This window comes from Saccopteryx leptura, chromosome 1 (genome assembly GCF_036850995.1).
Source record: "Saccopteryx leptura isolate mSacLep1 chromosome 1, mSacLep1_pri_phased_curated, whole genome shotgun sequence".
In the NCBI taxonomy this organism is placed as follows: Eukaryota; Metazoa; Chordata; class Mammalia; order Chiroptera; family Emballonuridae; genus Saccopteryx; species Saccopteryx leptura.
This window is the reverse complement of record NC_089503.1, coordinates 95,733,809-96,022,166: the sequence shown is the minus strand read 5'-3', so window position 1 is coordinate 96,022,166 and position 288,358 is coordinate 95,733,809. Positions and strand designations below refer to the sequence as shown.

At 37.9% G+C, this 288,358-nt stretch overlaps 1 protein-coding gene and 4 pseudogenes across 5 annotated transcripts; 3 read left to right on the top strand and 2 right to left on the bottom strand.

Annotated features, from left to right (window-relative positions):
* Positions 1 to 28,194: 28,194 nt before the first annotated feature.
* On the bottom strand, positions 28,195 to 28,611 carry LOC136388097 (small ribosomal subunit protein eS24 pseudogene; annotated as a pseudogene).
* A 37,460-nt stretch (positions 28,612 to 66,071) lies between these two features.
* On the bottom strand, positions 66,072 to 67,170 carry LOC136388963 (obg-like ATPase 1 pseudogene; annotated as a pseudogene).
* A 102,085-nt stretch (positions 67,171 to 169,255) lies between these two features.
* ARHGAP20 (Rho GTPase activating protein 20) lies at positions 169,256 to 277,689 on the top strand. Of its 5 annotated transcripts, none has more exons than XM_066371639.1 (15): positions 169,256 to 169,404; positions 190,259 to 190,341; positions 225,639 to 225,803; positions 233,263 to 233,412; positions 242,038 to 242,079; positions 243,365 to 243,449; positions 246,452 to 246,529; positions 248,808 to 248,874; positions 250,894 to 251,082; positions 256,135 to 256,313; positions 257,670 to 257,831; positions 261,433 to 261,542; positions 269,237 to 269,426; positions 270,570 to 270,684; positions 272,658 to 277,689. In XM_066371639.1, the coding sequence occupies exons 3-15, from the start codon at positions 225,658 to 225,660 to the stop codon at positions 274,520 to 274,522; spliced, it is 3,378 nt and encodes a 1,125-aa protein (XP_066227736.1). In that variant the 5' UTR covers positions 169,256 to 169,404; positions 190,259 to 190,341; positions 225,639 to 225,657; the 3' UTR covers positions 274,523 to 277,689. The 5 variants fall into 5 exon arrangements, with proteins under 5 accessions (XP_066227736.1, XP_066227737.1, XP_066227735.1 ...); XM_066371640.1 differs by having other exon boundaries at positions 169,256 to 169,438; XM_066371638.1 differs by lacking the exon at positions 169,256 to 169,404 and adding an exon at positions 169,610 to 169,931.
* LOC136389714 (large ribosomal subunit protein eL21-like) lies at positions 219,486 to 219,966 on the top strand (annotated as a pseudogene).
* Positions 234,699 to 237,592, top strand: LOC136389713 (eukaryotic peptide chain release factor GTP-binding subunit ERF3A pseudogene; annotated as a pseudogene).
* Positions 277,690 to 288,358: the final 10,669 nt, after the last annotated feature.

The window sequence follows — 288,358 nt, the reverse complement described above, 5'->3', positions numbered from 1 at the left end:
AGAGAATTCACTCTTTTTGCCTGTCATCACACTGGGTATTGGTCTTCTCTTGCCTCTGACTTGGACTGGAACTTACACCATTGGCTCTCCTGGGTCTCAGTCCTTTAGACATGGACAAGAAGTAAGCCATTGGCTTTCCTGGGTTTCCATTTTACCAACTGCAAGTTTTAGTACTTCTCAGCCTCCATAACAGCTTAACCCAATTTCTTATAATAATTTCTTTTTAAAGAATCCAGACTAATACAGCATCCAACTCTTCACATAGGTCTCCATTTTTCTGAGAGCTCACCTCTTTCTGGTGCATGCCCTCACTTTTACATAAGAAACCTAGTAAATCAGTGATATCAATGACTTTGTAACTCAGGAATCTGTAGAATCAAACTTGATGTTTGTTTTTAGTCTTTCAACCTTAGATAAATTAGACTTAGGTAATTTCTGGTTTTCAGTCTGAACTTGAATTAGAAATTTGAGCTTGACAATCTTCTGCTTAAAGATGTCCAGTTTGAACAGAAGCAATCAACCTGCCGTATAGAACATAACTCTTTAAAGTTTTATGTGAGGGTGTATGATAGCTGCAACCACAAACCTTGTATTCAATTAGCACTCCATTTCGGATGATCCCAGCTGATAATTTAATGAACTCTTTCACCATATTCAAGTCCCATCACCTAATACACCTAGTATACTGCCTTTGGCCCTAAATAGAACAAGTAACTAATTCCATATTCTCTCATGTCATTGTGTACAAAGTCTCTTGAAGCCAATTTGTGTATATGTCCAGTTCCTTTGACCATAAATGAAAGAGAACTCTCACTTGCCTCGCTTTAAAAATCAAGAAATCCAGGAGTTGTTTGGCTTCAGAGTTGATTATGTAAGAGACTTGATTGCATTTCTAAAGACTCAAGTTCTTTTTAGCTTTCTATTCTCTGCCATCCTTAGCGTATCAGCTTTGTCCTTGAACAAGTTCTCTTGATGGTCACAAGATGGCTGCTGTGATTCCACAGAGTACCTGCAGACATTACAAAGTCCAATAGGAGGAAAGGAGCATTGCTTCCTGTGCCTCCCTGTTCTTAGAACAAGAAAAATGTTTCCCAAAATTACTCATGCCCCATATCTTATTGAACCAAGACTAAGTCACATACTATGCATAAATTAATCACTAACAGGAAAAATGAAATACAGTGGTACCTTGAGATACGAACAGACCAACATATAAATTTTTTAAGACACGAGCTGCGATTTGGTCCATATTTTTGTTCAAGATCCAACTGAAATTCTGAGATATAAGTCATGATTTGGGAAGCTGCTGCTAGTTGGCACATTGGCACACAGGTCCAGTATTGGCAGTTTGATATATGAGTTGACTGACTGACAAGCTGGGTTACAGAACGAATTAAATTTGAATCTCAAAGTACCACTGTATTGAGATCAGCTTTCACTAATTGGAAGATAAGACCACCTTCCATGGGCATGTGGCTATACAGAAGATGGTGGATATCAGAACATAATCTGGGCTCTACCATCAAAGAAGAAAAGGGAATGTAATCAATAATGTCAGCTACAATGATGGTGATTCTGGACAGAGAATAGAGAATGTAGGACACCTGATATTTTATTCTTGTCACTCAGTCTTCACCATGATGACAGATGGGACTATGATTCAGGAAAATGGTCAATAGGGAGGTAAAGAGGTGACTCAGAAAGGACCACAGACTCATAGCCTCCCAGAGTAAACATTACCCTGATCTCTAAAGTTAGCAGAGGAGGGAGACTTACCTGTGAAGAAGGACAGTTGGGTCTCAGTGCTGCCCTGTGGAATGCTCTCAAGCTAGCCTAGACGCCTAGTGGTCCAGACCTGAGAGAATAAAGCTGATCACCCTCCCAGAGACACCCTACTCCACTTACAAGAATATGTCTATTCCTATGGCTCATCCAAAGGAAAAACAGTACCCCCATATTAAATCACAAAGGACTAATACATAGTAAAGAACTCCTCTTGAGGAGAAGAAAAGATGGGGAATGGCTCAAGGAGTGAGAATCTATTCCTCCTTTCAAACATCCTTCACCTTTCTTCTTGATCTTTAGAGATTTTTACCCTACTGTGCCTTTGTTATTCAATAACCTGCTCTCACTTAGAGACACATGGGGACAAAGGGGAAAGTGATGAGATAGAAACAGAAACCTAACAAAGAGTATGACCACGCCATGAGGACAGATTTCCGGGGCCCTGTGTCTTTTAGAAATCAAGGACTACTCACATCCTCATGTGGAAGCTCCTTTGAATATTCCATTCTGTGTGGCTGTCAGGGCAGCAAGGACAATTTAGCCATGCAGCCTGCAGCAGAGAGGGACACATTTGCCATTTGCCTTACATTCTTGTCAACTTGCCATCTCTCCAACTCCACCCAGCTCTAACTTCACACTTCCATCCAGAGACTCTCAGCATCCCAAACTCTTTGAGGCTTTCTTTAGCTTAGCTGTTTTGCACTTATTACCTTATGTTGTATTTAAATCCTCACAATAGTTCTGAAAGGTGATCAGGGTTATGTACAATGATTTCTGCTGGACAGGTGGGAAGGCACTATTCCCCAAAGTCATAATCAATAAGGTGTGGCCACATCAAATCACCTTCCCCACCTGCACACCAGAATTTTTCAAGAGTGACAATCTCTGAATATTGTCACCATAATTGTATAATAAAACATTTTAGTGCTAGGCAAGGGTTTTAGAGAATTGCTATTCTATTTATAATAATGAAGAGATGGAGGAATTGAGGAAAAGTTGAGCAGATTGGTGATCTCAGGACCAGGCGTAGGTCCAGGGCTCTAGATGCCCAGCCCAGAGCTTTTTACGCTCCCTCCTTACATTGCCTCCACTTTGGAGCCCTTTGTTTCTGAACTCATCTCCATTAGAATGGGAAAGTAATTAAGTTTATAAGAAGCAACTCCTTCCTTTGAATCCCTTCATTTTAAAGCCATGGGGAGAAAATAATGGAATTGAATCAAAGTCAAAGCATTTAAAGTACTGATATACACCAGGGCCTTTGTTTCCTTTTCTCCAGTGTGTTTTTGAAACGAATTAATCATGAACACTTTCACCTTAGCAACCCACTTATCTAGAGTTAGATTAAAACATTTTGTGCAGCAAGAATCCACTCCAGCATTCAAAAAGAGGCTAATAGACTAAAAGCAGTCCATGTAAATGCATAAAATATTTCCTCCTAGACGATCACAAATTCCATCATTCTGTAAGTTCTTGGACACTCAGCCTGGCTACCCAGACAGGAGAAACTGTATCTGAAGCAGAATGTTATGAGCCAATGAGCCAATTCTACACTTGGGCTTGAAAAATATTTGTGAGAGGTCATATTCACTAGCCAAATTGAGCTTTTTAACCTTCTGTTCTATTTTAAAATGTCGAAGCCTCTCCCATCTTTTGACATAAGCATCTGCTGTTACCTTGGAGAATGGACATGTTGTTTCTGGGTGTCTGGCCTAGCAGGAAGGATACTGACCCAGGACCTTATTTTGCTACCTAGGTTTAATCCAGAAGAGTGGAACAGAGGGAATGGAAATACAACTTTTTATACGTTACATCATTGGATTCTCCCAAAAGTCCTGGAGTGCAGGTAACGTTGTCTCCATTTTACAAATGGGGAAACTGTGACATAGAGGAATTAGTTTGCAAAAGGTTAAAAAGCTAAATGAAGGGGACAGGACTATGTTCAAATTCCAAGGCTTTTCAGCATATGGCACTAGCTAAAATCCTCATTTTACTGTTTGAAAGTTTAACATCTTGTCCTTTTCTAAATGGTGACTGGCATATTCTGGGGATCAAATGAGGGCATGAAAAAGTGAGGCAATCTGGTGGGCACATAAATGGACTCTGTCCCAGAGCCTAATTTCTCACTGAACCTGGTTGCCACAACACCCATATGTACTGGAAGGTAAGATGAGGGCCTGGCAGTCAGACTCAGCCCTGCGAATCTGCTCCCTGGATCTGAGAACCAACTCCAACACCTACCCTCAGTGAGAATGACCAGGTTATTCCCCTCTGTTCTGCAAATATTTCCTGTGCATTCTCTCCTCTGCGTCCAAGTGCCCTTCACCTCTTGCTGAGCATGCCCTGTCTCCAGCTTTCTGCACCTGCCATTTCCCCCTTTTCAAGACTTGGCTCTGGTGTCTTCTTCTGGGGAAGCATTTCTCCTATTGGCTCAGCCCTCAGGGATGGCTCTTTTCTCAGAACAATACTGGATGACTTCCCTGTATCATTGAACCCTCACACAGACCTTGACAATGTCTAAGCAAGATTAAGAAACAGATTCAGATCATGATGTTCCTTTACTCAGTGCCTTCCAACTGCAACTGCAGCCCATCTATCCAACCTCATCCTCTTCTGGGCTCCCAACACTCAGACGTTCTCCATGTCTGTTGAGTACACTAAGTTCACTCCTATGTTAGAGATTTGTGCATATGTTCCCTCAGCTTAAGTCCTTCCAACACCCCCCTGTCCCCAATATTCCCATGCTAGCTTTCTTATTATTCATGTCTCACCTTAAATGCTCTCTCCAGGCAGACCTTCCTAACCACACTAAGTAGTTCTTTTGCCCAAATAACCCACATTTGTGCCACCTATTTGTGTCCCATGGAATTTTTTTTATTTAGACAATTAAATTTAATGGAGTGACATTGAGCAACTAGAGTACATAAGTTTTAGGTGAGTATCTGTATAATATTTGAACTGTTCATTGCGTCATGTACCCATCACCCAAAGTCAAATCATTTTCCATTACTGTATTTGTCCCTCTTTACTCCCCTACCCTACCTTCTGCCCTAGGTAACCATGTCAATTTTATCTATGTTGGAGAATCGTTTTCCAACCTTACACTTTGAGTCTACTTATGTCCTAGCAGCCTCGATGTGTCTTCCGATGGAAGAATTTGGGTTTTGTTTTTTGATCCAGTCTGCTACTCTGTGCCTCATTAGCAGTGAGTTCAGTCCATTTACATTTAGAGTAATTATTGACGCTTGAGATTTCCTATAGCCATTTTATGTTTTGTTTTCTGGTAGGTCTGTGTCTTTTTTGGTTCTTTTCCTTTGAATTTCTGACAGTTGTTTTGCTTGGTGGTTTCTGTACTTCTTTGCCTGGTTTTTTCTTTTTTTAAGCTATGTGTTTCAGTATTTGTTTTTTTCATGAGTGGTTACTGTTGGGCTATTAAGAAAATTTTTCAAATAGACAAGAGTCCTTTGTCTTATAGTGCTTCTACACTCCATCCTCCTTTGCTACTGCAGATCTTTATCCACTCCCCTTTTGTGTTATTGTTGTCACAGATTATCTTTGTTTATATTGTGACCTTGTTGAAGCTTCTACTTGTAGTTTTGTTTTGTTCTTTGTATCCAGTAGAATAACTTTCTTGAGTATTGCCTGCCGTTGGGATATTCCGGTAATAAATTTCCTTAGTTTTCATACATCTGGGTAAGTTTTTATTTCTCCCTCATACTTGAAGGATAACTTTAATGGATATAGTATTCTTGGCTGGCAATTCCTCTCTTTCAGTACTTTGAATGTTTGATTCCACTCTCTTCTGGCTCATACTGTTTCTGCTGAGAAGTCTGATGATAACCTGATGGGCCTTCCTTTATATGTTATGTTTTCTTTTCCCTCACTGCCTTGACAATTTTATTACATATTGCTTTGGAAAAGGCCTCTTTGGGTTCAGGTAACTCAGCATTCTGTTTGCTCCTTGGATTCGAGATCTAACTCTTTCCATAGGCTTGGGAAGTTCTCATCAATGATTTGTTTGAATAGGCTCTGCATCCCCTTTTTTCTCTTCTTCTTCTGATATACCCATATGCTCATATTGCTCTTTCTGATGGAGTCAGACAATTCTTGAAGAGCTTTATCATTTCTCTTTTAATTTGTGATTCTTTTTCTCTTTGTGGTTATCTTCGATGTCACTGATTCTCTCCTCTATCTGGCCTGTTCTATTAGCTAAACTTGCTAGCTCATTTTTCAATTTATGTATTGAATTCTTATCTTTGTTTTGTTCTTCTAAGTTTCAATCTATCTTCTACTGCTTCTCAACTCTCCCCACTTTAGTTGATTCCATGTGAGGATCTTTTCAAGCAAACTTGTTAGCCCAGTTGTGTTTTTTCACTGTGTTATAGATGCTTAATTTGTTAAAATTTCAAGGGGAGAGATCACGGGTATATCTCATGCCAACGTTACTCTGACATCATCTTCCAAGAATTTATATTCACACATTGTACTTACAGTTTTCTCAGTGGCACTAGTGCAAAACTAGCTGACAAGTCTTTGTTTTATAGTCCTAGCATCACTGAAAAGCCTCTTTTCAAGAAACAAGCGTGTTCTCTGAAGAGGAAGGCTCTCCCATTCCTATTTCTTTGTTTATAAGAGAAAATATAGCCTTGAAGGTTTCCTTTCTGAGCCAGGTGGTTTCTCCATTAGGAGGCTGGCCATTCATAAACCCTGTTTTGGAGATCAAGGAATTGGCCCTTTGTCTTCCACAAACTTATTTTAAGCAGATGTTTTTGCTATTCCAGCAACTGTTACATGACTAAAGATAGACATAGATATAGATATAGATATAGAATATAACTAATCTTTATAGAAACTACATTTTACTAGTTTTTGTTATAGTCAAAATAATTTTGATCCAATGTCTTAATTTTATTTTAATTTAAATGTAGGAAGCCAGAAAAATAAACACCCCTAAAGCAAAACTATGTTCATTTCTGTGTGTCATTTTCCAGACCTTATACACACAGACATTCTTATTTTTACATGGCATATGCATAATTTTGTATTTTGTATCATTCCCTATTGTTATGTAATAAACACACATCTTAATAATTACCATTTAAAATAATGACATAATATTCCATGTGATAGCCACCATAATTTGCAGGACCATTTCTATCTTCTGAATGACACAGTAGAAAGCATCCTGGTTTGACATCAGGCAGCCAGACACAAATTCTAGCTCCCTCAGTCACTAGCATTAAGACTTTCTTGGAATCAGTCAAGCTTTCTGCATCGCAGATTCTCAGTTATCAAATGGGAATTATAATAACACATACCCTTTTCATGTCACAGAAAGGCTTTGAGGACTGACTGAAATAATAAGTAGAAAAATGTTTCTGAACTCCACATTGCATACCCCTTGCTAAATACATCATCCTTTTTAACTTGTTTCATAATGCTATCTCAATTTGAAATTACATAGTTTTAATTATTGCTTCTGCTTCCTTCCAACTGGACGATAAGTTCCATAATACCTGAACTTTGCCTGTCTTATTCACTCCTGAATCTCCAGAGCTTTGAATCTCCAGAACCTGGTACAAAGTAACTTTGAGATATATTTGTTCATGAATTGAGAGATTTAAATGTGTTTTGATTGAAGAATGGGGGAAAGTACCTTGGTACCAAGAGTCCATTTCTTTAAACTACTGCAACATTCATATCATTTCTACCAGCTTGGGAAAATACAGTGAATAAACATCTAGTGAACCCATGGAAAAGGTTTATGGATATTTCCAACAGTTTTCATTCTTACTAAGCAAGCTAGTGCCATTCTGAGTATCAGATGTGCTTCTAAATGAAGTAACTCAATCTAGGAATGGCAGAAATAATCAGAAGGAAGGTTTTCAGCCTGGATATTTGTCTGTCACTCCACCATGTCCAGACTCCTGAGTGAACGCTGCTCAAGTCCATTAAAGAATGAGGATTAAACATGTTCTATATTTAGATTGTGGTGATTTTTGCATAGCTCTGTGAATATACCCAAAACTACTGAATAATACACTTTGCATGAGTGAATTTTATGGTATGTGGATTGTATTTCAACAAAGATATTTTTTTTAAAAAAGGAAACCAACCTGGATATTAAACTACTTTTCAGGGTGGTACATCTATTATTGATAAGGGAAACCAATTCACTCTAGGACTGTATATTAAAATCAGAAAATATAAATATTTTATTATCAAAAGATAGTTTATTATTAAAGGAACTGAGCTAAAACTACTTATAGTGGTTATAATCCAATCCTTTGATTTTTACAAATGAGTCAAGAAGCATGCTCATGTTTACACAACAAGCTAGGAGCAGATCTGGTCCTAAGACTATGGTTCCTTAATCACTAGAGCATTGCTTTTCTTCCTACACCCACGTTAATGGACAGTGGTAAAACTTGAGAAAAAATTTCTGAATTCAGAAAGAGAGGACAAATAAATTCTAGAAATGATGGACCATTCAATATGACATCAATTTGAATTAAATTCTAATTAAAACACAATATATGGTATGGTATGTGGTACTTAAAAAAGTAATAATTGTTATGTGAAGTCAGCATAGATTATCAAGAAGGAATCTCACAAAACTGTTTTATTTGCTTTATCTAAAGGAATCCAATAGAGGATGACATAAATGGACTGCTTTTACATTTAACTGAAGCATTTAATATTTTTTTCTATTCTTTTGTAAACAAAATACAAATACCTGGATAATAGTGAAGTTTAGAATATGTATTTGCTTATTGAACAACTATGTCCAAAGAATGTTTAGATGTGTCTAGTAGTGGGTAAAAGGGCCAGTCCTTGGCTGTAACATCTTCATTATTAATAAGGTGTCAGAAACCAGGCATGGCAGTTGTCCATGTGAAAATTATATGCTGATGTTAACTGAAACATTTATATAATCTTGGGCTGCAATGAATAGCAACAGGATCACTGTATTTTGTGCTGTCAGACCATGGAAGAAGGTAGCTAATATTGTGAGGCTAGGAGTAGGTCTGAGGAATGTTCCATGACTCATATGAAGAAAAGTTGAAAGAATTAGTGTCTTTTTATACAAGAGAAGAAGAAGTAGAAAAGCTGAATAGATCCTTAGTAGTAAGGATAAAAATAAAAAACAAAAGACTTCCCAACAAAGAAAAGTCCAAGACTGATTGTCTTCCCTGCTGATTCTGCCAAACATTTAAAGAAGAATTAATACCAATCCTTCTCAAACTCTTCTAAGAAACAGAAGAGGAAGGAGCACTTCCAAACTTATATTACAAGACTAATATTACCCTCATACCAAAACCGAAGCATTAATACTATAAGAAAAGAAAAGGCCTGTTGAACATGAATTTAAAATCTTCCACAAAATATTAGCAAACTGAATTCAGCAGTACCTCATGAGCAAGTATGATGTATTCCAAGGATGGAAGGATGATTTAACATCCATGAATCAATAAGTGTGATACACCACACATTTATTGCAGGAAATTAAAATCAATATGCAAAAATCAGTTGTGCTTCCATACATGAACAACAAACTATCAGAAAAGAAATTTTAAAAATAATCTCACTTATAATTTCATAAAAAAGAATAAAATATCTAGGAATAAATTTAACCTAGAAAATGAAAGGTCTGTACACTATATAAGATATTTATGAAAAAATTTAAGAAGACACAAATAAATGAAAATATATTTTGTATCCATAAATTGAAAGAATTAATGTTGCTAAAATGTCTACATAGCCAAAAGAGGTCTACAGTTTCAATGCAATTCCTATAAAAATTCAAATGGTATTTATCACAGAAATTTTTTTTAAACTACCCCAAATTTGTATAAAACCATAAAAGACTGCAAATAACCACTGCAGTCTTGAGAAAAAATAAATAAAACTAGAACATCACACTTATTGATTTCAAACTATATATAAAGCTATAGTTATCAAAACAGTATAGTATTAAGCATAAAAACAGACACATAGATCACTGAAACAGAATAGGAGACCAAAAAAGACCCATGCATATATGGTTAATTACTTTATGACAAAGGAGCCAAGAATATACCATGGAAAAAGTATAATTTTTTCAATAAATGGTGTTGAAAAAACTGGATAGCCATGTGAAAAAGTATAAAACTGGACCCATACCTTACACCATACGCAAAAGTCAACTCAAATTACAGATGTGAGAGTAAGGCCTAAAATCATAAAACTCGTAGGAGAAACCATAAGAAAAAAGCTCCTTGATGTTGTTTTGGCAATGAATGTTTTGGATAAGAGACCAAAAGCACAGGTAACAAAAGTAAAAAATAAACAAGTAGGGTTATACTAAACGAAAAAGCTTTCCCTGCACAGCAAGGAAAACCATCAACAAAATTAAAAGGCTACATTTATAATGTGAGAAAATATTTGTAAACTATATATCTGAAAAGTGGTTCATATCTAAAAATATACAAGGAACTCAGACAATTCAATATCAACAAAACAAACACAGAAAAACTACTTTAAAATGAGCAAAATACTTGAATATTTTTTTTCCAAAGAAAACATACAAATGGCCAAGAGTGTTCAACATCTCTAATCATCAGGATAATGCAAATCAAAATCACAATGAGCTACCACCTCATACCTGTTAGAATGGCTATTACCATAAACATGAAAGAGATAAAAAGTGCTGGTAAGGATGTGAAGAAAAGGGAAGCTTTGTGCATTGTTCACTATTGGTGGTAATGTAAACTTGCAATTACTATTATAATTCTAATGGTATTTATCACAAAGATGTAAAAAAAGAAAAAAACAATGATCCAAAATGTGTATGAGTCACTATTAAAACATTATGAAGTCTCCTCAAAAAATTAAAATAGAACTATAATATAACCTAGCAAACCCACTTCTGGGCACATATGCAGAAGAAACAAAACCATTATCTTGAAAAGATATGTGTACTCCTATGATCATTGCAGCATTTTTCACAATAGAGCTATAGAAACTAACTATGTGTCCATCAATAGATGAAAGCTTTAAAAAAAACACCATGATACACACACACACACACACACACACACACACACACACACACATACACACACACACACATACACACACTCTATGGAATATTATTCAACCTTAAAAAATATTCTGCCATTTGTGACAATGGGGATGAAAATGCAAGGCATTATAGAGATGTATATCAAATCATTACATTGTATACTTTAAATACCTTATAATTTTATCTGTCAATTATATCTAAATAAAGTTATGGAAAAGGGATTATACAAAAAGTGAAAAACAAAGAAGTCAAGGAACAGAGACTGCGTAAGCCTCAAAGGTAAATATATATATTAATGATCTGGCTCCGTACCAAAAAAAAAAATTGTCTACCTCTGTATTAATTACCTGGGAATTAATGAGATTACTTGTCCTCTGAATTTCATTTGAATCTAGCCAATGGAGGCACCAAAGAAGCTCTGAGGGTGAAAGGAGAGAGAGTCAAGTATTTATGCCCCCTTCTCCCTTCCTTCTATCAGGCTATTCTCTCCAAGTTCCAATATGCTTCCTCTCCTGGCTTCTTCAGGCCTACAGGTAATAATATCCTGCACACAAAAATTAGGGGATATTTTATTGCTTCATATTCATTTTGAAATATCCCTAATTTTTCTGAGCAGTAGCTTTCATTATTGCTAGTTTTCACGTACTCCACCATCCCTTGTCAATTTTCTTTAGCCCTGGATATACCTTTGTAAATACTCCCTTTATTAAAATCTTCTTAATTGTCTCTGTTGAATATGCTGTTTCCAGAACTCTGACTCATACAGACTACAATAACTTTGGTATGTTAATGGCATGGTGGCTATGTTGGAAATGTCTCCGGATAGAGATACATACCACATATTTATGGATGACATGATCATGAAGGCTTAAATTTGTCCTTAAATACTCCTAAAAAGAGAAGTAGAGAGATAAATTAAGTGGAAGTAGTATGCATGCATATATCACATATTTGGATTATACACCATTGGGTACATATGAGAATCCCTTATAATATCTTCTTTAGTTTTGTGTATTTTTAAAATAACAATACAAAGAAAGAATAATAGTACTTTAACCCTACAGAAGTTGGTTAACTAAAGAAGGAACAATTATACTGAGTCAATTTTCTTTAAAGGACCAAGAAAGATTAAGATAGACCCTGTAGTTAAAAGCATGAACTTTGGTAATGAGGAAGTGGGTTTAAATCTCACTTCAGACACTGGTTAAGTAAATAAAAAAGGTTTCTAATTACTTCTCAATATTATTTTCTCATCTGTAAACTGTGGATAATAGCTATTGAATATATCATTGGACTATCTAAATAAAAATGCATATTGTTTGCCTAGTACCTAGTTGATACTTAATAAATTATAGTTGACACCACTATTAATATTCATTATAATAGTTCATATTCAGAGAATTAAATGAATAAGAGTTTGAGATTATAAGAGAATAAGAGAATGAGATTATAAGAAGAAAAAAAGAAGAGATGGTAGCTACCGAGAATATTTTAATAGATATGTGTCCTCTGATATAGATTGGATTTGTTGTGACATTTCTTTGTCACTAGAGACCTGAAATTTTTTACAGGCTAATTGAGCTGTATAATTTCAGATTAAAAAAAAATAAGTGCAGTTAAAGCTATTTAAATAGCATGTAGTAATTAGGAAACTATGTAGTTTAATGGAAGAAATCCCAAAGGGAACCAATATTTTTTTCCTATTTGACAGAATGAATGTTTTAACACCTTAATAGGAGCACCATATTAATTCAAACATTTTAATTGGAATAATTTTTGTTTTAATTGCAAAAAGAATGTTAAAATCACATTATAAGAAGACCAGAAAGAAGCACAGATGTTTTGTAATTTGACTTCTGCCTATCCCTTTGACTGGTCCAGAAGGATATAATGATGTGCTATGGTGCACATTTATTTTAATATTTGGCTTGAGGTTCTTGATAAATTATTAACTGATCAACATGATGTCATGTGAAAGGGCTATAAAACAAAATTAGGTTTCCACTGAGGTAAGTGTGTGGCAAAGATGTGCACATTAGCAGTGTCTACACGTGAACCAAGAATGACAAATTGAAACAATTCTCCTCGTAACCTCAAATCTAAATCACCAGAACTGATATATTCACTTGATTGAGGAAGAATTGCTTGAGGCTTTAAACTTTCTAAGTAATTGCTCCTATCTTCTCCCTCACATTAGTTTAGCTGTGTCTTCAAGCACAGATGGTCTGCCCTTTGTTTTATCTCAAGTGATTTGCTTGCTACTTAATTGGGGTCAAATGAGCTCTGTTAGGAATCCCTTGGGTCTCTACCAGAAGACACCCTCTTAGGTGGTTTCAGTGAGCCTGTGCTCAGTACCCATATGTTCGTCACCTTTTTGCGCACTCCTCCAACTTCCTCAATCCTGTTTTTAGTGTTATACTAAGATTGTTAAAACTAATGAAATGAAATTTGTATCTTTTGGAGGGAGGTCAGAATGTCAACAGGAATTTGAATCTGAAGTGTAAAGACTATGAAGATCTAACAGACATAATTTAGGCCTCAGCTTATGTTGGGATATGAAAGAAGGTGGTTAACTAGGGGGGAGTTCAGGTTTGGGGACACTTGAAGTCATCAGCAGGCAGTCTAGCTAGCCCACATCTACCCTGGACACACATACTATCATGAAGCAAGAACTCTCCACTGTCACTGAGGAGTACCTTGAGTGCTATACAAAGCAAACAAGCAAAACCTGTATCCAGGCCCTGGCCGGTTTGCTCAGTGGTTGAGCATTGGCCTGGCGTGCAGGAGTCCTGGGTTCCATTCCCGGCCAGGGCACACAGGAGAAGTGCCCATCTGCTTCTCCACCCCTCCCCCTCTCCTTCCTCTCTGTCTCTCTCTTCCACTCCCGTAGCCAAGGCTCCATTGGAGCAAAGTAGTTGGCCCCAGGTGCTGAGGATGGCTCTGTGGCTCTGCCTCAGCCACTAGAATGGCTCTGGTTGCAACAGAGAGACGCCCCAGATGGGCAGAGCATTGCCTCCGGGTGGGCGTGCCAGGTGGATCCCGGTCAGGCGCATGCAGGAGTCTGTCTGACTGCCTCCCCGTTTCCAACTTCAGAAAAATACAAAAAAACCTGTATCCAGCCTAAAGACAGATATTGTATGTACTATTTTCTTATGTAACATCTAGAAAACATTTATCCCTACAGAACTAGCATGTTTCCTTCATTGTGCTACCTTATTTTCTGCTGGACTCTGAGTATTTGCTCAACTAAACTGAGATTTTTATAAGGGGGTGGGCTAGGGAATTTAATGAAATAATAAGTTTAGCCATAAATTCACTTGAGACAAGAAGTTATGCTGGTCACATATTTCTGGCTCTTTAAAGGAGATCTATCCAAAAAGCTATTCCTTCAAGATCTTTCTCTTGTCAACTCAACAACTTCTATTAGGAGTTAATCTTGGTAATATCCTACTTGAGGTAAGAGATTTACTAGATTCACTCTCCCAGATTATGTGTTTATAATCAACAGATATTTCTGGAAACAATATTTTAACCCAAAGTGGTGTTCTTCAGAACACTGTTCCCAGAGATGTTAATGGTGCTTGTAAAAAGAACCCATGGTTTAGGAAGTTCAGTGAATTCTGAAATCTGTGCCTTTGTAGTGATTCAAAATGCCTTCCAACAGTTAAGGTTCTGAGAAGTTCTGCAAGGGGAACTATTTGGCATTGTATAACCAAGCTTTCTCTCAGTTTCTTTTTTCTTTGCACACTTATTTTGAACCTTTTGCAACATGTTCTAGAGAACACAAGTTTATAAAATGCTAGTTAATTCAGTGGTCCCATTCAATGGGCCATAACTCTTGGTGATAGAGCATGGGATATGTGGAATGGGAGAATAAGAAGTAACAATGTAGACTTTAGAGATCCTTGAACCCATATGTTTCCAAAGCATTATCTCTGAAGTTAAAAAATAATATAACTCATAAGTATATTGGTGATTATTTTTCAAATATATTAAGGTATTACTGAAATTTATTTAATATGAATGCACTGGGATTTTAGTCGTTTTTTTTTCTTCTTTTTCTTTTTTTTGCACCCTTTTCCAGTCATTAGAATCTAAAAATAGAACTATTATATGGAAGATCTATAAATTTTTCTGTGTTTAAAAGGATTCTTAGTACTAAAGAGGAGAAAGGGATGGGGAACCACTGCTTTAACCCAAAGGAGTGACCCCAATGGTTGGAAATTCAGGCAAAGTGCCAGCAGATGGGGAGAGTCTGAGGACACAACTGCTGGTTCCTTCCAAATCATAACACACAGTGTCACCTGGTTCACCCATAAGCAGCCTGGGTGGGTAGAACCCAGCGCCGTAGATGGAGCCCTTCACATCTCCTCGAGGCCAGGGCTCTGCGTGGTGCCTGGCACAGCATGCACAGGGAAACTGATGTTTCTGAATCCCAGCTGCATAAATGAGCTGCAGTGGCCAGATGTGACCATCCTGACCCTGTTTGTGTGCAGCACATACAGGCAGCCTCCAGGAGCCCTCGGGACCTTGCTGGCTCCAAGATTCAGATGACAGCAGACTTCTTCAAGTGTTACCTCAAAAAGTAAGATAAATTCCCATGTAAAAGAAACATTGTATTCACAGATGCCCCTCTTTACAAAGAGAGGGAAATGCAGGTGCAGCCAATAAAAGCTAGCCAATAAAAACTCAACAATGCCCTTAATCACAAGGATGGCCATTCTGATCATCCCAGAGTTTCGCCAGCATAGTGCAACCTCATCATTACTCTGGAATCGTGATGGAGAGATAAGCATGGTGATTACATAGCATGTAGTTATGCTAATAGCATAGTATGTGGCTTGATCACTTTTCCCCTGGCCCAGCTGAGAGATAGCATTTAATTTTGTTCTTAGTATAAGAGAAGCATCATTGCTCTACAGCATTTGCCCTTTTACAAACACTCTGGATTAACTGAACTTTAAGAAATGTCCACATTTAAATCATAACTCTGACTCTGAAGTTGAAAAATGCAAACTGACCAGGAACACAACCAGCTGCAGCCAGATTCTGCTTCTGGGCTTCAGAGCTCATGTCCACACCCTGAAGAGGTGGCTGAGTCAGTGCTATTGGCAAGGGCAGTGCACTCACTCCATCTGGGGAATGGAAGCCTGTCACAGGCAATCAGGAATTCTTGGACTCTCATTTTTCTTAATGGCTCAGTAGTTGTTGACCTGGAAGAAATCCAATCCAGAGGACAACTTTTTATTTAATTCTTTATTTCATCCCTTAGCGGCAAGATTTTGACATTTTCATCTGTGACTCTTTGCCAGGTCATTTCTCCCCGGGATGTTTTTAAATTGCTCTTGTCACGTGGGGTTTATAGTTTCTATTGATTTTCTATGCTGCATACTACAAACTGCAGTTCTCTAGTTTTCAGTTTTGAATCTTGTTATAGGAGCTCTTGAAAAAGAAACACTATAGCTTTAGATGGATAGTAGTGAAAAGACCAAGGATACCAAAACAAATTTGCAACCTTCAATAAATTTTAGCTTTAAAGTTCTTTCAAGAGGAACATGGCCATTCCATTTTGGTTTTGCCTAGTTCCCATTTTATTAATTTGCCAACAAAAAGATAATTAATGTTTATAGCTAAAAGTCTTTGGCATGAAGCCAACTAACAATAATATAATTGTACATAACATAAAGTGTCTGATTAGTAAAATGTGAACTGGAAGAGATAAATTAGCCATTTAGTCAAAAGTCCCAGCTTAACCAATGCTAGGCATCTAGAAGAAAACTGAGCATTCCAGTTAGAACTTAAATGATTTTCAAATATCATTTGTAAGCAAGGTTTTTGTTTTGTTTTGTTTCAGTTTTAAGTGCTGGGTATTTAGTAGACAATTGTCTTTCATGAAAAAGTTTTTATTCAGAATCTGGGAAATTACTAATTTTTTAGTCACTGGACCATTTACAATCCAGGAGTGACATCATTTTAGATTTAGACCATGTGTACATGATATCAAATGCTTTCTGAAGGAATTGACCAATTCATTTAGTTTTATCATGGTGGGATTTCATGAAAATGTTCAAGCAGAGAGTTATGGACTATAGAGGTTTTCAGATGAAAATGTGATCTTTGACACTCTGGGGATCTAAATAAACCAGTTGAGCTTTGAGTAATTCATACCTTATTTGGATATTTGTTTCAAAATATACAGAAAGGTGGAGGAACAGTCTCTTTTAGGAAGTCAAATAAAGTATCACCAGGAAGGAGAAGCCCTGAGTGAATGTATATGAAATGGCCAAAATGGCCGAGGGGAGGTAGATTAGCTTTATATGTGTTCTCTTTAAAAGGCACTTCAGAGTCAGTGGAAACCAAGTGTAGAGGAAAGGAGAGCTGGCCCTTGAGGCAGTCAACTCTGCCTGGGAGATAGCCTGGCAGGTGCTGTTGTCTCTCATGCTGTGTTTCAAAGACTATGTCGCTCTGAGTGTTAATAGATGTGCTAAGGGAAAAAGTGCACCATTCTCTAGTAAATTTGGAAACTTCTGGCTTACACAGAGCTAAGTAGGTTTTTTCATTGCAGGACCTTGCAGAGCCTTTCTATGCTTGTGTATTGTGAATTTCCAGGAGAACCGTGTAGTATCAAGTTTCCAAAGGTAACAGCCACAGAGCAGTCTTAAGGAAACATGCTTGTTAATGCCTCCCATTTGATGTTCCTAGAAAACCATTTTAGAAAGTTTTAGTGTGGTAGAGAGAATCCTGGCTCTGGAGGCAAATATATCAGAGTATAAATCCAAGCTTCACAATCTACTAGCTGTGGGATCTAAACTACATCACTTGCAAGTATATTGCTCAAGTTTGTCAGCAATAAAATGCAGATTTTTATCTGTATAGTATGGAATTATCATAATAATAGTACTAAATATTAACTAAAATTATAAACAGTTAAATACCAAATAAATGTTAGTTCATATTACTATCAACTCAGATGATGCATTATAAAACTTATCTTCAGATATTAACAAATTCTTTAACTTAGAAGTTTAAGTTCTTGTTTTAAAGGCATTGCCAATGAGGCTGATATTTAACTGAACATATGCACTCATATTTGACAATGTTCTGAAAAATAGTTCATTTTTGAGGACCCCAAAACAGTTAGCAAAGTAGCCCCAAAAGAGTACCCTTCTTTTTATTAAAAATATTTGGCAAAAAAGTCTGCCCAACGCTACCCACAAAAATGTTGCAAGCAACTCCCTGAGTGTTTGGAAGGGACACAGCTAGTTTAGGATTTATGTCTGGTCTTTAAAGTCTGAAAAAAAACCTGAATTGTGTAAACATTTTGGCACAGTATGCAGGGAGTTAAATACATTACTCTTGGCATTATTAACAGGTGGTGTGGGAATAAGTTGCTATGGAAAGCTCATGCTGCAGTGTCAGCAGAAGAAAATGTATTTTATAGGCTTACAGGGAGAGAGGAAGGGGGTTACAAAGGTTCCAGAGGGTCCAATGCATGAGGACGACTGAAAAATACTTTCCAGCTGTCACAACTGCACATGGGGCTGGATGATTTCTTGTAGTGTTATGAATGTAAACGCTATTCAATTAACTATTGCAAAAGCAAAAGGATTGTTCTCAAAGAGAGCAATTCCTAGGCACCTGAAATGCTTGAAAGCTCCTAATATTTTCCAAATTGCTCAGTCTCTTGAGAGATCTCACCTCCCTTCCAACAAGGGTTCCCTGGTACTCTGAGGATATAAAAATAGACACACAAGGAATATATTCTCTTTAATCATCAGAACAGCTGTCAAATTCTACAAAGCTAAGCTCAAGCCAGGACTCAGTTTATCTACACAGCACTTCTATCTCTTCCAGCCACCCCTTCTAACATGCAGCCAGTTTACAAATAATAATTCAAGAAGGACACAAGAAAAATAGCTTAAACCCTAGGAAAGCAGCTCAGGTTGAAACACAGGAAGAACTTCTAGGGACCACAGCATAGAAAACCAAAGAAAACGATAGCATCTCCTTTCCTTGAAGAATAGAAGCCCAGAGGATCTCATCTAGGATGATTAAAGGGTCCTGCAAGAGTTACTCTTATTTTTTAGAATGAGCAAAAGGAAACTATTAATTGCCAAAAGGGGAAAATCAAATATTCTCTGTTATGGTTTAGGCAGGAAGAGAATCTAAAGCTTTGCCTGACAATAGGAAAATAAAGTGTTGGGAATGGAAATGCATTGAGAGGCCAATGAAAGCCTCAACAGGACGATTTTTACCACAGGCAGAGTCAAGGCCTTCCACAGGTCCCAACTATGTGACATGGTGAGACCACCGCCTGCCACGTGTTATATTAACTAGGCTTCTGCAGAAGTAAGGGTGACTAATTTTGGTTCTCTGTGATGCCAAAGCCACCCATCCAATTGAATGAGGACAGGCATTACTTTTCTTGCAAGATATTAAGCAATTAAAAGCATTTGATTTTTTTTAAGTTGATAGATCTAGAGGTTATTGGATAGAACTCGAATCCCAAGTTTCTTAGTTTCTTGTTGTACCAAATTAAAAAAAATACAAAAAAAAAACCCATGAGCTTTAATAATCTATGGCTCTTTCCTCAGGTTTCCTAATGCTATTAAAATTAACATTAAAACCAGTCAAAGATCGTGCTGTGGTAGCATAGAGAAACACAGGTGGTTGCTTCAAATTTTCCCTTTTAAATTCGCCTGCTGATTAACCCATCTGATATCCTACCAGGCTAAGAGTAGAGCTGGGCCCAGTTTTGTAAATACTTAGTTTAACAACCAATGCCTTCCCCACATAAAAGCATGACCTTCATCCTTCTGAGCTCCCTAACTTTTGGTTCATTTCAGTTTAATTGTTTTGATCACATGTTTTAGGAAGGCATTCTGAGGGCTGTAACAACAGGCTAGTAAGTTAATTTTAGAAGATAACTATTGATATTTTACCCTGGCCAGTTGGCTCAGCAGTAGAGTGTTGGCCTGGTGTATGGACGTCCTGGGTTCAATTCCTGGTCAGGGCACACAGGAGAAATGATCATCTGCTTCTCTACATCTCCCCCCTCACTTCTCTCTTTCTCTCTTCCTCCTGCAGCCATGACTGAATGGAGCAAGTTGGCCCCAGACACTGAGGCCCCATGGCCTCTGCCTCAGGCACTAAGAAGAGCTCGGTTGCTAAAGAATGGAGCAATGCCCCAGATGAGCAGATCATCACTTCCTAGAGGGCTTGCTGGGTGGATCCTGATCTGGGCGCAAGTGTGAGTATAAAATAAACTATTCTTCTGAAACCATGTGATAGATATAAAATTAAGGAAGTAGGAACCCAAATTTTAGAGTACCAACTGGTGAAAAGTACTTCATAAATCTTCACAATATGCCTACGAAGATATGTATATTACTATAAGCCTGGAAAAGAGCAAACATGATAAGAGCAGTTAAGCATCTTCTCCAAAGTCATAGTAAACTGTGGAACTGGAATTTGTGCCTAGATCTGTCAGATTCCAAAGTCCAAGCATTGTCCACCACACAATGAGAGAACCACCATTCTCCTCAATCTCCCAGGCTGAAACCTTGGAGTCACCTTAAACTTCTCATCTCTCTTACTACATCAAGGTGGCTTCAGCTGCCAGTCACAGGAAATCCTGACTCTAATTAGCTTAAACAATAAGAAAATGTATTATCTTACATGCCAAGAAGCTCAGAAGTCAGATGGCCTCCTTTCACTTGTCTAAATTCCTTTGACTTTGCGAGTCTCTATGCTGTCTGTGACTGGTAACAAGAAGGCACAGATTCAGATATCACAGCCAGATACAACATCCAGAGAAAGAGGAGGACATGTCTAATAGGATTTCCTTCTTCAGAGTAAATAGAACATTTTCCAAAGCTCCAGGACAATTTGCCCCACATCAATCACTCTAGTTAGAACTGGCACATGTCCACCTCTAAATCAGTCCCTTGCAAAGTGTGTGAGATGAATATAATTGGTTTACAAGCTAACCAGGGTCCACCCACTGGTGCTGAGGATGGAGTCAGCTCCTTTCCCCTGAAGTCCAAAATGATGTGGAGGAAAGGTGCATTTCTGAACAAAACTGGGAATTCAAAGGAAAGAAATAAAGAGGAAAGTAAAGGCTAGGTTTGCCACACTCATCCCACATCTCCAAGTGTGCCTATTCTATTTCTTCATTTTCCCACATTTATTCTTTTCTTCCCATTACTCCAGCTTAGACCCTGTATGTATTTTTCTAGATTATTATAATCGCCTCCTAACTGGACTCTCTATTTCCAATTTTCTCTTGAGTTTATACCAGATTAAGCTTCTAAAAGTGCTGTATGATGATTTGACTCTTTTCTCCAGAACCTGCAATGACTTCAGCAGGCCATTGAAGGCCTTCAAGATTTAGACCAAATATAGCATTTTAGCTTTATCTACGACAAAGTCTCATTCATCAATCAAAGGAATGCACAACTGAACTACTTTGAACAAAGAGAGTAATTTTAGGGCCAAGGGAGCTCAGAGGAACATTACCTCTCATGCTAAGGGTAAGCCATGTGGTAAGACAGGCACTAGCATGGAAAGATAAGAAGAATGACCCCATTGTTAGTACTGTTTTGTCTAAAGACCAGGCCTGTTTGACCTGCCTTTAAAGCAAGACATCATCAGGGAAAACTTCTACTTTGACATTATAAAATAATTCTGAAATCCTTTCAGATGTCTGTGAGCCCAGAACTATCAGTATCCACAATGCCACCCACAGTTCACCAGATACCCAATGAAATTCTGAGGAGAACTTGGAAAGATACATTTCAAAGGTATCACTAATCTTTGTTCTTAAATCATCTCCCACTAACATTTGTATAAAAGGCTATGTACTGCAAAGGTAAATTCATATACCTTGATTGGTTGAAATTATCTTTCTAATCCATTCATTTAATATCATAAGACCTGTTTTCTCTCTCTCTCTTTCCTGTACACACACACAGAGAGACACACACACGCTCACAAGCTGTGATGGTTATGGCTTCAGATTATGAAATATTATAGAGAATACAGAGTCCAATATGGCAAAACAAAATCTCTAGGAATTTTACTGATTTCATTATTGCCATCAACATTCACAAAACACAAAATGTATATTTCTAGCCCAGGTATGCAAGAATTATATTTCTATTTACTTTCTAAAGCCCCTCTAAGTTTAGCCCGACCACTGCCTTGCCTCACAATCTCTACAACAGTATAACAACACTTCTCATGGAAAGCAGCTGAGGAATATCAGGGGAGATAAAATGATTGAGTATCCTTATATAACCTGCACCACACACTAGAAGAGTTAATCCTGGGGTGGGGTTGCCTTCAAAGGCCACTTTTGAGGGTACAGCTAATAAATCATCTCTTACTCGGATCAAAGCACTCCAACTTCTTGGCATAAGGGAACAACATTCAGAGTCATTAGTTCCCTCCTTGATGTCCAGACTCAGTAGATAAAGCTTACATAGCAAATACGAGAGACAAAAAGAATACCAGTTCCACTACAATAAATGTTCTGTGGACTAAGAGCATATGGTTATGTCAATAACAACTCTCTTTTTATTTTTAATTGAACTTTTTGGAGTAACATTGGTTAATAAAATTACATAGGTTTCAGGTGCACCATTCCATAATATCATCTGTACATTGCACTGCGCCTTTATCACCCAAAGTCAAGTCTCACACCCACACAGAGATGTCAGTTAATGAGTGAACTAATTTTCAGACTGAAACCTTGCACATTTACCATTCCCCACAAACTTCCCTCTTACCCACACTCCCTGTCACACCCAAACATCCAAAATAAAGTAAGAAAGGAAAAATATATTGAGAGTAAAATTAAGTGAAGAATGAAAGAATATGCCCTTTAGCAACAAGCTTTTCATTTCAAACACAAAGCTGAAAGGTTCAGACTATTTGTTAACTGCTATAACTAATTCTTTGGAGTCTGCCAGATAGTTTGGTATCGTTCATGAGCTGTTTGGCTCTCTAACCAGTCCTGCCTGCTTCTAGCTGCTCCATTTTTAACTACTGGTCAAAACTGACTCCCAAGTTAAGGCTTAACAAAATGAAGAGCAGCTACCTGTAAAGTAGAAAATTCTGTTCAAATCTTCATCTGATTTGGGGTTGAAATGGAACCATCCATGGAATGGGACCGTCCATTGTTTGTACTATGTGAGCTAATGTGTGATAGAAGCAGTATAATGCAAAGGTTAAGTTTGAGATTTTGGAAGCTAAACATATCTGGGCTGATTCCTGGCTTTGGCACTTAGTAGTTACGTAGCCTTGGACAAGCCATTTATCCTTTAAATTGGGCGTAAGCTAGTATATACTACATAGACAAATGAGCTAATGCCTGCAATGCACTTAGAACTATTCCAGACACATAGTGAGTTCTCCAAAAATAAAGCTGTTCTTAATAAATATATTGTAATTATCAGATGGCTTTTAAAAATTCACTTGACTTAAAATCAGTACTAATACACTTTAAAACCATAACTTCATTCTTTCTCATGTTCTCCTTTGAATAAAATAGGTTTTTCACATGTCATTTTTCTTATACAATATGTTGCCAAATTTTAAATTATAATAATTATAACATTAAATAATGCCAAAAAGGCCTAAAAAGTGGGGTTGGGGGAGAAATAAGAGGGAAGAGTATCAAGAATTTATTTTAAATACATTCAAAACAAGGATATTTTGATGAATTAACAAAAATCCTCCTCAAAAAAAAATTGCAAAGCCCAAATATTTTGACCACTTATACTATAATGTAGGACCTTAATATCCAAACTTGAAAAAGATATATATATATATATATATATATATATATATATATATATATATAATAAAGGAAAATTACAGACTAGTCTATCTCATAAACACAGGAATAAAAATCTTAAACAAAATATTAATAAACAGAATACACAAAACCCAATAAAGAATAATTCATCAAGACCAAAGTAGGTTTATCTCAGGAAAGCAAGATTCATTTAATATTAGAAAATTGGATAATGTAATTCACTACATTAATACATGAAAGAAGAACAAAATCATGATCATCCCAACAGATGCAGAAAAAGCATTGACTAAAACTAACACTCATTCATGATCTTTCTCTTAACAAACTAAACATAGAAGAGAGTATACTAAAGCAATTTCTATCAAAAAACAAAAACAAAACCCAAAAAACAACTTCAGGAAACATCATGGTTAATGGTGAAAAGTTAAAAGTTTTTGTCTTAGAAAAAGAAAAAGATGCCTGCTATTAGTACTTATATTTAACATAATATTAGAGATTCTAGTTAGAATAGTTAGGCAAGTAAAAAAATAACAGATAGGGAAACAGAAAGAAAGAAACAAAAGTGTTATTACTTATAAATAATTTGATCCAGTATGTGGGAAATCCAAAATACACCACAGATAATTTATTAGAATTAATAAGAATATTTAACAAAGTTGCTAAATATAAGTCTACATACTAAACTGAACTGCATTCCTATATACCAGAAGCAAATAGATAATTATATTTTGTAACCATTTTCTGTTATCAAATATGTCAAGTACAAAGAATAAATCTAACGAAACAGTTAATTGAAAGTTAATTAAAAGACCTTCTGATCATGTTTACAATTATGTTCAGTTTTTCTTCGTTTGGGACACTTTCTTGCTCTTGGCATGCCCAATGTGATTGGCTTTGAGCCTATAGAGAGAGTTAGATCCTTGAAATCAAGAAGCAAATAGAAAGCTGAGTTGCCTCAACCCAAAGAGGCCTTCTCCAAGGTATCATGGATATACAAAGGATCATGGAGCTCCAGTGGCGCAATCGGTTAGCGCGCGGTACTTATACAAAGGATCATACTAGAATACTATGAAAGCTTATATGACACCAAATCCAACAATCTAGAAGAAATGAATAAGTTCCTAGAACTATGCATTCTTATACTGAGTTATGAAGAAGTAGAAAAACTAAATAGACCTATAAACAGTGAGAACATAGAAACGACTATCAGAAAACTCCTCCAAAATAAAAATTCAGAACCAGATTGCTACACAAGTTAATTCAACCAAACATTCAAAGAAGATTTGGTATCTATCCTCATCAAAGTCCTCCAAAAAATACAAGATGGAACACTCACAGGATACAAAATCAATATATAATACAAACGTTTACTACTTTTCTATATGCCAACAGCAACTCTTCAGAACATGAATTGAAAACAAATCCTTTTACAATTGTAAAAACAAACAAACTAGGAATAAACTTAAAAAGAACCTATATTCTGAAAACTACAAAGCATTATTAAAAGAAATTGCAAAAGATACAATGAAATCGGAAAATATTCCATGTTCATGTATTAAAAGAATTAACATAGTTAAAATAGCCATATTACGCAAAACAATATGTAAATTTAATACAATCTCCATTAAATCCCAATGTCCTTTTATAAAGAAATAGAACAAAAAAATCACCAAACTTGTATGGAACCATAAAAGACCCTGAATAGCCAAAGCAATTCAGAGAAAAAAGAATGAAGCAGGAGGTTTGCCACTACCTGTTTTCAAATTATACTATAGAACCACAATAATCAAAACAGTATGGCATTGACAGAAAAACAGACATACAGACCAATGGAGCAGAATCAAGAGTCTAGAAATAAAACCACATATATATGGGTTAATAATCTTTGACAAAGAAGCCAAGAATACACAATGGAGAAAAGAAAGCTTCTTTAATAAATGGTGCTGTGAAAATTGGAAAGCAAAAGAATGAAACTTGACTATAGTTAGTCCCCATGCACAAAAATTAATTCAAAATGATTCAAAGGCCAAAATATAAGATCTGAAACAATCACTTACAAAAGAGAAATCATAGGTACTAAATTTATAGACCTTGGTCGTGTAGAACATTTTGTGAATTTGACCATAAAGGCAAGGAAAATAAAGCAAAAATAAATAAGTGAGACTATATCTAAATGCATATCAAAAGAAATCTACAACAAAACAAAAAGGCAGCTTACCAAGTGGGAGTTAACATTCATAAAGAATAGCTCTGACAAGGGTTTAATATCCAAAATATATGAAGAACACACAAAGCTCAACAACACATAAGCAAACAATCCAATTAAAAAATGGGGAGAGGACCTGAACAGACACTTTTCTCATGAAGACATACAAACACCAAAAAATGCCTAACCTGTGGTAGTGCAGTGGATAAAGCGTCAACCTATAAATGCTGAGATCGTCGGTTCAAAACCCTGGGCTTGCCTGGTCAAGGCACATATGGGAGTTGATGCTTCCAGCACCTCCCCCCTTCTCTCTCTCTGTCTCTCTTCTCTCTCCCTCTCTGTCTGTCTCTCTCCCTCTCTCTCTCCTGTCTAAAAATGAATAAATAAAATTTAAAAAAAGATATATAAAAAGATGCTCATCTTCTCTAGCTATTAGAGAAATGCAAATTAAAACTACAATGAGATTTCACTTCACACCTGTTAGATTAGTTGTAATCAACAAGACAGGTAATAACAAGTGTTGGAGAGACTATGGAAAGGAAAGAACCCTCATTCACTGCTGGTGGGAAGGTAAATCGGTACAGCCAATACAGATGACAGTATGGTGGTTCCTCAAAAAATTATAAATAGAGCTACAATATGACGCAGCAATCCTCCTACTGAATATCTATCCCAAAAAACTTGACAACATTAGAATTCAAAGACACACACCCCCATGTTCATTGCAACATTATTCACAGTGGCCAAGACATAGAAACAACCAAAGTGTCTCTCAATAGAGAATTGAATAAAAAATATGTGGTACGTATATACAATGGAATACTACTCAGCCATAAGAAATGATGATATATTGCCATTGACAACAACATAGATGGACTTGAGAACACTATGTTAAGTGAAATAAGTAAATCAGGAAAAGCTAAGAACTATGTGATTTCTAAGTTAGGTGGGATATAAAACTGAGACTTGTGGACATAGACAAAAGTGAAGTAGTTACCAGAGAGAGGGAGGTAAGAAGAGGAAGTAAAGAGAAACAAATATACGGTGACAGAAAATTATTAGACTTGGGTGATGGGCACAAAATGCAATCAATAGTTCAAAAGCTATAGAAATGTTTACCTGAAACGGATGTGTTCTCATTGACCAATGTCATCCCATTAAATTTAATTTCTAAGTAAAATATATATATAGAACTTCAAAATCTTACTGTCAAAAAAAGTAAGATTTCTCAACAAATTTTGTATTAATTACATGTTAAAATATTTCAGATCTATGGGGCAAATAGAAAGTATTATATATATATATATATATATATATATATATTTTTTTTTTTTTTTTTTTTTTTACAGAGACAGAGAGAGAGTCAGAGAGAGGGATAGATAGGGACAGACAGACAGGAACAAAGAGAGATGAGAAGCATCAATCATTAGTTTTTCATTGCGACATCTTAGTTGTTCATTGATTGCTTTCTCATATGTGCCTTGACTGTGGGCCTTCAGTAGACTGAGTAACCCCTTGCTCGAGCCAGTGCCTTGGGTCCAAGCTGGTGAGCTTTTGCTCAAACCAAATGAGCCCACGCTCAAACCAAATGAGCCCGCACTCAATCTGGCAACCTTGGGGTCTCGAACCTGGGTCCTCCGCATCCCAGTCCGACACTCTATCCACTGTACCACCGCCCAGTCAGGCTATATATTTTTTTAAAGGAAAGGAACAATGGCCTTTGCCAACTGCTATACTTCTGCCCTCTGTACCTCACTCTGATGCCAGACTAGACAGTTCTTCCCCATATGTCCCTAGTGTATTTTAAGCTGCTGCCCAGTGCTAGAGCTGAGAGCAAGACAGTCTGAGTAAGTTTTTAAATGGGTTTTTTAAAAGGAACATCTGTGACTCTAGCAGCCTTCCATCTTACTGACTTCTCTTCCGGGCACTGGAATCTTGATATGAGTGCATGGTTTGGGGCTGGGACACTTTGCTCCTCTGGGAGGACTTACACAGGTAAGATATCCCTCTCATGTTTTTTATTCCATAGGTGGATGTGGGACCAAACTTTTCTACGTCTCCTCCCCTTCTACCATTCTGGGTGTAACTTCTTCTTTATATCCTTAGTTATCGGACTTCTGTTCAGCTTAGTTTTAGGAAGTTCTGAATGATAATTGTTCTGTAGTTTATTTCTAATTTTGATGTGGTTGTGGGAGGATTCAATTTGCCTACACTGACGTCTTGACCAAGATCCCAGGAAGTCTTTATTTTAAAGATCTTTGTTTATTAATCTTTTAATGAAAAATCTTCATGATTACTACAGATAAAGTCACTGAAGAATCTTTATTCCTTCTCTTGTTCAATCTCCAGCTCACTTTTTGTGGCACCAACATTAGCCTTTGCATTCCCCCTGATATTCTTCATTCTGTTCTTGCAATCTTTTCTCTATTTTCTTGAGAGAGGGCTTCTTCTTCTCATTTAGGGTATGTCTTGTAAGTCTACATCTGGTTTTATTTTTTCTTTGTGTAATGCAAGGAAACATAAATTATGCCAAAGTCACTTGTCTTACTACCACCAAAATAGGTTCTGAATCCAAATACAAAGATGACATCTAATGTCGTCTTATACATTTTGTCTACTTTTTCCTGAATTTCTATCTTAGGGACTGTTCTCAGGTTGAAGATGGTCAATGACCATTTGTTTCCGCTGAAGTCATCTGTTGGTCATGACCTTCGTCTGGATAATTACTACAATGTTCATGATGGTGGTCAATCTTTAGGCAGCCAGAGAGAGAAAGAAAAGTCCCAAAGGAAATATTTTATGGCATAAAGAAAGTTGAAGCAAGAAAACAGTATTCAAATAAGCTTTGCCCAAGATGTCAAAGCAAACCTTAAGATGGATGTGCCAACAGTTTGCCAACATGATCTGGAAGAGTAAGGTAGAAGGTCTCTGGGAAGCAAGATACAGTGTTAAAAAGATATTCTCTTATGCCATGGTGGTGTAAATGAGTCTAACCTAACCTGAAAAAATTAAAGGAAAGGCTTTGACATGACTTTCTGAATCTAGTTGTAGAAGTATTACAGCCTTGCCATGGGAGGATTCACCCCCCAGAAGGATGGAAAGAAGGGATCAGGGAGACCTACCAAAGAATTCAAGGTGGTATCAGAGAGTTCTTTTACCTTCTCAATATCAGAGGCTGTTCTAGTCCCTGCACCCCTATAGTCTACCACCACCACTACTACCCCATCACCACCCCAATTCTCAGATTCCTGATTCCAAGTTCTCTGCTTAATCCTAGTCAGAGGGATGCCATAAGCCCAGGCAGACCATCTACATGCTGTGACCTTGGAGGCTGCACTGCTATAGTATTGATCACATCTGTAATTGAAAGTAGAATATGGTAACTCATGCTCCACCACCAAATGTCCCTTCTCTCTTACTCCCTGACCAAAATACACTGGATTGAATAAGATGTAGATAAAGTAAGGTGGTATATCAAGGCAGAGAAAAACGTTTCCTTCTGAGCTGCTGATCAGAAATAATAAATACAGGACTCAGAATAAGCTCTGAGGTTAAACCCACAGACATTTTACTAAAATTTATCAAAAAATCATAGAAAAGAGATTTAGTTGTTAAGATTACTGAGATGAATTTGTCATTAAAAAGATAAGTTTTGGTGAGGATGTGGAGGAAAGGGTACCCTGTGCACTGTTGGTGGAAATTTAAATTGGTAAAGGTACAGTGGAAATCAGTATGGAGGTTCCTCAAAAAATTTAAAAATAGAACTACTATATCATCCAGCAATTCCACTTTTGGGCATACATTCAAAGGAAACAAAATCACTGTCCCAAAGAGAGATATCTGCACCCCCATGTTTATTGCAGCATTATCTATAGTAATTAGGATATGAAAACAACCTAAGTGTCCATTAAAAGATTAATGGATAAATAAAATGTCACACACACACACACACACACACACCAAAAAAAAAAAAAAAGAGAGAGAGAGAGAGAGAGAGAGAAGAAAAAGAAGAAAAAAATCCTGCCATTTGCAAAATCATGGATGGATCATGAGGACAAATAAGTCAGAGAAAGACAAATACTGTAGAGTTGCACTTATATATGAAATAAAAAAAATAACTAACAAACTCAAGAATACAGAGAACAGATTGGTAGTTTCCAAAGACAAGGTGGGGGGTGGTACAAACTTTGAGTACAAACTTCCAAGTATACAATTCTGGGACATAATGTTCAACATAATGACTATAGCAGTTAATACTGCATTGCATATTTGAAAGTTGCTTAGAGAATAGATCTTAAAAGTCCTCATCACATGAAAACACTTGTAACTGTAAGGTGATAGATGTTGCCTAAACTTGTGGTAACCATTTTGCAATATTTTTATATATCAAATCATTATATAGTACACCTTACACTTATACATTGTTATTTATCAATTATATCTCAATAAACGTGGGAGGGTTGAGGTGGTGGGGGAGGAAGAAGAGTCCAGCCCTTGAGTATCAGTGTAAAACCTGAATGTGTAGAATATGTTGCCCTCTTGCTAACAAGGCAACTCCCCACTGCCTATCTCCTGACCTTTGAATTGCTGGCATTTTCTCTGAACTGATTTTACTACTTTTTCAGACCTGCTCTGAGCAGGGAGAGTTCAGGCCTGGGCAAGGACTGAAATTAAGTCACCAATGGGCTAGAGGTTAGAGATCACAGAGGGCAGAGCAGAGTTCAAAAGCTCTTGGATCTGGTGAACATATTTTGGGATGTCTCCTTTGAATTCTTACCTTCTTAAAACTCAACGCAAATAGTTTGGTAATGGAGTGTCAGGTGTAAAGTGGCCTAAGTAGATGCTAGAGCCTCCTTCTAGCCAAAGTACCTAGTATAGTAACTGAAAACCCCAGGTAGTAATGAAAAGCATTTCCTGCTAGACACATTTTCTTTTTAAAGCAAAATAATTACAGAAGATGATAAATACTGTGAAAAAAAATGTTTAAGGGCTATGTGATATACTATATAAGACTAATATGTGGGCCTTATCATATAGAGTGACCATGGATGGGGTTGGGACCTGCAGATGAGATGGAGCTGTCCAGGAAAGAACCCGGCAGACAGCACCCCAGACACCAGAACAGCTGATGCGAAAATCCTCAAGCCAGAACACGCTTTGCGTGTTCCTGGAGGAAAAATGATGTCCATATGGCTGGAAGGGAGCCAAGACGAGATGTGAAGCCAGGAAAAACAGGGTCAGCCATGTGAGGCTTTGTAGGGTTTTATTCTGAAAGCAATGAATGTCTTTGAAGGACTTTCAGAGTAACATGATCTGATTTATGTTTTATGAAAGTCTACTTTGGGTGTTCAATGGAGAACAACATATAAGGAGCAAAAGTCAGGAGGCTATTCAGAAACCAAGCAAGGGATTATGGTGGTTTAGATTAGAAACAGTGATGGCAGTGGCAGTGGATTAAAGTGTAATAATCCTTGACGTTTTGGAAATTGATAAGATTGCACAGCCAGCTAGTTGCTTGCAGAGCCAGGACTCAAACTTTTATCCATCTGATGCTAAAGTATGTGTTTTTTTTTTGCCTCTGCATTTTTAAAAAATCTGTTTTCTCATCTTTAAAATAATAGTTTAAATTAGATTATCTATAAGATGTCTTCCAGTTCTAAAATATCAAACTTTCCAGCTAATTCATTAAAATTTGAACAAATTCCCTTTGCTTGGATATGTTTGATGCTTCTTCAATAAAGTCTTATCATATATGTCACTCAATTTGGTTTTTGACTTACATGGTGAGAAAACACATATTCAGTGTACAGACCACCCATGAGATCTTGAGTTTTAGAAACCTTCAAGATAAGAGAAAGAGACCCTGTCTAGCCACTGCATCAGCAGGAAGTTGGGTTGTCACAGAAAACAGTTTAACCGGTAAAAAATAGTAGTGGAGAGCAGGTGGAAAGAAGTGCCTTAAGGGGCTTAGGTTATCAGATAATCACTGGGAATGAATAACAAGACATAAAATAAAACAAATGGTCATATCTACCACCTATAAAATGAGAGTCCTTCAAAAATCAGACCATGGTGTTTTGCTTCTTAACACATCTTTATTATTGGAATTTTTGGATAAAGTGTGTATTACTTTTGTAGTATAAACTGTTGTTGTTTTGTTTTTTTAGTGAAAGAGAGAGGGACAGACAGACACAAAGGGAGAGAGATGAGAAACATCAACTCGTAGTTACAGCACTTGTTCATTGATTGCTTCTCATATGTGCCATCACTGGGGGGGGCTCCAGCTGGGCCAGTGACCCCTTGCTCAAGCCCACAACGTTGGGCTCAAGTGAGTGACCTTGGGCTTCAAACCAGTGACCATGGGGTCACATCTATGATCCCACACTCATGCCAGTAACCCCACACTCAAGCTGGGAACCTTTCAAACCTGGGTCCTCAGTGTCCTAGTTTGATGCTCTATCCACTGCACCACCGCCTGATCAGGCTGTAGTATAAATGATTTATAAACAAAAGCAGCCAATTTATAATAACAGATTATTAAAGTAAGGATTTCAGTAGTGTGGCAATATGTTCTGGTTTTTCTGAGAGAGGCACAGTTTCAAATATTTTTATTGAAGAGCAGAGAAGTCTGACATTAAGCAGTCACTTACATCAGGGACTGACAGCTCATATTCAGGAGCCAGACTGCTCCAGCACTCACTGACTGTGAGAACTTGGGCCTCTGAGTCCTCATCCATAAAATTGATTCAACAGTCATCCCATGCCACAGAGTAATGTAAAGAATAAATGAGTTAATTTATGTAATTATAAATTAAAATTGAAATGAAAAGGGCAAGTCAGAACTCTGTCTGTTCTTATGACTCTTTTAATAGCTTCTACATGGTCTTACCATTTTGTGCTACCTAAACTCTCCTTTTTACCTTGTTACTGAGGTCTCTGGGGACCCTTACCTTCCTTCCAATGGCAAAGAAAAAACACTCTGGAAATATCAGAGCTTGCTCACTCTTCTTCCAGAAGGGGCCATAGGGAAAATGAAAACCAACAGAATTTACACTTGTCCATCCAGGCTTTGGATGTTAAAAAGTGGAACTGTTAGACTCATACTGAGTCTCTTTCAAAAGGAGAGTACAACATAATGCTTATGAGTGTCCACCACTTGGTAACTGTGTGGGCCATTTACTTAACTCTTGTTCAGCTTCAGTTTCTTCATCTAAAGACATGTGTAGCATTTACTTTATAGAAATGTTGTGACAAATTAGATAATGCATTGAAAGGAATCAGCCTTAGTAATGTAAGATATTTGTATTGTGTTAGGTCTTAATAATACTGGTCAAACAAAACTGTTCTCCTTTTTGTATTCTCTGACCCAGCCACAAAAGCCTTTGTTTTGCTCCCCAACAAGGTAGCCATTCCTGTTTCAGCCCGTTTTTTCTGACATCTTTATTTTAAAAAGAGGCATCGCAGTGCAACATGCATGCTACCATTTTAACTGTGTCATACAGAGCCCCTGGAACCTGAGAATGGTCCATTTCTTTTCTTTTTTTCTTTAGTTCTTTGTTTTTGTTTTATTATTTTTATGTGTGTGACTGGTGAATCTTGCTGGAATAAGGAAATCATAGAACTGATCCCTATTCTGTCACTAACTTCTGCCTGGTGTGTTTTTGCTCAGGTCTTCATATGGCTAGATCCTTCCCAATATTCCATCTCAACTGAAAAGTCACCTCCCTCTACAGAGTGGCTTTCCCTGACCACCCCAGCTATGTGCTTCCCCAATCTAATAACTCTTTATATTATTTCCCCGAATTAGGGTCTCAGAGCTGCTGTAATTATCTGAAATTCTCTTGTTTATCTCCATATGTGTTTACTGTCTATCTCTCCCCATGATAATGTAAACTCATGAGGACAGAGACCCTGTCTGTCTTGCACATGCCATATCCTCAGTGCTAGCAGAGTGCACACTCAATAAATGAATCAATAACACTGGGGAACAATTTTTTTTCATTCTCTGTTGCATGAGGTTTTAGAACTGTTTATATATATTTCTGCATCATTGATTCCAAATCCAAAATCTGTTTTTTGGTGAATGCTCTAGATTTTATGCAATTTTAATTTCTTTTTGTTACAGTTAATGGCATGCATTGGTTTTTAAATTGGAGTTAAAGGGCAGCGACTCTTGGATTGAACAAAACCACAAGGCAATTAATGTTTCACAAACATCACTTTTATATAACTGTAGTTGTTTTTAAATGTAAAAAAATTATCTGATAAAAACACCCTCTTATTTTGTTTTAAGATTGAATCATGGCTTCTTCGAGTAGGAGTAAATGTAAGAATAGTCCTGACTCCTTCTGTTATATATGTAACTGTTACACACTTCAACATCAAAGGCACAATATTTCATCATTTCTGACACATGCATATATTGCCTATTTTCAAGTTTCCCTTGGCTATCAAGACAAGAATTGGGCTCCTTATATTGTGTGTCATAATTGTGAGGAAATGCTTCGTGACTGGACAAAAGAAAAACGCAAAGGAATGCCTTTTGGTATTCCCATGGTTTGGCGTGAACCTAAGGACCACAGCATTGACTGTTATTTCTGTCTGATCCATACAAAGGACATCAGCAAGGAAAAACAGCATATGATCACATATCCAAATATTCCTTCAGCAATACAACCTATCCCACACTCTGAGACACTCCTGGTTCCAGTTTTCAATGGTTTTATTTCTTCTAAGGACAAAGAAAGTGAACAGGGTGATCAAGTGTATTTTGATAAGATGCATGAGGAAATGGTTGTAGAATCTGAAGGGTCTTCTTCTGATGCCAAGCAGTCATTAACTCCTCAGCAGTTTAGCCAACCCGAATTGAATGACTTAGTAAGAGATTTGGGCCTATTAAAGAAAGCAGCTGAGTTATTAGCCTCCAGGCTTCAAGAAAAGAATGTACTTCACCAGTCAGCTAAAGTATCCCATTTCAGGAAGCGTGAAAAAATTTCTGTGGACTTTTTTCCGAAGACACACACTTTGTTTACTGTCATGATATCAGTAGTTTTCTCAGCTAGCTGGGTGTTACCACTTACAGTCCAACAGAATGGCAGCTATTTCTTGACAGCTCTAAACGTGTCTGAAATGTGTTCTGCTACACAATGGTAATGTTTATGCAGCGGTTCCAATTGGTTATTCAACTCATCTGTGAGAAAATTATAATGACATAAAAATTTTCCTCGACTTACTGAAGTATGAGGAACATAAATGGATCATTTGTGTGGATCTTAAAATGGTAAATTTCCTGCTAGGACAACAGAGAGGTTTCACAAAGTATCCTTGCTTTCTGTGTTTGTGGGACAGCTGAGCTCAGGAGAAACACTGGACACAGAAGGAATGGCCCGAAACGTGAAGGCCTGGAAGTAGTGATGCAAAATATTGTGAATGAACCTGTAGTTAATCGAGACAGGATCATTTTCCCCCCACTCCACATCAAACTTGGCTTAATAAAACTTGGTTTGTTCAAGCTTTGAAGAGAAAGTGAATGCTTTCAACATATTATTTCTGCTTTTCCTGCCTTGTCTTTTGAGAAGATAAAAGCAGGTGTATTTGACTTCAAATTTGAACCCTCATACATGACAAAGAATTTTCCAGGAATATGAATAAGAAGGAGAAAGCAGCATGACAGTCTTTTGTGGCAGTTACAAAGAACTTCCCTGGCAACAAAAAAGGCAGAAAACTATGAACTTCTGGTTCAAAGGATGCTGTTGGCTTCCCGTGACATTGGATGTAACATGAGCATTAAGATTCACTTCCTGAACAGTCACCTTGATAAGTTTCCCAAAAATCTTGGAGATGTTAGTGATGAGCAGACTACTGTTGGAGCATCAAACAAGATTACCCTCAACAAGTATGCAAATGCAAGAGCTACAAACGCAATTTTTTGCCTGAATAGAATTTAAATAAGTTTTGTGCAAATTTTATGATTAAAATAAGTGTTTTAATATGTTCTATTTCAAAATTGTAGACAAATTCTAATGCAATCATATCTTTTAGTGTATTGGTGTATTTACTACATTATATAAATTATTATATTTTCACAAAGATGATACCCAAGAAGACATTCTACTTCATTATGTTAAACTAAATGTTGAAAATTTTACAATAGGATGAAAACCTAAAATCATGAATTGCAAAAAAACTGTAGCTTACAGAGAAAAACTGTCAGATTTGAGATCAGCACACTTGAATTAGGTAAGAACAAGTGTTTTTTTGGATGCAACAAAGATTTTGTTCCCCAGTGTAATTCTTGTATATTTCATCAAGTGAGATGTCAGTTTCTGGGAGGAAGCCTCTGACTTGCACACAACAAATGCTCTGCTCCCCCTATGTACTCCCATAACACCTGTTTGTCTCTCAGTCAGACTAGCACATGCTCACTATGTGCCAGGACATGTTTTGTGTCCTTTGGGGCCATGGCCTTGGCAGGTCTGAGGGTTCTTGAACATGTGCAACAACAGCCAGACTTCCCTGACTCCAACCCTCCCTTTCAAAGACATTAGAGGGTTCTCCCCCGGCCTGTTTGCAGTGCAATACGTTCCATTTCACAAGATCTGGTACTTAATGATGTGGAAACAGACTTCGCAATTATGCATTGGGGATGTCCCTGGTCTCTCAGAGAACTGTTCAAAGGTCCTAAGTGGTTCTGAGTAAGGAGAAAAATGTCCCTTGGCTAGAGGTCTATGCATGTTGAAACTCACAATCTCCAGAAGAGGGAGGAAAGGAAAGGGCCAAGAAGAATGCCCCTGAGTGAGTTGTCCATGAGCTTCCTTCCCAGGCCCTTGGAAAATGCATGAATGGGAATTAACTGAGACAACCTAAGAAATACTGAGGGAAGGATTTCAAATTTGATGGCAAAGTTAAAAAGAGGCTTCAAGGTGAAATTTATTATTGCATTGTTGCTACACAGTGAGCAAGAGTTTCCTCATAAATGCTGAGCTTCCCAACACTTCAAGACTTGTTGATATTAAATATGTTTTGTTCATTATTTTTATTTCATAATGCTTACAGGTGATAATTTTGGAGGGAAAAATTGTGCCCACACTTTTGCACCTGGAATAATATGGAGATTAAAGGTCCTATCTGAAAAAGATAGGAGATTTGGAAATGGATAATTAAGATTGGTTTCTGGAGAGAAACTATAAGATTAGAAAAAGGGGAGTCTCAAAATGAGTCCTTCTTCTGTCACAAAACTGTATTATTTGTTGAATGTGTTTTCCCTGAGCACCTATTATAAACCAGATCTTATTCTAGATGTTGGGAATACCAGCAAACACACAAACAAACAAACAGTTTCAATCAGCCTGAATCTGATAGCTTTGTCGGGGAGACAGACAAGGAAACAAATTATAGTATAGTGCGACTAGTCATTAAGGCATACAGAAACACAGCAAAGAGAGCAGCTAACCAATCTATCAGGAACGATTTCACAGAAAAAGTGTTGGAGAAACAATGATATGTCATCTGGTGAAGGCAGCAAACTTGTGAACCTGTTTTTCTTGCCAAATGAATCAGACAACATGAGGACATTAAATTATTGGAGGGGATGTGTGCCAACATCACTCCTGCTTCGATCTATGAACATATTGTCTCCTTCTTTCCCCAGGGTTCAAATGACCCACCCACCAACTCCTACACCCTTTGGCTCTCAAGCGAGATGTTGTTTTCTTGGAGGAAGCCTTCTCTGACTTGCACATGACAAATGCTCTGCAACCCCTATGTATTCCCATAACACCCATTTGTCTCTCAGTCAGACTAGCACATGCTCACTATGTGCCAGGACATGTTCTGTGTGCTTTACATATATTAGCTCGTTCATTATCCCCACCAGCTTATGATATATTATTATTACTATACTCACTGCACACGATGAGAAAACTGAGATCCAAAGAGGTTAAGTAATTCACCTTAATTAAGAAGTGACAGAGCCAGGATGCAAACCCCGGAGTGTTGCTTTCTTCTCTGCATACTTATTATCTATACTGTAACTTCTCTTAAAGTAGGTACATTTCCCTACCTTATCCTATTCTGTGAGTATCCTGCTTCAGACTGCTCCTAAAGATGGAGACCATGTCTTACTCATAGTCACTCCCACCAGAGCCTGGTGCATAGAAGGCATTTGATGATGCTGACTGATTTTTTTTTTAAGAAATGTTGGAACACTACATGGTCTATACTATTTACAAAGGAGCCACTACACATGCCCATATTTTAATGGGTATTAGGAAGGCTTTTTTGGAGGACCCATCTGCTATTAAACATATTTCTTGACACTTAGAACCTAACTCAAATGAAGGATGCTGGAACCCCTGGAATATAAAACCCGAAGAAACATCTGGCAACTTTCTGCTGTAGGCGGCTCTTTATGAAATCCTCCCAGGTATAACTACTCCAGAATGTTTCTCTTTCATTCAGTTTATTTTGCTAAGGTAGTTCTGTAACTCAAAATGTTACCCACCCACCCTACCCTGGAATGGAGTTTTGTTTTTGTCTTTTGTCCATGTTTATGGTATAATTCAGGGTGAAGAAGTAAATCTGATCCGGCACTGGCTCTGCATTATCAGCTGCCATCCACACAACAGCTTCCTGCAGTAACCGTGAGCGCTTCATTGTGTGCCAGCTGTGGCCTGCTCTCTACTATAAATCGTGCAGCATTTTGCTGAGCTGCCTCCTCTTTGCTGCTTGATCTATTAATTCCTGGCCTCAATGGCCATTCAGATTCTAGATCCCCATCTGGCTGTAGGCCTGCTCAGCATCTCCAGGGAAACTTGTGGGAATTAGGCTGAATAGATGAGATGTTTTTTGTTTTTTTTCACCTCTGATATGTCAGAGGTGATTACATTTCAAAGGTACTCACAAAATTATGGTCAGAACACCTGGCAAAGTTAACAGCACCAATAGTGAAGGAACTTTTTAGTGTTACACAAATCATTTTTGTGTAAGAACCTGAGATTTTGTTCTTTTTTTATAAAATCAGCTAAGATTCACTGATCATTACTTAGACATGTAAGAATTCAAAGAGTATCAATATAAAAAGTGAGATTAAAAAGAACTTTTAAAGGGTACTTTGTGAAAATATCAATCAATAGATACCAAAGCTGGCATGGAAAGTAAAGGTGTGATTTAGGTAGTGCTGACGAACTTGGAACCACAAATTCTGTTCTTAAGTCATTTTTTACCATACAGATCATCAATTATCAAAGAATTAAAATAAATTTAATTGTATTAGTTCCCAGAACTGGCATTATTTATTATTTAATGTTTAAAAGCCTTGTTGATAATAGTCAATCTAACAGGTATGAGGTGATATCTCACAGTAGTTTTGATTTGCATTTCTCTAATAGCTAGTGAAGATGAGCATCTTTTCGGCCTGACCTGTGGTGGCGCAGTGGATAAAGCGTCGACCTGGAAATGCTGAGGTTGCTGGTTCGAAACCCTGGGTTTGCCTGGTCAAGGCACATATGGGAGTTGATGCTTCCTGCTCCTCCCCTCGTCTCTCTCTCTCTCCCTCTCTCTCCTCTCTAAAATGAATAAATAAAATTAAAAAAAAAAAAGATGAGCATCTTTTCATATATTTGTTGGTCATTTGTAAGTCCTCTTAGGAGAAGTGTCTGTTCAGGTGCTTTCCCCATTATTTAATTGAACTGTTTGCTTGTTTGTTGCTGAGTTTTGTGAGTTCTTTATATATGTTAGGTATTACCCCCTTATCAGAGCTGTTGTTTGCAAATATCATCTCCCGTTTAGTTGGCTGCTTATATCAGTGTCACTCTGTTAAATTTAATTTTCTAAATAAAAATTTAAAAAATGTTTAAAAATAAATTGTTATTTAATCACTCTTTAATATAAAGATGTTCTGGTGCATTTTTAAAAAAAGTAACATTTCTTGTTGGGTGAGGCTCAAACACAGAATGGATAAAACACTACCTAAATCTGTTTCTATTTGCCCTGAGTTTGCTCATTTAAGTTGAGCTGAACTATCATTATCAACCACATGGCTAGCATCAGATAAAAATGAGTCCTATATGCTCCATTCCCAACTTTCTTCAAGTTTCTAGCCTTCCCAGGCTCTCACCTGGCCCATGAACCCTTGCTCAACTCTCAGCTTTCAGATCAAATGCCTGAAATGGCTTTCCCAGCTGTAAATCCTCCACTCATTTCTTAGGCAGATTTTCACATTAACTTTCACTTTCACTTGGATCCACTTCTGGGTGGCCAATATACTTGATTAAAAGCAGTCTTGGTCTCTGGGACCTCATCTGACCCAGTCTCCTACAAGTGTAAGTCAGATTTGCTGACCTCACTCCCAATTCACCTTAGAATTTGTCATTTTAATTCAGTGTGCTTAATTGTAAGAATACAACAAAAATAGTGTTGTGATTATGATTTCAGAAGACCAGGAATCTTGAAGTGAAGAAAAGGAAGAAAGAGGGAAAATGTTCCTCTTAATGAGTTAGTCAACACTAAAAAGTCTTAATCGAAGAGGCTTGAACTGATGCAGGTTTATTACAAATCATTGCCATACAATCAGAGAAATATTTGAGGTTGCCTGACCAGGCGGTGGCACAGTGGATAGACCATTGGACTGGGACACAGAGGACCCAGGTTCAAAACCCCAAGGTTACTGGCTTGAGTGAGAGTTCATCTGGTTTGAGAACAGCTCACCAGCTTGAGCCCAAGGTTGCTGGCTTGAGCAAGGGGTCACTTGCTCTGCTGTAGCCCGTTGGTCAAGGCACATTGAGAAAGCAATCAATGAACAACTAAGGTGCCACAATGAAGAATTAATGCTTCTCATCTCTCTCCCTTCCTGTCTGTCTATCCCTATCTGTGTCTCTGTCTCTCTCTGTCTCTGTCACCAAAAAAAGAAAGAAAAGAAAATAAAGAAATATTGGAAGTTATCTCAAGATAATTATTATAGGGAGAAATGGAATAAATTACCTTAGGCATTACCTTTGGCTTGTGAGAGGGAGATTGTGGAGGTGTAAAATGATGAAGAGTTTCCTAGCTTTTCACAAGGAGTAAGAAAGAGTGCTCAGAAACTACAAGTGGTTCCAAACCACTAAGCATCTGATAAAGACATTCACATGAAATGTGTTTGGGGTGTTTTTTCACATAAATGATAAATGGCCAAGTCCACCTGGCTCCAGCCCTTACAAATACTATTTTAACACTTCCTGTCCTTGAACAGCTTCCTTGAGTTTTCTGAGGTTTTCTTCTGCAGACGCTTTAAGGACTACTTTATATTGGCCCCTTACCTCAGGCATTCCTTAGCATTTCAGCTCTTTTTAGCAGGGCCATTTAAGTCAGCAGCCTATTTATTTTACAACTGAACATCTTCAAATAGGTGGCTTTTAAAGCCCCCTTTACCAGATGACAGAATTGTCATTTCTCTAAGCACCTCTCAGCAGTGTGGTTAAGGATCTTCTCTGTTCCTGTGTCCTTTGTATTATGTACTTCGATATTCTTCCGCTCTGTGAGAACTGGATTGACATCTCTTTTCTATTTGAAGCAGGCAGGTCCCCTCTTGAGTTTTTGGAGCCCTTGAGGAAGTCACGCTGTCACTTTTTATAGTCTAAATTGTTCCAATAACCTAGTCTCACTGAGGACACTGGCTCACAGAAGATGTTCCTCTGGAATATTTGCAAATATAGTATACCCTTTTTATTAGTTTTCTACAGTTGTAAAAAATTACCACAAACTTGGTAGCTCAAAACAACAGATATGTTGTCTCACCATTGTGGAGATCCACAATCAAGGTGCCCACAGAGCTTCACTTCCTCTGTAGGCTTCTGAGAGCATCCTTTCTTGTCTTTCCCAGGAAAGGATGGCTTTTGGGTGGCTGTTTATGTTCTTTGGCTTCCAATTTTTTACTCTATGCCTCCTGCTCTTCATGTGTTTGTTCTTGCCTTCTGTCTTTTATAAGACACTGTCATTGGATTTAGGACCCACACAGGTAATCCAGGAGGATCTCATCTCAAGATATTGTACATAATTATACCTGCAAATATCCTTTTTCCAAATAAGGTAACCTGCTCAGTGTCTGGGTAGTAAGCCACGAACATATCTCTTTGGGGGCTCCCATTTAATTCACTATACCCCATATTCTGATGAAAATTCCCTATAGACAGCTGACAACCTCACAAGTTCACAGTGATTCTCAAATGCCTATTTTAAACACAATGCAGATCTAGTACCAACTTTCCAAATCTTGATCTGCATACTTATGGAGAAAGGCACATGTAATCTCTTCAGATAAGAGCAGCTAGAAATGCTGATGACTCTAAAACTAGGATGAGGTAGCTAAGAGATGTCTGCGGAAAGCAACCGTTTCCTCAGTGAATCCACCTGTTTTCAAGGTGTGGATGAAGGCTAAGTCTGCTCCATAGACCTGTTAGTTCATCCCAGGTCCCAAGTCAACATTCAGATGTCTCTACCTTTCTATCATTTCCTCTACCATTTATTTTGAGTTCAAAATGTAGTTTTGTTACACTCCTTTCTTGGTAATCATTAAGACAAGTAGGTTAAAAATCAGTATGACTGTAGAATATTTGAACAAAATAGATCTTAGCCAGAAACCCCCCATTAGGGCCTCTGCTGACTATATGTTGTTATACACTGGTCTTCCTACATGGTCCCTCTGCTTCTTAAACATCTGGATAGCTGACTCTGGTAAAATGGAAGACAATCTGTTCCGTTCATTCATCCAAAAACTCTATGAGAAAAAGTTCATTTATTAAGCATTTACTACATTGGAGAGGATTAAAAGATACAGTAGGATAACACTAAATCCTGAACAAAGACATATAAAATGATCTCATTTAATCCTTAAAACAAACATTTTACATACTATAAAACTGGAGCAAAGGGTGAGTGTCTAATATTCCACAGATAATAAGAGACGGAGCTGGACCACAACTGGAAAATGCCTCACTCACTTCCTTGTGCCGCACAAACAATACCTTCAAGACCGATAGCTGGTAAGCAAGTTTATCAGTAGGGTTCCAGCAGAAAGCACGATTCATTTTAGATGGTACATATGAAAAGACTACAAATGCAGTTGTGAGTATGCTATAAGACTAAATAAGAGCCACTGATGCACCCAGACACTAGCTAGCAACAATGGTAAGCCACCACTAGCTGTATGGCTAAAAGAACAAAGGGAGAAAAGAGTGGAAATGGAGACTGATGAAGGCTGAAGAGAAGAAGGGCCATTTGGCTGAAGCTAAATTTAAGAGGAAGGCAGCTACTGGCAGAGATAACAGTGTTAAAACAGAGAAAGAGAGAGAAAGACCACCATCCCCTACCTTGATCTGCCTGCTGGTGCCTCCCAAGGGCTGAAATCAAATGGAAGAAGGCAGATAAGGGAGACAACTGACAAAGTGTTTAAGTATCAGCATCCAAAAGCATGGAACGGTATAGAAAGGCAGAGTATATTTCTGGGTGTAGGCTGGGTAGTGCCAATCAAGAACCAGCCCAGAAAGATAAAACATGTGCATAAATAATAGATTCCAGAGGTATAGAACTTCCATTTTACAGATGGGTCAGTGGGTTAGTGTGAGCCTGAGAATCAGGAAAGGCTTCATTCATTGAAAAGTCTTTTAGCTGGATCTTGAAGACAAGTAGACATGTTTGACTACTAAGTTCTTGTGAAGTAATTTTCTTCATGGGGATTTGGTACAGAGTTCTAAAAACTTTAGTAAATGCAGATAGAAGGTGACTCCATATCTATGGAGAGGATCTTTCCCACTTTGTGTTGTGATTAGAGAGGACAGCATCACTGAGTTGTGATAGTAAAAAAGAAAATCATTTAAAAGACAAAAGTTTCTTATGAGATTTTCTTTATGATTTAGGGGTGGGAGATGCTTTAAAAAAACAACAATAACAAAAAGGTTAATTCTTACTTTTTTAGGTAGTAGTTTCATTTAGCAGTACATATTTCAAGGCACTTTTTGAAAACCCAGACCTGGCATTATAGACCCTAGAAAATGACCCATTACTTTAACATTATATACATTTATATATAAATGCATGTGATGTGTATATTTATTAATACATTATATATAATATATAAATACATAACATATATTCATGCAAATATATTGATAAAACATATATGCACTAAAAGAAACAAACTCCAATAGAATTAAGACTGGTTGAAACACCAAGGATAAAAGAATCTGTATTTGTTCAAACATCATAAACTATTTTTTACAGACACAAAAAAAAAATCAGTCAGACAAGATTTAGATTCTTGCCCTTCAGTAATACCTAGCCCTTAACTCCACCTGGAGAAGAGAAGGCTTATGAAGATACTGAGTTATCCCTAATGAGACCTTGTGAACCAAAAATGATTTTAGCTCTTCAGCTGAAGTTTCAGTGATGCAGCTTTCATTTGTGCTAACAAACATGGCAAACAGTGGGAAAAAATTCAAAACATTGATGTTTGACTTGGGGATCTTGGGGATGTTTTTCCTAAATGCAATAGTGTCTACTCTGGGAACTTTGGATACTCTAAAATAAAAATCAAACATTTAAAGAAGAATATGGGAGAAAAAAAAACCATACAGAGAAATGATAATAAATTTAATCATTTGTTTTTTACAGGTACTTTTAAAACTGCAATGGTGATCTCCACAGAGGGAAAGAAGTTAGCAATAAAGCAAGTGAGTGAAAGAAGGTGAATGAGTGCACCAAGAAAAATATAGCCCTCTATCCTTCCATGAACAAATAAGGGATTACCCTCTTGGTGAGGAGCACTGGAAAAAGTCTAGAACATATTATCACTGTGAAGAATCTCATAGAGCACCAAAGGCACAGAAATGGTTTCAGCTATGAAAATTTATTTTTTATTATTCAATTTTTATTTGAAATATTAAATAGTTTAACATAGAATTTATTTTTTTTCTATTGAAATTTGCATTCAATATTATTTTGTACTAATTTTGAAAGTACAGCATAGGGTTAGATAATCATATAGTGTAAAGTGTTCCCCTCAATACTTTCAGTACCTAGCTGGCAACACATATAGTTATTACAATATTATTGACTACTATTTCCTATGCTGTATTCTATATCCTTGTGAATATTTTGGAAATACCAATCTGTACTTCTCAATCCCTTCACATTTTTCAAAACCCACTTTCCTAATCCCCAACCCTCTGACAACAATCAGTCTGTTTTCTATATCTGTAAGTCTGGTTCTATTTTGTTTATTCATTTATTTTCTTCTTTAGATTCTACAGATAAGTGAAATCATACAGTATTTGTTTTTCTCTGTATGGCTTATTTTCTGTGCTGGGGCAAATGGTATTACTTCATTGTTTTTATGGCTGAGTAATATTGCATTGTATATATGTGCCACTGCCTTTGATCCTCTTGAGTATTGATAGGCATTTGGGTTGTTTCCATATCTTGACTATTGTAAATAATACTGCAACGCACATAGGTTGTGTATATATTCTTTTAAATTAGTGGAAAATGCACCAATCTGCATTCCCACCAATAAAGCATGAGTGTTCCCTTTACGTCCTCACAACACTTGTAGTTTGTTGATTTATTGATGATAGTCATTCAGACATGTGTAAAGTGATATCTCATTGTAGCTTTAATTTACATGTCTCTGAGGATTAGCGATGCTGACCTTCTTTTCATATGTCTATGGGCTATCTATAAACCCTCTTTGGAAAAGTTCTCTTCAAGCCTTTTGCCCATTTTTCAACTGAATTGTTTTTTGGGAGGAGTGTTAAGTTGTATGAGTTCTTTATAAATTTTAGATATTAACTCCTTATCAGATGTATCATTAGCAACTATATTTCCCACTCAGTAGAATCTCTTCAGTTTGTTGATGGTTTCTTTAGCTGTGCAAAACCATTTTAACTTGATATAGTCCCATTTATTTATCTTTTGTTTCCATTGACTAAGGAAATATTTCAGAAAAAATATTGCTAAGAGAAATGTTCTAGATTTTACTGCCTATGTTTTCATCAGAAATGTTTGATGGAAACGCTTTTGAAGATGGCAGCGGAGTAGGCGGACGCACAGACGCCCAGCTCTCAACACCAAACTGGAATACAAATCAATTCAGGAAAAATCAGCATGAAAAACCAACACTGAACTGCAAGAACAGTTCTCAAAAACCAAGGAGCAAAGAGGAAGCCACAATAATCCTGGTAAGGAGTGCCTGAATCTCCTCTGCTTACAGGAACGGAAGGGGGGGGGTGAGGCTGAGAGCCCAGAGAGGATTTTACAGAGGAAAAAGAGCAGAAACTACTGCTCACAGCCACTTACCTGGCGACCAGGGAGCAAGGTGGGTTGAAAAGACCAGCTTATCTCCCAAGTGGAAAGGACAAGGAGAGGGACAGACTGTGAGGGGCTAAGGTATGCAAGAAACGAAATAAAAGCTGACTCATTCGTGCTGGAGGCGGCCATAGCTGGGGGAGGGACTGAACCTTTCACAAAACAGAGCTGAAGTGCTTCCGGATCAGAGATCTCTGGACATCTATCCAGCGCCAATCAGCGTAACAAGACACAGCTGAAAACAAGAAGTGGGGAGGAAGGGCAGTAACTCAGGTCTCCATGGAGATCTGAGATACACCTCCCCCTACTGAAGCTGAGAAAAAACCCTGCCCCCAGTGAGATTAGTTGGTGGAAGAGACCTTCAGTGTCTCAGGTGACACCCACAGCATTCCTGGTTACAATTTCAAGGAAGCCCCCTGCTGAGATCAGTTAACAAGACTATCACCTGTTAAGAAAACAAACAAATCAAGACTTCAAAGCTGCCCAAATCCGAAAGTGGATTACAAATAATAGCTGATACCAACCCAAGAAGACCTAGAAATAACACAACTGAAAACTGGAGGCAGACAACACCAAGCCTAGACTCAACCAACTCTACAAATAAAACACCATTATGAGAAAACAAAGGAGTGCAACCCAAATGAAACCACAAGAGACACCTTTGAGAGATGAGCTGAGTGATATGGAAATAATCAAACTTCCAGATGCGGAGTTCAAAATAATGATTGTAAGGATGCTTAGGGATCTTAGAACAACAATGGAGGGGCAGTTTGAAAACCTAAATAAAGAAATAGCAAGTATAAAAAAGGATATTGAAATATTAAAAAAGAATCAGTCAGAGATGACAAATACAATATCAGAAATGAAGACCACAATGGAAGGAATTAAAAACAGGATGGATACAGCTGAGGATCGAATCAGCGAGTTGGAGGACAACTGGAATGAAGGAATGAAAGCAGAGAAGAAAAGAGAAAAGAGACTCAAAAAGTCAGAGGAAACACTTAGAGAGCTCTGTGACAACATGAAGAGAAATAACATCCGCATCATAGGGGTTCCTGAAGAAGAAGAAAAAGAACAAGGGATAGAGACTTTGTTCAATCATATCATAACTGAAAACTTCCCTAAATTAATGTAAGAGAAACTCACAAGTCCAAGAAGCACAGAGAACTCCATTAAAGAGAAACCCAAAGAAACCTACACCAAGACACATCATAATTAAAATACCAAAGCTAAGCAATAAAGAGAAAATATTAAAAGCTGCAAGAGAAAAAAAAGTTATCACCTACAAAGGAGCCCCCATAAGGATGACATCCGACTTCTCAACAGAAACACTTGAGGCCAGAAGGGAATGGCAAGAAATATTCAAAGTAATGCAGAACAAGAACCTACAACCAAGACTACTTTATCCAGCAAGGCTATCGTTTAAAGTCGAAGGAGAAATAAAAAGCTTCCCAGACAAAAAACAACTCAAGGAATTCATTACAACCAAACCAACGCTGCAAGAAATGTTAAGGGGCCTGTTGTAAACAGATCAAAGTTGGAAAAGAATATAGCAAAAAAAGGAATACACCTTTAAAGAAGAAAATGGCAATAAACAACTACATATCAATAATAACCTTAAATGTAAATGGATTAAATGATCCAATCAAAAGACATAGGGTAGCTGCGTGGATAAGAAAACAGGACCCATACATATGTTGTCTACAAGAGACACACCTTAGAACAAAAGACACACATAGATTGAAGGTAAAAGGATGGAAAAAAAACATTTCATGCAAACGGAAATGAAAAAAAAAGCTGGGGTAGCAATACTTATATCAGACAAATTGGACTTTAAAACAAAGGATATAGTAAGAGATAAAGAAGGCCACTACATAATGATAAAGGGAGTAATCCAACAGGAAGATATAACTATTATAAATATCTATGCACCTAATATAGGAGCACCCAAATATATAAAACAGACTTTGATGGATTTAAAGGGTGAGATCAACAGCAATACTATAATAGTAGGGGATTTCAATACCCCACTAACATCACTAGATAGATCCTCAAGAAAGAAAATTAACAAAGAAACAGCAGACTTATTGGAAACACTAGATCAACTGTATTTAATAGATATCTTCAGAACCTTTCACCCTAAAGCAGCAGAATATACATTCTTTTCAAGTGCTCATGGTACATTCTCTAGGATAGACCACATGTTAGGGCACAAAAGTGCTCTCAACAAATTTAAGAAGACTGAAATCATATCAAGCACTTTCTCCGATCACAACGGCATGAAACTAGAAATGAATCACAGCAGAAAAGCTCAAAAATTCTCAAACACATGGAAACTAAATAGCAGGGTGTTAAATAATGAATGGATTAAGAATGAGATCAAAGAAGAAATAAAAAAATTCCTAGAAACGAATGACAATAAGCATACAACAACTCAAAATTTATGGGACACAGCAAAAGCAGTGCTGAGAGGGAAGTTCATAGCACTACAGGCACACTTTCAGAAGCTAGAAAAAGCTCAAATAAACAACTTAACCCTGCATCTAAAAGAATTAGAAAAAGAAGAGCAAGTAAAGCCCAAATGTAGTAGAAGGAAGGAAATAATAAAGATCAGAGCAGAAATAAATGACATAGAGGCTAAAGAAACAATACAGAGGATCAATGAAACTAGGAGCTGGTTCTTTGAAAAGGTAAACAAGATTGATGAACCTTTAAGTAGACTCACCAAGAAAAAGAGAGAGAGGACTCAAATAAATAAAATTAGAAATGAGAGAGGAGAAATAACAACTGACACAACAGAAATACAAAATATTGTAAGAAAATACTATGAAGAACTGTATGCCAAAAAACTAGACAACCTAGATGAAATGGACAATTCCTTGAAACATACAATCTTCCAAAAATCAATCTGGAAGAATCAGAAAACCTAAACAGACCGATTACACCAAATGAGATGGAAACAGTTATAAAAAAACTCCCAACAAAGAAAAGTCCAGGGCCCGATGGCTTCACAACGGAATTCTACCAAATATTCAAAGAAGAACTAACTCCTATCCTTCTCAAACTATTTCAAAAAATTCAAGAGGAAGGAAGACTTCCAAGCTCCTTTTATGAGGCGAGCATAATTCTGATTCCAAAACCAGGCAAAGACAACACAAAGAAAGAAAATTATAGGCCAATATCTCTGATGAATATAGATGCTAAAATCCTCAACAAAATATTAGCAAACCAGATCCAACAATATATGGAAAAAATCATACACCATGATCAAGTGGGATTTATTCTGGGGAGGCAAGGCTGGTACAATATTCGTAAATCAATCAATGTGATTCATCACATAAACAAAAAGAAGGAGAAAAACCATATGACAATTTCAATAGATGTAGAAAAAGCATTTGATAAAATCCAGCACCCATTCATGATCAAAACTCTCAGCAAAGTGGGAATACAGGGAACATACCTCAACATGAGAAAAGCCATCTATGAGAAACCCACAGCCAACATCATACTCAATGGGAAAAAATTAAAAGCAATACCCTTAAGATCAGGAACAAGGCAGGGGTGCCCCCTTTCACCACTCTTATTTAACATAGTCCTGGAAGTCCTAGCCACAGCAATCAGACAAGAAGAAGAAATAAAAGGCATTCAAGTTGGAAAAGAAGAAGTAAAACTATCATTATTTGCAGATGATATGATATTGTATATAGAAAACCCTAAAGTCTCAGTCAAAAAACTACTGGACCTGATAAATAAATTCAGCAAAGTGGCAGGATATAAAATCAATACTCAGAAATCAGAAGCATTTTTATACACCAACAATGAACAGTCAGAAAGAGAAATTAAGGAAACAATCCCCTTCACAATTACAACCAAAATAATAAAGTACCTAGGAGTAAACTTAACCAAGGAGACTAAAGACTTGTACTCGGAAAATTACAAAGCATTGATAAAAGAAATCAAGGAAGATACAAACAAGTGGAAGCATATACCGTGCTCATGGTTAAGAAGAATAAACATCATTAAAATGTCTATATTACCCAAAGCAATCTATAAATTCAACGCAATACCAATTAAAATACCAATGACATACTTCAAAGATATAGAACACATATTCCAAAAATTTATATGGAATCAAAAGAGGACACGAATAGCCTCAGCAATCTTAAAAAAGAAGAATAAAGTGGGAGGTATCACACTTCCTGATATCAAGTTGTACTACAAGGCCGTTGTACTCAAAACAGCCTGGTACTGGCATAAGAACAGGCATATAGATCAATGGAACAGAACAGAGAACCCAGAAATAAACCCACAGTTCTATGGACAACTGATATTTGACAAAGGAGGTAAGGAAATACAATGGAGTAAAGACAGCCTCTTTAACAAATGGTGTTGGGAAAATTGGACAGCTACCTGCAAAAAAATGAAACTAGATCACCAGCTTACACCACTCACAAAAATAAACTCAAAATGGATAAAAGACTTAAATGTAGGCCGTGAAACCATAAGCATCTTAGAAGAAAACATAGGCAGTAAGCTCTCGGACATCTCTTGGAGCAATATATTTGCTGATTTATCTCCACGGGGAAGTGAAATAAAAGACAGGATAAACAAATGGGACTATATCAAACTAAAAAGCTTTTGCACAGCTAAAGACAACAAGAACAGAATAAAAAGACAAACTACACAATGGGAGAACATATTTGACAATACGTCTGATAAGGGGTTAATAACCAAAATTTATAAAGAACTTGTAAAACTCAACACCAGGAAGACAAAAAACCCAATCCAAAAATGGGCAAAAGAGATGAATAGACACTTCTCCAAAGAGGACATACAGATGGCCAATAGGCATATGAAAAAATGCTCAACATCACTAATCATTAGAGAAATGCAAATTAAAACCACAATGAGATATCACCTCACACCAGTCAGAATGGCGCTTATCAACAAAACAACACAGAATAAGTGCTGGCGAGGATGTGGAGAAAAGGGAACCCTCCTGCACTGCTGGTGGGAATGCAGACTGGTGCAGCCACTGTGGAAAACAGTATGGAGATTCCTCAAAAATCTGAAAATCGAACTGCCTTTTGACCCAGCTATCCCACTTTTAAGAATATACCCCAAGGACACCATAGAACGGCTCGAAAAAGAGAAATGCACCCGCATGTTTGTGGCAGCATTGTTCACAATAGCAAAGATCTGGAAACAGCCCAAGTGTCCGTCAGAGACGAGTGGATTAAAAAGCCTTGGTACATATATACTATGGAACACTACTCAGCCATAAGAAATGATGACATCGGATCATTTACAATAACATGGATGGACCTTGACAACATTATACGGAGTGAAATAAGTAAATCAGGAAAAAAAAAAAAAACTAAGATGAATCCATACATAGAAGGGACATAAAAATGAGACTCAGAGACATGAACAAGAATGTGATGGCAACAGGGGCGGGAGGTTGGGGGAGGAGGGAGGGGGTGAAGAAGGAGAGAGGGGTTAGGGGAGGGGAGGGGCACAAAGAAAACCAGATAGAAGGTGACAGAAGACAATTTAACTTTGGGGGAGGGGTATACAGCACAATCAAATGTCAAAATAATCTAGAGATATTTTCTCTCAACATATGTACCCTGATTTATCAATGTCACTGCATTAAATTTAATAAAAAAAAATATTAACATTTAAAAAAAAAAAAGAAATGTTTTATGGTTTGGAGCCTTACATTTAAGTCTGTAATCAAATTTGAGTTTATTCTTGTATATGATTTAAGAAGGTGATCTAGTTTCATATTTTTGCATGTAGTTGCCCAATTTTTCCAACATCATTTATTAAATAGACTCTTTACCCCACTGTATGTTCTTGCCTCTTTTGTCATATATTAATTGACTATAAAGCTCTGGATTTATTTCTGGGTTCTTTATTCTGCTATATTGATCTATACATCTGTTTTTATGCCAGTACCATGCTGTTTTGATTATTATAGCCTTGTCATAGAAGTGTGATAACTCCAACTTTGTTCATCTTTCTCAAGATTGCTGTGGTTATGTAGGGTCTCTTTGGTTCCATATAATTTTTTAGATTATTTGATCAAGTTCTGTGAAATACAGCAGTGGTATTTTGACAAGAATTGCATTAAATCTATAGATTTCTTTGGGTAGTTTGGACATTTTAACAGTCTAATGGTATGTTTCCATTATTTGTAATATCTTCAATTTCTTTCTTCGGGGTAATAATTTTCTTAGTATAGGTATTTTACCTCCTTGTTTAAATTTATTCTTAGTTATTTTATTTTTTGATGCAATTGTACACGGGATTGTTTTCTTACTTTTCCTTTCTAATAGTTCATTTTTGGTATATAAAGATGCAACCAATTTCTGGATACTTATTTTATACCTTGCTACTTTACTAAATTCATTTATCAGTTCTAGTCATTTTTTGGTGGAATATTTAGGGTTTTCTATATACAGTATCATGTCATCTGCAAATAGTGACAGTTATACTTCTTCTTTTTTTGGATTGGATGCCTTTTACATCTTCTTCTTGTCTGATTGCTATGACTAGGACTTCCAGTACTATGTTGAATAAAAGTGGTAAAAGTATACATCACTGACTGTCTTCTTCTTGAACTTAAGGGAAACACTTCTAGATTTGCTACATTGAGTATAATGTTAGCTGTGGGTTTCTCATATATGGCTTTTATTATGTTAAGATATGTTTTCTCTCTTCCAGTTCTCTGAGATTTTATCATAAATGGGTGCTAGACTTTGTCAAATGCTTTTCTGCCTCTATTTATATAATCATATGGCTTTAACCATTCTTTTTGTTTTATGGTATATCCCATTAATTTATGTGTGAATATTGTATAAACATTGCATCCCAAGAATAAACCACATTTGATCATGGTATATAATCTTTTTAAAATTTATTGCTGAATTCAGGTTGCTAATATTTCCTTGAAGATTTTTGCATTTATGTTCATCAAAAATATTGGCCTAGAATTTTCTTTTTTTGTAGGTTTTAAAGAGGAGTCTATAACCAAGGAGTCACAGAAAAAGCCACTGCAAGACTGGTAGAAAGGGTAGAGGTGTGAAAAGGGCTTCCCCTGTTCCCAGGAGCAAGTGGTAGCTGAAGGTCTGAAGGTAATCTCACCGATGAGAAGTGTAGGTCCTTAGCCCCAAGCCAGGTGCCACAGCCTAGAGCACAAAAGACTAGAAGAGTCTTCTGGATGATGCTCTAACCAATCAAGCCATCCAGCCAGGGCCCAAAACACTAATTCTAAAGAAGACATGCACCCCCATGTTCTTTACAGCATTGTTTACAAGAGCCAAAATTAGAAACAGTCCAAGTGTCCGTCAGTGAACAAGTGGTTAATAAACCAGTTGTACATTTACACAATGAAATATTATGTATCCAAGAAAAAGAAGAAAACCTTACCTTTTGCAACAGCATAGATGGATATGGAAATTATTATGCTTAGTTAAATAAGCCAGGAAGAGAAATACAAATACAATATGATTTCACTTATATGTGGAATCTATTGAACACAATAAACTAAGGAACCGCTGCCATCATGGCCATTCACTTGCAGGTTCCCATTAGATTCAGGCAGATGGTAAAGAAACAGTAGAGCCAAAGAATGGTGGGCCATTCCTTTATTAAAGTCTTGTACCAGCTGATGAGAAACACACAGGGAAAACACTTTCCTCTTCATTCAGAGTTCACAAAGCTACTGAGACATTATCCAGTTCCACAACCAGGAGAATCTTTTCTGGTTTCTCCTAAAATCAGAGGCTTCACCAGTCTCAGAGCCCCTCACTTATGGTTCCCCATCTGCCAACATGGCTTCTTACTCTGAAAAACTGGCTTCTTTCTCTGCCAAACTGGCTTCTCTCTCAATACTCTGCATCCTCTCTGCTCTCAGTCCGCAAAAATGGCTTCTTTCCTTCCTCCTCCTCCTTCTTCCTTTTAAAATTTTTCTGGCAGGAAAACCTCTCCTCCAGCAAACACTAGAATAACAATGGCCCTACCCAAGCAGGAAGGTAATTAGCAATTTCACAGATCACATACCTGGTGCTGCCAAGCGCCATTTTTAACAATAAAAGTGAGCAAACTAAAAAAATACAAATTTTACAAACTCATTTGCCCAACAAGGGGAAAGTGGGGACAAAATCAAAGAAGATGAAAGGATTATCCATATTATATACATATAATATATATATATATAATATATTATATATATCCGTACATACAGATAACAGGGTAGCAAGTCCCAGAAAGAAAGGTGGGATGGAAGTAGGGAGAGGGAAGAAAAAGGAGGTGAAAGAGACTTTGAATGGGGCACAGTGCTGTGGGTAGAGGGTGTTATATTGAGTGGGACACATGAAACCATGTCAACACAATAAATTTAAGAAAAATAACCCTACTATAATTGTAATACTGTTTAACTCTCCCTTTATGTTCAACAAGATTTGCTTTACATATTTAGATGCTCCTATGTTGGGTGTATAAATGTTTACAAGGGTTATATCCTCTTGTTGGATGGATCCCTTTATCATTATTACGTAGTATTCTTCTTTGTCTCTTATTATAATCTTTGTTTTAAAGTCTATTTTGTCTGATACAAGTATTGCTACCCCCCAGATTTTTTTCATTTTTATTTATATAAAATATACTTTTTTTATCCCTTTACTTTCAGTCTGTGTATGTCTTTAATTCTGAGTTGGATCTTTTGTAGACAGCATATATGTAGATGGGTCCTATTTGATTATTCATTCAACTACTGTATGTCTTTGATTGGAGCATTCAATCTATTTGCATTTAAAGTGATTATTGATCAGTGCATATTTATTACCATTTTCTTTTTTATAACTGTGTTCCTTTTCTTTTTTCTTTCTTTCTTTTTCTTAAAGAATTCTGATTAACATTTCTTGTAGTACTGGTTTCATTGTGATGAACTCCTTTTAGCTTTTTGTTGTCTGGGAAGCTCTTTACTTCTCCTACAATTTTAAATGATAGACTTGCTGGGGGAAATAGTCTTTATTGTAGGTCCTTGCTTTTCATCACTTTGAATATTTCATGCCAATCCCTTCTGGACTGAAATGTTACTGTTCAGAAATCAACTGACACTCTTATAGGAGCTCCCTAATAGGTAACTAAATGTTCTTTCCCTTGCTGCCTTGAGATTTTCTTTGGCTTTAACCTTTGGCATTTTAATTATGATGTGTCTGGGTGTGAGTCACTCTGGGTTCATCTTATTGGGACTCTCTGCACCTTCTCAGCTTGTACATCTTTTTCTTTTATCAAGTTAGGAAAGTTTTCAGTCACTGTTTCTTCACATGGTTTCTCAATCCCTTGCTTTTCCTCTTTTCCTTCTGGTACCCTTATTATGTGGATATTGTTCAGATAGTGTATTCTTCATTTCTGATTGGTTCTTTTATATGGTTTTTTTTTCATTTTCATGCTTAGTATATCTTTAAGTCCTCAGTGACTTCATCCATTCTTCCTCTAAGTTCTTTGAGCATCCTTCAAACTACTGTTTTGAACTCTGTATCCGAGAGACTGCTTGCCTCCATTTCATTTAAGATTTTTTTCCTAAGGATTTTTTCTGTTCTCTTATTTGAGGCATGTTTTTTGTCTCCCTATTTTGGCTGCTTCCCTGTATTTTTTTCTGTGTATCAGGTAGATCAGCTATGTCTTCCAAAGTAGGCATGGTGGTCTTATGTGGCAGATGTCCCGTGGGGCTCAGTAGTACCATCTCTTTTATCACCTGAGCAAGATGCTCCAGAAATGTCCCTTGTGTTGATTATGTGAGCACTTATGTTATAATTGAGTCTTGATTGCTATTAGGTTGTCTGTGCATGGGGTTGACTGTGAGGATCAACCCCATTTATATTGTATAAGCTGCTATACAAGTGCACAAAGCAGAATTTTTCCAGCAGGGTCTAGTGCCTGCTGAAATCTCTTTTTGGGTGTTCTGCTTAAAAAACTAATTGTGTCTTGCTCTGATGTTGTCTGAAACCCATCACTGGGTATGTTGTTTCTGGAGCCTCTTGGGATGGACTCTGGTGTAGGTCAATCTCAGAGGTTGTCTGTGACTGGCTCTGGCCTACCTATTTTGAACTACTATGTTATCCACAATTTGTGGCTGCCTCTTCTGGACCTGTGTACATAAGAATGTCCAAGCTGTGTGTTAAGGCTGACTTCCACCAGCACTGAGCTAGGGGGCAGTTCACAAGGTCCAAGGCACTCTAAGATCTACCTCTGCCTACCACTTTCTGCTGGCTGCATGCTATGCTCAGTCACTTAAAGATCCTCTGATGGTACTCAAGTTGCATGAGATAAGTTCTCAGTGAGTCATCAGGTAGAGGTGAGTGGTGTTCACCAGATTGATATAAATTCTAATTTGGTGCCAGTACTAGCTCTGAGGCCACTCAGCAAAAGTCCCAGGGTATATCAGCAAAATGCCCACATTTCTTTGTGATGGGTTGGGGCCTCAGGGTATTGTCAGGGTGAGGCCATCAGAGTTCATTAGGACCAAACTGATCAAGATTTTGTTGTGTGAAGGGAGGGCTAGCATAGGAACAGTGACAGCAATCTCGTGTGCATATGAGGGGAAAATGGTCCTGCCCCGGAGCTACACAACTCTGTCGCTCTCAGCTTTTGCTGGGAACTGCTCAAGAGCTGCATGCCACAGGGTGGGGCTACTGAGAGTTGTGAGGATGGGGTTAGTGGATTTCTCAAGAAGTGGTGGTACCAGTCAGGCTGGAGGGAAGGGGTTGGTGAAGGCCCCATCTCAAGAGCCACACAACTCAGTCTCTGACACCCCCTGAGTCCATCTAGAACTCTACACCACAAGCCCAGGCAGCAGACTCATCTGTGGGTGTGAGCTTGGCAGGGAAGGAAACAGGGAATTGGTAGTTGGCTATTGCATTCCCCAGGCTGATGCCTTAGGGAGTGGAGTGCTTGCCTCAGGAAATATGGCCTCTATGGGTGGTGTGGGAGAAGGATTCAAAACAGGAACCTTGGCATCTGTCCCTTCAGCTCTCTTCTCAGGACCACACAACCCAATCTCTCCACACATATCTCCAGTTCACTCTAAGTCCAGGATCAGTGGCTACAAACAAGATTTTGTGCCCTGGCCCTTTAAGAGGGCCCCTGGATTTCTAGCAGACTCCTCTTTCTCTATGGTGGACAGAATTCCTGCTGATTTTCAGCCAAATATTATATGAGCTTCTCTTTCCAGGTCTAGTGTTCTGGGCTGTGGCACGTGGTATGAGATTGAGGTCCCCATGCTCTTCAGGGAGGACATTTGCAGCTGAGATATCCCTTTGGATTTCCAGCTGTCTCCCATCAGTGTGGGACCAGCCCTTTTCATATCTCCTCCTTTCTATTAGTCTCCATGTGGCTTCTTCAGTAAATCCTTTGGGCCCTGGCTGGGTAGCTCAGTTGCTTTGACCCAATATGCTAAGGTTGTGTGTTTAATCCCTAGTTAGGGCACATACAAGAAACAACCACTGAATACATAAATAAGTAGAACAACAAATCAGTGTTTCTCTTTCTCTCTGTCTCTCTCAAATCAATAATTTAAACAACATACTTTTAAAAAATAAATGGGTCAAAGAAGAAATAAGTGCAGAGATCAAAAGATATATACAGACTAATGAAAATGACAATACGACATATCAGAATCTATGGGATGCAGCAAAAGCAGTGAAAAGAGGGAAGTTCATATCACTTCAGGCATATATGAACAAACAAGAGAGAGCCCAAGTGAACCACTTAACTTCCCACCTTAAGGAACTAGAAAAAGAAGAACAAAGACAACCCAAAACCAGCCGAAGAAAGGAGATAATAAAAATCAGAGCAGAAATAAATGAATTAGAGAACAGAAAAACTATAGAAAAAATTAATAGAACAAGGAGCTGGTTCTTTGAAAAGATCAACAAAATTGGCAAACCCTTGGCAAGACTTACCAAGGAAAAAAGAGAGAGAACTCATATAAACAAAATCCAAAATGAAAGAGGAGAAATCACCACGGACACCGGAGATATACAAAGAATTATTGTAGAATACTATGAAAAACTTTATGCCACTAAATTCAACAACCTAGAAGAAATGGATAAATTCCTAGAAAAATACAACCTTCCTAGACTGAGTCAAGAAGAAGCAGAAAGCCTAAACAGACCTATCAGTAGAGAAGAAATAGAAAAAACCATTAAAAACCTCCCCAAAAATAAAAGTCCAGGCCCTGACGGCTATACCAGCAAATTTTATCAAACATTCAAAGAAGACTTGGTTCCTATTCTACTCAAAGTCTTCCAAAAAATTGAAGAAGAAGCAATACTTCCAAACACATTTTACGAAGCCAACATAACCCTCATACCAAAACCAGGCAAGGATGGCACAAAAAAAGAAAACTACAGACCAATATCTCTAATGAATACAGATGCTAAAATACTAAACAAAATACTAGCAAATCGAATACAACAACATATTAAAAAAATAATACATCATGATCAAGTGGGATTCATCCCAGAATCTCAAGGATGGTTCAACAAACGTAAAACGGTTAATGTAATACACCATATCAACAAAACAAAGAACAAAAACCACATGATCTTATCAATAGACGCAGAAAAGGCTTTCGATAAAATACAACACAATTTTATGTTTAAGACTCTCAACAAAATGGGTATAGAAGGAAAATATCTCAACATGATAAAGGCCATATATGATAAACCATCAGCTAACATCATATTAAATGGCACTAAACTGAAGGCTTTCCCCCTTAAATCAGGAACAAGACAGGGTTGTCCACTCTCTCCACTCTTATTTAATGTGGTACTAGAGGTTCTAGCCAGAGCAATCAGACAAGACAAAGAAATAAAAGGCATCCATATCGGAAAAGAAGAAGTAAAGGTATCACTTTTTGCAGATGATATGATACTATACATCGAAAACCCCAAAGAATCCACAAAAAGACTACTAGAAACAATAAGCCAATACAGTAAGGTCACAGGATACAAAATTAACATACAGAAGTCAATAGCCTTTCTATATGCCAACAATGAAACAACTGAGAAGGAACTCAAAAGAACAATCCCCTTCACAATTGCAACAAAAAAAATAAAATACTTAGGAATAAACATAACAAAGAATGTAAAGGACTTATATAATGAAAACTATAAACCATTGTTAAGGGAAATCGAAAAAGATATAATGAGATGGAAGAATATACCTTGTTCTTGGCTAGGAAGAAAAAATATAATCAAGATGGCTATATTACCCAAAGCAATATACAAATTTAATGCAATTCCCATCAAACTACCAATGACATTTTTTAAAGAAATAGAGCAAAAAATCATCAGATTTATATGGAACTATAAAAAACCCCGAATAGCCAAAGCAATCCTAAAGAAAAAGAATGAAGCTGGGGGCATTTCAATACCTGACTTCAAACTCTATTATAGGGCCACGACAATCAAAACAGCATGGTATTGGCAGAAAAATAGACACTCAGACCAATGGAACAGAATAGAAAGTCCAGAAATAAAACCACATATATATAGTCAAATAATTTTTGATAAAGGGGCCAACAACACACAATGGAGAAAAGAAAGCCTCTTCAATAAATGGTGCTGGGAAAACTGGAAAGCCACATGCAAAAGAATGAAACTGGACTACAGTCTCTCCCCCTGTACAAAAATTAACTCAAAATGGATCAAAGATCTAAACATAAGACCTGAAACAATTAAGTACATAGAAGAAGGCATAGGTACTCAACTCAGGGACCTGGGTTTTAAAGAGCATTTTATGAATTTGACTCCAATGGCAAGAGAAGTGAAGGCAAAAATTAATGAATGGGACTACATCAGACTAAGAAGTTTTTGCTCAGCAAGAGAAACTGATAACAAAATAAACAGAAAGCCAACTAAATGGGAAATGATATTTTCAAACGACAGCTCAGATAAGGGCCTAATATCCAAAATATACAAAGAACTCATAAAACTCAACAACAAACAAACAAACAATCCAATAAAAAAATGGGAAGAGGATATGAATAGACACTTCTCCCAGGAAGAAATACAAATGGCCAACAGATATATGAAAAGATGCTCATCTTCTTTAGCTATTAGAGAAATGCAAATCAAAATGGCAATGAGATACCACCTCACACCTGTTCGATTAGCTGTTATTAGCAAGTCAGGTAACAGCAAATGTTGGAGAGGCTGTGGAGAAAAAGGAACCCTCATACACTGTTGGTGGGAATGTAAAGTAGTACAACCATTATGGAAGAAAGTATGGTGGTTCCTCAAAAAACTGAAAATAGAACTACCTTATGACCCAGCAATCCCTCTACTGGGTATATATCCCAAAAACTCAGAAACATTGATACGTAAAGACACATGCAGCCCCATGTTTATTGCAGCATTGTTCACAGTGGCCAGGACATGGAAACAACCAAAAAGCCCATCAATAGATGACTGGATAAAGAAGATGTGGCACATATACACTATGGAATACTACTCAGCCATAAGAAATGATGACATCGGAACATTTACAGCAAAATGGTGGGATCTTGATAACATGATACGAAGCGAAATAAGTAAATCAGAAAAAAACAGGAACTGTATTATTCCATACGTAGGTGGGACATAATAGTGAAACTAAGAGACATTTATAAGAGTGTGGTGGTTACGGGGGGGGAGGGGGGAATGGGAGAGGGATAGGGGGTGGGGAGGGGCACAAAGAAAATAAGATAGAAGGTGACAGAGGACAATCTGACTTTGGGTGGTGGGTATGCAACATAATTGAACGACAAGATAACCTGGACTTGTTATCTTTGAATATATGTATCCTGATTTATTGATGTCACCCCATTAAAAAATAAAATTATAAAAAAAAAAAAAAAGAACAAAAATGAAAAACAAAACAAAACAAAAAAAAAAACTAAGACTTCTTTTCAGCTAGTCTTCTGTTAGTTATTCAGGTTGATTGTTCTATATTTTAATTGTAATTCTAGTTTGGTTCTAGGAGGAGGTAAGTGTAACTTCTACCTACTCCACTACCACCTTTGAACTGTCTGGAAACTTTTTTTAAAATGAAATATCACATGGAAGCTCCATATGTTTGTGAAATATATCAAAATGGAGTTTCTCTAGTTGAGACAGGGACAGGAGCCCCCTACTCAGATTATCTTCATCTCTGCAGACAGTGGGGCACCATGACATAGTTTGAAAAACAGGTATCTTCCTATTTTATTCACGTGACATCAGGGCAATTGGGGCCCAGAGCAGTGGAGTGATGTGCCCAAGATCATATAGTAAACACACAGAAGAATTAAGACTGCTGCCAAATCCTCCTAATTCCTCATTTTGATTTACTTCTGCTATGCCATCCTGTATCAGTCTAATCATCATTATTAAGTTCATTTAAATTTTCTTGTGGAAATATTTCATATGTCTTAAATAAATTTTAAGCAAATATTTGTGTGTCTGAGTCATATGTTTAAAATGTATGCCTCCCAAGCTCTTCTTGGATATGCATAATTACCAGTTGCCAATTTAACAAACTTGCTGACATGCATGCCTCATAAATTGTGAGAGCACAGAAATGGGAACTAATCTCTTGAGGTATATCATGTTCCATTCTTGTCCCCCACCCCAGTAAAAGTCACCAAAAACCCAGGTAAAATTTCTAAACCTCAGGCTTACTTACACTAAACCAGAAAGAAGGAAAGCAGTAGCATTAACTACTTCTACATTCACTCCTTTCTATGTTCCATGACCCTCTTCAAGTTTAGTTGCTAAACAGTACTAAATTAGCCTGCAAGTAGGTGATCAATTAGAAATGTGAGTATTCAAGAGACTAAATAATTGGCAAACTAGAAAATCAAACCCAAATGGTCAATTAAATGATGTTTTGAAAACAATCTGTTGCTCATCTTCTTTATATTTTTATTTTCTCTAAACAAGGTAGTCCTTATAAATGAGCATTCATATCAAACCCCCAAGGAAGATTAGAGTGGAGAGAGAAAATAATCATTCTACTACATAATGGCTGCCACCATTTTAACCATCTGAGTGACAGAGTGAAGCCCTCACTCAGTGAGTGTGTGAAGCGTTGGGCTACAATGCCCAGTTCCAAATACCATGACTTTGCCAGGATCCCTCTCTTTTGTTGCAGCCTGAACACTGGAACTAGGAAAAGCATGACAAGAGGCCTATATCAGTCAGGGCTCTCTAAAAAAACAAAACCAAGAGGAAATATATATTTACTTACTTATTTTATTCATTCATTCAAAGGAATTGGCTCACATAATTACACTGACTGAGAATTCCCAAGATCTGCAATCTAAAGGCCCGTGAACCAGAAGAACTGATGGTTTAAGTTCCAGTCTGAGTAAATCCAAAGGCAGAAGAACAGCAATGTCCCAGCTTGACCACCAGGCAGAGAGAGTGAATCCTGCTTTGTTCAGTCTTTTGTTCTATTTGGACCTTCAATGAATTGTATGAAGCCCATCCATATTGAGAAAGGCAAAGCACTTTTCTCAGTCTACTGATTCAAATGTTAATCTCATCCACAAACATTTTTACAGACACATCCAGAAACAGCATTTAACAAAGCATCTAAGCACCCTATAGTTCAATCACGTTGACACACACATTTAACGATCACACAGCTTGAGGACAGAACAAGGTCTTCACTGGAGGTGCCTTGAAAGTTTATTGGGACAGACATAGACTGGAGTCTACCTCACTGGGAGTCCATTATACAGAGACCATTTTGGACCCAAAACATCTGTGGATGAAACCACTCTGATGACTCCTAGAATTGACTTTAACATTCCTCTTAAAAAAAGCCATTGTCTATATGAGAAGAAATATAGTTTTTGAACAGTAACCCCTGTTAAGGGTAAAAAAGTGCTCTGAAATAGTTTTATGGTTTTTTTTTTTTTTTGGTTAATAACAAACTCAGGAAGATGAGGAGAGAAAAATTTGGAAACTTGTTTGTCTCATGATGATTTGGCAACAGAGATGGCATGCTCTCAGCAGTTTCTTTCCTTCGCTTTAATGGCATAATAAGAGGACACCAGTTTCAGGCTTCCATCTGAAAATAAGGTCCCAGGGCATAGAGAAGACTCAGAAGCTGGTTTCTCTTTAAAACAATTTGATCCTATGATATTAAGAAAGATTCTGTTTCTCAGATGAAGCCACTTTAGAATATAAAGCTTGGAGGAGTCTATCCCTCTGCAATATTTGGCAAAAAGTACTTAATGATCATTTTGAGAGAATTTTTCCTGTCCTGGTTAGTCTACGTTGGACTCTTTTAGGTATGTGATTTGACAAAAATCCATAATCATTCATTTTCCTAACTTGTTTCAAGCAATCATAATTTTCCATTGATCTAGAATTTCTCTAACCCAGGACAGACTTTGGCCCAAAAGAAAATCAATGAGCCTGAATGGCAGCTGAATTAAAATATTATTCTTTTAATAATTCATTATAATCAATATTTAGACAAGGATTCTCTCCACTTATTAAGCATCAAGTTTTTGCATAATTTGTCTCTAAGTCACCTGTCAAGAATCGGAAGCAGGCAAATTTACCTCAAAACCAGTTTAAATTGATAGTGTAAAACAGAAACTAAGAATAAAAAGGCCAACTTATTATTTAAGAAAAATACAGCAATGTATTTTGTGCTAAACTTGGTTTTAAGTTAAAAATTAGAATATAACATTGTCTGAAAATATTGCCCCGCCTCCCTTCTCCCGATCCTCTAGTATATTCACAGAGGAAGTGGCATGTTTGTACTGAACTGGGTGATTTGGGAAAAAAAATATGAATTATAAAGTATCACCAGCTTTTGGAAGAAGGACGGTGCTGTCAGAATAGAAGATGTTGTTCTTAACTTTTTCCATGACACTTGTATAGTAGTCCACAGTTTGTGACCATGTTGCATAGTTGGCTGGCTACTCTCTCTCCTTCCCCCAATCCCTGACCTCTTATTAAACAAAACACTTGAATGTTCTGGGAAGTGTTGGCAACTCACCCATGTCACTGTCATCCAGGCAGTGCTCTGACGTGGTGAAAAATGTCCCAAGGCTGGAACTTGAGCAGCTCTGGCCACTGTCGGGTGTGTGCAGGGAACTTTGTACACGTCTCGTTCCAGATGCTGGTGTGGGCCAAGGACAGCAAGGAGCAGCTGCCGGGAAAGAAGTATGCTGCAGCTCACCCACAAATGCTAAAATCTCTTCTCTCCCCCACCCTTAACAACCCTCTTTCTCAACTGTGCTGTTTCTTGGTCTTTTTTGTTCCTGTCTTTCTGCCTCCTCAATGTTTACATGCCCCAGGGTTACAGTATTAACCCTCTTTTAGTTCTGCACACTCCTGTGGTTACCCCATATCTTCTTAAGTCTTTAGCTAAATTTATGCTGAGGGCTAAATTTACAGCCTATATTTCTCTCTTGAACTCCAGACATAGACAACTGCTTCCACAATACAAACATCTGTTCTAATTATTATAGCTGCATAGCAAGTCCTCCCAAATGTTAGTGGCATAAAACAACCATTGGTTGGGTCAGAAACCTAGGACACAACAAAGGGTTGTTTCTGCTGTATGGTGTCTGAGGCTTCAGCTGAGACGACTTAAAAAGCTGGAGTGGTTTAACAAATTGACACCAGAGTCATCTGGAAGTATTTCCATTCATGTGTCCAGTGGTTGATGTCTGTGATTATAACACATGTCTATTGGCTGAGCTCTCTCCTGAGACTGTCAGCTGGAGAAGTGGTTTCTCCATGTGGCCTAGACTCCCTCACAGTATGGTTAACAATGCAGAAACCACATCATCCTTTGTGACCTACCCATAGAAAGCACTCAGTGTCACTTCCATCACTTTGTATTTGTGACAAGCAAGTAACAAACCCACACATATTCAAAGAAAGCGGATTCGACTCTACCTGGGGATGGTGGGTAGGTGGAAGGCTGTAGAAGACCGTCCAGGACAGGAGCTGTTGTTGCAGCCATCTTTGGGAAGTGCAATTGGTCCCGTTGCTCCCCTCCACACCACCCTGTGGTACTCCATCTATACAGACCTATCACCAGGCCACAGACACTTCTTTTGTCTGTACTTTTGCACATACCATTCTCTCTGACTAGAGCAGTGGTTCTCAACCTGTGGGTCGCGACCCCGGTGGGGGTCGAACGACCAAAACACAGGAGTCGGAAAATACATATTTATTATTCAATACATTTTTAAATAAAATATGTATTTCCGATGGCTTTAGGCGACCCCTGTGTTTTGGTCGTTCGATCCCCGCCGGGGTCGCGACCCACAGGTTGAGAACCACTGGACTAGAGCATCTTCTTCTGCCTCTAGTCCCACCACCACCTGATTTTTTTAAATTTATTTCTAAAATATTTTTTTGAGTGTAGGCATTTGGAGTGCTATAAAACATGCATTTTTATATATACATATAGATTCAAAAACGAGCAATCCACATTGTCCTCCCTGTCCAAGGTGTCAGGCTTGACATACATGATAGAGATTAATGAAGTATCATGAGGATAATATGGTTCCTAATAAAGCTTCTATGTTTGGAGTGGGGTCTTAATCACGAGAAAAGCAAAGCTCTTCACATTAGTGAACTTGCATTTCATTGGAAGTACACAGTATTTTAATTTTAAAACAAATAAAAGTAATTCTGTTTGTAGGTTTCCGTTACCCCAACTTTGTCACTTCAGGTTTCAGAATTTTTTTTTTTTTTTTTTTTTTTTTTAGGTTTCAGAAATTTTAATTAAAAAAAAAAACAAAAACATATGTCTGTTTGAAATTGTACATTTATCTGCGTGATAACTAAAATTCATTTCTTCTTTGGTTGTTGCAGTGTATTAAATTTGAAGATACCATCTCCGTCTTTAGCAATATAATTTCTGCCTTGCTCTCTATACTTTCCAGCAGGCTTGACTGCACTTTCCGAACCTTCCTATTTAAAAGCTTCATATTTCATCGCTTTGGCCATAATGAATCCTTTTTCAAAATCTGTGTGAATCTCTCCTGAAGCTTGAGAAGCCTGCATCCCTTTCCTGAGTCCAGGCACGTACTTCATCTGAGCGTGAGTGCTGCAAACCCAGTCTGAATGGTCTTTGGCAAAGTACTTTCTCAAGTTCACTTTCAGATACCTCTGTCAATCCTCAGTACTCAATTCTTGTAACTTGAGCTCCAAGGCCCACTAAAAGGAATGATCTGGACCATACCTGTCCACTCACTCTTTAATTTTTGTCAACCATTTGTTTTTCTTTCTATATAATATAGTCCTTTTGTTTGTTTGTTTATTTTCAGAAAGATTAACCAAGTAAACCATTTGTTTTGAAGTCAGAAAAAAGTGTATATTCAGCACTCAATCTCTTGTCATTCCAATCATGATAGAAACAAACATATTTCTTTTGATCTATAACCCAGGATAGGAGTTTTAGTTTTTTATTTCCTCCTCTCACAGCCACTTTTTCTAGTTTATCTATAATTATTTCCTCATCATTAAGCTGAAGCTCTTTGTGTATTATTTTTGTAACTTCAATAGAATCTACACTTCAATATGTGTGATATCATGATCTTCAAAGGCACGTGTTGGGTGAAAGACTCCATCACAGGCACCAACATGAGACAGAAAGGCATTTCCCAGGTCTTGTCCACTGGGAGCTCCTTTTACAAGACCAGTAATGTCCATTACATTTAGAAGGGCAGGAATTTCACCTGCTGGTTTGTGGTACTGGCAAAGAAAATCTAGCATCTGGTAAAGGTGCTCTGCTATCATTAGGATCAATAGCGCAGAATGGAAAGTTTTTGCTGAAGCCTGACTATTGATTAATTCCCAATCCAATAATACCAATTCTCAAGGAGGTTTCAAATCTTCCAATGACCAGGGGTGGTTTAATTTTACCACTTTCCTTTTTGGGGGTCATCATCCTCAGGGCCATTGATGACACCCAGATGATGGCCAGTGGCAGAAGCAGTTGACTCCCACGAGCAGGGGTGGGGCCGGGGGGGAGTGAGAATGCAGGTCCGGCCCCTCCTCCAAGCTTCATGCATGATGGCATCTTAGGCTCAGGGGGCAGGTGAGGCTCCTGGCCGCACCTGACCCTGCAGGTCATGATTCATGCCCTGCCACCACCTGATGTTTTAATCTAACTTCTCTTTGTCCTTCAATCTCAGATACCACCTCATTCAGATACAAGTTTGTTCTATGAGAGATACAGTGTCCACCATCTCATCTTGCTTTCCTCCCTGCTGAGGTTTAGTAAAAGGTAGTTATTACATAATCCTGAGAACAGCTATATGGGTTAAAGTTTAATTTTAAGAACTGGTGTCATAGTGTCATATTGTAAACATCTTCCTAATAGTTCTAAGGAACTTCACTGCCCCCCCCAAAAAAAATGAAAAGAAAAAAGAATAACCTTTTTGAAATATATTTACTATAAAGACATCCATTGTCTATGTTTCTATACCTTCTTGTTTTAATGGCTATAATTTGTGTACCTTCAGTGTTTAGTCAGCCAGTCTTAAGTACAAGCATTTGCATAGGATGTTCTATGTTTTGTATAGCTCATTATTTCTCTCCAAGAATATGCTTTTACTCCTACTGATGTGAGAGAGAATCTCTCTGCTTTCAAAAAGACACTTGCCCCGCTGTCTCTCCTGTGAAGTGCACCTCTCTTTTTTCTGGTCCCATTGGTTCTAGAAAAGCAAATAGTTTAGCACAATTACTACCCACCTGTGACTTCCTTTCTCTCCTTGGCTCCACTGCGTTTAGCGCTTACCACGCATGGTTTTGGTCTGTTCTGAGGGTTGAATATAGGGTTCCCAACATTGTCTTGGGTAGGAAATAAGCCCTGCTGAAATACTGGCAGTGAAAGAAGCACATTTTCGTGGTGATTTTGAGGTGGTATTGATGCAGGCTTTCCAGGATTCTGGGACCTAAGCATCAGCAACCCAATGTGAGTTCTTGGCTTTGCAAAGGAAAGAATTCAAATACCAGCCAGCATAGAGTTTAAGGTAAAAGGGAGTTTATGAGTGAAGCAATGAAAAGAATAAGCTACGTCACAGAGAGAGAAGTCCCTTTTTAATGGAATTTGCTTCATTTACTGGAGTTCATTTAATCAGGGGATAGAGTATTCATTAACAGGAGAAATATTCAGGATTTTTCCTGGAGAAGAGGGTGGAGATTTCTCAGAGGAGCACTGATGGACACATTGTTTCCTTATATAGGTTTTCAATTTTTGACCATGGTGGTAGGTGTGTGGTTTAGCATGCTGATGTATTAAGATGAGTGTATAATGAGGCTAGGGGTTACCATTAGGTGAAATGGTGGATTCTAGTCATAAATCTGATGTGGGGATAGTCTTCCTTCTTCTTGACAATTTCTGTAGCTTTTATCAATTGTAGATGTTCTGCCACATATCCTATTTCTACTTTGGTTTGGGGGGGGGGTTGCTTTGTTTATTTTCATTGAATTTTTCTTTTTTAATTATATTTTAAATATTATATTTAAAGGGGTGACAATGATTGATAAGAGTACATAGATTTCAGGTAAACATATCTATAGCATTTGAACTATTGATTATGTTGTGTACCCATCACACAAAGTCAACTCATTTTCCATCACAATATATTTGTGCCTCTTTATTCCCTTCCCCCACCCCCTGCCTCCACATCGCCCTCCCCCTGGTAACTACTTCACTTTGTCTATGTCCATGAGTCTCAATTTTATATCCCACCTATGTGTGAAATCATACAGTTCTTAGCTTTTTCTGATTTACTTATTTCAGTTAGTATAATCTTCTCAATGTCCATTCATGTTGTCGTAAATGTCACTATGTCATCATTTTTATTGCTGAGAAGTATTCCCTTGTATATATGTACTACATCTTCTTTATCCAGTCATCTATTACAGGACACTTTGGTTGTTTCCAATTCTTGGCCACAGTGAATAATACTGCGATGAACATGGGGGTGCATGCGTCTTTATGTAATAATGTTTTTGAGTTTGGGGAGTAGATACCCAGTAGAGAGATTGGCTGGGTTATATGGTAGTTCTATTCTTAATTTTTTGAGAAACCACAATACTATCTTCTATAATGGTTGTACTACTTTACATTCCCATTAGCAGTGAATGAAAGTTCCTTTTTCTCCACAGCCTCTCAACACTTGTTATTACCTGTCTTGTTGTTTATAACCAACCTAATAGGTTTGAGGTTATATCTCATTGTAGTTTTGATTTGCATTTCTTTAATAGCTAGCAAAGATGAGCATTTTTTCATATATCTGTTGGCCATTTATATGTTTTCTTGGGAGAAGTGTCTGTTCAGGCCCTATCCCCATTTTTTATTTGGATTCTTTGCTTGTTTGTTGCTGTGTTTTGTGAGTTTTTCATATGTTTTGGATATTAACCCCCCTATCGAGGCTGTTGTTTGCAATATCATCTCCCATTTGGTTGGCCTATTTGTTTTGTTGTCAGTTTCTTTTGCTGTGCAGAAGCTTTTTATTTTGATATAGTCCCATTTATTTATTGTTGCCTTTACCTCCCTTGCCTTTGGGGTCAAATTCATAAATTGTTTTCTACAGCCAAGGTCCATGAGTTTAGTACCTATGTTTTCTTCTATGTATTGTTTCAGATCTTTATTTAGGTCTTTGATACATTTTGAATTAACTTTTGTGCAGGGGGACAAACTGTAGTCAAGTTTCATTCTTTTGTATGTGGTCTTTCCAATTTTTCCAGCATCATTTATTGAAGAGGCTTTCTTTTCTCCATTATGTTTTTGGCTCCTTTGTCAAATATTATTTTTCTAGATATATGTGAGGTTTTTTCTGGGCTCTTGATTCTGTTCCATTGGTCTCTATGTCTATTTCTGCCAATATCATGCTGTTTTGATTATCATGGCTCTGTAGTATAATTTGAAGTCAGGTAGTGTGATACTGCTTCATTCTTTTATCTCAGAATTGCTTTGGCTATTCAGTGTTTTTTATGATTCATTACAAACCTGGTGATTTTTTCTTCTATTTCTTTAGAAGACTGACATTGGAATTTTGATGAGAATTGCATTAAATTTGTATATTGCTTTAAGTATTATGGCCATTTTAACTATGTTGATCCTTCCAATCCATGAACATAGAATATTTTTCCATTTTATTGTGTCATTTTTAGTTTCTTCTAATAATATTTTGTAGTTTTTAGCATATAGGTTTATTCCTAGGTATTTTATTTATTGTTGTTGTTGTTGTTGCAATTGTAAAAGGAATTGTTTTTTGGGGGTTTGTTTTTTGATGTTTCATCATTTGGCGTAGAGGAAAGCAATAGACTTTTCTTTATTGATTCTATATCCTGTGATTTCACTGTATTGGTTTACTGTTCCTAATAGTTTTTTGGTGGAGTCTTTGGGGTTTTTTATATACAGGATCATGTCATCTGCAAAAACTGATACCCGTACTTCTTCTTTTCCAATATAGATGCATTTTATTTCTTTCTCTTGATGATTGCTCTGGCTATAACTTCCAGAACTATGTTGAATAAGACCGGAGAGAATGGGCAGCTTTGTCTTGTTCCTTCAGATAAGAAACCTTCATTTTTTTCACCATTTAGTATGATATTAGCTGATGATTTATCATATATGGCCTTTATTATATTGAGGTACTTTTCTTCTATACCCATTTTATTGAGTGTTTTAAATATAAAGGGATGTTGTATCTTATCAAATGTCTTTTCTTCATCCATTGAAAGGATCATATAATTTTTGTTTTTGTTTTGTTGATGTGGTGTTTTATGTTGATCAATTTACGTATGTTGAACCATCCTTGTGCTCCTGGAGTGAATCTCACTTGCTAATGATGTATTATTGTTTTAATGTGTTGTTGTATTAGATTTGCTAGTAATTTGTTTAGGATTTTTGCATATGTATTCATTAGAGATATTGGTCTGTAGTTTTATTTTTTTGTGTTGTCCTTACCAAGTTTTGGTATGAGGATTACGTTGGCCTCATAAAATGTGTTAAGGAGCATTGCTTTCTCTTCTATTTCTTTGAATATTTTGAGAAAGATAGGTAGCAAATCTTTGAATATTTGGTAGAATTCACTAGTATAACCATCTGGTCCTGGACTTTTATTTTGCGGGAGGTTTTTGATAGTTGTTTCTATGTCCTCCCTGCTTACGGGTCTCTTTAGGTTTTCCACTTCTTTGTGACTCAGTCTAGGAAGATTGTCTAGTTCTAGGAATTTATCCATTTCTTCTAGGTTGTTGAATTTGGTGGCATACAATCTTTCATAGCATTCTACTGTGATCCTTTGTATATCTATGATGCCTTTGGTATTTCTCTTCTTTCATTTTAGATTTTGTTTATATGAGTCCTTTCTCTTTTTTCCTTTGCTGCTGGGAAAATCAACAGTGTTTAGTGAATGGCTATTAGACTTTATAGCAAATTGTTTTGACATATGTTTTATATCGGAAAGAACTGAGTTTGAAGTGTAGCTTCAATAGTTGTTAATCTTATAGCTTGGTCAAGTTACTCTTTTATTCATTCAGCAATACTTACTAAGCATCCTCTAGTATTGTTCTAGGTTCTAGAAACACAGCAGTGAACAAAACAGATGTGGACATCATTCTCATGCAGTTGACAACCTAAATGGGGAGACAGCAAATGAGATGCATTACCAAAATAATTCCAAAGAGTGACAACTGCTATGAAAAAAATGATACATGGAAAATTGATAGAGAATGATTCTTGGGAGGAGAGAGCTAATTTAAATAAGATGGTCAGAGAAAGCCACATTTAACAGTTGAGCTTTGATCAGCAACATGATTGACACAAAATAACCTAGACATTCAAGGATTCAGAGCCAAGGGAACAGAAAGTTCAGGGTGTCTCAGGCAAGATTAACTTGGGGTTCAAAACAGAAAGAAGGCCACTGAGACTGGAACATAGTGAATTAGGGGAAGAAATAAGATAAATAAGCCTAGCCATATTATAGAGGGCCTGCAGGCCAAGTTTAGGAGGTTGAATTATTCTAAGCACAATGGGAGCCTACTAACTTTTATATTTATAAAATTTGATTTCTATTAACTGCTCATCATCTGACCTTTCTAAGCCTCAGTTTCTTCATCTGCAAAATTCTTGTATTAGTAGTAGCTACTTAACAGTTTTGTTAAGAAGACTCAATTTGGTTGACAACTCAATATGTATTAGGCATTATTGTTATTATTATGATTATTAAGAGTTAGGTAAGGTAAATAAAAAGAAATGTAAGACATCTTCATGCATTTAAAATTTTCATTATTGAACAGCATTAACTTGGCCTTTTTGCATTTGGGCTCCTTTTACAAATGCAGGGTAAATCTTCCATGCAGAAGAACTTCAAATAATTTAGGTAGATACTCTGCCTTCAAGGATGTGGAGCACCGCTCCTTACTCCTAAAGAGTGGGCTGGACATAATGTTTCTTCCAAAGAACAGAGTATGAAAAGAGGGGGGGAAGAGAAACTTTAGAATGGAGAAAACATATAAATACCACTTTAGCCAGGTGATCAATAGCGATAAATCATGCTGATAGCATGGACCCTTGATGTGATATGATACATTACCACTACCATTTTAACTATGTTGATCCTTCCAATCCATGAACATAGAATATTTTTCCATTTTATTGTGTCATTTTTAGTTTCTTCTAATAATATTTTGTAGTTTTTAGCATATAGGTTTATTCCTAGGTATTTTATTTATTGTTGTTGTTGTTGCAATTGTAAAAGGAATTGTTTTTTTGGGGTTCATTTTTTGATGTTTCATCATTTGGCATACAGGAAATTTGGTGGTCTTCCTCCCAAAAACATAATACCTCAGTCTAATCATGAAAAATATATATATAAGAGAAATCCAAATTGAGGGGCATTTTATAAAATACTTGACCAGTACTACTCAAAATTGTTATGATCATCAAAAAACCAGGAAAATCTGAGAAGCTATCATATCCCAGAGGAACCTAAGGAAACATGATTACTAAATGTGTTGTAGCATCCTAGCTGGGAGCCAAAAAAAAAAGACATTAGTTAAAACTAAGGAAATCCAAATAAAATACAGATTTCAATGTATCAATACTGATTCATTAATAATAACCAATTCACCATATTAATATAAGATTTGAATAATAAGGGTAATTGAGTTTGGGTATATGAGAATGCTACTATTTTCTCAATTTTTCTGTGAATCTAAGTTTTTTAAACACAATGTGGCATCTCCATCTATGTAAATTTTGGTGAAATAACTCAGGTGCTCAACACATCTGGAAATATCTATAATTATGACATGTGAATATGATGTTACAATGAGAAGTATAATAATCAGAACATACTATATAATATTCATAGTGTACATTAAAGGCATAAATTGCATAGAGACACATAGATTTCCTACAGACTTCAGTTTGCAAAGTCTACTTGCAAAATCTGGAGGTATTTCATTTTGTGACTCAGCCTTATTCTGCAGGAGAGGTAGAGGAGGACTAAAACTGTTTCATTAGATGTTATCACCTTGTTTTCTTCCCTCTAACTTTTTGCTCTTCTCAACTGGGTGTCCAAAAGGCCTCTCTGGCTTAGTCCTTCAATCCCTATCCTTGGTTGTGGCAGAAACTGTTAGCTCTTTACCAAACCATTTCCTCTTCTTCCTGGGATCACAGGTAACTTGCCTTTCCCAGTTTCTCTAAGCCACTTAGTGGCAGCGACTAAATGTGACTAAATGTGACCAGAGTTGATTTGTACCACCTCTGATCAGACTAGTTCAGAAGTGGTACATAAGATCCTCCGTGCTGAGTCCCCTTAACTTGGCCAGGTGTCCATGCGCAGGCAATGTTGAAAACGACATACAAAAGATGGGAGAACCTCCATTAATCTGTGTCCTTAACTAATTTGCAGTGCAGAGTTCTCAGGTCTACCTGTAATTACCTTAGCCTACTCTAATAAAATGGTACATTTCTACGGTCTCCTTATGTCAGAAATCTCCTCACAAATGTTTGTGAGCTAATTTCTGAAAATACATGGTCCTTACTAGGAACCCTTCAACAGATGCTCATAAGACTCCAGAGGATCCCCTCTGAAGGAAAGTCTGGTTTGATGGACTTTGCTGTCTGTCTACCAGCCTCTCTTTTAGGCAAAAGCATAAAGATCACGTGCTGGATTACTGTCTAGTTCAGTGATGGGTTACCAGAAGTTCCTCTATTTAGGGACCTGCATCCATAAAATTAACTTCTGTTTGAAATTATTTTTGATTCAGCCTGTTCTGTACTTCTGATTTGTCTCTCTGCCTCCCAACCACAACTCCTAAGGGCACAGTTGTTCAGCTGCAAGTCACCAATACCCAGCACTGTGATGAGTCCTTAGAAGGTGCTCAGGGACTTGAATTAAGTTTGGGGGCTGGGTACAGTGGTTTTTTAAACTTACTATTTTGGCCTGGAGGTTATACACTTCTGTAGTAGTAGTTATCATTAACCAACATCCAACTACAACTAATACTTAAACTCCCTTTATGGATGTTGCCAAGGCAACAGCTCTCAGTCACTAACGCACCCACCAAAGCCAGAGCAGTGCTGTGACATTTGTGTCATGTCCACAGCACTTTATGCTACATGAATTATGAGCTCTAACTGGAGGTGGAGACTCTCACAGCTCACCACCTTACAAAGTTTGATAAACATCCCTGCAATTCCGGGCTTTCCTTCAGTGCTAACATTGTGGGTGTGGGCAGTGCCCATCATCCAGGTGCAGGACTACATTCTGTACATGTACTAAAATCAAGTATTGGCTCTGTTCAAGGTTTTAAAGATTTGCTGGCTTTCCATCAGTCTAGCTTGATTTTGGCAAAGGAGGAAGAGATCACCATGTTTCTGTTTAATGTAATTTTTTGTTGTTGTTTTAAATATAAAAAGTCTAGAAAGAAGTTGTAGAGACCTTGAGGAGTAGTGGTTTAGTGAATAAGGGCAAAGACTTGGGAATTTCTTAGAATCAGATTTAATTTCAGATGCAACACTTACTAGCTTTCGTGGCACATCCATTAAACTCAATAAACTTTATTTTTCTCACCTGTAAAGAGAGAGTGAAAACAGTAACCAACTCAAAGGATTGCTAAAAAATAATGTACATGTTTATCACAGTGCAAACCATGTAGTATACAATTGATGCATATTACTCATGGTAATTATTAGCATCATCTTGCTTTACATGATTATCTTTCCCCTTAATTTTATAATGGAGTGAATTGAGGCCTGAAGAATTGAGGCCTCATTCACTTAATTGAGGAATCATTAAGTGATTTCCACAGCTAATTAAGGCCAGGGCAACAGCCATAAAACAGATTATTCCAAGTCTTACTTGGGGTTCCGCTTATTATAAGACAAAGTTCATTTCCCAGAATTTCAAGTTCTGAAGGTGTTGTAGTATTGTAGCACTCCCCTGATTTGGAAACGGGTACATTTGCTTTCAAGACTTTCATAGCAATCGTAAAAAGAGACACTTTTCCTGCCTTCAAGGTGTTTATAATCTAACCATAAGGTAAAACTTTTGAATATAGAAGGAAACAGAGGACACCCAGATCACATTCTAAGTTGGACAAACAGATAGTCTAATTTGATTTCCAAACAATTGTCATAGGATGAAGCTGGAGGTAATTTGGGACCTTTCTAATAGGTCTTGGAAGATAGAGAAAGTAGACACTCAAGACACATAAATAAAATCAAGGGAAGCTAGGGTCGGAAATGTCTCCCACCCTCAGGAAGCAGTAGGGAGGAAAGTATCCATTACTGAAGGATAATATCCATTAATAGTGAGGAAACTCTAAGTACTCAAATACCACAAAGTCCCAGAATGGACTCACTCTCAATGTGCACTCACCTGAGTCCATTCTATCTACTTCCCTGTCACAATTCAATCTGTTCCTTCTGCAATTGACTCTATTGATGGCCTTTCCAATCTCCTGTTCCTCAAGCTAGAAATGTTTGTTTCACCCAATTTCTCCTTCCTCCCCATAACAAGCCATCACCAAATTTTGCTAGTACAAAAAGAAACCTCATATTTGGAAAGTGGACTCGCCTCTCATCTCTCTGCACTGTCTTTATTGAAGCAGGGGCTTTTCCTGTACGAGGTATAGCCCAGTAGACTTCTGACTAATGATCAAAAATAAAACAATTAACACCACAGACTGTAAAGTCTGTTAGCTACTTAATAAGAGAGAAAGTTTTATTTTGTTTTTAGGTAATAAACATCTATATATGAGTGTAGAATTGGAGCTTATTTTTTTAAGTGCAGGAATAACTAAACATTTCTATATTAAAAATTATCCATCTCCTTCTAGAATTACGTATATATAAATATCTAGACCTTTAAAGGTTTTAACGTGGAATGAGAATAAATGAATGGGATATTACCTCTGAAAGACAGGTGCAACATAAACATTTCTGGTGTTTATTTAGTGCCTTCTGTATATTGAATTCTCTTTCAGGTACTATAATTTTTTAAAAGAATCTTAAGATCTTTTCCCTGCTCTGAAGGAACACACAATCTCATCCTGTTGATAAAGGATGATACTGTTCTAAATGATACAAGTTACCATTTTGTAGAATTGAGCATAAAATAAACAAATCTCCAGAACAGGACATGAGATTAATCCATGAACAACTTGTTCTACCTTCATAGCACTGTGTATTTTCAGAACATGAAAATTTGGTTCAGTCCATTTTTAAACACTTTGTCAAGTTTCAAGGTTATTTCAGGTGAACAAGCTTATCTGTAATTTCAAAATGTTTCAAATCTGTCATCCCAAAAATATAAAAATATGTAGTAGAATTTATTAGAATTTTACTTGTACTGTTTTTATATCCTTTTTTTATTGTATTCAGATATAGGAAGAAATAAATATCTTCACAATCATGAGTCTGTTTGCTGTAAGGCAACCAGGAATACTTCAGTAAATTGAATGTTTTTAAAATCAAGTTATTTTTCTTGTTACTAAAGCAATCCATGGCCTATTATGCAGAAAAAATAAAGTAGGCAAGCTAAAAAACATAAATGCTTAAAATAACCTGTTATTCATATGCATACACATTTTAAAGCAAGAACAGGATAACGTAGCATGCCATTTTGAAAACTGCTACTGTCACTTGATATATCATGAATATTTGTCCTATCAACAAACATATTTTTGTGATATTTTAACTTCATACTGCACGAGCCATAATGTTGATTCAATGATTTTCACACTTTTTGGACTTAGGAATCCTTATATTCTTAAAAATTACTAAGATGTCAAAGACCTTTGATTATTTGAGTGATGTCTATCAACACTTATCATATCAGAAATTAAAACTAGCTAGACCTGTGGTGGCACAGTGGATAAAGCATTGGCCTGGAATGCTGAGGTCACCAGTTCAAATCCCTAGGCTTGCCTTGTTAAGGCACATACGGGAGTTGATGCTTCCTGCTCCTCCCCTCTTCTCTCTCTCTCTCTCTCTCCCTCCACTTCTAAAATAAATGAATAAAAAAAGAAATTAAAACTGAAAAATTTTTAAGTATTTTATTTATTTTAAAATGTCAATAATAAACTAATTACATGTTAATATAAAATTTTCATTAAAAAATAACTATATTTCCAAAATAAAAATATGTAGTGAGAATAGTAACATTTTTCATGTTTTTGCAAATGTCTCTAAAGTCTGGGTTAAAGGAAGATAGCTGATTTCCCATATCTGCTTCTCCTTTCAATCTTATGTTTTGTAACACATTGAGTAGCCTCGAGAAAACTCACAGGGGATTGAGAGTAAGAGGGACAAATGATGTCATAGTATTCTTAGAAGAGAATTTGATCTTCCAGATTTCATGAAAGTGTCTTGGGGATCATCTTAAAAGAGTCTAGGGACCCCAGGTACCACTGATCTATGTTTTGAGAAATGCTGATCTAACCAATGCCCAAATAGGAAATACCGTAATTGTTTATAAACTGCATATTGATAGTAGCTGTACTTTCAAGATGTTTGAGAACATTATTTAATAGGCCAACCAAAAGGGTAAAATGTTGCCATTCGTTAGAATTGCAACAGAAATTTTCAGTAATTAAAAAACCATTTATTAATTACTTTGTACATAGTAGGACTTGAGGTATTTTCTTAACCAAATTCCAAAAACACTGAATTAGAATATCCTGTTTTCAATGAGAAAATAAAAAAATCCAGGACATTTAGCAATTGCTTGTGTTTCAACTTCATTCTTCCTGACTGGAAAGTCCATATTGTCAATCACAATGTTCATATTGCCTCCCCATGAGCCAGCGAGGATAGATTGCAGGGAGAGCGCAGATAAGAAGTGGAGAACGGTGGTATATAAAATCATAATTTCTTATTATATTTAATATAGACATATGATTTATTAGAGCTTAAGTGTAAGAATTTGATTTTTCAAATAATTTTCATTTTACCTGCTGAACAGTTGAATCACTATACAGTAGATCAAAATCAACATATTCACAATAGAATTGTCTATATGGTGTATGTAGTTTTTGTGTATATGTTTCTGCTATATCTTGACACCTCATTAGTTCTATACACTCGCCTTTTCACACCAATAAATACAAATACATTTATTAATACACTGGTAGGAATGGTAATAACACCAAAAAGATTCTCTTATTAAGAGACTGCTAAGCACTGAGCCAGTGCAAAATGCTTTATATGCATTATCTGTATATCATCCTTACATCAACTCTACAGGGTAGGTATTAATTGGCACCATTTTACAGAAGAAGAAACTATGACTCAAGGGGAAAGAGGTTTGCCTGACCAGGCAATGGCACAGTGGATAGAGCATCAGGCTGGGACACAGAGGTCCCAGGTTTGAGACCCCAAGGCTCATCTGGTTTGAGCAAGGCTCACCAGCTTAAGCCCAAGGGCACTGGCTCGAGCAAGGGGTCACTCTGTCTGCTGTAGCCCCCTGGTCAAGGCACAAATGAGAAAGCAATCAATGAACAACTAAGGAGTCACAACAAAGAATTGATGCTCTCATATCTCTCCTTTCCTGTCTATCTGTTCCTATCTGTCCCTCTCTCTGTCTCTGTCACACACACAAAAAAGCAAAGAGGCTTAAAGTGGAGGAAACTAGGACTGAACCAAAGCCTGTGTCCTTAACTGCTTTCCATCACCTCCACAGAGATCATATTTCATTCATCTTTTTATGCTCTATAGCACAAAGTAAATGCCAAAGGACTGAATAATAAGATGTGAGATGGATACAGTTAGCATCCCCAAGAAGTGTTGTCCTCCAGCCCAAGGTCCTTGAGCCCCTCCTCATGGAGGATGGTAACTCTGTATTCAGGTCTTGTTTGACTTGGTCCTACATCCAGTGTCTCTCTTCTGGCCCACAATCGTGACAAGCCCGGGACCGCAGCATGCACTGCGATTACTTGTCACTTTCAAAACAGCATCAGTAGTTTCAGAAAGGTTGGATTATATAATATGTTGGAAATTCATGGCATTTCTTTGTGGAGTTGACACTGACCATTGACTCAGATATCTATATCAGGTTCTGGCAATGGGTCATGTTTTAGAGGGAAAACAATTTCCTGTGAAAACATTTGAGGTAGGTGTATGATCATAACAACCCCATGATAATTATAGTACATAGGAATAAAACTTCTAAAATAGGTTGAAGTTTATAAAATACACTGAAACTTCTAAACCAAAAGTTGTCTGACCAGGTGGTGGCACAGTGGATAAAGCATTGGGATGCAAAGAACCCAGTTTTGAAACCCCAAGATCATCAGCTTGAGTGCGGGCTCACCAGCTTTAGCCTGGGATCATAGACACGACCCCTTGGTCACTGGTTTGAGCCCAAAGGTCGCTGGCTTAAGCAAGGGGTCACTTGCTTTACTGGAGCCCCTGGTTAAGGCACATAGGAGAAAGTAGTCAATGAGCAACTAAGGAGCCACAATGAAAAATTGATGTTTCTCATCTTTCTCCCTTCCTGTCTATTCTTATCTGTCCCTATCTCTGACTATCTCTCTGTCTCTGTCAAATAAATAAATAAATAACCAAAAGACTTTAGAAGAAAAATTCTGTCTATAGTTAAAAAATATTATATATAAAGCCTAAAAGTTCTAATGAGTATATACATTATTATTTATTCATACAAACTCATGAATGAAATGTAGTATACAGAGAATATATTTATTTTAATAGAAGAGAATACATATATATAGACAAGATAGCATCTTGGGCCCCTTGTCTCTGGGGGAGCTGAACCAGCATGAGACTGAGGCAAGTCCAGCACACTACACACACACACACACACACACACACACACACTTTTCTGTGCCTTCACACACACACACACACACTTTTCTGTGCCTTCACACACATACTTACACACACACACACACACACACACACACTTTTCTGTGCCTTGAGGGACATTTTTCATTAGGCCTTTCTCTGATTTTCCATTCATACTGCTTTAATTCCATACCATGTCAATCCGGGCACAAAGCCCAGTTCCTGCATCACATCCTGCTCTGCTCCACACCCTAACTGACCCCAACACACACACATAATCACACACACACAAATCCACCTAAACTCAAGTATTTTGTAAGTTTAATAACTTTACTAATGATTTGAGGATTATGAGGTTGAATTAATTTGGCACCTCATGTCTCCAAAATCACCTCTTCCCTCCTTTTATTCTTTCTCCCACTGGATTAATATGGAGATTTTCCTCTTTCACATGAGGAGAAATTCCACTCTTTCTAGCTGTCTCAGTTATCTCCCTCTCAAATAAATTATCTTGCCTTCCTAGGAGGAGCCCTGGGGAAAACATTGTATCCACATCTTCTTACATATGTACCTGTGATCCATTAACAATGCATGAAGGGTCTGTGGCTCCCGACAACCCTGTTACATATTTATGGGTTAGGTTAGTAAGGGACAAAAGTCCAGCTCAAACTGGCCTATGCACACAAGGAAACCTATGAGTTCGAAATTTTAAAGTCTAAGAGCATGCTAATCTCAGGTGAAGTTTGACCCAGGAGCTAAACTGAATCACTGGGGCCTCTCTAGGTCATCACTCAGCTCTGCTTTCCTTCTAAGGTAGGTCCACAGTAGGTGGTAGCCGCTAAGACTCCAGTCTTGGGAAAGGCTATATAGCCTAATGCAAGTTCATTATGAAGTTGATCACATAATGTTTGTTTATGCTTGGTGCCTGTGCATTGCCTGAAACATAATGAGGACCCAATAAATATCTGCTGAATTCAAAAATTTGTTTAACTGCTCTTTATTGAATGCCTTGATATTTATCTGTCAGCCTTGAGATTACAGTAGTAATCCATACAAAGTCTGTTCTCATTCAGTTTAGATTCTGCTGAATGAGCATATTAATTTCACACAGTGAAAGGACTATGACTAAATTAAACATGGCAACATAATAGATGGTGACTAAATTGTGGCAAAAGGTACCCTAAGACAAGGATAGAGAAAGATCTCTTTGAATTGAAAACATTTGAACTTAGATCTGGATGATAAGAAGGAGCCAGCTACTTGAAAATAGAGAAGAATGTTCAAGCAAAGGGGAAAGCAGAGCAAAAGGAATGAGATGAGCAAGTTTAATATATGAGAAGATTGATGACATTAGAACGTAATGAGCAAGTAGAGTGTTCTCACGTGAGGTCAGGGAGGTCTGCAGTTGCCAACTCAATGGGGAAGCCAGTGAATTATTTTCCCTATTATGTGACAACAATGTCTTATATTTGTTTTCCCATAGCACACAACATGAGCTTTACACCCAGGTGACATTGGGAAAAGTTTGTTAACCATTTATTAAGTGAATTTTGGATGCAAAAGAACTATTTTTAAACAGTTTTATGTTCTTAATACATGAATATTTTGTGTTAAGAGTGTAGGTTCTGCAGTCAGACTGCTTGGATTCAAACCTCTGATCGGTCACTTTCTACTTGTGTCATCCTGTACAGATGAATCTCAGTCGCCCTTAGAAAACAGAAATGATGAGAACACCTACCCTATAGAATTGTCGCGACAATTGAGTTTGCATGAGTAACGTAAAAAGTGCTCACAACAGTGCCTGGCATATAATAAGAATTTGATACATGTTAGCTCTTATTTTTATTTTCCTTACTCTTGTCAACAGTCTTACTTGGTACATTCTAGGGTTCTCATTTTATGGATAAGAAGACTAGTATTTGGAGAACTCAAGGAGCATGCCCAGTATCACAGAGCTACCATGGCACCATTGAAATCTGAACCATGATCAACCCACTCCAGCCTTAGGGCAACTCACCCCTTCCTATACTACTGCAGGCCCAGGGAAGTCATTACTGCCCTGTGAGTCAGGGTGATGATAATAACGGTGCAGATACCAGACAGGAGCAACACCATCAGACCAAACTGCTCTGTGGTTTTACTCCCTGGGAATAGGGAAGCATGACTGGGGTGATTCCTGAAATCACATAGCCCTTTGGGTCAGGCCTGGGAATAAGTGTGGCCTAAATATTTGCTTTATGAGAGCCCTCACATTGGCCTACCACTTCTCTGCCACCAGAAACACGCTGTGTCTGTAGGGTCTGGATTGGGATGTATAGCACCTCCACTCGCACTTTATAAAAAGCCGCAGGGTAGCCACAGGAAAGGGAATTGGAGCTTTTGCAACTGGTACCAATACAGCTTAATATTTAATAGTTTTAGAAACATGGGGCTGGCTAAATAATCTAGTAGGCACTCAACAAATACCTGGGAGCTTGCTTACATGATACAAAAATCTTGAACTTGACTACTAGCCACATCATCACTTTTAAAAATGACCTCTGTCTCCTCTCGCCCCACCATCCTCATCCCTACACACGACAAATAAAGCCATTAATCAAAAGCCTTAAGAAGGTGAAAGAAATAATTTTTATCTTAAAAGGAAGTTTTAAGTTCTCCAAATCTTAAGATTCTGACATAGTAAGTTTCTTTTGTATTAAGAAATTGTTTTATAGAACTTGTATACTGCATACTCCATAGCAAGGAAATCTACTAGGATACTACAGAAATAATTCCTGATACCAGTAAAAGCAAAATTGAGTAAGCTACAGAGGAAAGAACTGTAGAAGTTATTTATTGGCTTGATGAGGTGTTTTCTTTTAGATTATTTTTAAGTCTTAATTTTTATGTCAGGTACTTTAAAGTTATAATTTTACTGTAATCTTAGATAATTTTTTATTTTTCAAACGATTTCCTAAATCATGTAATTTTCTCATCTATGGCTATTTTGGTAAGACAAATTTAGCAATTTCTATTAGCTAGAATCTTCAAAAGGCTGTGGTTTGCGTAACAGTAACTGAAAGCTAATTTAAGTCAATTCAAATTTAAAAAGTAACGTTAACCAAAAAAATTGCTTTCACTTTTCTAAAGTTAAAGAAAATAACTAGGTTTTCTGGTCAAGAGGGTGACATAGGTAAACATGATACTTGAATCCTCCCACAACCACATCAAAACTACAGTCAAACTACAGAACAACCATTATTCAGAACCACCTGAAATCTAGCTGAACAGATAGATGTCCTATAACCAAGGATATAAAAAAGCCACATCGAGACTAGTAGGAGGGCAGAGACCAGGACCAGGCTAGTCTCATACCCACACATGGTGGATAAAAATCAGGAGGGAAATCTTAGCTGCCGAGGTCCCTGCTGAGGATCTAGGAGTAACACCACACCAGACCCCCCAACCCAGGGTCCCAGTGCCAGGAGGAAAAGTCCCCACAACCTTCTGGATGTGAAACAAGTGGGAATTTGGGCTGAGACAGAGGGCCGCTGTAGCGCCAGGCATTTCTGTTAAAGGGTTCACGCATGAACCTACTCAGACTTACTCCTTCTGAGGTCCAGCAATAGAGCAGCAGCTTGAGAGGTGCCGGGCAGATAGAGAGGAACTGAATTATCTGGCATCAGAGTGAGGGTTGGAGAGGCAGCTTTTTTCCAGAGAGAAGTGCTGCCAGAGTCCATTGTTTCTTTTCTGAGTCCTTCCCCCACAGAGTTCGCAGGTGGGTGTCATATCTGAGACTACATCAACCGGGTTCAAGCTGCTTGCCCTACCTGGGTGATTCTCTAAGACCCAATGCACCCAACCTGTTTCCAGAGGCTGCCCTATCTTGGCTCATGCTGCAGACTTTTCTAAAATCTCTCAAACAAGCAGAATCTGGCCTCAGCATGACACATGCCTCTTGTTAAGTGGCCCGAGGCCTGGCACTTATGACAGCTGGCCTTGGTTTGCAGCTTGGCCACTCCTGGGCAGCTCCAAGCCCAGTACACATTGCAGCCATCTGCAGATCTCTTTGTACCTCATGCCAATTGACCCAGGTAGAAAACAGGTGGTGACTGACTTTGGCCAGTACAGCTGTTGGACAGCTTCAGGCCATGCTGGTTGGTTGGGAAGGTTGTGTGACTGGACCCTACAGAACACCTACTCTATAAGGCCATCTAATACGTCTGGGTGACATAGCAACTCTACCTAATACATAGAAACAAACACAGGAAGGCTCCCACGACTAGCAGCTGAAGTTCAGAGGGACATCTCAGCTGCAGGGAGGTTTGCCCAGAGGTATGGATCCTAACCCCCAGGCCAGGCACCCCAGCCTAGAACACCAGTGCCTAGAAGAGATGCCCACATAGCAGCTGACAATGAAAAGAGGTGCAGTTTCTGTCTGCGAGAAAGAGACAGGAGGGATGCAGGCATCCTCTTAAATAAGGTGACCAACTTTTTTACTATGAAAAGGAGGACAAAAATAAATTGAAGAAAACAATATCATAAATAAAAGAAACATTTTATTCATTGCAACAAGAATACACTATAATATGACAAATGCATAATAAAAACATTTGTAATATTTTATATTGTAATTATGCTTACATGCTTATTAATTTTTAATAATGATAAGAAAAAAGTACTCATTTAGTAAAACTAAATATCAAGCAAAACCACTAATTTGGAGTGGTATTCGGGTGTATTTATCGTTTTCTAATTTAAAAATGTCTGTTTTATGCAACTATTTAATCAAAATGCATTATTAATAGATATGGTTTGAGGTTAGATTTCCACTTTAAAACTCGAATTTTGGGAAAATACTTGTAAATAAAATTATACATATTTGGAAATTATTAATTAGATAATGAATTAATAAAATGTGAATTGTGCTTACCTGTCTATGCTCGAATATTTACTGAGAAAGAAAAAATTGTGAGTTTACAATATCGTATGTGCCGTGTCAAGTTTCAGTAACAAGTACACAAAGCCATTTGCGCACACGGTATATCGCAGGCTCTCTCAAGGTCTCCCATGTGGAGCACATGCGTCTCATAATCATGTCTCACTGCACTGTACTCCTCCTTGATGAATCATCATGTCAAACACAAATATGTCACATCACACGCAATGGATCGACTCTGCATTGATCGAATACGGACATTTACAGATTAGTCTCCAATATCAAAAAGGAGGACATGTAGGAGGACACTTTTTGAGGGAGGACGGAACTTACAAAAGAAGGACTGCCCTCCCTAAAGGAGAACAATTGGTCACCTTATCTTTTTTTTTAAATCACATCACACTTTAAATTTTTTTTTTTTTTTTTACAGCGACAGAGAGAGTCAGAGAGAGGGATAGATAGGAACAGAGAGACAGAAATGGAGAGAGATGAGAAGCATCAATCATTTGTTTTTTTGTTGCAACACCTTAGTTGTTCATTGATTGCTTTCTCATATGTGCCTTGACTTGGGGCTACAGCAGACTGAGTAACCCCTTGCTCGAGCCAGTGACCTTGGGTCCAAACTGGTGAGCTTTGCTCAAACCAGATGAGCCCGCACTCAAGCTGGCGACCTCGGAGTCTCAAACCTGGGTCCTCTGCATCCCAGTGACTATCTATCCACTGCGCCACTGCCTGGTCAGACTGGTCACCTTATCTTAAAGGGCCAGTACAGAAAATCTTGTTCACAACCACCTACCCAGGGTTCCACTGGAGGGAGAGCTGAGACGACTAGAGTCAGGAAAAATGAGTGGAAGACCCAGAAAGACAAACAGTGGGGGAACAGCCACCAAGCCCAATCATTCTTTCTTGCAGTCACTATCTTTCTTGGGTGAAGCAAATGCTGCTATGAGGCACCAGCCCAGGGGAAAATAACTGCCCTACATTCATGAATTTTTCTTGCCCCACATTATGGAAATAGGGCCCTTATGATGAGTAAGTAACCTTGACCAGACTCATGGGGTGTCAGTGACTCAGTTGTCTGTTATTGAGGCCAAAGCTATTCCCCCCACTTTCCTGAGAATATGACTAGTGTTTCTGCCTCACAGGAGATTCAATAGAAACTGTCTTGACTGTGTGGGCAGACCAAATCTCTGGGTTTCAGAGGCCATACCCAATGGACTCTTAATGGCCACATCCTACTGAGGTCTGTGAAAAAATTCAGAACAGACTGACACCTGAGATCCTGGGGTGGGAGCCACACCCACCACCTTTCTTGATGCCTGATTAACCCCAGGCTCTAGACTCTACCAGAGGTTGTTTCAGAGTCTGAGCCCAACAAGCAGCCAGTAGACGGAAGCAGAAGAAGTGAAGCTCAGGGAACCTTGGGTCTTTTGCTGACTTGCCTCCAGGCCTGAGGCTGGTAAAAGCCAGCCTAGGTGTGCACCTGGGCCCAGCAGAGGCAGTCACAAACTCTGGATCATTTATAGCTCCAAAAAGTTTGCTGAGGGCCAGTCACAGGCAGTGTTCTGCACTGATCTGCACCTAGTTTTCTCCTAAGAGACCCAGAACCATCCAGTGGCCAGCTACAGAGAACATCAGAGCAAGATCCAACTATCATTACTAGCAGCATTCCAAAGGGAAAGCTCATCAGGTACAGACCCAAGCAGAGGCAAATCCCACTTTCTATGATCAGCACCTGCACAGCAGCTTACATGCATTGGATGACTTAGAGACTCACAGTCAGCCAGCCCAAGTCCCAAAACCCTGCCCCTCTGGGCTATGTGTCACAGGGTAAAGAATGAGAGCCTTAGAGGTCAAGTATTCAAAGTGTGATTTCCTTTGGGTCTATTGTTTGGACTGGTCAAGGGGCTTAGCCACATCCTGGAAGAAAGGCCACCATCAGCCTCATTGGAAGACTCTCTCAATCTTTCTCACTGAGACCAGGGGCTCCTCCACTGAAAGAACTTCAGATTAGGCTCTGGAATAGGGGCCACTTTCCTCATATGGAGCTCCTGACCAACAAACCCCCCGAAGTAGGGGATCCCATTAATGTTGTCCTCCTAACCTCAGTTGCCTTAACCCATCAAGCCTGCAACCTGTGGAGGGGTTGGTGGATTGAGGCCAGTTTGAACCCACCCTATAGTCTTTCTATAGCAGACTCTGCAGGAAGGCCAGGAAGCTGCAAGAGGAGGTGGAACAGGTTAAAAGTGGAGGAAAATCTTAAGAAATGTGGGCCCTTTTTATGGAATTGCTATCAGCTCTAAGCAGGAAAAAGTTGATCCTTATAAACAGCTTCCCACACACACCTAGCCACAGAAAAGACAGATAGAAATAGCAAACAGAGTGGTAGCTCACAACGGGTAGCCCACTGTAAGTTACAAACAATGTCTGACATCAACCTGTACCCAAACCCTGCCCAAGAAGACCCAGAACCAATAAAACCAGTAGTGGGTGGCAGACTGCACAAATACTAGACTCAAGTAGCCACACAAACAGCACGTCCAAAGTAGGAGTCCAACAGGCACCAGACACTGCTGAGAATAACTATGCCCCATAGGACAAACATTGTACAGCATCTAATGCAGATGATCAAGGTTGACCCTCAGATAGCCAGCCTGAAAGAATAACTCCACCCACTAAAGGGCCAACAGCATTCAAGACTAATATACAACAAGAAGAGAAATGTAACCCTCAAGAGACATTCATAGAGTGAGGAGCTCAGGTGGCCTGGAGGTTATTACTACTGAGTGCACCTTTCTTATAAAGATGTTACAACAAATTTGGGAATCAGAGCAGAGCTACCTAATACACAGACATGATGGAAAGACAAAGAAATATGCCTCATATGAATCAACAAGAGAAATCCTCAGAAAATGAATTAAATAAAATGGAAGCAACCAAACTACCAGACACAGAGTTTAAAACAATGATTATAAAGATATTCAATGATCTTACTGTAGGAATGGATGATCTCAGTGAAAACTTAAACAAAGGGAGAGTAAGCATTAAAAGGGACAGTGAAACCATAAAGAAGAACCAATCAGAAATGGTGATACAGTATCCAATAAAATGAAGACTGAACTAGAAGAAATCAGAAGCAGGTTGGATAAAGCAGGGGATCAAATCAGAGATTTAGAGGACAAGATAAACATAAGCACAGAAGCAAACCAGCAAAAAGAAAAGAGGCTCAAGAAGGCTGAGGAAACACTAAGAGGTCTCTGTGACAAGATGAAGCAAAATAACATCAGCTTCACAGGGGTTCCTGAAGGAGAAGAGAATAAACAAGGGATAGAGAATCTGTTTGAAGACATCATAGCTGAAAACTTCCCTAAAATGATGAAGGAAAAAGTCACACAAGTTCAGGAAGCACAGAGAGTCCCATTAAAGATGAACCCAAGAATGCCTACATCAGGACACATCATAATTAAAGTGCCAAAGATAAGAGACAAAGAAAGAATACTAAAAGCAGCAAGAGAAAAGCAATTAATTATTTGCAAAAAATTCTCCATACAGCTGACATCTGTCTTCTCAACTGAAACACTTCAGACCAGAAAGGATTCACAAGAAATATTCAAATGATACAAAACAAGAACTTACAACCAAGCCTACTCTATCCAGCAAAGCTATCATTTAAAATTAAAGGAGAAATAAAGAGCTCCCCAGACAAAAAAAAAAGCCTTAAAGAGTTCATTAACAACAAACCAACCAGTATTTTAAGAAATTTTAAAGGGCTTGCTATAAGAAGAAAAAAAAATTAATCAAGAGAAAGAGGATTAAAGGTTTAAAAAATAAAATGGCAATAAATAAGTACATATTAATAATAATCTTAAAGTAAATGGATTAAATGCTCCAACCAAAGAGATAGGGTAGATAAATTGAAAAAACAAAACAACAACAACAAAAAAACACAAGAACTATATATATGCTGTCTACAAGAAACCTATCTCAGAACAAAAAATACACATAGACTGAAAGTGAAGAGAAACAGTATCTCATGCAAATGGAAAGGAGAAAAAAAAATCTGGAGTAGCAATACTTTTATCTGACAAAAGAGTCTTTTAAACAAAGGTTATAGTAAAGACAAAGAAGTTCACTACATCATGATAAAGGGAGCAACCCAACAAGAGAATATAATTATTATAAATATTTATGCACCCAATATAGGAGCACCTAAATATATAAAGCACATTTTTATGGACATAAAGGGAGAGATCAATAGAAATACAATAATAGTAAGGGATTTTAACTCCCCACTGACATCAACGGATAAATCCCCCAGAGAGAAAATCAACAAAGAAACAGTATCCTTAAATGATACACTAGATTAAATTAATTTAATTGATATCACTTCAGAACATTTTACTCCAAAGCAGCAGAATGTACATTCTTTTTTTGTGCACATGGTCCTTTTTCTTTGATAGACCACGTGTTAGGACATAAAACAAGTCTCAATAAATTTAAGATTGAAATCAAATCAAGCATCTTCTCTGACCACAACGACATGAAACTAAAAATCAACTATAGCCTGATCTGAGGTGTTGCAGTGGATCAAGTGTTGACATGGAATGCTGAGGTCACCAGTTTGAAACCCTGGGATTACCTGGTCAAGGCACATACAGGAAGCAACTACTATAAGCTGATACATCCTGATCTCCCCCCCCCTCTTTCTCTGTCTTTCTCTCTTTCATTCTCTCTCTAAAAATCAATAAATAAAATCTAAAAAAAAAAATAAGAAATTTAAAAAATAAACTTAAAAAATCCCAAAATATCTAAAAAAATAAAAATAAACTACAATAGAAAAACTGAAAAAACACTTAAACATTTGGAGGTTAAATATCAGATAATGAATAGGTTAACAATGAGATCAAGAAATAAATTAAAAACTGTGCTTGTGCCTGACCTGTGGTGGCGCAGTGGATAAAGCGTTGACCTGGAAATGCTGAGGTCGCCAGTTCAAAACCCTGGGTTTGCCTGGTCAAGGCACATATGGGAGTTGATGCTTCCAGCTCCTCCCCCCTGTCTCTCTCTCCTCTCTCTCTCTCTGTCTCTCTCTCTCCTCTCTAAAATGAATTAAAAAAAACTGTGTTTGTAACAAATGAAAATGAACATACAACAAACAAAATCTATGGAATGCTGAGAAAGCAGTCCTAAGAGTAAAGTTCATAGCATTACAAGTATAGCTCAAGAAGCAAGAAAAATCTCAAATAGACAAACAAAAATTCCCAGAGGAAGTACAAAGAAGTAAATAATAAAGATCAGAGTGAAAATAAATGACATAGAGGCTAAAAAAATACAAAAGATTAATGAAACCAAGAGCTGTTTCTTTGAAATGGTAAATAAGATGAAAGAGCCATTAACCAGCCTCATCAAGAGAAAAAGTGAGAGGACCCAAAGAAATAAAAATTAAAAATGAAATAGGAGAAGTAACAATTGACATCACAGAAATACAAAGGATTGTAAGAAATCTGGGTGAAATGGATAAATTCCTAAAATCATACAATCTTCCAAAACTCAGTCTGGAAGAATCAGAAAAGCTGAGCAAACCGACTACAACAAATGATTTTAAAAACAGTTATCAAGGCCTGACCTGTGGTGGTGCAGTGGATAAAGCGTTGACCTGGAAATGCTGAGGTCGCCGGTTCGAAACCCTGGGCTTGCCTGGTCAAGGCACATATGGGAGTTGATGCTTCCAGCTCCTCCCCCCTCTCTCTCTCTGTCTCTCTCTCTCCCTCTCTCTCTCCTCTCTAAAAAAATGAATAAATAAAATAAAAAAAAGAAAAAATTCTAAAAAAAAACCCAAAAAAACAAAACAGTTATCAAAAAACTCCCGGAAAATAAAATCCTGGACTGGATTGCTTCACAGGCAAATTTTACCAAACACTCAAAGAAGAACTAAAGTTATTCTCAAACTATTCCAAAAAGTTCACGAGGAGGAAAAACTTCCAAGCCATAAAGTCTCGTCTAAAAAACTTCTAGACCTGCTAAACAAATTTGGTAAAGTGCCAGGATACAAAATTAATATTCAAAAATCAGTGGCATTCTATAACTAATAATTAACTGTGAGAAAGAGAAATTAAGAAAACAATATGGGGCCTGAATTGTCCTAATTCCAAAACCAGGTAAAGACACCATAAAGGAGGAAGATTATAAGCCCTGGCTGGTTGGCTCAGTGGTAGAGCATCGGCCCGGCATGTGGAAGTCCCAGGTTCAATGCCCTGCCAGGGCACATAGGAGAGGTGCCCATCTGTTTCTCCACCATTCACCTCTCCTTTCTTTCTATCTTTCTCTCTCTCTCTTCCCCTCCCACAACAAAGGCTCCATTGAAGCAAAGTTGGCCTAACACTGAGAATGGCTCCTTGGCCTCCGCCTCAGGCCCTAGAATGGCTCCGGTTGCAATGGAGCAATGCCCCAGATGGGCAGAGCATCACCCCCTAGTGTGCATGCTGGGTGGATCCTGGTCAGGTGCATGAGGGAGTCTGTCGGTCTGCCTCTCTGCTTCTCACTTCAGAAAAATAAAAATAAAGATTTTAAAATAAGGAAAACTATAAGTCAATATTCCTGATGAACACAGATGCTAAAATTCTCAACAAAATATTAGCCAACTGAATGCAGCAATACATTAAAATGATCATACTTAAAAAAAAAAAAAAAAGAGCCTGACCTGTGGTGGCGAGGTGAGTAAAGTGTCAATTTGGAAAGCTGAAGTTGCTGGTTCAAAACCCTGGTCTTGCCTGGTCAAGTCACATGTGGGAGTTGATGCTTCCTGCTCTTCCCTCCTTCTCTCTCTCTTCCTCTCTCTCTCTCTCTCTCTTTCCCTCTGTCTAAAAATCAATAAATAAAATCTAAAACAAATGTTTTTTTTTAAAAAATCATACACCATAATCAAGTAGGATTTATTCCAGGGAGTCAAGGCTGGTACAATATGCACAAATCAATAAATGTAATTTATCACACAAACAAAATGAAGGATAAAAATCACATGATCATATCAATAGATGCAGAAAAAGCATTTGATGAAATCTAGCACCCATTTATGAGCCAAACTCTCAGCAAAGTGGGAAAAGAGGGAACATACCTCAACATAATAAAGGTCATCTATGACAAACCTACAGCCAACATCATACTCAGTGCACAAAAATTAAAAGCAATCCCCTTAAGATCAGGAACAAGACAGTGGTGTCCCCTTTCACCACTCTTTTTCAATATAGTACTGAAAGTACTAGCCACAGCAATCAGACAAGAAGAAATAAAAGGCATCCAAATTGGAAAGGAAGAAATAAAACAGTCATTATTTGCTGATGACACAATATTATGCATAGAAAACCCTAAAGTCTCGGCTAAACAACTAACAGACCTGACAAATAAATTTGGTAAAGTGCCAGGATATAAAATTAATATTCAAAACTCAGTGGCATTCTGTACACTAATAATTAACTGTGAGAAAGAGAAATTAAGGAAATAATCCCCTTTACGATTGCAACAAAATTATAAAGTACGTAGGAATAAATTAAACCAAAGAATTAAAAGATTTGTACTTGGAAAATTATAAGACATTGAAAAAAGAAATCTAGGAAGATACAAACAAGTGGAAGCATATACTGTGTTCATTGGTAGGAAGAATTAACATCATTAAAATGTCCATACTACCCAAAGCAATCTACAGATTCAATGCAATTCCTATCAAAATACCAATGGTATACTTCACAGATCTAGAACAAATATTTCAACATGTTTATGAAACCAAAAAATAATGCAAATAACCTCAGAAATCTTGAAAATAAATAATAAAGTAAGACGCATCACACTTCCTGATATTAAGCTATACTACAAGGACATTATAATTAAAACAGCCTGGTACTATCATTAAAACAGGCATACAGATCAATAGAAGAGAAGTGAGAACCCAGAAATAAACCCAAGCCTTTATGACCAATTAATATTTGACAAAGGAGGCAAGAGTATACAATGGAGTAAGATAATCTCTTTAATAAATGGTGGTGGAAAAATTGGACAGGTACATGCAAAAAAATGAAACTAGACCACCAACTTAAACCATTCACAAAAATAAACTCAAAATGGATAAAGGACTTAAATGTAAGTCATGAAACCATAAAAATCTCAGAAGAAAACATTGGCAGTAAACTTTCAGAGATCTTTTGAGTAATATTTTTGCTGATTTAGCTCCTCGGGCAAGTGAAATAAATGACAAAATAAACAATGGAACCAAGTCAAACTAAAAAGCTTTTGCACAGCAAAGGACACCATTAATGAAATAAAAAGACAACCTACTCTATGGAAGAACATATTCACTGATACATCTGATAAGCAGTTAATAACCAAAATCTATAAAGACCTCTTAAAATTCATCACCAGGAAGACAAACAATCCAATTAAAAAATGGGCAAAGGACCTGAAATAGACACTTTTTTTAAGAGGACACACCGATGACCAATAAGCATAGGAAGAAATGCTCAATGTCACTAATTATCAAAGAATGCGAATTAAATGAACACAATAAACTGAGGAACAAAATAAAAATAGAGTCAGAGTTGCAGGGAATAGAATGGTTTTCATTAACAAATCAATAAACATAAAGTGCTGGTGAGGTTGTGGAGAAAAGAAAACCCTCCTGCACTGCTGGTGGGAATGCAGACTTGTGCAGCCACTGTGGAAAACAGTATGGCGTTATTAAAAATGGACTGCCTTACAACCCATCTATCCCTCCTTCTAGGAAGGAATATATTTTAAGAATCCCAAAACACTAATTCAAAAGATAATATTCACACCTATGTTCATTGCAGCATTGTTTACAATAGCCAAGATATGGAAAGAGCCCAAGTGTCTATTAGTGGATGAGTTGATAAAAAAAAGAAAAAAAAAAAAAAAGCGTTGGTGCATTTGCACAATGCAATAGTATGTGGACATAAAAAAGAAGAAAATCTTACCTTTTGTGACAGCATGGATGGACATGGAGATTATTATGCTAAGTGAAATAAGCCAGGCAGAGAAAGATAAATACCATACAATCTCACTTACTTATATGTGGAATCTAATGAACACAATAAACTGAGAAACAAAATAGAAACAGAGGCAGAGTCACAAGGAACAATGGACAGCTGTCAGAGGAAAGGAGGAAGAGGGGACTGGATCAAAGAATGTGAAGGGATTAGCCAAAAACATAGATACATAACACATAGATACAGACAACAGGGTAGCAATGGCCAGAGTGAAGGGAGGGTGTAGATGTAGGGGGAGGGGAGGAAAAGGGGAGAGTCTTGGGGTGGAAAGAGACTTTGCATGGGGCATGGGAGGCACTATGTGGTGGGTAGAGGGTGTTATATTGAGTAGGACACTTGAAACCATGTCAACACAGTAAATTAAAAATAAAAATTTAAATTAATATAAAGCAAAAACCTATTAAGAAAAGAAAATAAGTAGATTTTCTCCTGAGTTCTATACTTCCTGTTAATTATGAAAATGACAACAAAACATGTTGATATAATAAATTTGTTTTTCAAAATAGGATTTTTCAAAAACTACATCATAATCCATTAAAAGGTCATACAAGTAAATTAGTAGATCAAAAATAGCATTCTTTTCTATAAAGAGAATAGATAGGATAAAAACAATCAGAATGTATTGCAGTTGGTAAGTATAGTGTTGCAAAATATTTCTTTCAATTATTTACATGAATATGTGTGTCTATTTATTGGTAATAAATAAGTTGTAATGTAAAATGTATATTTTTCTGTGAATTAGTGTAAAAGTATTTGAAAGCCCCTAAAGAATATACTGGATTTAATATTATCTTCTCCCCTTTCCTCTATACCCCTTAAACCTATAGCTTAGTAAGGTCAACAAATAGTTCTTGAATGCCTATATGCAAATTGACATTTTTGCTTATGACCCAGTACTCCAAATAATTTAAGAAAGATTCATTCATATTCGTCATCCCACAGGGAATTTAACACGTATCAAAATGAAAAGAGTATCTGCCTGACCAGATGGTGGTACAGTGGATAAAGATTCCGACTGGGACACGGAGGACCCAGGTTCGAAACCCCGAGGTCACCAGCTCAACTGGTTTGAGCAAAGCTCACCTTGAGCCTAAGGTTGCTGGCTTGAGCAAGGGGTCATTCACTCTGCTGTAGTCCCTCCCCCCCTCGGTCAAGGCACATATGAGAAAGCAATCAATGAACAACTAAGGTGCTGCAACAAAGAATTGATGCTTCTCATCTCTCCTTTCCTGTCTCTCTGTCCCCATCTGTCCCTCTCTCTATCTCTGTCACAAAGGAAAAAAAAATGAAAAGAGTATCCAAGTGAAATCCCAGTATACACACAAAAATAAATTAACTAGAAAACGCCATTGTTTAAACATACTGGTTGTTATTTATAATAACTCTTTGGAAACTTGAAACTAAAAGAACTTCCTTAGCCTTTTTTTTCCCTTTTCCATCCTGTGCACACACTGATAACTTATTACAAGGCAAGGAGGATATGAGTTAGCACAGAATTTTTATTCAAGAAAAAAATGTTTGAGAAGAAATGTCAAATAAAAATTACACAGATTCAATATTTTAAGCAGTGTACACTTTCTGAAGCTTGACAATGTCTCTTTTGACATCATTTCCCAATCTATTTAAATACTATGAACTTTTACCATTATGTACCATTATTTTCAGGTTAAATTCCATTTCAATTACATAGAATCACTACCATAAACTTTTAAATTTTTTTCCTTTAAGTCTGTAGATTAAACTAGAGCAATACCAAAACTCACTGATTTCATAAGACTCTGCATTTGTGGTAAAAGACTTTGCTCAAAAAAAAAGTAGCATGTAAGTCAAATATTTAAAACTTTTAAATCAGTTTAATTTTGAAAATTTTAAATGATTTTAGGTGCCTTAAATACATTAGGAATATATCTAGCATAGAGTAAGCTCTCCATAAATGTTGATTAAATGGCATGCTTGAAGAATTAATGAATTAAATAATCAAGCAAAAGCAATTAATATAGTTAAAACATATTGAGCACTTGCTATGTGCCAGGAAGTGAGTTAAGCATTTTGCTGTTGTTATCTCATGTAATCCTCACAAAGGTGCCAATTATACAGATGAAATAACTTTCTCAAGGTCTCACAACTGGTATGTGGCAAATGGGATCTGGGATTTGAGATGAGAAATAAAATTGAATATGGCCTTATATACTAACAATCATAAGTGAAATCCCCAAGACCAAAACTCTTTGCCCACAAGTTTTGGAGTCTTTGCAAAATTGAATATAGTATATTTGAGAGAGAAAGAGAGAAACTTGTATCTCATCCACAGGAACAATCTTGTTCACAATACAGATGAGAGAATGAGGAGTGTGTGCAACTATGAGACTTGAGGGGGCCTCTCAAGCCAAGACGCTGACCCACTCAAAGCAATTTCCCTCCCTCACGTTTGCAGGGTCCTGACACTTCAGTATCCTGGATCTGTCAGTCTTGTTCCTCTTCTCTGGAAACCGGCAGATCCTTAGCTTTACCCAAGGAGGCGGAGCCAGACTGCTCTCAGCATAGTATGGGCTGCTGGTTCAGACACCCACTAGGCGGATTAATGCAAAATGTCACACACAACATAGTGAAGTTAGTGATGGTGAGCTAAGTCAACCAACATAAGTTTCTCCTGGATTTGACCTGGAAATAATGGAGAAGGGAAGAAAGTATGTGCAGAGAGGCTGAGGCAAATAAGAGATAGAGGGCCCACAAGAGAGAGAAGAAAGTAGAGAACTCCAGAGTTTTCTGTTCCAACTCCAATTCATGCATGGTTATCCATATTTTATTTCAAAACAAGTCTTTTTCTTTTCCTTAAGGGACTCACTAAGTTTCTCCTCCTAACTAATTTATTTAAATTTTCACTGGGGATATAAAACACAAATTATAACCATAGACACTACCGCATGAGCATCTATTAACTATGATCACACATTAACCACGTCACCAGAACCTGTTAAAGGTTGAAGCCTGTTCTTTTTTCCACAGGTTTCCTGGTCTATCTAAAAATGTCAAGACACCTTTGGGCAAGTCATAGAAAAGTTAAAGCTTCCCACGTACCTTTTCTTCTTCAGTGTTGTCCCTGGATCTTAGTGAACATTAACCCTTGTCTAGAGATCATACCAAAACTCAGGACTTGAGGATTCAAGTGAACCGAAAGTCAAATAATCCTTTTGTGTCTCACTCTCTTAGAACTTGGAATTATTTTAGGAAAGAGAGGGTAAAGCCAAAACTGCAGGGAAGGGGACACAAGATGGATGTATAGGGCAAGTATGGCCCCAGGTCTAAGTGCAGGGGAGCCTCAGCAACCAGCAAGAGCTGAGCATGCGTGCTGGGAACCTGAAGGAAAGGCAAGGTCAGGAAGAAAGAAGGAATGCCTAATGAAAGGTGAGGGGGACAGGAAGAGTACAAAATTAACTGGACTTCACATTTTTGCCTAGGGCCCAGTTCTCATAACACACATACACATTTTTGCTTTGGGTTTCAGCTCATGACACTAAATCTCACAGCTCATAACATCAACATCACATTTTACAGTTTACAAAGGGTTGTCACTTACATTGTTATACTTAACTCCTACAACATTAGAGTGAAACAATATTGTTATTAACTCATTTTTGAACAACACAGGGCCAAACCAACTCTAAATCCGGGGGTCTTTTCCCCTGTGTTGTTCTGGACACAGGCAGATAAAAAGCTTCCCCAGACATCATTACCTGGGCCTTCATCTCTCCATATAAAACCAAGAAAGAAAACATAAAATTTCATTTCTCTAGAATTTAGAGCCTCAATTCAATTAAGATGGATATTTCAGTGATAGCACTTCATATCCATGACTTTTTAAATTTTATCCTTAAAACATTCCATCCCTTCTTGATGTCCAACTATATGTATCACTTCTTATTTTGACATAAAAATGAATATTTAATTTAGGCAGGCTGATTAAAAAGGGTAACGTATTATCTTGGTTGCTCTACTTAAAAAGAGATTCTTTAAGCTTTCTTGAGGTTAAAAATAGTTTCATTTTGCAGTGGAAGCTTGATACCAGCATCAAGCACATAAAGTGTATCAAAGGAGGCATGAGAACGGGACTCTCTCAGTCTCTCCTGTCTGCTATTTTCTTTTAAGCTACCTACCCTACCTCAGAAAGTTTTGATACAAAACAAATAATTTTATCTTGTGCTAATTTTTTTGAATCTTTGTAAATGTATGCAGTATTTATCATAAAGAATAGAAATTAGCATACATTTTTTAATTATAGACATCACATACTAATCCTCACAATACCCAGAAATTATTATCATCCCTTTGTATAAATGTTGATACTCAGAGTAACTTGCCCAAAGTTTCATAGCTAGTTAGTGGCAGATCTGGGACCAGAATCCAGAAGAGTATGATCAATCTTGCCAATATTCCATATGATTTCTGCATCAGTAGGAAATCCAAATAGGATAACTTTTATAACAAACCAGAAACAAAACCATATTCTCTCATTCATTCATTCATTCATTCATGCATTCAACAAATATTTTCCGAGCTTTTGCTATATGCTCTTTTCTAGGTACCTGGGAAATGACACTGAAAAAATAAAATCTTATAAAACCCAACTGGGGATCCAGATAATTGCCAAGGTGTGTGTGTGTGTGTATGTGTATGTGTGCACGCATTATGCTAGATAGTGATAATTATTAAGAGGGTAATTAAGAATGGATGGAAGGGGGACAAATTCTTATTCATGTGTACCAGGAAAAGACAAGAGTGCTCATGACTATTTTTGTTTTATGGTTTTAATAGTAAAACCACTGCCCAACTCAAATATACATTTTCATGAAAATGGATAATGTGTGGCATATTCATAGAACAGAATATGGTATAATAGCAAGAATTAGTGATATATATCTATAACCTAACATATGAGTATTACAGAGTGAGGCAAAATTAGGTTCGCATTTGTTCATAAGAAAAGTAACACAATAATTAATAAATAATAATACAAGAATAAACTGTTTTATGTACTCAGAACTGCAAATTTACTTTTGCCACACCATGTATACTTAACATATGATTAGAATATTATAAAATATGTAATTTATACATTAGTATAATTATATGTAAATATAACAAGTTATATAACTTACACAAATTATATGTGATTTATATATTAATATGTAAACTATATTAATATATAATTTAATTTTATTGTAAGATAATTACTATATTAAAATTACAATTTTATTAATAAAAATAAAATATTAAGTGGGGAAAAATAGGAGATCTCAAAAGATGCATATAGTATGTCATTTTTATAAAACCAAAAATCAAAACTAAACAATATACTGTTCATACATACATATATGGTGAAACTATTCTTAAAAGTATGTTTTCCCACAAACCTAGCCGTTTTTCCATAAACTTTATTTTTTGTTTTCTTGCAAAGCAATACAGTTATTATTTTAATTTGTAAAGAAAACACACACACATTGCAAGAAGGTGAGAACAAGACTTGCTCTCAAAAGCTGATGTGTGACTTGTTCTGGATGGCAGTAATGACAAAACAAAAAAATCTGGAAAGTTTTGCACAGAGTTTTAAAGATTCTTTCTCATAAAGAAGATTTAACTTGAATGTGTACTGAGAGCTGCAAGCCCAATGCCAGTTTCATAGATACTGATGTCTATGGCAACATCTTTCTCTTACTTGGTTCTTTTTTTTTTCCATAAATATTGCATTATTATTACAGAGATCTCTGATCTATTTCCTGTCCTATAAGCCCAGGATACTTGAGAGTGAGTCCTAATATTAAATCTAGAACACATGGCTTAAATTAGAAGCTGTAGGAAGATTCATCCCAATATAAAGTCATTTGTAGGAAAAATATTCCAAGATACTCTATGTGTAAATTCCTAACAGATGCATTCCCAGGGAATCTGTTTTCTCTGTGAAACAGCAGGAAAATATATATTGCCAATAAAAATATTTTTATAACTTTATCTTTATTCACTTTCACATAAATCTTAGAGAACAAGATTTTTAGAAACCTTCAGCAAAAAACATTATTATATTATATATGCTATTTTACAGTTTGATTTTGCACAAAAGAAGATAAAACCCAAACATTAGAGAGTTGGTGTTGATATTTTTGTAAAGAAAAAGAAGAAAGAGAGAAAGAGAAAGAAAGAAAGAAAGAAAGAAAGAAAGAAAGAAAGAAAGAAAGAAAGAAAGAAAGAAAGAAAGAAAGAAGAAAGAAGAAAGAGAAAAGAAAGAAAGGAAGGAAGGAAGGAAGGAAGGAAGGAAGGAAGGAAGGGAGGGAGGGAGGGAGGGAGGGAGGGAGGGAGGGAGGGAGGGAGGGAGGAAGGGAGGAAGGAAGGAAGGAATGCCAAGCAATCATCTAATATAGCTTTAGGGAAAAAAGTTTTTTGACCTGAGGGTTTAAAAAATATTTTTATTTATACCAAAGTACAAAGTAAGATAAATTTTGTGTCCTTTTCATTAAATAGCAGGAGGTGGTTTGTCTGCATTGTATTTGAGAGATATTTGTCTCCTTGCTTTTGGCAACATGTAAAATCATCTTGAAAAAGACAGCAATGCACAGCAAAGAGGATATCTTTTCATATTTGTATCACATATTGGATTCCAGAATGAACTGCTGTTGAAAAAGGCCTCCAAATTTGATTTTGACACTTACAAAGGCAATCTGCAGTGCCAAAGCAGAGGGGAGGACTGGATAGGCATCCGCCCATTATACTTTACTTGGATAATTCAAGGAGAAAACACTTCACTTCCTTACTTACTCCCTCTTCCATTCATCCAACAAATACTCCCTGGAACTCTCCAGGGTCAGGCACGGCCCTGCTCTCTGGAGGTTAGATCGTCCTCTTAGGACTCCTGCTCTTCCCAATCATAAGAAAATCATGTTCTGTTCAAGGATGGAGAGAATGCAAGCAAGAAAGTCAGCCAAAATAATGATAATGATAACAATAACAAATTGGTAAGGGGCGCTTGTGCTTTACATTAATCAAATTATTTTCACAATTACATTTTGTCAAAAGATTTGCCTGAAAGCTTACTGCTTCTAAATAAGGAGCCTTCAAGGTCAATAAAGATGATTGGGAAGTGATTGTACTACGTACAACCATTAGTGTAAATTGAAGTATTCAAGGATAGCCTCAGATTATTTTTCTCATAAAGAGAATTCTTACTGTTGGAGCAGCTGCCTGCAGGGCAAGTCTAGGGAAACTGAACAGAGCATCTAAGTTGCTTTTCCCTTTTGATAAAACACGTATAATGTAGGTAAGACTGCCATATAAAGCAAGGTCAAGGAAATCTTTGTAACGTGTCTCTTTGATCACTAAACTTTATGATAAAGTGGAGTTTATGTCTATTCAGTTCAAACCTGTTCTCCCTTACTTCACTTCGAAGATAGAAAATGGAAGATCCTGTTTTGAACCCATTCCTGGATAAGGAAACCAGAGAGTGACCTCCTGTTCTTTGAGCCTGTCTCTGATTGCTCAAACAAACAAACTGAATAGTGACTACTGATCCTGGAAGGTTCCCAATCATTGTTTTCCTCTACCCTGATCACTAGACTGTGTTCTCTGCTTTCCCTGGCAGAAGTATAAAGATGAAAATTTTCTATAGTTTGAGTGCCTCATTTAGAAAATGGGATCAATGCTGATTCCTATTGCATAATGCATGACTCTCCTGACATTATGAAAACTGACACATTAGAGAGAACTCTTAAGTGCTTAGAATGGCTGGCTAACATGAGGCTTCCACCTTGCCAATAACTTATCTTTCAAGGACATTTGATGTGTAGGTTAAAACATATTAAACTCATACGACTATATTTTAAATGGTACTATCAATATTGGGTTTTCCAATTATAGCATTAACACTAATAAAATAACACATGTAATTTTCACAAAGTGTTACATAGAGCGGGAGGAAAAAAACATTTAGTTAACACGTTTCTTTTATTGCCACCACCGGTATATTTCTTGTGTACACCTGACCCAAAGTCAGATTTTGTTGTAAAGCATTGTTGATTCAGAATAAAAACAGGATAAGTTATTTAAGATGAACAAGTATTTATCTAAAAGAAAATGTATAGACCCTAATTGTTGATTCCTTTGTTTTAAATAATAATAGCAACAGCAGTTAACACTTGTAAGCAGAAATGTGGAACTCATTTTTCATGCATGAGATCATTTAATCATCACAGCAGCCCTATGAGGCAGGTACTATAATAATTTTAATTTTACAGAATTTTAAATATAAGGAAACTGAGGAGCAGATAAAGTAATTTGTCTAAAGTTGTGCAGCTAATAAGTAATGGATTCAGGACTCAAACCCAGGCAGTCTACTTTTACTATGTGATAAAACAACACTCAGAAGAAAAAATGTGGTACTATTTTGACATATATTACAATTGAAAGAGGTGGACTATACTCTAACAGTCCCTAGAAGTGGAGAAGAAACTAAATTCAGCATCTCTCAAACAACATTTCTTTAAAAAGATTTCACTTGATTAAATCATAAAATCATATCATTAATAATAAAACTAACCTCCCTATCTTCCAACTACTGGCAAGTAGACAATTTCCCCTGTATTTCAAAAGTTGGGATTAGAATATATAAGATTTGAAGAAATAAGAATTTCATTTTAAGTTGGCAAATCATGTATTTCTTACTAGATCCATCATTCTCTCAACCTTCACTGCATCACCAAACAATGTTTCTTCATAGAAGAGACTCAAAATAGAGTTCCATGACTAAACAGGTTTATGAAATGCCGGATTAAGCCAAGTCAAACAGTGTTTCTGGCTGGGTTGTGTCTTGGGATATTAACATGACGCACGTGTCTCTGAAGTGGGGAGATAGGAGCCATTACCGAGAACATTTTATTTACACATGGCGTGTCTGAAAAGATGAACTGAAGTTTTCAACCCAAGTTTAAGGAACACTGATCTACTGAAAAATTAGGGAAGAATAAGCTGGGTGAGGAGAGGGCTGCAGATGCCAAGCAGGGAAGCCTATCTGGCAGGTCAGGGAACTAGCTGCCTCACTGGCAGTTAGTGGGTGGACTAAATCCCCTTATAATACAAATAGTCCCAAACTTATAATGGATCAACTTAGACGTTTTCCCCTTGTGATGATGCAAAAGCAATATGCATTCCAAAGAAAAACTGTCCTTCAAATTTGAATTTTTGCCTGACCTGTGGTGGCACAGTGGATAGAGCGTCGACATGGAACACTGAGGTTGCCGGTTCAAAACCCTGGGCTTTCTCGGTCAAGGCACATATGGGAAACAACCACAAGTTGATGTTTCCTGCTCTCCTTACATTCTCTCTCCCTCTCTCTCTCCTCTCTCTAAAATGAATAAAAAATATTTAAACAATTTTTTGTATCCTCATTTTTATTCTGTCCTAGCAATATGCTGTAGGATAGTCTCTCACCATGCTGGGCAGCAGAATGAAATGTGTTTGCTTACCAGCAGGGTAATGTAAGTGTTCTGGGCATATTTAATAGGCTAGGCTATGCGGTGCTGTTTGGCAGGTCAGGTATATTAAATGCATGTTTTGGACATAACATTTCCAATTTATGATGTGTTTATTAGGACAACCCCATTGTAAGTCGAGAAGCATATAATATGATATGATATGATGTGAGGTGATATAACAAACACAATACAATATAATAAATATATTTTCATCACTTATAGCTCTACAGGAATCTGGGAGGTCAAGGAATCACTATTTTGGCAGTTTCTTCTCTAAGAGAGAAGGAGTGAGGCTTTTTGCCCTACCCGAGCATGATGATGGCTGGAGGCCACCAACTGACAGCCTGAGAGGCAGCAGGCTGGCACACCCCATCCTGGAGGAGCCAACGCAACCCCAGCAGAGGACTGCGGAGGCCTGGGCCACTGCCCAGGCAGGCTAACATGGCTGGCTCTCTTGGAGGATCCATGGGACCAACACTGGAGAAGGAGAGGAGGCCATGAAAGATACAAAATGGCCAATTCTGATGACTATGAAATGTATCAACTGGAATGGCAAAGGCCTCTACATATGAATATGTACACAATTCCCCTAAGGCTTTGCTGAACTAGTTGAAAGGAATTTTAGGTAACTGGAGTCTTTTTAATTGTTCAGGTGGAAGCTGAAACAGAAAAATAAAAACAATTGCAGCTACCATTTATTAAGACCTTAACCAGGTGCTAGGCACCATATGTTAATGATTTTATATATTTAATCCTCAGACAACCCTGCGCTGTAGATAGTATTATTATTCTCATTTTGTAGTTAAAACCAAGGCACAGTTCAGTTTACTTGTACAAGGTCAAAGAACTAGGAAGCCAGGAACAAACAGCAGTTAAAGTAAGTTTTAAAATGTAATGTAGCCTGGCCTCTGGTGGCTCAGTGGATTGTTGACCTGGAATGCTGTAGTTGCCAGTTCAAAACCCTGGGCTTGCCTGGTCAAGGCACATATGAAAACCAATGAAAAAACAACTATAGTTAAGCAACTACGAGTTGATACTTCTTGCTCCACCTACCCGTCCTCTCTCAATAAAATCTTTGTAAAAAATAAAAAGTTGTTCCTGTAAGCCTTAGATCTCTTGCTTAAACCCCATCTGAAGCCAAACTTTTTATCCAGGCTCAAGGTCAAAGTAACCTAGTCTGTCCCATATCACTGTTCTGGATTTCATTTGCCGAGAAACAAACTACCCCCAAATTTAGGTTTAAAACAACCATTGAACTGTATCTTATGATATCCTATGTCAGGACTTTGAGCAAGACTCAGTTAAGTGGTTCTTCTGTTTCATGAGGCAGTTATTGGGACAACGCAGTGGTACTCAGCTGGCAGCTAAACTGGTCTAAGGTGGATTCTCACTTGTCGGGCACCTTGGCCAGGACAACAGCTGGAAGGTTGGGCTCAGCTCAACCTCATCCTCTTCATGTATCCTCAAGGTCTCCCCAAACGGTCTCTTCAGCACGGGGTCAGTCTCCTTCTCTGTCAGTCTGTCGCCACAGATACCAGGATAGACGTGCCAGTCTTCTTACAGCTTCGGCTCAGAACTGACACGGCATCATCTTTGCCATGCTCCAGTGGTCAAAACAGTCAGAGGCCAGCCCAGAATCAAAGGGAAGGAAAAGAGACCCATCACTCCATGGCAGGCACCTCAAAAAATGGGTGAGCATCTGTGAGCCACAATCTCCAACCTCATCCTGTCCCACCCCCTCCTCATTCACAGTGCTCCAGCCACATGGGCTGTCTTCTAGTTTCTTGTGTGTGTGTGTGTGTGTGTGTGTGTGTCAGGAGTGCTTGTAACATCCTGGCTTTTACTTGTCATTAATTTCTCATCTTAAATATCACTTCTTCATAGAAGCCTTCTCCAGACCATCTTGAGGAGGCCACTCCTGGTCACCCAATCTAGCTCCTTGACTTACTTTTATGACATTATTGCCATCACTGTGAGATAATCTCTGTTTTGGCTTGTTTTTCCTACTTCTTCCAGTTAAAATGGAGTATCTTGTCTATCCTGTTGGCTCCTTCATTCTGAGCACTTAGAACCATGCCTGGCACAAAATAAGTCCTTAGTAAACATTTGTCGAGTGAAAATATAAAGTGCTGCATTGGGATTCAAAACTAGATCAGACTGACTTCAGAGCTAAAGCCAAATTGTCTTTGTAACTCTTGGTATCCCAGGCAGGTATGGTCAGTCTGGGTGCTAAGACAAAGATATTTCACAAAGAAGGCAGCTTGTGGACACAATTAAGAAGGGCTTCACCAGCAAGGAAGCTACCGTCAGACCACAAACTACATGAAAAATTCATAGAGAATACTTCATTCCAGCAAAGCCTAAGCATTTCCTTGTATGACTTCATTTCAACCATTTTTTGCTTTGACTCTTAATGGTGAAAGATCTCAAGTTGCTATACTGCCACCAGGTCATTTGTGGCCCAGGTCTTGTTTCTAGCTAGGCCCCTCCAACCTAGCTTTGCCGGGCCACACCACCGAGATTCTGCCCTGTCCAATCTGGAACTGGGCCACAGTCATATTTGTGCTGAGGCTTTAGGGAAACAGGGTTTATAAACACTTGTTTCCTCTGAGTCACTGTACAGACTTGTCCCTTCAGTACAAACATTCCATTTGATTTTATAACTGGGGAAAGAGAGGGTAAGAGCTAAGGCTAACTGGGATCAGGTTTGAAAGGAAAGGGGAAGTGAGAAAATTTAAATAGATTTTTCTGTATTAGTGAGAATCACAAAGAAACCCTTATTTGGGTTTCAGAGGTATGCCCAAAGTTTCATCTTTATTTATTTATTTGCCTTAGTAAAATAGAGTTCACAGAGTAATTTCTTCCCCTCAGGCTGCTATAAAAAATGCTGGCACTGTGGCAAAAATTTTACAAAAACATTTTAAGAACAATTAAAACACATATAACAGTTTTGCTTAAGTTTATATGAAATGCCTTTACAAAGTAAAAAAGAAATTTTGCTTCTAATTTCCAGGCATTGTTGACTATATTAGCCTTTAAATAACCACTTATTAGCTTTTATCATCACTAAAAGTTTTCTATGAATCACACACTGCAGATCAAAAGAAGTATTTATTTTTGCCTTTTAAATACATCATTCAACCTTATAACTTAGTGCCAGGCTTCTCATCTGTAGAATTGGGCTTATAATAACAATACTTACTCACAAATAACTCATAAAGTTATTATGAAACAGATATAATTGAATCATGGATAGAAAATATAATTCCTAATGCAGTAATTAACCACTTAACTTTGTGTAAATTATAATAATTAAATTCAGACACTTAAGGAACATTGGTTAGGTACAGAGTTCAATGCCTGGCACCGGGACTATAAGATATACAAACCACAATCCCTAACCTCACGAGGGTTACAAGTCAGTACAGAACAAGATGTGAGTCCAAGCCATGAATTCTTCATCATTAATTTAGAGTGCTATATATGAAAATACTAAATTCTGTGCCTGAAATAGACTTCAAGTGCCACCAATAAATTTTATAACATATTTTGTCAATATCCTTCCCAGACTACTCCCCACAACCTCCAATTTCCAATAAGAACTCTGCTCATAGTTACAATGTGTGAGTGGGGAGGGGGTGTTTCCCACACAGCGAAGAAAAACTCATACAACAACTGGGTATCCTACAATTCAACTCAATTCTGACTCTATTTATCTGAAGATCAAATCAATCCCACAGGTTGAGGGCTCAGTTCTATCAGACTGCTCTCCAACACTCCCCCCACCCCACCCACCCACCCACACACACCTCCACTCAACTTCAGACATCAGTCACAAGTTTAGGTTGTCACCTGTGCTTCTGACTGGTCAGCTATAGATGGGAGATTCAACAACCCCTTCCTTGGGTTCAACTATTAATAATTTACTAGAGCAACTCACAGGACTCAGAGAAACACTTTACTTACCAAATTATCAGTTGATTATAAATAATTTAACTCAAGGACAGTCAGATGGAAGAGATGAACAGGGGAAGGTAGGTATGAAGGGGTTCTGAGCTTCCATGTTGTCTCAGAGCATCGCTCTCGCTAAATCTCCACATGATCAGCAACATAAAAGCTCTCTGAATCCCATACCTGTTGGGTTTTTATGGAGGCTCAATTGATTGAATCACTGACCACTAGAGATTGATTCGATCTCCATCCTCTCCCACCTTTTCCCCTTCTGGGAAGAGGAGTGGGACTAAAAGTTCCAATTCTCTAACCACATGGTTGGTTTCCCTGGATACCAGCCTCCATCCTTAGGTTACTTAGGTGTTTTCCAAAAGTCACCTTGTAAACATAACAAAAGGAACCTTTATCATTCTCATCACTTAGGAAATTCCAATGCTTTTAGGAGCTCATTGCCAGAAATAGGAGGAAAACCAACTATGTATTTCTTTCAAACCATAGTATCACAGCCAATTCATGTCTAGAGCTAAGGGTTTTTTCAGAAGGTTCAGAATAGCCACACAAAACTCTCCCACCCCACTCCACACACACACACACACACACACACACACACACACACACACACACACACGCCTGACTGGAAGTATCATTCTTCAATCACCCACTTTGTTAGCTGGCTTCGTAATACACCCCTTCTTGACAGCCTTCCCTTTTCTCTTTTCCCTGCTGGTGTGTCATGTATGGAATCACCTCCTAAATAAAATATTTCCATGGAATCTTTGTATTCAGAACCACTTGAGAAAAAACACCAACACTAAGATATTATTTCTTACAAAGTTAGAGTTATAATGCCCAGATTAGCTAACTGGCTTTACACAAAGTAAAAACTCCATTTCATTACCATAGCTATCTTATTAATCTTGGTTATTACTCTTATTTTATAAATATCTAAAATATGGTAAGCAAATTTACATTTATTACAGTCTTTTATATATACTGTATCTTTATTTACAAATAGCCCTGAGAGATAGAGAAAATTGAGACTGGAAGATCAGTAAGTAACATAACTGAACTGCAAACCAAAGTTTTTTTAACAACAATGTGCTTTTACAACTATTGCTGGACTATTGGGTAAGACAATATATGCAGCTGAGAGTGGACTTTTCAGCATCCCTAGGAAAATGACTCTAAGAGCATGTTCTGTTAGGGTCAGGTATACCATCTTTGTATACAAATGTGAAATTTTCAAACTGTTCTTTTTATAATGAAAATTGGTCATCTCTTAACACCTCTAGAAAGGGCTTAAATGGTAGATTGTTCTGAGGAAAGATAGTAAGTGAACACATAGTGTATAGTAGTCTAATTTTTATTGTTCCATTACACTTTAGAAGGCTATGGAGACCTAGAGTAGCCTGACAGACCAACCCTTAGGGCTTTAAGTCAAGAGGCATTGAAGGTTTAAAGGTGTGGATGGAGTTGGCAGCAGCAGGATATCAGGAAAACCTGTGCAATTACTGATTCCTCCAGCATTCTTCTGTCTCTACTAAGGAAAGCTTTCGTTTCCCCTCCTTAAAGTAAGACTGGTAATATTAACCCCTAGCACCAAAATTTCTTAGTATGTGAAAATATTCATTCTTTACTCTCAGGACTACAAGTAGCTCTGTGGCTGTAATAATCTTTGGTGAGCTCAGTTGCGAGACATGAAAGGAACTCAGTCACAAAGGTCAGTGAGAAAAATAGAAAACTAAAATTGGGACTCAGGACTCAGGCAACAGGTCTCTGAGCCTCAGAATTTGTTGTCTAAATGCCAGTGTCCAAAATTATGGGATGTTCCAGAACCGAACCAGTGGATAGACCCAGTAGCAGGATTTCCAGGTAGAGGCACCATTACACTCAAGTGGGTAGGAGAAAAAAAACTCTAATCAATATAAAATCCCACTCAGGAGCTGCGAGGTGAAGAACAGGGTCCAGCCTGGAAGAGGAGTCTGGTCGTGACCTCCACTGATCATCAAAACTATATTCAGCCTCAGGAGGAAAATGAACTGTGAAGCAGGAAACCAAAGCATATACCTAATTTTTCTGATGTGACCTGTGTAGGAAGGCCTTCAAGGAAGGCTGTGGCTAGGTGGCAAATGCCCAGAGCTCCCTCCAGGTATGACAGTCAAGGGGTCAGTGTAGCACATTTAAGACCATCAAACCTGGTTGAGATGGGATATTGAAGAGGGGGTGAGAAGCATCCTCATATATTCTTTACCTTGTCCTAGATTGTTCTAGGAACCTCTATAGAGATAAGTGATATGTTGATTAACGTGAAAAAGAAAAAGGAAGGAAAGGGCTTTTTGAGAAGAAGAGGAACGTATGCTGGGGTCCCTGCCTGCAAGAAGCTGGCAATCCTGGTAGGGAATCAAGTCATAAACCCACTAAAGAGTAAATAACAATACCAAAGAATTTCATAACTGATGTACAAAATATAAAATCCAACAGCAGGTGATGGATTAAATAGTTTGGGCTGGTGTACCTGAAGGTGGCTTTGTCGAGAAAATGGCCCTTTTTATTGGGCAGGATTGGAAGCAGTAGCTGCAAGGTGAATGATAGCTACACTAAATAGCCTTATTTTCAGAGCTCACTGGCACAAAGTCCTTTGGGAAAGTAATTAATTTGGCCTAAGAATATTTCCTATAAATATAAAGAAGCACAGTTGCTCCCACCCACAGTTTCCTACGGATTCAGAAATAGGGACATATAGTATGCAGAGTATCATTTAATATTTACCCTGTCTTTCCACCATTTCCTCTCCTGAGATTTGAGGTGAACTGAAACGGGATGTAGACTCTGAAGCCTTCTAGACTTGGCCCCAGTCTGCCATTCGGGGGTGTTTTGTTGATTAATCAGGAAAAACTCTCAGGATGCACTCTGGAACAGCTCTGTGAGCAGGGAAGTGGCAATGGTGCTAGTGCCCCCACCCAAGAGGACACTTAGTACTTGAAATTTGTCAACAGTGTTTCTCTGGGTTTCTGTGAGGACCCAAATCCCCTCTACCTGAGTTCTCCTTAGCGTTCTCATATGGACACATTTTCATTGCCATTGTCTAAGCCACCCCAGGACCTCAGAGCAGTGTGGGGAAAGGAACCCCCAGGGGAAAGTAGAAATGGCGAAGTTTCTGAAGTTGCAGAGATCAGAAATCAAATTTCTGCTTGGCTGAGTGTTGGCGAATTACACAAGGTCTCTGTAAAATAAGAAAAATATTTACATCTCAAGCTAGTTAGAAAAATTAATTGAGATGAATGTCAGGTAGACATTATGGATCAATTCTTATGCCCCAGACCTGGAAGTAGACAATGAGGATACAAAGATAAATTCATTCAGAAAATATTTACTGAGCACTTACTATTAGCCCGATGAATAAAATGAAGATCCAGTTTATGTTTTTTAGAGGATATAGGCAAAAAACAAACAAATAAACAAAACACATAACCCAATAAATATATATAATGAGCTTATAGCATAATTAACCAGTTTTATAAAGAAAAATAGAGTGAGAAAACCTGAGGGGAGGACAGTGAAGACCTCTCTGAGGAGGTAACATTTAAGCAGAAGGTAGGATGAGGTAAAGGAGCAAGCCAAGTGGCTATCTGGTAGAAGAACATTCCAGCAAAGGGGGAGAAGCTGTGAAGGCTTGTGCTGAGCATGCTTGCCACATTCAAGGAAAAGCCACCCTGTGATGGAAGCAGAGTGAGCAAGAGTGAGTATGGCAGGAAATGGGGTCAGAAAAGTGGGCAAAAGCCAAGTTGTGTCAGGTCTTCGAGCTGTGGGGAAGAAGTTTATATTCAATATATTGTTCTGAGTGTTATGGAAACCCACGAGAGAATTTTGACCAGAGAAGTGATTAGACATACATTTGTATTTTCAAAAGGTCACCCTGCTGCATGTAGAAAAGATTGGATGAAGGCAGATGAGAAACAGAGCAGAAAGAGTTAGAGCAGGTTAAGAAAGGGAATGGTGACTAGGTTTGGAATGTAGTTATAGTGGTGCTTAGATTTGAAAGAGATTTGAAAGATAAAATTAATAGAGTTTTCTCTTTTATTGAGATGACACTGTTTAATAAAACTATACTGGTTTTAGGTGCACAATTCCACATCACATCGTCTGTACACTGTACTGTGGGTTCACTACCCCAGGTCAGGTCTCTGTCCGTCACCATTCATCCCCCTATACTTTCCTCCCTGCCCTCCATTACCCTCCCTCAGCGATCGCCGCACTAGAATTTTCTGATTTGTTGCATGTGGGTGTGAGAGAAGTCAGAAAGGACTCCAAGTTTTTTGGTCTGCATGATTGGATGAACATTATTAGCTTAGATGAACATTAGCCTCATTCACTGTGATTGGAAAAAAAAAATTTAAAGGAAAGGAAGTCAAAAGTTCAGTTTTGTGCAGGTTAGATTTAAGACACCAAATAGAAGTATTTGTGGCACCTGGATAAATGAGCATGCAGTTCTGAGGAGGGCTTAATGTTGGTGATATAAATTGGTAGCCCATAGGATACAAACGGTATTTAAAACCATGACTGGAAAAGATCATCTAATAGCTAGTATAGATGGAGAAGAGAAGTGCAAAAATCAAGTCCTATGGAACTCCATTGTTTAGAATTTGGGGGAAGAAAAGAGAAAAAGAGGAATAAATCTCACCCTCAAGGAGTTCACCAGTATATAAAGCAACAAGCACCACACCTGGGACATATCAGATAATCAACAAACATTGCTTTCCTTTCTCTACCCTTGATAGAGTTACTGGACTGTAAAGAGAAACAAGTGACCATGTGAATTAAAATGCCAGCAACACCTATTTCTCACCAGGCATATCTGTGCTTTGGGAAAAGAGAGCCTCTGTGCCCTGTTTAGAACCACACTCCTTGTCTTCTAGTGGTCCTGGGCACCCCAATAATTGACAGCCATAGCAAGATTCTGCATGTGGTAATTTGCTACTCAGCAACAGATAACTAATATGCACAATCACATCAACCAAAATCTTGTCAAAGAATGGAAGGTGAAAGTTTTCAACAGTGTTTGAATATATGGTGTAAAAGTGAAGTAGAAAGGAAAGAACACTGAACTGAAACAAAAGTAACTTGGATTCTGGTCTCAGCTTGGCCATGAGGTAGTTGTGTCGTAGGCCTAACTTCACACTGCAGTCTCTGCCCTCTTCATCTCTAAAGAAAACAATAGTCTCTGAGAAGTTTCTAGTTCTCTGATTTCTCAATCTCTGAAGGCTAATTTGACTCCTGGGGTTAAGAAGTTCCTAAACAGAACAGCATGTGCATACTTGAACAGTTTCTGCCTCTTAGGCCTCACCAGTAAGTAATCCTTTGTCATGGGCCAACCAGTCTGAAAATCTATGGATGCATTGGCCAAAATTATCTCCTCCAACTAGTTTACAGATACTTAAAATCCCATAATCAGAAACTGATTCCTTGGCGTTGTCTAATATTAAAATTTACATTCCAGCAAGATCTCTTGTATTAATTTCTTATTGCTACTGTAACAAATTACTACAAATTTAACAGCTTAACAAACACATAAGATTATTATAGTATAGTTCTAGAGGGCAGAAATCCTCTAGATAATCCTCCTTCCTTCCTTAGTAAAGAAAGCCTTTACTAAGTCTTATTGTGCTGTAGTAAAGTTGTGGTTGAGCTGCGTACCTTCCAGAGAATTTAGAGGAGAATCTATTTTCTTGTCTTTCATCGCTGCTAAAAGAGCCCTGCACTCCTGGCTCCTGGCTCCACATCACTCCAACTTCTGCTTTTCCTGTCACATCTCTTTCCCTGACTGTGACCCTTCCGCCTCCATTTTATAAGAACCCTTGGATTACATTGGACCCACTCTGATAATCCAGGATAATCTCCTCATCTCAAGATCCTTAACATCACATCTGCAAAATCTCCTATGCATTATAAGATAACATACTTATATTATGTTATCACATATTATATTCACATCCTGGAAGTGAACATCTTTGGGGGGGTCATTATTCAGCCTATTTCACTCAAACTCTTACTTTGACATTATTTATCTGTCAATCTAAATTAAGCAAGAACTTGAAATTAGTCAAAGGAAGCCTTTACCACACTGAAATATATTCATAAAGTTCATACAATTTAATCATAAGAGAACTCCTTCAGGCTTTCATGTAATCTAGTTAAATGAATAAAGGTAAAGCATTTAGTATATATATTACTAAATTCTCTAAGGAATATCAAAAAGTCTAAATATTAGTTCCTACCTTTTAAAAGACTTGCTATCTAATAAGTATAAGACAAGTATATAAATAACTGAAATGAAAGGCAAAACATGGTCAAGTATCCTACACAGCATTTTGTAGGAAGAAAAACATAAAGACTACTATCAATGGAAGGTTTTAGGTAAAATGTTAGGGAAAGTGAGAAGAAGAACATAAAAATGACATTATTAAGAATCTAAGCCCAGGTAAATGAAGGTGTTGTCATTAACCTAACCACAGAAGTCAGAATGATGGCGAGGGGTGAGGGCAGTCTCAGGCATGTAATGAGGGCAGGTCATCATTTCTTCTAGAACATCTAGCTCAGGATACCCCGCAGATAGTTGGAAGAGAAATATGTATTTGGAGCTAAAAGGAGAAGCTGAGTGGGAGATATAAATGGAAAAGCTATTTCTACAGAGATAGTAATCAACATTCTAGAAGTAGGTAAAATTGTGAAAAGAAGATTTAAGAGGAATACCAAAGAAAGAACTTCTAAAAGACAGGAAAATAGAAAGAAGCAAAGAAAAAAAGGAATAATCAGAGAAACAGGGAATCAGGAAATGAATGTCATAAAAATTAAGGAGTTTCAAAAGAGAGAAAGCTGGCACTATGGACCATTTTAGTCATATAAATGCAGAATTAAAGAGATGTTCACCATTATACAATATTTCCACCATTCAGAAGCAATAGATGGAATAACCTCAAGAGCTCTGATCATAGTAAAATAATTAAATTATGACTTTTGACAATTTATTATCTTTGCTTTTAATATAATGCATTTAATTTTAAGTTTACATAATTTAATTTTTTAAGCATGGTCATGTTTAACAAGCTTAGATAATTCATAAAAATATAATGCTCCCAATTACAAGGCAGAATGAGCTTGCTGCAGCACACCAATAATCTGGTTTAAAAGTTCACAAATTCATTCAATAATGCATTCATTCATTCATTCCCATGTAATTCAATCCTGCACTTTTCTAGGTCTTGAGCTTGGGAAAATAAATGTAAATAAGAGATCTTTATACTCAACTTAAATTAATAGAGGAGACATACATAGGAATAGTCTAATGAGTGCTGTAATAAAAGTATGTACAGGACTGAAAAGAAAATAACCAGTCCGATCACATTGAAAAAAAAGCCATACTCTCCATCATAAATTCTAAAGACCTCTAAGAGCTGATCCCTCTTATCTGAGCTCCTATAACACTTCCCTCTGCATTCTGGTGGTAGTAATGCATGCTGGTTAAGGGCATTGGTTATGCAGTCAGATGGACCTGGGTTCACATACAGGTCTGCTGCTTATCGGGATTCAGTTACTAGGTAATCTCCATCTGTGAAATGGGGCTAATGATGCCTACCTCATGAAGATTGATGGAGATGATGTCTATAAAACATTTAATAGTTATTTGATCCATTGCTTGCCATGAATTAATTGTATCCCATACTCTTATTTTATTGCTCCTCACTATGTTCAAATGAAAATGAAGTGCTTGTAATTTTCTGAGCACAACGTGCTTCTCCAGTATCTGTGCCTTTACCTTGTGAATTCCTGATAATTCTTCAAATTTAATGCAAACATCTGGTGTCCTCTGTCAAGAGTTAGCCATTCTCTCCCCTGCATCACTAGCACACCAAGCAAATACCTCATTGTAGCACTGATCACAGGCTAAGTCTGAACTGAAGACCCTTTGAGGTTGAGGACCATGTGTTATTTCTCTTGTTCTTCCCAATGCCTGACACAAAGTAGACACAAGATAAATGTTCAATTAGTGAGACTTCGAGTTTTTAAAATGTTTTTACCATTTGATCAGTAATTTTAATGCAAGGAGTTAATCAAGAAATAACCCTAATTAGAGAAAACATATAAGTATAAAAGGATTATGTTTTCAGTATTATTTAAAATATCACAAACCATAATAAAGAGAAGAACCTAAGTTTCTAATAATAGAGACAAGATTCACATTGAAATATTTGGACATACTACTTGACAAGATATTACGAAATGATTAAAGATAATGAGTATAAAAATATGCAATGACAAAGAAACATGACAATATAAATTTAAGTGAAAAAATACAAAATTAAAAGTATTATCTAAATGACACATACATACACATAAGCACACATATGATACATGTATATACAAAAAAGACTGAAAGAAAATGTGCCAAACTGCCAAACAGAGATTGGCTGAGAGTATAAGGGTTATAAGTGTCAGTAGTTTATTTCCTTTTTTTTATTTTTATTAATTTTAATATATTGTGTTAACATGGCTTCAAGTGCCCACTGAATATAACACCCTCACCCCCCACCCCCATGTTCTTATTTACAGCTCATTTGTCCCCTTCCTTCTAACTCGCTCCCCCCTTCGCTCTGGGATTTGTATCTATGTGTTGTTATCTGTATCTCTGTGTTATGTATATATAATTTCACTAATCCCTTCACCTTCTCTGATCCCATCCCCTCATCTCCCTTCCCTCTGACAGCTGTCCCTCTGCTCCCTGTGACCCCGCCTCTGCCTCTGTTCCGTTCCTCAGTTCACCGTGTTCATTAGATTCCACATATAAGTGAGATCATATGATATTGACCTTTCTCAGCCTGGCTTATTTCACTTAGCATAATAATCTCCAGGCCCATCCATGCCATCACAAAAGGTAAGATTTCCTTCTTTTTCATGCTACGTAGTACATAGTGGTTTATTTCCTTAAGGGACCATTTCAAAATTCATCTTCTATATTTCTATAAATAATGTATTGCTTTTACACAGTTTTTAAATTATAATGTACTATCAACATGGTTTCTTGAATTTTCCTGAGGAACACTCAGCAGCCTAGGGGCAAGATCAGAGAAGCCTGATTGTTGGACTTTCTCAGAAGTGAAGTGATTTAGGCATCCTAGTGAAAGTATCATAGGGTTAGCCCATAATGAAATCTAATCTAGGTAGAGACGTACTGTATATAAAAACCAGAATAGGGTCATAGTCTAAGAAAATGTGGTCAGAGAGAAGAATTTCAAAGTCTTGTAACCTGAAAATAAAGTCATTCTGAAAGCCAAACTAAAAATAAATGGATTAGTTGTTTAATCTTATTTTTAACACTATTCTAATAGGCTAATTCATCTGGTTTCCCAGCCTATAGGTAGTCTGAAGCAATTAGTTTAAGGAGAAACAGTGAACCAAGTTTTCTGCTCCAAACTGTTGAATACAAGTTCTCCAGCAATGACAAAGAAGAGCTAACTCTAAAAGGTGGCAGCCACAGAGACCCAGAAAGCACTGGGGACCTTAGAGGGGTAAATGATATATACCCATGAATGGGCACAAAAGACGTCATTGTGTTAAAGCACAAAGTGAATTTTAGTACAGCAACTTGTAACCTGTAACAGTAATTCCTGTATCACAACATGAACCCAATATCTTTTTTTTAATTGTCAAAGTGAATGAGAAAATGTATGTGAAAGCACTGTGTAGTGTGCAAAATTATACACAATTGGTCAATTACAAATATTAGGGGATATTTTATCGCATCATATTCAATTTTGAAATATTCCTTAAATTTTGTGAGCAGTATATTATTTTAGTACCCTTAGCATATGAAGGTAGTGATAAACATAACGCATTTTTAAATGTTCCCATCCAAGTCAATTAACTTTTTTAATTGGCACTTAAAAGTATAATTTTGATATATTTAGAAATTTTACTTATGTAAAATGCTTCATTTTCTAATACTGCTGAATAAAAAAAGACAATTATTTTTCCACTAGGATGACATCTCATAACTTAGAACAAATGAGTTATTCAGATGCTTTCCAGAAAATAATTTGAGAGAGAGAGAGAGAACCCAATAGCTCCGGGCCTCTAGGAGAGGGGATGCCACAGATGTGAACAAAACGAAGGGGCAAAAAGTTATTTAAAATAAACTTTCTTTACTTCCCACTTTTGCTAATCATTGTCCAGTGACTAGCTACCAGGATGCATGCCGAATTCCAGAAGGACAAGTCAATAAACAGTTAATGTGGGTTATTCTGCAAATTTGCACATGTCCACCCACACAAGCACTAAATAAAACTTTCCCCAACTGAAATCAGGCAGCTAGCAAAGAAGAATTATTTCCCATTCTTTCCTCATTTACATGTCCTTACTGTGACTGTGGATCTGGGGAGCATTCTGGTTGTCAAGCAAGCAAACAGTTAATTTGAGCCCTTTTTCATTTTTTTTTTCCAAGTTGGAACAATTCCTGAGAAAGGCAACTTCACTTGTTGTCTTTGAGGAGAAGCTACAGACAATAGTGTGGTCAGATTTATGCTTGTAGAAAAAACAAGCCTACAGTCCCTGAAAGTCTCACCTTTGACCAGCTCAATCTGGATTTTATTGCTGTTTGATTTCCAGAGGGCCATGTGCCCGAGTGCCTAAGGGAATAGACAATGCTCAGAATGAATATTGAAATGTCGAGTCATTATTTGCTCTGGGGGTCTGCCAGAGTCGCCTGCTGCTTGGGTTTAGGGGTGTCAAATAAAGGGTTCCCATCTTGAAGACCCAGAGTAAAAGGATTCTCCATAATTCTTTCCAGAAAGAACAATATGAAGCCACTGCAAACAGTGATGAATTAAAGTAATATATGTGATAAGAAGGAGTATTTTTTATTGTGACTAAAATGTTGCTGGTGGGGCCTAGAACCAATCACTCTAAGCAGATCTCTCACCTGCCCTGTGCAACACTTGTATGGTTATGAAATTGGTAGAAAAGAAATATCAAGTGCAGTTTCGAAAGGGAGCAGGGAGTACATTAGCAGGCCTACCAACAACCTTCATCCTTCTCTCTGAGTAGCTTGAGCAGAAGGAGATAGGGGGGAACTAATTGTAGATGCATAAAGCACACGCCTGCTTTAATGCTCACAGCATCTGAGCCTCCCCCACCCCCACCCCCGCCAATCAATGCCTAATTTATCACAGGCAGAAGCAGCGAGGCACCAGATCAGGAGAATGGGCGGAGGATTCCACAGGCACTTCTGAAGGCTGGCAGTTCTGAAAGTCGTCTGCTGACATGGGAAGTAATCTCATGGGTGGGTGGTGATTCTGCCTAGGATAACGATGGAGAAAGTGAAGGCCAATCATGATATTTGGGATTCCCCCACTCTATGATGATGAAGAAGGGTAACTGTTGAAATCTGATTGCTTGGGAAGATAAATACAAAGAAAACGAATTTCCCCCTTGACAGTGATGTGCTCACCATTCCAGAAAAAAGGCCTATTGGGTCTCAAGCTCCTATTAGGAGTAAATATCCTGTTTACCTTCAGGACGTAGCAGTTCACTTAATTACAAAAGTATACTATAAAGCATGTTTTAACAATAGGGCTCCCTTACCAAACCCCCTGCCCTTGAAGATTAAATGAATAGGGATGTGGATGAAACCAGATTAGAATGCTAGGTCAGAGTACAGTGTTCACTATGAAGAAAAAAAAATGGGACCTCTGATTTGAGTGAAAGCCAACTCTGAAGTTTCCTGTAACTATGGTAACCAAACCAGAAGCATATATGCATAAAGAGCAAAAACAATTGGCAGTTTGCCTAGGCATCACTTAGAAGCATTAGCTTCCTAAGGTGAGTGCTGCAAATAAAAAGTCTGCAGAACGATGTCTCTGGAACAGACACACAGTCCGTGCCTCTCATTTGCTCACCCTGAGAAAACCACTTCACTGGCTCGCAGCAGTGCTGGGGGGTTCTCCAGGGGTCACAGCTGTAGAGCGTTATTTGAAAGCAGGGAACAGAGCCCATCCGTGCCTCTTTCTTACCACGTGTATTCCAATTATGGATCTAGATTTCCCTAGTATTGTCTTTATGGTAATCCTGCTGCACAACTTCAATAAGATGTTGCAACTTCCACTATGAGTAACATCAGAGCAGGCTGAGAACCACCTAAGGCAGTGGTTCTCAACCTTTCTAATGCCGTGACCCCGCAATACAGTTCCTCATGTTGCGGTGACCCCAAACCAAAAAATAATTTTGGTGGCTACTTCATAACTGTAATTTTGCTACAATTATGATTCGGAATGTAAATACCTGATATGCATTATGTATTTTCCGATGGCTTTAGGCGACCCCGCCGGGGTCACGACCCACAGGTTGAGAACCGCTGATCTAAGGACAAGGCATTGCCTTCACATGGAACGTGTGAGGCTTCAGGAACCCTGCAATGGGAGTTTATAGATCCTCAATCAGATTAGGATCATCAGCGAGATGAGATGTGAACAGAACACAAACTTTAACCTCAGAAGACTTGAGCACAAGTGTAAATTCACTCACTTTTTGCATAAGTTTGAGCAACCAGACTCAGGCTTCATCTCTCAAATGGGGATAATCAAGTGTCACTTTGATAACTTCCCAGGATTAAATGAGATATTGTATGACCCATCAGAAATAATCTCTTTCCTCTGTACCTTCATAGCCCATTTCATTTATGTCTGAGACACCAGAGAGTCTGACTCATATTAATAGTTTTATGTAAGTCTATCTCATTAAACTGTGAGTTCTCTGAAGTCAGGAATAATACTATATTAATTTCTTTGTATCCCCAATCATGAACCGAGTTCATTATTATGGATTAGCACATTTATGTAATTTGTATTATATAGAGCTCAATAAATATATATTTAATTGAATTAAATTCAATTTAGTTGAATTTAATTTACTGCTTTTTTTGCCCCTCAACAAACCCTTCCTACTAAGAGCATCTGGACTGGGCAGCAGGCAATACTGGGCAGCATGGGCAAGGGGATCTTGGGGTGGATTCTAACAAGAGTGTGGAGCAGGGTCAAAGCATCAAACCATAGCTTTGGAGAAGTTGTTTCTCATGATTTTCCAAACAGACTCAGGGTCTAGAGTCAAACAAATCTTTGAAGCATGTTTCTGATGCCACTACTGGTCTTCTTACTTGGCTGAGATGACCATTTCAATAGTTTCATTTTCCCTCATTTGTTTCTCTACTTCTAGATTCAGGATATTACCTCTAAGAAAAACTGTATTCCATTGGATAAGAGGAGAAAGATAGCAAATAACTTTGCAGGCAATGAGTGAATTTGTATTTTCCTCTTAATATTTATTTTTACATTGAGAATTTTTAATGAAGATATCTGCCCTTTATCTTTCACAGGTAAATTAATGAGATAATATATTGGAAAGAGTATTTAGAAACTTCAAAGGATTATATCTATTAAGTTGTCATAAGAATAAAAATGTAGTGTGGCTTCAGTTGCCTCTGTTCCATCACTTTTAACTTAAGGAATGTGTAAACTTGGGTTTAGGTTCTGAAGCCAGCTCCTGTGTCCAGCAATCAGAAATGTCATAGCTGCGTCAGGCTGTTCTGTGCGGTCATTCTCCCATCCTCAGGGTCTCTAGTCCATTGCCTGCCTCATACCAATTACACTGTCAAGCATAGAATGAAGCTAAACCAAGTTCTTCTGAGTGTTTCTGGGGGTTAAACATTTTTGACTTTGCAATTAGGTGGTACGGTACTTCCTAATTGTCTATGAGCATTGCTTTTGTGGCCAGAATCATTCTAGGAAACACAGAGTGCCCTGACTGAAATTGTGTACTGGAGTGTTTTCTTCTAGCAAAGCAGTTGCTGCTTTAGTAGTAGTTGGCATTCCAAATTTTGCAATACAAAACAAGAAATTCAATCTTTCAAAAACAAGAGTTACAAAAATAGTAAATATTGGCTACAGTCAGTTGGCTTGGTGGATAGAGCATCAGCCCAGCATATAGGTGTCCCAAGTTTGATTCCCAGTCAGAGCACATGTGAGAAGCAACCATCTGCTTCTCTTCTCTTCCCTCTGCCCCTCCTCTCTCTCTTCCCCTCCCTCAGCCAGTGGCTCAGTTTGTTTGAGTGACTGCCTGGGTGCTGAGGATAGCTCAGCTGATTGGAGCACATCAGTCTCAGGTGCTAAAAATAGCTTGGTTGTTTTAAGCATCATCCCAAGATGGGAAGGGGAAGTTGCCAGGTAGATCCAGGTCAGGGAACTTGTGGGAGACTGTCTTACTATCTCCCTTCCTCCCACTTAAAAAATAAAAATGAAAATAAATAAAAAAACAAAATAGTAAATATTTCTATATTTCTTTCTGTCTGCCAAGCACCATTCTAAGTCATACATATTTTGTCAATTCCTATTATTACCTTGCAAGTTAGGTATTTTTATTTACCCTGTTTGATAATGAGTCTGTGATGGGTGCAGAGGAATAAATGTCTGCCCAAGGTCATATAGCTATGCAGTGGTAGTGTCAGCATCTGAACCAGAAACTAAGGTTCCAGACTCTTAATGACTAGGCTATTCATAGAAAGAGGAAATAGAAAAGCAAAAAATACAAATTCCTAAATCTCATTATAGCAATTAATTTCAACTACCTTCCTCTCATTAAGAATCTTTAGAGATGTAAAGTTTTGTCACCAAAATTTTTCCCCTACCATTTTTCTGGTGATAATCAGCAATCAACTGGCCAAATGGATAAAAACAATCCTTCTTTTCTCCCTTTCTCTTTCCTTCCTTTCAATATTTATTTACTAAAAACTAATATTTGCTAGGAATGGACCTCAGAGTGGAGTATGAGCATAAATAATGCCCGCAATCTATATGTTCACAACAATAGGGCAACAGGCATATAAGTAGTAGGTCAAAATATTAGAGAATAAATATAAAGAAAATTGTTCTTTGTGAGAGTATTGAGGAAGAATAGTTAATTCTGCCTGGAGCTCTAGAAAGACAGAAAGAGAAAGAGAGGAAACAAGGATTTGTGAAAAGGTCAAACATAGATATTGATTAACTTCTAATAACTGAAAGCCCTTTCAATTCAATTAAGTGTTTATACAGAATCTAATTTGAATCTAGCTTTATTTTAGGGGCCAAAGGAATGTAAAAGATAATATGATGAGGTTCTACCTTAAGAAGTATACAATTTTACTGAGAGGAAAAAATTATACTCACAAAATAATTAGAATTAGAAGTCAATTATAAAGTGTTAGATACATCATGTAGAAAAGAAATGCAACAGCAATGAGAGAGAGGAGCTCTAAGACCAGAGTTAGGTAGTCACAAAGAACTTCATGGAGGTAGGCCCTCACTAGATGTGTTCTGTGCGCTAGCTAGCCTTACCATGGCTCCATCTTCTTGACCCACTTTTATTTTCCCTTAGATGGAATTTCTCATTTTAAAAAATTTTGTTACCTTTATTTTTTATAAGCCAACCTAAGTCTTTTTTTTTTCCACAGGAAGATAAGAAAGGAAAGAAGGGAGGAAGGGACAGAAGGAAGAAAGAAAGGAAGGAAGAGTATCTGAATTAACCACTGAACTTGATTATGCTCCGAGCCATGCAGGGTAATAGCATATTACCATGTAAAAATTATAGTAGAGCAAAGTGGGTAAGGACCTAAGCTTAAGAGCTAGACTTCAACGGTTTAATCTTAGCTCTACCATTTACCAGTGTATGACCTTGGACAAGTGACTTGTGTCGTAGAAAGCCCTTGAAGGGAGAAGTTTGAAACAATTTTCTATATTGAGATTTTGAAACTTTTTGTGAATTTTGCTTTCTTATGACATACTGAGGTCTCAGCTTGCCTCATGTATAAAATGGAAATAATAGTATTTTTCTCCATTGGCATATTGAGAGATTTAAATGAGTTAATTGCTTAAAGTGCTAAGAGCAGCCTCTACATATCATAGTTATTATCCATTAGTCATTCTACAGTTAGTTCCTGAACATTCACTATATTCCAAGAACTGAGCTAAATTCTGCAAATATGTAAATAAACTAGTTATAATCCCTACATTCAAGGATTTCACAATGTAGTCGGAGAAACTCTAAACAATTTTAAGACAGCTTGGTATTTGCTAAATTAACATGCACAAGCTTATCATCATACTACACTTTTACTAGAGTAGCATAAACTGCATTGACATTTTACTAGCCATAGTAAGGTACTGGCTAAAGTTGAGCTTGTCATCAACTTAAAGTTCTGAATTTTGTGATATGAATTAGTGGTTATTCAAGTCTTCTTCCATAATATACAATAAAATTTTTATGGGTTTTTTTTTTTTCTGTATTACATTTTATGCACTTTAAACTTATCATTCCAACTCGTTAGGATTACTTTTTTTTTATTTATTGATTTTTAGAGAGCGAGAGAATGATGGGGGAGAGCAGAAAGCATCAACTCATAATAGTTACTTCCTGTATGTGCCTTAACCAGGCAAGTCCAGGATTTGGAACCGGTGACCTCCGCATTCCAGGTCAGTGCTTTCTCCACTGCACCACCACAGGCAGAGACAGATTTAACGGCAGTACGTGGGGCGTGCACCCTGGGCCCAGACTTCAGAAGGGCCCTGCAAAACCTCAACTTTACACTTTTTTCTAACCACAAGGGGCCCAATATTTTCTCCCCTCCACCCCACCCCAGGACCTCAATCAACCTTAATCTTCTGCCTCTGACCACAGGTCAGGCTTGTTACAATTATTTAAATCTAAATGTCATCCCCTGCCTAGCTTACCCTTTCAGGTTTGTGCCATCTGTAGATGTGATGTGCATGCCTCCCACATCTTCACTAGATTTACTGAAGAGGACAGAGTCACAGAAAGAGCCCCATGAAACCATGAAAGACAACCCTTCGTATTAGAACCTAGTTATTAACACCCTTTTGATACGCAGCCAACCGTACATTGTACCTCGCTGTGTTGTCATCCAGTCTGTGTTTTCCAGTTTTGCTCCCCACAATATTGTACTAAGGTGCTATAATAGGTAATAAGAATTTATGGTGTTTTTATAAAGTCAAGATATATTTATTCCCTATATATTACTTCCTGGTCTACTAATCCAATAACCCTATCAAAGGAAGAAAATAAATACCTGTTTATGGTTCATTCTAACTTGACTATCACCACCTTCTTTTCTACTATTCAACGGCCTAATGATTATTCTGCCTCTCCAACTCCTCATCTCACCCCCTCATCAGGTCCTAAATCATGAGTTCTTCCAGGTCAGGAACATATCATTCTTTGTCCATAGTGCCTAGTATAATTCCTGACATATAACAGATGATCAAAAAATAGTTGTCAAAGAAGTGAATGGAAACATCTGTCTTGTTTGGTTTTGGTTCAAATTTTATCCAGGATATTCCTTTGCTAACTTGCAATAACTTCTCTAGGCCAAGTATGTGATCACTCTTTGGAATTTATTAAGTTATGAGTTATTAATAATAATAACTTTAGGCATTAACTTAAGAATGATGGTGTAATGTTAGCAGAAAACAAAGAGAAAATAGATTTCAATCTCTGTTACTTGTGCCTTTTCAAGGAAAATTATCTCTATGTTGAAATAATAAACTAAAATGGGTGAAGGTAGGAATAGAGTGTAAGAACTCATCTGCCTGCTCTCAATGAGTTCAAGTTCCTCAATGGATCAAAACCAGGGAACTCAGAAATCTTGCAAGCAAAAATATTGTATTAATCCCAGTAAACTCTAAGGAGAAGTGGAGAAGGAGTCTTAGAAGACATAATACATAAAGCTAAGCAGCATTCTGGTTTTCTAAACAGGGAAGAAAGTGGATTGGCATTTTATCTACTTTTAATTTATTCTATTTGTCCTTTTGCTTGGCTAACCTGTTTAAATTCTATTACCATTCACTTTCTCCTTGGTACTATTTGTCACTCAAGACTGGCTACAAAGAGAAATGCATTTTCACCTGTTCTCTCACTATTGCTGAGAACCAGAACACAAATCCTCTTGTTTTAAAACTTTGGGTATTATTATCACTACAAGGAACTATTCACAGGATAAATCTGACAAAGTTACCCTACTTTTTGAAAAAACTAATAGTTATGGTCTCTTATTGTTTTGATTTAATAAGCATGCTTCTGAACACCTAATACAGGCCAGTCACTGTGCAAAGTGCCTTCAGGGACAGCTGCATTTAAGTAAGATGCTTCTTATTTCATTAGGACCTGAGATATCCATAGGGAAACCAGAATCCTTGAGGCATCCTCCCAAAGCCAGCTTATAAGTGTTGGCTTTTCTGAGGACCTCGGGCATGTGTGATTCTCATTGCAGAGGACCTCAGTACAGTAAGGGAATAGTCCCTGAGGTATTTCTTCAGCCCTATTTACCAACATATAGATGACAAAAATATACACATCACTAAAAATAATCATTTGTAGGCAACTAAAACTGGAAACGAAAGCAAATATATAAAATGAAAGAGTTAGAATCCAGTCCCCAAATCCAAATATAACAAAGTAATGTAGCCAGGTGTCAACAGGGCAAGGATAAAAATGGACAATTTTTTGGTTATTTGATTATGTCACCTTTGTACTGATTTTTCCGTTTGTTTATTGTTAGAAATAATTTATCACTTAAAAAAAAAACAGGGGCTGAGGGAGAAAGAAGTAGAGAGTCACTGTTTAATGCGTGAATCTCAGTTTTGTAAGTTGAAAGGAGTTCTGGAGATGGATGGTTGTGATAGTTGCACAATGATATGAATGCAGTTAACACACTTAAAAATGGTTATGTTATATGTCTTTTACCACAATAAAAAAATTGAAAGGGATGAAAACTATAACAAATGTTGAAGACAAGGCAAATATATAATTCTGAAATATAATTTCTGCTGTATGAGAAGCTAAAATACTGGACTATCTATCAATACTAGTTACCTAGACTTCTATTAACAAAATGCATTTGATGGTGATTAATGCATTGTTCTCCTTTTTAGACTACCAACTACTCATATAAAAAGGGGAAATTTGGCCCTGGCCAGTGGCTCAATGGATAGAGCATTGGTCTGGTGTATGGCCATCCCAGGTTCAATCCCTGGTCAAGGCACACAAGAAAATTGACCATCTGCTTCTCCCCTCCTCCTTCTTCCCCTTTTCTCCCTCTTCCCTTCCCATAGCCAGTGGCTCAATTGGTTTGAGTGTGGCCCTGTGTGCTGAGGATAGCTCCATTGTTCTGAACACATCAGCCCTCAGGTGCTAAAAATAGCTGGTACTCGAACATCGGCCATAGACAGGTTGCTGGGTAGATCCTGGTCTGGGCGCATGTGGGAGTCTGCCTCACTATCTGTCACTTAAAAATAAATAAAAAGAAAATAAGGGGGGAGGGGAATTAGTTTAGCAGCCTTATGGGTTTCCTAAACTCTATAAAACTGTTTAACACACTATGATTGACTCATATAGTATAGTTACTAAAAACATAGGATTTGGAAAAGACAAACTGGCTTACTTTCCAACAACCCAGACTCTTAACCCTTCCTAGACAAGTCACTCTGGGAACAGTTATTTAAAATCTCTGAACTTTGATAAATTATAGGCATTAGTATCTACTTCTTGGATTGTTATAAGGATCAACTAAGATAAAGTCTACGAAGTGCCTAGCCCACAGTAAGCTCCATAAACAGTGTTGATTAATATTTTCACATTGTTCTTGATATCTAGAAGTATTTTGTGCTCCTACCCACACTTACTCTGGCTTAAAGAGCTATATCTAGGAAGCCTTACTAACCCTGATACCTCCTATACCAATCCCTAGTAAACCCTGAGTATACTGAATTCTATAATTGCATTTTGATTACATATATACCTATCTCTCACATTAGATGGTAAACTCTTTGAAGGCAGGAACTGTCTTGTATTTTTTATATTCCAGGCATTTCATAGTGCTTGTCACATAATCATAAAGAACAATGTGATATGACCACTAAAAGACAATATAATCTTCAGTGGCATTTATAAAAACAGTGTGTTTTCTGTCTTTAAAAGTTTTTACACACAACTCTGACCATTGGGAAGGCATCTTGCAGAACATTAGCAGAATGAATGGGTTAGATCCATAGCTGTCTAATGTGTGAGGGTGTGGCAGGTGAGGTAGTGGATGAGTTTTTCAAAGATTCTTTTTTGGGAAACTGTTCTGAGACTATGCTATTATGTCCTTTTGTTTTAAGTTATCCTCTTTGAAAACTAAAAATAGGCTATAATAGCTGAATGTTTAGGGGCTGGAAATAGTTTAAATATCCTTAATTGGCAAAATTAAAAAATTCGCAATTCATTTCTATTCCCCACCACCCAGCATTCCAAAATTTTAAAAATTTACTGATCAGTGAAACCCAAAGTCCAGAAACTAATAAAATTTAAAGGTATTTCAACACTAGTATTCTGATTGTATGATACATATAGCATCCAACCATACATATGGGCCCTTTATAGAAATATGAGAAATGACTCCTTCAACTCAGATCACCAACTCCCAGTAATCTTAGGTTAGGGCTTAGATATGACAAGATTTTGGGTCAGGGAGAGATTTTTGAAAACTCACTCATGACTTTAAATCCAAGCCCCTTTGTCACCAAGAGATTGCATTTCAGAAGGATGAACTAAGAATGGAAGTATATGGTCCTGATATAACAGGCACACCATACCATAGATGCCCCAGCTGACTACAATAAGCCACAACTATTGGATTAATTTTGTTTTCCAAATTTAAAACAAATCAGAACAACCAAAACTCAATCTGTCATTCCCTGGAAGAACTGCTGCCAAAAACAGACCAACTTCTTCTTTCCCCAAAACATCATTAAGTAATCATATGCTTTTTCAGTATTTCCTTTCCCATTACTCCTAATAAGCATATCATTATTTTAAAAAAATTAAAAATTGCTCAATAACCAGACATTCCTCTTGTCTCCTTGTTAATTTAGAGATGTCAAAAGCCAATGTTCATGACATTTAAGTCCGCTACATGGGAACGATGGGCCACACACTGAAACTAGCTGATGTTAAATAATCATATATAAATGGAAACTTCTGCCAAAAAAAGGTAAATAATAAATATATGGATAGTGATACAAAGGGGATGAGGGGGTGGAATGTGGTTTAGAGAAAATTTGTGAAACTAGTGTTAAGCTTTTGAATACTTCCAGTATTTTTAATAACCTGTATTACAAAGCTCTGACATTGTAGGATAAAAAGAGGGCACTTTCTCATCAGTTGTTGTGCAGTCCTGCTTTCACAACACAATCACACAATCCTTAACATAGGGAAAACTAGAAAGAATTCCAAGACTGTGTTTGCCTACAAAACTAATTTATAACATTTATCTTGACAAGAGTGGCCGAAGACAGACCTAATACCAATAGGAGTTATTTAGCAAGTGTCAGAAGACACAATAGTCACACTAAGCCTGAAAACAGTCTTATTTTATTTTGCTATGAAATACAACTTTGTACTCCCACTGGCATCTACTTCTCCCCTCAAATCTCTAATTCCTCCTCCTTCTCCCCACAGCTAAAGGTCTCATCTTATACTTACTAAAAAAAACAAGCTCAATTAAAAAAAAAAAAAAGACCACCTTATTCTTCAAATGATCCTTCTGTCAACCTCCTTTTCTTTTCTACATAAATGTCTTCCTAATGGATCATTCTCACTGACAAACATGCCTTAATTGATGTCTCTCATCTTCAAAAACAAACAGAACTCCCTTGACTCCACAATTCTCCAGCTACCACTGTTTCTCAGAAAAACTCCTTGAAGAGTTACCTATGCACCTTTCTCTACTTACCTGCTCCTTATTCACTTCTCAGCTTCCTCTAAATGTGCTTTTACTCCTACTACTCATCAGTGACCTAACCTTGCCACTACCCCAATTTTCCATCATCACCTTCTATGATTTCTCATCAGAATTTGATGTGGTTACTTGATTTCTCTTCCTGAGCTTCCTTCATAACACAATCACTTGATTTTCCTGTTACCCCATTTCTGCCTTGTAGGGTCCTATTCTAGCAAATTTTAAATTTTGTAGATATATGGGGCTTGGTCCACTCTGTAACCTTTTCTAGGTCGGTATGAAAATTATAGACCCAACACTCTTAGTCAAATTTGCTTATGCTCAGGGTGATTGCCACTTATCATCATGAATCATCGATGAAAATACTACTGAGGTTGTCTAAGCTATCTTTGTAACTTCTGGGTTCTTTGAGCAACCTTTTGCACCATGTAGAGCATTTAAAAATCATGTGAAATAGACAAAAAACATTTGAACAAATTATGTAGTATTCAATGCATCATACATGTAGGTTCAGAAATCAAGCACCAGCTTTTATCATGTAGCACTGTTATGAACAGTAAGGTAAAAATTTATTCATTGTGTGTTTTCATGTCCTGCCAGCTAGGTTATATACAATTCTCTTTTTTTCATGCTGTACAAATAGCATTTAGACAAAATTATGATCAATGAATCATACATGTGGTATTCAGAAACCAAGTACCAGCTTGCACTGTAATGCATTGTCATGCACAATATGATAAAACTTTATCTGTCATGTGTTTCCATTTCTGGCCCCCACCATCTCTCAGTAGTACATTTTTTTCACACTTGTGCAAATAGTGTGCATATACTCACTTGTTCATAATGTGTCCATATTGTTTGCAAATAAATTATTGTGTGTTTTAGTGTCAGTGTGCCGTAAATTTTAAACCCTATAAAATGGAAAGGAAAAACCAGCCAGGGATCAAAAATGGCAATGGAGTAGGCAGACAGACATTATACTTGCCTCCTTCCAGGACCAAACTGGAGTTATAACTAAATTTAAGAAGAATGCTCCTGAAAAACCAACTCAGGACTAAATAAAGAGAAGTTTATAACCAAGAATTCATAGAAGAAGCCACTTTGAGACTGGTAGGAAGGGTGGAGATACCAAAAGGGCTGCCCTGCTCCTAGGAGTGACTGGCAGCTGAGGGTCGAGGGACAATGGAAGGTTTTCCTTGAGAGGTGTGGGTCCTAAGCCCCAAGCTGGACACCACAGCCTAGAGCTCCAGTGCCTAGAAGAGGTGCCCACATAGCATTTGGCAGTGAAAAGAGACAAGGTGTCTGTCTGTGAGAGACAGGAGATCTGAGAGATGAAGGCACCCTCTAAAAAAGCCAATGTATAAAATCTCATTCACAGCCACTTACCCAGGCTCTGGCATAAGGAGGGTTGAGAGGACTAGAATCATATAAAGAAATTGTGAAATTGGCAGCCTGGGGAGAGACACAGTGGAGGATGGCCACTGGAACCCCTGTGCTGAATCATTCTCTAATACTGCAGTCGCCATCTTTCTTGGGTAAAGCAATCTCCTACATTTGGCATCAGTCTGGGGAAAGCAACTGCCCCACTCTCAGAGTCTCTCTTGCCCCACCCTCTGGAGATTGGGCACTGCTGAGTAGTAAGCAGCCTTGGCTAGGAAGCAGAGAAAGGAAAAGACTCAGGAGGTGACAGTGACTCAGTTATCTGGTATTAAGGCTGATACGTTTCCCTCCACTTTCCTGAGAATATGACTGGTGCTTCCACCTCACAAGAGATTCAGTAGAACTGTCTGGACTGTGGCCAGACCAAATATCTAGGTTTCAGAGGCCGCACTAACTGGACATCCTACTGAGATCATTGAAAAAACCCAGGACAGACTGATATCTGGGTCACTGGGGTGGGAACTGCACCCAACACCTTTCTTGATGCCTAATTAGCTCCAAGTAGCCAGGAGAGAGAGGCAGCAGGAGCTGGATCTCAGGAATCTTTGGGTCTCTTGCTGAATTGCCCCCAGGCCTGGGGCAGGTAAAAGCCAACCTAGGTATGCAGGCTGGTTCTTCCACATGCAACTGAACACAGCAAAATCAGCCACAAACTCTGGATTGCTTATAGCTCCAAAAGGTTGCTTATAGCTCCATGCAGACATGGCCAGTCATGGGCCATGTCTAACACTGAAAGGCACCAGGATCCCTCCTAAGAGGCCTAGAACCAACACATCCAGTGGCCAGCTCAACACAGCATAAGAATAAAACCCAATGAGCATCACTACAGCATATCTAAAGGGAGACCTCAGCAGGCACCAAACCCAGCTAATGCAAATGTTGCTTTTTGTGGTCAGAACCTGCACAGAAGCTTGCATTCATTGGATGAGGTAGAGCCTCACAGTCAGGCCATGCTAAGTCCCAAATACCCTGACCTGCTGGGCTAAGTTCTACAGGGGAAGGGAAAAAGGCTTCGAGTTCAGACATTCAAAGTGTGAGTTCCTTGCAACCTATTGTTAAGACTGGGTGAGAAGGAAGCTGGAGGAAGGGTCACAATCAGCCCCAGTGGAACCCTCTCTCAATCTTCTTTTCTGAGACCAGGGGCTCCTCAGTTAAAAGAACTTCTGCAGACGGGACTGTCAGCCCCACCCAATCTGAACCTGCTGCTCACCTCGCTGGGGAGAAATAGAATTGGAATATCCAGCAATGGCTGAGGAATTAGGCTATGGAGTAGGGGACACTTTCCCTGTACTAAGATCCAGACTAAGATGCCTTCCACATAGGAAATCCCACTAACATTCTCCTCCTGACCTCAATGTCCTTAACCCACCACGTTTGTGACCTGTGGAGGGTTTGTTGGCGTAAAGCTAGCCTGAACCCACAGTACAGTCTTTCTTTCTACAGAAGACTGTTCAGGAAGACCAGGCAGCTTCAAAGGGAGGTAAGGCAGCTAAAAATGGAGGCAAATCTTTAGGAGCTTGGGCCCTTTTACAAAGCTGTCCTCACCTCTAAAGCAGAAGGAAGCTGATCCTTATACACTGGTTGGCCTCTCCCACACACACCCAGACACAGATATGCAGATACAAACAGTACACAGACTGGTAGTACCAACCAGGTACAGGCTACAGTAAACAGGTAGCCTACAGTCGCTTAAAAACAAAGCTGACATCAGTCTCTACTCAAACCCTGCCCAAGAGGACCCAGAACCACAAAACCACTAGTGGATTTCAGACAACACCAGCGCTAGACCCAACTAGTCATGCAAGCAGCATGCCAAAGAAGGAGACCAACAGGAACCAGACCCTGCTAAGAATAACTATACTCCAGGGGATGGCCATTACACAGTGTCTAATAAACATAATTAAGATTGACCCTTAAAATCTGCCAGTTTGAAAGGTTAAATTCACCCATAATATGCCAATAGCAATAAAGACTCATATACAACAGGAGGGTACATATAGCCCTCAAGTAACATTCCTAGAGTGAGAAGCTCAGGTGGCCTGAAAGTTTGTACCACTGAACCAGCCTACCTCATAAAGACATCACAACATATTTGAGAGTCAGAGCAGAGCTATCTAACACACAGGCATAATGGGAAGACAAAGAAATATGTCCCATACAAATCAACAAGAGAAAGCCCTCCCAAAAAAGATTTAAATGAAGTGGAATTAACCAAACTACCAGACACAAAGTTTTAAAACATAGTTATTAGGATGCTTAATGATCTCAGAGTAATAATGGATGATCTCACTGAGAACTTAAACAAAAAGATAGTAAGCATTTAAAAGGACATTGAAACCATAAAAAAGAACTATTTAGAAACGGTGATACATTGTCTGAAATGAAGATTGCACTAGAAGAAATCAACAGCAAGTTGGATGAAGAAGAGGATCAAATCAGTGATTTAGAGCAGTGGTCCCCAAACCTCGGGCCATGGACTGGTACCAGTCCATGGGCCATTTGATACCTGTCCACAGAGAAAGAATAAATAACTTACATTATTTCTGTTTTATTTATATTTAAGTCTGAACAATGTTTTATTTTTTAAAAAATGACCAGATTCCCTCTGTTACATCTATCTAAACTCACTCTTGATGCTTGTCTCAGTCACATGATACATTTATCCATCCCACCCTAAAGGCCAGTCCGTGAAAATATTTTCTGACATTAAACCAGTCCGTGGCCCAAAAAAGGTTGGGGACCACTGATTTAGAGGACAAGATAAATGTAAGCACAGAAGCAAAACAGCAAAAAGAGGCTCAGGATGGCCTAGGAAATGCTGAGAGACCTCTGCAATAGCATGAAGCAAAACAACATCCACATCATAGGGGTTACTGAAGGAGAAAAGAATTAACAAGAGATAAAGAACTTGTTTGAAGACATCATACATTGATTTGAAAGAAATAGTTACACAAGTTCAAGAAGCACAGAGAGTCTCATTCAAGATGAACCCAAAGAGGCCCATACCAAGACACATCATAATTAAAATGCCAAAGATGAGATAAAAAAAAAAATCCTAAAAGCAGCAAGAGAAAAGCAATTAATTGCCTATAAAGGAGTCCCCATAAAGCTGACATTTGTCTTCTCAACAGAAACACTTCAGGCCAGAAGTGTTTGCAAGAAATATTAAAAATAATGCAAAACAAGAACCTATAATCAAGACTATTCAATCCAGCAAAGCTCTCATTTAAAATTGAAGGAGAAATAAAAAGCTTTCCAGAAAAAAAAAAGCCTCAAGGAGTTCATTACCACCTAATCAGTACTGTAAGAAAAGTTAAAGGATCTGCTATAAGAAGCAGAAAGAAAAAAAGAAATTGAGAGAAAGAGGATTATAAGTGTTTTTTAAATGGCAATAAATAAGTACATATCAATAATAACATTAAATGTAAATGGATTAAAAGCTCTAATCTAAAGACACTGTACATCTGAAAGAATAAGAAAACAAGACCTGTACATATGCTATTTACAGGAGATCAATCTCAGAACAAAAGATACACATAAACTCAATGTGGAGGAATGAAAAAAATATTGCATGCAGATAAAAATGAAAAAAAAACATGGGGTAGCAATACTTATATCTCACAAAATAGTCTTTAAAACAAAGGCTATAGTAAGAAACAAAGAAGATCACTACATAATGATAAAGGGAGCAACCCAGCAAGAAGATATAATCCTTATAAATATTTATGCACCAAAAATAGGAGCAACTAAATGGATAAAGTAGATTTTGATTGACATAAAGGGAGAGATTGACAGCAATATAGTAATAATAGGTGATTTGAACATCCCACTAACATCAATGGATATATTCTTCTGACAGAAAATCACCAAAGAAACAGCAGCTTTAAATGGCATGCTAGATCAACTAGATTTAATTAATACCTTTAGAACAGGTTACCCCAAAGGAGCAGAATATACATTATTTCCCTGTGCACATGGTACATTCCCTAGGATAGATCACATGTTAGAACACAAAACAAGTCTCAAAAAGTTTAAGAAGACTGAAATCATATCAAGCATTTTCTCTGAAAACAATGACATGGGATTAGAAATCAACTACAATAGAAAAACTAAAAGATATTCAAACACCTGGAGGTTAAATATGTTATTAAATAACAAATGGGTTAATAATGAGATAAAAAAGAAATAAAAAATTTCCTTGAAACAAATGAAAATGAACATACAACAACTCAAAATCTATGGGACACAGCAAAACCAGTCCTGAAAGTTTAAAGCATTACAGGCATAATTCCAGAAGTCTAACCCTGCACCTAAAGGACTAGAAAAAGAACAACAAAGCCCAAAGGAAGTAGAAGGAAGGAAATAATAAAGATCAGAGCAAAAATAAGTAAAATAGAGACTAAATAAAAAAACACACACACACACACAATGCAAAACATCAATGAAACCAAGAGCTAATTCTTTGAAAAGGTACACAAGATGGATGAACATTTAACCAGACTCATCAAGAAAAAAAGAGAGAAGACCCAAATCAATAGAATTAGAAATGGAAGAGGAGAAGTGACAACTGACATCACAGAAATAGAAAGAATTGTAAGAATATACTATAAAGAACTATATGCCAAACAATTTAACAACCTGGGAAAATGAATAAATTCTTAGAAACAATAAAATCTTCCAATTCTGGATCTGGAGAAATCAGGAAACCTAAGCAGATCAATTATAACAAATAAAATTTAAACAACTATCAAAAAACTTCTGGCAAACAAATGTCCTCGACCCGATGACTTCACAGGTAATTTTTATCAAACATTCAAAGAAGTACAAACACCTAACCTTCTCAAACTATTCCAATATATTCAAGAGGAGTGAAGACTTCCAAGCTCACTATATGAAGCATGCATTATCCTAATTCCAAAACCAGGTAGACTGACCAGGCGGTGACTCAGTGGATAGAACATCGAACTGGAACTCGGAGGACCCAGGTTTAAAACCCCGAGGTCAGCTTGAGCATGGGCTCATCCAGCTTCAGTGGGGGCTCACTAGCTTGAGTGTGGGGTCACTGGCTTGCATGTGGGATCATAGACATGACCCCATGGTCGCTGGCTTGAGCCCAAAGGTCAATGGCTTGAAGCCCAAGGTTGCTGGCTTGAGCAACAGGTCACTCATTCTGCTGTAGCCCCCCGGTCAAGGCACATATGAGAAAGCAATCAATGAATAACTAAGGAAGTGCAATGAAGAATTGATGCTTCTCATCTCTCTTCCTTCCTGTCTGTCTGTCCCTGACAGTCCCTCTCTCTGACTCTCTGTCTCTGTCAAAAAACAAACAAACAAAACAGGCAAAGACATTACAAAGAAAGAAAACTACAGGCCAATATTCCTGATGGACATAGATGCTAAAATTCTCAACAAAATATTAGCAAACTGGATACAGCAATATATTAAAAAGATCATACACCATGGTCAAGTGGAATTTATTCCAGGGAGAAAAGACTGGTATAATATTCGCAAACCAAAAATGTGAGTCATCACATAAAGTGAAGGAAAAAATCACATGATCATATTAATAGATGCAGAAAGAGCATGTGATGAAATCCAGCACCCATTTATGATCGAAATTCTCAGCAGAGTGAAAATACAGGGAACATACATCAACATAATAAAGGCCATCTATGACAAACCAACAGCCAATATCATACTCAATGGGCATTGCAACTAAAAGCAATCCCCTTAAGATCAGGACCTAGGCAGGAGTGTCACCACTCTTATTCAACATAGTTCAGGAAGTCCTAGCCACAGCAGTCAAACAAAAAGAAGAAATAGCCCTGGCCGGTTGGCTCAGCGGTAGAGCATCGGCCTAGCGTGCGGAGGACCCGGGTTCGATTCCCGGCCAGGGCACACAGGAGAAGCGCCCATTTGCTTCTCCACCCCTCCGCCGCACTTTCCTCTCTGTCTCTCTCTTCCCCTCCCGCAGCCAAGGCTCCATTGGAGCAAAGATGGCCCGGGCGCTGGGGATGGCTCTGTGGCCTCTGCCTCAGGCGCTAGAGTGGCTCTGGTCGCAACATGGCGACGCCCAGGATGGGCAGAGCATCGCCCCCTGGTGGGCAGAGCGTCGCCCCATGGTGGACGTGCCGGGTGGATCCCGGTCAGGCGCATGCGGGAGTCTGTCTGACTGTCTCTCCCTGTTTCCAGCTTCAGAAAAAAAAAAAAAAAAAAAAAAAAAAGAAGAAATAAAAGGCATCCAAATTGGAAAAGAAGTATTATTATTTACTGATGACACAATATTGTACTTTACAATATTGTAAAGAAAACCCTAAAGTCTCAGCCAAAAAACAATTACACCTTATAAATGGATTTGGCAAAGTGCTGGGATATAAAGTTAATATTCAGAAATCAGCATTTTTATATATCAATAATGAACTCGCAGAAAGAGAAATTAAGGAAACAATCCCTTTCACTATTGTAACAACCAAAAAAAAATAAAGTACCAAGGAACAAATTTAACCCAGAAGGTAAAAGATATGTACTTGGAAAATTATAAGACATTGAAGAAAATAGAAGAAGATTCAAAGAAATGGGTGCATATACTGTGTTCATGAATAGGAAGAATAACATCATTAAAATGTCCATACTACCCAAAGCAATCTATAGATTCAATGCAATTTCTATTAAAATACCAATGGCATACTTCTCAGATGTAGAACAAACATGCCAAAAATTTATATGGAACCGAAAAAAAAAAAAAAAAAAAAAAAAAAAAGAACCTGAGTAGCCTCAGCAATCTTGAAAATGAAGAACAAAGTGGGAGGTATCACACTTCCTAATAGGAAATTATACTATAAAGTCATTGTAATCAAAACAGCCTGGTATTGGCCTAAGAACAGGTATACAGATCAATGGAACAGAACAGAGAACCCAGAAAAAAACCATGTTTTTACAGTCAATTAATATTGACAAAGGAGGTAAGAGTACACAATGGAGTCAGACAGTCTCTTTAATAAATAGTGTTGGGAAAATTGGACAGGTAAATGCAAAAAAAAATGAAATTAGACCACTGACTTACACCTTTCACAAAAATAAACTCAAAATGGATAAAAAAAACTTAAATGTAAATTGCAAAACCATAAAAATCCTAGAAGAAAACATAGGCAGTAGTAGACTCTGAAACATCGCTCGCAGTAATATTTTTGCCAATGTATCTCCTCAGGCAAGTGAAATAAAGAACAAAATAAACAAATGGGTCTACATCAAATAAAAAATTTTTGCACAGAAAAAGACACCATTAACAAAATAAAAAGACAACCCATTCAGTGGTAGAACATATTCCCCGATATATCTGATTAAAGGGTTAACCAAAATTTATAAATAACTTAAAAAATTCAACACCAAGAAAGTAAACAATCCAATCAAAAATGGGCAAGGGATCTTAACAGACACTTCTCCAAAGAGGACACACAGATGGCCAATAAGTATATGAAAAAATGTTCAATGTCACTAATTGTTAAAGAAATGCAAATTAAAAGCACAATGAGATATCTTCTCACACCTGCCAGAATGGCTTTCATTAACAAACCAACAAACAAGTAGTGCTGGCGAGGGTGTGGAGAAAAGGGAACCCACCTGCACTGATGGCGGAAGTGCAGACTCATGCAACCACTGTAGAAAACAGTATGGTGTTTCCTAAAAAAATAAAAATGGAACTGCCTTTTGACCCAGCTATTCCACTTTTAGAAATATATTTTAGGCCCTGGCCAGTTGACTCAGTGGTTGCATGTCAGCTCAGTGGGTGGATGTCTTGTGTTCAATTTCCAGCAAGGGCACACAGGAGAAGCACCCATCTGCTTCTCCACCCCTCCCCCTCTCACTTCTCTCTCTCTCTCTCTCTCTCTCTCTCTCTCTCTCTCTCTCTCTTACCCTCCTGCAGCTATGGCTTAATTAGAGCCAGTTGGCCCAGGCACTGAGGATGGTTCTATGGCCTCTGCCTCAAACGCTAAGAAGAGTTCGCTGGGTTGTTGAGCAACAGCAACAGAGCATACCCCAGATGGGCAGAGCATCACCCTCCAGTGGGCTTGCCTGGTGGATTCTGGTCAGGGTGCAAGTGGAAGTCTGTCACTGCCTCCCCTCCTATCACTGAATAAAAAAAAAGGAAAGAAAAAAACATATTTTAAGGATCCAAAAACACTAATTCTAAAGAATATATGCACCACCCCCCATGTCCACCACAGCATTATTTGCAATAGTCAAGATCTGAAACCAGCCCAAGTGTCCAACAGTGGATAAGTGGATAAAAAAGCGGTAGTACATTTACATAATGGAGTACTACATGGCTGTGAAAAAGAAGGAAATCTTAACTTTTGGGACAGCATAAATGGACCTGGAGAGCATTATGTAAGTAAAATAAGTCAATCAGAGCAAGAGAAGTACCATATAATTTAACTCACATGTGGAATCTAATGAACAAAATAAACTCACAAATAAAATAGAAACAGACTCATAGATAGAAAACAAATAGATATCTGTCAAAGGATAGTGGGTTGAAGTCTTGTTGAAACAGGAGAAGGTATTAAGTAAAAAATAATTTTTAGATACAGATAATAGTATGGTGATTACCTGAGGAAAGAGAGGTGGTAGAAGAGGGTTTGGGGAGATAAATGGTGATGGAAGGAAACTTACTTGGCTGGTGAACACACAATACAATATGCAGATGATGTATTGTAAAATTTTACACCTGAAACCTATATAATTGTATTAACCAACATCGTTAACATAAATTCAGTAAAATAATTGTTTTAAAGAGTTTGAGCAAAAAATTATTTAAATCAGGCAGTATCCAATCTAACAAAGATGAGCTGTAAGAAGTGTATAAAAGAAAAGAATTTTATAGGCAAAAGAAAACAGAGAAGGAAGCTATACTAGGCAAAACAGTGTACTGATTATTGCAGTTACTTTCCTTAGGGGGTGCCAGAGCTGTATCAGGCAGATTACTTAGTTAATGCTAATTAGGTGATTCCTGATTGATTAAGATTCCATTCCTGAAAGTAGAAACTGTAATTAAGTCTCAGTTTGGTGAAGTGGGGTTTAGCACAAGTGACTCTGGTTGGGGCCTGTTGTCTTATTTTTATCAATTTAAACAAGACACAAGATATATGTGTAAAACCTCAGCTAATAAAATACTTAAGTTTGGAACCCTTCAATTTCTCTATTTGTACTTCATTAGCAGTTGGAAAGAGGGTTAATTTTGGTTAGCTAAATCCTGCTCTGGCTCTTTCAAGATAACATGAAAATGCAGCAACAGCTGTCATTTTATCTTGTCCCTTCTTAATATCTTCTTACAGAGAGCAACAATATGCCTATAGCAACACAGTCTGTGATAAATTGGACATATTTTCACTTGATGTTTTCTTTCTAGAAGGCATTATTTTCTCACCTTGTCCTTAGATTAAATGTATATGGTGCCTTTTTTTTTAACCAAAAGACTTAAAAGATGTACTGAAGTTCTAATACAGCCATTATATGTTTCTCAGAAAATGAATGTATATTTCTCTCCCTTCCCTACAACACATGGTATACAAACAAGAAACTGATTACCTGTCCTGATGGAGCTAGCCCATAAGCAATGCCACATGCTTAAGCGTATTTCTGCACAATTTAATTTGCTAAAAGCCTATTATACATTCATATATATTTTACTTCCTTCAATTTCTTGCTGATGACTAAAGAATTTCTGTGAGTCAACATAAGCATTCTCTTTTCTCCTCTTATTGCTCTTTTATTTTGAGTCATGTTGTCATTCAATAATTTAACATCAAAGTATTTTATCACTGCAACTATAGAGAGTTCCTTCAGGGCCTTAATGATCAGCACACATGGGAAAGAAAAGTCTTCTCAAGTTTAATTTACAGGGGAGTAGATTCCTATTGTTTCATTCCTATTTCACTCCTATCTGATTTGTTAAGGTCTTTTTGCATGGCTTGGGGAAGATGAGTGGAAGCACCACTTCTCTCATCTCCTTTCTCTCCTCTCAGAAACAGAGTCAGTGCCTGTCATATGGCTGAGAGAGTCAACAAAATCCAGAATTTACTTGAAGCTCCCACTCTAGAGCTAAGATTCAGGGAAGTTCATATCTATATTAAACTGAAGATAATAAATACCACTTGGATAGTTACGTTATTCAACATGCTTCCACCTACATCTCATATATGCCAAGCCAACAAACCCTTGTTAAATGTTAAGTATATCTGAACTGAAGTTCAGAGCAGTTAAGTAATTTGCTCATGTTTACACAGTTGGGAAGTGGAATCAGGAAACAAACAGATCCCTGACTCTAAATAGAGCTTCTCTGTTCTATGCTTTGCTTTGTGCTAGTGGTTCTTAGAAGAAAAACACCAGCAGCAAATTTAAAAAATTAGGTATTTTTATTTTTTTAAGGATAAATTTCTTGTAGGTAGTCAAGTTATCACATATCAATATTGTACATGAAAATGCCAGGAATATACAGTGACTGCAAAAAGGCATGTACATCTGCATGAGGAGATTAAAAATATTTTTATCAAAAAGTCACTTGCTCTTCCCCAGAAGACACTGCAGGTCTTCTTCTTGATTGATTTGGAATAAAACAGTTTTAGGATTTGTAATGCTGGTGGCCGAAGTCAGACAGGTTCACATTGGATTTGGGCAGATGGTAGAGGAACTATAGAGCCAGAAAACATTGGGCCATTTCCATTTTTTAGATTCTCGTAACGGTAGGTGAGCAAACAGGCAGGGGAAAACCACTCCTCATGGCAGCAAGTGAACAAAAGCAAAATGGCCCCTTGCAGTGGCAGGCTAGCGATCTGTGCCAAAGGAAAGCAACAGTAGCCTTACATTGGCTATACACATGGCTCTGCCACGTGCTCATGCATTAATCATGCAAATACAAGCAAGCAAGCCTAACACAGCTGTTTTCCCAAGACTCCACCCCTCTAGAGTTGCTCGCCTCACAATCTATGTGACAGATATATTCCACCATGATCCCTGTGCAAGGAGTGAGGTACATTACATCACAGAAACAGTACAGACCACAGCAACTGAATTACAAAGGCACACGCTATACCATAAATGACAATAATTACTAAGGTACCCTTCACAAAGAACATTTCCCTAAGACTTTGCCCAAGAAGTTAACTGGAGTCCCACCTCTAGCCTCCTAACCCATGGTGCCAATAAGGCCACTAATCATAGGTGGGGCCTGTATAGTTCAAGGCCATGGCCATTGAAGAAAGTGTCCTTGGTGCATCTCTGCAGCTGAATGGGAGCAGCTGAACAGTGCAGCAGGGCCTCTATATGTGTCGCTCCCCCCACCAGGGTCTCTCATTACTGCCCACAAGTGGTGTGTCCATCCAGCAAGGGAGCAGGTGCCTCCCTCTTGTCACACTCCCTGCTTCAAGAGTCAGTGATCAGTCCACGACAGACAGCCCAGCTGTTTGTGCACATCACTCAAGGTGAAAATCCATTACAGGAAACTAGCCATGCAACTCTTTGATAACAGACCTCAGGGCCTTTCCATTAGTGCTCTGCCCATTGCCACAAGCCCCATCCAAACCCCTCAGAGTTCATAGGGCCTGGAGGGGTCAAACACATTCAAGGCCTGTACTGCCTTGACAGTTCTCTTAGCTACTTCAAAAGTACCTATTATCTTCTAAGGCCAACACCTACTGAACTTCAGAGGGGAACCAGTGGATTGCCAATTTCACATGGAGCCTCTGGCCTCTGCCCATTGCCACTGGACAGGTTCCTCGGCCTTCCCCATATTCAAACTAGGATAACAGGTCTTGGGGATCCTCGTCTTCCATAGCTGTCTCCAACAAGTAACCTTGCAACCATGCAACTTGAACACCAGAGATTTTCTTGGCAGCTGCTGGGGCTGCCTGCTTCCCCATTTCTCTTCTTAGTCTGGGGAGCAGCACAGGCAGCTGCCCACACAGCCTTAGGATTTCATGCTGCCTCCACCTCCCCCAAATCTGCCACCATCTGTGTGGCAGATTGATGGAATGCCCCACATAGGGGCTCAAGATAGCCAACAGTGACCCAAAAAGGGCTGATGGGGCACTACAGAGAATAAGATTCCTTTTCCCTGCCATAAATACTTCATCTGGCCCACAGGACCTCAGGTTGAAAGCAGCATTCCTCATACTTAGTTCCTGAAGGACCTGCTACAGCTCAATATATGACTGCCATCAACTCACAGCCCCCAGCAAGTCTCCAGCATTCTGCCTGACCATACAAATGGCAGGCATAACCCATTCTTAATAGGATGTTTTCCTGGGCTGTCATGGCAGTTCTGAAGACACTGCCTCAAGGAGAAGTGTGTGGTAATGGTGGCTATTTTCTGCATCTTTGTTCCAGAGAGCATGATACCATCAACCCCTTTGTCCCACAACCTCAACAAGCAAGCTGCCAGGGACTTGGTGAGTTTCTGTTTGAATTTCACTCCTAATTCCATCAATGCTGCGTGTATGGCCAGACCACAGAGTGCTCAACTACTTGCAGAGGAGGCTGTGCCTGCCCCTGAGGTGCTTTTTTCTTCTGGGTTTTTACCTTTCAGGTAATGACTGTCCAGTCTCTGAGTCTGCTGACAGCAGTTTCATCAGAACCTTCTACTCCACAGAGGAGTCAGAAATGACTACAGCCACTGACTCAGTCACTTTCCTGGCCTAAATGCAACTCCTTTTTCAGTGACCACTTCAGCTCTTGAAGCTGCCGGCTCTCAGCCTGAAGCTGAAACTGGAGCTCTTGAACCTGTAGTTATTTCTCTAACAACTGCTGCTGCCAGCGTTTAGCTTTCTAGGGCAACCTGAAGCTCTTGAATCCATAATTCCTTCTCCATCAATCGTTCCAGTTCAAGCTGTTGTTGGTTCTCAGACTGCAGCTCACACTGGAGTTCTCAAACTCACAGCTCTCACACAGAGCTTTTAGTTTCTGCTTGCAGGGCTGTAAAAAACACCCAGGCCATGGCACCCTACAGGAAATTGCAGGGAACCATATGCTAAAGAACAGCAGCCACTCCTCTATCCCACCCTTCAAGGGTGTTGGTAGCTTCATACCAATCTGATCCAAACCCTTCTCCCTGCGCCAGATGTAATGCCTGGGGCGGAGGCCAGGCAGGTTCACATTGGATTCAGGCAGATGTCAGAGGAACTGTGGAGTCAGAAAGCATTGGGCCATTCCCATTTACTAATTCTCACAATAGCAGATGAGCAAACAGTCAGGGGAAACCTCTCCTCATGGCACTAGGTGAATAAAGAGCAAAACAGCCCCTTGCAATGGCAGGCAAGTGATGCATGCCAAAGGAAAGCACCCATAACCTCACATAGGTTATATACATGTGGCTCTACCATGTGTTCATGCACTAATCATGTAAAGTGCAAGCAAGCGAGACTAACACAGGTGTCTTCCCAACATAATTCATACTTTAAATCAACTATAAAATCTCCCTTCAAAAGGCTATGTCAGGCCCTGGTCAGTTGGCTCAGTGGTAGAGCGTTGGCCTGGCGTGCAGAAGTCCCGGGTTTGATTCCCAGCCAGGGCACACAGGAGAAGCACCCATCTGCTTCTCCATCCCTCCCCCTCTCCTTCCTCTCTGTCTCTCTCTTCCCCTCCTGCAGCGAGGCTCCATTGGAGCAAAGATGGCCAGGGTGCTGGGGATGGCTCCTTGGCCTCTGCCCCAGGTGCTGGAATGGCTCTGGTCGCAACAGAGCGACACCCCGGAGGGGCAGAGCATCATCGCCCCCTGGTGAGCGTGCCAGGTGGATCCCGGTCGGGCGCATGCGGGAGTCTGTCTGACTGTCTTTCCCTGCTTCCAGCTTCAGAAAAATACAAAAAAAAAAAAAAAAAAAAAAAAAAAAGGCTATGTCATAACATGGTTTTGTTAGCTTAATCTAAGCAGAGAGCATGTTTGTGAATTAGAAAATAGAAAACTTTGGAGAAGTAATGGCTTTGAGATGGGTTATGTGAAAACAGAAGTTTACAATACAGACGAATTGTTTCAAGGGTGAGTAAATAAATGAACTTTATTTAAATAAATAAAGTCATTACAGGAGGAGCAACGAGAACTCAGTTTTTGTCTTCTTGGGAGAAAAAATTGAATCAAGAGACAAAATGCCTCAAGTAAAGGAAGAATTTATTAGCTATGCAGGAAGAAAGCTAGAAAAAAGGGGACCTTGGAGACAGGGTTAGACGGAGATGAGCTGCTGCTACTCCACTGTTCCTCTGGTTGCAAATCTCCTGGGGATCTTTAGAGTTTAGGAGAAAGAGCAGGACAAGGAAACTGAGCCTGGGGGGAAGAAGTGGTGAAGGGGGGAGGGTTAAGGGAAAGGGATGCATACTCCTGGAAGGGAGAGAGCACTCTGGGACCTTCCTCATAAGGGATTTTAAGGGTGGGGATTTTAGGGGAGGTCCCAGGGGAGGATCTCAATAGAATATTCATCAGCTTTCCAGGTATGTTCTTTTAAGGTCATGTTCTCCACTGATTGGTTGGCACCAATGCAGGGGGTCATTAGTCAATGCAGCTCATCCTGAGATCAGCCTTGGCTTTCCGTTGCCTGGTTTTGCTGCTTTTCTGGGCCTGGAGCTGGAACATAACTGAGACCTAGATGTTATCTCTAGTGGTTAATGCTTAAGCATTACTCTTTGGCTTTTTTGTTTGTTCCTTCTCTAAGGGGGTCTAAAAACCACATGATCAGAGATAAATCAGTGGAGGAAAGGTCAGAGGAATGTCCAAATTTTATGACTAACAACATGAAATCAAGGATTCTAAACCACATGGTCTGAGCCTGTGGTGGCACAGTGGATAAAGCGTTGACCTGGAATGCTGAAGTCTCCTGTTCGAAACCCTGGGTTTTCCCAGTCAAGGTACATACAACAAACAACCAATGAACAAACTAAAGTGGAGCAACTATGACACTTCTTGCTCTACCACCCCCCACTTCTCTCTCAGTAAAATAAAATTAAAAAAATCTTTAAAGCTTATGACCAGCTAAGGGAGGGAAGGTAACCCTGGGGATGAGGTCCTTGTTTTTCCAGTTCTGCCCATTGCTAGGCAACTGGGGCTTTTGCCCTAGTGGCCTCTGTGCCTGGCCCACATAGTCCTTACTCTGCTCATGTCTGTCTAACTGCCTACCACAAAGTGAACAGATTCAAGGTTAATTGCTATTTGCATGTTCCTTACCTGGAGACAGATCTATTTGCAAAACTATAATCCTAGACCTGTTGCCTCTAAATCAGCTAGTCAACATTTATCATTCACTATTCTAGGAAATCATATCAATATTTTTTTTTAAGGTTTTTTAAAAATTGATTTCAGCAATAGAGGAAGAAGAAAGAGAGAGACAGGAACATTGAGCTTTTCCAGTATGTGCCCTGACCAGGGATCAAATAAGCAACCTCTGCACTTCAGGATGATGCTCTAACTATCCAGCCAGGGGTCAGATTAATCTTAACACTAACCTAAACATGGTACAATTAGCCACAAAAAAAAAAAAAAAATTAACACAGTCTTAAACCAATTATAAATTACTTTTTAGCTTATTTGTGGTTTGGGATTATCTACATTCTGGGTCCATTATTGGGTAATTTAAAATGTACTATTTTTCTCAAAAAGAACTTTTAAAAATGTTGTTTTTATATTTCAGAGCATCTATGACTCCTGCATGTGCCCCAGCTGAGATTCACTCAAAGACCACTGGCTTGGACTGATGCTTGAGTACCCAGCTATTTTCAGTGCCTGAGGCCAATGTGCTCCAATGGAGTTATCCTCAATGCCCAGGGCCACACTTGAACCAATTGAGATGCTAGCTGTGGGACGGAAGAGGCAGAGAAGGTGGGAGGAGAAGCAGATGGTCTCTTCTCCTATGTGCCCTGACCAGGAATCAAACCCAAGACGTCAATACACCAGGCCAATGCTCCATCCACTGAGCAACAGATGAGAGCCAATTCTATGATTCTTAGTGGGCATATCATTCCTTCTAAGAAACTAAAGCCCCAATTCAAAGCATGGTAAGTGTCTTTACGTGGCCTATTACCTCAGAATGTGGGTTCATCACACAATAAGGTAAAATGAAAGCATAAATTACTAACTGCTATGTTGGTCTATTATACAAAAATAAAACCTCGTTCATTTATTTACTCACCCTTGAAACAATTTGTCTGTATTGTAAACTTCTGGTTTCACATAACCCATCTCAAAGCAATTACTTCTCCAAAGTTTTCTATTTTCTAATTCACAAACAAAAGCACTTGGCTATTCCTTCACAGAATCATAACATAAAATATTTCCAGGTCTGGATAGCCTACAGTAATTGCAAACCATTCATTCTGAAGCTTAAAATAAATATATATGATATTATTTAATAAAGTTTATTGACGGTAAGAAAAATTTGTATTTTGTTTTATTCCAAAAACGGACAGAACTTTCTGGTAGACTGTATATATTAAAACAAGAAAAGAAAGCAAAGGGCAATAAAGAAGTTATCTGAACAGGCTGAGAGACTTAGAGACTTAGAAAATACAGCTTTTTAGATTTCTTTTTTTCCCCCTCAGGAAAGATTGTTTCCAGGCTAAGGTATTAAAAGAACAATAGTGTTAAGTTTTATTTAAGAATCTCATTTTTCTTCTCTTCTCCAATTTCTTTGGTTTCTGAAGCACATCTAGAACCGTAAGCTCTGTAACCACAAAACCCAGTTCTGATCTTGAGTGACTGTGTCCTCACAGATGAATGAGGTCAAGTTGGGAATTCCCTCTCAGAGATCTGGCATGACTGGCATATTTCTTCACAAAAGATACTATTTCCTAAAATAGCTCTTTAAGGTTTTATGTACAGAGTGAGGAAGACAAATATAGACTACAAAATGTTAATCCGATCTGATATTAAAGAAAGAAACCCACAGTAATCAATTGTAGTCAATATTGATGCTATGCTTTAGAGATGAAATCAACAGCCCACTTTCCTATTCCCTTACCCTGATTTCTCAAAAATTTATTTTTTATCTTTAAATTGTCAATATTTAACAATAAATCATACCCTATCCTATTATCACATCCCATAATTACTCATATTGGTTTTATATTTAAATTGATTCAATTCTTACCAACCAGTCTTTTTATTATAAATTCTATATTTTGATTCATCTCTTAACTGGTTAGATTTACTTGTCAAAATATTCTTTCCATAATGCTTTGTTCCCCAACTGTATTATATTTGAGATTATCTGCTTTCTGCTTTTATAGCAGAATGCCATTTTGACTAGGTAAAACTCTTGAGTCACTTGTACTCTATAAATGTTATAGATAGCAGTCTGTTTTCTTCTGGTTTGCAGTAGTCTGAAGTGAGCCTCAACCCTTTCCTTTTGTAGATAATTTGCTTTTTAAAAAGACTATTTTGTTAGAGCAGTTTTAGATTTATAATAAAAGTGAGAGAAAAGTACAAAGATATCCTCTGCCCCCACACATTCATACCTTCCCCATTATTAACATCACTTCCCAAAATGATACATATTTAACTAAGGATGAGCCTACATTTACACATCATAATCACCCAAAATCCAGAGTTTACCTAAGAGTTCACTCTTGGTATTATACAGACATATAATGATTTATGCTCATCTTTATTAGATCATCTTTATAATATCAATATCCTAAAAATCCTTTATGCTCTTCTTATTCTTTTCCTGTCCCCCTCAGCCTGGTAATCACAGACCTTTTTATTACCTTCATAGTTTTGTCTTTCATCAATGTCGTGTCATCGGAATCATATACTATGTAACCTTCTCAGATTGACTCCTTTCACTTAGGGCAGGGGTCCCCAAACTTTTTACACAGGGGGCCAGTTCACTGTCCCTCAGACCGTTGGAGGGCCAGACTATAAAAAAAACTATGAACAAATCCCTGTGCACACTGCACATATCTTATTTTAAAGTAAAAAAACAAAACGGGAACAAAAACAATATTTAAAATAAAGAACAAGTAAATTTAAATCAACAAACTGACCAGTATTTCAATGGGAACATGGGCCTGCTTTTGGCTATTGAGATGGTCAATGTCCAGTTCCATATTTGTCACTGCTAGCCATAACAAGTGATATGACGCGCTTCCGGAACCGTGACGTGTGTGTCCCGCGTCACTGGAAGTAGTACTGTACATGAGCGATGCCACCACATACAGGACTCCAGGAGCACAGGATGCAGATGACCACTAATGAAAGAGGTGCCCCTTCCGGTAGTGCGGTGGGGGCCGGATAAATGGCCTCAGGGGGCCACATGCGGCCCACGGGCCATAGTTTGGGGACCCCTGACTGAGGGTATGTTATAAAACCTCCTCCATATCTTTTCATGATAGTTCAATTCTTTTCAGTACTGAATAACATTCCATTATCTGAATGTACCACAGTTCACATATACATTCACATACTAAAGGATGTGTTGGTTGCTTCCAAGTTTTAATTAACAATTATAAATATAAACCTTCTACAAATATTGGTATGCAGTTTTTTGTGTGGACATAAGTTTTCAACTCCTTTGGATAACACCGAGGAGCACAGTTACTGGTGAGAATATGTTTAATTTTGTAAGAACCACCAAACTGTCTTCCAAAATGCATGCACCATTTTGCATTCCCAACAATGAATAAAAGTTCCTGTTGCTCCACATCTTCACCAGCTTTTGGTGTTGTCATTGTTCTGGATTTTAGTCATTCTGAAAGGTAGCAGTGGTATCTTGTTTTGATGTGCATTTCTCTGATGACATACAATGTGGAGCATTTTTTTATATGCTTATTTGCCATCTGTATATGTTTGGTGAGATATCTATGATGGTCCTTGGCTCATTTTTTAATCAGGTTATTTATTTTCTTATTGTTGAAGTTATGAGTTTTCTGTATATTTTGGATAATACTCCCATTCAGTAACTTGTCTTCTAAATTTCTTGATATTGTTTCTTGCAAAGGAGAAGTTCTAATTTTAATAAATTCTAGTTTATTAATTTTTTCATTGATCTTGCCCTTGGTGTTATATCTAAAAAGACATCAGCATATCTAAGGTCCTCTGGTTTTCTTTTTTATTACCTCCTAGGTGTTTTATAGTTCTGCATTAACATTTAGGTCTATGATCCATTTTTCAGTTATATTTTGTAAAAAATATAGGATATGTGTCTACAATCCTTTGTTTTGCACCAGGAGATTCAGTTGTTTCAGCACCACTTGTTAAAGAGACTATCTTTGTTCCATTGTATTGCCTTTTCTCCTTTGTCAAAGATCAGCTGACTATATTTATGGTGCTATATTTCTGAGTTCTCTATTCTGTTCCATTGATCTATTTCTCTTTTCTTTCATCAATAACACACTGTCTTTTATTTCAGTTACAGGTGGCATTCAATATTACATTATTTTCAGGTGCACAGCATAGTTGTTAGACATTTACATAACATACAAAGTGATCCCCCAGATAAATCTAGTACCCACCTAGCAGCAAACAATATTATTGACTATATTTCCTATGCTGTACTTTGTAGCTCCATGAGTATTTTGTAACAGCCAATTTGAACTTCTTAATCCCTTCACCATTTTCACCCAGCCCCTCAAACCATCTCCCATCTGGCAACCATCAATTCATTCTTTGTATCTGTGAATGTCTCTGTTTTGTTTGTTCACTTATTTTTTTTTTTAGGTTACACATATAAGTCAAATCATACAGCATTTGACTTTCCCTGTCTGACTTATTTTACTTAGCATAATACCTTTAAGGTCTATCCATGCTGTCATAAATGTTAAGATTTCATTTTTTATGGCCGAGTAATATTCCATTGCATACAGGTTTATGCTCATCAGGACAAAATCAGTTTTACAATTGTTCATATGGAAAAAGACATGCAGGTTATGATTATTACAATAACTTTATTAACTCCAAAGAATGTTAAAATGGCACCATGCACTTAGGTTCAATCTCATACATGCTGAAACTGCTGGCCTTCATTATTTACACATTCTTGTACTAAAGCATACTTTGGCACAGAGTTCTTTACTGTTATCAATTTCTTGATATGCTTCTCTTATGCAGTGGATCATATCATCACAGTACGTGGTTTTCATAAAGATACTTTATCTTTGACAACACTTCAAAAGAAGGAAGGCCACTGGGGATGAGAGATCTGGCGATTGTGGTAGCCATTTCACTGGCCCTCATCCATCCAACCGTAAACCTACCTTTGGCAATTACTGTGTATGTACCACATCTTCTTTAACCTTCTTTACCTTCTTTATCTATTGATGGACATTTAAAATGCTTCCATATCTTGGCTGTTATAAATAACACTGCTATGAACATAGGAGTAAAAATAGTCTTTCAAATTAGTGTTTTGGTTCCTTCAAATACATACCCAAAAGCAGAATCACAGGGTCAGAAGGCAGTTCCATTTTTAATTTTTTGAGGAACCTCCATACTGTTTTCCATAGCGGTTGAACCCATCTGCATTCCCACCAGCAGTGAATAAGGGTTATCTTTTCTTCACATCCTCGCTGTAGATTTATTGATGACAACCATTCTAACAGGTGTGAGGTGATATCTCATTGTGGTTTTAATTTGCATTTCTCTGAGAATTACTAATATTAGCATTTTTCATATGTCTATTGGCCATCTATATGCCCTTTTCAGAGAACTGCTGACTCAGGTCTTCTGTCTCCTTTTTTTTTATTATTGGATTGTTTTTATTTTTATTTTTTTGGTTGAGTTGCATGAGTTCTTTAGAAATTTTGGATACTAACCCCTTATCAGATATATCAATGGCTAATATCTTCTCCTATTAGATAGGTGGTGTTTTTATTTTATTGATGGTTTCCTTTGCTGTGCAAAAAACTTTTTAGTTTGATGTAGTCCCATTTGTTTATTTATTTTTGTTTCCCTTGCCTGAGGAAGGAAGAAAAAAACACTAAGAGCAATGTCAGAGTTTACTACTTGTGTTATCATCTAAGAGTTGTATGTTTTCTGATCACACATATAAGTTTTTAATCCATTTCAGTTTATTTTATATGGTGTAAGAATATTTTCTAGTTTCACTTGTGCACAATATATCCATCCAGTTTTCCCAATGCCATTTATTGAAGGGATTGTCTTTACCTCATTGTATATTCTTCTTCTTTTGTCACAGATTAATTGACCATAGGTGTGGGTTTTTTTTCTGGGCTTTTTATTCTATTCCATTGATCTATTTGTTTTTATGGCAGTATAAGCTGTTTTAACTACTATATCCTTGTAGTATAATTTAATATAAAGTAGTGTGATATTGCCAAATATGCTCTTCTTTCTCAAGATTGCTTCGACTATTTCAGGTTTTTGCACTTCCATATAAATTTTAAGATTATTTGTTAGAGTTCTGTGAAAAATGTCATTGGTATTTTGATAAGGATTGTGTTAAATCTATAGATTGCTTTGGGTAGTATGGACATTTTAATGATGTTAATTCTTTCTATACATGAGCATGGTATGTGCTTCCATTTCTTCCATTTATTTTTGTATCTTCTTCAAATTCTTTCCTCAATGTCTTGTACCTGTCTTTCTCTCTTTATGAGTATAGGAGTTTTATTTACTTGGTTACATTTATTCCTCAATTATTTTTATGAAAATGTAAATTGAATTATTTTCTTAATTTCTACTTCTGATAGTTTGTTATTGGTGTATAAAATGCAACTGATTTCTAAACATTTATTTTTCATCCTGCTACCTTATTGAATTCATTTATCAGTTCTAGTAGTTTTTTGGTGGAATCACTAAGGTTCACTATATATATCATGTCATCAGCAAATAATGACAGTTTCACTTCTTCTTTTCCAGTTTAGATGTCTTTTACTTCTTTTTTTTGTCTGAATGCTGTGACTAGAATTTTTAATACTACATTGAATAAAAGTGATGAAAGTGGACATCCTTGTCTTGTTTCTTTTAGCTTTTCATTGTTGAGTATAGTGTAAGGTGTGGGTTTCCATATATGGCATTTATTATGTTGAGTATGTTCCCTCTATTTCCACTTTGCTGAGTTTTTATGATAAATAAATGTTGGATTTTGTCAAATGTTTTTTCTTCATCTACTGATATAATCATGTGGCTTTTATCCTTCATTTTGTTTAAGTTGTGCATCACCTTATTTGATCTGCAGATATTGCACCAACCTTGCATACCAGGAATAAACCTAACTTGATTATGGTGTATAATCTGTTTATTGTATTGCTTTGAATTCAGTTTGTTAATATTTTGTTTGAGGATTTTTGCAACTATGTTAATTGGGAATATTGGCCTCTGATTTTCTTTTATTTTTTTAAATTTTTTGACAGAGACAGAGAGAGGGACAGATAGGGACAGACAGACAGGAAAGGAGATGAGAAGCATCAACTCTTCGTTGCGGCACTTTAGTTATTCATTGTCTGCTTTCTCATATGTGCCTTGACCAGGGGGCTACAGCAGAGCATGTAACCCCTTGCTCAAGCCAGCAACATTGGGCTCAAGCTAGTGACCATGGGGTCACGTCTATGATCCCACACTCAAGCCAGCGACCCTGCACTCAAACCGGTGAGCCCGTGCTCAAGCCAGTGACCTCAGGGTCGCGAACCTGGGTCCTCCACATCCCAGTCTAATGCTCTATCCACTGTGCCACTGTCTAGTTAGGCTGGCCTCTAATTTTCTTTTTTCTTTTTGTAATGCCTTTGGTTTTAGAATCAGGATAATGCTGCTTTCATAAAATAAGCTCAGAAGGCTTCTTTTCTCTTTAGTTTTTTGGAATATTTAAGAAAGACAGGTGTTACTTCTAATGTGAATGTTTAGTAAACTCACCTGTGAAGAGATCTGGTCCAGAAGAATTTCTTGTTGGGAAGTTTTTGATTACTGACTTGATTTCATTTGTAGTTAGCAGTCTATTCTGATTTTCTGTTTCTTCTTGATTCAGTTGTGGAATAAATACTGTATGTTTCTAGTACTGTAATTTATTCATTTCTTTGATATTGTCCAATTTGTTGGCATAAAATTCTCATCCTTTGTATTTCTGTGATTTTTTTTGTCACTTCTTTCATATCTGATTTTGTTATTTGGATCCTCTGTTGTTTTTTTCTTGATGAGTCTGGTTAAAAGTTTATCAATTTTGTGTATCTTTTCAAAGAACCAGGTTTTGGTTTTATTTATCTTTTGTATTTTTTAGACTCTATTTAATTTATTTCCACTCTGATCTTTATAATTTCCCTCCTTCTCCTCACTTTGGGCTCTGCTTGTTGATCTTTTTCTCATTCCTTTAAGTGTAAGTTTAGATTGTGTATTCAATATTTTTCTTATCTGTTGAAGTAGGCCTGTATGAAGTTCCCTTCTGAAATTGCTTTTGCTGTGTTCCATACATTTTGGGTCATTCTGTTTTTATTTTCACTTTTCTCAAGGTAACTTTTGATTTCTTCATTGATCTGATAAACCCATTCATTGTTGGTGGCATGTTTTTTAGCCTCCATGTGTTTGTGTTTTTCAGTTTTGTTGTTGTTGTAATTGATATCTAGTTTCCTATCATTTTTTTGTCAGTGAAGATCCTTGATATGATTTCAGTATTGTTAAAATTATTAAGACTTGTTTTTGTGGCCTAACATACAGTCTTTCCAGGGAAATGTTCCATGTGCTCTTGAAAAGAATGTATATTCTGCTGCTTTGGGGTGAAATGCTCAAAAAAAAAAAAAACAATTAAAAATACCTGGTCTAATATATCACTTAAAGCTATTGTTTTTGTTGATTTTCTGTCTGAATGATCTCTCCATTGATATCAATGAGGTATTAAAGTCCCCTAGAATTATGTATTACCACTGATCTCTCTCTTTATGTCCATCAATATTTGTTTTATATGTTTAGGTGCTCCTATGTTGGGTGCATAAATGTTTATAAGGGTTATATTCCCTTGCTGGATTGATCCCTTTATCATTATAAAATGTCTTTCTTTGTCTCTTGGTATACCCTTTGTTTTAAAGTATATTTTGTCTAATACAAGATTATTACCTCAGCTTTTTTTTCATTTCCACTTGCATGAAATATTTTTTTCCCACTTCTTTACTTTCAGAATGTTTGTGTCTTCTGAACTGAAGTAGGTCTATTCTAAACAGCATATGTATGGATCTTGTTTTCTTACCAGTCAGTCACACCATGTCTTTTTATTAGAGCATTTAATCCATTTACATTTATTATTATTGATATGTAGTTAATGCCATTTTATTAATCATATTTATGTTCTTTTTTTCCCTATTCTTCTTAAAATGTCCTTTTTACAATTCTTCTCATACTGGTTTGGTGGTGATAAACTCCTTTAACATTTTTTTTTTGCCAGGGAAGCTCTTGATCTCTCTTTCAATTCTAAATGATAGCCTTTTGGGTAAAGTATTCTTGCTAATATCTACCATATATATTACGGTTTTCTATTTTCTACACTTAGTCTTTGTTTTTATTTTTGTTTTCTACTCTTTTTATGCTTTTTGTGGTTTTGATCATTTATGTTTTTATTTTCTCTCCTTTCTTAGAATATCACTTACATTCCATTTTTTATTATTTTTAAGGGGTTGCTCTAGAGTTTGCAGTATACATTCACAACTAAAACAAGTCCACATTTATGCCATTTCACATGTAGCATTGAGTGCTTGTAATAACAAAATAACCCTAATTCCTTCTTCTTGTCCATTGTATCGTTGTTATTCACTTCACTTATGTATAAGCATACATAAGTATTGTATATATAGGGGGTCTTCTGGTTACAACACAGTTCCATTCCTATGATAGTGATATAACCCGAATTTTAGTATAAGTTGAAACACATCCTAGCATAAGTCACTTACCTATCCTAAAACAGTTGTAAAATCATAATCAAGAACAGAAATACACAAACATGTCATGTTACTGCATATTCTTCTGCTGCACACAACCAAACTAGTTCACCCACGTAGTCCATAATTATGACACTAATGGCATAAGCCAAAACACTCACATCTCAATTTTTTTAAGTTTTTATGGGGTGAGCATCATAAACTTGAAACATTGTTATGTTGAGACTGTTGTAATCCAAGGACCCCATATAATATATGCCTAAGATATATACAAAAGCATACATAATCACATAATAAAATACATCATTGCTAATATTATTTTTAACTATTATCTGTTAAATCAATTAAGAATAAAAGCAAAAGTTTTTATTTGTTCTTCACTTATTCTTTGATGCTTTTCCTTTTTAATGTGGCTCTGAGTTTCTAAAAAATATAATTTTTCTTCTCTGCAAAAAACTTGTTTTAACATTTCTTTTAAGCAACTTCTACTGGCAACAAATTCTCTCAATTTTTGTTTGTGAAAATCTTCATTTCTCCTTCAAGTTTTGAAGGATAATTGTGCAAACTATAGAATTCTAGATTGGTGATGTTTTTCTCTCAATACTTTAAATATTTCACTCCACTCTATTCTTGCTTGCATGGTTTTTGAGAAGTTGAATACAATGATCATTATTCCTCTTTAGGAAGGTGTCCTCCCACCCCAGCTTTTTTCAGAAATTTTTCTTTATCTTTCATTTTTTGTAATTTGAGAATTATATGCCTGAATGTAGTATTTTGCTGTTTATCCTGCTTGGTGTTTCTTAAGTTTCCTGAATCTATTATTTGAGATTAATTTGGGAAATATCTCAGTCATTATTGTTCCAAATATTTCTTTGTTCTTTCTTTCTTCTCATTCTGGTATTCCTATTATGCTTATGTTGTCCTTTTATAGGTGTCCCACAGCACTTGGATATGCTATTCTGTGCTTTTTTTTCTTCAGTCTTTGTTCTCTTTTTGGTTTTTAAATATCCTATTGATAGATACATCCTTTAGCTTAGAGAATCTTTCCCCAGCTGTGTCCAATTAACTAAGGAGTTATCAAAAATATTCTTCATTTCTGTTACAGTTTTTTATCTCTAGCATTTATTTTATATCTGTTCTTAGGATTTGTACCTCTCTGCTTACAGTGCCCATTTGTTTTTGCATACTGTCTACCTTATCCATTAGAGCCCTTAGCATATTAATCAAAGTTGTTTTAAATTCCAATATTCTTGTCATGTTTGGGTCTGATGCTTGCTTTGTCTTTGAGTTGTGTGTTTTGCATTTTTTTTTATGTCTTGTACCTTCTTCTTGATAGCCAGACATTATATACCAGGTAAAAGGAACTGATAGAAGTAGGTTTTTAGTAATGTGGTGGTGAGGGGTGTGTGTGTAATGAGGGAAGCATTCTATAGTCCTATAACTAGGTTTCAGTGTCTTAGTAATCTATGCTTTTGGACTGTGAACTTCACAAGTGTTTCTTAATTTTTTCTGCCCCCTTGGGTGATCCAGGTGGCTAAAGTATGCTGGAATTGGGTATTTCCTTTCAGCTTTGATAACAACCCAGTAGATTTGGCTCTAGTTAACTATTTTCCCCTGAAGGCAGGCCTTGTTAAGAAAAATTGTGCTCGGGTACATTTCAAAATGGCTACTTCCTGCCATGCCACCTGCTGAAAGCCTGAGGTTATGAGGTTATTTTTCCAATACTTAGTATGGGACCCTCGTCAAGCTCCTGGAAATAAGTCTCACAATACTGTGGGACCTCTTCCACATCTGGGTCTTCCAGGAGTTTTTAACTTTCAGAGTTGTGTGCAATTAACCTCCAGCAATTCATTAATTATAGTTCAGGTTTCCCTACCTTGGCAATGTTTCTTGTAGTGGCTTCTGCTGGTGAGTCTGTGCTCCAGCAAGCCATAACCCTCTGTATTCACCTGTCTGACTCTTCAATATTGGAGGCAGAGGTTTGCTCTGTGCCCTCCCATCTCCTATGGATCCAAAAAGAGTTGATTTTTCAGTCTGTTCAGCTTTTTACTTGTTAAGATTGAATGGCAACTTCCAAACTCCTTATAAGTGGAACCCAAAACTCAAAAATTTCCTTTTATAAATAAGTCTTTCTCCAGTATTTCATTCATTATTACTGGGTACCTACAACTTGTCAGAGAGGGCACTAGGCACTGGCAATAGCAGTGACCAAAACAAACTCTTGCCTTCATAGAACTTGCATTATAATGAAACCTTGAAGTTTAACAGTTTAATAAAGATATGTCTTGGTCTTAAGTATTCTGCTTTAAAATTTACCAAAACCAAGTACTCTTCTGATCTTTAAATAAAGTTTTTGTGTCTAATTTATTTATTTGTTTTGTAATGACATCAACTGGGCACTTAAATATTTTTCTTTAGGCATGCACTATCCCTTTTCATTTCATCTGTCATCACATCTTTGAGCTCTTTTTCACTGAATACTGGTTCATATTAAATTCTAAATAATGAAGCATTTATGAAGAATTATTTCTGTTTCTTTAGGTTATATTTTCTATGGGTTGAACTCTTTTGCATGCAATGTATAATTTAATTGTGCTATAGCATTTCTCCATAGTTGCCATGTCATTTTGTTTACCTTGCTTGTTCTCTACTGTCTCTTCTGAGATTTTATATTTATACATGCTATGTATTCAGAGATTTTTTAATTGAATTTATTAGGGTGACACTAGTTAATATAATTATATAAGTTTCAGGTGCCCAATTCTACAACACATCTCTACATCATTTTGTATGTTCACACCCCTCTTCTGATATTTTATTATATATATTCTAGGATTCTCTGCTTTTAGTTGGGGTAGAGGGTGGCACCAGTTAAGTGTTGGAAAAATTTCAAGACTTTGATCATTTCTTGAATTTGTAACTCTGGAATCCTCCTTTCCATAGAGAGAGAGAGACAGCTTCATTGTTCATTTTTACTATCACCTGTTTCTCTGCAGCAGTAGTTCCTGCTAATCACTTATTAAGAAAGAAAGGATATTTAAACCCATTTTTTCCAGATTTAGTTTAATATTAGGGAGAATTATATTGGCCAATTCAGAAGTTTGCTCTGTAGGATTCTTTACTACTCTCCAGAATTTTTTCTCACTCCCTCAGTAAAACCAAGGTTTGAAATATTTTGCTTAGATCAATGGTTTTAAACCTTTGATTGAGCTGTGGAGCTTAAAAAATCCCGACATTCAGGTGGCATCCTGGATCAATTAAATCAGAACCTTTGGAGAGCCCAAATATTTTTTTAAGCCCCCAAGATGCTTTCAAGCTCAAGAACTGCAAGCTTAGGTTATGCTCCTTTCCTTCTTTGGTGGCAATAATTTTTTAGAGAGATTATTTTTTATCATTCTGTGATACGTTTTTTTTAAAGATTTTATTTATTCATTTTAGAGAAGGGGGAAAAAGAGAGAGAGAGAGAGAGGGAAGGGGGAGAGAAGGGGGGAGGAGCAGGAAGCATCAACTCCCATATGTGCCTTGACTGGGCAAGCCCAGGGTGTCGAACTGGCGACCTCAGCATTCCATGTCGACACTTTATCCACTGCGCCACCACAGGTCAGGCTGTGATATGTTTTTGGAGAGAAATTCTGTAACAAAATTTTAATCTTCCATCTTCCTTATCACTTCTTAACAGGAAATTGAAAAGTTCTCAATAACTATTTGCTAACCCCTTAAGAATAATGTCTACATGTATAATATAGTTCTCTAAAATTCAGTTCTGCCTTTCACTCATCAATGCATACTTATATATTGATCACAGGGGGAAAAAATTCTCTACTCCATCTGTGTTATAGAACAATTCATATTCTGAATAAAAATAGAGGCCTGGGCTGTGGTGGCACAGTGGATAAAGCATTGACCTGGAATGTTGAGGTTGCCAGTTGAATAAAAATAGGACAGGTACAAGTGCAATAGTTATATCCAGTATTAGGAAAAAACATAAATTCACTTATTCAAGAAACATTTGTGGGATTTAAAATCATGATTCTTCTCTTCAATGTCTCGAATGTGTGTGCATGTGTAATGTCTAGGTCTTCACATGCACATGTACATGTATGTTTCAAGGGAAAAGAGACAAAACAGGACCTTGGGAGATGCCTGTATTATACAAATGAGTAGGAAAAGAGGACGTTGTGAAGGTGGCTTAGAAAATTCAGATAAATAGGAGAGCAAATTAAATGTAATATTCAGGAGGGTAAAAAGCATATCTTAAAGTATTTATTTTGTACCTTCAGTAACTAAGATGGTGATGAGCACCATTGGTTGTATAACTGATATATATTTGTGGAATGAATGAATGAATCAGAAGTACAGTATTATAACTGCCAAGAGAAGAGTGATAGTTCATATGCTACAGAAAGTCATCCTTGAATTGATTGTAGAAGCTGTTGCATTTTATCATTGGAAAATAATGGAAGATACCTTATATTTGCAAGAAGAAAAAGCAATGAAGAAGTAGAAGTGGGAATATGGATTTCTTTCTACAAAAGCTAACAATGAAGAGAAAAAGAAAGTGGAGGACAGGAGTAATAACTCAAGAGGGAACCATGATGAAAGAAAATTTTACTTTAAAACTGAAAGTACTAGAGTGCACTGTGTGCAAAGAGAAAAAAATAAACCAATGAATAGGAAGTAATTAAATAAAAGAATGCCCTATTCTCCCATCTCTACTCTATCAAAATTCACTACATACCCAGCAATGTTCTTATAGAACTATATTAACATGTTAACTATATACAGGCAGAAAATAATAATAATAATAAATCAGTTAGTAAGCTTAATTAATGATTATGTTTTTAACTGCACAATTTACAAATGATTTAATATACACATTTTATAATATACAGTGTCACATTAGTTTGTTTCCTTGGGCATGCATCATCCTTTTTATTTCATCTATTATCATATCTTTCATGGTTTTTCCTATAGAACCCTTGATTATGGAACCCTTTTTTTAAGCATCTAAAGGAACTAGCATAGCATATAACATGTGTTGGAAAATATGCTTTAAAGTAAAACTTCTTTCAGAATGTCTACATATAATTTCTTCCTTTTTTTTCTATGACATAGCACTATTTTATAAAATAAAACATTTTTCCTGATTACCAGTATCACTTTCTGTTATTTTTTATAGTAAATATTCAACAATTATTTTTCACTTATAATTTAAATAGGACTTAAGGAAAAGGATTTAAGTGTAATACTTTCAAGAATCAGAACTGAACTGAAACACTGTTCTAACACTTCTTAGCTGAGCAGTCTTTCACAACTTACTGTACCTACACCTGGAATGAGCTCCCTAAGTCTTCCATATAAGCACTGACAATAATCAACTGTGCAGCAGAATTAGGAGTGTAGTTAAAAGGGCTAATTTTCACAAATATTTGGACAAGATTATAACATAAACAGGTAGACAGAACTAAAAAACATGAAGTCAACTGAAATGCCTAAGGAAAACAAAGAGAAGAAAGAAACCCAGAGTGATTTGTGGGGAAGAGAAGTATCACAGATTATGCTTACCCTTGGAGAATGGTCAAGAGCACAAGGCATGCATTAGGCAATAAATGATAATTAGTTAGTAAATTTCCCCTGACTTTGATGGGAAACAGACATTTCTTCTTTTTGCTGTTTTTTTTTTTTTCATTAAAACATTAGATGACACCAGAGTAATGGCACTATAAGAGATACCCTTGATCTCTCCCCTTGAAATTTCAACAAATTGAACAGCTATACCTCGGCAAAGGGAACCCATCTGGACTCACATGGTTGCCTGAAAGATCCATGCATCCAATCAACCAAAGATGGGAAGGGTAGAGACAAGGCAAGGGAGGTGAAAGATAAGAAGCACTCTTGGTGGGGCTCCAGACAGGGGAGAAATCTGGTCTGTCTGGGTTTCCATCTGCCAGGGCTCCACAGAGGGAGACACCCAAAGAGTCTGGGTCTTCTTCTGCTGGGAGGAGTGGAGATATTGGGGGGACATTGCTAAACCAAAGAAGCAGCTGAGTGCAGGGAAAGGGCATAAGATGAAACTCTTGAACAGAATCAGTGCCCCTGTAGTCTGCCAGCAGCCTGCACTTGGGACAGAGAAATAAAAATAAGAAGTGCAGTGCCTCAACTTCCTAGATACACCTGCTTCCCCTCACAAGTACGGAGAGTAATGGTGGTATACCCCAGACTAACTCTGCAGAAGCACTGAAGGACAGGAGTACTCTCTGTCTGGCCCAAGTCTTTCAGGACACAGAAAAGGACAAGTGGAGGCCCAAGATCATCATAGCTGGGAGGAAAAACAAAGAAGACTATAAAGCCCTCACAGCCTGTCCCACCTCCATCTTCACAGCTGCAGCCCTGCCCCATCAATTGTGACTGCAGCATCACATGAGAAATTAGCCAGGGAATTTTACAGAGCTAAAACTTGTAATCCAACTCTAACTGCTAGAAAATAATTTTTAAAAACTTCTTGCAAGTATAATACCACTCTCAAATGCAATCTAGACAGAGAAAGGCTCTTTCTATTACCATAAATAACCAAGAAAGAGAGAGGCAGTTAAAGAAAAAAAATGGAAAATCTCCAGAAAGCAATCTCAATCACATGGAAACCTTAAAGTTAAATGACAGAGAATTCAAAATTGAAGTTCTGAAAATACTCAAGGTATGAGAAAACACTTATAGGCTATTTAATGTACTCAGAAAACAAATTAATGAACAAAATAAGTACTTTCCCAAAGAGATTAAAACATTAAAAAAGAACCAAACAGAAATGGAGAACTCAATACATGAATTAAAAAATAGCTAGCAAGGTTAGCCCATGGAACAGGCCAGATAGAGGACAGAATCAGTGACATCAAAGACAGGCAACTAGAGATGATAGAGGGAAAAAGAGATAGACTCAAGAATTAAACAATAATAATAGTAGAGCTCTACTAGAAATGTCTATCTCCATCAGAAAGAGCGATATAAGAATAATAGGTACATGAGAAGAAGAAGAGATAAAGAAGGAAATGGAGAGCCTATCCAGACAATTAACTGAAAAATTCCCAGTCTATGGAAAGAGTTATACCCTCGAATGCAAGTAGCAAACAGAAAGCCTAGTTACCTCAACCCAAAGAGGCCTTCTCCAAGGCACATCTTAAAAAAATTGAAAACACCAATGACAAAGAAAGAATCATCAAGGCAGGTAGAGAAAAGAAGACCATAACATATACAGAAAGGCCCATCAGGTTATTATCAGACTTCTCAGCAAGAACTCTACAAGCCAAAAAACAGTGGACTCAAACATTCAAAGTACTAAAAGAGAACAATTACCAGTCAAGAATATTATATCCACAAAAGTTATCCTTAAAATATTAAATAAATAAAATAGTTGTCCTTCAAATATCAACAGATTCCTCAAAGAAGGAAATGCTTCTTCTACCAGATACAAAGAAAAAAAAACACAAAACTACAAGTAAAAGTTCCAAGATTACAATACAAACAAGGATAATCTGTGACAACAAAAACATAATAGGGATGAGGATAAAGATCTGAAGTAGCAAAGGAGGATGAAAGGCAGAAGTACTCATAAGACAAAGGGCTCTTGTATGTATGCAACATTTTTCCTCAATAACCTAATGATAAACACCCATGAAAAAAAAATTAAACTGAAATACATAGCTTGAAAAAAAAGGAAACAAAGAAAAGAAACATGGAATGCCACCAAACAAAAACAACTGACAGAAACACAAAAGAATTAAAGGAAACACAGAGTTACCAGAAAACAACATAACATGGCTATAGAAAATCTTGTGTGTCGACAATTATGCTAAATCTGAATGAACTGAACTTCCCAATAAAGAGGTACAGAGTAGCAGATTGGATCAAAATATAAAACCCAACCACATTCTGCTTTTAGAAGACACATCTAGCTGCATGGAAAAAGTAGACTCAAAGTGAAAGGTTGGAAAACCATTCTTCAAGCAAATAATACCCAAAGTACAGCAGGTATAGCCATACTTGTATCTGATAATACTGATTTCAAGACAAGAGACAAAGATGGACATTTCATAATAAAAAAAGGAGACACTATATCAAGAAGGGGGTAAAGAGAGACAAATGTATGTTGACTTTGGGTGATGGGCACATAGTGCGTCAACAGTTCAAATGCTATAGAGATGTTTACCTGAAACCCAGGTGTTTTTATGGACCAATGTCATCCCATTAAATTTAATTTCTATATATAAATATATATATAGTTGCTTGGTAAAATATATTTTTTAAATGATTACTCTAAGCCTCTGACCAGCAAGCAAACTGACCATGGACTAAGTGGAAGGGTATGGGGTCATATATAATTTACATGAATGCAACACAATTTATGTTTGTCAGTCATAAGGAACAAAAAGAAGACAACACCATCAAGTATAGTGGTAAAGAACACGAGTTTTGGTGTCCTGGGTTTGTTTCTAGCTCTTGCTTTCAGTAGCTATAAGCTCTTTAACAAGTAGCTTTACATCTTTGTATACCAGTCTCTTCGTTTGTCTAGTAGGCATAAATATAAAGCCACTAGGGTTCTTTTTGAAGATTATGATAGTAGTGTTTCATTACCAAACACATATCTCTACATCCCTCTCAATGAATGGTAGCTGATATCAATAATAATACTGTTGACATTATAAATATAGTATATGACCTTCGTATTCAATCAGATCCCAGCTCCATCACTTAATAGTTGTACGACCTCGAAAAGTTGCTTAATTTCTCTGAGCCTCATCTTTACATTTAAAATGAGTATAATACCTATCTCTTTGTGGAGAGTGGTTAAATGAGAATTATTTATGTAAGGGCAGGCACGCAACAGATGCTAGTTCCCCTTTGACCACTTTCCCTAAAGAATAATGTCTAAAATTTTACCATGGAATCTAAGGTCCCTCATAGTATCACCCCAGGCTTTTTCCAGTGTCAGCTCCAAACATCTTTACTCTCTCTTCCTCCTTCCTATTCCTAACTTCTCTCTCCCACCTCATTAGCTTCTACCTTTAGATCTCAGATTATGTTCTTTGAGGAAATAGCCCCTTTTGAGATTCTAATCTAGGGAAAAGAAAAGCCCACATCTGATCTTGATAATTAAGTAGTCAATAGCTCTCTTACATCAACGCTCATAGCCACTTTGGGGAGAGTTTGATCTCTTACAATATGATACATTTTTCAACTTGAAAAACTTTATTACTTTGTCTTTAAAACGTTTGTGTTCCTGCACACACAATTGCGTTTCTCTGACCTCCAATCTCTCTTGCCAGTTTTGCACTTCCATTACCTTGTTACTAGTTCCCAGTACTAGGGATGGCAGTTACTATGACAACCACAGAGTTGTCGTGAGCATTAAATGTGTGACACAACTACAATTCAGTTTTAACTGCTTGTTGCATTAGAGGAATTGAGCCCAGCATTGCCATTATTTTCAAGAGACTTTTCCAAGAAAACTCAGATTTCTATGTGGGTTTTTTTGGGTTAATTTTTAAGATTTGTGGCCTTGTCCAGCTGGCTCAGGGGTAGATCATCAGCCCGGCATGTGGATGTCCCAGGTTCCATTCCCAGTCAGGGCACACAGGAGAAGTGACCATCTGTTTCTCCACCCCTCTTCCTCCCCCCTCTCTCTCTTTCTCTCTCTTCCTCTCCCACAGCCATGGCTCAATTGGTTCAAGTGCATCGACCCCAGGCACTGAGGATGGCTCAGTGGATCCTCAGCCTCAGGTGCAAAAAATAACTCAATTGTGAGCATGGCCCAGATAGGCAGAGCATCGGTCCCAGATGGGGGTTGTGGGGTGGATCCTAGTTGGGGCACATGTGGGAATCTGTCCATCTTACCTCCTCTTACTTGGAAAAGGAGAAAAAAAAATTTAAGGTTTGCAACAAGTGTGAAAATCAAAAAGCAGATGTTGAAAAATGCCTAAACACACTGTGTGGGCCTTCCATTTGCAATCTCTGCTCTAGGATGTTTGGATAGCACTACCAATGATTCCTGTGTGCATCCTGGGTTCATCTTGACTGTACTCCAAGCACCTGGCACAGTGTCGGGTACATAGAAGGTACACAATAAATACACCTTCAATTAATGACTTGCATGGACATTTTCTTTTATAGTTAAGTTTATCCATTACTCAATATAACTTTTGGAAAATATTTATAGGTTTCACCTCTTAAATTAGTTCCTATTAAAGATCTGCCACTAGTTTTCTCCAGCTGTTAAATGTTGCTATACTTTGTACTTTGCTTTCCAGTTTGTTTCAAAATATTCAGGATTCATCCTGCTTGTGTCAGATATGGTCATTTTCAACTGCCTTGTCATCACTTTGGATTTATGGCAACATCCCTTTCTACAACATAACACTCTCAGTGCGGAGAAAACAGTTTCACTGTCTAAGTAATAATAGGATTAGTCCAGGGTTGTTTTATTCCCCATCAGAGCATCTTCCTCAAATATTAGAGTATTGGAGATGGTTGTTTCTATTACTTGCTTCATTCATTCAAAGATAATTCACTGATAAATAATCATTAAGAGCATACTTGTGTGCCTGGCAGAAAGAAGTGAAGACTAATAAAATACAATCTTAATTTCAGGAAGCTTACAAAGGTAAAACCAGTAAGAGTATAGTATAATATGTACTATAAAGAAAAAGAAATATACACAGGAGAGGCAATATAGCCAAGAGTTTAAGGGCATTGGTTCTAGAACAGATCTCCCAAATTCCATTCTTGACTTCATGACTAACCAGCTGTTTGAGCAAGTTATTTAACATGTGGTTTGGTTTTCCTATCTGTAAAGTGGGGTGTAATGAAATATTACCTCGTAGGATTAATATGAAGATTTAAGTGAATTAATGTGTAAAGTGTTTAGAAAAGTGTTAGGATAAAGTAAGCTCTTAATACATGTTATCTGTTACTATATCTGAAGGTACATTTAACCCTGTATGTGTGGTTGGTGTGTGAAGGTAGCTAGGTAAAGAGAAAGAGCTCAGAAAGATTTTCCCGAAGTAATTATTGATGTGATGTCTTGAAAATTTATTTCCTCAACAAATATCTACTGCATATTTATTTACTATATACCATGCACTAGATAATTAGTATAAAGTAATAGAGGTTGGCAAATATAGAAGGAAAATTTCCTAGACTATTGGAACAGTAACTTCAAAGTCATGAAGATGTGAGAGGTCAAGACAAGATCTTGCAAATGCAAATAGCTCAATGAGGCAAAATAGAGTAAGACTTGAAGAAGGGCAAGAAACGGTAAGAGAAAGAAGGGGGGTGAAGTTGTCAGATTGTAGGCAGCCTTGAGTATCACACTATATGGCATTTGAAATTTCTCCCATAAACACAAGTTGCCAAAGAAGGTTTTAAGCAGGGAAGTGATGGGATCAGATGTGTTCTTGAAACATTACTTTGGTGATCATATTAATCTGAGCCAACTCAAATTTTCTTTAGGAAGTGAGATCTCCTGCCAAACTCCTGATCAGAGAATGAGAATTGTTTTCTATACAAATCAAAACTAACAAAGTTTAAAATAAAAGCACTTACAAGTTAGGAAGTGAAAATGAATTTTCCACATAGTCAGTATAAATAATACTTTGGTCTGGAGCCTGAAGTATTTATCTCAAACAGAAACCTTATAATATAATACACGGGACTATCTGAATGAAATAACCAACTCCAGCTTGGGCTCTGTATCTATCTCATTTAGTGTATGTGTGTCTCATTCATTCATTTAACCAAAACACATGTTTTATGCCAGACACTGCTCTGGGTATTTGCAATACAACAGTAACAAAAATAAATAAAATATTCCTGCCTTCTGGAATACAGATAGGTCATAAACATTAATAATAACTAAATTACATGAAATATTAAAAGGACATAAATATTATTGAAATAAGAAAATAGAGCAGAGAAAGAAAAATTGGGACTGTCCATTCATGATAGGAATCATAATAGAACGACTTCAACACAGAATGAAAGGAACTGCAAAACCCTTCCACAGTATAAAATTCACAATAAACTCTGTGGCGGGTGCAAAGTCCTGTCACCACTCATGAGTCGAAGCAGCAAAAAGAGGTTTACCCTGATAAACTATATATATTATATAAATTTCTATATCAGCATGACTATTTTAATTATATACAATATACATGCATGAGTAATAAAGACTGTGTAAGTTTATTTTAAGCAATGTGATATGAACAAGGCTTAAAATGGGCTGGGACATATATATCTGTCTATCAATTCCACAATAAACAATTCTGGGTTTGGTGGTGGTGGTAGTGTGTGGATGTGTGTGTGTTTTGAACACCATCTAGTGCTTGGAATAAGCCTGCCAGAGCCCTATTCCTCTACAAACTGTCTTGATAACAGCCCAACCCAGCAGGAACCTTGATCTTTTCTTTTTCTTACCATGAAAATAAACAAACCCTCCTTCAACAACCTAGTATCATAGAGTAGCGTCCTTCACCACTCATCTGCCCTTTATGTAGGCCTGTCTCCAAGGGAAGAATGCCACCTACCGAATCATCCGCACCAGTCAGCCTAGTCCTGTAAAGTGCAGCAACATTTAACCCGGCCGGCTCCAAATCCCCTCCCTCTGATTATTCTTTTGCCTTAAAAAAATTTTTGCCACTAATTGAGCTAACAGGAAGTTATGTTCTCGGCGCAGATATCTGATAAACATTTCCACATATTGTAGCCTGCTCAATAGCTAAGCCAGATTTTAGTCCTCTGTCTGCCTTTTCTTCCAGTGCGTTTTCACGTTTGGAATGCCCCTCTTTCTGCTGTGCACAGACAACGGACACTGCTGGTGCAAATTGGGCAGGGGTGTTGCCCGGCGATTGCACAAGCCAAGGAGGGTGACCGGGCAGGCTAATGATCGGGATGGCACAGGAGGTCAGACGATGCTGTGGGCTTCCAAATGTGTTCTGCCGCGGCACCCTGCGACGTGCAACACCATCTCGAGGCCTCCAGGGTGGGGGTGAGGTGAGGGGGGGGGGCTCTGCAAGACTCTTGAAGTGAAGCAGAAATTCCTGCAACTCCTCGGTTCAGGCTCAAGTCTCCCGAGCTGCGCTGATCTGCGCGCTGCTGGGGCGCCATCCTTCGCGGGCTCGGCGCGGGAATGGGGTCTGTGCGAGTGAGGTGGGCGGCGGGAGAGGCGCGTGTCCGTGCACTAAAGGCCCCTGTTTGTGACACCAACCGGTGAGCTCCTTCGGGCTGGCGGCGGACTGCGGAGGTCAGTCGGTGGCCTGCGCCCTAACATATATATAGGAAGACGCAGTGCCGCTGCGCCGCAGGCCTGGCAGCCGCGGCAAGTGCCGCGCTAGAGCAGGCGGCCGGGGGCGGGTCCCCGCGGGACGCCCGCGCGGAAGGGCGGGCCGAGGCGAGGCGAGGCGGGGCGGGCGGCAGGCGCGAGCGAGCGGCGCCCCTGCAGTCACCTCCAGCCCGCAGGGTCCAGCGCAGGCGGCGGTACATGGCCCCGACGGGAGGCGCCCGGAGCCTGGCTCCCTACCTGAGTCCGGTGACCGCCCGGGCCCTGCGCGTTCTCGCCCCTCCGGCCGCGGTCCCGCGGCTATGACCGTGTGGCTTCCTCCTGGACTGGGATTTACTTGAAAGTCTTCTTCATGGAAGCGATGTCCCCCCAGCAGGAGACTCTAGGGAGGCAGCCGGGGCGCTCCTCCTCCCTGACAGGCATGTCTCGGATCGCGGGAGGCCCCGGCACCAAGAAGGTGAGGACGCCGAGCGGGGCCCTGCTCCTGCCGCTGCTCGTGCCCCCTGCGCGGACCATCGGGGCGCGGGAGCCGGACGCCGCGGGGATTTAACACTCGAGGCTCGTGGCCCCGCTGCGTTCGTTCTAGAATGTTCCCGCCTTACTCGCCCTCACTCCTAGCCCCACCGGCACCGCAGTCTTCCCAATCACCCGGTACCCTTCGCGTTCGAGTCGTAATCACTCTCGCAGCGGACCAGCAGCCTAGTGTCCTTTCTCATCTCCATCCGCCACGGTCCGGGGCGCGGGCCCAGGATCGGGGTATCGCCTTTCCCCGACCCTTCCTCTCCTCGGCCCCAGGGCCTCCCCCGAGGACCCCGGGCGCTCACCGTCTCTTGACGGGGTCAGCTCCGAGGTCGAGAGGGCTGGCGGCGTCCGGCGGGGCGGGCGACCCGCGTTGAAGAAGGTAGGCGGCGGGCGCGGCAGCCCGCGGTGTTTGGGTTGAGTGAGGCGGTGTAGAGGGGAGGGAGGGCGCTGGCGCCCAGCGCGGCGTTCACGGAGACTCCGGGGTCTCCGAGGTGGTGGTCGGACTTCTAGGTAAGCTTAGCATGCTAATGTGCGACACTGCGGGGACGTGGAGGTTTGGTTCGGTTCGGCTTAGAACCGGGCTGGGTGGGGCCGGTGGTCTGCGGTGGAGGGTCGGATGGGTCGAGATTTGGGGCCTTCGTCCAGTGCTCCACCCCTAGCCCTCGGGACTTGGCTTGGCTGGAGAGGGGTCTGGGTGTCGCTGTGGACGTGGGAGTGGCACGCGTGTTCCCTGTCAAAGCTGGGAGGAGGGATGCGGCCAACAACTTGTAGCGTTCCGTTAGGATAAACGCAGCGGTGCTGCGGCGTGCTGATTCCGACCCGCTCAGGTTTCTCTGGAACGGGTCCTTTTGCAAGTGCACGTGGGCCGCCAGCGGCCGGCCTCTGCTGTTCTCCGGAGGAATCGATTTGGGTGTTTCTAGACACTGGGTGTTTCTAGACACTGGGTGTTTCTGCTCTTGCTCCTCCCCTCCCCCCAAGACCTTCTGATGTTTGGTCGTTTTTGCTCTTCCCTGATGGTTCCCTTCCAGCTTCTCTGGAAACAAACTGTTAGATCATCTCTTTTTACGGAACTGTCTTAATACATTGCATTTATATAATTAGAGCCATGAGGGGTTGCGCAGGCTCCCTGATTGTCTGATCTTACTGCCCTTCACAACTTCTTCCCACCAGCATCCTGGTCGACTAGAGGTCAAGTGAAGAATGGTGAGATCCGTGTACCGAGTATAGAAGTGTCTGTGAGCTCCCAAAGACCTTGGCCATGTCGCAGAGCCATCTAAGAGTGAACTTGATGAATTAACAGCTGTAGTGTAGGTCAGCCTTTGATGTATTAGACTGCGGTTTGTCCTTGTCGGTTTTCTCCTTCAGAGATACAGGGAGTGTGTGTGTGTGTGTGTGTGTGTGTGTGTGTGTGTGTGTGTGTGAGAGAGAGAGAGAGAGAGAGATTAGCATTATATTTGGGAAGGTAAATGAATGTTCAGAAATTAGCATAGGTGTTAAAGCAATTTTTATCCTTGTAAACCTAAGGATTTGGGGGAAATCAAAGATTTATATTCCTGAACAGTTCTCTTCCTCTTTTACTAAAGATAATTAGGCTTAAGCACACTGCAAAGAGAGAAAGCATTTGAGTGACTTGATCATTTATAAGGTAGTACTTGCCCAGTAAATGAAAGGTAGCTTTGCATATGAAGCCATTGTCCTTAAGATGATGTTCATTATAAATCGTAATGGACTGTTACATTGCCAATCGAATCTTTTCCTTTTTGTTAAGGGAATGGATTCTGCCAGTCTGGTCTTTCTTTCTATAGCTTTTACTTACTCTGGAGCAGGGGTAAGGTCGACAAACTGTTTCGTTTTGCTTTTAATATATTTTTCAGAAAAGTGCATTTCTTATTTTAAACATTAGTAGGCATATCTGTTTGATTTCAGACTTCCACATTAGCAATAGAAAATAAAAATAAAACAGCTTCGTTTCTAAATTAATTATTTAGAAAAGAGGTGGTGGGTCCCTGGTGTAGTTTGCTGACCCCTGCTCTAGAACATTGCTGTTGTCTAGAACTTCTGTGATGATGGAACTGCCTTTTATCTACAGTGTCCAATTCAATGGCCACTAGCTACATGTGCCTACTGAACACTTGCAATGTGGCTGGTGCAACGTGAGGAACTAAATGCTTTTAACAGCATCACTGAAGTATAATATATTTTTAATAGATTCACTGAGGTATATTAAATTGTACAGATTTAAAGTATGTAAATCAGAAAGTTTTAACATATGTGAATACACCTGTCAAACCATTACCACAGTCAAGGTAATGAACATATTTATCATCCCCCAAAAGTTTCCTCGTATCCGTTTATAATAGCTTTGTTCCCTTCACTTTCCTAGGCAATTATAGACTAATTTGCATTCTCAATAATTTTATAAAAATGGGATCGTTCTGTGTATTCTTTTTGCATGGCTTGTTTAACTTAATATAATTAGCATTAGAGTCGTAATCACTCTCCCAGCGCAGCGGGAGCAGCCTAGCGTTCTCCAGGATTGGGGTGTCGCCTTTTCCCCGGCCCCTCCCTCTCCTTGGCCCCAGGGCCTCCCCCGAGGGAGGGGGAGATTCATCCCTGTTTTTGCATGTATCTGTAGTTTATTTCATTACTTATTAGTAATCCATCATATATTTATTCATATGATGTAGTAATATAGTAATACACAGTTTGTTTATCCATTCACCTATTAATTAATAGTTGGTTAGTTTCAGGTTTTGGCTATATAAATAAAGCTTCTGTGAACATTTATGTACAGGGCTTTGTATGGACATATGCTTTCTTTGCTTTGGGGTAAATATTTAGGTGTTAAAAGGCTAGATAATATTTTAGTGTATGTTTAACTTAAGAATCTGTCAAATCATTTTCCAAAGTTGTTTTACATTCCCACCAGCAGTGTGTAAGTGCAGTTTCTCCATATCGTCACCAGCACTTATCTTTTTTATTATAACCATCCTAGAGAGTATAAAGTAGTATCTCATTGTCGTTTTGGTTTACATTTCCCCAATGACTGATGATGCTGAGCATTGTTTCACATGCTTACTTGCCATCCACATGTTATCTTTAGTGAAGTACATATTCAAATATTTTGCCCAAACTTAGTTGGGTTGGTAGTTTTCTTATTATTGGGTTTAAGAGTTATTTATATATTCTGGATTCAAAGACTTTTATCATATATCTGCTTTGCAAATGCTGTCTCCCATTCTGTGGCTTGTCATTTTATTTTATTTATTTATTTATTCATTTATTTTTAGTGAGGGAGGAGAATAGACAGGGACAGAAGGACAGAGAAAGAGAGAGATGAGAAGCATCAATTCTTTGTTGCAGCACCTTAGTTGTTCCTTGAATGCCTTGACCGGAGGGCTCCAGCAGAGTGAGTGATCCCTTGATCAAGTCAGTGACCTTGAACTCAAGTCAGCAACCTTGGGACTCAAGCCAGCGAGTGACCTTTGGGCCCAGGCTAGCGACCATGGGGTCATGTTCTTGATCCCACGCTCAGGCTGGTGACCCCTCTCTCAAGCTGGTGAGCCTGCACTCAAGCCAGCGACCTCAAGGTTTTGAATCTGGGTCTTCTGATTCCCAGGCCAATGCTCTATCCATGGTGGCACCGTATGGTCAGTTTATTTTTTTAAGTGAGAAGAGGAAAGATGAGACAGACTTCCACATGTGCCCAAACTGGGATCCACCCAGCAACCCCTGTCTGTGGCCAATGCTTGAATCATCCGAGCTATTTTTAGCACCTGAGGCTGACGTGCTAGGACCAACTGAGCTATCCTCAGTGCCCAGGCTTGAACCAGTTGAGCCACTGGCTGTGGGAAGGGCCTATACTCTATCCTCTGAGCCAGCCGGTCAGGGCCTTATTTTATTTTCTTAACAGTATCTTTCGAAGAACAGAGTTCTTCATTTTTATGAAGTTTGATTGTTCATTTTTTTAAATTTAATTTTACTTCATAGTGATTTATTTGAATTTGAATTTAAATAGTCTCAAGTGTCTAGTGGGTACTGTTTTGGACAGCACAGCTCAAAAGAAAGAGATAAAACAATAATAATTTAAAAATTCATAAACAGTTATAACTATTATCAAAGAAACAAGCATGACACTGATTTAAACAAACATGAATATGAAGTAAGACCACTCTGGCATTAGAGCGTTCAGGCTTAACTCCTTTTAAGTGATGCTTACCTCCTTTATGGGTGACAGAGATTTCTGGAACAGGGAGCAATTATTCAAAGGTTCTAAGGTATGAAATAGCATTATATGTTTGAGGAACTAAGAAGTCAGCCTCACCCTGGCCAGTTTGCTCAGTGGATAGAGCATCAGCCCATCATGCAGATGTCTCAGGTTCGATTCCGGTCAGGGTACACATAAGAAGCGACCATCTGCTTCTCTTGCCCTCCCTCTCCTCCTTCTCTCTCTCTTTCCTTCTCGCGCCAGTGGCTTGGTTAGTTCAAACGTCAGCCCTGGGCACTGAGGATGGCTCAGTTGGTCCCAGCATTGATCCCAGATGGAGGTTGGTAGGTGGATCCTGGTCAGGGCACATGCAGGAGTCTGTCTCTCTATCTCCCCACTCTCACTTAAAAAAAAAAAAAAGTCAATCTTTTGTCTCTTTATTTTGCAGCTACATTTAACCTCAAGCAGAATTACCTAATTGGTTCATCCACCTTTATTTACTAGTCAGATGATTTGAGTATTTCCAAAAATCAAAGGTTTTTCATCACTGCAGCTCTTTAAAAAACTACACAATAGATTTGTACTTTAATTTCTTAAAATATATATCTAAAACATAATGACAACATATGGATAACTCAAGCTATAGAATTCTGGATAGTGTATCCTTGAGGATATTCACATTTAAACAGAATTTTTTTGTGTGAAATGAAGTAGAAGCACATGTTAGAATAATTTCAGTTAGAGATAATTTGTGTCATACTCAACTGCCTGACCCTTTTTTTTTTTTTTTTTTTTTTAGTGTACTAATTGAAAACTTTTTAAATAAAATGGGTATTGGGTTAGGGAAGAAAGTCAAGCACGGAAAGTAAGTCAAAGCAAAGGATTTTAAAATATCTCCAACATTTTAAACTGTGGCAGCTGCTATTGTATATACTTCATTCTGTCTTTTTGGTCTACACTACATTCTCTGGGTCCAAATCTGTTTATAACAACTCATTTTAGAACACCCCTGTGAGCTGACTTTGGCCATGTGTGTCTTGTGTTAGGGTTTGAATGAAGCATCTTGGTGAGTAAGCTTTAGTTTTATTCCTTAACACTGAAAAAAACATTATGCCTATGGTTAAATAAGTATCCTGCTGAGTCCTTTTCTGGTGTTGTTCGTAAAGTGAATTGCATAAAATCAAGCACATTAGATTGTTTTGGTGGACAGGAGTCTTTTTTTTTTCTCCTTTTTGAGAGAGTGAGAGAGAGGAAGTGAAAGAGGGGAAGGAGAGAGATGAGAAGCACCAACTTGTAGTTACTTCACTTTGCTTCATTTTAGTTGTTTATTGATTGCTTCTCATACATGCATTGATAGGATCAGGGGGAGGAGGTGTTCAAGCCAAGCCAGTGACCCCTTGCACAAGCCAGTGAACATAGGATCATGTCGATGATCCTGCACTCAAGCTGGTGACCCCATGCTCAAGCAGGGAGCCTGCACTCAAGATAGTGACTTGGGTTTTGGAACTGAGGACTTTCTCTTTCTGGGTTGATGCTCTATCCACTGCGACACCACTGGTCAGGCAGAGAGGAATCTTGAATTATCAAAATGTGAAATAGATTGATCAGAAAAGACCTCTGTTATCACTGGTATGACCTCTGAACTTCTGACTATATTATGTTTCTTTGTCTGTAAAATGGACATAATAAACCATATCCTGTATATCTTACAAGGTTGTTTTTTATAGGCCAAAAGAAGAAAGTATATATATGAAAACACTTTTTTAAAAAGTGCAAAAACCATTAGTATATAAGTTATACTAGATGAAAATGGGTATATTTATTATACAATACATTTTTAAATAAAATATGTATTTTCCGATGGCTTTAGGCGACCCCGATGGCTTTAGGCGACCCCTGTGTTTTGGTCATTCGACCCCCACCGGGGTCGCGACCCACAGGTTGAGAACTGCTGGTATAGAGCAATAAAGAGTTCTATTTCTTTGAATTTAATACAAGAACATTTACATGCAAATGGGTGAATGCTATCTGTCCTTTTCAGCTCAGGCTGCCATAACAAAATACCATAAATTGGGTGTCTTAAAACAGCAGACATTTATTTCTCACTGTTCTGGAGCCTGTGAATTCCCATGATCTGGATGCTAGCTAATTTAATTTTTGGTGAGAACCCTCTTCTTGGCTTTGCAATTGGTCATTTTGCTGGAGGAAGAGGGAGAGAGAACAGGAGAGGTGAGAAAAGGACAAAAGGAGAAGGAGAAAGATGGAGATGGAGCTAGATACCTCTGGTTTCTTCTTATAAGGGCACCAATCTCATCATAGGGGCACTACTCTCATGATGTCACCTAAACTTAATCACTTCCCAAAGATCCTTGCCTTCTAATACCATTAAATTTGGGGAGGGAGACAAACATTCACTCCATGATACTATCCTTCATGACAGTCACCCTGGAAGCTCATAAATATCAAATATTAAAAGGTAGCAACTTGAGCAAAAAGATAAGAGTTTATTGTTTGTAATTTATGTAGCAAAGGAAGTTTTTAAAACCTAAGTGAATGCCTAACTATATGTAATACACATAAATTATATTAGTAGGTATTATTAATTTACTTCTATAGAAGGAACTGAGCCAAGGATACATGTAGTAAACAGAGTTGGAGTTTGAACCTGGGTTTTCCAACTCTATTGTTTTTTTCCAACAAGATTATAGATATATTTGTTATTTGTAACATAGGACATAAGGAGAATATAGATTTGAGTTATATGTAACCAGCTGAGAAAAGTACATTTTTCTTCTGAGAAGTAATTTTATTCTTTGGGGAACAGAGTCTCCACCCTCTCCATCTACCATTGAGTGTAATGTTCTCTGTTGCCAATACGTAAATGTATTCTTCAGGGTTCTTCAGAGAAACAGGCCAATAGAAATCTTGTGATCTGCAATCTGCAGGCAGGAGAGAGACCCAGGGAAGCCAAAGGTGTAATTCACCACCATCTTTTCCTGAGGCCAAGAAAGGATGAAATGGGACATCCCAGCTCAACAGTGAGGGAAATGGGAGGAGCGGAAAGTTCTTCCTTCCTCCACTTTTTGTTGTTGAAAGACCCTCAAGAGATTGAATGATGCCCACTCACTTTGGGGAGGACAATCTACTTTACTGAGTCCAGCGATTCAAATACTAATCTCACTTGGAAGTACCCTCACAGACATACCAGGAAATAATGTTTTATCTGGGTCCTCATGATCACTCAAGTTGACAAAATTAACCATCCCAAGAAATATTGACTAATAGTGACAATAGCACAGTCGTTGGTGTAATTACTTCGGACATTTGTGATTTTTATGCCTTCGTATCTGTCATTTTCATATGTTTTATATGAAAGGCGTTACTGTTTCCAGAGCTCTTCAGCCAGGCTTGATTTCCATGTTGCTGTCTCAGTCTTGCTTTGTGTTGGGAAGCTCTGCATATTCTTCAGACTCGTAAAACTATTTCAAAGTCATGTATAGGTGTCCTGAATCCTATGCTTCAGCTGATTCCACCATGAAGAATGATATGTGTGGGAAACCCAGTTGAAAATTTCTCCATTTAGTAAACATTTCATATCATGAATCTTTTCTATTTTTTTACTTTTTTCTTTCTTTTTTTTTTTTTTTTTTTTAAGTGAGAGGAGAGGAGATGGAGAGACAGACTCTCGCATGCGCTTACCTATCGGAATGCACCCAGCAGCCCCCATCTGGGGCCCATGTTTAAATCAACCAGGCTATCCTCAGCGCCTGAGGCTGACACTCAGGCCAACTGAGCTATCCTTACTGCCCGGGGCTAATGCTTGAACCAGTTGAGCCACTGGCTGCAAGAGGAGAAGAGAGAAGGGGGAGAGGGAGAGAAGCAGATGGTCACTTTTTATGTGTGCCCTGACCAGGGACCAAACCCAGAACATCCACACACTGGGCTGATGCTCTATCCACGGAGCCAACTGGCCAAGGCATATCATAAATCTTGAATACAGGAAAAAACTTACTCCCATAGTTATTTTTACTTAAAATGCAAATACAATAGTGCCTTTTAACATTGCAAAAGAAAATTTAATTTTTGTGACTATAGTATTTTTTATATAGTGAAAGTTAAGGATAGTCTTATTTTTACACATTTGTGAAAAAAAGTAAGTATTAATTTTGAATATTGAGCATTCAAAATTAAAATAGAGAGTTGTAACTTATAGACTGAAAATTCGCTAGTCATGGATACCTAAGTAGTGCTGTCATTGCTTTTGGCTGAAGTGAGGACTTTCATAAAGCAGTTTATCATTTCCTGGGATTTCCGCATTCTGCCAGGTTATGATTTGGTGAAAGGTCTGCAGGACAAAGGGTGGAACATGTTTGCTAGACTGGGGCAAGTGAGACAGCTGATAATAGCTGCCGAAAATGAAATTCTGTCTTCAATAATTTAGTTATTCGAATCCTTTCACAGTTCCTGTCTTGCCATCCAAGACTTAGTGACTTCTTTTCAAAGTAAAGACATCTTGTACCTTATAGGACCACATATAATTTAACAAAAATATGTGATTATAAAGCTTACCTTCCTACAAGGTATCAGTAACTGAAAATATACTAGATTTCAACTTGAAGTGCCACTAAAACATGTTATAGACTATATATAAACCTATCTGTACATACAGTTGTGTACATAGTGCTTTGAGGAAATATATGTACATTTTATTATTGTGATCACCCTCATGTCTCCAGAGCATTTGACAAAACTTCTGTTGTGGACTAAACATATTCCCTGCCAACTCAGATATTAAAGTGCTAAGCCCCAGTATGAGAGGGTTTGCAGGGCATTTGGAGATAATTAGGTTAGATGAGGCCATGTGAACAGAATCCCCATGATGGTATTAGTGCCCTTATAAGAGACCAGAGCACGCTCTCTGTCCACCATATGAGGAAGTAGGCAGAAGGCAGCTGTCTGCCAATCAGGAAAGGGACCCTCACCAAGAAACCCATCTGCGGGCACCTTGACCTTGAACTACCCAGTCTCCAGAATTGTGAGAAATGCCTATAGTTTAAACCAGCGGTCCTCAACCTTTTTTGGGCCACGGACTGGTTTAATGTCAGAAAATATTTTCACAGACCGGCCTTTAGGGTGAGACGGATAAATGTATCACATGACCAAGACAAGCGTCAAGAGTGAGTCTTAGACGAATATAACAGAGGGAATCTGGTCATTTTTAAAAAATAAAACATCATTCAGACTTAAATATAAATAAAACGGAAATAATGTAAGTTATTTATTCTTTCTCAGTGGACCGGTACCAAGTGGCCCACGGACCGGTACCAGTCCGCAGCCCGGGGGTTGGGGACCACTGGTTTAAACCATCCAGTCTGTGTTATTTTGTTACAGTAGCCTGAGCTGACTTACTCTGAGTGAAAAGTTTGCTCTCCTATTCTTCCTGTTGCTATCTCACATATTCTAGAACACAGGGACTCTCAAGATTTCAATATGTGCAGAAAGCCTGCAAGGTGAATGAATGCTCAGTTTCGTTACGGCAACTGCAGCAATTTTTGTTTTGAGGGGTTTTTTGTTTTGTTTTGAGGCAACCTAGGATGGAGGTGATGTTCAGCTTTTCTTTACTTAGGGAGAACTTAGCCGTCATGTGGGAGTCTAGAAAGGAAGCAGAGGCCTTGTTTCAGCCACCAGTAATGAGGCTTGTAGGCAGCACAGCACAGTTTGTTTTATAACTTTGTTTCAGTCTGATTGTCATTATCTAGGACAATTTTAGATTAGAAACACCCAACTGACAGCAGAAGTAGCCCAATCAGCAGTGAATGCCAGTGCTGTATTGAACAGCCTTGACCTAATTTTGACAGACAGCTGTCACATGGCAGCACAACTGAAAGGTAAAACCTGTTTTTAGGATGTCTGGCCATTAGTGTGTGGACTCTCAAAGTAGAATGTGCCCACATCAGCTCATATTTCAAAGATCTGAAAACTCACCTGCTCTGTGGCCTTTTGCTTCCCTTGTTTACCTGGGTGCTAATTTATACCTAGAGAAATGTCTGTATTTCCACTTTTACCCCTACATTCAGCTTCGACAGTAGCCATTTCTAGGTTACACTCTATTTGAATCTGGATAAACAGGGGCCTGTTTTTTTATTTTCATTCGATACACTCTTTTCCATTACAGATATTGAAATTGATCACCATACTCTCACTCTGCATGAGGAAAGGGCGAGGTTGCTGTAAGGCTGTTTCTCAGCCATGACAGATGTATCTGATGTGTTCAGCCCCTTAGACTTCCGGCAGGTAGATATGTACTGGGGCATCCGGAGAGCCCTTGTGCTTATTGCAGTGTGCTATAGATGTACACATAATACCACCTTGTATGGGCCATGAAGTGAAAAATGAAGGGAAGCCCTACCCTGGAAGGGATTATGAGGGAGAGAGCATCTGTAATTGACCTTGCCCGTTCCAGGGTCCTGCTAAGAGGAAATTATGACCAGGTGTTGAAACTGATGGCTTTGCTAAAGAAGAAAATCCAAGCCCTGGCCGGTTGGCTCAGCGGTAGAGCGTCGGCCTGGCGTGCGGGGGACCCAGGTTTGATTCCCGGCCGGGGCACATAGGAGAAGCACCCATTTGCTTCTCCACCCTCCCCCTCCTTCCTCTCTGTCTCTCTCTTCCCCTCCCGCAGCCAAGGCTCCATTGGAGCAAAGATGGCCCGGGCGCTGGGGATGGCTCCTTGGCCTCTGCCCCAGGCGCTAGAGTGGCTCTGGTCTCGGCAGAGCGACACCCCGGAGGGGCAGAGCATCGCCCTCTGGTGGGCAGTGCATCGCCCCTGGTGGGCGTGCCGGGTGGATCCCGGTCGGGCGCATGCGGGAGTCTGTCTGACTGTCTCTCCCCATTTCCAGCTTCAGAAAAAAAAAAAAAGAAGAAGAAGAAAATCCAGTCAACGTGAAGGCCTAGTGATGTTCCAAAAGACTGTATTTGTTGGGTGGAGGCAGAGAAACTATAATATATAAGGAGAGTTCTACTATCCTCCTATTTATATGCAGTCCTTATGTACTCTAAAGCATTATTTTTTATTGTGTTTACATAGATTCTAGTGTTGCCCCGAATGCATCCCCCTCCCCCATATTTCCATCAACATATTCCTTGCCCCCCTCCCAACAGCTCCCTCCCCCCTTCCCTTCAGGTTTAATTCCATTCCTCAGTTCACATTGTTCATTAGATTCCTCAAATAAGTGAGGTCATATGATTTTTTTTTCTCTGCCTGGCTTATTTCACTTAACATAATAGTTTCCAGGTCCATCCATGTTGTTGCAAAAGGTAAGATTTCCTTCTTTTTCATGGCCCCATAGTATTCCATTGTATATATGTACCAAAGCTTTTTAATCCACTCGTCCACTGACGGACACTTGGGCAGTTTCCAGATCTTCGCTATTGTGAACAATGCTGCAATAAATATGGGGGTGCATTTCTTTTTTTGAATCAATCAGTGATATGGTGTTCTTGGGATATATTCCTAAAAGTGGGATGGCTGGGTCAAAAGGCAGTTCCATTTTTAATTTTTTGAGAAATCTCCATATTGTTTTCCACAGTGGCTGCACCAGTCTGCATTCCCACCAGCAGTGCAGGAGGGTTCCCCTTTCTCCACATCCTCACTAGCACCTAACATGTGTTGTTTTGTTAATGAGCACCATTCTGACTGGTGTGAGGTGGTATCTCATTGTGGTTTTAATTTGCATTTCTCTAATGATTAGTGATGTTGAACATTTTTTCATCTATTGGCCATCTGTATGTCCCCTCTGGAGAAGTGTCTATTCATTTCTTTTGCCCATTTTTTGATTGGATTGTTTGTCTTCCTAGTGTAGAGTTTTATAGGTTCTTTATAAATTTTGGTTATTAACCCCTTATCAGACATATTGTTGGATATGTTCTCCCATTGTGTGGTTTGTTTTTTATTCTGTTCATATTGTCTTCTAAAGCATTATTCTATATATTAATTACACTACCATGGTGCTTTCCATGTTAGAGGACTTTCACGTATATAATCTTAATTTGATTCCTTGTGGTAGGTTTGGTTGTTAGTTACTTTACAGAGAGGACTCTGAGAAGTTAAGTGGTAGAATCAGGGTAGCCCTATGCCCATTTTCAACATTACAATAATTCTCATGTTTATTATTTTATTTCAAAGTGGTTATCTATAAAAAGAGGGAAACTAATAACTAAAAATTAAAAAAAAAAGGTAAAAAATATTTCTTACCCTCAGAAAAGAACTTTTATTCCTTTATCATAGTCTGTTTTGTGCTGACATTTGTTTTAATTAACTGTTCAAACTGATTCTGGACAGGATGATTAATGAGTAAATAGAAGATCATACTGATCACAGACTAAACTGGCAGTAATGAGAAGCTTCTACTTACCCATTTTTGGTGACCAAAATGTGTAGTCAAAATAGTGATATGATAATAGGACCTTAGAAGAAAGGTGCGCGGTTAAGAATAATTGTCTTGTTCCCCTGCAGAGCCAGTGTCTTTGAGGTATGTCTCCACAAATAACACCGCACGCATGTAGGAAAGTCAAGAAATTGTATAGACTAGCAACAGAAGGATTAATAGTCCAATTTGAATAAGCTAATTTGCAAATGTGATTAAATATTTTTTCTAGCCTTGAAACTTTAGGATATTTCAAAGCTTTCATCAAAGCCCTTATTTTAATGCTATGCTAATTTCAAATGTTTGAAAGTCACTTCAGTACATTTAACTTAAATTCAACTGAAAGTCTTCAATCTTTTTTTTTCTATAGTTACCTGTTTACAACTGTATTCTCCTATCTTGGCACAGTATGTTGCCAACTTAAACTCTCAGATATAGTCAGTGATAATTCATTGACTTAATACACACATTGAGGCTTTACTAGGTGGAAATACTGAGTAGGGTACTGGAAGAATGGGGAGGACTGGGGGAAACCACAATAGGCAGGTAGACATATTCCTCAGGTCTCTGAGGAATTCAGATGGGCAGACACTCAAATGTTTAGTACAAAAACATGTTGGACAAAAAGCAAATAAGTAAGTTGTATTCTTGTTATGTAGCTGTCCTTACTATTATAGTCATCCTGATGAGTATAAAGTGGTATTCATGTTTTTTATTTGCATTACCCTGATGGCTAATGATGTTATACATCTTTGCTTGTGCTTATTGGCTGTTGGATATCTTCTTTCAACAACTATCTCTTCAGAGCCTTTGCCTATTTTAAAATTGGCTTATTTGTCTTTATTGAATTGTAACAATTCTTTATATATTAGAGATACAAATCCCTTATGATTAGCATACATTTTCTTTCATTTTGTGGGTTTTCTTTTTACTTGTTAATAGGGTCCTTTGAAGCACAGAAATTTTTTATGTTGACAGTCATGTCTTATCTATGTTTTTTTTTCCTTTTGTTGCTTGTGATTTTGGTGTCATATCTAAGAAACCATTGCCTAATCCAAGGTTACAAATATTTTTCCCTATGTTTTCTTATAAAATTTTTATAGTTTCTGTTCTTAACTTTTGGATGTTAGATCCATTTTGAATTAAGTTTTATATATGTTGTGAGATAGGAGTCTAGCTTCATTCTTTTTCATGTGGGTATCCAGTTGCCCTGGCACTATTTATTGGAAAGTAATTACACTTATCATCAGACAAATGTTTACCATGTAGCTCAAAATGGTAAACATAACACTATGTCAAAGGAGGTAGTTTGCAGGGTGCAGAAATGATTCTTACCATCCTTTTCCATAGCAAATGCTCATATTTCCTCAATAACCGCATTCCAGCAGAGCCCCCAAGGTTGGTTGGTTGGTTTGTATATTTTTCTTTGTGCATCTGAGGATAGTGATGTAGATGTGAAGAATGAGTGAATTTTATAATTCACATAAAACCTTCACGTATCGAGTGTATAGTTTGTGCCAGGCATTGTTCTACACTTTGGGAATAAAACGACAGGCCTGCTACAGACTAGAGTTTCAGTAAATAATTGCTAAAGGATAGGAGACAATCTGGAAAGAAGATATAGTCCCTGCTTTCTAGAAAGGTGCAGAAAAAGAAATAATATAATATGAAAAGCTGTAACTGAGGCATAATATGTAAAGTGAGCTAGGCACACAGTAAATTGAATATATGGTTAATTAAAAGTAAGTTGAAGTAGAAAAAGCACCGTGCTAGTAATATTACTAGAGTTTTGTGTTATTATTGAAACATAAAAAACCAATGAACTATAAACATTTGTTTCTCATCTTCAGTTAAGACCTTTGTTCATTTACTCTTTGGCAGAATAGGTGTTTTGCCTTCAGTACAGAGGAGACAGCTTAGAAAATTGAAGATCTAATTTCTTTCCAGTGTTCATGTTATACTTTCCTATCAAATGGCTGTTATTAAAAACAGCAGTTTTATTTTTATTTTTAAAGATTTTATGTATTGGTTTTAGAGAGAGGACAGAGAGAGAAGGGGGATGGAAGGGGGAGTATGAACTCATAATAGTTGCTTCTCATATGTGCCTTGACTGGGCAAGCCCAGGGTTTTGAACCGGAGACCTCAGCATAACCAGGTCAATGCTTTATCCACTGCACCACCACAGGCCATGCGAAAACATAGCAGTTTATAAATTCAGTTACTATTTCCTTTTACAACTTTTCTGAAGCTCTTTCTCATCTTTACCATTTTGAGGGGAAGAATATATAAAGGCTATTTAGGTTTGTTTTTAACTGAAATGAAACTCTTGTTTAGTTTTTTGGACTGTGGAAGACTAGGTAAATGGAATGCTATCATAAAATTGTCCCCAAAAGATTAATGCAGTTGAATTTTTGCCTAATGTGTAGTTTATCAATTTAGAAAATAATATACCTTTTAAAAACTATTCAGTTTCATCCCTGACCTGGTATCTCAGTTGATTACAGCATTGTTCCTGTACGCTAAGGTTACAGGTTCAGTCCTCATTCAGAGTACATACAACAATCAGCCAACAAATGTATAAATCAGTGAAATAACAAATTTATGTTTCTCTCTCTTTTTCCTCCCTCTCTCTAAAATATATTGATAAATAAAAAAAATTTTAATAATGAAATAAAATATTTAGTTTTAGTATGATATCCAACATTTATGAGGTCATCCTAGATATAAGCATCAAGAACTTGGACATTCTGAAAAATCACTTTGTGGATTGTGATTTTTAAGCTAACAGAAGGAAACATACCCTGTTCTGAACCTACCTTCTGTTTCCTGTGAGGCAAAGAATCATAGTTTTTATTGTCACCGAGCAACTGTGAAATATGTTGGTGCTAATATAAGTGTCAGTTCACCCTGTCCTGGCAAGTTTGTACTATTGTTCATTTGTAAAGGAATCGATAGCCTCATTCTATTTCCATGCATTGTATTTCACACAGTTGCTATAAACAAAAAGAAGACCCAAGTCTTTATTGCCTGAGAACAGATTTCTTCATAGGCGAATTTGTTCAAAAGTTAACATTGGCCCTTTGTTTTGCTATACTTTTGAGCCGAGAGAGAGAGAGAGAGAGATAGAGAGAGAGAGAGAGAGAGAGAGAGACCTGTGTATTTTGAGTGAATTAATACCTAAATCTATGTATGTATCATATTAAGCCCTCATTATATTGGCAACTCTTAAGACTTATTACTTACAAGAGAAATCAATCTTCTGAATGTTAAATGTGTGATGAGGTAATACTTATTTTCTTGCAAATCCCAGGTGACATTTAATATGAGAATATCAGGCATAGAAGGTACCCAAGAATCTATGTAGTTCTGATTTTCTCATTTTCTAGATAAGGAAATAGAGACCTACAGAAGTGACTGGGTTACCGTGAGTTGCATATCTCATTAGTAGAAGAGTAAATCTCAGTACAAACAATAGAATCTCAGGTAAATATAATATTGTGCATGCAGTTTGATTGCATTCTCTTGAATATGAGTTCACTATATGAGGTACATACACTTTATTTGACTCTTTACATCTGACAACTTTATAACTAAAAAAATACAGTCTAATTACAATATATACAAATGATCTATAATAGGTCTCCATGAAAAACTATTCTAAAAGCACATTTACAGCCTGACCTGTGGTGGTGCAGTGGATCAAGTATTAACCTGGAACGCTGAGGTCACTGGTTCAAAACCCTGGACTTGCCGGATCAAGGCACATATGGGAGTTGATGCTTCCTGCTCCTCGCCCCTTCTCTCTCTCTCTCTAAAATGAATAAATTAAAATAATAAAAGCACCTTTACAGAAGAAAATATGTTACCCTTCTTTGATTTTCCATTTTCATGTTTAACAGCCATCACTCCAGAAAGATTTCCTTAGATCAGAAGATTTCATACTTGGGTTCCATGAATCCCAAAGGAATCCATATTATATGGGTTTCTGAACCCCCTGAAATTATGTACATAATTTAGTTCACAACTTTTATAAATTTATCAAAGAACCACTACCCACGATCAACTTGATTCTCAGTCTACATTTAACAGTGTGTATTTGCCTTATCTTCCTCAGAAGATACCGCCTATCCTTCATATTTTAACTCTGCATTAATTTGGAGATTACTAATGTTTCCAGATGAAGAATTTCAGATTAGTTTAACTTTTCTCATAGGCTTTTTTTTCCTCCTCATTTTAAATCATTTTTATAGCTATCTTTTGAACCCTTTCCAAATTCTTTATAAAACCTGAAAGCCAAGGAGCTCAGAATTAGAAATTATATATTAATTAAGATCTAGTTTAGGAGCTTAGATCTGCTGATAGTGAGTGGTTTCAGAGGGTTAGGGGCAGCAGAAGTGAGACTGCTGAGCCAGGTCCAGGAATGGGCCCCCATGCTCAGGCAGGCTGGGCAGACCCTCAGGGTCAAAAGACACAGGGTAAAGGGCCTATGGTAGGCTTAAAAGGATTGGGCACATTTCAAAGTTTATAGCAAGGTGAGTAAAGGAGTCAGAATAGTGAGCAGCAAACAAGCCCAGACCTGAAAATGAAACAGAATCCTACAGAAAATCTGCATATGAACAAACTGCTCCTTTTCTTCGTAAAAATTGATCCAATCTTCCAGCACTGAGACTCTTCATTTGGGGAGGGTGCTTGTTGTCTTCCAGGTTTCCCTTCTCAGTAACCTTCCCAGTCACATTAGCCTGCAGACTTTAAGATTCCTGGGGGTTATGTTTCCAAGAGGTGTGACTAATGGAAACAGAGGGACTAGGTTTACAAGCTATAAGTCAAGTAGGTTATCAAAATCAATGGGGCAAGGGAGGATTACAGACTGTTACGGGACTCTGATGAAATTATGGGTGGGCTTTCTCTCCGGAAGGAAGGCAACAAATACATTTTGTACAAGTCATTTTATACTATTTAATCTGCCCTGAAACTGATCATTGGTTAATAACTCATGGTTGAGATTGGTAGTCTATATTAGTGTGTGTGTGTGTGTGTGTGTGTGTATCTGTGTGTGTGTGTAAAAGAGAGACAGAGAGACAGAGCCTGGCCAGGCAGTGGCGCAGTGGATAGAGCATCAGGCTAGGATGCAGAGGACCCAGGATGGAGACCTCAAGATCGCCAGTTTGAGCGTGGGCTCCTCAGGTTTGAGCAAGGCTCGCCAGCTTGAGCCCAAGGTCACTGCCTTGAGCAGGGGGTCACTTGGTCTGCTATAGCCCCCCTGGTCAAGGCACGTATCAAAAAGCAATCAATGAATAACTAAGGTGCCACAACAGAGAGACACACAGAGAGGGACAGATAGGGACAGACAAGAAGGGAGAGAGATGAGAAGCATCAATTCTTCGTTGCGACTCCTTAGTTGTTTATTGATTGCTTTCTCATATGTGCCTTGACTGGGGGCTACTGCAGAGCAAATGACCCCTTGCTCAAACCAGCAACTTTGGGCTCAAGCCAGCAACCTTGGGCTTCAAGTCAGTGACCTCTGGGCTCAAGCCAGCAACCATGGGATCATGTCTATGATCCGTGACCCAGTCTGATGCTCTATTCCAGGGGTCGGGAAACTTTTTGGCTGAGAGAGCCATGAATGCCACATATTTTAAAATGTAATTCTGTGAGAGCCATACAACCACCCATGTACTTTACGCATATCCAATAAAATTTTGGTGTTGTCCTGGAGGACAGCTGTGATTGAATCCAGCAACCCGCAACCATGAACATGAGCGGTAGGAAATGAATGGATTGTAATACATGAGAATGTTTTATATTTTTAACATTATTTTTTTTTATTAAAGATTTGTCTGTGAGCCAGGTGCAGCCATCAAAAGAGCCACATCTGGCTCGTGAGCCATAGGTTCCCGACCCCTGCTCTATTCACTGAGCCACCACCTGGTCAGGTGGTAGTCTATATTTCTTATCTGTTTCCTGCCCTTTATTAATGTGTTATATAATTGTTTCAGTTGCTATCTGAGCTATGCTAAGGAGGTTTGGACATGAAGTTTCCAAATGTGACCCAAAAGATAAATGGGGGAAATAGCAACACTGAGGTCATTGCACTGGTAACAGCAAGAATCTGGGAGAGATCCTTGGAGGGAATGGTGAATTTGGGGGATAGGAACTGTGTCAGAGAAGTCCAGCATTCCCTTCTCACTGGATGATTCTACCTCTGTTCCTATGTGAGGGTCTAGGTTTTATTTTAGCAACTGAGAAACAGTTCCTTTATGAATCATGTAATATGCAATGGATACTGAGCCGGTTAGTCTTACATGGTTCTATTTAAAGCAGCATCCAGTTCCTAGCATGGCTGGCCTAGACCCTCAGGCAGTGGCTGAGACTATGGCCAGGAAGGGTAAGAGGGTAGAACAAGAAGAATGGCTTTGGTAATAGAGCCTGAACTTCACTCATGGCTCTTTATGACTACTGTTAATTTTACTCATCCGTATTCACTGCCTGGCCCTCTGACTCTACCTAGAGATATTAAATATATAAGAATGAATTTAGTCCTGGCCGGTTGGCTCAGCGGTAGAGCGTCGGCCTGGCGTGCGGGGGACCCGGGTTCGATTCCCGGCCAGGGCACATAGGAGAAGCGCCCATTTGCTTCTCCACCCCCACCCCCTCCTTCCTCTCTGTCTCTCTCTTCCCCTCCTGCAGCCAAGGCTCCATTGGAGCAAAGATGGCCTGGGCGCTGGGGATGGCTCCTTGGCCTCTGCCCCAGGCGCTAGAGTGGCTCTGGTCGCGGCAGAGCGACGCCCCGGAGGGGCAGAGCATCGCCCCCTGGTGGGCAGAGCATCGCCCCCTGGTGGGTGTGCTGGGTGGATCCCAGTCAGGCGCATGCGGGAGTCTGTCTGACTGTTCTATCCCCATTTCCAGCTTCAGAAAAATACAAAAAAATAAAAATACAAAAAAAAAATGAATTTAGAGAGTAATTATATGGATAATTCAAGCTAAATAAGACCTCATTTACCACAAATATAAGGTCTAATTTTGTATTTATATAATACCTAGGAAAGAAAATAAAACATTTTTAAATTGCAATAAAAAAAACCTGTTTGAAGAAGGTATTTCCAAATTGGTAAATACTTAAATTTAAAGGTCTCTTAAAAGTGGAAGAATCTAATCTCTATATTTTGCTTTAACTGGTTTTTCTCCCTTTCCTTGATCTCTTCAAATCCTGTCTTTTCTTGAAGCCCAGTTTGTGGCCTACCCTGCCTATAAAGTAGAACCTACTTTGTTGACATTTTGGAGTATAACTGAGATAATCCAGTTCCGCCTTCAGCACAGGGCCTGGCACATAATATGCAACATTTCTGTTAGCTGAAAGGGATAATAATGGTTATGATAATCCTTTTTCCAAATACTGTGGTCAGCATTTAACCTCTTTAATTCTCAGAACATAAAAAATATTTACTTTCTATACCACTTTTTGACACTTAGTATCCTAGTTTAGATGTTGCAATTTTATCTCTATAATGGGATTGTAAACTTCTTCATAGACAAAGATAGGCAATATAAAACTTGCTGAATTTGATTGAAAGTTGGCATTTACTTTCTTTATAAGCCATGTGGTCTTCATTTTGATTCTTTTTTCGGCAACAGAAAACGAAAACACTAGCAGAAAGGAGGAGAAGTGCTCCATCTCTTATCCTGGACAAAGCCCTGCAAAAACGGCCAAGTACCAAGTAAGTGAAAAGCTTTGCAGTGTATGTTTCGTATATGCTACATTTTTTTATATGTGGTGGGGTGTGTGTGTTTGTTTTATATCAGCACCAGAATTCTCTGTTTAATAATAGAAAATATGACTTCTGTTCTGAGGTTACTTAATAAAGCCTGTTCTTTTCGTGAATCATAAAGCATTTTAGAGCTGGTATGTATGATCAGTTGTTTTAAAACAGATGCACAAGTGGCTCTCACATCACGTAGTGCACAAAAAGTGCAAGTTCCACATACTGGTAAAGTTGGTTTATAAAACTAATTAGAACTGAGAATACGAAAATAAGTTGTTTCTTTAACCACCATTCATGTTGTTTATGCACAAACATTTGCCTATTTCTTTATCATAAGGTGATAAAGGTATAAGGCAAATTTTTACCAATTTTAGATATGAATAAAGATTAAGATTATTAAAAAATGGAATGCCAATTTCTTTTAGCAATTATTAGTTAAATTAATAAGTGAGTTTATTAGTGAAATTTGAAGTGGAAAAACAAGCTAAATATCTATTGACATTGCCATTTTACCTATTGAGGCTGAATAATATTTCAGTGGACATTTTAAGAAAATCTTTTGTAATGTATAGAAATTGAATGGGTACTCAATTATTAACGTATTCACTGTTTTAAATGACATTATAACTCAGCAGTTTTATGTTCAGAGGAATCCTGTAACAATGTTCTCCTGTCTCTGAATCCTTTTATGTAAAGAGAAGTCCTTATCACCTTTCTTTAAAATGAGGGTATATTTCTATGCTAACTTAACAGAAAATCTATATGTAAGTGTTTTTCTGTTCAATTCCAACAATAAATTATATAGCTAAATCCCAATTAGTGAAACTTTCGAAACACTTAAGTCATTCTGAGTACTTAGCAAGTTCTCAGACTCAGCAGCACCCTACCTGCCCCCAAAACACACAAGCTTACTGTACTCATTGGGAGGATCAGAAAATGTAAATTACTTTTAATAGAAGCCTAATAAAATTTAATTAGGAAGATATTTATCTTTCAAATAAACAATGCAGTAATACATTTCAGTGCCGTATATAAATGACTTAAATTATTTGCATTAATGTATCTTTCCATTAGTGTAGACAAAAGAGAATGGTTATATATTCACAGTTTGACCTTGATTTAGAGGAAGTAGAGAGAGGAGGCAGAATTATCAGTACAACTGTCTAATTCTACTATATATATAAAAATATCTATTTGTACTTTTTTAAAAAGCAGAAACAGTTTAAGGAAAATTTTCCTATTGGAAACTTCTGGGATGGATGAGAGCTAGATTTTTCAATTAAAAGTAACCTTTATATCAGAAAAACTTTAGCCTGAGATCAGGGCCAACAGTAGCACACCTACTGCTTAATCCAGGGCAAGAATCTGTAACAATACAATTATAGGTACTAAAAGCTCATATAGACCAGTGGTTCTCAACAAAAAGGTACTAACCTAGAGGGCATTTTGAAATTTTGTGGAGCATTTGAGTTTGTCTCAGTGATTTAGTAGACGGTGGCCAGAGGCGCTAGACATCATGGAACGCAGAGGACATCCTACATGGCAAGAATTGTGTGGTTCCTGTATAGCTTTAGAATATCCTAGGTATGGCATACTTATGAAGGAGAAAACTTCATATAATTATATACACCTTTAACTTAACTCAATTTTATGTTTAAATACTAAGTGTCTTATATACTTTTGTATAGTTTCAAAAAACACTAAAGTTTCCAGAAATGCAGTTACCTTGCATATCAAGAAATAATCGTATTTTGCATTGTTTGGAACCATTTCAGAAAATCACTTGGCTTTACTTTATTTTCCTGTGCTTATTGCATGGAATCGTCTCTTATCCTACTTCTCTTAAATGTAAATATATTATAAATAGATATAAGCATCTGACTACTTCATTGTATTTTAATTTAGTCATACCTGAGCATATACATATTGACACACATAATTTATTATGAATTAATTTCATTTCATTTTTCTTTATATTACTATTAGGGTATTTTATTGATACTTTTGAAATTCTGTCAACTATTTGTGAATTTTGTTCCAGGATAGAAAAAAAGGAATTAAAACAGGGGTCCCCAAACTTTTTACACAGGGGGCCAGTTCACTGTCCTTCAGACCATTGGAGGGCAAGACTATAAAAAAAACTATGAACAAGTCCCTATGCACACTGCACATATCTTATTTTAAAGTAAAAAAACAAAATGAGAACAAATACAATATTTAAAATAAAGAACAAGTAAATTTAAATCAACAAACTGACCAGTATTTCAATGGGAACTATGCTCCTCTCACCGACCACCAATGAAAGAGGTGCCCCTTCTGGAAGTGCGGTGGGGGCCGGATAAATGGCCTCAGGGGGCCGTAGTTTGGGGACCCCTGAATTAAAATAAATGCATATGCATAGACTTTTAAAGAAAAAGGCGCATCCTGTTTACTAGGGTTGAGAAGAACTGATATAGATGAAATGCTAGGTTACCTGGCTTACTGAGATTGTTGCGTCAGAGAACCAGTGTGACAACATGTAGTCTTCTCCTGCTCAGTCCTGTCTCCCCATCATCTCTCCAATAATGAGTGCTTACATTAGAGCCAGTTTTCTAAATTCCTGCCTCAGAAAGATGATGGGGTTTGTGTCAAATAACTACGAGGGATAAAAGCTGAAGTTGAAGTTGTACATGTTTAAATGTTCAGTTTATTTCCTATGAGTTTCTCTGGGTCAGTAGTATGAGTACATAGTGCTGGGGAACAGGGCTTTTAGCTATCTTACAGAAATGATGCTTTTTTACTCTATGCAGTGTTGGGGGTTAATGTGTATGCTCTACCCCCCAAAAAGTAATTGGGTGTTGTATGTATACAAAAGTAAAGGAAAGAACCTTAAAGGTCTTCTAGTTCAGTGACTTCCGAACCTAAGTCAGTATTCTGCAGTAGGACGCAGGTATGTTTTTCAAAAACTCTTTATAATAAAAGAATGCCTGTACATACTTGGTGTTCAGTTGTTATTTGTTGGATGAATTAGTGAACAAGCAAGTGACTCCATTTCCAAACCAAAGTAGGAATTTAATAAGTTAACACAGTAGTTTCTGACTTTTCCTGCCCTCCTAAAAGTTGTATGATACAGTGTCTAAGAACATGGATTCTAGAGTCAAATACATAAGAGACTTTCATTTTTCATTGATATTATTTGTGAAATTCTGGCTAGGGATAAAGGGAGATTCCTTTTAACAAAATAATACTGAATTATTATTAGGAAGTTATTTCATGCAGAAAAATACCACAAGAACTGATGTATGTTGTCTGGAAATACCACATATGTTGGCATTCTTGGGGTATTTCTTCATTGTTTACTTAAGGATAAATTCTCTAAAGAATAAATTAGATAGTTTATCTTAAGGATAAAGATCTTAAGGATAAACTATCTCTCTAGAAATTCACTTGTTTTGATAGGTATTCAGCCCACCTTATAGAAGTTACACAAAAATGTACCCACTTTGATTAAATTAAATCTGATAGCACTTTTAAGTTGGTATTCACCTATCACCATCCTTACCTCCAAACTAGGATCTTATGTCTGCTATTTGCAAGGCCTTGTGCTAGTACTTTGAATGTATCACCTTTTAAATCTCTCCTGTGGGGAGAAGACAGAGCCAGAGGAGTGCTGAGATACGGCAGCACACACTTGGGCTCTGGCTGCAACTGAATGCTGGCTGTTCATCCTGATTTTTTGTGTAGCCTCAGATAAATCAAGCAATCTCTGAGTCTGTGCTTTTCTCTGTAAAATATTAATCCAGTGCTTGCATTATAGAATATGAAATGAGAAAATAACTGACAATGCTTAGAAAATTGATTTTCTTCTTAGTTGCCTTTCCTTCTCTTAAATATACTTCATTTTCAAGCTTCAAACACTGACTCATCCAGCAAAGTCATTTGTTAATGAAAAGTGCCTACTTTATCATCACAGCATTATACGACTAAAAGTGACTCATTGATCCTGTGTCATTCTATAGTGGAAATTGAGTCAAAGACTTGCCCTAAGTCACAAGTTAATTCAGCATTAGAGACGGAACTGGAAACCCAGGTTCTTGGTCTGGATGGAATATTCTTTGCATTACATAAGCAGTTGTATGATACAATGTCTGAGAACATGGATTCTAGGGCCATATTGCCAGGTTTGAATCTCAGTACTGCCCCTGACTAGCTGTGTGGTCTTGGGTTGGTTTTTAAACCAGAAATAATAAAGTAAGCTTACCTCATAAGGTTGTAAGGAAGACTAAATAGGTCTTTTACATGTAAAGTAGTCTGCGCCACATAATCTATGCTATATGTTTAAAGGCCGTTTATTATTATTATGACTGTAGCAGTAGTAACAACAGAAGTAGAACTATGTATTGTCTTGGTAGAGAGAATCTTCCCATAGCAGATGAGAAATAAAAAACATGAACAATGCTGCCGGGAAGCCATCTAGATTCTAATATTAAATTTATTTTAATAAGACAATTATACTTCTAAGTCTGATCTGAAGCAAGATTAGCTCAGAGCATTTGGATTTATTCTTGATAGACCCTGACAACTCTTGATGACTCCCTAGAAAGAAGTTCAAATTTTGCCTAGAGTGATCTGGGAAATAAGGGCTCAAGACTCGGAAGATTGACCTGGTTTGCTCAGCCACTTAAGATGAAGAGGCTCTAGAAAATTCATATTTGCCAAAGCTATGAACCAAGATTAGACACACAGGATTTGTTGGCAAAGATGCTAATGCTAAGGTGAGAAAGCCAAATCAGAAGGCAGTGGAGAGCTGGGAGAACAGCTGGCTGCTAACCGCCTTCTACTTTCTGTCAGTTCTCTCCCCTTGTACATGACTGCGCGCGCGCACACACACGCGCGCGCGCGCGCACACACACACACACACACACACACACACCCATGTCAACGTTGTCCTACTCAGAGTATCCCCCATTATGTGCTACAAATTACTCACCGTTCTATCTCCTCTTTTCTCTGTCATGTTAGCATCATGATTTTAAAAACAGTCTAAAGTAGACGATAGCTTACCATACTTCAAATGGAAGGAGAACATTTAAACTTCAGAGTAGTTTAGTGAGAATTGCAGTAAAATCTTTCATAACAGAATGAAAAAACACTTTTCTTGGGATAGTTCAGTGTGAACTTCCAAGATATGGTAATTGGAATGAACTGAATGACCGCCTGAAAGCCACTCATATGCCAGGACACTAAATTAGTTATGCTAAGTTGATATAATTTATACAAAAAGTCAATTTAAAAGAGAAGTTACTAGACTTTCTTTTGGAATTCTGTAAACCTTCTGTGGCTAGATACAGTTTCTTGGTATAAGACTTTTAAATAAAAATTTGAATTTCAGAATTTTAAAAATATATATTTAAGACCTTTTTATATTACAGTAAACTACAGTTGACCCTTGAACAACATGGGTTTGAACTGTGTGGGTCTACTTATACCTGGGTTTTCCATATAGATACAGTTGGCCCTCTGTATCATACCCTAGGTTTTCTGATTGTGGATTCTGCCAACCACGGGTCTGTAATTTCAGTGCTCAGTTGGAAATTTGCAGCTGCAGATGGCCTACCATATGCATTGTTCTATCTCATTTTATACAAGGGCCTTGAGCACATGTGGATACTGGTATTTGTGGGGCCCTAGAACCAGTCCTCTTCAGATACTGAGGGGGAATTGTAGTTCAGTTTTGGAGAAGACAGAAGTTATGAATAAATTTTCGACTGCGCTATTCTCGGCATTCCTAACCTCTGTGTTGTTCAAGGGTGATCTGTACACTGACATGTTATTTTAGAAAATAAAAACCTGACCCAAATGCTATTCATTGGCTCCCTTGCTTACATGCCAGTTGACTCTACATAAGTCCTGTTCCTACAGTTTTGGACAATATGTTTTGAGGTTTTAATTGGTAAACCCATGGATGATTCAAGATATGTGATGAGAAGAACTCAAAGTAGAAATTTAATACATGAAGGTCGCTAGTGGCGTGCAAGAGCCCCTTCTTTGCTTGCAAGGAACATTTTCCAAAGTTGTAAAATTCTGATGTAAAGGAAGAGACAGCAATTGCTTTATAAGGTGGCAAATTTGGCAAGTTTTTACCAAAATGGAATTCATTGCTTTAAGCAAAAGCCTTTCCAGGCCTACGTAGCACTTTATTCTTTTCAGACTACTTTTCATATCTGTTAAAAATGATCAAATACATCTGTTCCTGGTCTAGTATGCTGTTTTCTTATAGTATGATTCTGGGAGCAAATCATTGGACAATTATATTAAATCTCTCCACATTCTAATGGGCTTTGACGGAGCCAAATTAATTTATTTTTGCACTTGCAGGATAGTACATTCATTTAATTTCTTCATTCCATCTAAAGCTTAATTTGCTAATGGCAGCTATGATTCAATTTTATCTTTCATTTTGGCACCAGGAAAGCACTGCCTCATTAGTGAGTGTTTATTCACCCTTCCTCACCCCCTCCACAAGGTTAGCACACTGTCCTCACCTCCTTACTGTACCACGCTAGCTACTCCCTCCCCAGTACAGCCAGACTTTCTCAGAGGAGTTTTTGAATTTCATGATTGACTTTCCTTCAGAACCCTGGAAAAAAGCACATACGAAGGAAGCAGAATAATAGTTGTTACTGTTATTAAGAAGCCTCATACTACTGTGACTAAGAAAAGTGCAGACTTGGAGCCATTCTCCATGGGTTTGAAGCTGGCCCAGCTTCTTACCAGGCATGAGAACTTTGGCAAATTCCTTAAGCTCTCCAGGCCTCACTTTCCACACCAATAAAGTGGGGATAACCTCACAGGGGATTAAACGTTAATATTTTAATATTATGTATATGAAATATATCTGGTACATTGTATTACATATGATTTTTTTATTAAATAAAATTACTCAAAATATATAAACCTTTATGCTACCCTGTCACATCTGTCTAATTTCTTAGTGTTCTAGGTTTAGGTCCTCTCAACTTGACTATTTTTGAGTGAAGGAACCATGTGTTCTATTCAAATCTACATCTACAGTGTTGGGTATAGGATAGATATTCATAAATGTTAGCTAAGCTGAATGAGTGATTCCTTTCTCGCCCTAGCTAAGTAGCACTTCTCTCAGTTGGAGTGTAAAGAGGGTAAGAGTCCCCTGCTGCCTGAGAAGGTAATGTGTGCAGTGTCAAAAAGCCACATAAAGAAGTGACATTTCTGGAGTGACCAGCTGTTTAGTGTATATCGAGTTAATGCTCACATGTTCAATACGTCGCGTTATTATGTGTCAATTGCCATTGGTTCTCTAGTGCATAGCTCCTGGTGTAATGAGAACATGTAGAGAATGGGTTCTAGTCTCTGCTCTACCACTATAAGATCCTGGTAGAGTCAGCTAGCCTTTCTGCAAGTGGGACTCTTTGCTTCTCTGTCAGTGGTCAGGGAGAAGGAGAGAGTGTGGTTGACTAAACCTTTACATACTTCTTCCACCAGCCCCCAACTCTACAACTTTGGATTTCTTTATGCTAACAATTATGCAGTCAAAATTGTATGAATAGTCATTGCAAACCCTTTTATTGCAACTCTGAAAACATCTTTAGAAGTATATCTGTTAGTGCAAAGGCCAGGCATTTGCTTATGTGGGATTTTTGGTCTGTTTACTATCATAATGTCATTTTGATAGCCAACCTCCACAGTGACCCCAGTGAATCTCACTTCCTGGTATTTCCTCCTTTGTCTAATACTTCCCTACATGGTATCAATTGATCTGTGTAGTCAATAGGACATGGCAGAAATGATAGTGTATCACTTCTGACATCAGGTATAAAAGATTGAGCTCCTGTCTTACTTGCTCTCACACTCTCTGAGCACTTGCTCTGGGGGGATCCATGTCCTAAACAGCCCTACAGAGAGGCCGACATGGGAGGCACTGAAGCCTCCAACCAACAGCCACATCAGTGAGCTTGGAAATGGATCTTCCAACCCCAGTCGTCTTCAGAGGTTGCAGCCCCAGCATGACTGCAATCTGAGACCTGAGCAGCCAGATCCACCAGTGAAGCCACTCCCTGTTCTGCCCCTCTAGAACTCTGTGAGATAGTATATGTTTGTTGTTTGAAGCTGCTGTGTTTTGGGGTAATTTGTTATGCAGCAATAACCAATATAATCATCTTCAAGTTAGAATATTTCTTCCATGTACCTTTTATGTGTTTTTATAGCTAGAGGTAAAAAGATGGACACAGATACTATTTCCATTTATAAATAAAAATGCTCATTCCCTATATCATGTAATTTGTTGGAAAAGAGGCCAGACAACATTCTTTCTTTCTAAACAGCTTTGTTGAGATACAGTTCATACCATACAATTTACTTATTTGAAGTGTACAATTCAGTGGTTTTTAGTATATTCACACAGTTGTGCAGCCATCACCACAGTCTTAAAGCATTTTCTTCCCTCCTAAAAGAAACCCCTCAGCCGTTTGTTGTATTCCACATTCTTTGCCATGTCCCTTCTTTCCTTATCTCCAGCTCTACACAGCTACGATCTCTTTTCTGTCTCTCTGGCTTTGCCTCTTCTGGACATTTTATATCAGTTCAGTCATGTACTGTGTGGCCTTTTGTGACTGACTTCTTTCAGTCAGCATAGTCTTTTCAAGGTTCATCCATGTTGTAGTTTATATCAGTACTTCGTTACTTACTCTTAAATTTCGAGTGACCCATTCTGTGGATAGATATATACCACATTTTGTCCACTCATCAGTTGATGGACATTTCACTTGTTTCCACCTTTTGGTCATTTTGAATAATGCTTTGGCACAACTTTTTGTGTGGACACAATGTTTCATTACTCTTGGATATATTTAGGAGTGGAATTCTTTGGTTATATGATCAATTTGTTTAGCTATTTGAGGTACTACCAAACTAGTTTTCAAAGCAGCTGCACCATTTTACATTCCTATCGGCAGTGTTGAGGTTCTAATTTCTCTGCATCCTTAGCAGCCCTTGTTACTTTCTGTCTATTTTACTGTGGCCATCTTAGTGTGAAGATGGCCAGGCTTAGGGCTTACCTCATTTGTTTCTCTCCTCTGGAAGATCCTTATTCTATGCACCTGTTGTCCCATATCTAAAATAATTGTTTCATATGTTTTCTTTCTATTTTTTAAGAATATGTGTTATTCTTTCATAGTTGGGACCACAGATCTTTATCTTAAGACTTTCTCTAGTATTTTCTTCTTTTACTTCTTTTGGATTTCATATGTTTTTCTTTCTCTAACTTCTTAAAATGGAAACTCAGGCCTGACTGGTGGTGGCGCAGTGGACAGAGCATCAACCTGGGACACTTAAGTCCCAGTTCCAAATTCCATAGTTGCCAGCTTGAGCATGAACTCTTTGGATTGAGCACAAGCTCACCAGCTTGAGCACAGGGTTACCAGCTTGAGCTCAGGGCCACCAACTTGAGCACAGGGTTACCAGCTTGAGCGTGGGGTCAGAGACATGATCCCATGGTTGCTGGCTTGAACCCAAAGGTTTCATGGCTTGAAGCCCAAGGTTGCTGGCTTGAGCAAGGGGTCACTGGCTCAGCTGGAGCCCCCTGGTCAAGCTGCATATGAAAAAGCAGGCCTGGCGTGCGGGGGACCCGGGTTCGATTCCCGGCCAGGGCACATAGGAGAAGCACCCATTTGCTTCTCCACCCCACCCCCCTCCTTCCTCTCTGTCTCTCTCTTCCCCTCCCGCAGCCAAGGCTCCATTGGAGCAAAGATGGCCCGGGCGCTGGGGATGGCTCCTTGGCCTCTGCCCCAGGCGCTAGAGTGGCTCTGGTCATGGCAGAGCGACCCCCCGGAGGGGCAGAGCATGGCCCCCTGGTGGGCAGAGCATCGCCCCTGGTGGGCGTGCCGGGTGGATCCCGGTCGGGCGCATGCGGGAGTCTGTCTGACTGTCTTTCCCCGTTTCCAGCTTCAGAAAAATACAAAAAAAAAAGAAAAAGAAAAAGCAATCAATGAACAACTAAAGTTACTCAACTACGAGTTGATGCTTTTCATCTCGTTCATTCTCTCTCTCTCTCTCTCTCTCTCTCCCCTCTGTATCCCTTTCTCTCTCATTTAAACCTTCCATTTTTTTCTAAAATAAGATATTTTTTCTAAGCACTGACAGCTTCATTCCACAAATTTGAATATTTTGTGTTTTTATTCTTACTTAGTTCAAAACATTTTCTAATTTCACTGTGATTTTCTCTTATGCCCATGGTTATTGTTTTTTGTGGTTAATTTTCAAATATTTTGGGATTTTCCTGATATCTTTCTGTTATTTTTTTTCACATTTTTTAATGGGGTGAAATTGATAAATCAAGGTACATATGTTCAGAGAAAACATCTCCAGGTTATTTTGACATTTGATTATGTTGCATACCCATCACCCAAAGTCAAATTGTCTTCTGTCACCTTCTATCTGATTTTCTTTGTGCCCCCCCCCCCCCGTTAACCACCACCGTCTTGTTACTTCTTTCTGTTATTGATCCCTATTTAATTCTATTGTAACTGGAAAACATGCTCTGTTGGACTTCTTTAAATTACTTACTAGGCATTTTATTACTACTGCACTGAATGTATAGATCAGTTAGGGTAGAATTGATATCTTAACAGTAGTGAGTCTTACAACATATGAACAACAAATATTTCTCTTTTTAGGTCTTCTTTAATACCTGTCAGAAGTGTTTTATAGCTTTTAGTGTACTGGCATTATACATATTTTGCCATATTTTGCCATATTTCATATTTTCATAATACTGATCATTAGTATTTTTATGTAATTTTTCAAGTGTCATTGCGTGTATGTAGAAATACAGTTGGTTTTTTTACATTGTACATTGTATATCCTGCAACCCTGATAAAGTCAAGTATTAATTTTAGTAGGTTTTTTGGTTAGTTCTGTAACTTTCTTTGTAGACTATCATGTCCGTGAGCAAGAATCGTTATACTTCTTCTTTTCAATTTAAATGCCCTTTATTTCCTTTCCTTGCCTGATTACTCCGGCTGAAACCTGCAGTAAAATATAGAAGAGGAGTGGTGATAATGAACATCATTGTCTTATTCCTAATATTAGAAGGAAGGAAGAAATTCCCATTTATTTCTAGATTGCTGAATTTTTATCATGAATGGTATTGAAGTTTGTCAAGTGCTTTTGCACTGTCTATTGAGATGATTATATGATTTTGTTTTTAATTTGTTAATATGTGAATTATGTTGATCTACAGTGGTCCCTCATCTATAGCAGGGGTTAGGTTCCAGAACCCCCTGCGATGGGCAAAAATCTGCAAAGTAGCGACCATACATTTATTTTATTATTTATATATATTTTTAAGGCTTTAGAAACCCTCCCCACACTTTTATAAACCTTTCCCACACTGTTATTAACCTTTCCCACACTCTTATAAACACTTACTATGCTCTTAAACACTTTCTACACTCTTAAACCTATGTAATTTTAACAACATATAAAATTCTATATGGGTAGTCACCAGTGAATATACAGTAATATTCTTTTAATATGTTTTAATTAATATTTTTATATTGTTTTTAATTTTTTAGCTATAAAATGCTTATTTTAACACAAAAATAATTACAATAATAATATAAAAATACCTATATACCATAAAATCCCACGATATAGCAAAATAATCTGCAATACAAAATTAGATATATACAATTTAAAAATCCACAATACAGTGAGACCATGAAAAGTGAACCTCGATATGGTGAGGGACAACTGTATTTTAGAATGTTGAAGCCATTTTCCATTCTTGGCGTAAACCCCTCTTGGGTATGATATAATATCCTTTTCACCCACTGTTGAATTCCATTTTTCAGATTTGGATTTCCTAACGAGTGTTTTCAGAGTTTGTGTTCTTGAGGGATATTGGTTCATAGTTTTCTTTTCTTGCAATGTCTTCTGATTCTGGTATCAGGGTAATGCTAGAACTTGAATGAGTTGGCAGTTCTCTCCCCTTCAGTTTTCTGGAAGAATTTGTGTAAGATTCATATTCTTTCTTCTGTAAATGTTTGGTAGAATGCACCTGTGGCATTGTCCACAATGTGGCCTAGAATTCTGTTTTGCTGGTTTGTTTTCTGGGAAGGCTTTACATGCATATTTCATTTCTTTAATAGGACTATTCAGGTTACTTATTTCTTTTGCATAAATTGTGGTAGATTGTGTAACTCAGGGATTTTTTTTTTCATTTCACATAAGTTGTCAAATATATAGCCATAAATTTCTTCACAATATTCCTCTGTTATTCTGTTAACATCTGTAGAACCTGTACTGGTATTTCCTTTTGGATGTCTGATCTTTGTAACTCTAGTATTAGTGCATTATATGATACTAATATCACTGTCTTTTTTCTTTGATTCCTGATTAATCGAGCATAGTCTTGATCATTTTTATCAGTGTTCTTAAACAGCTTTTGGGTTCATTCATTTTCTCTATTTTCTGGTTTCTATTTCAATGATTTTTATTTTGATCTTGATTACCTTTTTTCTACTTGGTTTAAGCTTAATTTGCTGTTGTTTTACTTAAGTTTTTTAAAGTTAAAGTTGATGTAGTTCTAAGATCTTCCTTTTCTAATATAGGTAATAAGTAGCATAATTTTGTCCCCAAGTGATACTTCAGTAGTATTACATGAATTCTGATATGTAGTGTTTAATTGTCCAATTGAAAACACTTTCTAATTTCCCTTTTGATTTCTTCTTTGGTACTATATATGGGTTGTTTAAATTATGCTTTTAGTATGACAAGGTGGTCTTGGTTCATCTTGTGAATTTCCTGCCTCAGACCTGGAATTTGGCATTTCTCTAAGATTATAATCTGGATAGTGGGGGTATTCATTTCTAGGTCATTTCAGTGGATATCTTAAGAATATATCTTCTTTAGAGGCAAACCATGTCATAACTGAATATAAATTGATTTCTAACTCAGATTTAGGACTACATGTGTTTTATTTATCCTTCAGAATAACATTATCAATATTACCACCACCAATATGATTACTGAAACAATTGATTTTGTTAAGCAGTTATCTTGATGACGTATCCTGGTGTGTACATACCCCATATGTACAGTCATAGTACTATTTTTAAAAGTCACTTGGAATAGTTTTTCTCTATGTGATTATTGAATAATTTGTTTTAATTTATTTTTATAGTTTTATTAAGCTTCATTGTATAAATAAAAACTATAAAATTTTAAGTTTATAATTTTGTAATTTTATAGTCATATAAAAGCTAAACTCTTTTATAGTTTTATAAAAGTTATAATTATGTAAATATTATATTTATATAGTCCAGTTGAATCTATTAAAAGAAGATATATTCAAAGAAATTTAGTTTCTATTTTTTATAATTACAAAAATGTTTAATCAGTGTATTCAGTTGATTGAGAAATAAATTAATTAAAACTAAGCAGAGAGGAAAGAATCTAATAAAATACTTATATGTAAATATATTCATATCAACATATATAACATATATGTGTTCAACATATATGTGTGAACATAAGTATAGCCTTATACAAACACATGTATAGTACATACATATATTTGCTTAGTGTTAACTTTATAGTGAGCTACAAAATAAAATGTCATATGTGCCTACCATATATACATATAAATGAATATATGGTGATTCCTACATTTTCCCAAAATATGTTACCAAGATACATTGTTCTTTTTCACAATTTTTGTTACCTTTTAACTGCAAATATTTCAAATTGTCATGTCATACAACTGAGGAATTATTATTTTTTGTATTCTTTTGTCTGCTTTTTAACTAATTTTTAGGTCATTGGTGAGGGTGAAGGAATGGAGGGAGGAGGAAAGAATTGTGCCCCAATGGAAAAGAAAAGAGAATTATTGACTCTTTTATAGTTTGACCTCTAAAGCAATGCTAACAAATAGTTTATTTTGAGATAATGAAGATCTTCTCTCTGAGGCTAAAAACTACAATATTAAACTGTGCAACTTTAAAGGGTCATTACAAATTCAAGTGGAATTTAAATTTTCTTGTTTATCTTCCTCTCAGATACATACATTTCTCCTTTTATACTAGTAAGGAAATGTAGAATATTAGAAATCATGGAGTTTTAGAATTAGACTTCTCTAAAATAATTATATAGATCTTTCCATCAGTCATTTATGAATAAGGAGCCTCAGACTGAGTGAGTTAGATTGCACAGAAAGGAAGTGTTAGAGCTAGGGCCAGACTTTCACTGTCCCTCTAGCCTCAATTTCTCTTTTATAATCTGGCCTTAAAAATAAGAGAATAGATGAAAAAGAGGCCAGCATAATCAAGCACAGAACATTCATAAAGAGACTAGCCTAAGTGCCGGCTTGTTTTTTAGGCACTCAGTAATGTGGGTAACCTCTTTTAGTTCCGAGAAGAGGGACCTTAGGGGAAATACTAGGATACTTGTCCTTAGAGATTTCGTTCCTGAGACTGTGCATGCCACCTTGGTTGGGATAAAAGGATAGAGCTACTGTTGACAGGCTTGAATAAAATTGGCTCTGTGCTTGCAGAATCTAATGAAAATAATAAGAAAAAAGTCTGACCAACAACACTCTTCCACCTGTGCCTTGGGATGAATCATTTTTAGAAACTGATAAAAAAAAATAGTTTTTCCCTCCTTACTTTCAGTCCTTGCCTTACCCTATTATTGTTTATTCACTTGTCTCTTATTCTCATAAGTCAGTGACAGTGATCTCTTCTAACACACACCTCAGGGAACTAGAAGGAACACCACTCTGAAAACAAAAACTTCTGAGGGCAGTGGTCTTCAGAGTGTGGTCCTGGAACTGATAGCACCAGCAGCACCTGGAAAGATGCTAGAAATATTAATTATAGAGGCCCACCCCCATCGTGAAGCAAAAAAATCTAGGACTACGGCCCAGCATTCTGTGTTTTAACAAATCCTATTTGTGATTCAGGTACAGGCTAAAATTTGAGAACATCTGTTCTAGGATATTCTCTAGGCTGTCTTATTCTCAGAAATGATTAAGCCACAGACTGGTAATATATACTGCTCACAAAAGTTAGGAAATATTTTATCACTTCATGTTCATTTTGAAATATTTCCTAATTTTTGTGAGCAGTGTAGTTAATCCTTAGCAGCTCTAAGGGCAATTTCTAGGTCTCTTCAGGATTACTAAATGTCTGGAAAGAGCTACTATAGGGTCTAGTAGCCCAAACAAAAACAAACAAACAAACAATAAACAACTTTTATTGACTTAGTGAGCTCAGTTTGCAAGACAACCAAGTGAACTAAATACAGTGATAAGCTCCTCTGAAAAGATGTAGGACACGTAAGTTGTTTCACCTTTGGAAGCGCATAGGATGAAGGTGTAACTGTCATCAAAATGATCCTTGGCTGTTGTAGACCTGGGCCAAACTATGGTTCTTCATTTAAAAAATGGAGTCGTTGCTGAACAATATATTCATGTTTCATTATGTTTGCATTATGTGAACCCAGTTATAACTTTTCCTTGTAAAGAAGAATGGTTTTTCAGCACATACTCTTGTTTTATCTGCTTTCCCTCCTACATAGACACAGTGAAAGAGATGAAATTAGTAGTTCTTCCTACTTGCCAAGTGTAAATTGCTACTTGCTGTATCCTGTAGGAGGGACTGTCTCCTGAGATACTTTTAAATATGTATCCTATTTTTTTGTGCCAAGGAAGAGATAGGAACTGCAATATCTTAAGGAAGAAGTACATTGTATTCAGGCTATGTGGAGGCAATTGTTTCTCTAAAGCAAGTGGCCTTAGAGTCCCAAGGAGCCCCCGCTGCAAAGGATGTGTGCTGCCTCTGCTGTGTGATGGAGAGCCACTGTTGCCAGTAGTAACAGCCGTTGTATTGAGCACAGATCTGTTGCAGACATTCTTAGCTAGTACTGTTGGTAGGTTATTTTCACTGAATCCTCACAAAAACCCTGAGAGGTAAACATTAATGCTTCATTTGACAGACTGGTAGAATGCATTTTAAAGGGCTTAACCAACTGTCCAAAGTCACACAGTCTTGAAGTAGCAGACCGGTTTTGAAATTCAGGTTTGTCTGACTCTAAAATTTATGCTCTTAACTCCTCATCTCTTGGTACTTTTCCACATACCTTCAGCCCTAAACACTTCTATGGTTTATTTACCTCATTTTTCCTTGAATATACTCCTTTCAGCTTCTCTATTTAGAGAGCTACTTCAAGAATCAGTTCAATTTATGCCTTGGAACACCTTTTCTGCCCAGATTTTTCTGTTTTCTCCCTTCAAGCTGCCTTGACTCTTCATGCTAAATTCCCATCAGGAGCTTTCACTTCATTTATCTCCCACCACACATTGTAACATAATCACTTCTTTAGGGGTATGTTCTCTCAATGGCCAAAGACTACCTCAGAGCCAAATTTAGTTTCTTATTCTCTTTCCCCATGGCTCTAGTCTACATTAATAGTTCTATTCAATGATATTCTCAGACTCTTAAACATTTGGAAATGGAATTGACTGGATCAAAAAGACAAGGAAGAAGAGGAAGAGGAAGAAGGAGATTTAACATATCTTCAAGGACCAAGGGTTTAAAAAAAGTATTAAATGGCTGCTGTTTTATTTCAAAAGACCAACATTACCATCATAACAATGAGTAAAGGCGACATAATCTTCAAAATTATAACTTTCTTGACTTCGTTAGGGAACCGAATTCATAAGACAACCAAGTGAAATAAACCTTTGAATAGTATGAACATTCATGTACGTCCTCATGCCTCCTGACCATTCAGAGTATGATTGATTGATTTAAAAAATGTATAAGGCAACATTTAAAAAAGGTAAATGTATGTTCTTGTTTCCATAAATTGGTTATCAAGCAAACATGATTTTAATTTAATAAAACTGTAACTGGAACTAATTTCATTTTTTGAAAAAAATACTCCCAGGTGTCAGCAAGCATGAAAAAAACCTCACTACTTGCCTGACCTGTGGTGGCGCAGTGGATCAAGCATCGACCTGGAACTCTGAGGTCGCTGATTCAAAACCCTGGGCTTGCCCGGTCAAGGCACATATGGGAGTTGATGCTTCCTGCTCCCCCCCCCTTCTCTCTCTCTCTGTCTCTCTTCTCTAAAATGAATAAATAAATAAATATAATTTAAAATTTTTTTTTTAAATTTAAAAAGCAACAACAAAAAAAACTCACTAATCAAAGGGCTAAATTCCAAATAGTGACAAGCCCCTCTGTAAAGAGGTAGGATACATAAATTTTTTCACCTTTAGAAGCACATAGCATGAAGATGTAACCATCATCAAAATGGGTGAGAAGAAATCTACTAAAAGGTTAATGCATTTCTTAAAGGCCAAGTGTGGGCTAAAATATCAGTTTAAAGTGAACTGGAGTGCCATTTATTTTCTTTTTTATGGTCCTCTGCAGGTTTTCTCACAAGACAGATTTGAGGTAAATCAGGAGATGGAAAACAGGCATACAAAATGGTACTGGCATGCAAAAACTGGTTTCTGTGTTAGATAAGCAGGAAACACTCCCTTCTTCCACAGAATCTTCTTCCGTATTAAGCAAAAGGCTTAAGCCACCAAGGGAGGGATAGCAAACTCTCTTACCATCAATGCCCAGGTGAAGTTCCCTTGCTTCCGGGGGAAGGGTGGAAGCAAAGCTCATCTTCCTATAGGGAGAAACAGCTTTCTCACCTATAGAACTCAAGCAAATATTTCTGGTCCTGGATTATCTACTCATACAGGAAGGGCAGAAAAACCACTTAGTCCTAGGATTTTGCATCAATAAAAACAAGAAGTCTACTACCACTTAGGGCAGGGGTCGGGAACCTTTTTGACTGAGAGAGCCATGAACCACCACATATTTTAAAATGTAATTTCATGAGAGCCATACAACAACCTGTGTATGCTACGCATTATCCAATAAAAATTTGGTGGTGTTTGGAGGACAGCTGTGATTGTCTCTAGCCACCAGCAACCATGAATATAAGCGGTAGGAAATGAATGGATTGTAATACATGAGAATATTTTATATATATATATATTTTATATATATATAAAACATATATATATAACATATAAATATATAAAAAATATATAAAATATATATATTAAAATATATATATATTTTTTTACAGAGACACAGAGAGAGAGAGGGATAGATAGGGACAGACAGACAGGAACGGAGAGATGAGAAGCATCAATCATTAGTTTTTCGTTGCGCATTGCGACACCTTAGTTGTTCATTGATTGCTTTCTCATACGTGCCTTGACTGTGGGCCTTCAGCAGACCGAGTAACCCCTTGCTGGAGCCAGCGACCTTGGGCTCAAGCTGGTGAGCTTTGCTCAAACCAGATGAGCCCATGCTCAAGCTGACGACCTCGGGGTCTTGAACCTGGGTCCTTCCGCATCCCAGTCTGACACTCTATTCATTGCGCCACCACCTGGTCAGATGTTTTATATTTTTAACGTTATTATTTTTTTTATTAAAGATTTGTCTGCGAGCCAGATGCAGCCATCAAAAGAGCCACATCTGGCTCGCAAGACATAGGTTCCCGATCCCTGACTTAGGGGGAAACCAGGAACTCTCATCTGCCCAAGGCCTGTCACAAATTCAAGGCAGAATTTGGCTGCCATGGGGTAGAGGAGGGACATTAATATGAGAATACCCTACCTCAGAGGCCCAGGGGCACAAACTCTGCCAAAAGCTGAGACAGACCAGGACTGAAAACCCTCTGCCTCCATGAAGAGCCTAATGCTGAATAATAAGCAATAAGGATCTCCACCTGGGGCAAGAGCTGGTAGAAGATACTCTTGCGTCTTTCAGGGACACTGCTAAAAGCTAAAAGTAGAGCAGGGGCAGTGAGGAAAACACCAGTATTTCAGGCCTCACACTAAGCACCAGGCAACAGCAGTGTATCATAAATGATGCACTGATCTGAAGTCTGTACACTGAGGTTAAAGATAGCAGACACAACTCAATCGCTGACTGAACTGACTCAGCCTCTCATGTTGATGGTGTAATTGAAGAAGATAACTGCCCACTTTCATGAGTAAATACTATTTACCTCAGTCTCTCTTGTTCTTTTCTAACAATGTTCAGTAATCAATCAAAAATTTCACAACATATTAAAGAGCAAGAAAAAGCCCACCACTAAAAGATAAAACGGCCAACCAGATTGAGAAATGAACCAGATATTGAAAATATCAGAAGGGACATTAAAACAACTAAGATTAATATGTAAAGGATCTAGTGGAAAAAAACAGAGCACATTCATGAACAGATGGGAAATTTTAGCAGAGATGGAAACTAAAAGAGAGTCAAATGGATATCTTAAAGATAAAAAATGTGATATCAAAGGTGAAGAATTTTGGCCCTGGCCAGTTGGCTCAGTGGTAGAGCGTCGGCCTGGCGTGCAGGAGTCCCGGGTTCGATTCCCAGCCAGGGCACACAGGAGAAGTGCCCATCTGCTTCTCCACCCCTCCCCTTCTCCTTCCTCTCTGTCTCTTCCCCTCCTGCAGCCAAGGCTCCATGGGAGCAAAGTTGGCCCCGGGCACTGAGGATGGCTCTGTGGCCTCTGCCTCAGGTGCTAGAATGGCTCTGGTCATGACAGAGCAACACCCCAGATGGGCAGAGCCTCGCCCCCTGGTGGGCATGCCGGGTGGATCCCAGTCAGGCGCATGCGGGAGTCTGCCTCCCCGTTTCCAACTTCAGAAAAATACAAAAAAAAAAAAAAGGTGAAGAATTTTTCAACAGATTTATCCTCAGACTTGACACAGCTGAAGAAAGAATCAGTAAACCTAAAGATAGATTAACATAAATTTTCCAAAGTGAAACACAAAGAAAAAAGATGCGAAGCATTCAGGAGCTGTAGAAGAATATCAAGCATGATTGGGGCAAAAAAAATATTTGAGTATATAATAGCCAAGAATTTTACCAAATGAATGGAGAAGCTCTGAAACTCTCAAACTGGATAAATAAAACCCAGATCCCCTACACTGATATTAGAGGGAGAATATCCAGGCAGGGAAGAATGACTGGAACTCTCAGTTAGGTATCTTGTGCCTTGACTTTCATAAACCATTGAGGATCTCTTCCTAGTTATCACTGGTGTCACCACACTGACAATTTAAGACCTTGACCTGAATGTAGATACAGGAGGAGTCTTCCCTTAGTGCCAGCATCACAGCCAGGGAAGACTAAATGGTATTATTTAAGCACTACACAAGACTGCATTTTTCAATGTGTGTTTCGTATGAACTGGAAACATTACTCCTGTCAGATGTTCAACTGGTGGGAAGAAAATTTCTTTGTCAGTTTTTACTGTACATATCACACAGTAAAAGCTGTAAAAAACGGAGGTAAAGAAACCCCTTCAGTCTTGTGTTTCCCTCATGTTCTTTTTCCTGGTGTCTTCACAGAACACAAACTGTAGAAGGGATAGGATTGTATTTTTCTCATTCATCTTTTAGAGCAGTGCCTGGAAATTACTAGTTGATTGAACAAACATTTGTGACAACTTTCATGCAGTGATCATTCTCGTAGAGGGATGTGGATAGCAAAACACAAACAAATGACAGTAAGTAGTACCTAGTATGGAAAAATTAAATGAGGTGAGAGAGAATGACTAGGTAGGATAGCTGGACATCTATTAACATCTCATGCAAGATATTCAGAGAAATGCTGAGCTTTAAGGGAAATAAAGGCTATGATATACCAATAGAAAATATCATTTATAAATTAGGGCTTGTTCTCTCCTTCTTTTATCCTAGCCATCTCAGTGCCACCCCCAAGGAGCTCCACTTTTTTATAAGGCACCTCATCAGAGAGTAAGAAGTTAGATTTACTACTCTCAACCACTTCAGAGACCTGCCTCTGTCAATGTCACTAACCCTTACATCTGACACCTTCACAGAAGATCTATGACTGTAACTGGCTTTACAAGACCATAACAAGATAGACATTCATCATCATAATTAATTTAGCAAATATTTATTGAGTATTTCCTGTGGTCAGGTACTGCTAGGAATACAGCAGTGAACAAAACACACTAAAGCCCTTGTCTTCTTGGAGGGCAAGGACCCTGATTTTGTTCTGCTAATATTTTGAACACATTAAGCTCTTGTGCTAGAAGAGAGGAAGGCTTACCCCCCACCTCCTACCATTCCTTCTTTAGTTTTCTTTCAAAGGCTATCTATTTAGTTTTCTGGTTATAAAGAGGAGAACAGAGTCTAGGCAGCTCAAATGTAGTTAATTCGACTCGGTTTTTGTGGAAGACTAGTATGCCCCGTAGATATCCAGAGCTGAGGTCAGTGGAGAAGCTTTTTCTGAAAAATGAGAAGAACAAAACTTACATTGAAATTCAGTTGTAGCCTGCCTAAAGATTTGTTCTTAAGTCTTCTCCAAACCACTAGATTCAGAAACCTCTGGAATGTATTTCCAATATAATTTTATTTGGAATGATGAAACGGTAGAGTACTTTCTCTCTAATCTCTCTCTCCAGCAAAGCCTCTATAACAGGGAATGTTGCTTTATCACTTGTTCTGAATGGTCACAGAAAGCACATTACAGCCACACATTGAAATTTTCACAGTCTGGAAATAAATTAGGCCACATGTGTGCTTGCTCAGTTCCACCAACACAGATGCAAGGCATGCTCTCTGCCTTGTTAAGGCAGTGATGTCATTTAGCTATGTGAAAAAATGGCTTCAAATGTGGTTCAGTTTTCGTTGAGCTGTCAATTTTTATTTTGTCTAGCTTTTAATATGTGGGCTTCACGCTTTAACATGCACCAGCAGTTATTTATAATTATTCCATTCATTACTAACATTTTTTAAAACTTTGAATAAAATGGAAATCAAGACATTTGTTACTTAGCATTAATTTATGATCATTGTGATCAATTTGAACATGAGGGAAAAAATGTGAGAATGATGAAAGGATTTTAGTGTGATGGTCCCCATGACTGGTATCCAGCTGTTGAGTGCTGTAATGTTTCTTGTTTTTCTTTAGTTCAGTGGGATTTCAGTTCCACAAACATTTGTTCAGTATTGTGTAAGGAGTGGAACTGGAAGGTTTGCTCTTTCATCGGGGGTTAAGAATTCCAAAACCACGCTGGGCATCTTCACACTTGCATAGAACCAGAGCTTTGAGAGGGGTAAATCTGATAATCTGTGAGCTTCAGCAAGAGAGATGGTTGACTTAGGTTATTTTTAATAGCATTTAGCTTTTTCTCACTTTTTGAAATGTTTTGATCACTTGAAACGAAGCCCTGCCACTCATCCTGAACTGAACTACATGAGGTCAAATGTTCATCTCTCTGGAATTCTCTTCCCTTCCTCTTTTATTTGTATTTACAAGCAATGATGGGAAAGAATTGTGGAGTGGTGTGGGTGTAAAGGTGGACTGCAGTCATGGAGCTAGCTAGGTGGGGAGCAGGAGCAGCTGATGAAAGGGGTCAGACCCCTTCACTCCTCTCAGGGGAGTTAGTTACTTTCTTTGCCCTGTGCACCCTGGGACCCATGGTGATTCACATCCATCAAAATGGGAAGGACCTCTCTCCCACTTCTACCCTACCCTGGCTGAAAAGTATTAGTACCAGCACAGATTTATACCAAAGTGGCTTTGGGATTTACTTTTAGTTTCTGAATGATAATTTGAGTGATTTCTTCACTTCACTTTTGTGGGTGGGAAATAAACTAAGGACATTCTTGCTTGCTTCCTATTGATTCTGCAAATATTTGACTCCTCCGTGCAAGGGATAGTTCTAGAAATGGGACCAGAAATAAGGCGTGGATTCACCTTGCTACACCGTGTAAAGTGCTGACTAGGAGTTTACCATCCGGGTGCGGAACTGTGACATACAGTTGAAAAATAAGTAGAGAACATAAATGATAATCTATAATTAAGAACTAAGTAGCACATTTGTAGTACATTCAGTCAGCAAATAACTGTAAGATTAAGTTAGATACTGCTAATATACCTGGACATGGACATTTTTTAAAAGGTTTCATAGAGTTTCTGTGTTTAGAGAGGGGGAAAATCAAGTAGTATAGGTAATTTAAATATAAACTTCAAAATTTTCTTGTTCTCTGTGTCCTTGTACCAAATACATTTTTTCATTGTGACCTATCTCAACCAGAAAAATGTAAAAATAGACCAAGGTTATTTATTATGAGAGAAAACTAGATTAAAAGTGCTGCCAAAGCTACTGCTGCTTTCCTGAATCTGATTCCTAATGCAAAGCCGATGCTTTTTGCATCGGGAAACCGTTGTTCAGGCCTGGCTTTGCAATAAGTTGTTTTGTGACCTTTAACAAATCACCTTTGGTACTGAAGTTTCTCTCTGTTGTCCACATCATAACGCTGAAAAACTGAGGTAAAATGCTGACTCCTTTGTGAAACGTTCTGACCTCATCTTCTTCCTTGCTCACTCCTCTTCCCACTTCATCACTTGGCTGTCCCCAAGGACACATTCTGACTCCTAAATTCCCTTCGTGTTTGGAGTTACACCTCTTTTCTGTGATACTTACCACTTTCGTGTTTGTTTTGTTTTGTTTCTTGTTTGGGCGACATGTTAAAGTTGTACAGGGTAAAAAAGAGTTATTTAAAATGCCAATCCTTTAAAGAGCTAATAAATAAAATAAAATGCCTGTCCTTTTAAGTGCTATATTGTATTTCATTGATATATTCACACCAATGATAACAGCCCAGAGTGAAAAGAATTAATATTGGAAAATAGACAATTTCTTATATCATAGTAAATGTAAAAATTATTTCTTTTTACTCTTTAGGAATGTTTAGCACAATGTTTGTTGACGGTATATATTGTACATGTTCAATATAAAACTTTTATTTTTAGGCTTGGGTTTACTTTTGTTTGCAATTGGAAAATATGTAAGATTTTAATGCTCTGAAGGGTTAATTAGATTTCTCAGTGTAGGTTTGCATGAAACACTTGAGATATACTGTCAGCCTTATCTAAAACAAACTACGTGGCCTTTTTAATATGTTTATGTTTTTATTCTATCTACAATAAGTGATTTTTAGTAGATTAAAACAACCAAGTTATCTGAATCCAGGGGTACTGAATCCAGGGGACAAATGAGAATAATTTATTGCAAACTATTAGCTGAGCTTTACTTATTTATTTTTTTATTTATTCATTTTTTAGAGAGAGAGAGAGAGAGAAGGGGGAAAGAGGAGCAGGAAGCATCAACTTCCATATGTGCCTTGACCAGGCAAGCCCAGGGTTTCAAACTGGCAACCTCAGCATTCTAGGTTGACGTTTTATCCACTGCACCACCACAGGACAGGCCTGAGCTTTACTTACTTAAAAAGCATTACATGTTATAATGTGGGACTTATAAGCCTATTCCCTTTCCTGGAATCATAATTATCAGTGTCCCTAACAATTGCCAAAACCTATTGAAGGACTTAGTCGTATATATGTATTGACTGAGTTTGGTAGACAGGAAAGTTGTTCAGTCCCAAAGATTGAAACAAAAATCATCCCAGGCTTTTTGGTAGTTATTTAAGATTTTTATGTACAAGGTAGTTTTAAAACATCTTCTTTTTGAAAACTAAAACAGACTGGCTGTCAAAGCAAGTGTTCTGAATCTTTCCTCTATAACATACTGATTCTTGATTTCAAAACCAGTTTTATGAAAAGCTGCTTGTGTTTGATAAAAGTTGCTGCTGCTGAGCACAAGAAAGCATGCTTTGCATTCTCAGACAGAAGGTACTTTCTTAGCACTGTGGGGGACAGTTTCCTGAATATGTGAAACTATCGGCTTTAATTATGAGATAGCTTTTATGCTCTAGTCAGTGGAGTTGTTTTATCTGTTAGAGTGAGAGATAGTGTTAGAGCTTGTAATAGCTGTACGAAATAATGGCCAAGGCCATCTTATTAGCATTTTTTTTGGGATTTAGAAACTTCTTCTGTGTATTCCCAATTCTATTTGACATCTTTTTAACATTTTTTTTTTCAAAACTGACTATGGTTTTGGACAAGTTAAATGGTGACTTTGGAATTACCAGTTACCTAAAATTTAATGTTAACCAAATTGGAATCATTTCTTCATAAATTTCCACCAGAGTTGTTCTTAACGGTGTCACTGGTGACTACCATGATTCTAGATCTAATGGTCAAATCATTCTGAACCTTTCTGCAGCTATGGACAGCCTGATCACTCCCTTATTCCCTGAGCTGCTTGCCTCTGTTTACTGACAACCATCTCCTTTTACTTTGCTAGTTTCTCCTTCTTTCCCAACTTCTAAATGTTGCCATGTCCCAGCGCTCAGTACTTAAACCTGTTTTCCATCTATACTAATTCACCCGATGACCTGATCTTTTTTATAGTTTTCAAATCTTTATTTTGATATCTGATAGGTAATTCAAACTTAATATGTCCAAAACCAAGTTTTTTATCCCCACCCCTACCCCAGTTAGTCATGCCAAAAATCAGTCAATCATCAAATCCTATTAGGTTTTACATTTGAAATGTATCTAGTATACAACTATTTCTTACCACCTCCACCACTACCAAACCACCATTATTTCTCTCCTAAGTTATGACTTTTCCAGAAGCCTCTACTGGGCTTTTACTTAAGGAATTTTAGCCAACTCATTATTTTCATTTTCTTTTAAATTTTCCTTTAGCAAGTATTTATCGTATGCTTCCTCTTTGCCGCCCTCCACGCTGTTTACCTAGTAGATCTGTCACATCTTTGCTCAGATCATCTCTTGTTCATATCTCATTCATAATAAAAGGTGAAATTCTTTGCATGGCCTTGGCCACTTCATTGGCTACTATATTCCTAGGGCCTTAGTGCACTATAGGCAATCATTACTATGTAAGTGACTGAGCAAATTGTCTGTAAATATGGAATATGTTTTGGGATTTAAAAAATAAAAGTTAAACTTCATCAAATAGTTTTAACTATCTCAATATAAATAACAACACATTGAATTTAAAAATCTCTTTGATATTCAATTTTTTATTTAGCATTCACTAAAATATTCTCTTTTAGTTCCCAAAATGTGCTCAAATTTTTTTTTCAAAATCTCTAGTGAGTTTTTTAAGAGACTTCTAGCAACTCATTGCTTTTACTTTTTTTAATGTCTTAAATATTTATTATATGGTTCTTCCTTACTCTGCCATATATATATTATATAGGTATTTTGGTAAAATAGTAGTTCAAGGTTCCTGTCAAAGCTAAGTCTTCTTGTTATGAATCAACTTGTTAAATCAACTCATTTTTATCAACTTGTATATTGACATTTTGGCATTAGTAAGCTGGGGTTAGTAGTAAATAATTTAAATCACTGTCTTGAGTGTACGGCCTTTAGCTTCTAATTCATAATCATAATATGATATTTCTCAATTTTTTAATTAGATGTTATCAGATGATATGTTTTTAACTTTAGCAGATCCAGAAATTGTACATAGAACTACTTTAATCAGGTATGACCCTTTGTTTCCTTCAGTGTATCATTATATAATTATTACCTGAACCAAACAAGTCAAATTATTTGAGTGCCCAGTCCACCAATTGGTGACTTGGTTCTTTGAATAACCAAGTATTACCGTGTCACATAGTAATTACTATGCCTATAAATTTCCTTGAATAGCATCAATATGTTTGGTAATCTTATTTGATTCAAGAGGACTCAAACCAATTTTGCTTAGTTAATAATTAAGAAAAGTCCATATAGGCAACTAAATTGAACAGAAACAATGCTCATAGGATTGTGTTCTCTCCTTTCTTAAAATGTCTTGTCAAGTGATTTTTATCAAATGAATTCCTAACAGATGTTGTTGAGCAACTTCTGTGTCAAGACTATTAAAAAGTTATGTAGTTTACTCCCTTCTCTGGAAATAACAGCTCTGTGTACAGATCTTGCTCTGTTAGTGTAACTTTTTATTAGTGTCCTTCTCTATCTTTCACTCTCTCCTTCCTTCCGTAACGCTATTCTGTCTTTGCTTATTTAATATTTATGTTTTCCTTGTTCTTTAAATAGTAGCAGCATTGATATAGGGTTATTGTTCTCATTATATCACATATACTGCCTGTTTCAATCAGCATTTTGATGATAATTTAAAGGTCCTCCTTTATATATTTTTTGCTCACTGTATCCATCTATTCATTCATATAACCTATAAGCCATTCTCCTAGCTTAGTTCATATTGATCCTGTTATTAATATGACCACTAGGCTCTGTTCTATCAATATAATACCAAGTCACAATGCGGACTGTATAATATGACCTACACAATACATCATTTAATCATTGATATTAATTTGGAAGTGGAAGCAACAGTACATATTGCACACAACCACATCATGTTATATAATCTCTATACAGAGTTTTATTTGGTAATTTGAATGTGATTTTATTTAGATGGCGACTATTAAAACGTCACAAGTATTTCTTATGTTTTATCCCATCAATAAGACAGATAGTTGCTTTAGACCAGATTTTCTTGAAATGTGCTTTTAATGTTGAGATGTTTGAGATAGTCATGAATATATAATGAACAAATTTTTATTGCTGAATAAGATAGGATTTTGATGCTGATTGTGGTTTTTTGTTTCTTTGTTTTTTAGCTACATTTCAGTAGTCATCTCTTTTTGTTCTAAATTACTTCTGGAACTAATTTATTCTCTAAGTCTCACTAGAGCTACCTTTATACAGGTAATATAATGTTCTAACCTGACATATCATCACAGCAGGTAGAGTAAAACAGATGCTAGAACTTGAAAGCTAGGTTAATGAGTTAAGCTTACTCTTTAGGCAGTGTATATGCCATGCTCACTGATAATAAACACCAGATAGGTTAATTTGATAGAAGTGAGAATTGAGCAGCAAAGATTGAAGAAGAGAGAGCAAGGAAGTGGAGAGTCTAGTTAAGAATTCATTGCAAACTGTGATAGAAGTTATGAGGATCTAGTCTCAGGATATTTTGTTCCTTAGCTAGAATATTATATATTAAACATAAGACATGATTGATTATATGTGAGGAACAAAAGAGAGAAAAGTAACACTCATACATTGCTGGTGGGAATGTAACATGGTATAGCCACTGTGAAAAACAGTTTGATGGTTCCTCAATAACTTAAGCATAAAATCAACTATTCCAGCATTTCTATTCCTGGGTATATATTTATATATACTAACAAGAAAAAAATAGATGTTCAAACAAAAATATGTACGTGAATTTTTATAGCAGTAATATTCACAATAGCTATGAGATAGGAACAATACAAATGCCTATCAACTTATGAATGGATAAACAAATGTGCTATATCTATACAATGGAATATTGTTCATCAATAAAAAGGAATGAGGTACTGATATATGCTACAATGTGAATGAACCTTGAAAGCATTATGCTAAGTGAAAGAAACTACACTCAAAAGGCCACATCTTATACGATATAAAGTATCTGGAGTAGGCAAATCCCTAGAGATATAATGAGGTTTCTAGTTTCCAGGTATTAGATTCAGTGGGTGCAATGGGGAGTGACTGCATAATGACAATATTTGGGAATCAGATAGTTGTGATGGTTGCAAAACACTGTGAATATACTAAATGTAACTGAATTATACATTTTATTTATTGATTTCAGAGAGAGAGGAAGAGGGGGGAGAGAGAGACAGAAATATCTATTTGTTTCTGTGTGTGTCCTGACTGGGGATTGAACTGGCAGCCATAGCATATCGGGATGATGCCCCTAACCAACCCTGCTATATACATTTGAGACAACAGTGTGGAGATTGCAGGACGGAAAGTTGGGCAGGGGATATTAGATGGTGATGAAGGGAGACGTGACTTGGGATGAACACACAATGGAATGTACAGATGATGTATTGTACAGTTGTACACCTGAAATCAGTATAATTTTATTAATCAATGTCACACCAATGAATTAAATAAAAAATTTTAATTAAAAATGAAATGATAAGTTTTATTTAATGTGTATTTACCATAAGTTAAAACAAAATTCAAGCTAGTTAAAAAAAAGTAACCCTTTCAACTGGCACTGCCATCTTCTAGTAATTTGCCAACATGACTAACATAAGGGGAAAGAGGCCAGACATCGGTTATATGTTCTCTAGACCTTTTAGAAAACATGGAGTGTTCCTTTGGCCACATACATGCAAGTCTACAGGAAGGGTGATATTGTAGACATCAAGGGAATGGCACTGTTCAAAAAGGAATGCTCCATAAATGTTCCCACAGCAAAACTGGAGGAGTCTACAGTGTCACCCAGCCTGCAGTGGGCATTGCTGTGAACAAACAAGTTAAGGGCAAGATTCTTACCGAGACAATTAATGTACATATTGAGCATATTAAGCACTCTAAGAGCTGAGATAGCTTCCTGAAAGTATGAAGGAAAATGATGAGAAAAAGAAGGAAGCCAAAGAGAAAGGCGGCTGGGTTCAACTGAAGTGCCAGCCTGCTCCGCCCAGAGACGCACTTTGTGAGAACCCACAGAAAGGAGCCTGAGCTGCTGGAACCCGCTCCCTGTCAATTCATGGCATGGTAAGTGTGAAAAACTGAAAGACCTCTGTACTTTTTTAAAAGTAATACTAGGGCAAGAATCACAAACTGAATGCTTTCAGGTTTGTGAAAGTTGTAGTAAACAGAGTAAAGAAATGATAAGAAAGGGTATGTGGTGAATTGGGCATTTGAAATCAAAACCTCTCTGTGAACCAAATAAAATATGACTGCGGGCTATAGTTTTCAACCTCTGCTACAAATTGAACTGAGCCACAGTGGTGGGTGAGGTCAAGTAGATAGTTGACAGTATAACTAAACTCAAGTTCCACAAGAGGAAAGGATAAGTCTACGTTATTTAGCCAATACATACATGTAGGTACCAGCAGGCATTTGTTGGATAAAAAATAAGTAAGTAAATTTAAAAAGGTTGGGCAGTAAGTCTGTATTCTTTTCATAGTCAATTCTATCTTTTGTATATACATTTTGTTTATGTTTTTAGTATCTCCTAAATATGTTTTATTTTCTTCTATCCCTTCTCACTGCCATCTCAGTTCCATGACATTTCTTGCCTAAAATTACTGCAATAAACTATTATAGGTCTTCCTTCCCCTAAGTTTGTCCTCTTCTGTTTTGTTCAATGTATTACAAAACACAGTGTCCTGCTTACAATCTCTTAGTGCTTTCAGATAAAACCTAAAGGTGACAGGAAAACTATCCTGCTGTTGCTGCTCTTCCCCAGACCCTTGTCACTCCAGCCTCTCTGGGACTTCCACAGTCACTGAAGCATACCATGCTTGTTTTGGCGTGCTGTTTCTACTTAGACTGTTCTCAGCCTTCATTGATCTGTCCATCCTTTAAGACTTTGGTTCCTTAGGAACTTTCCTATCCAATCCAGTCTCACATAGGGCTCCTATTTTTGCTCCTCTCTGTGTCTGCAGTACCCTGCATTTCTTTTATCATACTTGCTTCACTGGTTCATCATTCTGTTTACTTGTCTGATTCCTGCATCACATTGCCAACTTCTTGAGGCTTAAGAACCACATCTGTCTCCAGTGCCTGCACATGGCAGACACCCAGCAAAAGCAAGCCTATCTCTGTTATAAATAATTAATTATATGGTGATCATATACTCAGTATATGTTGAATGAGAATAGTTAAGAGCAGGGGTCCCCAAACTTTTTACACAGGGGGCCAGTTCACTGTCCCTCAGACCGTTGGAGGGCTGGACTATTAAAAAAACTATGAACAAATCCCTATGCACACTGCACATATCTTATTTTAAAGTAAAAAAACAAAACAGGAACAAATACAATATTTAAAATAAGAACAAGTAAATTTAAATCAACAAACGACCCGTATTTCAATGGGAACTATGCTCCTCTCACTCACCACCAATGAAAGAGGTGCCTCTTCCGGAAGTGCGGCAGGGCCGGATAAATGGCCCCTGCGGCCCAGGGGCGTAGTTTGGGGACCCCTGGTTAAGAGCATCAAGGAAGAATATAAGTGTTAAATTAGCATATTAGTGATAGCAATCAAGAATTCAACTGAGAGAAAATGTTCATATAAAGATGGCATTAGGAATGAGCAGTGACCATGAGCTAGCTAGGCTTTGAGAGGTTATCAAGGTCCTATTTAGTACTTGTCATCATAACCACTAATTGATTACCGCATGTAAACATAGACATTTCCAAGAAGTATTATATTCTAAATTTTAGTTTATTTTTTGTCATTTGAGGTGAAGCAATACTACCTCTAAAACTATACCTAAAAGTGGACTTGCTTGAAGAGTGAGTCTTAGTAATGACCATTAAGATATTACTGTGGCCAGGGTTTATGAGAACTGTTATCTAGTTTTAATAAAAAACAAAAATTATTAAGATCCTAAAATACTTTTTGGTTTTCAGAAATAGCTTCACAAAGCTATTTGAAAATGGAATGTTAACACATAAGAAGCAGGCAGCAGGTCAATTCTTAGACTCTGGTTGTATTTGTTAGATCATTTTAGAGCTCTGTTAATTAAACTTGTAAATCCTAATCAGGCCGTATTAAGAGGCTACATAAAAGGTCACAGTCTTACCCTCCTTCCCATTTCCATACTCTAAGACACTAAAATAAACACATCTACTTTGCACTCAGAATAAAAATAAACACTTCAGAGTCACATAATTGAGAAATACATTTTAAAGTAAGAAACACTGATTAAGATTGTAGTTTTAAAAAGCACAAAGGTTATTTGTGTTTTTGTTTTCTTCTACAGAAGAATTTTTTCTTTTAAATTATGTGACTGCTGAGATGTTTATTTTTACTCAAGTAAATTCTGTCGCATGGATTTTGTTTTTTTTTAACCAATACTTAGGTTGTAAAGTCATGGGGCATCTCTTGTCATAATTATATGTAGATCTTTAAAATATACATAGAAAAATATTTTAACTCATAGTGGATTCTCCACCATACCACCATCAAAATCTACATATTTAAAAGTATTATTGTGAGGTAAAAAATGAGTTAGTATGTATGAAAATACTTTGGAACTGCTTTAAAATTTAAACAATTTTTAAATAACCTAATTAACCTTTGATCTATACTAACCCCAAGCAAAAAATAAATAAATTTTTTTTTAATTCACTAATTGCTTCAGCTTTGTCTGTATTTACAACCATTTAAATGTTTTGGAAGTATCGCATAAACTCTTGGTCAGCAAACTATGTTTTGGGGCTGCCTGTGTTTGTAAAATAAAGTTTTACTGGATCACAGCCACACCTATACACATAGGTATTCTCAGGGGCTCATTTTTTGTTACAACGGCAGTTGAAGTTGACAAAGGGACCATATGACCTCCAAAGCTAAAATACAGGGTGGAGCAAAAGTAGGTTTATAGTTGTGAGTATGCAAAGGACAGAGTTTATTCTTGTGTTATTAGTTATTAATTATTGTATTATTTTCTATACAAAAAATATAAACCTCAATTTGCCCCACCCTGTATTTACTATCAGACTCTGAGTAATTTGAGGATCCTTAGTTTTAACTATACTGCTAATGCTTTATCATTATAATAAAAAAGCAGTTATTTATTGAGTACTTAACATCAAAATGCAAAAGATAACACTTCCTTTTTTCTGTCAGGTAATTAAGAAACTAAGACAATGTAAAATGATAAGTTGTTTGCTAGCCTTGTTCTTACTCAGTGTGTACAAGAACACGTGAAATTTCATTCTTATTTTCTATAAATTTGAGATCAGTACATAATTAAAGATGCCATTATGCCTCCTCCTGCTCCCCCACCCCAAAAGATTTTGAAATAGAAAGGATTTTTCTCTGTGATGATGAATGTGGGCCTTTTCTCTGCTTAATTCTATTTTATTTTTATTTATTTATATTTAAAGTGAGAGGAGGGAAGATAGCAAGGCATGAGCCTCAACTGCTATCCATCCAGCAACCCCATCTGGGACCGTTGCTTAAGTACCGAGCTATTTTTAGCACCTGAGGCTGACGTGCTTGGGCCAACCAAGCTATCCTTAGTATCCAGGGCCACACTTGAACCAACTGATTCCCTGGCTTTGGGAGAGGAAGAGGGAGAGAAGGGAGAAAAGGAGGGGGGGAAAGCAGATGGTCACTTCTCCTATGTGCCCTGACCAGGAATCGAACCCAGGACATCAATACGCCAGGCTGACACTCTATCCACTGAGCCACTGGCCAAGGCCAGTCTGCTTAATTCTAATCCATAATATCAAACATAGAAAATCCCTTTCCCCTTTGTTTTAAAGGGCTTTTATTGATTTACTTGCCTTGTTATTCATTTATACATCTCTTTAAATTATGCATAATATGTATCTAACTGGTAACTAGTGAGCATAGTAGAATTAGAAGAGGTAGCTATAGCTCAAAAACCATAGGAAATGATGGAACAGCTCTGAGAAGTTCACCTTATCTGAAGCAGAAATATATGCTACTTACACTTACTTTAATACACGGTTGTAAAATTTAGAATATTAAAACCAGAATGGAGTTCTAAGTGGTTCTCAAACTTCAGTGTGTATTAGAATTGTCTAAATGGATTGTCATAATACAGAATGCTGAGCCAGCCCTTCAGAGTTTCTGATTTAGTAGTAAATCTGAGGTGGACCTGAGAATTTGCATATTTTTAAAGTTCCCAGTTAATTCTGATGTTGCCTATAGTAGGAGACCACACTTTATGAACACCTATACTAGAAGAAGGGATGACTGGTCATCCACACATGACCTCAGAGACTTCTCAGGGCAACATATAGTCCAGCTTTTCAGTATACCCAGTGATCAGATGCAGTGACCCATTCCATTCAAACCTAAGAAACAAGCCACATTCTCCATTTCTTGTGGCTGCCATGTGAACCAGATACTTGAAATGATGGGGCATGGCCTTATACATTCTATACTTTGATGAACACTGACAAATTCTGTGATTCCAATTATATGAAATTCTAAAAGAGGCAAAACTAATCTTCGGGGGGGGGGGGGAATCAGAATAGTGGTTGCCTTGCTCTAACAAATCAGATAGGGTACAGATTGACTTTTGTAAGGAATCTGAGGGATTTAGGAGCTGATCAAGGATAAAGATATGACCATTGGGCAAGGTTCCATGAGAAAAGACGTCCTTCACAGCATGAAATTGTTTAGAGGGCTGTGGACAAAAGGCCACCATCTAGACGGGGAGGAGGGCAAGGGAATTCCTGAGATGCTACAGATGGAAGAAGGTGTGTCTTCAGATTACATGTCTACGTGAAGTTGCTCAGTAGCAAGGTCTGGAGTCTCTGGGTCAGAGAGCTCCAAAGGGTGGTAGTGACACAGGGTCTTACAGCCACAAGGCTTTATCTTATCAACAGTTAGCAAATGCTGGGCATAGTTTTGTGGAGTATGCAAAGTAGACAAGTTATAAATGGCTAAAATCTGCTTGTGGGGCTATTTTTAAAGTAATTGAGTATATAAAAATTGAGTTTGGTTTCAGCAGACTTTTTAGCTAAATGAGTCTCAATCTGCAGTGAAGAAATAACCAGAGACCGGTACATAGAGGCCATCTTCAGCTAATTTAATAACAGCTGAAAAGGGAGAAGAGGAAGATTGTTTGGAATTGATGATATTGTTCTACATCTTGATAAAAGTTTAGATTACACAGGTGAATACATTTATCAAAACTCAGTGAGTATACCCCTAAGATGTATGCATTTCATTGTGCAGACGTTTTTTCAAAGTTCCATGTGCACTTTATTTTATTTTTATTTTTATCAAATTTGTTGGGGTGATATTGGTTAATAAGATAATATAGGTTTTTTTTAAATTCTAAATATTAGACTCTAGTTAATGATATTCTTGCTGAAGTATTTAAAGGGAAATGCACGGCTGTATGCAGTCTATACTGAATGCCATAAATAAAATGGATTAATGAGTGCACAGGGCAGATAGTTAGATTAGGTATATTCAAGCAAGTGTAGTAAAGTTTTAATGGAAGAATGTATAGCTATGTTTATTATAAAATTGTCAGCTTTCCTTCAATGTACAAAAACATTTCAAACCGCAATGTTAAAGACTACTGTATGGAGATAGACCAATTAGGAAACAATGCCATTGCATTAAAAAATTATAGAATTTTATATTTCTTGACCAACAGTAAGCTATAATTTTATAGACACTCAATGCTATCTATGATCATTTGACTAAGGTTCTGTGGCGTTTGATCTGTTACAGGGAAAGTCCTTCTGCTAGTATGGACACATGTGCATTCCTGTCGTCATTTGCGTGCTCCAACAGGACTCTGCTAATTGATGGCCGAGCAGAACTGAAAAGAGGCCTGCAAAGGCAGGAGCGGCATCTTTTCCTGTTCAATGATCTCTTTGTTGTGGCCAAAACCAAGTAAGTACACTCTGCACTCTCTCCTAGTTATGAAATCGCACTTCCACTGACAAAGATAACCTTTCTATTCAGTGCTCACTGTAAAAGTGTCTGGTCTCTATTAGCATAGCTAATATCTGAAGTGAGTTTTATGTTTGTTGTTTTGTTTTGCAAAAAAATAATCTTTAAAATGTTTGTTCATTCAACAAGTGTCCATTTAAGTCCCACTCTGTACCTCTCTCTGCGTAAACGTAGGAGATACAATTAAGGATGTGATGGGTGTGGTCCCTGCTTTTTTTGTGCTTTCATTCTAATGGCTTTGGGGGCAGTATTTACAGACTGTGATTAGTGCTGTGAAAAAAATAGGGTGCTGGATGCAAAATAAGGGGGATATAGTTTAGGTAGGTGTACGGGGATGGGGGAAATCATTGGAGGATGAAAAGCAACCAGCCACTTAGATATTAGGAGAGTGAGCGTTCTAGGCAGAAGTTATACCAGATACAAAGGTGGTGGGGAAAGCCTGGCCCTTGGGAGGAGTTAAAAGAAGGCCTATGTGTGCCTGGAGCATAATGAGCAGGAGGAGAGTAATATGAATTAAGTTTGGAGAAATAGAAAAAGATCAGGTTATCAAGACTTTTACAGGCTATATTAATTATCTATTGCCATATAACAAATTGCCCCAAAACATCACAATACATAACTACAAACATCTCATACAGTTTCTCTGTGTTGAAATCTGGGAGCGGTTTAGCTCTGGTTCTGGCTCAGGGGCCCTCATGAGGTTGCAGTCAAGCTGTTGACCAGCGCTATAGTCATCTGAAAGTTCGACTGAAGCTGGAGTCCACTTCCCAGCTTACTCATGTGAACACTGGCAGGCCTCAGTTCTCCACGGGCTATTGGCCTGAGGCTGCATCCTCTCCTCGGGGCTTTTCCATGCACTGCTCATACCATGGTATTGCTTCCTTGGAGCAAAAGATCCAAGAGAGTGAGGAAGAGTAGGCAAATGTAAGAACACCCAAAATAGAAGCTGCAGTCTTTTATAACCTAATTTTGGAAGTAGCATTCCATCATTTCTGACATATGCTATTGGCCACACAGACCAACTTTGGTACAGTGTGGAAAGTAACTATTCACAGGTAGACTATTAGGAAGGAGAATCTTTGAGGGCCATTTTGGAGGCAAGGTATGACAAAGGCCATGATATGGAGTTTGAATATTATTCCGAAGAGGTTTAGTTAGGGGAGTACCATAATATGGTTCATATTTCTAAAATATTGTTCTGGCTATGATAGCTAATGGGTGGATTAGAGAATAGGCAGGAGTAGAAGCAGAGAGACTGGACAGGAGGTTATTGTAGTAGTCCTGAGGAGATGTGATGAGGTTTTTATCTGGGGAATGGCAGTTCAATAAAGGATATATATACTGTAGAAGTTACCAAAACAATTCACTTTCCACTCAACACTATGTACCAGTGCAGTTTACACCTGGCTTAGAACATGTGCTTGCTACTTGTTCCACCCGTTTTTCTCATTGTTTATGAAACATTATAAAAGAGAACAATATTTTAACAAATCTAATGTCATCAAAGAGATTTTTTAGAGAGTGGTAAACATTTTTTTCTACCATCTACTCTCTCACACCTAAGTTATGCCATGTTATAAATAAGACATGGGCATGGCTAAATACTAATTTTGTAAAACACTTTTTAATCTTCATGATATTAATAACAAACCTCACATTTATTGGGATCTTATATATTAGGTATTTTTCTATAGACTTTAATTCTTCTAACTATTCTATCAGGCAAATACTATTTTTCTCATTTTATTTTATTTTATTTTTGAGAGAGAGACAGAGACAGGGACAAATAGGGACAGACACACAGGAAGGGAGAGAGATGAGAAGCATCAATTCTTCATTGCAGCACCTTAGTTATTCATTGATTGCTTCTCTTATGTGCCTTGACCATGGGGCTACAGCATAGTGAGTGACCCCTTGCTCAAGCCAGCAACCTTGGGCTTCCAGCCAGTGACCTTTTGGGCTCAAGCCAGCGACATTGGGTCATGTCTATGACGCCACGCTCAAACCAGCGACTCCGCACTCAAGCTGGTGAGCCCACGCTCAAGCTGGCGACCTTGGTGTTTTGAACCTGGGTCCTCTGCATTTCAATCCTATGCTCTATCCACTGCGCCACCACCTGATCAGTCTATTTTTCACATTTTACAGAAGAAATTGATTTTCAGAGATGTTAAGTGACTTCCTCAAGATCACAGAGTTAGTAATTAGTTGAACCCACATTTAAACCTAGGTCTTCTTTCAAAATCCATGCTTTTACCAATATGTGCTCTGCTGTCTCTACTACCTCCTTTCTTTTGGGTTTCATAGAAAATTCCTCAACATTTAGGTTTTTGTGTGTTGTGGTTTTTTTTTACCGTTGTCAGCCTTTTTTGTGTGTTGAATACAAGGACCTGACAAAATACTCATCTAGGAAAAAATGATATAGAATGCTTAGTAAACTGTTCATTTATATATATATATTTTTTTTTTAGGTAAGAGGCAAAGATAAAGATAAGTATTTTATAATATGTTGGATTTTCTTAAAAATGTGTCCTTTTTTTTCTTTTTTATGGTAAGAACACTTAGCATGCAGTATTATTAACTAATAGGCACATGTTGTACAGCAGTTCTCTAGAATTGATTTATCTTGCATAACTGAAACTTAATGCTCATTAATTAGTAACTCCCCACTTTCCCCCTCCCCTCAGCACCTGGCAACCAACATTCCACTCTGATGCAATAAGTTTGACTCTTTTAGCCACCTCATATAAGTGAAAGCATGCAGTATATGCCCTCCTGTGACTGGCTTATTTCACCTAGCACTGTGTCCTCCCCGTTCATTCATGTTGTCACATATTTCACAACTTCCTTCTTTTTAAGGCTGAATAATACTCCATTGTATGTATATACCAAATTTTCTTTATTCATTTGTTCATCAGTGGATATTTAGGTCATTTACACACCTTGTCTGTTGTAAATAGTGTTGCATTGTACGTGAGATGCTAATATATCTTCAAAATCCTTATTTCAGTCCATTATAAATACCCAGAAGAGAGATTCCTAGACCATGTGATAGTTCTATTTTGAATTTTTTGAGGACCCTCAATACTGTTTTCTATCGTAGCTGCACTGTTTTGCATTCCCTCCAACAGTGTACAAGGGCTTTTTTCTCCACAGCCTAATCAGCACATGTTGTTTGTTTGTTTGTTTGGGGATTTGTTGGGGTTTTTTTAAATAATCGTTTTAACAGGTATAAGGTGATATTTCAAGTCTTAACAAAATTAATAAGATTGAAATCTTACAAAGTATCTTTTCTGCCCACAGTGGTATGAAACTAAAAATCTGAATGTGTTTTCGAATAGAAGTAATGCCTAGAAATGTAGTTTTGGAAGTGGAGATGATATTATAGGGAATATAGAAAAATAAAAGTCTCTCTATCCAAGCCTTTGTACTAAGTCCATTGGAAATGCTATGCTTATTGACAGAAGCTATTAATAGAGAAACAAGTAATTATATTTTAAGATATAAATTAGTTACTATCCCTTTCTTTAAAATGTATGAGATGGGATTGACCAATAGTGGCACAGTGGATAAAGCATCACCCTGGGATGCTGAGGTCTCAGGTTTGAAACACCGAGGTCGTTGGCTTGAGCCCGTGCTCATCCATCTTGAGCGCAGGCTCATCAGCTTCAGTATAGGGTCACCAGCTTGAGCGTGGGATCATCAGCATGATCCCATGGTCACTGGTTTGAGCCCAAAGTCACTAACTTGAGCAAAGAGTCACTCAGCTGGACCCCCCTGTTGAAGGCATATATGAGAAAGCAATCAGTGAACAACTAAAGTGCTTCAACTGTGAGTTGATGCTTCTCATCTCTCTGTGTTCCTCTCGGTCTCTCTCTCTCTCGCTAAAACAAAAAGTATGGGATGGGTTCTATATGCTAGGTATTATAATAAGAGAATCAGAAAGATGTTATTTAATTTTCTTAACAACCCCCCCCCCCCAAACAGGAGTGGTTTTAGATACTGAACATTGAGACTCAGGGAGGTTTGTCCAAGTCATGTACTACAACAGTGATTTTCAACCTTTTTCCTTACATGACACACATAAACTAAGTACCAAACTTTTGTGGAACACAAAAAAATGTATTGCCTGACCAGGCGGTGGCGCAGTGGATAGAGTGTTAGACTGGGATGTGGAGGACACAGGTTTGAAACCCCGAGGTCGCCAGCTTGATCACGGATAGGCTCACCTGGTTTGAGCAAGGCTCACCAGCTTGGACCCAAGATCGCTGGCTTGAGCAAGGGGTTAGTCGGTCTGCTGTAGCCCCATGGTCAAGGCACATATGAGAAAGCAATCAATGAACAACTAAGGTGTCACAACGAAAAACTGATGATTGATGCTTCTCATCTCTTCATTCCTGTCTGTCTGTCCCTATCTATCCCTCTCTCTGTCTCTCTCTCTCTCTGTCTCTGTAAAAAAAAAAAAAAAAAAAAAAAAAAAAAAAAAATATTTTTTGCTGATTTAACAAAAAAAAGGTAAGTATAATTTTGCTTCATTCACAACAGATGGCTATTGTTGTACTGGCTATTGTCTTTTTTTTTTGGACAATATAAAGGAAAGGAAGTCAGCACGACCAAATAGTGAGATGTCTCCTGTTTTAAAAATTCTTGTGGCACACCAATTAAAAATTTTTGTACTAGAAAATGCCCAAGTTAGGGTTTTAATCTAGGCCTTACTTCCAGTGGCTGGCCCTCTCTGCTGTTCCACAGTGCCGAGCTTTGTGTTCAACCTAGAGGGACATAAGCAAGCAACAGAAACTTATAATAATCCATTTTCTGCACCTTAGGACCTTAAAAACTATTTACTTTAGCCTGACCTGTGTTGGCACAGTGGATAAAACGTTGACCTGGAAATACTGAGGTCGCCAGTTCGAAACCCTGGGCTTGCCTGATCAAGGCACATATGGGAGTTGATGCTTCCAGCTCCTCCCCCCTTCTCTCTCTCTCTCTGTCTCTCTCTCCTCTCTGTCTCTCTCTCTCCTCTCTAAAAATGAATAAATAAAATAAAATAATAAAAAAAAAGACTAAGCCTTCCCCACCCTTTAAAAAAAAACTATTTACTTTAACATGTATTCAGTTCTTATAATAAAAGTATTTTTCTTCACCTTGTTTTTTTCCTCAAGAATCATGATATTTAAAGTAGAAGTCTTGTTTTCTTACCTAAAGTCATTGCTCTGAATAGTCTACCATTTAAGTAGTTTTATGTAAGATATATAATGTTTTGCTAAAAACCTTTTATATAAGGACAGTTTCTTTCCCACTGAAAAATTGCTATGTTAGATATACTGGTAAAATCGATGCCTGTCATTAGGTGTATGTCATTTTTCTCCACATATTGTTTTGGAGGTAACTCTTTGTCCACTTTTACATGTTTTTATGAGGTGACAAAATTTATGTCAATGGACTTAATATGCTTATTTATGAGATTCAATTTATAAAATATTGTTTTAAGTATTTTGTACACTCATTTTGGGATATTAAAAGTGTGAGTGAGTAATCTGAGTTAATTGGGGGGTTATGACTCCAAGACCCGCAGACAGGAAGAAGGTGTAAGTACAAAGAGATGAAAGAGTAAGACCAAATATAGAAAGCTGAAGGAAACTTTATGGAAATATGCTTTCATTGAGGACTTTTTATATATGTATCGTGTTTAAGAGCAAAAATACACTCAGGAATCAACACTGCTCATGTTCAGACCCTACTAGTTAAGCTGTTTGAATTTTGGCAATTGTCTTAATCTCTCCATTATTCCATTTCCTTATCTGTAAAATATTTAAGGATTAAAATAAATAATATATGTAAACTGTTTATAACAATAACTGCCACATGATAAGCTTTCAATAAATATTAGCCATTAGAATGGAAGTCATTGTTTATACTTTTAGACATTTCTGTTTTGTATCAGGAAATGGATAATCTTAGCACCTTATTGATCTAGTAAAAGAATCATTGGAATAACTGTTTTTCCAGATCAATACATGAGGCAGTTCCCACATAGTATCTGAAGTATCTAATATAGAAAGAGACCTGCATTAGAAAGCAGAAAAGGTGTGAAAACAGATATGAAGACATGCCTTTCCTTTCTATAGGAAGTAGTTTCAGTTTTTTACTACCTAGCCATCAAGAAATAGTATTTTATCTTCAATAGAGTATTTAGCTGAAAAATCAAAAGATCCATAAGAATAGGGTGGAAAATATTGGAATGAAACATGGAAGGAAGCCATTGTGCCACCAGGCACTTTCCTATTGCACTTAAATTAAGTGTGCCCTTCAGGAAGCATAAATGAAGCTTTGAATCTAGATTATCCTTCGTGTATAGTTCCTGCAAAGTCATTTTTCATTTCATAAATCCTACTGAAGAGTTTTCCTTTAAATATTTCATGAGGAATTTTAGGAATGCATCCATATGAAGTATCTTTGATTTCATGTTAGCTTTTAGCATTTCCAAAAATAGTCCTGAGTGTAAGAAAGTACCCAGGTTTCCCTGGGCATTCTCTTTACCCTTCCTAGTGCCTTCTGACTAAGTCTTAGGTCCATGATGAGTGTTGAATATGTGAACTAGGTCAAGTGATATGATGGTGTCAATGTCAGGGTTCTAAGAGAGATTAGGTAGAAACTGTCAAAAAGCAATTGCATTGCTGACTTAAAGTAGATCGCCTCTGGATCCCCAAAGATAAATATTAATTATGTCAACTCTTGTTAAATACAGTACTTCCTGACCTCTTTTTAATTTTTATTTTTAGTTTAGTGTAGGGTCTGTTTTTTTAGACTAGTTTTTCAATTTAAGCCAGAATATAAGGGTAAATGGTATGAACAAAATTTTAAGAAAGGAAGTCTAAAATAACCTCTGCTTCTAAAGACTAGAAAATCTTGTAACCACTTAGCTGTAAATGCATTGTGAATTCCTCTCATTTTAGGTTATACTTTTTAGTATATCTGTCTTTGTTAAGGTGAAACTTTTATAAATATTTTAATAAATAATGTGTATTTTAACCTTTTGTTCAGTTACTCAAATATTTTTAGAAGTAAGCAAATTATAAGTAATAAATTATTTTTTATAACAGCACTCAATTTAAAATTAGGATTTTGATCCAAATGAGGTGCTTAACATGTAGCTAAATAAAGTAGCCAGTTATGGTTAAATGCATGCATGAGGACTAATACACCAAATGTTTTGAAAGTCTTTTTGGACCATCGTAGCCAACCATGTTACATTTACTGTGGTAAACACTGAAGACAAAAACAATGAATAAGACATTCTTTGGCTTAATTAGTTTAAACTGTTCTCTTATCACAAGTACAGAAATTCTCATAAAATTTCAGAAACAAAATAATAAGTCCTGTCTGGTTTTTATCTTTCTAGATATAACAACAACTTTAAGATAAAAAATAAAATAAAATTAAGTGACATGTGGACAGCAAACTGTGTGGATGAAGTGGGGGAAGGCAATACTGATCCCATGAAGTCATTTGTCATGGGCTGGCCCACGGTGAACTTTGTGGCCACTTTCAGGTAAGACTGTAGCTCTTACAAGGGTTAGCTACTATTAAACACACTCGACTATGTAATTTCTAGGATGGAGAGAAAAACGTTAATCAAATTTTGTTCTGATTTTTTTAAAGGAAAATACTTTTATTTTGATTGGGTTTTTCTGAAGTCAGTAACTCATCTTTTGACATACCCCCAAGAAAGACACTAGTGATTTTTAAAGAGGCTTTACTGATTCCATGACTGTGGAAGAGGAATAGAGTTATCAGAGCGCTAGGACACCCTTCCCCTCTCCAGCTTTCCCTCTCCTGATGTTGAGGTATTGTTTTACATATTGTGCTTTTGAGTTGGTCTTTTCAAACCACTGAACTAGACCTTTACTGAAATAAATTTTATAAAATAGTCCAATTACATTTGAATAACTAATTCAAATTTCCTAATGAAATTATTTGTAACTATTGTAATAAAATTAACATCATGATATAAATGGGCACCTTAATTGTACATCAGGTTCTGATTTGTCGTCTATAGAGATGTGACAATCAAAAGCAAATTTATGATTCAAGAAGTTAAAGATAGCTTCCTAAGATTTACTCCCTGGCTAGGTTGGGGTTGGAGAATATATAAACAGAAAATTGTTGTGCTCATATCCTCAACATGCTACATTGGTACTTTTCAGTATAGGAAGTACATACCAAACATATAGCTGTGGTTTTGATCCACAAGTCCAGTATTTGTTTCACACTTAAAAAAGTTGGTGTTTATCTTTTTGCATCTTCTCTCTCCACTGTCACTAAACTCTCAGGCATCATCCTAAAGCCAAATAACAAAAATTTTTAAGCTACTAATCTAATAGAGGAAAGGCATATCATTAAATTGTGTTATGCACTATTGGCCACCACAAGATCTTAAGAACTTATATAGAAGAAACGTGTGTTTGTATCATTTTCTACATATCTCTTTTTACATCACAGATTTCTCTAGATAATATCATTTTCAATGGTTTAATCTCCTTGGAGTTATAGGTGAAAGAAATTTAGAGTGAGGGGTGGGACTCCATGACATCTTTAATCAAGGAGTTTTCATGGAACTTCTTTTAAGGGGCAGAGGGTGCATGATGAGGTGGGCAGATGGTAGTTGGCTGAGTCGTGCTCTTGAAACATATATGATTGAACCAGTGTCATACTAATAAATTCAATAAAATAAATTTTAAAAAAAGAAGGGAAAATGTGGAGACAAGTTTTACATACATTGCATTCCTCAAAAAGTAGACTACTTTAACCAAATGATTAAAGTTAACATCACTAGTAATGTCATGTGAGTATCATGTACCCCTTGATAGAATGTAATGAAAAGAACAATTCACCTCTATGGTATTCCTCCCCAAAACACATAATCCCAGTTTAATCATGAGAGAAACTCAAGACAAACCCAAACTGAGGGGTTAGTAGTACTTTCAGAGATCAGACACTGAGGAGATATGATAACTAAATGCAATGTGTTTTATTCTAGGATCCAATCCAGGATTGGGTTGGATTGGATTGGATCCTAGAATTAAAAAAGGACATTAATGGAAAAATTGGTGAAATCGTCTAGAGTTTAGTTTACAGTAATCCACCATTATTGGTTTCTTAATTTGATGAATGTGTCATGATAATGTAACAAGATAAGATGAAAGGAAATGGCCATAGAGAAAACTGCTAAGCAGTCAAGTTAGAAACAGAGTGCAAATATTTCATAAGTGTATTTTTCTATAACAAAATAACTAGGGTTTCCAACTTCTTCAAGTTTAGAAAAATGATTGTAAAAGCTAGTGAATAACAATGCCTGACCTGTGGTGGCGCAGTGGATAAAGCGTTGACCTGGAACGCTGAGGTCACCGGTTCAAAACCCTGGGCTTGTCTGGTTAAGGCACATATGGGAGTTGATGCTTCCTGCTCCTCCCCCCTTTCTTTCTCTCTCTCTCTCTCTCCCTCTCTCTCTCTCTCTCTCTCTCTCTCTCTCATTCTAACTCTGTCTCCTCTCTAAAATGAATAAATAAATAAAAATTTTAAAAAAGCTAGTGAATAACAAGACCACACAGAAATAAACTTTAAATTGTTTTTAACTTTAAGAATTAAATGCAGCAGTGACTTCAGAAAAGGCATGATTATTAATTTAGTTGTAAATGAACCAGTGATCCTCATTAGATTTTCATAATTAGGAATAAGTTCCCACACAGGAGAAGGGGTGAGTGGCTCCATCCCCAGGAGTGCAGAGCCAGGTGGAGCCCCTCCTCAGCCCTGCAGCCCCACAGGTCCCCAGGGGGTCACCCTGTCTCCATCCCCGCTTCTCACCATCCCCCCCACCCCACCCCGTTCACCCCTGCCCCATCATGTGCCTGGCAGTGGTGGCAGCAGCAGTGACTCAGTGACAGACTGCTGGGACTAAGGGGACATAAAAGTCCCCGGGGAGGCCCAGCATGAACCCCTCAGCATGGCCTTCAGCCAGCAACTCAATGCCAACCCCAGCCCCTTCATGCCTGATGTCCTGCTACTGTGTTTGCACCATCCTTCCTGTGGGTCCACCAGCCACTGATGCCTCAGCCAACAGTCACAGAACCACCGCCGGTGGCAGGTGGGAGGCCCTATGGCACCGGTGAAAATGCCTCAAGGAGAACAGTCATTGTGTGAAGGTTCAAATTCAAATTCAGCTGTTAACATGGGACTTGTTATAAAGCCTCTTATAGAAATGGAAAGACAGAAATGTCCCCAGAAGAATCATGGCAGCACAAAGAAGTAAGTGGAGTGGAGCCAGGGGCTGGTCCCATGGGGGATGAAAGGTGCCCTGAAGAAAATTCCCCAGAAATGATGGCGGAGGAAGAGGAAATACCAAAACCTACGTCTGTGGTGGCACCACCAGCTGCTCCTGAAAAGAACATGTAATTGTAGTTTCCGTTTTGCATGGAGATGCTGGCAAGTCAACTAGTGGAAGAGAAAGAATATATTTGACTGGGATGGCTGACAAAAGAACACTTGAAAAATATGAAAAACAAGCTAAAGAAAAAAATAGAAACAGATAAACTGAGTACTTGTCTTGGCCTTAGAAACAAACTAGGAAGAACTAGACAAGGGTAAACAGTAGAAGTGAGTTGTGCCTATTTTGCAACAAAAAAAAGCATTTCACAATTCTAATGCTTGCAGCGCAAGAGTGTTTGTCCCAAATATGATTGGTGGTGCTTCTCGGGCCGGCTTGGCTGTGCTGGTAATCTCTGCAAGGAAAGGGCAGCTGGAGTCTGGATTTGAAAAAAAAAAAGTGGACAGATAAGAAACCATGCAATGTTGGCAAAGACAGCAGGTGTAAAACACTTAATTGTGCCTATTAGTAAGATGAATGCTTCAACAGTGAATTGGAGCAATGAGAGATATGAAGAATACAAAGAGAAACTAGTGCCTTTTAAAAAAATAATTGGCTTTGTCCCCAAAAAGGACATTGACTTTATTCCCTGCTCAGGACTGATTGGACCAAATCTTAAGGAGCAATTAGATTTCTTCCCTGGGTGCACTGAATTACCATTTATACCATATCTGGATAATTTGCCAGACTTCAGTGGATCAGTTGTTGGATCAATCAGGCTGCCAGTTGTGGATAAATAAAAGGATATGGGCACTGTGGTCCTGGGAAACCTGGAATCAAGATGTATTTGTAAACGCCGACCACTTGTGATGATGTCAAACAAGCACAAAGTGGTAGCTCTTGGAAGCCTTTCGGATGATGTAGAAACTGATTCTGTAGTCCCAGGTGAAAACCTCAAAATCAGACTGAAAAGACTTGAGGAAAAGGAAGTTCTTCCAGGATGTACACTTTGTGATCCTAATAATCTTTACCATTCTGGATGCAACATTTGATGCCCAGATAGTGATTATAGAGCACAAAGCCATCATCTGTCCAGGTTATAATGTAAGTGCTGCATATTCATACCTGTATTGAGGAAGTTAAAATAGCAGCCTTAATTTGCTTGACAGACAAAAAATAAAAAAAAAATAAAACAGAGACCTGTTTTGTGAAACAAGATGAAGTATGCATTGCTCACTTAAGGGCAAAAGGAACCATCTGCCTTGAGACCTTTAAATACTTCCCTCAGATGGGTCAGTTTACCTTAAGAGCTGAGGGTAAGGCCATTGCACTTGGAAAACTTCAGAAACTGGTTCCAGAGAAAGACTAAGCATTTTCTTGATGATCCTGCCCCATAATTTGAGGAAAATGGACTGCTAATGCCTACTTCACACCACCTTCTGTTAACTTTCTGTCCATTAACAAACCTCTCTCCATATTTTGCAAAGACAAAATTCACAGCAAAAGTATGTTATGTCAGCTTTCTCATAGTAAGAACTCTGCTATACTACTAATGAATTTTTTCCAAGATTTATTTCTTCCCCTCTCCAACTAATTCCTTGGACAGATTTGGCAATAGCTTTCAAGTAATGTGACAAAATTGCCTATAATAATGAAAATCTCCAGAAGTTTTTTACGTTTTCATTTCCCCTTAGGCATACATAGTCTTTTCACCCCAGACCGGTCATTCAGTGTGCAAGTACATGTGCACATGTTACTAAGAAAACTACCATGCCCAGTAAATTAAAAAAAAAAAAGTAAATAGTTTAAATTCATTAATTATTTAAATTAAGAACAAAGACACTACCATGTTAGTAAAATATTTAATTTGGAACCCTTTTTGGTAGAATAAATAAGGTTTCTAGCTTCCAGTCAAGATGGTAGCGTAGGTAAACGCAGCACTCACATTCTTCCACAACCACAAGATTACAACTAAACTATAGAAAACCATCATTCAGAACTACCTGAAATCTAGCTGAACAGCAGTCTTATACCTAAAGATATAAAGAAGAAGCCACATGGAGACTGGTAGGAAAGGCAGAGACAGGGAATACTTGTCCCACACCCACTTGTGCCCAGAAGGGTATCTCAGCTACAGAGGTCCCTAAGGAGCAAGGGATTCAAGTTCCACACCAGGTCCCCAAGCCCAGGGTTCCCATGCCAGAAAGAGAAGTCCCTATAACTTCTGACTGTGGAAACCAGCAGAGATTGTGGCTACATGAGATAGAGGCTGCTGGAGTCCCAGGCATTCCATTATGCATGGACTCACCTGGTCTCACTTGATCTGAGCTCCAACACTGGGGAAGCTGCTTGAAAGGTGCCAGGAATATATGAGAAGGAACTGAATTGTCCTTCAGAAGAGCAAGGACTAGGGGGGCAACTTTCTTCATGACAGAATTGCTGGCAGAGGCCACTGTTCCTTTTCTGAGCCCTGCCCCCCACAGAGCTGGCAGTCAGGTATCATATCTGAGTCTTCATCAACCTGGCTAACATTGTTCCCCTGCCATGGTGACTCCCTGAGATCCTGCCCCACTCAACTTTTGGGCTCACTAAAGCTGTTTCCGGTGGCTTTACCATACAAGAAACTGGTTTTGGGTCATACTGCAGATTTTCTTAAAATTTGTCAAAGGTTCACAAACTCCAGACTAGCAGCATCTGGCCTCTGCATGCCCTGTACATCTTGCTAAGTGTCCCCAGGCCCAACCTCGGTTTGCAGCCTGGCCTCTCCTGGGTACTGCCTAGCCCAGCACTAGCAGCAGCCATCTTCAGATCACTCTGTAGCTACGCCAGATGGCCTCCAGTAGGGCACATGGTGTAGCTGATCTTGGCTTGCACCACCAGACCAGTGCACCAAGTGGAAAGCTCCAGACCACATAAGATCACCACCCAACCACCTCCACAAGTGACATACTCAAGGGGCGGACACATTCGGAACCAGGGCTTTGCTGAAGTGAATCCTGCTTCAGGGGTTGGCATCTGCACAGCAAATCCTCCTCTGTGGTCATGGCCAGTCCTCACAACCAGTCAGTTTGGTTGTAAATCCTTCCCACTGATGTGCCAGTAGCAATCAAGGCTCAACTATTGATAAAAGAGAAGGGAGGTTGTACACAGCCCACAGGGTAGGGGTGGGGGTATGCATACATCTAGAACACCCAGATCAGGTGCCTGGGGAGGTTGTACCATGGGGTCCTACAAGATACCTACTACATAAGGTCACTCTACCAAGTCTGGTAGACATAGGAGCTCTAATTCATAAAAATAAACACAGGAGGAGACAAACATGTTCCAAATAAAAGAACAAAACTCCAGAAAAAAAACTAAACAAAATGGAGACATGCAATCAATCAGATGCAGTGTTCACAACTCTAGTTATAAGAGTGCTCAGTGAACTTAGGGGAAAAGTAAATAAACTTAGTGAGAACTTCAACAAAGATAAGAAACAGGAAAATTGAGATATAAAATGTAAAAATGAACCAGTCAGGAGTGAAAAATACAATAACTGAAATGAAGACTATATTACAGGAAGTCAAAAGTAAGAGTAGATGAAACAGAGGATCAAAATAATAATATGGCAGGTAAGGAAGAAGAAAACACCCAGTCAGAACAACACAAAGAATAAAAAAAAATGAAAAAAATCCAAAAATATGAGGATAGCTTAAGGAGCCTCTGAGTCAACTTCAAGCATATCAACATGCACATCATGGGTGTGCCAGGAGGAGGAGAGAGAGAAGAGAACAAGGAATTGAAAACAAGTTTCTCAACAGAAACTTTGCAGCCCAGAAGGGATAGGCATGAAATATTCAAAGTGATAAAAATCAAGGACCTACAACCAAAATTACTCTACCCAGCAAAGCTGTCATTTAGAATCAAAGGACATATGAAGATATTCCCAGACAAGAAAAAGTCAAAGGAATCCATCACCACTAGACCAGTATTACAAGAAATGTTAAAGGGTCAAGAAGAAGAATGAAAAAGAAAGAGGAGGAAGAGGAAGAAAGAAGAAAGCTCAAAAACATAAATAATAAAATGGCAATAAATACATATCTATCAACAGTTACTTTAAATCCAAATGGATTAAATGTTCTAATCAAAAGACCTTGGCCCTGGCTGGTTTGCTTAGTGAATAGAGTGTTGGCCTGGCATATGGACATCTTGGGTTCGATTCCTGGTTAGGGTACACAGAAATGACCAACTGCTTCTCCCCTCTCTCTCTCCCTTTTCTCTCTCTCTTCCCCTCCCACAGCCAGTGACTCAGTTGGTTCTAGTGTTTTCCCTGGGCACTGAGGATGGCTCAGCTGGTCTGAGAACATCTACCTCAGGTGCTAAAAATAGCTCTATTGATTCAATCATCAGCCCTAGACAGGGGTTGCTATGTGGATACAGGTCTGGGCACAAGCAGGAGTCTGTCTCACTCTCTCCCCTCCTCTCATTTAAAAAAAAAAAAAAAGACATATGGTGGATGAATGCATAACAAAACAAGACCCTTCTTACATACGCTGTCTACAAGACTCACTTCAAATTAAAACACATACACAGACTGAAAGTAATGGAGAAAACTATTTCAAAATATATACCAAAATAAAGATACAGAGAAGGACCAGCAATTCCACTTTGGGGTATTTATCCAAAAAAAACCCAAAACACTAAATTGAAAAGACATATATATCTATATGTTCATTGCAGCGTTATTTACAGTAGCCAAGATACGGAAGCAACCTAAGTGTTCGTCCATAGATGAAGAAGTGGTGGTGCATGTATCATACAATGGAATGTGACTCAGCCAGAAAAAAGAATGAAATCTTGACCTCTGAAACAACATGGATGAATCTAGAGGGTCTGAGTGAAATAAGCCAGACAGAGAAAGACAAATGCCATATGATTTCACTTACATGTGAATCTAAAAAACAAGCAGAACAGAAACAGACTCATAGATATAGAGAGTATTTTGATAGCTACCTGAAGGGAGGAAGGATGAGTTAAAAAAGTGAAGGGATTAAGAAGTATAAATTGTTAGTTATAGACTAGCCATGGGGATGTAAAGTATAGCATAAAGAACATAGTCAATACTATTGTAATAACTATGATGGTGCTAGATATATTGGGGCGATCACTTCATAAATTATTTAGTGTCTAATCACTGGTTTGTACACCTAAAACTAATATAATATTGTACATCAACTAAATGGAAAAGAAAAAGGATAAATAGCAGAATAAATTTTCAATGTATTAATTTACTAAATTACAGTTCTGCTATGTGAAGAAATAAATGTTTCTTTAGTTAATGAACTGGTTTCATGGCCATTGGTATGCCAATTTTTTTTTAATCTCAAATTAAGCATACTTTCTGTCTGTATGGCACTTACAGCAACAAAAGCACTCTGAGAGAATTAGCCCAGTTTTACAGATGTGGAAACTGAAACCTAGAGATGTTAAGTGATTTGCCCTTCATCATGTAATTCACATATATCCTTGATATCAGGTGTTTGGATTCCAGATGAAGTACTCTTTCCCCTAAAAGAGCACCACTTGTAAAAGAGTCATAAAGTAAGGACATGGGTCTCTCTTGGATCCAAGAGATTTCAATAAAACTATACTTGATTATCTAGTCTTTTCTTATAGGGAATTTTCCTTCAGGATTCTCCAGAACACAGTTATGCCAATTTGCATTAGTATACAGCTACTTTAATAACAGGTTGTTGAGATATTTCATTGACTTAAATATATTAGCATAAGTATTTTGTGTGGTTTCATTATTCTCTCCCATTTTATTTGCAGTTCCACAGAACAGAAGGACAAATGGCTCTCTCTCCTTCAGAGGTATTCTTTCAGTATACATATATTAATCTTTAACCTGTAGTTAAATGAATTAAATTCATCTCTGCAGAGATGTGTACCCCAAACTACTCCCCTTCTCCTTAGTAGAATTTGTTTATTTAGCCTGAAAATCAGCTGTAGTTCAGACTGTACACTAGCTGCTATATACTATAAATAATGTCTTCTCATGTATTTCTTTCTAGGAAGGAGAACATTGAGGCCTGGTTAGATTATTTTAGACAACAATTAGTCAGTAATGTTTTTCATCTCTTTTCCTGTTTCCAGTCTACCATTTGGAACTAATAGTTTCCTCAAAGCATGTATTAAGTTTTTATATATGGAAGGTTTTCTGCTGAGCACCTCAGAAAGCAATCATTATTCCTACCTTTGAAAATACAGACTAAAATGGTCAATTTAGATTCATCTCTTATTCCCATAGTTCTTCCCTCCACTCTCTCTTCCCAAGCAATGGGATAGCCAAGATTTAACACTCCACTGGAGACCTAAATGAGAAGTGAAAGGCCGTTGCTTTCGTTTCGTCTAGTAAAGTATTATACGTGCTCCTAAAGTATTATACAGCTCCAGTAAGCTGCTGGACCTGTCCAGAGGAGGTAGGGGAGCTTTGAGGACAAAATATCACCCAGGTGTCTCTAAACCTGACTGCTTCTCAAGCCTCGCTCTTGAAATGGATCTCCTGTTCTTTTTTGTGCCCATGCCTAGTGTCCTGAGATTTTTTTCTCTTCCAACCCATAATGTAATCTGACTTGGCTGAGTCTTTTCATCTCTTTTTAAAAATAGCATTTAAGTATATTGAAAATAATGAGCAAATAGATTGATTTAAAAATAAGACTTTGGCCCTGGCCGGTTAGCTCAGCGGTAGAGCATCGGCCTGGCGTGCAGGAGTTTCGGGTTCTATTCCTGGCCAGGGCACACAGGAGAGGCGCCCATCTGCTTCTCCACCCCTCCCCCTCTCCTTCCTCTCTGTCTCTCTCTTCCCCTCCCGCAGCCAAGGCTCCATTTTGGAGCAAAGATGGCCCGGGCCCTGAGGATGGCTCCGTGGCCTCTGCCTCAGGAGCTAGAATGGCTCTGGATGCAACAGAGCGACACCCCAGAGGGGCAGAGCATTGCCCCCTGGTGGGCGTGCCGGGTGGATCCCAGTCAGGCGCATGTGGGAGTCTGTCTGACTGCCTCCCCGTTTCCAGCTTCAGAAAAATGAAAAAAAAAAAAAGACTTTTAGCAAAATTCATCTGACTCAGTATTGTTTTGGGTTGTTGTTGCATTTGATTAGATACATCAATCTAGAGAAAGAGAAGGACTATCCGAAGAGCATTCCCCTCAAAATCTTCGCCAAGGACATTGGGAATTGTGCCTATGTAAGTGTTTCTAAGCCAGAAAATTAAATTCCAAGTCCCTGCATAAGGCAGACACCATGGATAATAAAAGAGACAGGCATATAGACACAGTGTGTGTGTGCTATGCAAGGTGGGCATTTAGAAATACCACTGTAGCAAAACACATTTTCCTGGGTATGTATATGTCTCTGTATATATGAAAAGTAGCCCCTAGAGAAAATGAAGCAGGAGAAATTCATACTAACTGCGGTATTTAACATTTACACTTGGAAGGAATATTGCTTGTCAGATGTCTCTTTCTTCCCTCTGGCATTAATGACTGTCTGGAGCCTTTCAAAAGCAGCTGCACAAGCTTGTACTAAAGCCATTTTCACAAGGAGATATTTCCTATTAGTATTAAGCAATTTTTTCCAACTTACCACTTCTTAAGTAGAGAGTGGTTTGGGGAAGTTCTTCATTCTTTCAGTTTTTATAGGGGCATTGAAGACCTCAGGTTAAAAATGGATGAGCTGGGAAAGATGACATTTTTAAGAGATTGGGATGTTTGGATGTTTGTACCACACAGTTTTTATCATATTGGTCAAATAAATATTAAGTTTACTTAATTCTAGTTATTACATGTAATTTGATGACTAAAATACAGTGCAAGTGTCAAGACATTATCAATGATGAACAAGAGAAACTTGTGAATATTTTTATTTTTACCATGACTTGTCATACTTCACAGCAGCAGCTCTAGATCACACAGAATAGTTTTCTGTGGGGAAAAATATGTAATCCAAACAGTTGTGTTTGGGCCAAAAGCAAAAGCTATGCAAATATTCTGACTTGAGTGCCAGATGTTACTGCTTGAGGGAAATACTCCGATTGTTACAGTACAAAGACTACAGAGCTCTCCTGTATCAAAGTAGCAAAAAACAAAATAAAAAAAAATCCACCACTCTTTCTGCTGGTTTTGTGGCAGTTGGTTACATTCAAGGTTTTCATGGAAAATCCCTTGAACTTTTTTTTAACACTTTCAATGTAGGGGAAGTGTGTGCTTGAGAAAGGACTGGTATTCCACTCATTTTGGAAGAGAAGACACGTGATGTGGTGAGGTGCTGTGGTTTTTATTACTAGTACCCTGGTTAAATCAACGATAATATGACACACTCTTCCTTTGCTGTCTGAAGCTACTTCATGGCAGGAGTCTCCTTTCAGGGAGCCCTGCTTCCAGGAAGAGTGATCCCCCAAATAGGAGTACATTCATGGGAAACATTCTTTATCATTGGCCTTTAGTTATATAACCTGTCAGTGTATTCTGCTAATATGGAAAAAAAAAAGCCACATTTTCAGTTTTGTCTGTTTTATTTGTTTACTAACCCCAAAGAGCACTATCTGATGAAATTCATTTGTTTCGTCTACCAGAGAGGCATGCACGGAAAAATACACATCCCATAATGACTGTTTTGAACATACATGCCTAATATTAAGAAAAATCACCTTAGAAACCAGACACCTTGTGAGTGATTATTAGTATTACAAGATAGATTCCTCACTTCATGAGAGAGTTTCTTTAAATTAAATGGAGGGATTTACAAACTTTTTTAAAAAAGAAGCAGAAACCTTTCATGAAATTATATCTCAAGTTCAAACCCAATATATACAGCATCTTTGCTGCTAGTGAAAGACAGACTCTGGGCTGGGTGCTCTAGCCCTCCCTGCTGGGTTCTGAAACACTTGTGCATAATCCGTGGAGTTACAATTTGAAATTAGTAAACAAACAACATTAAGAGACAATTTGTCATGTCAGGTGGTTCATAAAGGAAGAAATACCGTAATGGAGGAATAAGTAATGAGTTATCAGTGGATTTCACTTAGCTTTACTTTTGTATCATTTTGGGTTTTATATCAATTTCTTTTTATTTATGCTACTTATATGTGCCATTTAAGCCCTGTCAAGGACACAGCCTTAATTCCTGATTTATCTGATAATAATATGTAATATGCATAGCAACTATTTCTTTTTTGATAGCATAGAATATTGTCTTAATGCCTTGGAATTCTATGAACACTATAGCTATCTCAAAATCTTGTTACTCCCTTTTGTTTGTCGCAAACTATTTTTAAGTAGTAGTTCTCAATGTATTGTTTAGCACAGACCTATTATAGATAACTCTATTCAGAGGCAGAGTTGGTAATAGAATTTAGCTTTCTAAAATTTTCAGTCCTTTTTGCTAGACTCATTGGTTTTAAAGCCTCTACAGATTTCAACAATGAAAGTGTCAGTGCATGGTGGCACAGTGGATATAGTGTCAACCTGCAATGCTGAGGTTGCTGGTTCGAAGCCCTGGGCTTGCCAGGTCCAGGCACATATGAGATGCAACTACTATGAGTTGATGCTTCCTGCTGCCCCCTCCACTTTCTCTCTCTCTCTCTCTCAAAAAAAAAAGGAAGAAAAAGAAAGAAAATGTCAGTACCCACAGTGCCTGACATACAGAAAGTGCTCAATGAATAGTTGTTAAATTTTTTAAAATTTTAAATGTTTTTAATAACCAGTTCTTATTTTGATTTTACTTAAACTGACTTTTCACCAGGGAAAGAAATAAAAAGCCCCACTATGAAAACCAGTACTCAGGAAGAACTAGAAGGTGTCCCAGCTCTCTCCCTCTGCTATTACATGTTTCATCGTGGAGATGCAATGGTGGAGATGATGCAGGGGCCACCTCACTGGTTTCTTTCGGTTGGGAGGGTGGTGCGTGTACTTGCTCTGAAATACATTTACTCTCTTGCTTGCTTGCAGTCATAGATTTGTAAGCCGCATATTCTTTATTTTAAGAGAAATAGCTGTTCTATTACAAGTCAGAATAATAATGGAATGCAAGTAAATTATAATCAAGGGTTTGTGTTCTCATTAAGTTGTATGCTTTACTCTGTCAGTACTTGAAATCAAGATTTGCTTATAAATCATTTGACAATAATTAGTTGTTCACCTGTTTTAAAATTTTTTACTTATAGCTGTGTTTCTTTTTTTTCCCCTACAGTCTAAAACCATAACAATAATGAATTCAGATACAGCAAATGAAGTTATCAACATGTCTCTACCAATGCTAGGGATAACTGTAAGTTACTCCAGTAGATATTCTTAATTAACAAACTTCAATACTTTAGGTTCATGTAAATGTTATCATTTCCATCATAAGACAGCTGATTATTAGAGATACAAAAGTCTTATTTTGTTCCCCAAAATGTTGAAAATGAGGACAGTAAAGCTTTACTATTAGTTTAGAATTGGGTGCTGTTCTTCTACTCCTATTTTAAAACCTGTGTAAACTGAAAAGCCTAAGATTAGACTCTCATTTTAAAGTGCTAATAAAATAACCTGTGTTTTATTACATATGCTATATACATATACAGTTGGGGAGTTTTTTTGGTATAAGATCCTTAATAAGAACATTTTAACCTCCTTTTCCTTTCCCACTTATCACCATGTGACTGTTCTTTCTGCACAGCCTCTTCTGGTTCTTCCCCCTTACCTAAGTATCCTTATCTTCCCAAGATTCAAATAGTCTTAGCATGGAGAACGCTGTAAGATTTGCTTTATAGTATCATTTTTACATAAAGAACACGTAGCTAGAAACCGAATTTGCTGGCTGCAGGTCCAGAGGTAAATTAAAAAACAAGCTCTGAATTAGATCTTGGATTTAAGGAGCTTTAGTGTACACCACCAAATTTTCCCGTTTTACTTTTAGCTTCTTTCTGTTTTATGGGGCAAAGACAAGTTTCTGAAATGTTATTAATGGATAAGATTGGAATATTTGAGGATGAGGCAGGGGAGAGAGAATCGGGAGGTTCTCCTCGTTTCCTCCCTATCAGTATATAAACACTGGACAATGGGTAGCTGTGTGAAAGGGAGTGATTGTCAGAAGAATGGAAACAAAGGGAAGCACTTGACCAACACCATTTCTTGAGAGAGATTCTCTGTAAAAACCCGGTGTTACTACAGATTAACCATATGTGTTAATATGTGTCATAGTCTTACTGTGTTTATATTTTCCTTTACACAATGCTGTAGTAAGCCTTTAAAAACTCAGGGCAACCAAAACTTAGAATAAGGAATCTGATTTCTTTAAATTTAATAATATATTTAAGATGTAACTGAGTTTATATGCATTGAGTAAAGAAGGCGCCTCTAAATTGATTTCTAAGCTTATAAATTGTGTCTTGAAAGATTGGTCTTTAAGGGGAAAGAAGGGAGATTAATTAAGACATGACTCATTTTCTTATTTATGCTTTTCCTTTGGATAAAGTATTCCATCCTCTCAGACTAAAAATGGTTCTATTCAGTATAATAACGTTTACTGTTCTATGAGATTATTACAGTGTTTTCAGATACTACCAAAAAAAGAAAGAATTTTTTATTAGATTGCTCTTTCTATTTGCAATAAATTGTCTTAAAAAGCAAGGAAGGAAATGATGAATAGACTGGAGGAGGGGAGGGAAAGGTATTCTTCACAACCACTACCCTCTATTATAAGGTCAGGGCCATGATTTGTACTCAGAAGGTAACGACAAGAATATTAATATTGCTAGTCTTTCTGGCTTAAGACATTTTTGCTTTTTCCTCTCCTAGAGGATACAGCAAAATTTGTGTAATTTAGTGTTATTTCTTTGAAGTAGAATTCTGAGTAGTGCTGGGTTAGAATTTTGCTAGTGAACAATTCCATTGTTTTCCCTCACTAGGCCTATTCTCTAGAGAGAATTGTTGTCCTTTCTGTCCCCAGAACTGAACTTGTCCAAAATAAAGCCAGTATAGACTGTGCCAGCTACCTAGGTCCCCAAAGCCTCTTGGTCACTCTTCTGCTCAGAAGCAACTGAGCTAATAGCCTGCCTTTGAAAGTCTTCGTTTTTCATCACAGACACAAGTATTTGTGGCTTCCTGGACAACAAGGCTGTCTTTACAGGGACATACTGGAGATTAAGTCCCGTGTTCTCTGAGAAGTCTGGAGATATAGCAGAACTCAATACTCTAAAGACGACATTAGTCTTTTAGAAAACCAGGAAGTTTCTCTTCCTTTGTGGTTGCTCATTCCATGGGCTACCCATAATAGTGAGGATCTGATTCCCTTGCAGTTCTTGGATTTGTAGCCATCACTTGAAGAAAGGGGCAGGACTCCTGAGGACTCTGCTGGGAATTGGAGAGAGAGGAGAAGGGTTGTAGGAATCAGCACTGTCATCTTCAAAAACTATAACCACTGCCAATGAATCTGAAAATATTTATATATTGTTATATGTATATAGTTTCCTTTTTTCTTTATGCAAAACAAAAAATTTCAAAATATGTGTCTTTATTCAGTTACCAAACATGAAAGAACTATTGTTAATTCTTTTATTTCCAAGGGCTCTGAGAAAGATTACCAGTTATGGGTTAATTCTGGCAAAGAAGAGGCACCATATCCACTTATTGGTAAGTTTCTGTGAAGATCTAAGAGAGGATTAATTGTATTTTAATTATAATGCTAAATGAGCATTGGTCATATAGTGCTAAGCTTAAACACTATTAACTATTAAATCTCATATAAAATTTATTCATTTAATATATAAGGTCTACCAGAAAGTTCTGTCCGTTTCTATCACAACAAGTTTCGACACATAAGCACATGTTTATTTGGCGCATGTGTGCCTCTCTATTTTTATCACTTAATGTATACATACTGATGTAGCAAATTAACTAAAAACAAAGTTGATTCACGTTAGTCTTATGTTTGAAGCGATAGTGAACCCATGGCTACTGATAAAGTTTATTTATGCCACTGTATTTTTATGAATTTCAACAAGGAAGAAATGCTACAGAATCATGTAGAAATTTATTGAAAGTGTTTGGTGAAGATACAGTTTCTGATAGGACATGCAGAAGATGGTTCGAAAATTCAAAACAGGTGATTTCGACCTTTCTGATAAGCCACGTTCTGGGCGACCATCTTTGATTGATGACGATGTTGTTAAGACCATGTTGGAGCAAGATCCTTTTCTGACAACATCGGAGATCGCAGAAAGGCTTAATTCAGCTCAGCAAACCATTTCAGACTATATTCGGAAGATAGGATTGGTGTGGGAATATTCAAGATGGGTGCCACGTGAATTAAGTCAGAAGAATTTGTATTTTGTTTTATTCCAAAAACGGACAGAACTTTCCGGTAGACCTTTATATTCTGACCTGTAGTGGCACAGCGAATAAAGCGTCGACCTAGAATGCTGAGGTTGCTGGTTCAAATCCTGGGCTTGCCCAGTCAAGGCGCAGATGAGAAGCAACTACGAGTTAATGCTTCCTGCACCTGCCCACGTTCTCTCTCTCTCCCGTCTCTCTAAAAAAAAACAAAAGAAAAAAAAAACCTCAATAAATAAATATCTACCAAGCATTTTCTCTGTGCTAGACACATAATATTTCTTCACTCAAGCAGTTAATGATATATATAGTTGGAAAGAGAAATGTAAATTTTCCTCTATCTTTAATTTTTATTTATTGATTTTTTTAAGTGAGACAGACAAGAAGGGAGAGAAATGAGAAGCATCAGCTCATAGTTGCATCACTTTAATTGTTCATTGATTGCTTTCTCATATGTGCCTTTTCCGGGGGTCTCCAGCCAAGCCAGTGACCTTTGGGCTCAAGCCAGCGACCGTGAGTTTATTTCTATGATCACACATTCAATCCAGTGACCCCCACATTCAAGCAGATGAGCCCATGCTCAAGCCAGTGATTTTGGTATTTCAAACCTGGGTGCTCAGCATACCAGGTCGATGCTCTATCCATTGCACCACCACCTGGTCAGGCTATTTGTTGACTTTTTAGGGAGAAAGGAAGGGAGGGAGAGAGAGAAAGAGAGAAAGAGAGAAACAATCATTTGTTCCACTTATTTCTGCATTTATTGGTTGATTCTTGTGTGTGCCCTGACCAGGGATCAACCCCACAACCTTGGAGTATCAGGACAACACTCTACCCAACTGAGCTACCTGGCCAGGGCCTTTTCTCTCATTTTTACCTATAGGATCCTTATAATACTGTGTGATGGGTAAGGCAAATATTTTAAGTCATGTATTTAAGCCTGAGAGAGGTCAAGGATTTGAAGATTCACAGATACAGTTGATATTAACAGGAAAAGTAGAATACCCTTAAATATCCTTAGATGCAAACACAGGAAACATCAACATTGTGTAACTCACAAACCAATCTGTATTTTCCAAATAAGATATTCTTCAAAGATTAGCTTTTTTCCCCTCTCCCCACCCCCATAAAACTACTGTAGTAGGGCCACCTGCATTCTGCAGTGATCTCCAACTGCAAGAGTGTGTGTGGTGATCATTCAGTCAACAAAAGGATACTTTATACCAAAAGTCCCAACTCCCGGGAACAAACTGTACTACATTCCAGCATGTAGCACACTTGCTCACAGTACAGCCTGAAGTCTACAGATCTTTCTTTGTGTAGGGCATGAATATCCCTATGGAATTAAAATGAGCCACCTTCGAGATACCGCACTCCTGACACGGGAATCAAAGGACTCCGCCAGCCCTTCCAACCTCCAGGAGCCCTTCCTCATGGAACAGCTGCCCCGGGAGTCACAATGCCAGTTCACCCTGAAGCCCAGCCGCCTGGCGGCGGCCCCGCAGCTGAATGGTGAGTTGCTTTTCTTTCTTCATAGAGTCTTTTTTTTTTTAGCAAAAGTTTTTTATTCCTGAAAACAAAGTTTGTGCAAAAGCAAAGATAGACTTTCTGCCAGATGAGGTATTTTTTTTCATTTGAATTTGCTAAGTGTTTTGAAAAGAAAGTTTTCGAAGATTGTTTCATAAATCAGCAGTAGGTGTGACTCACTTACATAGTGAGCACTACAGTCTGTTTCCTCTTTCTTCACTATTACTCTCCCCTTTAACCTTACGGATACTGCAGAGTCTGAGGCACAAGGCAATGCTGCAGGTGCCTCAATGGCATCTTTGCAAATATATGGCAGTATTTTATTTACTTATTTTATTTTAATGAATTTGACCAATAAGCAGGAGTCAAGAATCATAAGAGCCACAACTAGAATAAAGACTTAACTTTGTATCTCCATTTCTGAAGGAGGCTTTCACAAGTTAGCTTAAGGAAACCATCTCAGTTATCCATTTTTTTTTTATTTAAGTGAGAGAAGAAGAGGCAGAGAGACAGACTCCCACATGTACCCTGACCCACATCCACCCGGCAACCCTCTTCTAGAGCTGATGCTGGATGTTTGCAACTGAGCTATTTTTAGCACTTGAGGCAGAGGCTCTGCAGATCCATGCTCAGAGCCAGGAGTCAACACACTGCTCGAATCGATCAAGCCATTGCTGCGGGAGGAGAAGGGTGAGAGAAAAGGGGGAGGGGTAGAGAAGCAGATGGTCACTTCTCCTGTGTGCCCTGACTAGGAATTGAACCCAGGACATCCACATGAGCCAACCAGCCAGGGTTGTCAGTTATCCAAATTAATCATAGGTGAGCATAGTTATCCCCAGTCTGTTTTTTAAATTTCTTCCTCAGTGTGGGGAAAATTACTAAATATTGTAGAATTACACTGAAAACAGTAGCATTTGATCTCTCAGAAGGCCATCCCTGCAACTTAGATCACTGTAACTTAGCCTAGGGGCAGCTGGTCCCTGGTGAAACAGTGTGAAGGTTCAATTAAAAATCTGACTTTCAGAAGATCTTTGATCCTTCAGACAGGTAGTGCCCCCCTTTTCTGTGTCTCTAGAACAGTTTTTACATCTCCAGTATAACACATAAAAAATTACCTTATGACGATTTGTTTATATCTGTCATCAGACTGGGAACTTGCATAAGGCCTGGGAAGTCATAGCAGGACTTACTGAGTCCAGTATATAGAACAGAGAAGGCAAATGGAAGATTGAGTGGCGCAGTCACACCTATATGGGAAAACTTGAGTGGGGCAGAATTCCGGGGCTGGAGTGGGGTCTTTCTGGGAATGGTCTGAAGTAGCTCCACAGGTTCGAGCCTGAACTGAACTTCCCTTCTGCACCCGCTGCTGGCTCAGCTTCCATGTCTCTTCAGACCCGGGGCTGATGGAACTGGATTTTTATGTAGCCGGTAAATACGGGACACAACTTTTTCTTCTACCTACAGTATTTGCCTAATCATTCTAGTGTTCTTTCATACCTACTTCCTACTCTGGGGGGAGGTATTTTTAATTTGGAGTTATTTGTCTAGAATAGAATTTCTAAATAAGGTTTAGTTGTGATTATTATCCTGTAAGCATAAACTTTTAAGAATTGTAATTTCTAATGTTTAGTTCTCTACCTTAAGCATGAAGAAGCACTAGCTGAGTCTTGCCAGGATAGTTTAGGAAAGTTAGATTTACATGAATTTAGTTTGCTCTACATTTCCATTACTCTTGTATTTTTAATAGCAATAGCATGATTTTTGTCAGCCTTTGACATTTAGAAGGTAAGAGCTATACATTAAAAGCTCTTCAAGAAAGTAAACTCTAATGAAATTTTTTCCTCTCAGTCCCAGAGGGAACTTCAGCTCATCACAAGAGGCATGGCTACAGCTGAAACTTTTTATAATACAGTCCAGAACTCAATTTCTACTTGAGCCTCTGTCTGTATTCATAGGATGGCTGGGTATATAACTACTTTATGATAAAGCAGTCTTCCTACAAAGCACATGAAAACTAAAAAATGAAATAAATCTGATAGTTTTAGAGATAATAAAACCAGGTTAAATGTGAAGAAACAACTGAGTACAACTGCTCAACATGCACATTCACATACGTAAAACAAGCATTTTCACAAATGGACATACTGAAAGGCCCTCCTGGATTTAAAAATGGGTTTAGTTTCCTTTTCTGTTTTGTCAAAATAGAATAGGTGGGAAACATCAGGGCAGAAAGAAAGTGCTTTAGTTAAGCAGAGTCTGGTAGTTCTTCCTGTCTGCATACCTCCAAAGGCTGTGACTCCAAGTGGAGAGTGGATGCGGGGAGACGGTCCTCTTTGTGGGCAGAAGATTGGTGTCTTAGCAGCTTTAATCAGGATCACTGTGAGCCATGCCCTGGGCGAAGTAGTACTTTTTACACATCATCCTATGGAACTCCCTCAGTAAGCCTTTGAGAGGTAGCTAACAGCATTCTCATTTTAAAGTTGAGTGAAGAGGTGAAGCAACTTACCCAATAACTGTCACAACCAGGAGTCTAAAGCCTAAGGCCTTTAGTGGTGGGAGTGAGCACAGTGATGCTCCAGTTATGCGTACTGCGGAAGCCAAAGGGGGTTGATGGTCTGAAGGTCATTCTGTAAAATGTTACTGATTTCTTTATCCTCCCACAACTTGGCTTATTTTAGTATTTGGTTTAATTTGATTATTCTGAGGAAATAAAGCATTTCTTTGAAATGAGCATTTGATAGCGCTGACCATGTCCCCCTCCCTGGAGAAGCCGACTCTTCCAGAGCCCCATCGTCAGGGAGCGCTGGGCAGTTAAACATCAGCCCGGCAGTTTGTCTGGCTGTCAGCGCCTTCCATGGCCAACAGTCAGTGCCAGCATGGCCTTCCCCAGGGAGGTGCCATGCACCCTTCCTGGGGAGGATGCAGTAAACCCTCTGTGGGTGCCACCAGAGGCTTCTGTCTTCTCACGTCTCAGTTCAGGCAACCTTCACGACAAGCTGTTTGGAATCGGCCACATGCATGGGTGCTTCAGGGGTTAGCAGAGATTTGGGCAGAATTTATACATGATGTTTGGGGGCCCCACTAGTTTTTCCCTTCTAGAGTTTCCCTTCCTCACTTTCCAGCTGTGTGGCTACCTCCTTCTCCATTCTCTAGTTCTTCAAGCCAGTGAGAGAGAATGCAGGTTTCTCTCCAAATTTTAGTCACCCCAGCACCTGGGGTCCACCCACAGGTAAAAGCTGTAACAATGGAAAGCTTCCGGGTGCCATGACATTCTCTTTTTCCAGGTGTCAAACTTTTACCTCAAATATTTCCCTTCTTTTGTTGCTCTTTAGTGCCTTCAGGCAGGCTTTTTTTTTTTTTTTTTTTAATCTGTGTATAGGTATTGAGGCTATGGGACAGGAGAGAGTGGCAGAAAGGTCGGAAAGGATCCTTAAAGAGCTCTTTTTATATATCAAATTCTGCGTACAGGCCCTGGCCGGTTGGCTCAGCGGTAGAGAATTGGCCTGGCGTGTGGGGGACCCAGGTTCAATTCCCCGCCAGGGCACATAGGAGAAGCGCCCATTTGCTTCTCCACCCCCCTTCCTCTCTGTCTCTCTCTTCCCCTCCCGCAGCCAAGGCTCCATTGGAGCAAAGATGGCCCGGGCGCTGGGGATGGCTCCTTGGCCTCTGCCCCAGGCGCTAGAGTGGCTCTGGTTGCGGCAGAGCGACGCCCCGGAGGGGCAGAGCATCGCCCCCTGGTGGGCAGAGCTTCGCCCATGGTGGGCGTGCTGGGTGGATCCCAGTCGGGCGCATGCGGGAGTCTGTCTGACTGTCTCTCCCTGTTTCCAGCTTCAGAATTAGAAGAAAAAAAAATTCTGTGTACATCCATCAATTTTCATGTTAAAATTAAAGACAGCTGATATCACAAAATCATGATTCATGGTTGACCTCATCTGCCTATTTTTTTATACTATCTTTTTTATCTTTTTCCACCTAAATCTCTCAATTCAATTATTGTTTAAGAATGATTTATTGAGTGCTTACTCATTAAATGCGAGACAGGGTGATGGATGCTCTGCTGAGATCTTGTTCATTTGAAATCCAAAGGAAATGCAAATGCCTCCCGGATCTCGCTTCCTGTCCACCCAGTAGATGTGCTTTATTGTTCTCTGCGTGCCTTTGCTACTTTGCTCCTCCCTTATGGCACTTTATTTATTCACATACTTGCTGCTTCCCACCATCACCAGTCTTGTTCCCCATTAGCCTATCAATTTCACCGTGGCAAGGGCAAGTCCCATTCATGTTTGCAACTATCCATGCTGCCTTAAGACTTTTTTAAGTTGAGAACCAAAAGATACATGAAAGACACTGTGGTTGGAAAGAAAGGGGGCAGATGTAGGACACTAGCTTCCTCCTTTAGTACTAGAGTGGGACAGCAGGCAATACCGCTTTCTTTGTTTCAAGAGAACCTCTTAATGGTGACCACTCTTCTCTTCCTCCCCTCCTCCTCCCTCCTTCTCCCTCTCCTCCTCTTTTTCACCCTCCTCCTCCTCCTCTTTATCCTTCTCCCCTTCTTCCTCCTACCCCTCCTCCTCTACCCCCTCCCCCTCCTTCTCCTCCTCTCCATCCTCCCTCTGTCTCTTTCCCTCTTCTCCTCCTTTTATTTTTTACTATTTAATTGTAGTCTAATTTAATCTCCAACTTTTTATGTGCCTAGTCTCATCTTTAAAATGGGTCAATATATATATAGGTATAAAACACTTTTTGCTTTGTTACAGTATAATAAGTGACACTGTCTTCCACCTTTGAACATTCAGTGTCAAAACTCATGCAACAAACCAGTAATGTTCCAAAAATGGATAGAAATTTAACCCCAAAATTTGATTATTTCTTAATTTATAAAATATTACAATGAAATTTCATAGATTGAATTAATAGTAATAAATGACATCTGCAAGCACTTTTGCTCTTTGAGCCATAGTAATAAGCATAATGTAAAATGGAAACTGTAGAAATACAGTTGAATTAACTAGTTTTTCTACTTCACTTCTTCCTTAGATTCGGGTCAGAAGACATTTAAAAGGAGAAGATCAATCATAAATTGGGCCTTTTGGCGGGGTTCTAGCATGCACCTGGATAACTTGTCCATGTCACCAACATCTCCTATGCCAGGACAGCTCTTTGGAGTGTCTCTGCCAAATGTTTGTGAGAATGATAATGTGCCCAAACCTGTCCTGGTAAGTCTCATGTGGACCGGTAACATCGGTGGGAAAGGAGGTTGAGGAAAGGAGAGAGTTCTAGGAAGTAAATCTAATCCCCTAAATGAAAATATTATAGATACTACTGGCTTTAGCTAAGAATCAGTACTATTATTACTTCAAAGAATAAAAATCTGATTAAGCTATTACAGACTCATACATTAAACATAATAGGAAGAGGTCACCTATTCCACCTGTCTCAGGAAAGAGCCAGTAAGCCTGCTCAAATAAATGAGAATTTGCTTGGTGGGCAGAGAATTCACATTATCCCCCACAGGACTCTCACTTCTTTCTTGAGTTCTACGTCATTCTGAAAGTCTCCTTTAATCACTTTAGCAGCAGAGACTACTCAATCTTATGCTTTTTAAAAATCTTATATGTGTTTTATTTATAGTTCAGGTGTTTATGCATAAAAATACATCCTGTGGCATTTAGTTATGTTTCTTGTATAGAATGGTTCAGATGAAAACCACTGCATTGGTCTTGTCTCCAACTGATATAGTAAATGATCATGGTTAAGCCATATTTATTGAGCATCCACTATCCTCTAAGTGTCACACTAGATGTGTGGCATTTTATGGTATATTGCACAACTGTAAGTGCCAGATACTAGCCTAGCCACTTTATGGCTTTCCCTGCACAACAGAATTAAAGGGTAGTTACCATAATTATCATTATTATCATCCCTACTTTACAATTTTTTTAAAGCCTCACGTTTACCCAAAATCACAGTAAATGTGCTATAACTAGGTTACAAACCCCATGGGTTGCTTGTCTCTAACACCCATTCCTTCCCTTCACTGCAAGCCAAGGGCATGCAGCTTGAAAGAAAGCACGATGAAATACTGACCAGAGTGGAACGGAATGAGATGTTTTTAGCCTGATTTTAAAAGAAGGCAGTAAATACAGGAAGTAGAATGAAATATGAAGATGCATATAAAGGAAGGCAAGGAAATGGAAAATGAGTTTGACAATAAATTTCTGTATTTAGGGAAAAGTTTTGTATTAGAGAATAACGGGAAAGCTCAGGGAGACAGAGGAGGCCAGTTAACGAAACCTTGGAGCAGCAGTCAGAGAAATTTGATTTTAAAGTGACCATTGGTTCACTAAAACAAGACAGTCTTATTAAAACAAGTGTTCAAAGTGGAATGTTTTTTAGATGTTGAATTAAAAAACAAAATGACTTAGAGATACCAAAAAATAAAAATGACTTTAAATCTTCTAGCATCTATCCCTCCCCACCCTCAGCTCTTTCCCTAGTACGCCCCAGCCCGTGGCAGCCAAACATGTGCTTCAGTGTGTAAAGTGCCATTTGTTTTCTTTTCTTCCCCATAGGATATGCTTTTTTTTCTTAATCAAAAAGGACCCTTCACTAGAGGCATCTTCAGACAGTCAGCCAATGTGAAATCTTGCAGAGAGCTGAAAGAGAAAATGAATTCTGGAGTTGAAGTACAGCTGGACTGTGAATCTATTTTTGTGATAGCATCTGTTCTAAAGGTAGGAAAAGTTCTCTCCTCATCTACTCCATGGTGTAGCTTCAGAGAAAGACAACTAGTTTCTTTCAATATGACATTATTCCCATCTGCAAAGAGCAATAATAGATTTAGAATCTAAAAAGTGTTTAAAAAAAACCCACAAAACTTCACAAAGTCAAGGTTGCCCTTTAAAAGCCACCACCAGTGATATGACACATCTGACATCCTTTTAAAATTTTTTTATCCCACACCACTGTCCTCGTCTTCACTTCTGCTACATGCAAAAACCTGTTGTTAAATTTAAAATAAAACACAGCACATCAACCAAAACAAACATAACTGACTATGATTTCCTCACAATCTCACCACCTTCTTAATAAAGGCAAATTTTTCAAAACTAAATTTAGTAAACTTTGAAAAAGAAGTTGACCATAACAAACAAACATTTACCTAACAACTGAAACAAAAAATTGCTCTGTGAAACCACTGAAAATTTCATTAGTACTTTTTAAAGTAAAAGTGGAATCGGAGTGACTGCAGTGTCTGGGCCTTATCTTATAAAAACCCTTCCCACATTGACATTCTTTATGGTTCTTGCCCTCACCCCATGGTTACTTGAGTCACATCCGTAGTTGGGTTAGAGCTCTTCCAAAATGTTCTCCTCCCACATTCTTGAAAATGCTTCAGATGTTTGGAAAACATAGAGTCAAAACCAGCTTTTAGCAGAGCTTTTGACCCTAGAAATAGCTTCTGCAGACCTTCCGCATGCAGCTGTGGCTCCCATCTCCCAGCAGGGTGGGCGTGTTCCATGCCAGGGATAGAGACAGGGCCCCAGCCTGCATCCCAGGGTGTGGAGCATAAACACCAAATTCAGGAAAACATGGTGAGGAAGATTCTTGCATATCCCTACTCCTGCTGGATGGTCAACTGCTTACAGGATCTTACTTCATGATCTAATGCACAATCAGATGTTCCTGCTAAATGGGCATGTCTGCTCTTAAACAACCCATGCTCTGGGCTTCTGCAATTAAGTGTTAGAAGAACTGGAGAGCTAGAGCTAGGGTCGTCTAATCTGTTTTGTACAGGGTTTGTGATTACTCTTCAATCCGGCATACAATATAGATACATATGGTGTGCTCAGGCAGATATATGTCGAGGAGAGAGAGACACAATGTATTTTTCTTCTTCTTAATCATATAATTAGGCTTTATCCCATCTATTAATTTAAGAAATTAAAGCCTATGTTTTAGAAAATGTTCCTTATTATGCTATTCTTCATAGCATCACACTTCTTAAAGTTTTGTGCTAAATGTTGAGTCCATTACAAAAAATGTATAATTCCAGAAGAGTTCAATTGTTTTTTAAATTTCAGAAATATTACTTATACAATAATAAGGAAAAGGCAAAAACTGATCCAAATGATTGAAAATTCTGCTTAAACAGGTTATAAGAAGTTGAAGTTTTAACTGCATTTTATTCTCATTTCTTCCAAGTAGTTGCAGGAAAGTAGACACCTTTTGCCAACATACTTTGAGCTTTTGTTTCTTATTTTTAAGACTATTTAGAGGTGGTACTTTAGTTTTTCTTTAATTTTTTACTTATGCTGGTTTTGCTTAAATATAAGCTCAATTTTTGCTTGAGACACTGTAACTTTGATCTCTGAGACCTTTGGGGGAAAGTTCATTTTTAATCCTGAAAGAATCTCATCTCAGATGTACTTGGTAGTTCTGCTGGTGCCCTGGGCTCTGGTTTGGAGGGGAGGAGGCTGTCTGTGCGGTGCTGGGAGCTGGCGACTGTAGTTCAGAACCTGCCCCCAAATCCTTTCTCAGCTGTGATGGTGGTTGCATTTCGTAACATGTTATTCCAGCTGTGGAGAGTTCATTGTGATGTTATGACCTATTATCTTTCAAGTGTACATTTAAATTTTAATGGGTGTTTTTCTTCAAGACGGAGTATATTTCCATTGAGATTTAAAAAGAGAGCTATTGTCATTGCCACACTTTGAAATAACAGATTTTGCCTCTTTTAAATCTGACTTTTAAAATAGGTGCAGCAACTAAAATTAGTTTGGAATTATGAAAATTCAATACCAAAAAGAGGTAACTTTTGTAAAGACAAATCTGAATCACAAGTATTCATGTCTCTTTCTACTAGAAGATGTAATAACAGAAAAAGCTATAATAAAACCGAGAAAGAGACAATACAACAGGAAGAATCAGTCTTCTTCCTACTTGTTAACTACTATTTTAAAAAAATTGTATTATTCTAGGAGACATACTACAATGAGGTTTTAAAAGTTATTTTAGAATCTGAATTATAGTCAGTTGTCCTTCTCTTGTCTCTCATTAATATTTGTTTATATTGACATACAGCAACAGTTCAGGACTGACCACCATGTCTGGGCCTGTGCTTGGCAGTGAAGTATATGAGTGAGGGTGGCCTGTGCCCTGGAGGAGCTCACAAGCTAGTGGGAAAGACACACATGTAATCAGCTCACTGTAACAGTGAGGTATCACAGCTTTCCTATTAGTAATATTAGCATGACCTGTAACTAAGAAGTTGTGCGTTGCTTTTTGTAAAACACACTGGTAAAATCGCTGATTTGGTTTTCCAGCAATGTTTAAATTGCTCAATTGCAGCTTTCTCCTATTTCCAGGTTCTAAGCAGGAACTTGCAAAATGATGGCCAGCCATGGGTATACTGCTTAGACATGAAGTTGAGTTTTCTCTGCCTAAAGTTTACCAAGGTGGAGATCAGACTTTGCAAGTTATCCTTGCTAATACCATGCCAAAAGCAACAGAAAGAGTTGGCTTAATACAGAAATGAACCTAGGACCAGAACCAAACTTTTTTTTTTCACTCATTCAGTTTATTTTTAAGCTTTTTATAAACAAAGGCCAAACAACAAGGACCCTTGGCCATGTACTGCTTGTGCTATATATAGTCTGGTTTCAACACACCCAGCCCCACCAGTGGTTTCAGCAGAATAGGCTCTGGAAGGCCAGAGGGATCATGTGCTGGGGACCTGTTATTCAGTGTACATCAGGCATGGAGGGAGGGGTTGCCCCAGGCTCCCAGAGTGGAGCCATTGCCTGGATAGCATTTTCCCCCCAGATGGTAAGAACCCTTTTATGGGACATACAGGAAGAAACTCTAATTATCTCTAGATGGAATTGTTCACCAATATCACTGGAATATAAAGTTTGAAAATAACAGGGACATCCCACTGAGTAAATATGTATATAATGATTGGATAACAGATTACAACCTTATGAACCTCACAAATGTCTTGGTGCATTTCTTTGAACTGGTGATTTGAGAGGGGAAAGGGGATTTAAGATGATTTGCCAAGCTCTGTCACAGAGTACTAGTTTGCTAACCTGTACATAAACAGATTGTCTTGTATTTTTCCCACTATAACTGACTCCAGCTATTTCTAATTTTTGTTAGGAAAAAATCAAAGTGTGTATTTCTACGTGTACACATTAATGGAGAGTTGACACAGATCTGTGTATTACAAAGAGGACTTAACTGAACTTTTCAACAAAATGTTTCATAATTTCTCCAATACATATTTAGCACAAAGACAATGATTTAAAATATTTATTTTTCCCTTTATGTAAGGATTTTCTACGAAATATTCCTGGAAGTATTTTTTCATCAGATCTCTATGATCACTGGGTCAGTGTAATGGATCAAGGAAATGATGAAGAGAAAATAAATACAATTCAAAGGTAATTATTCTAATTTGGTCATGTCTCAAAAATTTATGGAAACACATTTTCTAAGCTTGTCTATTAAAGTTATGATGATTGTAAATGTCATATCCATGGGGACTAGTTTAAAAATAGATTTATGCTAGCTACTGTCAGTGTTATTGTTTTCTCCCTAATCTTATTTACATGGCATACTTGACCATTGTACACCTTCTGAGAGGAGCTGTAACCCATTAGACCAATTGCTAATACTATATGCCCAAACTACAATTGGTGATCTTAATTTTGGTAACTATTTAACCAGACTATTATGTATCTCAGTGAGAACTAAATTCATGGAACATGTCCTCCCTCCAGGAGGAAGTACATAGATAAGCAAGAATTACAACTATGGTGCAGTTTAATCAGTGCTGTAACAGAGATGTGGGGGGGAGGGCATTGTGGGGAGCACTGCAGAGAGGCAGTTAGTTCTTAAAAAGTGTCAAGGAAAAAGAAAGTTGCACAGTTTTAGTCCGATGACAAGGAATGCATTGTCCATACTCATGCAAAGGGAAGCTGCTGGCAGAACTAACCAACCACATCCCTCAATATTTCTTGCATTATAAGAGAATAGGAAAGAAATGTCCATTATTTTCTTTTTTTTAAAAAAGCAATACTTATAGTTACTGGAAAACCCACAATCCTGATGTCATTTTTTTCATATGCTGATTTAGTGAGCTTTTTCTTGAGCAACTTTAAAATATAAATTATTATCTATACACTGCTATTTTTTAATAGAATTTATTGGGTGACATTGGTTAATAAAGTTATGCAGGTTTCAGGTGCACAATTCTACAACATATCATCTGTAAATTGCATTGTGTGTTCACCACCCCAAGTCAAGTCTCACCCATCACTATATATACATTGCTATTTATAGACATCTCTTATCAATAGAAAAAAGTAGTACAACTTTTGAAGACACCAGGAATCAAAAGCTTGTAACAAAATACTATCCCTGTTTCCATTATGGTTTGGTGGATTCCATTCAGAGATAGTGAAGATAAGATTCTATACCGTGGATCGTTGTCTAAAACTTTATATTCTGTTAAAGTTTGATTTTTCTAAAAAAAATAAGTAATATTCTGAGTCTTTTACAAATATAAAATGAATGCATGTAAGAGATTTAACTTAAATTATTAATTAATGAGTGATGTTGCACTCAGTTCAGAGGAGATTTCAAACTACCACAACTTACCTAATTGAATCAAAAATGCAGAAATGAAGCACAGAGAGTCCCATTAAAAAGGACCCCAAGGAGGCCTACATCAAGACACATCATAATTAAAATGCCAAAGTTAAGAGACAAAGAAAGAATAAGAAAAGCTGCTAGAGAAAAGCAGTTAATTACCTACAGAGGAGCTCCCATAAGCATGATATCCAGCTTCTCAACAGAAACACTTGAGGCCAGAAGGGATTGGCAAGAAATACTCAACGTGATACAAAGCAAGAGCCTACAACCAAGACTACCTTATCTAGCAAGGCTGTCGTTTAAAATTGAAGGAGAAATAAAAAACTTCCTAGACAAAAGAAGACTCAAGGAATTCATTACAACCAAACTAGTACTGCAAGAAATGTTAACAGGCCTGCTGTGAAAAGACCAAAGGAAAAAAAAGAAATTGAGAAAAAGAGGATTGTAGATTTAAATAATAAAATGGCAATAAACAAGTACATATCAATAATAACCTTAAATGTAAATGGATTAAATGATCCAATCAGAAGTCATTGGGTAGCTGCGTGGAAAAGAAAACAGGAACCATACATATGATGTCTACAAGGGACCCACCTCAGAACAAATGATACACAGACTGAAGGTGAAGGGATGGAAAAAAGTATTTTATGCAATGGAAATGAAAAAAAACTGGGGTAGAAATACTTATATTTGACAAAATAGACTTTAAAACAAAGGCTATAGTAAAAGATAAAGAAGGTCGCTACATAATGATAAAGGGAGCAATCCAACAGGAGGATATAACCACTGTAAATATTTATGCATCTAATATAGGAGCACCTAAATATACAAAGCAGATCTTGATGGACAGAAAGGGCAAGATCGACAGCAATACTATAATAGTAGGGGATTTTAATACCCCACTAACATCAATGGATAAATCCTCTAGACAGAAAATTAACAAAGAAACAGCCTTAAATGACACATTATATCAACTGGATTTAATAGATATCTTTAGAACCATTCACCCCAAAGCAGCAAAATATAGATTCTTTTCAAGTACTTCATGGTACATTCTCTAGGATAGACCAAATGTTAGGACACAAACAAGTCTCAAATTTAAGAAGTCTGAAATCATATCAAGCATCTTCTGATCATAATGTCATGAAACTAGAAATTAACTACAATGGAAAAACTGAAAAACATGCAAACACTTGGAGGCTAAAAGGATGTTATTGAATAATGAATGGGTTAACAATGAAATCAAGGAAGAAATCAAAAATTTCCTTGAAACAAATGAAAATGAACATATAACAGCTCAAAATTTATGGGACACAGCAAAAGCAGTCCTGAGAGGGAAGTTCATAGCATTACAGGCATACCTTAAGAAGGTAGATAAGGTTCAAATAAACAACTTAACCCTGTATCAAAAAGAATTAGAAAAAGAACAACAAATAAAGCTCAGAAGAAGTAGAACAAAGAAAATAATAAAGATCAGAGCAGAAATAAATGACATGGAGGCTAAAAAAAATACAAAAGATCAATGAAACGAAGAGCTGGTTCTTTGAAAAGGTAAACAAGACTGATGAACCTTTAACCAGGCTCATCAAGAAAAAAAGAGGACTCAAATAGATAAAATTAGAAATGAAAGTGGAGAAGTAATAGCTGACACCGAAGAAATACAAAGGATTGTAAGAAAATACTATGAAGCTCTATATGCCAAAAAAATTGGACAGCCTAGGTGAAATGGATAAATTCCTAGAAACATACAATCTTCCAAAACTCAATCTGTAAAAGTCAGAAAATGAAAACAGACCAATTACAACAAATTAAATTGAAACAGTTATCAAAAGGCTCCCAGGAAACAAAAGTCCTGGACCAGAGGCTTCACAGGCAAATTTTACCAAACTACAATATCAAAGAAAAACTAACACCTATCCTTCTCAAGCTATTTCCAAAAATTTAAGAGGAGGGAAAACTTTCAAGCTCCTTTTATGAAGCAAGCATTATCTCATTCTAAAACCATGTATATACACCAAAAAGAAAGAAAACTATAGGCCAATATCCCTGATGAACATAGATGCAAAAATTCTCGAGAAAATATTAGCAAACTGAATCCAGTAACACATTAAAATAATCATACATCATGATCAAGTGGGATTCAATCTGGGGAGACAAGACTGGTACAACATTTACGAATCAATAAATGTGATTCATCACATAAACAAAAGGAAGGATAAAAATCACATGATTATATCAATAGGTGCAGGAAAAGCATTTGATAAAATCCAGCACCCACTTATGATCAAAACTCTCAGCAAAGTGGGAATACAGGGAACATACCTCAACATGATAAAAAGCCATCTATGACAAACCACAGCCAACATCATACTCAATGGGCAAAAATTAAAAGCAATCCCCTTAAGATCAGGAACAAGGCAGGGGTGCCCCCTTTCACCATTCTTATTCAACATAGTTCTGGAAGTCCTAGCCACAGCAATCAGACAAGAAGAAGAAAGAAAAGGCATCTAAACTGGAAAAGAAGAAATAAAACTATCATTTTCTCATGACATGATACTGTACATAGAAAAAAAAAACTCTACAGTTTCAGTCAAAAAACTACTTGACCTGATAAATGAATTTGGCAAGGTGACAGGGTATAAAGTTAATATTCAGAAATCAGTGGCATTTTTATACACCAATAATAAATAGTCTGAAAGAAAAATTAAGGAAACAGTCCTCTATTACAACATCAAAAAAAGTACCTAGGAGTAAATTTAACCAAGGAGGTAAAAGACTTGTACTTGGAAAATTATAAGATATGAAAAAAGAATCAAGGAAATTACAAACAAGTGGAAGCATATACTGTGTTCAGGGATAGGAAGAATAAACATCATTAAAATGTCTATATTACCCAAAGCAATGTATAAATTCAATTCAGTTTCTATTAAAATGCTGATGGCATACTTCAAAGATATAGAACAAACATTCTAAAAACTTATATGGAACCAAAAAAGAACACAAATAGCCTCAGTAATCTTGAAAATGAAGAATAAAGTGGCTGGTATCACACTTCCTGATATCAAGTTATACTACAAGGCCATTGTAATCAGAACAGCTTGGTACTGGCATAAGTACAGGCATACAGATCAATGAAACAAAACAGAGAACCCAGAAATAAACTCACGCCTTTATTATGGTCAATTGATATTAGACAAAGGAGGTAAGAGCATACAATGGAGAAAAGGTAGTCTCTTTAATAAATGGTGTTGGGAAAATTGGACAGATACATGCAAAAAAATGAAACTAGACCACCAACTTACACCATTCATGAAAATAAATTCAAAATGGATAAAAGACTTAAATGTAAGTCACAAAACCATAAACATCTTGGAAGAAAACATAGGCAGTAAACTCTTCGATATCTCTGATAGCAATAATTTTGCCAATTTATCTCCATGTGCAAGTGAAATAAAGGATAAGATAAAAAATTGGACTACATCAAACTAAAAACTTTTGTACACCAAAAGACACCATTAACAAAATAAAAAAGACAACCCACACAATGGGAGAATATTTTCACCAATATGTCTGATAAGGGGTTAATAACCAAAATTTTTAAAGAACTTCTAAAACTCAACACCAGGAAGGTAAGCAATCCAATTAAAAAATGGGCAAAAGAACTGAATAGACACTTCCCCAAAGAGGACATATAGATGGCCAGTAGGCATATGAAAAAATGTTTAACATCACTAATCATCAGAGAAATGCAAATTAAAACCACAATGAGATACACCTCACACCTGTCAGAATGGCGCTAATTAGCAAAACAACACACAATAAGTGCTGGTGAGGGTGCGGAGAAAAGGGAACCCTCCTGCACTGCTAGTGGGAATGCAGACTTGTGCAGCCATTGTGAAGAACAGTTTGGCATTTCCTCAAAAAATTAAAAATGGAACTGCCTTTTGACCCAGCTATCCCACTATTAGGAATATATCCTAAGAATACCAAATCACTGATTCAAAAGAAGATATGCACCCCTATGTTTATTGCAGCATTGTTTACAATAACTAAGATCTGGAAACAGCCCAAGTGTCCATCAGTGGATGAGTGGATAAAAAAGCTATAGTACATGTATACAATAGAATACTACACAGTCATGAAAAAGAAGGAAATCTTACCTTTTGCAATGGCATGAATGGACCTGGAGATTATTATGCTAAGTGAAGTAAGCCAGGCTGAGAAAGACAAATAACATATGATCTCACTTATATGTGGAATCTAATGAACAAAGTAAACTGAGGAACAGAATAGAGGCAGAGGTGGGATCACAGGGACCTGAGGGACAGCAGTCAGAGGGGAGGGAGATGAGGGGATGGGATCAGAGAAGGTGAAGCAATTAGTCAAATTATGTATACATAACACATAGATACAGATAACAGGACAGCAAATCTCAAAGGGAAGGGGGGAAGGGAGTTAGGGGGAGGGGAAAACAGGGTGTAAAGGGGGACATGGGGTTGGGGGGAGAGGGTGTTATATTGAGTGGGACACTTGAATCCATGTTAACACAATAAGTGAAAATTAATAAAAATTAAAAAAAAAACACATATATCTATAAAAAATAATGTGGAAATCAATTTACAAATAGACGCAAAACTGGCTTTCTCTATTGGGGCATTGATGGGTAGGGGAAGACCACAAATAAATCATTTGTTTCTTTACCGGACAGAATTTTCAATCCTATGGGCAAGTGTTAGGTACACTATTAGTTATCTACAACTTATAGAGTTTGTAAAGTTAGCTCATAGGCCTTCAAGCCTCCATAAATCAGATAATAGAAAAGTATGCTACTGTCTTACTTTCCATTGAACACACTCAGTAATCTCTTGCTCCATTTCAATATCTTTCATCATTTGTCTCTACAGAACTACATTCATTGTAAATTCACTGTACTAAGAAATGCCTTACTCTTGTCTTTTGCAACAGGAATCAAACTACCTAATTTTCTCATCTTGGTTGCAGATTCTTGTTTAAAAAAAAAGCAACAACTAAGAATATCAACATACAGAGGGTCCTCGGGTTACGGCACAGTTCCATTCCTACAACAGTGTCGTAACCCGAATTTTGGTGTAAGTCAAAACACACCCCAGCCTAAATCACTTACCTATCCTAACACAGTTGTAAAATCATCATCTAGACTAGAACATAAAAACACAACTAAACCACAGAAAAAGGAAACAGCCATAGTATACTATACTATACTATATGTGTATTCTTCCACCATGTGCAACCAAACTAGTTCTCCTATGTAGTCCATAGGACAACACTAATGGTGTAAACTGGAACACTCACATCTCAATATTTTAACATTTTTATGGGAGTGAATGTGTAAACTCGAAACATCATATGTCAAGACTGTCATAACCCAAGGACCTCCTGTATATGTTTTCTGGACAACAGTAAAAATCATTTTTAGTGAATGATAATTTTACAGTCTCTTGTCAATTACAAAATAAGAACAGTAGGAAATAGACTATGATAAGCTTGACTTATATGTGAAAGCGATACCAGTGATACAAAATTTGGGACAGACTGACTTTGGAAACTAGTGGCACAGAACATAGGTTCTCAGAATGGACCTGGCGATCTTAACAACTAAAGTTTGGGTTCCCCTCAAAAGACACAATTCCTGTGTTACTATTGCATTAAAGGAGCACTTTAATGGTTGTTTCATCAGACAGTTTTTGGAGGGCTTGGTTGAGAATATTCTGAAATATTATAGGATTTGCCTAAGTCAAAATACATTATATTAGTTTCAGGTAAATATTTCAGGTAGCATTTTTTTTTTTTTTTTTTTTTTTGCATTTTTCTGAAACTGGAAACGGGGAGGCAGTCAGACAGACTCCCACATGCACCCGACCAGAATCTACCTGGCATGCCCACCAGAGGGCGATGCTCTGCCCATCTGGGGCGTTGCTCTGTTGCAACCAGAGCCATTCTAGCACCTGTGGCAGAGGCCATGGAGCCTTCCTCAGCGCCCAGGCCAACTTTGCTCCAATGGAGCCTCGGCTGCGGGAGGGGAAGAGAGAGACAGAGAGGAAGGAGAGGGGGAGGGGTGGAGAAGCAGATGGGTGCTTCTCCTGTGTGCCCTGGCAGGGAATCGAACCCAGGGCTCCTGTACGCCAGGCCGACACTCTACCACTGAGCCAACCTGCCAGGGCTCAGGTAGCATTTTTTATGAGCCTTTTTTCTGAATTCTTTTACATGTTCATTGTGTTGTTAAGACAGTGTACAAAGTAACTCAATCCCCAGCACTTCTTTTCTCTCCCTCTGACCCAGCGGTCCTCACTCTGCATGGTACCATATTAATGGAAACTCTCATGCGTCCGTATTGAAATCTTGCTTCACATGGGGAACCCATGGAAAGCGAGGGTTGCCTATTTATACTAATTTTTTATGAAATGTCTTGCTTAAACAATACATTGTTTTTTTCTGTCTCTAGGCTGTTAGATCAGCTTCCAAGAGCCCATGTTGTTCTTCTAAGGTACCTTTTTGGGGTGTTACACAACATTGAGCAGCATTCCTCATCCAATCAGATGACTGCATTTAATTTAGCGGTGTGTATTGCTCCAAGCATTCTTTGGCCTCCTACTTCCTCCAGCCCAGAGCTAGAAAATGAATTTACAAAAAAGGTAATGAAGATTTTCATTTTTATGCCCTGGGGAACTGAGTCCCCAGTTGGAACCTAAATTTCAGGGTATTAATTCTAAAAGACATTTTCTTAAATAGCAGAAATTTGAGTTCATTAGTTATTTTATGCTATCCTGGTAGACTATAGAAAAGTGATCTCTTAAGCAGAAAAGTGCTAGCAGTTGGGTTTCTTTATTTTTCCTCTAAAGGGGCAAAAAACTATGAGTGCCTTAAACTATAGAGTGATAAGAAAGCAGTTGAAATGATTTTACAAAGTAACAAGGTCTTTGAAGTTAAATAAACCAAGGTTCCATTTTCATCCCTAGCACTTGCCAAATGTACAGTCTGGTGCAAAATTAGTTACTCTGACCCAGGGACTCATCTGAAAATGAAGGTGGTGATACCTAGATCACACAGTGCTGACTTGAAATCACACTCCCGTAGTGTCTGGCATTTAATACAGCGTTTGGGGATATTAATTCCCTTTGCTCCCACTATTCTGGCTGCTCCTTTGCCTCAGCTATTGGGGCAGGGAAACTATGGAAAGATATCAGTACATTCCAGTAGAGGCACAAAGTTCCCAGTGAAGTGTTACCTCTTCCCCAAGCAGCTCCAGTTAGGGAGCCTGAGGGGAGGAAGTGCGGAGGCAGAGACCAGTCGGGCAAAACGCAAGTGTTCTCTCCAGCTGCCTTTCTCCTTCATAGCAAGCTCACAGAGGATGCCCTCTTCCCAAGCTTGTCACAGCAACCTTCTGCATAAGAAATAGATTTCATAAGTCTTTATTTAATGATGGTTTATTTAATGAAGGGTAATAATAAAGTATATTTCTTCACCCCAAATACTCTGTAGAGAATACTTAAAACTACCCTAAGTTTAAAGACAGAGCCATAGGTATAAAATGTTAGCATTAGGCCAAGGCCACAATAAAAACTTTACTCCACTTCTTAAAATTAATTCCTATACCCAATTACTCTTAACAGTATTGTAGTTTTCTCGAGGTAACTATTTTGTATACTTTTAGAACAGACATGAATTTTTCTCAGTATTCTTTTGCATTTTTATTGAAATCAGGAGTGATATATGAAATATGATTTGTAGACATGCTGTGTGAAAATTAGCACTCACTTTTGTCCCTTTTTGTACAGGTCACTCTGCTCATCCAATTTCTGATTGAAAGTTCCTGTAGAATATTTGGAAAAGAAATCACTTCCCTCTTTGGAGAGGTTTCAGTGAGATGTGATACTAGAGAGAATATCTCAGGTATTGTGAATAATTGGATTGTTTTTTAATGAGAAATAGACAAATGTCTGTGAAGATGGTGGGGCAGTAGTTGTCCTGAATCCCACAGCAGCTTAAGAGAAGGGAGCCTCTGACCTGGGGGGCTGTTTGGGTCTAGGGCTCCTTCATTAGAAGGCCTGCTAAGAGGAACACTGATGGGGTTAGAAACATATAAGACAAGATCCCACACTTCAAGAACTTGTTAGTATAGCAGCATGATATGCTATGGTTTTAACCTTCTTTTTAATAAAACTTTATAAGGAATGCTAATATATATAGTGATTAAAACTGGAGTAGAAAAAAAAAACTGGAATAGAGCCTGACCAAGTGGTGGCACAGTGGATAGGGCATCAACCTAGGATGCTGAGGACCCAGATTTGAAACCCCAAGGTCACCAGCTTGAGCACAGGGTCACCGGCTTGAGTGTGGGATCATAGACATGACCCCATAGTTGCTGATGAGCCCAAGGTCGCTGGCTTGAACAAGGGGTCACTGGTGCCCAGTCAAGTAATTAATGAACAACTAAAGTGCCACAACTGTGAGTTGATGCTTCTCATCTCTCTCCCTTTCTGTCTGTCTGGCGTGCTCTCTCTCTATCTCTCTCTCTCTCTCTCTCTCTCAGAAAAAAAAAAAAGTGGAATTGAAAGTCCAGAGGCAGACCTGATCTTTTTCTTTCCTTCCTATTAGGGTCCCTGAGACACCTTAGAATTCTAGTGTACTATGAAACAGTTTAAAAACAGTAGCCTCGCTCTAGTGTATTGGCTCAGCAGTAGAGCATCAGCCCAGTGTGTGGAAGTCCCAGGTTCAATTCCCAGTCAGGGCACATAGGAGAAGTGACCACCTGCTTCTCCACCCCACCCCTTTCTCTCTCTTTCTCTTTCTCTCCCTCTCCCTTCACCCCCTCCCCCAGAAGCCATGGCTTGAATAATTAGAGCAAAAGTTGGCCTGGGGCGCTAAGGATGGTTCCATGGCTTCACCTCAGATACTAAAATAGCTTGATTGCCAAGCAATGGGCAGAGCATCGCCCAGGTAGGGGGCTTGCCGGATGGATCCCAGTGGAGGCATATCTGGGGGTCTGTCTGTCTGCCTCCCACCTCTCACTTAATAAAAAAAAACAAAAACCCAGTAGCCTCATGGTGGGTATAGGAGGATACTTGAAGACAGTTAGCCTTCCAGAATATGAATTCCTGTACCACCAATTATGACTGTTTAATAATTGGACTTTGTCCAATTATTCTATGCCATTGAACATCAATTCTGTATCTACAAAATATGGATAACTGTGATATCTAACTATTATGATTGTTTCCCTGAGACTAGAGTTAATTATGCATGCTCACCAGCAATCCGTATTAAAAAGCATTCTTGCCTGACCTGTGGTTGCGCAGTGGATAAAGCTTCAACTTGGAATGCAGAGGTCACTGGCTTGAAACCCCAGGCTTGCCCGGTCAACGCACATACCAGAAGCAGTTCCTATGAGTTGATGTTTCCCACTCCTCCCACCCCCTTTCTTTCTCTCTCTCTCAAATCAATAAATAAAATCTTTTTAAAAAGTTTTTTAAAGAAAGAAAATAAGTCACTACAAAAGAAAAAAAAAAAGACAAAAAACCAGCAGTTTTATTCAGAACCTAGGTATACCTGGCATTGATTTCTTCATATTTTTTATTTTACCATTTCTTGGTATTAGCACATGCCTTCTTGCTTTGAGGAAATCTTACCTAAGGAGAGCACATTTCTTCAGGAACTAAGAGAAATCTAGTGTACTCAAACAATTGTATTTTATATTCTGCACTAACAAATTAAGAAGATTGTGAAAGATCCTTCCTTTCTTGAGAGTAAAAATTTGAAAAATCTACATGAAAAGAGAATTAAAGTTAGTACCTTAAGTGGTTTTCTAAGGCAGCATGTATTGGGAGTAACTAACAGTACTACTCATGGTTTGATTTTTTTCACAGATATCTCTTGCTTACAAATGACTGACTCCTCCTATGACAGCTTGGAAAATGAGCTGAATGAGGATGTTGATGCTCCGTGTAGTGACCTGGTCAAGAACCGTGGTCAGGGGAGCAGAAGCATGGACTCTGTCCTGACCCTTAGTGACGATGACCTTGACCAACCCGAGCTGGAAGGTCTTTTAACCCTGAGCGACTTTGACTTAGACTGTCCTAAACATGAAGACTTTCCTACGCAACAGCCTCTTAAATCCAAGCCAGTGCCCGTTACAGTGCTGTACAGAGAGGCCACACTGGAGGACCAGGCCGGGACCCCACCCGGCACGGCCACCCCCAGCAATCTGTCCACAGCTGCAGCAGATGCTCCAAAGAGCCCGCGGCGACCCCGGCGCAGCTCAGAGCCCAGCATCAACAATCCAGATTCCAAGCTGTCCTCCCTCAGGCAGTTTTACCAGAAGAAGTTCCGGAAGTCCAGCTATGATGCAGTCCTCTCACAAAAGGATGAGGCCCATCTGAAGCAGAACCAACCCCTGCAGGAAGAGGGAAAGACGTATTTTAAACAGAATTTAGTTACAGGCACTGGTATCAAGAAAAATGCTACTAATAGAAATGCTAAGAAGAAAAGCTTGTTTGATCACGAAGGCAACCATGTGAAGCTCTTCCCTGCATCCAGGCCAGTGGCCATTTCTGTGGCATCTTGCAGTCACAGGGCCTCACACGATCACCCCAGGAACCAGCCCTTTGAGGCAGGCACGTCGAGACTCGCCCCGCCACACACAGCAGATCCCCTCAAGACTCTACGGAGGCACCGGCGCTGTTCAGAGCCCAACATGGATGACCAGCCCTGCAAACTGAGCTACCTCAAGGGGATTTTTTCAAAGAAACAGAATAAAAGTAGCTGTGAAGCCAGTCACTTGCGTGGAGAGGAGGATTATCTCAAGCAGCACAAGTCTTTACAAATGGAGGGGCAGAAGCTCATTAATCAGAGTCTGGTCATGGGGATCGAGGTGGGCAAGGGCAGTGCCACAAACCTAAACACTGAGAAGCTCTTACCCTCGACATTAAGCATCTGCCCCAGGACTAGCTATTCTAGCTTGTCCTCCCCGGGCACTTCCCCGTCGGGCTCATCGGTGAGCTCCCAAGACAGTGCTTTTTCTCAGATTTCAGAACATTCCGTGTTTACACCCACTGAAACTTCCTCTCCGATAGATTGCACTTTCCAGGCTGAGAGAAAGCAGGAGGAACTTCCTTCCAACTTTTGCAGTTCCGGTCTCATGTCCAGCATGCCTGGCCCCTCCTCTGGGCAGGCCAGCTGCCGCCTGGCTTACACAAAGAGAGACCCTATAGAGCGGCATTCACAAATGCATTCTGTAACTCTGCACCCCAGCACGTGGTTGAGAAATGGTATGGCCAGTTTGAAAAATTGGTCCCTCAAAAACAAAGCAAGGGCGTCCAGATTAGAAGAAAAGAAAGTAGCTTCTCTACAAAGACTCACAGAGCCACCTCCCCATGTTTCTGGCATTCCAGAAACCAACTTACTGCAAGAGAAACAGAAGGACATGCCCCTAAGGGCAATGGCAGCACTTGGAGTTACACAGAGTACCCAGCAGTATAGCTCTTATCCCAGGCAAGTGTCAGAAAAACACGGTAGCTCTCCATTCGGCCTAGTGGAGGACAGATTCGAGCTTTGTATGAAGTCCTACAAGGAAAGGGAAAACAGTAGGCAGCGCTCTCCTGGTACTCTGCCTCGTGCGAGGTCCTCCCCCAGCTCTTTGATTGTGGATGATGTGTCCAGCCCTGATTTAGAGCCTGCAATAGTTTGTGATGCTGAGGACAAACATTCAACCAAAGATACTTTACCAAAATAAGAACCTGATGTCTGTAAAACTAGGCTGATAATGGCATCAAGACAATAATTATTATGACCCCTTTGTATAAAATACCTAGGATGGGTAGCATAAAGATGATCATTGCTAATACTTAGAACAACAAAAATAATTTTCTGTGTTGAGACCATTTGGGGCAAAGTTTGGACTAAAAAATTCATCATGTAAGTGTTTGGGAGGCTTTTCCCAATAAAAGCATGGAATTAGTCCTGTCATGCAGCTTTAGAGATCCTAGCAGAGAGAGAAAGCAGCTTCTGTGGAGAAAACATGCATTATATAAGATTGGTTTCCTGAGAAGGCCAGGGTATCAGGAGTGAAGAATGGGGACTGTGGCGAGACGGCAAGGTTGCAGAGAGACCATCCATAGTCCATGAAATGTTTTTAATAACTAGGCAAGAAAAATGCCACTGATCAAAGCATTGGGAAGAAAAGCATGCCAGGTAATGAAGGAAATCTTATGAGATGTTTCCCTGAATCCAAACCCGTGGCCATTTCTCTATTTCTCATAGTCACATGCCCTCACAGATCATTGCAGAAGGCAGCCCATTGATGTAGCTAGACTTCAAAAACTAGAGTGATTCAAGAACTATGGGTGTCACGATAATGGTTTTGTGTTGTTGTGTTATTTGATTTGTTTTTCGTTTTTTTAATATTTTTTTTTATTAAGTGAAAGCTGAGGAGGCTGAGAGACAAACTCCTGCATGCTCCCTGACCAGGGTCCGCCCGCAAGCCCCCTTGCTCTGTCCATCTAGGGCCAGTATAACTTTAAGACAAAAAAGAGAAGAAATGTCCATGGATATAAAATAATCCAATGGGGAATACACTATCTGTAAACCATAAATCATTTGGGACAAAAATATATAAAAATTTATTGAGCTAAGGAAATTCAAAGCCAGTGACTGAGAGCAAGGCCTGACAACCATTTTGGTGGGTATTCTATTCTGCAACTCTTCATAACCTGGCAACCTCTAAATCGCTCTCTCCACTGCCAAATGATAATCAAGAGAAAGAATGATTTATCAGTAATGTTTTCTGGCTGACTACCCTAAGAGGCAGGGCTGTAGAAAAACATTTCAGCAAAGAGGAGCCAGGCTTTGATCCCATGTTGGCAATAGCATTGCTGTAATAAAGGTCTGTTGTTGCAGTCTTCCCCCACACTCAGATAACAAATGCTCTCACGTCACCTTCTAGCAGGAAAGGTTGCTGAGAATGATACCAGCACAGGTATATTCAGAAAGGACAGTGAGATGAGCAAACATTTCCTGCTCTCTCTTCCAGCTCTGTGTTCTGGAGCCTTTGCAGAGCAATGCAGCACTACTTGAAAAACAAATCAGTCCCTGGCCGCTGGGCAGTAGAGCATTGGCCCGGTGTATGGATGTCCCGGGTTTGATTTCCAGTCAGGGCACAAAGGCGAACTGACCATCTGCTTCTCCACCTTTTCCCCTTCTCTCTCTTTCTTTCTTTCTCTCTTCTCCTCCTGCAGCCATGACTCAAATGATTTGAGCAAGTTGGTCCAGGGCAGTGAGGATGGATTCATGGCCTCATCTCAGGTGCTAAAATTGTTCAGTTGACCAGCAACAGAGCAATGGCCTCAGATGGGCAGAGCATCGCTCCATAGGGGGCTTGCTGGGTGGATCCCAGTCAGAGCACAAACGGTAATCTGTCTCTCTGCCTCCCTGCTTCTCATTTAAGAAAATTAAAAATAAAAAGTTACACTGGTACATCTCCTGTATTTTCTCCATTGATTATTATGCTTTGCCAGCCAGTATGAAGTGATAGAGTCAGTAAAGAATGTGCATCTTCCTTTATTTAAACTTGTTACTTACAAGAAGTTGCTTAGAACTCATTGGGTCTCTTTAGTCTCCCATCAGATGGACCTTCTTCCCACAAACTAGTTTATTTGAATTATTTTTCTGAGCCACCAGGAAATTTTCATGCACATGTTCTTTTCCTGTTGTCCCAAATGTTGCATATTTCAGTTATAAGGAAAAAAAGTTTTCTGTAAGATACAAGAAATCCTTTCAGTATTAGCTATCAGAGCTACCTACCTCTAGAGTACATAACCCTGTTTGCCCTAAGCATTATAATTAGCTTTTAGAGCTCTGGGTCCAAAGAACTCCTTCATGACACTGGCCATCTCAGTCACAGCTGTGAAGTAGATTTCACCTGGTAACCAACCACTCCTATATTTAGACTCCTCGGTGTCAGTATGCATTTTCTGTGGTGTATAAAGGCAACAGGGATTTCTCTTACCTTAGGGCAAGACTACTGTCAGAACCGCAAGATGTGAATAAAGCTCTTCTGGCTTGGAGGGTCTTTCTGGGAGAAATTTCTTAACAAAATAATAGTTTGAGCCTTTTTTTTAATATATTGATAAATAGAAAATCACCCACCCAATTTGAAGGATACAATAAAATAGAAAATGAGGTTCTTAAATAACCATTCTTCTCTCTGTGTGTTCCTTTAGATTCTCCTGTTATACTTAATGTGAATAGTTTGTTAATATTGCTGTAAAGTATTGTATGATTTGAAGAACATGTCATTTTATTACACTCTGTTAATCTATAATATATTAGACTGATGCTTTATCTAAAATGCTTTGAGTTTGTATAATATATCTTGACAAATTTTACTATCCAGTTATGTAATAAATGTGTATTTTTGTACTTGCAGAAACTGCTGCTAACTTTTAAAGTTGTTTGGTCTTCAAGGCACTGATAATGGATATGTATGAAGTCCATGCTGTCTATTAAATAAAATACCACTCACCAGAGTTAACAATTTCACCAGAGCAATACTGCCTTTGTAGAATCGTTTTAGTTAATAAGCCCAATTTCTGCTTAATATTGGAAATTTCATCAAATGTAATTAATGTAGAAATGGAACTTCACACAAGCTTTTAGTCATAGGCCACAGTCAGTCTTTCTAAAAGGAAAAAAAAACTTTTTCTTTTATATTTTTCTAATCTTACCATTTATCAAACAAGTCATGCTTTAGACACAGTCTTCATTTTTCTAGGCATTATGTTTTTATTTTACTCCTAGAATAAGATATAGTCTAGATTCTCATATCAAAAGAACTCAGTTTAATTGATTGCATGAAATTTTCTTATCTAAATTTCAACCATTCTGACCAAACTGACCAGTTAACCCCAGACACATACCCAGTCATCAGTATTTCTCAGGTCGTTTAAACATTAAATATTACTGGTTTCTCATGACCTACATCTTTGCTTCTCAGTATTCATTGAGGTTCATTATGTATAAGTTTAACATTGTTAAAAAAAAAAAAAAAGGGCCAATCTACTAAAAATATTGATTCAAGAAATTATCTCACACTGTTTTTTTACTTTTTATGGCGTGACATTGAATTGAAAAGATCTAATGTTTCCTGGAACCAATGGCATATTTTGTTGAAAAGATACTCTAAGAATATTATGTATATCTAGCCAAATTATGGTAATGTTTAACTCATCCTACCTAGTCACATTTTAATGATGAGACAAAGTCTTTGCAAACTGCTTATTTCAACATACACACACAAACTGAATAATAAAAGTTGAAGAAATTGTTAACTTTAATATCTATTCTGGTTATGAGGCTATCATTTAAGCTAAGTTTTCTGCTGAGAGAAAGGATACTACTGAGCTCTGTGTGCTATCTAACCTAAGTAAGAGTCCTCCTCTGTTTCTGAGCCACCTGTGACTATAAATCCTTCATTTGTATTGTTTTGTTTTTTAAACACAGTGACCTTGAGATTCAGTTCTGCATAGTGTCAAATGTGTAGCAGAATTTGCAGAATGCTCTGGGGTATTGTTTGGAAGTTTGTTTTAAAATCCCAAAGAGAAGATATACAGAGGATGGTATTAGATGTATGTTGTTACTCTGTTTGTACACTGTGTTCTCATTGTGCAGTGCCAGAGCACACATACTACTTTAAACTAGCTGAAAGTGTTTTTCTAACCTAATTAATTTGTCATAGCAAAGGTAATTCATTTTCTGGAGTTTGATTTTATGTGGCAATAGTTGGTGCAGATTTAGGACACTTTCAGGTTTAAATGCTAATTGTTTTCATCTAGGTTTTACTTTACATTATAGTAACTTGGAATTAAATTTAGAGCGTCTCCTTGCAGCCTCTTGATTTACTATGAGAGTGAATAAATTGGCTAAAAACCTGTATTTGTGAGATAGCCCATTACTTGAGCAACTAAAATGGATGCTATAAAGAAATACTGCTTTTCTGGCAGGTCACAGGAGCTGTGATTGTTACTGCCTAAAATTCAGGAAGAAAGGGAATATTTTATATCTTTGTCCAAGAATGGGATGACTGAGAAACAGAGAATCATCAAAAATATATGAACACAGAGAAACTTACTACTTGAAGGCAGAACAAATGAATAAAAGGGGTCAAAAGCCAAAGACGAGCTAATTCAAGCAAGAAACAATCACAGGGGGGGTCAAAGAAATTTGAAAGAAGGATAGAACATGACTGGGAGGAGTCAGAGGTGTTACAAATTATATAAATACTATTAGTGCAGTTTAATTTTTATTGCCACATACTATTCTAGACCCTAGGGATACAAGGTGAAAAAAAGATTTTCTGTCCTCAGAGGCCTTTAAACAACTAAGGAAAAAAAATTGAGTTGTGTAGAAGAAAGGAACATTAATATTTATTGGGTACTTATGTTGCCTACATGCATTGGAGATGAGTGCATATGTGTATTTTTTTTTTCATTTAATGACCATAATAGCCCTATATAATGGATATATTTATCTAGAACCTCATTCTGACCCCAGGCTTTTTTCTACCCTTGTACCTTGAAATATGGATTATACTTTCTGCATAATAAACTGAACACAATTTATATATGGGAAGTCAATCCAAACTTACAAAATTAGATTGTCTTGGCTGGATATCTCCAGTTTAAACAAAAAATCATTCAGTATCAGATATAATTCAAAAAGCTATAGTAAATGTAAAAATAATTGGACTGAAAATTTGGTTCAGACAAAATGGTATAGATTTGTGTCTCCCTACTCCTCCCTACTAAGTATAACCAAATACAATAGTTAAGAAAAATCGTTAAGTCCTCAATGCAAAGGCAACCAATGGAGAACCCTAAAAGGTAGTAAGAGTAAATTGGTCCAGAATTCTAGACTGGAGAAACAACACGGTAGCAAAGCATCTTACATCCCCTCAACCAATAGAAGGTAGTCATTCCTGACCTTTCCCAGTCTTCTCAACAGAAGGCAGCCCAAACATACTCATTTCTTCCTCTGATCAGTTGAAGTTTCATTAGGTAAGCCAGGCACCACCTGCAAGAGGGATAGATGAATGCCCACTAACATTAAGTGGCCAGGGGCACAATTAGCCTTTCTTGCTAAACCTGAGGCTCCCCTCCCCCACTGGGAGGTAGTGGCCAAGCAACAACAAAGAGGAATTTAGCCACAACAAGCAGCTCAGCCTAGAAAGCATATTTGCTCTAAAGGGCTGACTCCTCTCCCCCACCCAAAGGCTGGGATGCACAGATAGCATAGACAGAAAGGATTCTAACACAACATAGCACCCAAGCCTGGGGAGTCTCAAGCCATGGAACAAGGGGGTTTCTTTGGTGGAGAACAGATCAAAATTACAACACAAAATCTTTGAAAAACAGTCTTTGGGACTACAACCCCCAAATATAGTCCAGGACCTGTGTGCTAAAGCAAAAGAAGGTGACTGCCTACTAAAATAAAGTATTTAAAGAGGACCCAAGGTCTCCTAACATAATAGACAAAATGTATACATTACAACTGAAAATCACCTGTCACACCAAGAACCAAGAATATTACTGAGAAAAGACAACTGACACTATTGTGTGGATTCAGTAGTAGAGTGGAGATGACAGAGGATAGAATCAGTAAACTTGAGGATAAATAGAATTTACACTGAACACAGAAAACAGACTGAAAAAAAAATGAACAGAACCTCAGGGACCTGCGGTACAGTAACAAAAGTTCCAATTTCATATTATCAGAGTTGCAGGAACAGAGTTTTAAGGCTAAAACAGTATTTAGAGAAATGATGGCTGAAAACTTCCCAAATTTAATGAAAGATACTGCATAAAGGTACACATTCAAGAAATTGGGCGAAACCACAATTACATAAATGCAAAGAATGACACAACATAATTAAATGTTTGGAAACTAAAGACAAAGAATGTTGAAAGCACACAGAAATTATACCTTGCCAATAAGGAAATTAATTTAGATAATAAGATTTATCATCTGAAACCATGGGGACCAGAAGATGGTAACGCACTTTGCAAATGCTAAGAGAACTATCAACCCAGAATCCTATCTCTTGTGAAACTATCCTTCATAAATGAAGGGGAAAATAAAGACATCAGATGAAGAAAAACTTTTAAGAATTTATCACTAACAGATACACTTTTGAAGACTTTATACAGAAATATCTTTAAACAGATATTAAATGCTAAAAGAAGAAATTTGGAGCATCAGGAAGAAAGGACAGCAAAGTAAAAAAAGTACATAATAAGAAACCATATTCTCATGAGATTTATATCATATTTGATGCTTATAACAAAATTTACAACACTATTTGATACTCAAGAAAATTATATTTTAAAGTGGAAAAACAAAGGGTCCTAAATGAAATGAGATTTTCGTAGTTTACTTGAAGTGGTACCAGTAGAATGTTATATACTATGTGTATATATTCTAATACTCAGAGCAGCTACTGACACTATATATTTGGACAGCATATCTCTTCAAAACACCATAAGTAAATTAAGATGGAATTCTTAAAAAGGTTTAACCCACAGGAAGGCAAAAAAAAGGGGGGGGGATTAAAAACAAGAGGAAACAAAGAGAAAACAAATAATAAAATGGCATAGATAAGCTTTAACATACTGAAAATTACGCTCAAGCCTGACGAGGCAGTGGTGCAGTGGATAGAGCATCGGACTAGGATGCGGAAGACCAAGGTTTGAAACCCTGAGTTGCCATCTTGAGAGCAGGCTCACCAGCTGGAGTGTGGGGTCGCTGGCTTGAGTGTGGGATCATATACATGACCTCATGGTCACTAGCTTGAGCCCAAAGGTCGCTGACTTAAAGCCCAGGGTTGCTGGCTTGAGCACAAGGTCTCTGGCTTGAGCAAGAGGTCACTCGCTCTGCCCAGTCAAGGCACATACGAGAGAGCAATCAATGAACAACTAAGGAGCCACAACAAAGAATTGATACTTTTCATCTCTCTCTCTTTCTATCTGTTCCTATCCCTCTCTTTGTCTCCTCTGTCTTTTTCAAAAAAAAGAAAAAGGAATTACCCTCAATACAAATGATATACACACAATAATCAAAAAACAAAGATTGACAGAGTGAATTAAGAAAAAGAAAAACTTACGTGAATATCCTACTTACAAGAAATTCAAATTCAATGACATACGTACATTTATAGTAAAGGGATGAAAAAGATACACCATGAAAATATTAAACCAAAAAAAAAAAAGAAAGAAAAAGAAGTGGCCATATTAAAATTGAATAAGGTGAACTTCAGAGCAAAGAAAATTACCAGAGACAGAAAGGGACATTGTATAATAATAAAAGTTTCAGTCCACCAATAAGGAACTCTAAATGTATATACACAAATAATAAGTCTTCAAAATATGTAAGTAAAAAATGACATAACTGAAAAGGGAAATAAGTAAAATCATATTACAGTTGAATACTTTAGCACTCCTTTCTCACCAATTGATTGAACTAGAAAAAAAAAAGCAATAATATAGAACTTATCAACATCATGAACCAAAAGAATATAGTTAGTATTTATGGAACACTCCATCCAATAATAAAAATATATATATTCTTTTTAGTAACCAAGTTATACTATATCCTGGGCTATAAAATAAACACCAACATTTTTTTTAAAAATGAAATCATACAGAGTATGTTTCCTGACCACAATGCAATCGAACTAGAAATCAATATCAGAAAGATAATAGAAAAATCTTCAAGCCCTTGAAAACCAAAACATACACTTTTAAATAATACATTAATCAAAGAGGAAGCTTTGAAGGAAATTTTTTAAATCATAGAAAATTAAAACACAGCATATCAAAATATTTGGAATACTGCTAAAGCAGATTTGAGAGGAAAAATGTATAACACTAAATACTTCCATTTTAAAGATCTCAAATCAGTACACTAACTTGCTACCCCAACAAACTCAAAAGAGAAGAGCAAACTATACCCAAAGCAAGCAGAAGAAAGAAGAAAAGATTAGAGCAGAAATCTACAGGGTGGGGCATAAGTAGGTTTATAGTTATGAGTCCATGAAATAGTTCACTCATACTATTTTTCATACAAACAACTATAACCTACTTTTGCCCCACCTACTTTTGCCCCACCCTATATAAATTTGAACATAGAAAAACAATAGAAAAAAATCAATAAAAGTTTATTTTAAAAATTAGTAAAATTAATAAACCTTTATCAAGATTAATGGAAAAAAAAACAAATCACCAATATCAGCAATAGAAAAGGATATCTTATAAATCCTGCAGCCATTAAAAGGATAATAAAAGTCAAAATGGCGGAGTCCATAAAAGCAGTACTCAAATCCTTCTACAACCACATTAACGTTATAACTAAACTACAAAAAAAAAAAATACCACTCAGAAACTCAGATCCACCTGAAATCTAGTTGAAACTCGTACAACTAGGGATTTAAAGAAAAAGCCACATGGAAACTGGTAAGAGGAGCAGAGAGACAGAACAGGATGGTCCCAACCCCACTTAGTGGCAGTTAAAAATTGAGAGGTGTATCTCAGCTGCAGAGGTCTTCCCTGAGGAGAGGTTCCAACGCCACTCCAGGATCCACATCCCAGTGTGCCAGTGCCAGGAAGAGAAGTCCCCATAACTTCAAGCTGTGATAACCAACAGAGACGGTGGCTGAGTGAGATAGAGGGTTGCTAAAGTCCCAGGTGTTCTTCTGAGAAGGTGCTTAAAGGGACTTACTTGGACTCACTCATTCTGAGTTCTGACACTGGGGCAGCAGCTTGAAAGGCACTAAGATCATACAAGTAGGAACTGAGTTGTCTGGCATCAGCAACAAGACTAGAGGGGAAGTTTGTCCCAAACAGAAGTGGTGACAGAGGCCATTGTTTCTTTGCTGAAACCTTCCTTAACAAAACCAGTAGGCAGGTGCCATATCTGAGTCTCCATTAGGCTGGCTAGCAGCATTCTTGCCCCTCCTGGCTAGCAGCATTCTTGCCCCTCCCTGGTGATTCCCTGAGACCCTGCCTAATCCAAATAGTGGGACCACTTAGGCCAGGGGTCCCCAAAGTACGGCCCACGGGCCGCATGCGGCACTGTGAGGCCATTTATCCGACCCCCACCGCACTTCCAGAAGGGGCACCTCTTTCATTGGTGGTCAGTGAGAGGAGCATTGTTTCCATTGAAATACTGGTCAGTTTGTTGGTTTAAATTTACTTGTTCTTTATTTTAAATATTGTATTTGTTCCCGTTTTGTTTTTTTTACTTTAAAATAAGATATGTGCAGTGTGCATAGGGATTTGTTCATAGTTTTTTTATAGTCCAGCCCTCCAATGGTCTGAGGGTCCCTGTGTAAAAAGTTTGGGGACCTTTGACCTTGGCCCTTGGTCAGCAAACTGCAGCTCGCGAGCCACATGCGACTCTTTGGCCCCTTGGTTGTTTAGCAAAGGCCAGCTTAGGAGTACCCTAATTAACTTAATAACAATGTACCTACCTATATAGTTTAAGTTTTAAAAAATTGGTTCTCAAAAGAAATTTCAATCATATTGTTGATATTTGGCTCTGTTGACTAATGAGTTTGCCAAGCACTGACCTAGGCCATTTACTGTGGTTTTTCTATACAAACGAGTTGTCTTGGCTTAAGCTTTGGTCTCTCCTAAAATTACTCAAACAAGTAGCATCTAACTAACTTTAGCATGCCTTATACAGTTTGTAAAGTGAACCCAGACACTAGCGGCAGAAAGGGTCATTTCACAGCTTGGCCTCTGCTGGGTACCTCCAAGCCCAATACAAGTAGCAGTCATCTGCAGATCACTCTGAGTGTAACTCATGCTGGGTGGCCCCAGACAGAACACAGGCAGTGACTGAGGTTGGCCTGCACCTCCCAGAAGGCCCCAAAGACAGTGCACTTGTTGGACAGCTTCAGATCATGCTAGTGTACCACCTAACAACCTCCAAGAGGGACACACCCAAGATGCAGACTCAGCGGGTACCAAGAGCCCTGATGAAGCAAGTCCTGCTCTGTGGGGTCGACCCCTGCACAGCTGGCCCTCAGCTAGAGTTGCAGTCAATCCATGCAGCTGATCAAATGAGGGGTCAAAACCTCTCATTGTTGTGCCCACAGCAACCAAGACTTAATTACAACAGGAAGGTGCACATAGTCCATACAAGGGGTACAGCTGGAGCTTGGGTAACCAGACAGGCTGTACCACTGAGCCCTACAGGACACCTACTACATAAAGCCACTCTACGAAGACTGGGAGATATAGCAGCTCTACCTAATACATAGAAACAGACAGTGAAAATGAGGAGACAAAGAAATGTTTCAAATAAATAGGAACAAAATTCCAGATAAAAAAAACTAAACAAAATGGAGACAAGCATCTACCAGATGCAGAGTTCACAATATTGGTTGTAAGGATGCTCAATGAATTTAGGGTAAAAGTAGATAAACTTAGTGAGAACTTCAACACAGAGACAGGAAACATAAAAGTGAAGATAGAAAACATAATAAAGAGCCAGTCATAACTTAAAGAATACATTAAGAGTCAACAATAGAGTATATGAAGCAGAGGATCAAATCAGCGATTTGGAAGAGAAGGAAAAATATCCAAACAGTACAAAGTAAAAAAAAAAAAAAAAGAATAGCCTCTGGATCAACTAAAAGCACACCAACATTAACATCACGAGAGTGTCAGGAGAAGAGAGAGAGCAAGATATTAAAAACCTATTCAGAAAAATAATAATGGGAAACTTCCCTAACCTGATGAAGAAAATAAAACTACAAGTCCAGGAAACACAGAGAATCCCAAACAAAATGAACTAAAAGAGGACCACACCAAGACAAACCACAATTAAAATGCCAAAGGTTAAATACTAAGAATCTTTTTTTTTTTTTAAGAATTTTTTTTTCTTTTTTTTTTTTTTATTTTTATTTTATTTATTCATTTTAGAGAGGAGAGAGAGAGAAGAGAGAGACAGGGGGGAGGAGCTGGAAGCATCAACTCCCATATGTGCCTTGACCAGGCAAACCCAGGGTTTCGAACCGGCGACCTCAGCATTTCCAGGTCGATGCTTTATCCACTGTGCCACCACAGGTCAGGCAAATACTAAGAATCTTAAAAGCAGCAAAAGAAAAGCAATTAGTCAACTACGAGTGATCTACCATAAGACTATCATCTGATTTCTCAACAGAAACTTTGCAGACCAGAAGGAATTGGCATGAAATATTCAAAGTGATGCAAAGCACAGACTTACAACCAAGATTACTCGACCCAACAAAGCTATTACTTAGAATCAAAGGACATACAAAGAGCTTCACAGACAAGAAAAAGCTAAATGAGCTTGTCACCACCAGATTAGTATTACATGAAATGTTAAAGGGTGTTCTTAAGAAGAAGAAGGGAAAAGTAAATAAATATGAGTAACAAAATGGCAATAAATACATATCTATCAACAATTACTTTAACTGCAAATGGTTAAATGCTGCAATCAAAAGACATATGGTGGCTGAATGGATAACAAAACAAAACTTCTACATATGCTGTCTACAAGAGACTCACTTCAGACCACAGACTGAAAGTAAAAAAAAAAAAAAATGGCAGAAAAAATTTTCATGAAAACAGAAACAAAATTAAAAAGCTGGGGTAGCAATACTTCTACTATAGTTTTATACCAAACATTATGGCAAGAGACAAAGAAGGACCAGCTATTCCACTTTTTAGTATTTATCTGAAGCAACCCAAAATACTAAATTAAAAGGTCATATATTGATACATACATATGTTTATTGCCCCATTGTTTACAACAGCTAAGATATGGAAGAAACCTATGTCCATCAGTAGATAAATAAATAAAGAAGAAATGGTACATACACATATAATACAATGGATTATAATTCAGCCATATAAAAGAATGAAATCTTGCCATCTGCAACAATGTGAATGAACCTAGAGGGTATTATCTGAATGAAATAAATCAGAAAAAGAGGAATGCCATATGATTTCACTTATATGTGAATCTAAAAAACAAAATAAATTAACCCAAAACAAGCAGAACAGAAACAAACTCATAAATACAGAGAACATTTTGACTATTGCCAGATGGGAGAAGAATTGGGGGGATGAGTAGGAGGATGAAGGGATTGAGAATACAATTTGGTAGTTACAGAATAGCCAGGGGTCTAAAGGACAGCATAGGGAATATAGTCAGTAATATTGCAATAACTGTGTATGGGGGTGGCCACTTAGTTATATGAATGTTTAATCACTGGTTTGGACACCTGCATCTAATGTTATTAAAAAATAAAAAATTATTTAAAAAAATAAAAGAAATAAATAAAGAAGATAATAAGAGAATAGAAATAATTTCACATTCATAATTTGACAACTTAAAAAAAGATGAAACAATTTTTTAAAACCTACTAATTACCAAACCTCAACCAAGATTAAATAGATAGAACAGTTCTGTCATCATTAACAAATTGAATTCACAATTTAAAATCTCCTGAAGAATAATGTCTAAACCTAAATGGTTTCATTGGAGAATTCTAACAAACATTTAAAGAAACATTAACATTAATTTTACAGCCTTCCATAAAATAGAAAAGGTAGAAACACTTCCAACTCATTTTATGAGGCCAATATCACTCTTATAAGAAAAGCAAACAAAGACTGAACAAAAACAGAGAATTACAGAACAATGTCTCTCATCAACTTAGCTGCCAAAATTCTCAAAAAAAAAAAAAAAATTAGCACACTGAATCCAACAATGTATAAAAATAATTATACGTTATAACCAAGTGAAATTATTTTCCCGGTAAGCAAATAAGTTCAACATTTTCAGATGACATGATTGACATGATTGCTTACATATAAAATCCAAGGAATCTACAAAAAAAAAAATATCTCCAAGAACTAAATACTTCACAGGGTTACATGATACACGACCCACACATGGAAGTCATTTGTACTTGTATATGCTATAAACTTACAAAAGATAAAATTAAAAACAATACTATTTATAATAACTCCAAAGAAAATTAAATGCTTAGATATACACCTAACAATATATAATATATATAGAATATGTATTCTGAAAATTACAAAATATTGATAAACTTTTGATGAAAGATATCAAATAAGTTCTAAATAAATGTAGATGTGCAATTGTTGGACAAATGAGTTTGTAAAATCTGTATTTTTTTAGTTTGCTCACTTTTATTGTTAGAAAATGATGCTGGGAAGCGCCAGATATATGTCTGTGAAATTGCAAATTACCTTCCTGCTTGGGAAGGGCCATTGTCTTGCTAATGTTTGCTGGAGCAGAGGTTTTTGTACCAGAAAGTTTTGAAAAAGAGAGAAGGAGAAGAAGGGGAGAAGCCATGTTGGCAGGGAAAGAGAGAGGAGCCGTGTTTCACAGGGAGAGCAGAGGGAATGCAGAGTGCTGAAGAAGAAGCCAGTTTGTGCAGAGAGGAGAAGGTGTGCAGATGGGGAACCAGAGGTGAGGGGCTTTTGTGAGCTCCACTGAGACTGGTGGGGCCTGTGAT

What these genes read in the sequence shown, in the direction of transcription:
- ARHGAP20 (XM_066371638.1), top strand. Translation starts at nt 169,827, where the DNA reads ATGGAAGCGATGTCCCCCCAGCAGGAGACTCTAGGGAGGCAGCCGGGG. An exon ending in TTTGTTGTGGCCAAAACCAA is followed by an intron (nt 225,804 to 233,262) that starts GTAAGTACACTC and finishes TTATCTTTCTAG; the next exon opens with ATATAACAACAACTTTAAGA. An exon ending in AAAATAAATACAATTCAAAG is followed by an intron (nt 261,543 to 269,236) that starts GTAATTATTCTA and finishes TTCTGTCTCTAG; the next exon opens with GCTGTTAGATCAGCTTCCAA.